The 218,904-nt window shown below is 46.3% G+C and overlaps 1 protein-coding gene across 3 annotated transcripts; it reads right to left on the bottom strand.

Moving 5' to 3' along the window:
* Window positions 1–14,022: 14,022 nt before the first annotated feature.
* LOC119437747 (organic cation transporter protein) lies at window positions 14,023–200,930 on the bottom strand. 3 transcript variants are annotated; one of them, XM_037704725.2, is made up of 13 exons: window positions 200,486–200,930; window positions 107,037–107,132; window positions 92,602–92,774; window positions 76,739–77,014; window positions 74,830–74,933; window positions 65,393–65,547; window positions 37,262–37,430; window positions 33,540–33,687; window positions 32,086–32,171; window positions 31,150–31,364; window positions 22,558–22,739; window positions 22,095–22,237; window positions 14,023–19,980 (listed from the first exon to the last, which is right to left on the bottom strand). In XM_037704725.2, exons 2-13 carry the CDS (start codon window positions 107,044–107,046, stop codon window positions 19,911–19,913), a joined length of 1,731 nt encoding a protein of 576 aa, XP_037560653.1. In that variant the 5' UTR covers window positions 107,047–107,132; window positions 200,486–200,930; the 3' UTR covers window positions 14,023–19,910. The 3 variants fall into 3 exon arrangements, with proteins under 3 accessions (XP_037560653.1, XP_049516794.1, XP_049516795.1); XM_049660837.1 differs by lacking the exon at window positions 200,486–200,930 and adding an exon at window positions 133,700–133,823; XM_049660838.1 differs by lacking the exons at window positions 107,037–107,132; window positions 200,486–200,930 and adding an exon at window positions 133,700–133,823.
* Between the last annotated feature and the right edge of the window lie 17,974 nt (window positions 200,931–218,904).

Below are 218,904 nucleotides of genomic sequence, written 5' to 3'. Positions count from 1 at the left end.
AATTCATATATTTACGTTGATAGCCACACAAGAAACGCATTCTAGTTGCCACAGCAGTGGAAATGCGATTGAAGAAGAGAAAAAAAAATTAGAGGACGCTTAAGCTTCGCCTTTAAGAGTGATAGTAGTAGTAGTAGTAGTAGTAGTAGTAAAACTTTATTATAAATAATAATCAGAAACCGGACAGGCTCCTACCCCAGTCCACAGAGGGGGTAGGGGGTTAAAGACGAAGTTTGTGCAGCAGGGTGGTGCCCCTATTCCAAGGCCCCACTAGCAAGGGTCATCCGCTCAGCTCGTTGGATCAGTCGTAGCTGATCTTCCAGGGCCGGGCTAGACAGCAGCGCCTCCCATTCGTTCCACGTGCCGTTTGTTTCGTGTTCTTCTCCGTGTTCTGCACACTCCCATGTGATGTGAAAGAGTGTTGGTGTTGCTGCACACCATGGGCATGTCTCTGTATGCCGTGGGGTAGATCAGGTGGAGTGTGTACAAATTTATATACGTGTTCGTCTGTAATCTTCGCCTCCGCAGCGCTTAGTTAACCGTGCGGGGGTGGATAGATCTTTCTATTTTCTCTGAAGTATGTCAGAATTGTTGCAAAGCAAGGGTCTAGGGGTGTAGGGTCCTCTATTGCAGAGTCTGGGGCGGCACGGTGATTTGTAAAGCATCGAGCCGCCTCGTCCGCATGCAGGTTCGCGGTGACGCCCTCGTGCTCCGGTGCCCAGGTCACAGTTTGGGTGTATTGAACCGTGGGGTCCCATCCAGTCCCGACAAGTATTCGGAGTGCCTGTGGTCCAACTTTGCCCCTTAGATAGTTTCTGCAAGGTTTCTGTGAGTCTGTGATTATCGTTAATGGAGCGTTTCGCGTCCAGCCCTCTTTTATTGCGAGCGCAATTGCAACCTCTTCTGCTGCTGTTGTAGAAGCGCGATCTATTGAAGCGCAGGCTGTAACTTTCCCTCTACGGTCTGTGACCACTGCCACCACCTTCCTTGCATCTGTCTGATAAGGCGCGGCGTCAGTGAATCTTGCCGTATTCATGTATTTTGTAATTTTTTCTACGTATTGTGCCCTAGCCGTTCTTTTCCCAGCATGCAGGGTAGGATCCATGTTATTTGGTATGGGGGATACCGTGTACCATTCTCTACGTTCACTGGGTGTCTCATGAGTTTTTTGAAGAGTGGAACGCGATAGCGTTTCGGGCCCCGTTCGATTCGCATTTTTCTTTATGAGTAGGCTTCACTGCAACATAGAACGTAGGAAAGCCAGCTTACAAAGACCAAACTTACACCGATCCCCTTAAAGTCGGCTTCACTTTTAAACAATAATTTATTGCTCAGAAGACGTTCTTCCAGGGGCAATATAAGTCGTCTGAGAATAAAATGTGAAGGCCCTGTTAGATTTTTTGTTATTTTAATTATTTGCTATTGCCGCGACACGCGGGCGTGTACAAAATGCATTAGGAAGGCCAAGTCCCAATTTGACCTGCCGAGGATGAGAGCGCCGTCTGGATATGATTTTCCCAAGTAACCTACCCGAGCGCGCCGATGTTGGTATGGTATAAATGCCTGAAAAGGGCTTTGTGTTTGAGTTTCCTCGTAACAGAATTATATTTTCTCGTACATTCAAATTAAAATCCGACGCCACCATGTCTATAGGTTGCAGGTAAGCCGTACTTTACCATTTTTCTGACGAATTTCACTGCTAGAAATTTATTTTTTGTTCACAGAAACCAAGATGCACGGCCAGGACCACGTCACAAATACCTTATGCCAAAAGTACATCCCCTCCGGGCCAGCAAAGCCTCACGGCCCGCACACGGGGTCCTCGAACTCAGCCCTCGATGAGGACTTCAGCGTGGCCGAGGTACACGCTGCTCTGCGCAAATTGAACAGCCGTTCAGCCCCAGGTCCGGACGGCGTCACCAACAAAGCTCTTAGAAACCTAGACGACCCCTCGGTGGAACAGCTCACCGAGTACATAAACGACTGCTGGCGGCAAGGGTCCATTCCCTCATCATGGAAAACGGCCAAGGTAATTTTGATTCCAAAACCTGGCAAGCCATCTAGCCTTGCCAATCTCCGCCCCATCTCGTTAACCTCGTGCGTCGGCAAGGTCATGGAGCATGCACTCCTTACCCGCATAAACTCTCACCTCGAAGATACGTCCGCATACCCGTACTCAATCATCGGCTTTAGAGCTCATCTCTCAGCCCAGGACGCCATGCTCCAACTCAAGCATCAAATCCTCGACGACAAATCCCGACACACGAAGGCGGTCTTGGGCCTCGATATCGAGCGCGCCTTCGATAGTGTCGCGCACTCTACTATCCTCGAACGCATCTCGCTACTAAACCTCGGCGAGCGCACCTACAACTACGTACGAGACTTTCTATCCAATCGAAGGGCGTTCCTCTCGGTTGGAGATATTCAATCGGAGAAATTCACTCTCGGATGCGCGGGAACCCCACAAGGCTCTGTCATTTCCACAATGCTGTTCAATTTGGTCATGCTCGGATTAGCACAGGAACTACAGAAACTCGACGGCATAGAACACACCATCTATGCCGACGACATTACCATCTGGACCACTACGGGCAGCGATGGACAAATTGAAACCGCTCTGCAAGACGCCATCGATGCCGTAGAAAATTATCTCGAAGGCACGGGACTACGATGTTCCCCCGACAAGTCAGAGCTCCTCTTATACCGCCCCACGCTCCGTGGACGCCCACCACTACGATCTATGCATAAACGCCGCTACCAGGAAATCCAACTCCACATGAGGGATGGTGGAACCATACCCGTGGTCTCCACTATCCGGGTTCTCGGCATGACCATCGAAGCCAACGGCGCAAATTCAACGGCTATATCCAAGATCCTCCGACAGACGGCCAATACATCGCGGCTGCTGAAACGGGTGACCAACCGGCGACAGGGCATGAAGGAAGAAAGCGTCATTCGCCTTGTTCAGTCGTTCGTCATCTGTCACATCACATACGTCGCCGCCTTCCATAATTGGTACAAAGCAGAAAAGACTAAATTGGACATCATTATACGCGGCGCCTACAAGCTAGCCTTAGGACTGCCAAACAACACCAGCACTGAATTTCTACTCCAATTAGGACTCTATAACACCCTAGACGAATTAATCGAAGCACAGCGTCGGTCTCATCTGGAGCGTCTCACCCTCACAGAAACGGGCCGGCACATTCTAACTAAACTCGGCATCACCTACCACCGTCAACATGGAGACAAATACCCAATTCCACGCGACGTACAGACTTGGCTACATGCCGTCGCTATTCCCAAAAACATGCATCCGGACTACAATAAAGAACGTCGGAAGGCAAGGGCTGCCTCCCTCATTAAAGCCTATGGCGACACCACGGGCGTCACCTTCGTCGACGCAGCTGAATATCAAGACGGGCACCGCTTCGCCGCGGCTACCACAGTAAGCGGCTCGCTCAAACATGCCGCCAGCATCGTAACCCAAAACGCCGAGACGGCCGAGGAAGTGGCCATCGCCCTGGCCACCCTTGATCCGGACTGCCATACCATCGTGAGCGATTCCCGCACGGCAATCAGCAATTACATCAAAGGTCGTATTTCAAAACAAGCGCTACGCATCCTAAACCAAGCCCCTCACTCACTTGAGAAGCAAATCACTCTCGTCTGGTTCCCAGCGCACGCTGGCGACGTACATCCGCACCTCACCAACCTCAACGAGGTCGCTCACTCCGTAGCACGAGGCCTTGTCAACCGTGCCGGAGACAGCGCAGGTGCACCCGCGGAACGCGATCGCCTCACCAGCTACAACGACCTCACGAAATCATTCTATCTCAACAGAAGAACCTTCCCCATCCCTCATCACAAGCTAAACAGAGCACAGGCAACCACCCTTCGCCTGTTACAGACAAACACGTACCCCTCACTAACACGTTACCACAGGATCTACCCGGACACCTACCCTAGTAACATTTGCAAGGTCTGTAAGACTGAGGCAGCATCGCTTCCCCACATGCTATGGGAATGTAAAAACCAATATCCGACAAATAATACCGTGACCCTCTCGTCGAGATGGCACGCCGCCCTGCGCAGCTCCCAACTCGACGACCAACTCTGGGCTACCCAGCAAGCCTGCGAGGCGGCGAAGAGGCAAGACCTCGATGTCCCCACGTGGGAGGCCTAGGCCCAGCCAGCTAAACTGCTGGTTTAAATAAAAGTTTGTTCCTCCTCCTCCTCCTCCTTAACACCTTGTGCCACGTGCAAGCTCTGCGCGGTCGGGGTAGTTCGGAATGATTTTCTCCGCCACGGACGCCGATGCCGGATTTTCTGCGACACGGGACCCTAAGCGCTACCGCGTTAAAAGAAAATCTACCGGGCGCTGGAACCCTGGCCTCCGAATTACGAGATGAGCACGCTTCCCGGACGCCACGTCGGTTGCATGGTTGCGGCTGACTAAAGCTGTGCCCAGTGCGTGCATCATTGGACATGTGACGGCGCAGCCAATAGGGAGGAGGTGGCGCCACGTCATGAGCGTATAAAATGAGCGCGCGGCCTCGCTATCGAAGACATCAATCGAAAACATTTCACCAAAGGGACTATAATGTTTTCGCATTCCCACACGTAAGCAGTCTTAAGTGTCTCTGCCAAACATTTTTACTCTTGTTTACTCTTGCCGACAGGCAAGAGTAAACATCTGTGAAACCTTCTCTGTCAGGACCAATAATGTGGCAGTGAGTACCTTTCCTCCTGTTTGGTGTGTTTCTAGGAATGTGAGGAGCGCGCTCTCCCGGTGATGCTTCAATTGAGCCCCGCCAGCCAGACAGGTGCTGACACCGCTCTCCGAAGTAAGAGGGCACGGTATTCGCAGATGATCTTGAGTCAGTGGTGCTGTATTCGTGTATGGAAGTCCATAGTGTTTCTGTATAAGGGAGGCCTTTCAAAATTCTAGGAGGCCAGGGCGCAAGCAGGCCGGCAAGTAGCAGCGTGCATTCGCCGTGCTTGGCTTAATTAGGTGAGCCACTAGACTCGCTGTACTGACAGCGCGCGTGTATTCGTCGACGTACCTTAGTGACGTGCTGTCTTTTGCCTGTTGATGACCCTTTCTTTTTTTTAACGTAAGGTGGCTTTCAGTTCCGTCAGCATAGAGATCGCTTGCTAAAACTGGACGTAACGAAAACATGTAATACTATTATCACTTATACCTTAGCTGCCGTATACTACCCACGCGACTTACTTTAGTATCGCTGTGTAGAGGAAAGAAGCCATTACTAGATCAAGCATGTGTCGCTTGCACAGATGGCACTGTTGTCGCTCAACTCATGACGCGACTGGAGGTAAATTTAGTCTCTCGCTCGGTGTTCAGAGAGGCATGGCTCGGCATTGCATTTGTTTATCCGAACGACAGCGGTCGCGTTTGGGAGAACTCATTCAGCCATACAGTAGGCACACTCCATGAACCTCAAACCGTTGCTCATCAGGAGTGATAATGCTTCAATTTTGCAATTGGTTGCAAAATGATGACCGGCGTTCGGCTAATGCTGCCCCCTTGTGTGACACGTAGGGTCCAGAAATGGCATTAAAGGGACACTAAAGAGAAACCGGAAGTTCAGCTTTAATGATAGATTATTCTATCACTATCACAGACATACCATTCTTACTGCGAACAGAGGTTTAATAAGCGAGAAAATAGCGAGAAACTGAAGGATAGGTGCTAACGCCCCTTCGAATTTCCCGCACTACACGTTCGTGACGTAGGAGATCACAAACGCAGATCGGCCGCGATTGGTCGAGAGCGATTTATCGCTTGTAATAAAACGCAAAATTTAATACACCTTAAACGTACATAAACAGCTTTTACCAAAGTTTTAAGCCGTTTCATGCGAGGACGTACAAGTTTAGCGCAAAATTAAATAAGTAATAAGAAAAAGTGCCGTGGCGCTACATGCAGTCTTGATAGTTTCGTAGTTTCGTTTTTTCTGCATGCATCATTGCGCGCGCCTGTTCCGCTTTACTGTGTTGCAGTGTTTGGTTGCGTGTTGCGTGGCTAGAAAAACGTTGATTTCGCGGGAAACAGACAGAAAATGCCTCGTGTGTGTAGTGTTGAGGGCTGTATATCAACGGCGCAAGGCGCTTGCTCAGGGGCAATGGCAGTGTTGACCCGACTGTGTCCTTTCATGTGGTACCGCGCGATGAGCCCCGGCGTTCGCAATGGTTCAGTGCTCTGCCGATGATAAAAAGGCACACGAGCCAGAGAAACAGTTGATGTGCTCTCTGTATTTCTCGCCCTCGGATTATGTATATAATCCTGCCCTCGGAAAGTATCTCGGCGTGCCCCATAGGCCAGTCCTTTCTTGAGCAGCGGTCCCATCAACGTCGCCTTCATCAAATCCCCTACTGATGTCCCTGCAGCAGCAAACTGGTGGCTCGGTGAGTGCTGAATGTCATTAAAAAAAGACACGAAAAAACCATATCGAGTACGCGCGCAACATTCTACGCTTCTTCTGTTGGAAACATCGTCACCTGGCGGACCGGCCGCCTCACCTTCCGTCGACGAAAACGAGGCTTCGCTTTCCGTCGGCGCGGCCGGCAGCTCACCGTATTGTACACGGAAACACCTACCGCGCGAGCACGGAGGATCATGTCGTGCTCCGTTTCACTGAAGTCGCTGAAATGCAGTCCTGCTTCCATGGCGAGCTCTTCGTTGCAAGGTTCAGCGTCAGCGACGGTATCCATAGCGGCCACAGAGCACCTCAGCAAATGTTGCAGCGAACGCAATCGCAGCGGCCATGCAACCTATGATGGAGCGAGCGCCTCGGCCATTTACGCAAGTGATGACGTATCATGGCGCCCTCTGATTCGCTGAGAGCAATGAAATCGGTGACGACACTGCTTCAGCGCCGAATCTGGGGTGAGAGAAATTGAGGAAGAGATATTTGGTCTTTGTTCACGAATTTCTCCTCTAATAACTTATATTTTAGCAACCAAAAAAGCTGCATGCATTCCTGAAGGCCCCTCTTTTATTCCAGCTGAACTTCCTATTTATCTTTAGTGTCCCTTTAAGAGACTCGAGCAGCAAAACAGAGGGTGCTAATACACGCCCAACACCTATGACCATGGCGGGCCCTCTTCGAATAGGGAACGAGCAGGATGGCAAGATTAGACCGTAGAACCGCACTAGCTGTATTATAAATATGTAAGTTTTGTAATACGTGAATTCATGTCACTTGTGTATTTCGTTACGTCATTTTTGTACTCATTTTTATACAATCTCTGCTGTACGAACAAGACGTTTCACGTCCTCCACTGAGACTGCGCACCCGATATACCGCCTACCGGATCATCTTTTGTTCCCTATGCAATGCCACAAAAGTCTCACAGCTGTTTTGCATTACAGTCGCTCTAGGCATAGTAAGTATTTTAAACTGGGCTCCAAAATGTATTCAGCATCTTTTTCTACCAGATTTGGGGCTCATAAAAAGGACAATGACGAGAGAACCGACATGGACAGCAGCGCACTCATAACTGATGCTACACGCAATCTGAAGTGCCTTTTTTTCTGTAAAAGCAACTAATCCTAAAGGGAGAAAACGGTTGCGCCATAGAAAAACTCTAGCAAAGGTTTCTACAGAAAGATAAGCTCCATTCTGAAAAGCGATGGCCCGTTTACCTCAATGTAGGAACGCACAGCCTCAAAGACCTCTTTGTGTGGTATTGAATAAAACAAGTTGTAAACATCAATTGAATATACATAACCGATCAATTAGTTACTGTCCAGAAAACCTATTACTTCAGAAGAATTATTATAAACGAATCATTCACTTCCAACAATTTGAGATGCTTCTGCAGCTACCGACAGCCAAGAACCATTTTTCCCAACAATGCACCTGATACGGACTTCTGTTTTGTGAGTCTTGTAGTGGAAAACACTGAGAGGATGTTGTCTTTGCTGTTGGACATAGAGATATAGATAGAGGCAGAGGACAGTGTTGGTCTCTTCTGATCGTGGTAGAGCCAGATAAATTTTCGGGTTAATTTCATGTTTCCTTTCACGAAAACGTGACAGCTGAATGCTCGAGAAAGGATAGCGTCAGTGCTTTTTTTTTCGCAGAGATATGTACATAGCAGTGTTGTATGGAAGGACGTTCCACGGAACGGCGTTCCTGGAACTAGTTCCTTTTGGGAGGAACGGTGGAACGCCACCGTTCCGTTAAGGATCAGTGGAACTGTAACGGTAACTCGTTATGTTTATGAAGGAACGGCAGATGGAACGGCGTTCCTTCTGTAAACGTTCCACGGCATTTAACAGACGTACGCACGTACGCAACACATCATGAAGGGCTGACGGGCGACCGCGTGAGATGCAAAGAACTACCGCTTGCCTGTCACGTGACTGTGGCGCATTTTCTTTCGTGAGTTCTCCGTTATATCGTTTCGTGACTGGCGACCATTAACATAAAGACAGAGCTGGATGCGGGGACCAAGCCAGCCTGCGCAGATGTTGCCACCTTGTCCGCAGCCGAAGATTTCTTCTCGTTCGGGCACCAAACTGTTCCAGCCGAAGCACAGGATGAGCTGTCGCGGTAGCTGCTGGTACCAGTTGACTACCCAATGTTGCAGATGAAGAACTTCGAGGGACTGAACCAGCTTTTCTTCAAGTACAACACGACAGTACCCTCAAGCGCTTCGGTGGAACGGCTCTTCAACATTGCCAACGAAGTGGTGACGAAAAAAACGGGTTCTTCTGTCGGACACTAACATCGAGATGCAACTCTAGCTGAGTTCAAACAAGGGCTTTACCAAGTTACGAATACGTGTTCTGATTATTTTTATCCACTCATACAGTAATATTGAATCAGCATTTCAGCATTCATTAAACGCCTATGTATTGTTCCTTTCGATGCGGTTTCTTGTGCAAGAAATTTAATTATATTGGTGCTTGTGAGTAACTTTATATTTGTACGTCTGATACACAGTATCCTGACTGCGCATTTTAAGACCGAAGTGGAAAGTGCCATATGTGTTGCACTTGTAATAGACGAGCACCAAAGCTGCAGTTAGACATCTTTGGAGTATGTCCGGTGCTCCCTGAAAAAATTCATCTACGAGCGTTCCTTTGGATTCTCTTTGTCTCCAGATAATCTGCTGTCCGAGATGTTCAAATTCGTATAATATACGTAGTTCGATGTGAGTTTTAACGCGCTCACTTTATTTCGCTTCAGGATTATCCGACACTATATTTTAATTTAAAAAAATCAAGTGTAACGGTAATGTAACGACACGTTCCAATGTTCGAAGTGTAACTGGAACGCGTTCCTTTCGCATTAAAGGAACTTGTAACGGGAACAAATTTCAAAATTGGGAAGGAAAAAGGAACGAGCTGTCGCTCCTCTTTTAGAGGAACGTGAACAAAACTGGTAGATAGTTCGCGTGAGTTTCCGTTAAACTAAGACTTTCTTTTCAGATTTCGCGAGTTCTGAAAATAACGCTGTATCAGGTTAGATAGTGGTTATTCTGCAGTCTACTTCAGCTGATTTTAAAAATCACCGGATGGCTGTTCCCGCACGCACGTAGAGAGTACCGCGCCTTCGAAACGGGCTGCGCGGATAGCTTTTAGTAATGGTACACGCTACAGATTTCTTTTATCTTCGACGTATGTAAGGGTATGCCTAAGGCTGTGCGTGTCTCGCACGTGTATTTAGAAGACGGCAGCATTTCAGTTTCATTTAGTGCATGGAAGTACTTATAAATAAGCGCGAATCTTCCTGTAGTCTTAAACGCGTAATTTGCGCAAGTTTTTTTTTTAATGTCTGAGTCGCACACAGGATTTTTGTGTTGTATGCATAGAAGTGTAGTGTTCTGTTCAGTAATTTTTTTTGCCCGAAAATACCACTCGTGCAATTAAATATTATGTTGTAATATTCTGAAAGGGGGGGGGGGGCAGTGTCACCGAGCGCATAGTTTCGAGTCATCGACACGACGATTAACAGGCGCCAAAAACTTCGTGGTCTCACGCTGCGGCATATAGTTTTGAGATATCGACACACCAATTACCGGCGTGAAAAACGTCGTGGTCTCACGGTGCGGCATATAGTTTCGAGATAGCGACACGCCCATTAGCGGGCGCCAAAAATGTCGTGGTCTCACGGTGCGGCATATAGTTTCGAGACAGCGACACGCCGGTTAACGAGCGCCAAAAATGTCGTGGTCTCACGGTATGACATAGTTTGAGACAGCGACTTGCCGATTAACGGGTGCCGTATCATATATCTTGGAAGGTCACATGCAAGTTGCGCCAGTTGATGAGCAATGCATCTGCGCGAGTTCCTGCCAAGTCGTGTCTTGTTCGACAATAGTGCTTTTCTTTCGAGGCACATTTGGTAAGTTGCATTCATTATTATTCATTTCTCTGAGGATACTTTGGAACAACTTTGAGTTTTAGGAACGTTGTGTTAGACAGAGGGCAGTGTTGGTCGCTTCTGATCGTGGTAAAGGCAGATAAATTTTCGAGTTAATTTAATGTTTGCTTTCAGGAAAACGTGACAGCTGAACGCTCGAGAAAGGATAGCGTCAGTGTTCTTTTTTTTCGCAGAGATATGTAGATAGTTCGCGTGAGTTTCCGTTAAACTAAGATCTTCTTTTCGGATTTCGCGAGTTCTGAAAATAGCGCTGTATCAGTTTAGATACTGGTTATTCTGCAGTCTACTTCAGCTGATTTTAGAAATCACCGGATGGTTGTTCCCGCACGCACTAAGAGAGTACCGCGCCTTAGAAACGGGCTGCGCGGATAGCTTTTAGTAATGGTATACTCTACAGATTTCTTTTCTCTTCGACGTATTATGTAAGGGTATGTCTAAAGCTGTGCGTGTCTCGACCGTGAGGTGGAAATACTTATAAATAAGAGCGAATCTTCTTTTAGTCTTGAACGCGTAATTTGCGCAAGTTTTTTATCTTTTAATTATTCTTTCTTTAATGCGTGAGTCGCACGCAAGAGTTTTGACGGCAAAGTGAGAGCGAGTCTGATAGAGCATCCGTGAAGTCAACGAGGCTCTCAGTGGCACTATTTCCTGCGTTAATAACGGATGTAGAGTACGAACAGACAGTTCATGGCGTTTATGCCGCATAAGATCTTTCAATGACCATTTATTTAGAGTAATGTTCTGTTCGATTTTTTATAGTATAGTAATCTGAAGGTCGTAAGTGCAAATCACTCTCCAGTCCACTACATTTTCAGGCATGGAGTCGCACCCGACACCGGCAAAAAATTATATTGCCGAGTGCTAGTGGGGCTATACTAGTCAAGGTGCAACCAAATTAGGCAGGCCCACTAAGCTTCAACAAACTAACTCCCTCAACAGAACAGGAATTGGCCTCCCTGGTGCAGTATTCGACCGATACCTGCCTAATGACTCCTACAATTTACCCATGGCCCTAAGTACCCAGCGGCCGCGGAGCACCTGACCAAGGCGGCGGTCAGACCTGCGACGCAGCAGAGGGTGCTAAGAAACTCTGGGTTCGGACAGGCTGCCAATGGAAACTGAACCTGACAACGTTTAACACGCGCACCCTATCGAGTGAGGCTAGCTTAGCAGGTCGGTTGAAGGAATTATCAAGTATTGCCTGGGATATTATTGGCCTTAGTGAGGTGAGAATAACTGGTGAGGCTTATAGAGGGCTGACTAATGGCCACGTCCTCTGCTACAGAGGTCTTCCAGATAGGAGAGAATTCGGAGTAGGATTTCTAGTCCATAAGGACATATCGGGCAACATTCATGAATTCTGCAGCATTAATGAGGGTAGCAGTCGTCGTAATACAGCTGAGTAGGAGGTATAGAATGAAGGTTTTACAAGCCTACGCCTCGAGCTCCAGTCACGATGATGAAGAAATACAACTGTTTTATGAAGATGTTGAATTAGCAATAAGAAAGGTGCAAACTCAGTATACTGTAGTCATGGGCGACTTCAATGCAAAAGTGGGGAAAAAGCAGGCTGGCGAGCAAGCAATTGGCAACTACGGCATCGATTCTGGGAACACTAAAGGAGAGATGTTGGTAGAATTCGCGGAAAGGAATAGGCTCCGAATAACGAATACCTTCTTCAGGAAGCGCAGCAGCAGAAAGTGGACCTGGAAAAGCCCTAATGGAGAAAAAAGGAATGAAATAGATTTCATACTCTCTGCCGTTCCAAGCATAGTGCAGGATGTAGAACTGTTAGGAAGGTAAAGTGCAGTCACCGTAGGTTAGTGAGGTCTAAGATTTCTCCCAATTTGAAGACAGAAAGAATGAAATTAGTCAAGAGGAAACAGGCCAACCTAGAGGCAGTAAGGGTAAGATCAGACCAATTCAGGCTGGTGCTCGCAAACAAATATGCAGCTTTAGAAAAGGAAGATAAAGACAACATAGATGTAATGAATGAAACCGTAACTAAGTTGATCTCAGAAGCAGCAATGGAAGTGGGAGGTAAGGCACCAAGGCAACCAGTAGGTAAGCTCTCCCAAGTAACGAAGGACCTAATAAAGAAACGGCAAAACATGAAAATGTCAAACTCGAGAGATCAGATAGAATTCGCTGAACTGTTGAAACTGATCAATAAGAAGAAAATGAGGGATATCCGAAATTATAACGTGGAAAAGATTGAGGAAGCAGTAAAATATGGACGCAGCATGAAATCAGTGAGAAGAAAACTAGGCATAGGACAAGGCAAAATGTATGCACTGAAAGAGAAGCAGGATAATATCATCAGCATTCGATGACATAGTAAAAGCAGCGGAAGAATTTTATACTGACCTGTACAGACCCCAGAGCAGCCAAGCTACTTTTATTCGAAGTAGTGACGAACAGGATACAGAGGCCCCTTCTATAACTAGCGATGAAGTTAGAAGGGCAATGAAAGACATGAACAGGGTAAAAGCTGCTGAAGACGATGGAATAACAGTCGATTTAATCAAAGATGAAGGAGATATCATACTTGAAAAGCTTGCGGCCCTTTATTCGCAATGCCTCACGACTTCAAGTGTACCAGAAAGCTGGAAGAACGCCAACATTATACTCATCCATAAGAAGGGAGACCTTAAAAAATTGAAGAATTATAGACCCATTAGCTTGCTTTCAGTATTGTATAAAATATTCACCAAGGTAATTTCGAATAGAATCAGGGCAACACTTGACTTCAGCCAACCGAGAGAACAGGCTGGCTTCAGAAAGGGATATTCTACGATGGATCATATCCACGTCATCAACCAGGTAATAGAGAAATCTGCGGAGTACAATGAACCTCTCTATATGGCTTTCATAGATTACGAAAAAGCATTTGATTCAGTAGAGATACTAGAAGTCATAGAGGCATTACGTAACCAAGGAGTACAGGATGCATACGTGAATATATTGGCAAATATCTACAAGGACTGCACAGCAAGCTTGGTTCTCCACAAAAAAAGTAGAAAGTTATCTATCAAGAAAGGGGTCAGGCAAGGAGACACAATCTCTCCAATGCTATTCACTGCATGCTTAGACTGGGAAAGCTTAGGAGTGAGAATTAACGGCGAATATCTCATCAACCTTCGGTTTGCAGATGACATTGTTCTATCCAGCAACAATGGGGACGAATTACACCAAATGATTGAGGACCTTGACCGAGAAAGTGTAAGAGTGGGATTGAAGAATAATATGTAGCAGCAGCGATAATGCTCAATAGCTTGGCAAGGGAACGAGAATTCAGGATCGCCAGTCAGCCTTTAGAGTCTGTAAAGAAGTACAGTTATCTAGGTCAATTACTCGCAGTGGACCCTGATCTTGAGAAAGAGATTTATAGAAGGATAAATTGGGCTGGAGTGCATACCGCAGACATTACGCATCGCGTGGCGGCCATCTGGCCTTCCTGAGGAGCCCATGAACTAGCTCCCCACTCTGACGAATAAAGTTGTCTCTCTCTCTCTGTTATTGAGTATTTTTTTTTCGTTTGTACACTCCAAAGCATGAAGAGCTGCATAGGCTGTTTAGTCTAACTTAAGAAAGCACGCATAACCACGTAAGAACAAATATTTAAATTTATTGCACATACTTTATTTACAATAGCCGTAGTGCCGAAAAGCTCGCAATACAATGCAGAAGGGTCGCGTCTCTTGGCAACTGTTCCCTGTTATACGAAATTAAAAACGATGTGGATAGTTATCATTGAAAAGAAGAAAAGAAAAGAGAAGAAACAACACATATGACCGACAAATCTTCTAGCCCCAATAACAACTACGTGGGCTAAAATACTATTGTCAACAAGAAATCACTTTGTACAGGGAGGCGCACTGCAAGTTTTGTCACACTCTGCTGTGTGGCATTCACCTACGTAATAATTGTTATCACAGGCTCCGATAGATCTATATCTATGCACCTACTCGGTGTGAAGTATTCTACCAGACGTCTACGCCGTATTCCATACCAAATCTCAAACTTGGCGTTGTAAACAGCATGCCGATTTTGATACTTTAGGAAACAGAGAAGGACAAACGATTTTCGGCTAAGCGGTAGGCTGGGAAGTCTGGAAAAATACGGTGATGCAAAAAGAATGGCAAAGTGGACTTGCTGGTTCTCATTGGGATGCGCCATTTTGGCGCAACACATAAAAAGAACTGCCTTAAAAAAGAGACAGCGAACACACTCGGGCACCTAAGCTGACATAACGTTCGCCTCTGTATATTTTTCCGGTCTCTTGGCAGTTGACATGGACCATATGTGAACACACCCTCAGCAGAGCATGGTATTTGATGAAAGGGCACTAAGCCGCTGGCGTACTAGTTACAAAAGCGTGACGTCAATAGTCGGCAAATAATAGAAAAACACTTTATCAAGGTTCACTTGGGCAAAGTATTAAAAACACATTGCCATCAAAAGGGAATATGTGGGCTTTTCTTTCTATACTCGTTAAATGTTTGTCAATTTTCCCAACTAAAAGTCACCAATAAAAAAAATAATAATCAAGGGCTCTAGACTAATGCAGTTGGATGCATGTTGTAATATGTTTTCCATACCCGTCTAGAACACCCTTCCACTGTACCTGCGCCTAACAAAGGCATTCAGCTTTTACATACTAAAGGCACCAACGTCTCCCTTAAATTCACAACAATAAAATATCACCTGATGACCCAGGAGTTTCGGGGTACAACGAGAAAAAAATAATGAAGTGCTTCTGGCGTCCTTACTTTTGCACCCTGTTTGACATTTTTCCGAGGAAGCAGCAGGCGCAAACTTTAACGAACGCAGGCACCACGAACAACGCATCAGGTGCAGGTTAACACCTTCACACATGGCACAAGGAACCACTAGTAGCAATCACCCAACTTGCATCTCTTCGTCTCTTGTGTATTATTCTTCACCGCGACACCGCCTGCGACAAAGCCGTACCGGAGCCAGCAAAGGTGGCGCAGGAAAGGCGCGCACCTAGAGTTTCAAGCGGGCGACATGAATGATGTCGATTTTTGGCTGAATCTTCTAGCCTAGGATTGGATGGAGCAATCTCATAAGTGACATCCAAAAGCTGTCGCAGGAGTCATAGGATGGGGTAGGGACCCGAATGACGAGATAGGTTTTCTGACAGGTCGACACGACGAGATGGTAACCATAGAATAACGAGAAAGCCAGGTGAAAATGGAACATTCTTTTGGTGCTGCGTATGGCAGCGGAAATTCCGGGAAGCTCGGGCGGCAGTGAGCCGGACGTGGTCTGTCAGACAGGCCTGTACTGTCTGGGAGGTTACATCGCGGGCGTACGCGGTGGGCGACTATGATTTAGATGGTAGTAGCCACGGGCAAAATATAATCTCGGGCAAATAGTGGATAAAACAGCGATCTGCCAGCGGTGTGATTACGGGGGCGAGTTATAATACGTGACTCTGTCACTGCGTTCTGCGGTAACGTACATAGCTAACACGTCAGTAAGCGTTCTGTCAAGGCGTTGTGTAACGTCATTTGTATTGGGATGAGAAGCAGTAACGACCTATCATCGACGATTTCGTCGATGATACGTTGTTACTGGTTACTGGTTGTTACTGAACGAAATGGTCGATGACATTCGACAAGAAGTAGCATCCGCGACCAGGTACGAGCTGCGCCATGGTGTGGTATCATGTTGTGGAAGATGAAATTCGCAACGTCTCGTAGGGCAGGACTCTCGTACTGACTCCCAGCGTGTGGCATAATTGCTCGCAACAGCAACCCATTTGTTGCCGGGGAAAGGGCCATGTAGGTCGATCCCCGCGCTTAAGTATGGTTCGGTGGGAATGTTGATGGCTTGCAAAAGCGCAGGTGGATGCATGGAAGGGGGATTCTGGCGTTGCCACAGGTCGCGAGCCATAGCATAAGGGGACACAGAACCGCAAATACCGAGCTAGAAGAGACGGTGCCGAATTCGGTTGTAGTTCATCTAACTTCGTCCTCATTGTCTCTAGTCGGCTGGTTCTCTAATCCTTTAGTCTGTTGATTTTCTAGTGCTGGTATTTTTATCCGTGACACTATCATAACATGACGCAATATTCTGTGTTTGCAAGTATCCTTCAGTGTCCAAAAGCTATCTCTTCGTGACAGCATTAGCTGTACTGGCAGTCATCCGTTCATGGCAATAACGGCGCTGGAACCTATTTCGGCCTCAAGCGTCCACTACACAAAAGGCTAGAAGAACGCTGCTGTCATTTCTAAACCAAATATACGCACGTGCGCCCACCATTACCTCACCTCTAACTACGTGATGAAGCCTCTCATTTTCATGTTCGCGTTTGCGCGTTGGTATTTTGCGTACTCCCTGTTCACACCGCTTTTACATCGCCCTCAGATTAGGGGAGCAATTGAGGTCAGGCTCCCAGCGTTTCCTTCTCTCACTCGCTTTTTCTATCTCTCTTTCGTACCAGGAGCTTCATTACGTGATTTAAAGAAATCGTGCTTACATCCAAGCAGCTTCTAGTAGCATAGCAACCAGGGCGCACGAAAAACGCAAGAGGAGTAGGGCGTCCAAGCGTCTTTCAAAAGTTCGTGATTGCTGAGCAGGCAAGAATAAAAGAACGCAACAGGCACGGCGCAGTATTTCCCCACAAGTCTCGCAGTCAATGAGGTCGTCGAACGCGTTCTGCGACCGTCCTCGGCCATGCCGCCGGATTAGGCGCACGCTTGCGAGGAACTTTTGCTTGATTCCGAGCGTCTCTTAGCTGTGCGACGACCGGGTTTCCATCGCGCGGTGTCGCCACCCTAGCACCGCTGAGCTAGCGCCACTCCTGTAGCATGACCACGCGACCTCATTCAGAAATTCATGGTAGCCTACTTTCGGTCAATTCTGAAAACGCTGCCGGTATGTAGGCACTTTACACTGCATACTACTTTAGCTCAGCGTTTATATACAGTCTGCACGTGCAAGTTGTACGCAGTCGCTAGTGATAACGGAAGAACGTCTTTTAGCGCACAACGATCATTCCGGCTGCAGAAAGTGCAATGCAGCCCCCGCTCCGATGCCGAGCTGTCTCAATAGAACGGGATCGAGCGTCCCCAAGGTTTCTTTCCCGTCTTGCAACAAAGGTGACTACGCGTCGTTCGTGTCCTTGCAGCAAACTGATATCGAAAATGCGAGATAAACGCAGTTCTCTCAAGAGCATGCATGCGCAAAGCGAACCGTAAGCGGCGCTCAGCTAAAAGTCTTATCTATCGATACGCAAAGTCTCAGTTGGATATTCCAATTAATATTAGCCAATTATGCAAATGCGTGTTGTCGTGGCAGGCTGTGACGAGGCGTCCTGACACAAAAATCGGAAAACAAATCTCGTCAGAAGCGCTGGATTCAAGTGATTCTCGTCATTGCGTAGAACCCACTTTATCCTGGCGTGGCTAATAGAAACACTTCGTATTTATGCTTAAAGAAGTAACTGAAAGGGTGCCCGAAAAAATACTACCAATGCAGGCAAACTGATAAGGGCATACCATGGATGACATTCAGTGTTTTATCCCTTAATTGTTTTTTTTTGTTTTTACATGTTTGGCGACATCTGCTTGGTAGAGCTGGTATTTAAGAGTTACAAACCAGGGGTGGAATTCACTAAGCTTTTCGTTCATGTTGTTACGGGGAGATGTCAAAAAGGGTTTATCTACAATATTTACATAGTGACAGCGAGTGGCACCACAGCCACAAAGATGGTGGGGTGGGCCAGGGCACAGCTCGTCCTCTTTCTCGTCTGCTATGCAACGTCTTAGTGGGTATGCGCTAGTGTTTTTAAACGAAACTAAACGTCTCTCTTCGTCCGTAGGATAGGTGGCTCGTAGCAATATGAGCTATTTTCCATTGGCAGGTCGGCGTCGCTTATAAATAGGGCTCCGTGTCTTTGGATAAATCCTAAAAAATCCGATAAACACTCCCCGGCAATTCGGATTTAACCGATAAACTCCGATTTTAACGGCCAATATCAATGAAGTAGTCATTGATATACATCGGCCGGTTTGGCCGATATAAACTTTACCTAACGTCAACAGTATCTCGTAGACCACACCCATCGCACATATAGTAAAAGGGCTTGTCGCGCACGGAGCGAGAGACGAATGACTGCTCAACGACTGTCGCAGACCTTCATGGATACTACGCTGTTGTCGCTGAAAAGTGGAGACAGACATTGGAGGGGAAGCTTTTCGATGCACTACAGTACATCAGTGAATCGTGTTGGTATAGTGTTGAAATTGTGAATGTAAATGAGAAGCGTGAGTTACCACGCGCGTTTGAAACCTATATATGCGCCAATTTTTAAGTTAGTGTTTCTTGAAACTGACGACATGAGCCAACTCATGAGTGATTTTGCGAACTATCAGAGCTAATTATTCAGTAACATTGTTTGAGACCTGTCGCTTTGGAGGCTTCACACTGTCCAATGGTCAGTGCTTTCTCGCTGCGCGCTGAGTCTTCTAGCGCAAACTTTGAAAGGGCATTCTCGAAGCTGGGAGTCATCAATCGAAATGAGCGTGCTTCTATCAGTGAGAGCAACCTCGTAAAGTATGATTGTATCTATTACAAGCTTTAAGGTTGTAATACGCACAAGCGTAGGTGTTTTGTATTCAAGTATTTGTGATTGTGTGTATGTGTTCCTGCGTTCAAACCTCCCAGACAACAAAAATACGCTTCGTGTGTTCTGATGTTTTCGTGTTCAGATATCATTTAATCTAAGATGTTGGAGTATTGAGAATAATGCAAAATTTAACTCCAAATTTCGGAGAATTGGGGATTTACGAGAAATAAACTCCGAATTTCCGGCAGAAATAAACTCTGAAAAACACCCTCCGAATTTCAGGAAAAATAAACTCCGAAAACACGGAGCCCTATTTATAATAAATTCAGCATGGGGCATTCAGTAGTGGCTCGAATTTGCTCTTCATAACAATTCTAACGTACGGGCTTTTAGTGAATTGGTCCCCGCAGCATTGTTCGAAGCACGTTATCTTGCCAAGAAATTGATATATCGAGGAAAAACTAAAAAAAGTACGTGTGGATAAATGACGCAGAAAATAAACACCGAAGTGTCCTCGTTTATTCAGGGAAATCTTGATTATAAATGTGCTGCAGTTGCTTATACTTACGCATATATACCGTTCAAGCATACAAGATGACGAGTTTACAAGAAGCCGTGCTATTATTTTTTTGTCATTCACAGGCTGAAACGTTCCAGCTGCCATTTACGCTATGATGGACACAAAGAAAACAATAATAACAAAAAGAAAAGAAAACGTTCAAAAATACAGAAAGTACCACTGGTAATGTATCAGCGGGCCATACTCTTTGCAAAGTGCGGCTAAAAGACATACGTCAATACAGCTGTCGTTTTCACACGACGGCCACCGTCATTGTACTGACTAGAGCACTAGAGTCCTATAGATGTGCCACATTCCGAGGCTTGTGAGGTTCTCAGGCAGTGTTCTCGCTGTCCTCTTCGTCCTCAAATAGCTCCATCTCGGTTGGAACGTCGACTACGCCCCTGCAAACAATGTGAACAAAAAGTAATTCAAAGTTTGGCATCGAAGTCGGGTTCACTAGCCGAACGTATTTTTCTGAAGGTCGCGGTTACTGTAAGGAGCTTTCGTTGCAACCTACTATAAGGCGGGTTTTTAGTGGGAGTGTGCTTTAAGGTGCGTTAGTAAATCCGTAGAGGGTGTTGATAATGACCGCATTACCGATAAGATTGCCTTTCCCGCAAGCGCCGTGTCAGAAAAAAAATTCACCGACGATTACGATACTCCTTAATGCGAAATTTGAGCGCAGCTGTATACGTGTTTTTATTTCGCGATATATTGGCTAGCACGGCCAATCTGTCTCGTGCTGCACGTTCCAAACGAAGCGAAGTGTGCCGCGATGGCCTCGCTAATCGAGAGATCGCGAAAGGAAGCGCGTGGGTGACGGATGGGCCCGATTCACTGAAGCCGCCGCAGACAACCTCCGCTCATGAAGCGCTTTGTTTCCACGCAGACGACGTGCACTGGTCTGGTGCCATCTCGTAGCCATCGTCACCGCAAGGCTCCTCGTGCGCAGCACTACGCTTTCCTTCTCACGCTTTCGCCATACCCTCCTCCGCTGCACCCTCCTCCTCGTGCTCTCTTCGCTCTCGCCGAAGGAGCGGGCATCTATAAGAGCTGCGCTTTAACACACTGGTCACGCACTGTCTTTGAGAAAAGTATCCGAGGTTTACGCGACAGAGTCGGTTTACTGTGGGCATAGTCGGGACCCACTAACACTTCCTTCACTGCACAGCCCTAGAACTGAAGGGACAGTGCTCGTCATTATCCTTAGATTAGACATAATCTCACGGACATACTCTTTTATTTGTATTCAAGGTGCTCCAGAAAGCTGAAATCGCTAGACCGGCAATTGCGCAATTAAGCGGGCTAAACAGTTTCCGAGTCTCTCGGTTCACGGAAAGCGCAACCGAAGTACGATTTATTTGCAACACTATTGGTGCACTAGGAGGGGCAAGGAAGAATACGTCTTTGTCCCCGTCTAATTCGCGGAACCTGTACAAACTGCACGGCTGTTATAAAATGAGTGCCCATGCTAGGCATTGTTTGTTTCATGAAGAAAGTCTGCAAGAGGAAAGAAATTATCAATGGCAACAAATTTTACTCGCTGCTTTCTTGGTTTCGGCACAGCGATAGCATTTACAATGTTTCTGACGGTTACGTGACACCGGCACAATAATAATTCTTTTTTTTTTCGAAACTTGCAATGTTCTCGTAACTGAGAAAAAAAGTTATTTCAGCTTTAACGATTCGAAATCGTATAACACAAATCTTATATTCAACGTCGGCGCTTGCCCAACTTGTATTTTTTCCGAACTTTGTAATTAAACTTTAGTGCAGTATGTGTTGTTCAACCACTATCCATGGACTATATTGTCCCGAGTTGTGAAACAACTGTAGTAAATTAAAACGTAGAAAAGCATGCACAGATCACTTCTCGAACTTATGTCGCTTGCGAAGCTAGTACCAACGCCATCGTCCTGCTGTCACCAGCAGCACCTTGAAGCGTGGCTCACAGTGCAACCCTGTGTGACGTAGTAGAACAGCGTTAAATAAAGCTTCGCTATATACGGCGCGATAAAGCGGTCCGTATCGCCACTGCTGCTTAAGTGACTTCGCGTTGGATCGGGAGCAGCGCAAAGCGCCACTCGACATCAGATCACGGGGAAAGGGAAGCGCAACAGCTGCGTCATGTTGCTACAGCCAACTACGTCGCACAAGGTTGGACGGCAAGCAGCGTTGCGTGGTGCCGCGTGCGCAATCAGGTAAATTGGACGAATAATTTGACGCCAGTTCTTTCGGTTTCAATGGCCGTTTTGAAATGTACAAACACGTAACTAGACTTTTATAACGATTCCCTTCAGCATTCATTTCTATACAAACATGTGCCATGAAGTTCGTCATAAGAAGCTAACTATTGTAATTTGATGAACTAGTAAATGAATTGCCGTTTTTTTATTTTTTGCTATTAATGTTCACCTGCGCTGATAATATTTCTATAGTGACGGGACTCCTGTAACCTGTGTGGGCTCTTCTCAAAAACAGTGCTACACTGCAGCATGAAACAAAATGAACGTACTTCTCGCGAAGCCGTAGCGTGTCCTTGAATGTGTCTGGCAGATTCTTGCGAAACGTTTCAGGTATTATTAGCGACAGCAGCAGAGAAGCGATGACTAGAACCATGTCGACAAGAGTGGGGACCCAGGGGTGTGTGAGCCTTCCCTGAAAAAGAAATAAATACATAAAAAAGACGGAAATTGATATTCACAAAGCTCTCTTTTCATCAGGCCTCCTTCCCACTCGCTCACCACCTTCGCCAAAAATGTCCAGCATAAATATCGGTTAGAATGAGCTCTTACGAACACTTCTAGCCCTAAGAGCTTTTTTTTAAATATGGGTCTTGGTTCGTGTAAAGGCTATTATAGCAAAATATTGCTGCCAGCATTTTTTGAAGTCCGGGATTCCGAAGTCTATGGCCTTCATTTAACGCGAAACATGCAAATTGGAACATGTAATGATCAGTATTCGTCGAGGTCGCTCACCAAGTCCTTGAAGAAGGGCGCAACGATTGCACCCGCCCTGCTGGCTGTGAGGGCGCTTCCCAGAGCCACCGCCCTCACCACGGTGGGGAAGCACTCGGTCATGTGGACGCACAGGGTGCTGTAGGCACAGTGGACGGCCAGCTTGCCCACCATCACCAGGCACAGTTGGAGCCACACCATGTCTGCGAGGGCCAAAGGAGGGGACGCTCGTTTTGGTAATAACACTCCTCTTAATGAGACGGTGGACACGGCCGTAGGCAGTTGCGGCCGCATACGCTGGTCAAATAAGTTAGAAGAATATACAGATGGAGTGCAAACTAAAAGGTGATTTATTTATTTAAAAAAAACAGGCCACTCAGAATTCTTGGCAGTACAACAAAAGCCACGGACGCGCGTGTGTGTGATACGTGCGAAACAGGGGCCAGATTCACAAAGCTTTTCTCTCGTAAGTGCTCTTTGCCATTGGCCGGCCTCCATAGACAATAATATGTATTGCATCCGGATTGGCTGAAATTCTTTCTTACGAAGAATTCTAGCGTAAGAAGGTTTTGTGAATTAGGGGCCAAGCAGACCACGTGACGGAGGCGGGGTGCTAGTCTACTATGAAATAAAAGGGAGTTTTAAGAATAGTATATCCAAGCGGCATAGGGTGTAAGCAAAAACCCTGTGTTGGCGTTATTTCGTGTTGTATTATCGTTCGGCTGACAGCGCCCTCTAAATTTGCTTCGAATATTTTTAGAGATCTGCAGCCATTGTGTGGTCGCCGCAGGATGCGGGCCAGGTTGTGTTGGAAAGAGCGCGCTATCTTAATCGCCATGGCCAGGCTTCGAAAAATACGCCCGCGGCAGCGCTGGCCATGTCCTTTATTTTCTGTGCCTTGCGCATCTTACAACTTTCGTAGAGGAGGCACTGTGACCTGTTGTGCTGGGTTGTGGGCGTGACAAATTTTGAGGCGAGGGAAGCTCAGAGTAAAATTCACATTGAAGAACGACTGAGTAATATGAAATAAAGTAAATGGGTTGCGAGAGGTGTTCGAGTATTTGTACAGGAAAAATATGGACTCACGGTGGCGGAAAAGAACTACATAGGAAGCTCATCAGCAAGTATACGACCAGTATAGTAAGCAACATGGCAGCAAAGAACGTCAAGCGGAAAGTCCGAGAAGCTGAGATAATCTCATGGGTGGCAGCAATGGAAAAGAAACCTGCTATGAGTAACTACCTAAGAAATAAAAAAAAACGTAATCAGGAAAGAAACAATTTATGGTAACTCAAAGGGAAGCTCTTTACTTTTCTAACCGTGATCAGGACGCCTCAGAACGCGTAGTTCTAAAGCGAGCTAGGTACAGCAAGAAAGAAGAAGCAAGTGCTTGCTGCGGTAAAGCTAGGAAAACGAGGAAACATGTTTTATTAGAATGTGAAGATATCTGCCCAGCAGTCGGCTTAGGCTCCTCTGGCCTCCTTCAAGCCCTTAGGTTCAGGGATAGCAGGGGGAAAGTAAACAAGTACGATACGTAGATTAGTTAAAGGTGATTGGAGGTTTGGTAGCACAAAAGTAAAGGAACTGCAAACAACGGAGGCGTGCAAAAAGAAAGTTCCCAGCAGTGGTTCAGAAAGTTTGGTACTGGGAATTCGTTGTGTGTTAAAAAAGACAAAAAAGACCGGTAGGACATTAGGCAAAATAAGAACACCAGCTTGGTGGCGCAACCCACCGCCCCGCCTGAAAGGCGACGCTCATATCCATCCATCCATCCATCCATCCATCCATCCATCCATCCATCCATCCATCCATCCATCCATCCATCCATCCATCCATCCATCCATCCATCCATCCATCCATCCATCCGATCCATCCGTCCATCCGTCCGTCCGTCCGTCCGTCCATCCATCATGGAAAAAAGTATTTCCGTCTACCAGAATGACCTGGCAGCTAGACGCAGTAAGAACACCGCGCTGTGTGGAAGCACGGACGTTCTTTCGTAGCCTCAGAGATAACTGAGGCCACGGTTCCTTCCTTTTTCGCCAATCTGCTCCACGAGGGCCTGTAGTGTGCTTCGAATATTTTATTGGTGAAACACGTCAAGTGACGGCGCAGCTGACTCAGGAGAAAATGACATTGATAAAGAGATGCCACCAGTCGCGATTGACTATTGCTGTGTTTGCTTACTTTGACTAGACCTAACTTCTAGTTGTTCTATAAGTTGCGTTTTTTAAATTTTGCTTTCGGCAAATGGTTTGACATGCAAATTAAGGTTAGGTTAAGTTTACAAACGAAAGCGTCACTCCACCTTCTTGCTCCTTCTAATTTATAATTTCTAGATTTCAATTAAATGGACAAGTAATCCCTCCTATGTTTTGATCGTTATCACTGTCTGTTGGCCTTATGCGGTTGTGACTTACGATAACCGGGTCCCTCTATTCCCCTTCTTCTTATTCATTACAGATATGCCGGAGCCACTCAATGAAACTGGACCCATCAACCTACGCTTTCTTTTATTCCCATACTGCTGTCTACATGCCGCCCGCTGAAGTGTGTAGACGCTATTGCAGATCACTGTCCGTTCGGGGCAATCACAAATGGCCACGCTCCTGGTCCAGCGAGCCGGTATTGTCAACGTGCAATGCTTGTTAATCATAAAAAAAATTATGAGCATTTTCTTCAAGTGCTGATCAAGTTGTGTCGGCCTTCGCTCTGAGTATTGTCGGCCACAAATAAACAATAACATCAGGAAAACTAAAAAAATGAGGCGGCAATAGCATCTTCTTCATGTAGTTACTGATTAAAACTGTTCTCTGTCGGAATGCGTAGTGATGAACCGTATCCTCCAGTCACTTCCTAAAATTTAATTTTCCTTAAAAACGCTGTCTAGCAGACCTGTGTTACAAAAAATTCATTTTCCGGTTTCGCTATCGGGTTCATGTAAGCCAGTTCGCAAAAAATAGTGTCGATTACGGCTCTTGGGCGTCCACCATCACGGCATATGACAGACAATAGCTTCTTTCATGCAGCACCTTAGATGATAAAGTTCACAATCAGCAAACATAATCGAGTGCCATCTTCGGGACTTCTTAGGTTTATGGGGACGTCTCAGTTCTAAGCACCCTCGGCGTTTGGTGTAAAACCACTGACAGTACTTATTTCACCTTTCTATTCGTCTTGTCACACGTCACTCTTCGAAGCCGTACACTTTTTGCAGGACAAGGCGAACGCCCCCGATTGTGGTATGCTTAGATAAAACAGCCGGTTTGCGAAAAAAAAAAACGGCGTTGCTGGTTAAGGCAGGTAAGGTATGGTTAAATGGGACTCAACATGGTAGGTTGGAAGCAGTACGCATCCAGCTACTTTATATCACTTATAAAAAAACTATTACCTCGCTTTAAAAATTAATAAATTTAAAAGAATCAAAGTACCAATAACAAGAACAAACAGGCACTTTATTATGTGCAAACAGTTACGCATAAAAAAGGAAGTGGGGGAGGAAGACAAAATACCAACAAAAAAGACGAATAACTGCGTAAAACTCTTCTTAATACAGGGTGTTTTAGTTAGCTTGGGCCAACTTTAAAGTATGCAAATGCTATGTAGATGGACAGAACCAAGGTAATGTTTGCCGTCTCTTAGAGATACTCAAGATATTTTTTTGCATTCCGACTAATTAGTTAATTAGTCCTAATTAATTATTCAAGTTCTGAAATATTATAATTAGATTAAAAGTGTCAATGAGAAAGTTGTAGAGCAACATGAAAAACTCCCGATACAGTTTCTGTTGGTCAATACGGGCTACATAAATGTGTTTTTCGGAACGTGAAAGAAGCCCGCGAATACACGCAATATTGCCGCGCGAATGGCCGCTCGAGGCACCGTGCGTGCATTCGCGGGCCTCTTTCACGCTCGGAAAAACACTTATCTATCACGTATTGAGCAACAGAAAGCTGTATCGGGAGTATTTCATGTTGTTCTACAACTTTCTCATTGACAATTTTCATCTAATTATAATAATTGAGAAGTTGATTAATTATTTAGACTAATTATCCAATTGGGTTGAATGCAAGAAATATCTTGAGTATCTCCAAGCGACGGCAAATAACACTGCCTTGGTTCTGTCCAGCTACATAGCATTTGCATATTTCTAATGTTTGGCCCAAGTTAACTGAAACATCATGTATATTTTGAGCGCACGTCGTTGCAAATAAAGAAGTCTTTCTCTGCAATGAAAGCTGTACTTTCAAGGCCACTAGCTCTCCATGGTCGAAGTATCATTGCCGAATGACAATATATGATTGTTAAGAGCCCTAAGCAAGAAGTGCAGCTGTTGCCTTTCCGGGACAAACAGGGGGCAGTTCAGCAACGCGAGAGCTACACGCACTCGTCCGGCCACTCAACACGCACACGACGCGTAGTTTGCACGACGGATTTTGAAAAGATGTCACTGTGCAATGTCTTAACTTGGAAGTCGACTAGCTCTGAAGGCACGGTACATGGCCGTTTCACCTGATGCCGTCTGCACGCAAGAGATTTGGCCACGCAATATTTGTGGAATTACCACCTGGTGCTTCAGCCTTTGGCCACCGAGGCACATGCACAAGAAGGGACAGGAAACTACTTAGCACCCCTACCTCTTGTCTCTTTCTATAAATGGCTCCTGGCTGTTTTGTGTCAAGATATTGGGGTCAATGGAGCGCCAGTACACTGATAACCTCGCAAGGGTCCCCGCGTGCAGCCGTTGTGTACAAGTGGTAGCAATGAACTCGCTCTCTGCTTTTCTTCTAATGATGTTCTTTATAAACTGCGCCGTATTGAAAGTTTGGCGGCTGAAGTGGTGGCTATACCAAAACCATTGGCAAGAGAAAATAACGGGACACAAAGAAGCGAGGATAAAAATGAAAGATAAACTTGGGAAAAACACTGCAAAAACAAGTTTGCAGACAAAGAGGCACAACCGAAAAGAAGAAATAAGAAAACTGCACGCTATGCTTTCTTGGTCGACTTTATTTGATGTGCACTTCGATTGTTTTCATATGAAGCCCTTGCGAAGCTTCCTGAGAATATTTCAAATATTAAGCCAACTCTCATAATATCACATTGGGTGATATCCGTTAGGCTAACGTAGGGAATAAACAGAAGGGATTGCGAAGCGGCTACTATAACAAGGCACATCATTCATTTCTCGTTATTCACGTACATATCTCAAGGAAATGCCTGCGGGCGTTATTAACTTCTTTCTTAGGGGCCAGACAGAAAGCGAAATGCGTTGAATGAGATCTAAGAAAAACTGTGGCCCCACAAGTGTTGAAATAGGTGAAATGATTAAAGGTGAAGCTTCGCTGGCACATTTAACCCGAAAAAGAGTTGAACCCTGCCATGTTCTATACATCTTATTAGCGAGAAACTAGGAGAGTCCAGCAGAGTGACGCGTTTGATTGTTTCATTTACGAAGTGCTGTTACGCCGGCGACGCCCACGCTCGCTGGGGAGCTTCCATGAATCCCGACGGCGACAATAATGTAGTATCAATATATGTTATCTTATTGCACAAGAGTGTCTTAGCAGTCCTCAGAACGAGCAGAACTTACGTAACACCTAATGGGTTTTGTTTCGTGATAGAGAGCAGCGTAATCCGTTATGCTTGAAATGCAGTACATTATCGACCACAATCGCTGCGGAGCTCCACAGGCATTTTCGTCTTAATGTAGTTACGTCGGCGAGAACCTACATTTCTCTTTGCTTTTAATGCGATTAGCATTCTTGGGATACTTTCATTTGGTTTCCCGGTCACTTGCGGTCGACTGAGGACTCTCCCTCTAACCCTAACGAGAGCGCGCACGAGTCCGCGCGAGGACTCACTGACCGCGCCGCCTCCACAGTCCCCCCACCCCGCGGGGAACCATTGCTCACGTATAATGAGATCACCAAGCATTAGTATCTGTCAAGACGGGTATTGCCCCTCCCGCACCCTGCCTTATGCAGGGCGCGGGCGGTGACTCTTCGACTTATACAAGCTCGTGCGTATCCTAACCTTGAGGTTCTTCACGCTATATACCCTGCAAGGTATCCCAGTGCGGACTGCTCTGCCTGTGGACTAACGGCAACCTTGAACCATGTGTTGTGGGAGTGTGGAGCGCTCCGCTTTCAGTGAGGATAGGTGGACTGCGCTTTTGGGCAGCCCCGAACTCCACGACCAAACCCTGGCCGTCCAGAGTGCCCGCGATCGGGCCGTCAAGCTTGGCTTGGCGGTCCCTACGTGGGACTAGCCGGGGGACACGGGGTCTCCCCGGCATCTTCTCTGGACATAAATACAGTTATTTCGCTCACTCACTTTCCAAAATGTTTTTCCGCCAACTTGGGCAGATCATCGGGTTGCTGTGTTCAGAAAACCGTGTTTGAAACCAACCGTTGGACAAACTTGGTTCACTGAGTATGCGACACTGGGCATGTGCTGCTCTTCGATGACAAAATATCTTTCAAAATTTGTTCGATACTGGGTGTTATCGAACACGCGTCATATATATTCAGACAATCTTGTTTGAATATATATTCAGACACGCGCCACGCGTTGACTTCACGGCGGCCCCGCTAGATGCCGCAACGTGTCCGGAGTGATGCGCGTGCATGCAACGCCGCATACGTGCATGACGCATTTCGGTGGTAGCAATACGGTGTATCGGTACATTTCTTCAATGCGCAATAACGTCGACATTCACCATGAGGTGGGTTCTGTCGGAATTTTCAAGAAATTTACAGCCACGCTCAGCAAAGTGTGATACTTTATACGGCAGCATGTCAAGGTTGACGTTTAAAGTATCACACAGTAGCACACCATACGTTGACCCTGGCATTTCACGTTACCTTTATTTACGTTTTATTACCTGGCGATGCACCAGTCGACTGAACGTCGATATTTCAAAAGTTCTTCGAAGTACCGAGGAAGCATGTTGTCAGTGAAAATATAGCGCTGCAGTGTAAACTGACCCATGTAATAATTTATTTTCTATGCTGTGGATGATCTACAACATGCGAAATATTGCGGGCTGAAGAGCCAACTATATCAAAACTATTGCTGAAAAAGCGAGTGTTCCCCCTGAGTATAGTACTCACGCCGTTTAGCGGAAGGCTTCAGAGTAACAGATTCAACATAAGGATCATCAATGCCCACCAATACATGGATTTGTGTTGCGCTCCAGTCGCAATGCGGTTGCAGCGTTCGGGAATCGTACCCTCGAAATGGGGTTTGGTAGAAGCTACTACATACTGCCGAGTTGCAGCTGCGGTTCAAACTATGCAGTCGCAAACCACTTTTAAAAGGTGACGCTTTTCAGAATATGTTGAAGGCTGGCTGAACCATTTATTTTCATGGTTGTAACAAGCGAAACCATAAAAACCATTCTCTACTTTCAATGTGAGTTCAAGCTTCTGTTGAGAACGCTGTCTTTGCTTATGTTGTTATTTGAAAAGATTATTATAACATCGGAGACTAAAGCAATATTGGCGTTAGGTGTTACGGCAATAAATATCCTGAAATTTGAATGGCCGGTTCTCCAGATGAGATATGCACAGTCCCGAACAGTAAAAAAAAAAAAAAAGTTGCAGTGGCTTAGCTCGGCTATGCCAGGATATACGTAGCGTTAGCAAAGGTTCAGCTGATTATTCTTAGCTTTCCTGGTTGTCTAGATTGTCAAGGATTAGCTTGATTGTCATGCTTACTGCTGCTCCAATGACACACACGCGGTATACGTATTATGTGGCACATGTATTCATTCCTCCTACGCTCAACCGCTAATTGCCAGGCAACTACTTCGGGATCCGATGAGTCAAGCTTCTCCGTTCTTCTGCGCTGTTGAGCAGCATTTGCGCTGTCCTTCTCCATGGCTATACCACACTGGCAAACGCCAGTCAGAAGCGCAGCGGCTCCAGCGCAGTGTCAGACAGCGACTGGCCAGCGAGCGCGCGCTGGCGCCAGTGCGTCTACCACGGCTACGACGTCACTCCTCTGGAATGCGCAGACCGGCGGCGGTGAGTCGCGCGCGGCGGAGTGCGCGAGAGGTGCCGGCTCCGGTGGCTCCGGTGCGCAAGCCGTGTGACATCACTGATCCTTGCGCATGCGCAGCACGGCTCTTGATGTGCCGCGCGAAACGGGCTTGGCTAGGCCAGTGTAGCTAACGCTACAAAAAAAATGTCCCACCGAGTTCTATATGAAACACCTGGGCGCCGAGTTATGGCGGTTGGGAACAGCGTCAATTAACAGCCGTGAGTTTATTGGGCCAAACATAAACTGTGTTGTCACGACCCTCCAGCATGATTCGTGTAAACCACGAGGCCCTTTCAAGAATACGAACATGACCTGCCACGCTATCTAGTGGCTATGTAATTTTGCTGCTGAGCACAAGGTCGCAGATTCAAATCCCGGCCCTGCGTTTCGCGTTCCGGTGAGGGCAGAATGCGATAACATTCGTGTATGTATTCGTGCTGTGAATGTATGTTACAGAGCTCCAAGTCGTTAAAATTAATCTGGGAGTCCTCGACTACAGCGTCTCGCATAACTAGTCTTTGAGACGTTAAAATAGGCCAATCAGTGAGAACGGAAACTCGCACTTACGGGGCGGTACGAAGATAAGGGCGCTGCACACGAGGATGGTCGGAATGTAGAGCAGGTAGTAGATGGTGCGTCGGGGAACATAGTTGATGAGCAGCACGTTGACCAGCATGACGGGTAGCTCGAGCAACGACACAAGGAAAAAGTTTATGAATGGGTTACCGCCGAAGTCGGTGATCTTGTAGATGAGGTCATAGTACACCAGGACCACGACGGCACTGCGAGAGAGAGAGAGAGAGAAAACAAAAACGCACGCATGCAGCAAGGTGATGTCAAGCGCCGTACGTGCTACATCTGTGGAATGAAGGAGCAACATGTATACATATCGCAGTCGTTTGAGTTGTGGCGCGTCTGGTGTCAAAGTACACGTCTTAGCGCTTGTTTATCCATCGGGGCAATTCCGTAAGTGGATCGCCTCCGAGATCACATGCGCAGGTTGTGCGCAATCTGGGAGTCCACGATGAGATTGACGAAGAGCGAGGCTCCTGAGGTGGGGGCGCTGATGTTAATTTCCCACTGACGGAGCTGCTCTCGAGGCTGATTGTTTTATAGCGCTGCGCACATGAAATAAATCAATTGCAATTTTTTTACTGCCAGCACCTCAGGCTTACGAGAAACGGGTAGCCTTATGCAAGTAATTCTTGCACATTTGAATGAGCTTGCACAATAAGAGGCATGGCAATTGTTCCCACTGTTACTCCGTGTATCCATTAAGTGCACAGTCATTCAGCTGCTTTGTGAAAGGGGTAAGCCGATGCAGTGTCTTATACAATGTTACAGGGGTCCCTATCAACCCCCTCCCCCCAAAGAAAAAAAAATATAAAAAGTTAAGTAAGATACAGCGTTGCTTGCCCCGGGAGAACTTTCGCCGATTCGATTCTATTAAGCAAAAAATAAAAACATCTAATTCGGGAGTGCCGTGTTCAAAATGCCACTTACAATTGTACGTATGCCGCAAGAGTGATGACGGCTATTTTCCGCTTCCGGAACAAGTCAACGATGGATGATTTCCTCTTCTTTCTCTCCTGCGAGTGAAATAACGAGTCCTTTTACAGAGATTTGATGGCACAATTTACATGCATTAATCAGCGCTTTTTCTGCCACAGCGGGGGCATGCTCTAAATAAATCTGAACGATTGGAAATTATTACGCATTATCGGCAGAGGAAAGCATTTGGCAAGGTAGCTCGACATACACGATTCGCCAAACACGTAAAAGACTCTCAGATTCTCATGCAGCTACAATTTTTCACTAGCGCGATGAACAGGAGGTCTAAATATACAGCCGACCACACAAGTTTTTGGAGCGAAAGAACCAGCGCAGTAAATTTCTTCTCTACATTGCCACTGAGCCTGGAGTAGCCTGGAGTTTAAGTGAGAACTGTATTAATTGTACTGTGCTACCTTTAAAATCGAGGATGACTACATCAGCTGTACGACAAAAGTTTTTTTTTGTAAAAAACTTTTAAATGCAATGCTTTGACCACTTTTGCGGGAGAGGGCATGTGGACACCATTGAAAAGGGGAGTAAAGTTTTTGCCTGCCTCCGACTGAAATTACTTAGTTCAACAAACTTTCCGCTTTTGGTGTTCAGTTGAGCAGTAAGCAAATGAATGTACATCGCAGAGTAACATATATTGTATACGTACGTGCTTACACGACATAAAAGGCACGCCTGATTCCCTGATGTGCCAACAATAGGTCATTCCTAAATGTTACCAGTGACGTTTCTTTATCTATTTGTTTTTCTCAGAACACAGGTGTCTTTAAATATTAGATCAAATTATTTTACGGCGTAGGTTGTGAAACAAGCGATGCGCATTACGAGCATATGCGAGCACAGAACTTTAAATTCTTTTGCATTAGATAGAGCACTAAAACGAAAATGTATGTGTAAGATGGATACTGTGCGTGTCCTAATCTAAGGGTGCATAACGACGACATCAGAAATATTTTTTTTACTGGTTCAGCTGTTTCCAAATTTTTGTATGTGATGACACGTCATTAATTGTTCACCAGTCTAGATTACACCCGCACGTTCGTAATTTTTTGTTGTTGTTGATGAGGCTATTTATCAGCGAAATGAGTTATCGAGTGGCTCACGTCATCGAAATATTTTATCTCAATACGCAAATGGGAATAAAACATGTAACGGGCATTCGGCTGTTTGTCGAAGAGACCTACAACTCAATATTAGTGTTTCAGCGCAGAATCCAGAAAGGAGCACATAGACACACGAACGGAACAGGCGCCTCTTCTGTTCGTGTCTCTGTCTGCTTCTGCCTGGGTTCTGCGCTAAAACACTAATAAGTATGGATTACTAACTAGCCCGAACGAACGCTTTGCCCAGATACAAATCAAAATATGACATCTATGGTCATTGGGCACACTTACAAGCTCCACTTTCTCCTTGGTTTCCAGAACTATTTTGGATATGTCCTTGACTTGGACGTTGTTCTTTTCGGCGATTTTTATGAGCAATCTCTCCGCGTCCTCGGATCGCTCGGCGATGAACAACCATCTTGGTGATTCGTCAAGATAACTGAAAGTGGCATACAGGTAATTTCTCAGGCACAACACCACATAATGAAGCAACAGAAGGCGCCACACGGCGCATCATGATTACCTATGACTATAAATTACAGCCATAACTTAGACGAATGCAGTGGAAGATGCGTCACCTGAGCTTGTCTCTAATTCCGAGATTCCGAGCGCTACCTACCATCTAGACCCGCTGCGTTATACCTATGCAATACATTTGGTTCGTTACGAAACACCCGGGCGAAATGCGGACACATTGAGACGACAAACATACGATAGCGAACGAGCGAAGACTTTCAACTTTAGTGATGAACTCCAAGAAGGCTAAATGGTTCACTTATAGCTGAGGAAACCCCTGCTTACAGATTAAAACTAGAAAGTATGCACGAAGCAAAACACAGACATCCACCGTGTACGACGATCAACAGCAAAACTTGACAGCCTATCAATTTGCACACCACATTCTATCACTACCGATGATGCAACGGAAAAAGATAACGAAAACGCACAGGAAAAAATATCATTGCTAAAAGCAGCGACAAGTATTTAGACAATACACATAGACAGCCAGTATAAAAAATGCCTAAAAGCAAACCAACAAGCAACACACCAAACCAGGGCCGCTTGCTTGTATGTTTTAGTGCCTCAAGAGACTGACTACTAATCCGAAACTTGTTTCTTCGTCACGCTACTTAACATTCTTCTGGTTTTTGCTTATTAGTGTTCAAAGCTATGTGGAAACTTTGCCAGTTTAGGTCCTCAATTGTTTGTTGTAAGCAGTCGCAAGCGTTGCTGAACAGGAAAACAACAAAAGGGTGCCACTGGATTAGTTCGCACTGCAACAGCGCGAGAAACGAGGCTGACACAACACGAGCGCTGACCACCAACTGGTGGTGTCTTATATATATATATATATATATATATATATATATATACAAAGGCAGGAAGCAAGGACGGTAGCCATAGTCACAACCACAAAGGATGCAGGCTGCGAGTGTATCAGTCACCATCAGTCACCATAGGGGCAAGAGCTTCGGCCAGCCGTGAACTAACGCCAACTGCAGCTATCAGCCGGCCAAATTTAAGGCACTTGTCAAAAATTAGACCAAACGACACACAATCGTTAGTTTTAGGAGAGCGGTCGTTCCGCTAACATTTCACGCACACCGCTGTCTGCATGAACTGCGTTGATGCCGCTTATTTGACAAGCGGCTCGAGGGTATACAAGCCGAGCACCCGATCACTCTGCCCCTGAGGCACCCGTTCCAGTACCGTGTGACTATTCGTCCATTCTAAATTATTATAAGGGTACCCGAAGAAAATACTCTCTCCCCCCCCCCCCCCCCCCCATCGCTCACTCACCAAAGCGGAGGCTACCAACTGGAGACTTAGCCAGCCCCAACCTCCACCTCCTCAGCAAAATCCACCCCACGGCATACCCTTCACGCCGCCCGTGGTGTTCCGAGAAAGCCACTTTATTCCACATTACATGGGCGTGTCGTGCAATTACTGCCTTACCCCCCATCCAACACCCGAGCGCGGAGCGGTGGGAGTCGCTGTTACCCAGCGAGGCCTTGGACGATCAGCTTAGCCTGATTGACAGGGCACGCAGGGCGGCGACGGCGAGCGGAGCCCTGGACTGAGGGCCCCCCCACCGCGACACCAAGAGCCTCCGATCTTCAAAGACTCACCGCGAATCTTACCATCGCTGAATAAAAGTTTCCATCCATTGACAAGCGCTTTTTCCAGAGACGCGGGCCACGCGCTCTCCGTATGCCTGTATAACGACAAAGCAACCAGTAGACGCACCCTAACGCTCCGCTAAGACGGCTTCGTAGCGGAGTGTGGGCAGCGTTCTTCGTTCCGCTGCCGTCATGAACATTGTGCGCACGCGCATTAGCGTTCCCGCAAGCGTTCCGTTGACTTTTTCTCGCATTCCGTCTTTTTTCTTGTATATATTTTTGTTCGTCGAGTCTGGGTTCGTGTTGTGGGGGACTCATGGCTCGTTCCTCGGGCTCTTTCCAGGAAAACAAATAAATAGCATCTGCTAGCTGCATCTTGGCGAGATATTCCCCGGGCCGGGAATTCTCGCACGTAATCTTTCCCAATCGGGCACCTAGGTGCTTGCCTGACACTCACTTACATAGCGTTAACGGAATGCGGTCTGAGAAGCTGCTCTGCTCACGAGGACCCGTATTCACACAAACCGCTTCCGGCAGAATTGTTCGCAAGAGAATATTCCGACCAGCGATAATGCTGGACATATTATTAGCCAAGGCCAATGTGCAAAAAAAAATACTATGCGGAGAAAATTCTTTGTAACTTCGGTCCCAGATATTATTTTGTTTAAAGAGTGCACAAAGTGAAGCATACCTGAGCAAATTGATGAGTTGGTGAGTGTTAAAGCACGATAGAGGGCGTGTACGCACCAAAAAAGAAAATAAAGTATAGCTGGTTCAAGGAATTTTCCTGAAAATCATATTTGAATAAAAGAAAGTCTCTTTCTTACCATGGCCAAGTCTCTGGTGCGGCTATTCTTCACAAAAAGAAAATTTCGCGTCTATTACATTTTTGAAAGTGGATGTACAGTACCGCGAAGCTGTTGCCGACGTTATACAAGCACAACCGACGTAAGACAAGCACCACCACCCCAACTGATTTTAGACGATGATAGACAGCCACAAACCACTGATGTAATAGTTTTGCTTGGACAGTGTTTGCCGTAATGTCGATTACGGTCGCAACACTCACTGTGCGACAGGTGCAACGGCCAGAGCGACCACGCATCGAGGACAGATGCATTGTGTGCACACGCACGTCAAGCGCGCACGCACGTGTGCCGAAGGTCCGCATACATCCTCATTCTTCTAGGCCCTCCGCCGAGCGCAAGTGCCTTATTGATCTAATGAAATTTTTGAAAGTAAATTGCATCAGAAAATACGTAAAGTACGACTTACACACATGCTGCAGGCATGATAGCTTCAGATTTTCGAATATACGAGAAAACACAACTCTGTTGGGCGGAACCTCAAAGACAAAGTCCTTTTCCAGCTGTCATAGGAGGTCTGTCAGAGTGGCCGAGGCCGCTACGTGGCGGTACTGTTTTAGGGTGAGGACGAGCCAACGAAAACTGCCGACCAACTAAAGGCTTACCGCTTCGCTGTAAAAGAAAATAAAACACAATTGTCCTTGCTCCCCTATATAAAAGCGCTTTTTGACCACTACTGCTTCGACGCGATGAGCATGGTGAAGTCAGTTGGATTGTTTCTGTTGCTTATTACCTGTAGAGAAATGGGGAAGTAGGGTACTCATCGTTCTGAGGTTGAATGGAAGCTCCTTCCCACTCTCTATTGCGGCTACAGACCCGAAGCAGGTAGTTTCTAGAAGTTACAACGTCCCGTGTTATGCTATATGCGGCTGCTGTATACAAAGCTAACGAGCACACAGACGCTTAGCGCTCGTGGTGCAAGTGAATTACAGCGGCTGTAGCCTGTAAGATAGCAGTGTGTTTGCGCGCCAGAATCCACAGCTTACTACGCGAGTAGAGACGACGACTCGCAAGGCTGAGTACTCACAAGGCTGTGATGAGCATGGCGACGAGGGGAACGCTAATGAGTAGCTGTATATGGACCCAGTTGGTGACCAGGTAGGCGATGCCGGGTAGCAGCATGAGGCCCACCACCCAGCCAGTCTCCTGCACCATGGACACCATGGCACGCTTGCCCGGAGCCACGCATTCGATGGCTGTGGAGGGAGCAGGACATGTGACTTTTAACTCTGTCATGCGCAAATGTTTGTTACATTGAGAAACCTGTATAACCTTGAAAAATAAAACATTGTAAGAGAGATTGAAAAAAAAGGCACTGTAAAGTAAATTTAAAGGTTATTTGATGAAAACAAAGATGACAAGGTGGACTGGACACGTAACTATCAAGTTGGAATGGTTGGCTGTATACCCCGCGGAAACCTTGAAGACCACTCCTCAAGCACAAATCAAGAAAGTAACTTCCGCATGCCCGTGCTTTTCTCGATGGCCTGTTCCTGTCTTTAGAATTTCCATACCACCTTGACTTTCGAATGCTAAGAGGCTCATACCTGTTCCTGAGCCAATGAAAATGTTCCTCCCGGAAGCCTCAGAGCAGAGCTGAAGAGTTAGTGCTGTTCGAAATTGGAAAAATATGATTGAAGAACAGCGTATATTTAAGGAAAAACTACTGTAGGGGAAAAAGGCACTGAGTGGTGGTCAGTCATCTTAAGAGAGAGAGAGAAGTGATAAGGAAAACATACTTCACCAAACAGCGCAAGAACGGGACACCGAAAAGGAGCACACGACACAGGCGCTGACTTACAAGAGAATGTTCTGTTGGAAGTCCGCACATCCCTTTGCGCTGTTTGATGAAGTATGTGCTCATACAAACAAGCCCGGTTAGACACCATTTTGATGATAAGGAAAAGGCGGCAGGTAATCCAGGTTGAGCCCAGTTGGGCTAACCTGCACTGGCAAAGGGGTGAAAGGGTTGCATAAAGGTGAGAACAAGGAAAAAAGAAACGTTCACAGCACGCACGTATACAAACACACACACACACACACACACACACACACACACACACACACACACACACACACACACACACACACACACACACACACACACACACACACACACACACACACACACACACACACACACACACACACACACACACACACACACACACGCGCACACACACACACAGACACTGAAGCTTTCATCGTTCAGTTAAGGCAAGTCTGTTATCATCGCATGAAGAAGGACACTCCTATAACAGATGCTTTAAGCATGATAAACTCCCTGCACAATAAGAGAAAGCTGTACAGGGAGTTTCTCATGTTGCTCTACAATTTTCTTATTGACACTTTGATAATCAGGGCAGAACGTCTCAAGTTAGATAATTCATTACGATTACCTAATCAAATCTAAGTAACGAAAGTATTAATGACGCCTACTCCACTGTACTGGAAAGAATATGCACTAGGTTTTCTTCGAGTAACGCATTTGGTCTTTTTTTTAATTTTGGTGCATGATAGTTGGGACACCCTGTATAGAATGCACAGAGAGGGCAATTAGAGCGCGAGATTGCTCGTAACTGCCAGCGAAAAGGACACAATGTCTGCCTACTTATTAGGAAAGAAAGAAGAGAGACAGAAGTTGATGAAGGAAGAAGGGGAAGCAAATACTAAAGAAAGGAACTCCTTCGCAGTAAAAACAGTTGATGTCCCGCGCCCGTCATGAATATTAACTTGTGTTAAACATTCTTTTTGGGCGCAAAAGGAGATATTCAAACGAAGGTCACACACAGAGCCGTTGTATGTCTCTTTTTGCGCCAAAAAAGAATGTTTAGCAGACCCCACCAACTTTTCCAAGAAGCCCTACTCAACTGGTGTTCTCATGAGAGAACTCGTGTTGACTCGTGACCGCTATTAACCTGTGCTGTGCAATCAGCGCGACTACTTTGTTGTCGTGTGCTGGGGAAGGTGCAGCCTTCGTCACAGCAGGCAGCTTCCTTCTTCCCCTTGCGCAAGAAACAGTTGGAAACCGGCAATTTGCTTACCTACTTGGCTGCGCACGATAAGGAGGCACTCCGCCACGACCTTTAGGTATTACAGAGGTGTCTTGTTCTGATGCGTGGCGACAGCACGTGCGTTCACGTGTCGCGTTGCCCGACAGCGTTTACCAACCCGGCTTATCTCTCGGCCGACAGCCGCACGAGGCCGGTTGAAGCACGTGATTGCGCTTGATTAAACCATGCAGCGCGCCTCTGCGCCGCAGCCCTCTATCTTACGTGTTACCATTTACAGGAGCTGTCATCGTGGTGTCTCGCTAACGTATAGGCTGAATGTGGCTCTCATGAGATAAGCAGAGTGAATCCGCGAGAGCGACTACCGTTGTAAGCACTCTGGATATACCAGCAACACTGCGAAGTTTGTGAAGGGTTCGTTGTACAGCTTTCGTGCATAAAGCTACCTACAATAACTGCTAGAGGGAACGCTGGCGTTGCAATCGTTCAGCCACTACGGGAATGATGGGTAGTACATGGAGTTGTATGATCTTCGTGCTTGTGGATTCAGACGTTTTTGTGGCTTCGTTTATTGAGCTTTACTCAATTTTGGATCAATTGATACTTTTTAAGTGCAGCAGACTCTGCGACCACGCACAATCGCTAATAATTGCAGTTGTTCAGCTTGTCGAGGTGGCCAAATCGAAAAGCGCCACCGTGTCAACGCGCTGCCTTGCCCGCGAGTAATTCATACGCGCGTTATATGCCTCTTGTCGATGCGCGTGCCTGTGGCGTAATGGTTTCAATATCGGGCTTCTGTACTACCGGCCCTGCGTTCCAATTCTGCCGTCGGAAAATTTTATTAATGTTTATTTAAGTATTATTACGCTGTAGTTTGTTCAAAATTCTGAGTTTACGAAGTCACGAAGACGTTTGAAGCCAAAACGATGAAGTTTAGGCAAAACCATGTACTCGCCATTCCCATGCTGAACGACCCTGCTTGCTGTTCCCGTAAACACTAGCGCCAGAGTTCCCTCAAGTAATTATAGCAGGAAAGTCTATGCTTTCATGCACCCTTAGTGCGTCGCACGCGCAGAGCCTTTGCGAGATGCAATAACATTGGGGGTCTATAGTGTGCATGCGCGGAACTAAGTGAACCACGGTGCGAATTACTTATGCATGCTATCTTTGGGAGTTAGTTGCTGCAGGCTCTGCTTGGCTTGCGCATCTATAGCGGCATGACAACAAGGCGCCGACCGCGGCGCTCCCCACTTGGATCCGAATTCACCCTGGATACAATTGCGCAAAATAAATGCTCACGATATGGTTACCGCTTAGTCCGAGAAACTATCAATTAGTGTTGTTTCTACACCTAATTTTATGATAAATTGTGTGATTTGTATGATAAATTCTATATGATGGCTTAGCAAAAGACGCCAGCGCTGCGGCGAAAGCGCTTCAATTTTGGTAAATCAGATGGCGGCAAAGAATTCTTAACTTACAAACATACGCGTAGCGACGTCGAAGCCGTTTTTCGTAGTTCTACGCAAACATCCTAGACGCTAGAGTGAGTTGCGCCCTCTCGCGTGTGAGTTCATAGGGGGGAACACCACTGCCGCGTCGAGCCGCGCTCCACGATTTTCGAAGGCTGTTTGCGGCAGACAGTAGGGCTCTTTTACAATTTCAAACAGGGTAAATCGACAATTTTGTAATTAGGTTCTCGAAATATTCTGTTACACTACATCCTGTATGTACCTTATACGTCGAGTCACGTGAAGCTGTAGAAGCGCACGGTTCCTGCTGGCAGAGGCAGCAAAACTTCGCTATAAAGAACATTTCTATCAAAAAAAAGGAAAAGAATTTTATATATATGCCGAATTATTGTGTTTCGACGTTAAATTTTTCTATCTCCGTTGAGACTCTCCTGAAGTTCTTATTTACAACTGCGTCAGATGATTCTAGGTATAATAGCGAATCTTTCTTTGCGCATATGTAATACGAATAAATCTGTCATTGCAACCTTGCATTGAATACGGCAAATCAGTTTTTCGGAAGCCCGCAAGATGGAGTAACCTTCACGAAAGAGAAAAGTTGCCATCCACCCTACTGTAGGACGAAGCTACAAAGGAAACCCCGTGGCCGGTATTTTGTAGCGATGCCTTATGACTTATTCTATACTTGTCTTATCATCCAACGCTCACGGTCGGCTGATCCAGTTGATAACACGAGCGGACTGTTAACACGAGCCACTTACATAGCGCGATAAGCACGAAAAAGCATTAGCACCGGAAAGGCATCACTACAAAATACCCGCCCAGTACGGCTTTCTAAGAAAGCTTCACAGATAACGAATAATTACTCCTGGTCCTGGACCCCAGTCAGGGCCCAGGATCGCAGACCAGAACAAATGTTTCTTATTGTGCGTAGCTGTCTTTCTGAGAAACCCGTATCGGCTTTTTTTTTTCTAGCTTCGTGCTACATTCGGATGGACGACATTTCGTTCCGTTTCGTGAACATTGCGCCCGAGAGCAACATATTTTCGGCGGCTGTGAAATGTCGCGAACCTATCGTCGAAGGTCTGTAAAAATATGTTGGGAAAGCAGACAACGCCAAGTAATCGTGTGCGGCATTGCTGACATGTGCCGGAAGATTAAACGTGATTAGTTAAACCTTGCTACAGTTACGAGCCACATATCACGAAGGACTGTGTCAGGCCATGTACTTTACAGTCACTTGAGCGCCGTGACGGAAACAAGGAATGCAAGTTGCTAACCCTGCTCTTGACGCAGAGTTCTTACTTAGCTCCTGCCATGGGCATCCTGCAAAATACGGGCGCGATTTGTCTAATTGCGAAAATTAAAACAATTTTTAGCAAAATCAGGTGACAACATAGGTCAAATATAAGTGGAGGTTATGCGTCACGAGGATTCTTAAACTAAATGATTAAACAGCACTAAGTATCAAAACACTCCTAAAATCTTCCCTTCATACAAATGTTTCCACAAATGCAGTATTTTTATTCTTCAGCTGACAATGTGGCAGTTACAAGAGATATAGAATTTTTGCAAAAGTACACTGAACGAAAGAAACCGTTACACCATGCTAACCCAAATTAAATATAACTTAAGCAATGAAAAGTGATTAGGAGAAACCTTTGCGGCAATAACTTAAACACTTTTGACTGTTGAAAAACATGATAAAAGTTCACCAACTATTGCTTGAGAGGACCCGTTTGTCAGTGCAATTCTGTTATTCGTTGCATCGCCAATATTTAAGTATACAGCACCTAATGAGTGAAATTAAGAATGAGATTTATCTACTGCATATAACTAAACAATGGCTAAGTCGACCATTTAACACTTGAGCCCTACACCGTGCCTTGATTCTAAAGCAGTGTAGACTCTCATTTGACGTGATGCTTTACGACTGCATTACGAGATCATGGTTGGGCTCCTTGGCTGGCGACAGATGTGGCATTATGGAAGACACATGAAATATATGCCACGTTTCCAAGCCAAATAATATTGACTTTTACAAAGTCAACAATCGAACCACACATATGCAGTAATTTGAGGGCACCATGCTACACATCCTCTTCGTGAGAATGGGAGCAAACAAATGAAAATGCCAACCCCAGCAATTCCGGACATCGCCTTTAGTTCGCAGCTTCTACACCACGTGGCGTACGGACCTTTAAGATTCGAAATTCGCGCAATGACGCACGAAGTGTACTGGACGATCACAGAATACACGTTTTAACAATAAAAGAAAAAAAAAGGACCACGCCAACAACTTTCACCGTCGAGCATGGACGAGCGCGAATCAGGAATGGCTGATGTGATAACCGCCGCGCGTATAAGACGAGCGGCCAGCTAGTCTACTGTGAATCAGCAGTTTTGCTGCTATTGATAGGCGTTTAGAGGCTCTCAGCCTCGCTTCGAGAAAGCGGGTGTAGAATCTTGAAAGAGCGGCCTCCCCCCCCACCTCCCGTCCATCTTTTCCTCGTCCAACTTTTTGTGCGATCGAAGAAAAAAAAAGCACAAATGCCCTTTGTCGCTTCATTTCTCAAAAGCTGATCCTAAAATAATAATGTAAGCTTGCTAAATGGTCGCGATGGGCGCATGTTTCAGGATATGCAGTCGCATGATTGACACCCTTAATCTCGGTTGGCCTCAGTTTACGAGTCCATTTGCGCATTTGCGTGCAGGTGCCTGGCAGAGCTATGTTAACTGCCACGGAATTTGTTTTTCGAAGGCGAAAGCCTATATTTTCGGTGCAATCGGCAGTGACCTTGGCGAAACCGCGCCGTAACGAAAATGGCCGACGCCGCAAAGAGTAAAATCACGTCAACAAATGCTCGGATTGACGTCAGTTTTCTCAGGGAGGTTCCTGTGAACAAAGTAAATTAGTGGCTTTGTAAAGAAAATTTGCTACATTTCAGCCGAACACCTTTTCTAAGCTCTTGGTAAGCAACGGGTGTAAATGCAGAAAATCATCTGTAACTGGTCAGTGTTCAAAGACCGGTTTCACTGCAGAATGGCATAGCCAGAAATTTTGTTCGGAGAGGGGGGGGGGGGGAGGGCTCACGTTGCAGCGCGGCCTCCTCCTTTTAGAATTTGTTGAGGGATCAAATACATCAATGATAACTGCATTGCCATTGCCAATGTCATTGTATATTAGAAGCTGCAAACGAACTATATACTGAATGCTAATTAACTGTCAAGTAAAATATGTATTTTTTCACAAAAGAATATATTCCTATGTCCCAAAAATTGTGGCAGAAATAACTGATATCAATGCTTCGGCGTTTTCTGTCTATTTAATAAGTAAAGAAAATATCACACGAGCTTTAGAACTAGATCAGTTTGAAACCAGCAAAGCAGTGCATACAGCTGGTGTGAAAAACGTAAAGGCCATGAAAAGAACAAGTTGTGCACAAATATTTTGATAAATCTTTGACATTCAAGAACCTTGTTTACTTTTTTGTACAGTCGCGAGCAGAAGTTTGGAGACAATGGCATCAGCAAAAAGTTTAAATATATTCAAGCGCAGCTGCGCGGCCCCGAATCGGCTTAACACGTTGTGTTGGTCCAACACGCGCTCGTAGGCTTGCGCTCTTGATTTCAGCCGGAATGCCCAGGCTGCGAAGGAAAAATTAATAAAATCGTGGCCGCAGAGAGGCTCGGCCTTTCTGTACCGACGTGGGAGCGGCCCGCTACGTGCTGACGCGCGTTCCGAGGGACCGTAAAAAAGTTTTATCATACCATCATACCATACCTTTGGTCCACAAACTTTTGCTCGTCACTGTACATATGCAACGGCCAGGGAAAAACCTCAATGACGCTGTCCTTCGTCGGAATACATTGCGCATGAGCAGTTGTTACCGGTCGTGTATTGTAATTACACCGATAATATAGTCGCAACAGTGAGTACATATAAGAAGCAGGAGTTCTGCAAGATGTACATTAGAAATGCGAAAATAGAATGGAATATACAAGTGCGAAGATACAAGTTGATAAAGGGCAAAAAAGTGTCACTGGTAACAAAATGCACTGTTTGTATACACAAAGCCTCGCAACAAGATGTTTAAATATATGTATAAGTATCCAATAAATCCACGATTTAAGCAAACGTCACTGTATGCAATGCGTGAAACAAGACAAATAGACATGTTGCGCAGTCACACATAGTAGTATCTTTACGCATAGAAAGACAGATGATCCAGGCAAGAACAAAACTATGATCGCAGAAATCGTGATATGTTCCGGAAGGACCGCCTGTTGGGCTAGTTGGTCTAACATAGTTACTTTCAGTTTGGCAGAACAGTTTGGTTCTCTTAGAAGCTGACAAGGAAGTTGGATTTGTTGTGATGCCGAAAGGCATGTTTAATGAAAAAGCCCAAGCGGCACTGGACAAGAACTTTGTGGCTGTTTAAAAAAGTACAGTGAGGGTTAAGCCTAAGTTCATCAAATTTTGTAAGGACTTGGAATTGAATGCTCTTGCTAGTGATATTAGAAATAGTAAGGGGAACAGTCTGAAGCTTTTCTTTTCTGCAAAAACACTTAAGGTATATGTCCCTTTCAGAACCATTGTGAGCGAACGGGGGGGGGGGGGGGGGGCTTGGCAAAAGAATGTCAGTTTTTACTGAAGAGCCTTAAGTGACTCACGGTTGTTGATCCTTTCGGCGTGAGGAAATCTGAAGAAGTCCCTGAATATGTGAAATACAACGAGAGTATAGATTATGGCTTGTCTGTCGACGTTGAGGACTTGTTTTATTCAGTACCTCAAGATAAGCTTTTAGTTGCTGTTAGGAAGTGCATTGAACAGAGTGGGGAATGCGATTTCCAAAACTCCGCTTGCTTTTCGGTTCATAATTTAACGCTTTTAGAATTTTATCTTAGTGTAACATTTATTGTTTTTAACGAGCAGCCTTTTCTGCAACGTAGAGGAGTGTGTATTGGGTCTTGCGTGGCTCCGATTCTATGCGACATATTTTAGCTGAGATTGACAGTGCGCTTGATTTGGCTTTTAATGGGGGAAGGTATTCAAAGTGTTTCGGTGACTTTTTAAGTGTTTCGGTGACTTTTTAATTCTTTTAAAGAAAGATGACGGTTTCACTGCGCCTGGGAGTATTTTAGATGTTTTTATTCAAGCTGGGCAGGGTTTGAGTTTCCCTCATGAATTGCTTGGAACTGAGGAGTTGCAATTCCTGGATCTCAGGCTAAAATTTAGTGTAGGCCATGTTTGCTGAGAGTACCTCCCACGGGTTAAGAAGTGTCTCCTGCCTTTTGATTCTGCCCACTCTAAAATAGTAAAAAGGGGCATGGCATTACAATGTCTGGATGCTGCGCTCCGTAAGTCATGCCCGCATTCTATGCAGCATAGCTTTGACAATCAGATTGGTCGCCTTTTAGCAGCGGGATTCCCTGAGTTGCTTGTTGATGCGGCGGCCGAGTCTATCCTGCAGAGGGTAAAGAAGAGAGCTGAAGCGGAAAGGGCTGCGACCCAGCGATGGATGGTGAGACCCGTAGCCATGCCTTATATGCATCAGGTCTCGCACAACCTGAAGAAGGTCGCGAGCAGGCATCGTATTCCTGCGGTCTTCACGGCTCCTAATAAGCTATACAGGCTCTGCCCTCGAATTTGTGGTGACAGGAAATAAAGTTGCCAAACCAGCCACGATAGCCGCTTCGTGGGGTGTGCGACAGGAGTGGTATACTCCGTCCCCTTGTTGTGCGGGAAGGTGTACTTCGGCCAAACCGAACGGTGCATAAACGACCGGCTCAGGGAGCAAGCGCTAAAAGTTAAGAAAAAAGAGGACAAGTATGCACATTTGGTTGCCCACATCATTACGGGTGGTTGCGAGGCATGATTTTATGAGACCACTATCTTAGGCAAATCAACAAACTACACGGCTCGAGTGGCTCTAGAAGCATTCTACATCCACAAGAACTCAGATATTTGTATAAGCGAAGCGTCAATTCTTTTGCACCGTGCCGAACTGAAATATTTGAACTCTGTTGCCTGAGGCAGATAGTACTGTTAACTTTTTTAGATTTCCTTTTATCACTTCGCATGGGAAAGGGGCGTGACACTGGTGTACGTTGTTCACCTTATAAATCGGAGGGTTTGTTGACTGAAATAAACTGTTGGTAGCAGCGCTCGTCCGCGTCTGTCGTGTCTTCGTGTGTGCTGTGCGTACTTTTTTGCGCTATGTCTGAAAGTAACTCGTGATATGTACTTGGACCATGCGGCGGTCGCGACAGCACCATATGGGTAGATAATAGAGGAATAATGCAGAAATCACTACGAAAATGTGTAATTTAACTGCCTGCAGAGCGGCGACAAATTTTCTGCACACAAAATTAAGGAAGGGTATTGCTTCGGCTCAAAAAAGAAGTAAAAGCGGGTAGCTAAAAAGGAAAGAAAAAAAAAACCAAACAAAAGCCACAGATGATGCGGCAAGTTAAACTACCCAATATCCGAGTGTGTTTGTTGGGAAACGCCGCGAGGGCCGGGCTTTCGATAAACAAGGTCGGTAAAAATTGGTTATTGATGTCCTCGTAATATTCGTTTTCACACCATAATTTTGACCATGATGCTAACTGCTTGAATAAACGGCGAAAATTTATGCGGTTTTCGAAAGTAATGAACAGTCATACGTTTTCATAATTACAAGTTTATGGACCTGAAGGAACAGAACCTTTACTTGCATTGATTTTTGCCGCTTCACTATCTAAAGGACAAGCTTCACTCGGCGGGGAAGTTTAGTGAAGCGGTCAATGACTTCGGACACGTTCATGCCGACGTCTCTGTGGACTATATAAGGGCCTGCTTAACCATGTGTTCTTCAGACATTGTAGAGCGCAAGTAGTTTTTTTAGTAATATCATGTTAAAAATATACTATCTGCGCTTGAAGTGGTCACTAGAAGGATGACTAGAATCTGAAGCCGTTCCTACACATTTACATATGAACCTGCTGTCGCAATGAGAGAGGGCATCTATTCCGGTGCTAAAACCTAAAAGTACTCCTTCGATGTCGTTGGCATCCTTGTTTAGGTCCCTTCCACTCTGTTGGATACCGGCAATATCCGTCGTTTCGTCAGCAAATATGGAGAAGCAGCCTGCACCATTTATTTTTGCATCTAAGCTTTCTTTGATAATTTCACCACAAATTTCTATAATTTGGTTTTGTACATCTGGGCTTAAATGCGAGGTATTACTGGGGCAACATCCAAATGGTTCTTCAGATATGTATCTCCACAATCAGCTCGCAAATGAAGAAACGCTCTTAAAATACCAATATTTTCAGAGGGGATTTGCCTAAATTCATAGGACCACTGTCCCTATGGCCACGGAGAGCCAGACCTTGTCTTCCGCAAAAAAGAACTGCCTCAATAATAGGCCGTTACCTTTCTTCTGTTTTCTCTTATTTTACTTTGCCTGCTCTGGTCCAGCAGATTGATCACATCGGGCGCCCTTCCTGAAAATGTTTGGAGAAAATTATCAGCTGCCAGCTGGCAGTCACGGTCATATTCAGTATATTCGTGTGTGTGGAAGATTGCGAGCGCGGGCTTCCATTTCTGAAGCGGCTTGGACACGAGGGCTCCAGTGCACGCTTGTTAGCTCAAGTTTATAAGAACATTAAACCCATAAAGTTCCAGAATTGAAAATCTAAAGCACGCCTTTGGAAATGTCAGTGCACCTTTCGCGTCATAAGTTTATGAGAACTTTATACCCATAAAGTTTCGGAATTGAATTCCATGCCCTCCGTAGATTCCGCGGCCGCTGCGAGATGCCGCAACGCGCCGGCTCGCTATCGCAAAACCCTTGAAAGTTTGTGCTCGGATGGGGCTCCTTGCGTTACGTGACTCTAGGTGCAAGGCCGTTGCCACGAAAGCCAGCCCGAGTTCGCAATGTGCGTGCCGAAATATCTTTTCGAGCTTGAAAAAGACATTGTAGACAAAATCCAGAATGATTCCCGGCGCCGGTGGTTGTTTTGGTCGGCGGTGCATGCCAGCACGAAATAATTTCGGGGGAGGGGGGGCGGGGGTCTGAAGCCCCATCAGTGCTACTACTGCTACTACTACCCCTACTGCTGCTACTATTACATTATTATTAAATAATTGTTATAGAGGAAGTACAACAACAATGAAAGCTTTACATGAGATCCAACGCAGTGTTTTAGCATAATTGATGCGAATGTTCCATTGCGATTATAAACAAGTTTTCATGTGTTAAATCTGTCGATTTGATGCACATTGACAGTGGAATCAACATTCTCTGGCTTACTTATCGTGATTATTATTTTTTTTTCATTTACCATAAACCACATCTTCACTATTAAATCTCTTAAGCAAACTTTAGTGGACTCTGGGCTTGGGCTCCCGTGTACTTGTGAGGGATAGTGCCCCTGCATACGCAGGGCCTCTCTTTTCCTCGCGCCACCGGCACCGCCGTTGGCCGAGCGTCGTCACGCCGTGACAAGTGATATAAGTCGTTCTATTCGGCACAGAGCAGAGAACATGGCGGAAACAACGCCGGTATACCACTTGCTTCAGCTCTTGTGCCGTCCGTATCGGCAAAGGCGCGTTCCCACCACGGCGTCAAGAAGCACATCTGGCCGCTTAGGCCGGAGCAGTGGTCTTTCCTATCGCGTGCACTCGATCAGTATACACGCTCACCCTCGTCGCCGCGCAAGAACTATCTGCAGCAACTCTGAGCATGACGGGACGCCGCGCACCGGGGCTGCGCAAATCGCAATGAAAATGGGAATGCTGTTTACTCTCTGCCGTGCAGACGGACCGTTGTCGTCTACAGTAGTCATTAATGCGAAAGCATTACATGAGCCATGAGGTAGAAAAGCCGGCGTCGTCCACAACGAGTGGTGTCAAAAGTCAGTGTGAGGTCATCAGCGTCTTGAATGAAATCAGTAGTAATAGAGAAGATAGTAAATGGTATGACAACGTTAATTAGTAGTAATTATGGGTAGTTATTGTGAATTAAGGTGAACCACAGTGAAGTGAATTAAAGTTACAACAAGTTAGAGTAGGGTGACTTAAATTGGAGTCAAGTGAATTAAGGTGAAGTAAACTAAATTACAATGAAATAAATTTGGCTAAGGTGGAACGAAGTGGATCACCATATTAACTGGTAGCTACTTGGCGATGAGTTCTGAATGGTTGTGGTCTGTTGATTAATGAACGCAGAGAAAAGAAAGCGAAGGAAGGATCGCAAACAGGTTGTAATACTTAAGAAGTCTTTATTGGTAATGAATAACAGAAGTCATAATGCTTTCGCATTCAAATCACGTAAGGATACTTAAGGTACAATTTTTTATGCGCATGGGCCGCCACAGGGCTATCGCTTTAAACCCCACCGAGCCTCTACCCGCCATATAACCCTTTGCGGTAAACCTTCTCTGTGATAGCGTTCATGATCCACCATTAAAACCCGCCATGCTTGGCTACGTCATAGTGCACAGCTATCGCTTTAATATCAACAATCCTTTCAATCTTCGGCGCGAACGTCCGTCACATCCAATTATCCTCGCGTTGCAACGGCAGCCCCCGCCACATCCGAGTTTCACCCCACCGCCCGTATATTTCGGGCGGCAGCATGCTGCACTGTCAATGCTTGAAGGGGTCTGCTGCGTCACGGCGCGAAGCTCCCCTCGCTAGAAACCGGCGTAGTTTCTGCGCGCGCTAAGAGTGCATGTTTATTCCCCTTAACCACTACGATTAGCAACATCTAGGTTAAAAAAATTAAATTAAATTATAGGCTTTTACGTGCCAAAACCACGATCTGATTATGAGGCACGCCGTATAGTTACGGACTCCAGAATAATTTGGACGACCTGGGGTTCTTTACCGTGCACCTAAATCTAAGTACACGGGTGTTTTCACATTTCCCCACATAGAAATGTGGCCGCCGGAGCCGGGATTCGATCCCGCGACCTCGTGCTCAGCAACCCAACACCATAGCCACTCAGAAACCACGGCGGGTCGGAACAGATAGGAAATTGAAATGAATCACATGCATCAAAGTTTGCATTGCGAGTATTATGAAGCACAGTTTCAATTTTTTTTCTTGCAATTTATGATATATGACAGTCTTTGTGATGACTTCAATTTCCTGTTTTACGTTTAGGCTACTGACTTTGTACAAACTATATTTTTTGTCATAATACGAAATACAGGCACCAGAGTGCGGGTCATAAACACATCGGTATAATGAGGTGTAATTTGTGGATACATTTCACGCTATTGGTAATATAGGAGCTCCTTTCTCGCAAATATGTGTCTTGGTTCAGAGCGCTTGTGCTGAAAGTGGACTGATTGTCCTCGCTTTCTGTGGAGCTACCGAAGTAACTGTGAAAGCCTTTCGCTGTTTAAAGGTGTAAGCCTTTCGATGCCGGGCGCCTGAATTATACACAAAGAACGCGCTCGTCCGGAACCAGAAAAGTCGCAAGCATCATGCCAAGGTCGGGATTGCCCTTCTACGGGTTAGTCGCGTCCTTGACAAAAAAAAGAAAAACCGGGGAGTGACAAGTCATTTTTAACGACGGGCTGTCGTTCTTATCGTGATCACACATGACGACTTGCGCCAACGTACCGCGCTTTGTCGGAAAGCTGTGGATGGTTCATTCTTTAGAAAGGGTATTTAATTTTTTTCGCAACGTAACTTACGTCATCGGGGCAGATTTGAAAAATATGAAGGTCATGAGTCAGGCAGTGGTACCTAGGTGAAATGAACGCCCGAGAAAGATGGACTTGTAGTCACTTTCTTTTGGAAACGCTGATAACGTTGCAGTTTAAACCACAATAGTACTTCGTACACAGTATTTTTACCAACAGCTTAACAGAAGGCTATTCAGTCGTCATATTATTAAACTTATAACTTTTTAGCAGAGACACTCTCAGATCCGTGACCTAACGTAGGTATGTTGGCGTACTTCATGTAATAATCCCAGTCAGCCTACTCACATATATACCGCATTATTAATCACATCTACCATGGCCTCGGCTACATCCCAAGAAGCAATTGCCTACCTCTTCTCATTGCTAAAGATTCGGTAGGCATAAGACAGGGCAAAATTCGAATATGAATGCCCTGTATGGAATTAGCATGGAACGTTTAGTGATATAGAACGTATGCATTACACTCGAGTCTGTCCAGAAACGGACAGTAACATTAATTTACTCTGACTATTCATTTATCTTCAGTGTTAATAAACAAAAAAGCATGCTGAGCTTCTATCGCAAGGTTTGCGTCGTGAAGTCACCTGACCTTGCACAATTTCTACAATTCTACGCTCTAATATACCATCATCAAGAGCTCGGCGCTTGTCATCACGTATAAGCCAAAAAGCAGCCTGGCCTTCAGAACGTATAGTCAGCGTCCAAAGCTTTCGCACGCCTGAAGCTGAAAAAATATTATATTTCTACGCCTGAGGCACGCATCGTGGTATTCGGATTTACAGCGTATACTGGACTAGAGTAAACAAATGTTTTGCATACTTTTACTGGCTGCGGGCGTAGCTGCGTTGAAAGTGAACTTGTTCGCAGAATCTCGGCCGCGTAAACTTTTGACGGTGACTGTGCCATTGAACACCTGTATTTTCTTTATTCTGCACAAATTTTTTAATGAATGGCCTTCCAGCCAACGTCATGCAATGCTTACACCTGGTTAATTTTCAGGGTAGCCATCTCAGACATGATGTATTAAGTATAAGAACTGAACTACTATGTAGTACGTCATTATTATCACCAATGAGGTGTAATGAATTTGTAATCAAATAAAGGATAATAGCACTGCCTATGAAATTTTACCCAAATCTCAGGACTAGAAAACTTCGCCTGTTCGTCTTGTGTACCTCCCTATGCTTTCTAGGAAGCTGAAAGGGCGAAAATCAAGTGTGCAATTGACATGTCCTGTGGCACCATGGCAGAAAAGGGAAGGTTTGGCTTAGTGGGACCATATGAAAGGTTCAGCTGTCATTGTAATACTCACACACAAGGAACGACACTTTTGTATTTTATTTATAGACAGTAGACAAAATGATAAATGGTGTCAGTGGACGCTGGCATGATCATGACAAAACCACCGTACCGACATGGGTCATAAACGATTCTAATAAAGGAACATTTCTGCAAACCCTCACGGTCCTTTCTCATGTTTCTTCAATTGTTCAAACATGTTATATTTAGCGTAGGAGAATATTCTCACAGAATTACTAAAGAATTGCACCAGTATTATATCATGGTGCTGTGACATGATTCAGCAATAGAGTTAATCAAGAACAGAACAGCAGAATACTATATGGCAACTTCGGTAAATGTAGCTGAAAACAGTGTCTTCTTGCACAATTTTGTGGGTATAACTCAAAAAGTGTGTGGTCTGTGATGGGAGTCGTTCTCTATTTTTACACGACAGGCTACATTAACACGTCCCAGAGTCTTTTCGCATAATTTCCAATACTCCTCTGCGTAAGTTGTGGTAAAAGGGTAAAAGGATATGAAGACCTTTAGTATTTCTAGAATTTTGTGAAGGTATATGAAAATGGTTCAAATGATAAGACACCTGCGGTGCATATTGAGGGTAGAATGTTTATGTTTGGAGGTACAGGTTTGTACTAAGCAAACAAGCTTGTGCAATAATTCGGACAGCCTTCATTTGCACCGAAGATCAGGTATACGCAAAAATTCTACTTTGATATAATGCAAATATACTCAGTCAAATAGCTTCAACTGTATTCCTTTGTAAAAATACTACGTCTGGGGCTGCAGCCAACTTTTCTACTTCTGTGTCTTTTAGTAGCACAGACTGGACGCTATTTATTTTTGTGGTACGTTTCAAGCCGCACAAGAGTCGCACAAGCACGCCTTTTCCAAGACATAGCTGCGAAAGGCAAAATATTTCTTAGTAATGTCTTCATAAATATTCACCTTAAGAAAGAAATGAACTGACAAAACACGTTACCTGGGTTTATTCTCCAAAATACAATATACCTAAAGTGCAAAAGATGCTTGGAAGCACGTTCGCATGTTCTCGAAACCAGCCAGCTATTTTTAGGAAGACGTTGGTACAGTAGAAAGAAACCAAACAAGAACCGTAACCAAATGACCTGCATTTCGGAATATGCCATCTGGCGGAAAGCCGCCAAACTAAGTGATAAGAAGAAGTGCGTCGCAGCTGGCTTCGAGCCTGCGAACTCACGATCGTGGTATCAGTGATCTTGATCTGTGGTCGCTTAACACGCTCGGCTACCGTTTCGAAGCGCTGCTGTTGGCGAAAACTAGGTTTATGTATGTACCACAATAAATTCCGCGACCTTGTTATGAAAACTGCGATGTTGGAACGGCTTCATTGCCATTTCAAGAGATGCTGCTGCGACTAGCTGAAAGCTGATTCATTGAAGTTGATAAATCCCCAGGAATACGTCTCTTCTTTCTTGGGTTTTACGTGCCAAAACCAGTTCTGATTATGAGGCACGCCGTAGTGGAGGGCTCCGGAATAATTTCGACCACCTGGGGTTCTTTAACGTGCACTACAACGCAAGCACACGGGCGTTTTTGCATTTCGCCTCCATCGAAATGCGGCCGCCGGGGCCGGGATTCGATCCCGCGACCTCGGGCTCAGCAGCGCAACGCCTTAGCTGACTGAGCCACCCCGGCGGGTCAAGGAATACGTCAATAGATGCAATAGGTTCATCGCAAATTGCTTTTTACTGGCCAAAAAAGCCTCCAAAATTTTGGCTTTTCAATAGACTCCCATACTTGAAAGTTCGCCCGCAATTTGGAACTGGTTTTCTGCCGTAAGTAATGGTACCAGTTGCATGATATTTCGGGCTTAGCGCCTAGAGCCTATATCCACGGGAATATTTTAAAAGATGACTTCTATGATTAGTTAATTGGAAAAAACGACGCTCTCCCATAGAAAACGCGTATGTTTTTAGAGGCGGCTGCTAGAGGCGCTGTTCGGCGATGTCCCAAATTCCTGGTAATGTATAACAATTGTACACGCCTTTAATTTCAATATCTGTTTCTTTTAGGCTCATTGTAACTACTGTATTCGGATTCACAAAAACGTTCTCACGCTAAAACTGTTCGCAGAAGCAGGTGTCAGCCAATCGTGGTGCAGCACTTGCGATCAAAAAGCTTTTTGAATTCGGCCCCTGGTGCTTTGTTTCTCGGTTTTAGATCTTGTTTGGTTTGGGTGTCACTTCTTATAATGTTACCTTGAAAAAAGTTTTAATGCGTGTATACATCCTCCCCGCTATAATCCTCCTCGAGCGAATATGGGACTGTGTGATAAATAAATGAAAGGCTGTTCAAGTGACTGAATCGTCCTGGTTCTGTTTTCAAGAAGGCTTAAATGTGCGTGCGATGAGGCGAAATTTAGTCACGGTGTTACGCAGGCTAATAACCAAAGTGGGCCAAGCAGCAACAAAACATATACGTACCGCCGCAAATATACACAGGCTTCAAACGTTGAGTTGTACGAACAACGCTGAAAATGTGTTCCTATAATAAAGTTTTACCACATGGCCTGCATATTGGTTCTTGGTTCACTAAAGTCATGTTATTCTATTGATGGTCTATAGTCGTATGCAAGCGGTCATATGCAACAGTTGTCGCCTTGCGTCACCCTTGAATCACCTGTTAACAATGAGATTGTCGAACTTAGTGTGTCCTAGTGGTTTTCCCTCAATCCTTTGGTGCGAGACATCATTTTGTAGTTGGATTCATGATCTGTCTCATTAGCGAATTTATTGTAAGAATAAGACAATGCAGCGTGCAGTTGTGCCGTTTCTCTGTGCTCTATTATGTCTGACTAGCGGCATTTTCAAGCTTAGTAGATTAAATAAAATAAGCAAATCAATGCAGCAGTTACACCATTAAACATTGATTTGGAGAGGACAAATTTTTCATGTGCCAAGAAAATGACAACGTAAGGGTGTGTAAATGGTGTCATGCCACTCAAAACGTTTTTTAGCTTTTACCGAGAGTGCATCAATCAGCCGCTGAATATCGTATTTGACCGTTTTTTTTCCGAAGCTCTACACAACGCCGCCACACACGTCGCATTGCGGGAAAAGACAAATACTGTCTAAAATTTTAACAACTTCATATTGAGAATGCTTATTGTAACCAGAAAAAAATTTTCTGCCGACTTTTTCTAGCGCAGCATGGGCTAGAAAGAAAGCAAGTGCTAAGATCCAAAGACAGAGAGTTGATAGACTGTCACTATCTGCTTTCAAAAGCACAAAGCCAATGTGTCTTGTCTGTGGTAAGGTTGTAACTGTTATTTGACCGACTAGGGGGGTGGGATGGTTTTATGGCGAGAAAACAAAGTAGTAGCCCTGGCATTGTCCGATAAATGACCGTACCCTGACAGTCCATGTCTCGGCTGCACGAGAGTGGAGCCACGTGCGCAACTTTCAACAAAAAACGACTACAGCGCAAAAGCTTGTAATACTCGCCTTCGCGCACTACCATTAAATGTCGCACGCTTAATAAGAGGTATAGACAAATGAAGTAGCACTGTGCTTTTTGATCACTTCGGAAGGGGACTACTTCCAAGAACACCAAACGCAGATGACTCTACCTACTGCAAAAATGTTTAGGTGTTTCCGTCGAACGAGACAGTGACGTTATGTTAATGTATTGAGACGCTGCCCAAAACTAACAGGAAGAAAACAACAAGAGACGGGAAAGAGTGCACACTACCTAATACCACCATTATTGGGACCTTGTACTTTGGATTCACTTTTAAAGCTACGGCTTGCGCGAGAGAACATATACATTTTTCCAACAAGGAATCGACCCACCACCCGAAATTCTCTTTCTGCGTGCTCATCTGCGCCATCCAATAGAAAACCGGATTTACAACATGTCTATGCCACCGTATCCGCAGTGGCAGACACCAAGCTGCTTTTTGCAAACGACACGCTGTGCCCCATTTGCTCGAAAAAAATTATCGGCACTCAGTCGCAATAAGACAGAACTGCGCGTGTATTCGAAACTTGTATGTGTATTGCGCCTGGCTTGAGCGTAATAAGTAATAACAATATTAAGTACAATAATATTAACTGATTGCGACAGAAATTTATTAGACAGCTGTGCAAACTAAGGTTAGTCGTTTTATCAGCTGCATCAACTTCTGTAAACATTCGCTTACTAACTAAATTAACCTGCACGTTGTCACGCGCGCAAAATCACACACGAACACATCTCTCTCGATATGCGCGGACACTCGCTGTCAAAACGATGGCGTGGGGGAGAGCGGCAGCAACAGCGAGCGAATTGTCCATCGTGCTACTTCTAGCTTCAACGCGAACTAATTACACCGAGAATACACCACACACGAAGGCATCAGGGGTGCTTTAACGAAAAGCTATTCCAAACTGCTTCTATTCTATTTTTGCAATCGGGCCTCCATGATTGCCCAACTTCACTTGTCTTACACGCAACGTAAAGGAAAAATATCAGCGTAGCTTGCACGGGAGGCGCAATGCTACAGAGAAAGCGGAGCTGATGGGCACCTAGCTTGGCCTGGCTTTTGGGCTAGTCTAAGCACTACCAAGTCATCCCTAGCATGTTCCGGAATTTATTCATCATTTATCGATTATCGATTAGCTGCTGGTTGACTATCAATTTTCTATCGATGACAGACTAAGCTTAAGTAGTCCCAACCATGCTTAGCTAGACTTAACCAGGCTCAGCTTCGCCAGTTCACAGAGGTATGTGTCATTGCGCTTGTACCCTTTCTACACTACCGCCAGGATCGGCCCACAATTTCTGTTCGCAGGCTACGGACTACGCTCGGCTTAAACAGCTCCGCTGTTAAAAAACCACGAGAGCTACTCACTCTTATATGACGTGTGCACACTAATTATGCATGTGAGACCGAACACCAGAAAAATATTATTTTTCGATTCTATGCCTTTTTACCATCAGCCATCGGCAATTGGTCAAAAGTTTTCGGGCTGCGTCCACTTCGCCTGTCTATCACCTGACGTCCAAAAACTGTGAAAAATCACTGCGTCAAAGTGGCGTGTACGCATTAAAGATGCATTATTACGCCGATCAAAACTGAATATTCTTTTTAATAGCCGGACACTGCCCCGTTCCGACATGAATAGAAGGTGGGTACCCGCCGATCGCTTTGGCACGGGCTAGTCGGAGCTGCCGTGGAGAATGGATTAATTTGCCTATATTAAAAATTTTGCGTGACATTATATGGTTGTAGAGTCCTTTCAGCACGTAAACGACATCGCTATGTCAAATTTTCTTCACTGAAGATTCGTTTTAGCTGCATTTTTACGTTTCCGTTGCACGCCGAGGTGATTTTCTAGCAGACACCGAAAGCTAAGTAAGAAGAAGCAGGGCAAACAAACGCAGACGCCGGCAACACCCTCCTCAACAGGTTATCTACTTTCACTGCGCTAACCCGGCCCCACCTTACCGCCTACAGTTCTGCGTGCTCATCGCCCTTGGTCAGCCAATCAGGTAAGAAATATATGTCAAGTTAAGCAATGCTATTCCTTTTGAAAGAAAGCAACAGTTAACTCCTATAAAATAGGAGAGCGTTTCAATAGAAACGATGGCTTCTCAAACAACGCTGCGAGTCCCCGCCTGGTGCTTGCGTTGGCGGTTACGTAAATTGGACATCAGGAGATTGAAAGGAAAACAGATCGGAATAGTTTTACGTTATAGGGTCCCAGCCATCGGCCCGCCTAGACTTTGTACCCAGCGCAGATTGCTTTCTCGATCGGGGCCGCGTGGTCGCGCTCATCCGCGTCATACGTAGCCGCCACGGGAGTAAAGCGTCCCCCACTTTCCCTGCGGCCTTGTGCGCGATGGAAGACGGAGCGCTTTTCCCCCGCCTTCCTCCCTTGCGCACGCGCGACTGAGCAACCATTCTCCGCTCACCCTCTCACGCTTTCACTTTACCCACACCGTACGGCGCGCGGCCACGATGTTATCGCACTTGGACATGATACGAAACATCACGTCGACGACGATGGCGGAAATGTGCCTGGAGTGTCCATATATTTGCAGTCGCAATAAAATTATGTGAATCCGAGTCAGTGTGGGAAGCAGAGTAAGCGAAGCTTTCTCTGCTGTTTGCTTTGACTGACGATAGCACGCGGTGATCTTAACAGTGAATTTTTAATTTCTTCAGCATTTATTGCAATGCGAGAGTGGTGAGTTGATGTTCTGCCTGCACCTGTTTGTCCGTGTAATACACACAATACACAGCGAGGCGTGCTTACTTGAAGCATTGTTGTGCGCCGTTTTTCATAACCTTCGAGATTGAGCCACCAGGCTTCTCAGGTGAATCTGGCACGCTTCCACTCGCACCGGCAACATACGGCATCCGGCCGCGATGTTATCGCACTCGGACTTCACACGGAACATCGCGGCCGCAGCGAAGGCCACGCGGATGACGTCGGCGTAAATGCGCCTGGAGTGTGCATATGGATGCTTTCACAATAATAATAATAATAATAATAATAATAATAATAATAATAATAATAATAATAATAATAATAATAATAATAATAATAATAAAAAAAGTTGTGTACGGGAAATACCGCTGCCATAAACTAGAAGCTTGTTTCCCCACAGTGCGACTGAGGTTGTGGAGAAACAAACGCATTGTATGTTTTCTTCGTATTTCCAAGCGATTTGGTGCGACAGCATTTAAAAGCCCGGAATCAGGTTAGTCATGTCCGAACGACTGTCAGACCAGTACTTTGTTGCGCTACGAGGACATTGTAAGAGTCACCTTACGAGAGGAAATATTCCCGACAAGGCGGGGCTCCGAGAAGTATTGTCAAGCGATTACCTATTTGCGCAGCTAAGCAATCGTGTGGCTCACAGCAGGCCCTACAACAATTGACCCGGTGTAGTTCAGCGGTTGCGGCTCCACTTTCTCAAACCTTCACAACCTTACCTTCGCGTATAACGTGCGAGATTTGCGTACACTTAACAGGCACGCATGATTTTAGTTATACTTCCGAACTGAAAAAAGAAATCACGCAGAAACTCCTCTTGAAGTTGCCTAAGTACGCGGAATAGATGGATGGAAACAACTTTATTCAAATCCGGCGAAGTTTAATGACCCGGGCTCAGGTCTCCCATGAGGGGACTTCGAGGCCTTGCCTCGTCGCCGCCTCCCGGGCCCGCTGGACTGCCCACTCTTGTGTCTTGAGGTTGGAGCTGCGCAGAGCGGCGGCCCACTTCGACGCAAGAGCCTCCGGAGCTACTGCCATTTTCGCTGCTATAACAGGACACTCCCACAACATGTGTGAGAGTGTCGCTCTAGTTGCCTGACATAATTTGCAAATAGCACTCGGGTATTGCGTGGGGAAAATGTGCTGCAATCGCACCGGACTGGGGAAGGTGTGTGTCTGCAGTTGTCGCCAGACGACTGCCTGGCAACGTTTCAGTTTGGGGTGAGGTGGGGGCAATATCCTCCTGCCTAACTGGTAGTGCTTGGTGATATCGTTATAAGTTACTAAGCGTTCTCGCGTGTTTCGCACCAGGAGGTCCGAACTCGAAGAGGGTGTCTCAGACTCTGCGCGGCGAGTCAGTTCTCGCGCAGAGCGGTGTGCCACCTCATTCAAGTTAGGGGGGCCCTCGTCGGTGGGGGTGGCGACGTGCGCTGGGAACCACATGATTGCGGTGCTATCGAAGTGCTGTCGACCAGCTTTCCTTAGGATCTGAAGAGCTTCGGAGGCAATGCGCCCCCGCGCGTAGTTACGAACTGCGGATTGTGAGTCGCTAAGAACTACCTCGCAGAAGGGGTCGGTAAGCGCAAGCGCAATCGCAACCTCTTCCGCTGTATCTGGGTATTCCGTGCTGACACTACACGCGTGAGTAAGCCGGGAGTTAACGTCTATGACTACCGCCGTAAACCGGTGTTCTTGTGTGTACTCTGACCATTGTGCCACTTGCTAATCACCACGCAGCCCGGTGTCATTATAAATGTCATGAAACTTGATTCGACCAGCATAAACCCTTATCAACCCTCATCGGTCGTTATCAACCTTATCGAACACGATCCGACCGTTGTCAACTATTATCGGTCCTTATCAACCTGGATGTCCAGCGAAGCTCTTGCAAAACTACCACAACAATTGCTGAGGGGGGCATGCAATGTTTTATTCATGGTTCGGATGCTTGTTTTGAACTTAGTTCTTTATTGAATTATGTGCTGTTCTGTGTATTGTATGGGTGACCTCAATGAATGTATGCGCTGTTCGCTTCACTTCGCTGAGCGCTTGTAGCCTCTGTCTTACGTGGTTACGAGCCATTGCATTCGTCTTACGTGACGGACGGCCAAATTTCTCATTTGGTAGGCATAGAAATGCTTATGCATTTAAAACAAAAATGGCATCGCTTATTAAACGAGACGAAGCTGCAGATTTTCACTGTAACACGGGGACTTTCTTTTCCTCTTTATTTCGTTCCGTCACGCGTTCTATAGATCATACGTTTTCCCTTTCAATTTTTTTATACTGATAATATTCAAGCCTACGCATTCTTGGCACATTGCACTGTCAAGTAAGCACAAGTAACAAGTGCTCTATTTGGCGATGTCCTTTTTGTGTCAAAAATTTGAGTAATAGTAAATCTTTCTAAATACCAAATGAAAAATTTTACGATGCGCCGAAACGTGAGAAAAGGGGCACGGGCAGCCGTTCTTAGTGCTTCGATGGCACTCCATAAAGCCATTTGGCCCGCTCCTTCTTGCAGAACCTGACACCATCATCTTTCCTTACACGCCACGGCGCAAATGTGCATCACAGCTGCACATTCTTGTCCATTTTTAGCATGGTCCACAAGCTCTTTCCCATCAATTCAATGGCGGACGTATCTTTTGTCCCTGTAAAGATGTTTTTCCGCATAGTATCCAAACAAAAGCGCCCCAGGAAAAAAATTCAGCCAGCGGAATAAAACCAAACTGGACCTGCATACACAGAAAGACCTACAGTATGTGCCACTAGAGTGCAATTAGCGGATTAGTTTTTACTGTGCTGCAAATGACGTTTTAAAAATCACCCCATGCATTTTAAATGGGTCTATAAAAGTGCCCCAGGAAAAAAAATTCAGCTGGCGGAATTAAACTACACTCGACATATAGCTTGAGAACGTTGTCGGGATTGAGTGCCCAAAGTGCAAATCGCGAGAAACGAGCCATTGCTCAGCAATCGATTTTTAAAAAATGCTGCCCATAGAGTTACGCCGACCGCATCGCCCCAGGGTCGGCTTCACCGCAGTAGTCGATGTCCCAGATTGCTGGACTTGAGAGACTCCGTTGGGAACGTAGCAGACGACAAAAGTGAGTCCCCTTGCTGACGTACCTCACAGGAACGCCACCGGTCGTGCGTGAGGGTTCTAAAGTTATTTTTACATTACGATCTTGCGCCAATGGCGTGGTGGACGCTTGCGGAAACGAACTGGACAGGTGCGGCTTGCATTAATTGGGGGATTAAAACTAATTTGACTCATTATGTTAGCAGGAATTGCATAGACATAAAGAATGCTATTAGTGTGTACAAGGGAAAATGAAAAAAAGAACTTCGACTCCTCTGATACCTCCTGCCTAAAAGCTCTGCTCGGCGCAATAGAGAGTTCATCTGCTCCATAAAAAATCCATTTAGCGTCTGCGGGTTGTGAAATGCTTCCAGCGTAGCGTCTGGGCAATGTAATCACTGATGAATGCAATCAGGCCGATCGTTCGGGGGGCTGGGAACTAAAATGCCAGTGCGAGGTACATTGCGGTGTCGTACAGCAAAATGGTGGCAGCAGGCCACAGTCTCAAGCACTGAGTTCCTTAACAGATTGTTTTAAAATGCCTGCACCGTCCATGACAGGCACGGCTATCTTGAATGTGCAATGCGCGTAAGTAACGAGCTGACAAGCAGTTGAAACGCACACTGTCCACATGTTAGAAGCACATGTCATTTGTTACTACCCTGCTCCTTGGGGTCTTTCATTCATGCACAGCGACATCGTTCACCCCTTTTTACCTTGTGGTTATGCACCGTTAATAGGAAACTAAAGCCAATGACCATATTCTATGTATATGGTGCCATGATCACAAAGTCCACCGCTTTTTCACGCCTTCCATACTGAAGTTTCCACCCTGGAGCATGCTGACTTGATGAAAAAAATCATCATCGCAGGTCAGCTTCGAAAGCTGCATAACCAATTTCCCTAGGGAATAGCTTCGGGACTATTCAGGCATTTCACATAAGGACCATACTCTGCGAAGTACACAACATGAGAATTGTATGTCCCGTCCAGTTCTCATGACAAGAACATTCTGTTCGTCCTGGCCCCGGAAATTGCGAGGCTTTTTGAGCTCGCTAAGTTAAACGGGCATGTCGTTACATTCCATACTCAGTTATTCTCGCTCAGTTGGAAAGAAACTTATAGAAGGCTGAGTCAAGAACGACCTTTTCTGACGCGCTCGTGTTATGTGTGATTATGGACAGATGAAGAAGTTCTGCTTTCTTTATTCACTCGCAACTGCACAGTAGATAATTCGGCACAGGGAGGCATCGGGCACAGGTGGAGATTAACTATGACAAATGTTTTTGTTCGCTACGTAAGCGCAAACGTGATCTTTGCGACCTGCTTTCAGATGACGCTTTGGCCTTCAACGCTGAAGATGACAAAATGATTGCTTAAGGATGTGAACCGGCATAATTCTAAGCATTCGTTTGAAAGTTAATGTGCAGGAAATTAATGTTATGTTCATTGCCTGGTCTAGGGTGCACCAATTGGTAGTCAGCCTCCTAAAGCATTGGAGTGCGTTTATCGATTGGTCGAGTATTTACAGGGTACCATGCAAATCATCACAATAAAATCTGCAGTTGAATAAAGATGTATCGCACCTAAAAATAATAAAATGTCATCGCGTTTGGCAGGCATTCCTAATTAACAAACGACACCATGCCGACATTTTTGAAAATTAAAGTCCTATAATCAATGGGCTCTGTGAATGGTAACCTAACGGACCGAAAGTTAACGAATAACGAAATGGCTTGAAGCTATAAAGAGCGCGCAGCAATCGATTGAATGGAAAATGGCAGGTGTAACCGGAAGACGATAGTATGGATTAGAAGGCAAAAATAGTTGATACGCCAGTAGAATGTAGAATAAAGTGTAGCGGAGCAGGTCATGTAAACCGTATATATAAATAGATAACTAGTGGTCTGATAGCATAAGAGTGGGTGCCAAAGCAAGAAAAATGCCGTTGAGTGCGTCACAGGATTAAATGGTGGGATGTGATTAGGATATTTGCGCGCACATCGTGGAGTCGGCCCGCGCTGGACAGATGGAACTGGAAATCACTGTAAGAGGCCTTTGTCTAGCATTGACCATAAATTCTGCAATGATGACGAATAACCTGAAGCGAAGCAAATATTAGTGCTTGCCTGGGAAGCGAGAAGTGCAAGGTTTCACAAACCTTATCCTAATAAGAATGTTTCCACATTAGCTGGCGTTTGTGCGCCCGCCACCCTTGACAGCGATTGACTTGACAACGAAATCGCTAGGCGATGGCTAATTGCAGACGGCACTATACGTAAACGAACGTTTGTGAATGCCCGCCACCAGGAAAATGTGCAGCATGCCCTGTGCGATTCTCCTGTCTGCTGGCGAGAACAGCAGGTTAAAGCGCACTGGCACGGAAGCAGTGTCAGAAAGTGCTATTTTAAAAGCTTTGCGCTACCACACCGCAGGAAGAATGCACGTGAACCCAGTGCGAGTCCTTTTTGCGCTGTTCCAGACAGCACTCGCAGTTATGAGAAAACCGTTGTGCGTCGTAACCTATGCATACTTGTTATATGCAGATCTCATGTTCTTGTCTTCATCATCGCTTATCATTGCCGCTTTCGATTTCCTTCTTTCGTGCAGAGTATCTCCCAAGAGCACATAAGCTCAGATCGAGCCCTAACCATTGGTGTTAATTCCTACTTGGCCTCTGCCCTCTCATTATTATGCTGATTCTGCGGCAACATTTAGTTCACTCGGTTGACGGCATTGCGAAGCTGCCGTCACCACCTAATCTCCTGGTCCTCTTACTTTACTGGCGCCTTGTCAGAGCAAGATCAACTCTTGGGGTGCGTTTCCTAGGAATTAAGGATGTGAGCCGAGTGAAGACTTAAGGTCTCATTAGAGGCTGATCAAGTGGGTTCTATGTTTAGAAAATCAAAAGAAAAGTTAGACACAGTCTTTGGCTTGATTTTACCAAAGGAAAGAGAGAGATAAGCTTTTGTGATAAGCAGGATAGATTAGCCTGGCTGATCGCCTGGCATGCTACTGCAGGTGCTTGGTGAAATTATTGTGTACACTGTGATCACATAGACACAGAAACAGCAGGTAAACTCACAGACACACCGTTAAGCAAATAAACATCTAAAAAACTTTCGTTGACACCTGTCGACCTTAGAGACGACAGCTGTGTTTCGTATCGAGCAATAAAGTGGGTGGTGCTTCCACAAGGGTTGATATTGATGTTGATATCAGATATTGTTTGACAAGTAGCGGCTTCAGTCATGTGGAACATGTTGCAAGTCCTCAGGAGCGTTACACTGGGAGCACACTTGCGAGAGTGTCCGTTTTCCGTAGCCGTGCACACATACCTATTGCGTAGGCAATGTTGGTGAGTCCACCGTGCCCCAGCGAGGCGAGGAAGCGAAACGCGTTGAAAAAGGCGAATGAGCTAGAGAAGGCCGTGGCCACTCCTGATGCCAGCGAGAGAAGCGTCGTGGTGAAGATTGCTGGTCGCCGGCCACACCTGGGAGAGTCATCGAGTATTGACAAGGGTGAGTTCCCGCGAGCGCATCCTTATGATTTTAGAATGCGGAGGCTGAAGCTACAAAATCTGCAGAAAATTGGACGACAGTGTGCACCGGTGACCCGATACGCTCCGTAACAAGCGACAGTCAGACAGTAAAAAGAAGCACACAAACGAAAGACGATGACAGAAACGCATGTAAGTACACTTAAGACGAAGCTTTAGCTTGGGCACAACTCCGATGCTGGCTATTTAAATACATGTAAAACACAAAGAAACCTGTCGGCGTTTCTCAGATGAGAGGTTCTTCACACGAAATGGTCCAGCAACACGAAATGGTCAGATGGTGCGCATGACTATTCGGCGCCCGACCGCGTAAAAGAAAGGACGCCCCCAGCTCGGACTCCATTGCTTGTCTTCTGAATTCACTAGAATCCCTTCATCGCCGCAAGAACTCATGAGCTTTCTTAGATAACCACTGGAAGCAATAGGCGAAGATAGTGCGTATATGCACAGTGTTGACATGGTGCACATAAATATTCTGGACTCTGCGCAGACGGAACAACAACAATAGGAAAACGCGAGTACATAGTTTTGTTCATATACATTTCTTTAGTTGGATGTGTTTGTGATGAACTGCAATCGGCGGATTAAGAATAAAGGAGTATCCACCAGTGATGAATTTGTGGGCATGCCGAAGAATAAATAAATAACTATAAATAAACAAATAAATAAATCAAGTTTTCTTACAAAGAGAAACTAAGCTTGGCAAAAGAAAAAAACAATCTCAAGGACTGCTCAGGAACCTAAGCTGCACTTCCCCTTTGCCTTCAGTTACAAAGGAGAGAGCCTCGCCGTCTGCGATTACACGGCACTCTTCATTTTATTGCTTCCTTTCTGTCACCTAGATGCTTGCTGATCTAAAATACATATCGTTATTCTTTGATGCTTACCGCAACGGGCGCCCGGCCAGCCATTTCCGCTCACTTGGATGAATACCACTTTATTAAAGCCTGCTGTCGGTGATCGTGTCAATTACGTGCTTCATGAAAATGCTCTTTCTTTTCGGTGCTTCAATTACGCAGGGTGTGCAAGTGCTATAGCGATGCCTTTGGTTTTGTTTTCATTATTTACTTGCGCATAAATATGCGTTACTGTTACTTAAGTCTGTCATTTTTTTGCCAGTGTGTGTGCTTCGTATTTTCCATCCGTGTAACAAATAGAAAAGAATGATTTCTGTTGCATCGCCCCATTGTTATATTTGCTGATTGGTTTTCTATTTCAAACTATATGGTGCTTGCAGGCATGTAGAACCATGAGCAAGAAGTCTATGGACCACAGGCTCTAAAAAAGAAACAAAAAATAGAAACGGATGTCGTCGTATTTCAGACGCTCAAGCTGAAATTGACGAGGGCAGAGTAAAGTTTGCGATGCAAGTTTTTGTCTAGTCCTCAATTTAAAGTTGCATTCTAGGCGCGAAGAAAAAATGGCTTTATCACGGAGTCCCTGGCCCGTATACTTTTGCTGAGGGGAGTACATACATAATATTTTCCTGTTGCAATAAATTTAATGAAAGAAAACAGAGGAAGAAAGTTCTGTCTTGCCGTAGTTGGCTGGATGGTCTATGTGTAGAATTGCAGATGGAGATTTTTCAGGTTCGATACCAGTTGGTATGTTTTTGTTTGTTCTTTTTTATTATATTTCAACTTATCATCGCCACGTCGACGTAGTGATCTTAATTCCTTTTTGCAGAAACATTTATGCGTAGGACAAAGCTTGGTGGGTTTGGCATGGAATGGGGCCTTGACATCTGTGCGCTGTAACACCCTCAACAGAGTCCTGTTTCAATGCAGCACGAAAGGGCAATGAGCGGTCAGTTAGAAATTTGGGATTCTTTTCAGTTTTTTTTTCTATGCTCGATTAAGTGGGAAATTGCTCGAATGAACAGCATTAGCATATTTACAGCATAAATTAGTTTGCACGCATTCCCGTATTTATGTTTTTGGTATTTTGGTCGTTACTTATTGGTGCAAGGAGATCATTAGTCAACTGCGCATTCAAGTACACACAGGTAGTAGAAACTAGAGAAGCACTGCAAACAAAGCCATTGACATAATGTGAGTATATAAGTATTGTCGCCGCGGATTACATAGTATCGAAGTGGCAAATAAGGTTCTGGGGAGCAATTCACTAAGCTGCGCCGTTCGTGCGCAATTTCTTGGTCAGAAAGTTCTTACGCTACGATAAGTGTGCAGCCGAAGTGACAGCCCACTCAACTTAAGGTGTTACATGAGAGCGAGAAGGAAGCGAAGCTCGGATTAAACCAAAAGAAAAGAAAGAGGCGTGGGCAACTGATAGCCTTATTGTACATCATGCGTCTGTATATTTGAGGTTATATTCTCACGCCAAATCACTGCACACCCCTGATTGTGCGACCATCATTTTACAGTGACCACCCACAGCTTCTATAGCGCTATATACGGGTGCTAAGGTGTGCGCGCATTGAACGCGTTCTTTTAGGTAATCGGTTGTGCAAGCTGCAGCGCCTATCTTGGACATGTGCCTTTTTGACAATATTTGAATGAATTTATCCGCTGAGAAGGTATGCTGGATACTTGAACCCAGACGCCACACGCCGCTGTTGCTGTGATACTCCACTTATTCGAAACTAGTTCAAAGAAACACTGTAACAATGTCATCGACTAAAATATCATGAAAAGACGCTGCGAGTACGGCGTGAACTCTAGTTGGAGGCGGAGGTTCAATGCCTCCAGAAATGCAAGCAGAACATTATTTAGAAGCAAGCGAAGTCCTGCTCATGAAAGGTAACAATACCAAGAAAAAAATGTAACCGAAAAGCCACCACAAGAAATGTCAATTCCTTATATTCACGGCTTTTCTCATGGACAGAAGAATGTTTGCCAGCAAGCGAACGTTGCGCTTTTCACGTCTTCACCGACGAACATTTCGTAGCTCTGCAGAAAAAAGCTGCCCGTCCATGAAAGATGCTCCAGCGTGCATCGCTAACCATGGCAAATTGTGGTTTGAGAGCGCACACTCCAGGGTTCACTTCTGCCGCTCTCGTGACGGTCTTCACGACCGGGTAAGAGAGCACGACAACCTAGTTCATAAGGGACGCCATAGTAACCTGTCAATGCAGGCACTATAGGCAGTAGGTGCTTGCCATACTTTGATAATTTCGTCATTATAAGCCGCAGCAGGGATCCGTGTGCGTGGGGAATTGTCAAATCGGGGAAAATTTATTCTGAGAGCGGCGAGTGTGCGCCAGCCCTCCGTCCATGCCTTTCTCTCGCAAATAAATCTTGTGCCTTTATATACGCGCTTTGACCCCCTGATGACAAGTTTGTCCTCTTCGCTTTTAGGTGTTGTCTCATCGTTTTCTTTCTCTCGGTGTATGTACATAATTCGGTTTTCCATTCAATGAAAATCGATTGGAAGTCAGCGCTGAGTCCGTTTCTTTTTCTCTAATGGCCTGTTTAAAGAATTAAAGCTAGTTATTCGGGAAGTATATTCTACTATATCTTTATACATTTGTGCAGTGTAACTTGGGAAAAAATATCCGTAGCCAAAATTAGCTCTCAGTTATCTTCGGCAGAGAAAATCGCCGGTCGCACGCCTTGTCGAAGCCCTGTCGTAAATGGGCATAATATGTTAGGTTGGCGAAAGGGAAATTCGTGGCGAGCCCAGGGGTGCTATGCAGGATGCACCGAGTTTCTCGTTCGCACGAGTTTCACCCGAGTTTGCTCGATGGCAGTCAGTGAACGGAGATAGCAAGGAAAGTGCAAGAACAGCAGGCAAAAAGAAATGTCGAGATAAAGCCGCGTATGACCACATGAGCGCACCCTGCGCGGCACAGTGATTCCGTGCTTCAAGCACAGAAGACTGCGCAGCAAAACGCGCCAGCGCCGCGTATTGTTATCAACGTATTATCACCATTTAGCAATACCGTGACTGTACCGCTGTCTATCAGCACCCTTGCCGTAAGCCACTTGCCACGCCTTTCTAGGGCGCGTAAAGGGCGTGCCTCCTTTTCGAGCATTATCTTCCTATCCTCCGTCGAATGCGAACAGGGCACATGCGGTGCATTGTTGCTCCTACACTTTCCCTCAATCGATTACGTTAAAATACAACAAATAAAATAAGAAACACTTTATTTCTTGAAGTATCTGTTTTTCGTTTGGAATGCTACAAATGTTTGATGACAAAAAGAGATTGAGCGAATTATTAAATTTTGCACTTTCTTGCCGCGATTGGCGACAGTGAGGCGAAAGCTTACAAGCGGATACATTGTAGAGGGTCGCACGCACGAGCACGGCCGCCTGGATCGGCGCGCGCGGCGGGGTTGCTACGGCCGTCCCATTCGACGCGCGCCCCATTGAAAACATGTAATTGAGGAAGTTGCCCCGCGCGCCGTGAGGCGGCGCTGGGCTCCCACCCCTCTGCTGACGGCGTCGCGGCCGTGGAGATGCTTGGAAGTTGGAGAGATGCGCATTTGACATCGTGCACGTGGTGAAGATAGGTTGATTGTTTGGCCCAAAGTGGACTGACAGTTGCAAGAAACTGCACGAGATTCAAGGCACGTGGTGATAGATTATTAAGCCGGCTTTACACAGCGAGGGTGTTTCTTTGTAGCATAATACGATAGAGATGCAACTAACGCATAGGCAGAGTCTTTACGCGACTTTGTGTGGCGCATTGCATGCGCCTTGAGACGTAAGGGCGAGACACACGATGCGAGTTTGCGTGCGATCCGTCGTACGACGCGCCGCATCGGCCGCAGCACTCAACAAGTTTTCAACATATTCTCCTGCAGGCGGCGGCGGATCGCCGCCGCCGCATGCGATCAACCTGTTGGATATAGTCGTACGACTACGCGAACGGTCGGACGGCCGCGGTAAAGCCCCTATATTTATAAAAGTAGCGCCATTCTTAGATCTTGCCGCCACCGCGCTCACCCCGGCGCTTCCTCCTCGCCCTCTCTTAGCCGCCTCCTGTCGCCCCAGCCTCCCCCGCTCCCCCATTGGCCAATCCGTGTCACGTGGAAGTTCGCGTCGCGCTTTTGTATATTTTTTTCTTTCCAGCGCGCTCCGACTGCCATTCTCGGGCCTGTGCGACGAAAGTGCTGTACGCACAAACGGATCAAACGTGTTAGGGACAAGAACTTCGTTGTGATGGCATGCTGCTGCGCCTTAAGTTGCCGCAACCGACAAGGCGAGGGCAAAAGGCTTTTTTTGTTTACCATCCGGCGTGCGCAAACGCTTGTTGCACACTTGATATTTGCGCCGTCTCGCATCGTCGCGTTGCTACTTCCAAAACGGCATTATTAAGACCAGTTACTGACTGACGAAGCAAAATCGCGCCTCAAAAACGTCTCTGCAGGGCGCGATCGAAGTTTTCCTCGGATTTCCTCTGGTAGCGCGTTAGCTGTCGTCTGCCACGGCAGGCCCGACGCAGGCGGCGCCACTGTCGATATCGCGCCTCGATCGCGCTGGTCGCGCCGAGCGCGATAGTGGAACGGAGGAGGAGGGAAGTGGATGGCGCTACTTTTATAAATATAGGGGTTTTAATCCTTGATAGGGTGCCCTGATGCCCGCGCGCATCGAGGCACTCTAATCCTTGATAAAGTCAGTCATGACAATGATCTTTCCATTCCCTGACTATTAGGGTAATGGCAACGCAGCGCTACGGCATGGTTGTTCACCGCAGGTACTTCACTGAGGCGGCTATTAAGGCCGCTGCTTTACCAACTGAAATGACGGGAGCAACGGTTGTCACTGCAAAATGTCGGTGCGGTATTCTAGGGTCCGTAGTGACGCAGCACAGTGAAAATGCGCCCGTTTATCTGCGTGCGGGAAGCCTCCGCGATCCATTGCAATGAAGAGCGCGCTGCCCAGTGACACAATTCATCGCTTGTCATCGCTTGCCCAGTGAAGGTGCCTCCGGGCGCATGTATACGCAGAGTTTGAGTGTGTTGTTCTCTCCAATGTGCTTGCCAATTGCCTCTGCTGCTGAGCTAACAGCGATCGCAAACGGATATAGTAACGACAGCGCAGCAATCTCATTTTGGTGGGTGATGGCTCCTGTGTGCAGTTAGGAAATAAACTTAGAACGCAGGAAGGGGTTGTAAGTATTTAATGTGCCGTGCTTGTGATGAAGAAATGCCATCGCACTGGGTTTAATGAAGCGAGCGTTTCTCGGCGTTGACCATGTTTGCGACACTGCGGATCCGATACGTCACCGATGACAGAGCAGCCATCTCAAACAACAGCTGCGATACCTTGACGTTGCAAAACACTACGCACTGCTCAGCATCGTCATCCCCCACGGCGCATCGACGCCTTGCAAGCAGCGACAGTGTCGTTCCGCTGTGCGCTACGTTGCTACAATGCAGACAATGAACCATGTTGTGGGGCTATCACAGCCTCAGAAGGTAGATGCATAAGCCAGCGAAAGTCGCCGCTTTGTTTTTGATAGTGGTTCTCAGTACATCACCGATGACAGTGTGCTGTGCGCATTTTCTGTCGGCGGTCAAGACTGTTGATGCCTCTCAGTTCCGCACCACGTCGCTGTTGCCGGAAAATAAGTTGGGCGTGGCCCAACCGTGGCGGGCACGTGCAGAAGAGTTACATGCCTCGCGCGGGGCGTGACGTATGGTTTTGGATTGACACGCGAACTTGGGCCAAACTCGTACATCGCGAAACCCCCCTCGAGTTGAACTCGGGAACATGGTGGCGGCAGCAGCAGCCTGTGTAATCGCGTCCAGCGGCAGCAAGCGTCAATATGACCGTCTGGACCCGTTCACCTACATGTCCGACGTAGAGTTTCAGCGTCATTTTTGCCTTTCCAAAACGTTAGTGCGCTGGCTGTGTGACGAGTTAGGCGAAGGCCGTCGTCTGCGGAGATAGGGTGGCGGGCAAATTATGATTTCCCAGCGAAGACTGGTGTGACTAGGCTGCGGAGGAATAGTTCGTGCGATCGCTTCGGCTCTCTCCTGTTTCAAGCAAGCTCGTCCACCGTGCCCCAGCCCCAGGCCAGGTCCGGCGTCGTCATCTGAGTACTGGAGCACCTGCGAGCACCTGGGGTTCAACCCGGGCCAACCAACCTGCGCAGGCGAAGTAGTCACATTATATTGGAAGACTCAGAATGGACGCCGGGCTGCCTTCCGGTGCAACAGGTGCCGAAATCAGTTTTCGCAGGTACACGGTACCACTGCACTGCACGGGCAGAGAGGCGAAGGAAGTTACTGCGCCAACACGGACCGCCTCGGCCGTCCGAACGACCACATCTCCAGGCGGCGAATGATTTGGCTCACGTACTGCGTGAGAAAAAGCGTAGACATATGGATGTTGAAAGAGACCGTAGACTTCTTTCCTCTATCGGAGCACGCCATCGCCGACTGGAGGAGCAACCCCCGTAATGTCACGAGGGACGAGCTGCTGGCGCGAGCTCCACTCGGTGGCCCCGGGAAGACAGCGCAAATTGACGAGTGCCTTCTTCGCGGCGAGCAAAAGTGCAATCGAGGCCGCCTAATGACGGGCGACAACATTCCGCCGAGACGCCAAAATTACGGTGGTGTTAAAGATGGTGGCCCATGGGTCTTCGGCATGGTCTGCGCGACCTGAGGGGTGCTGCTACTTTTCAAGGTCGACCGACGAAAGGCGGCGACGCTAGGCGCCATTATTGCAGCCAATGTTCAACCGGGGACCATTATTCATAGTGACGAATTGGCCGCATACAAATGTATCCCAAATTTAGTGGATGCTAACGGGGCTATGCCTCAATCTGCATTGGGAGACAGTTAACCACAGCGTGCACTTTGTGGAAACCAACACGGGCGTTCGCACGCAAAAAATAGAAAGTTATTGTCAAAAAGTGAAGTGCCACCTCGTCAGCAGTGGGTACAGAGTATCTGAACTGATGATGGAGTCCCACCAGGGATGAATGTGGTGGCACTCAACGGCCACGTGCGCTGCAAAGACCCTTTCTTGCGTTTGTTAGAAGCCACGGATCGTTCGGGCTACTCAGTATAAAGACTCTTTCCTGCGGTTGTTAGAAGCCATCGCTCGGCGCTAGCCAGTATGAAGGTGCGTTACAATGTAAAAGAAAATAAAGCGTAGTTTTTTTTTATCGTTGCATGAGTGTTTTCCGACATTCCTGAGTGCTTACACGGTAAGCGCGCGGCAAACCACTTCTGCGCTAGCCGACGCTCCCTTCGTATCGCAGCCTTACTTTAGCGCGAGCAACGAGCGATCTGTTGAAAGCCCAGTGCAAAAATCAGGCGCACACCAATCTGTGCTCCGAAATGGGAGCGCAAGCACGTAGCGAGCCGCACCAATTCAATCCAGAGGAAAGAGGAAGAGCAACGAGCGATCTGTTCAAAGCCCAGTGCGAAAACCAAGCGCACACCAATCTGTGCTCAGAAATGCTAGCGCAAGCACGTAGCGAGCCGTGCCAATCCAATCCAGAGGAAGAAAGAGGAGGGCGAGCGTGCCCTCGTGGTATAACGCGAAACGATTAAACTACAAATTAGTCTAATACACATTCAGTGTACAACTTGTAAACTTTAAAACACCTATACCTTACGGTAATGTGACTAATATCATTGTACTAAATGCATTTATTTGATAACTTGCTTGTCCCTCTAATGCACTCGGTGGAACGACAAACAATTGAAAGAATGCACGACCATGCACCGACCGTATGATCACGTGAGCCCCAGTTTGTCGACCGCCCATATGGCAACGCCCAAGGGATGATCGCCAACCAGAGTGAATCTAGATAAACCAATGAAACTGGAGGTGTGCCGACGGACAAACTTTGTCTCGTTACCATTAGTTCTTTCATCTTGGGGCGTCGCCAGAGCTCGTGAAGATCCCGAGTTTCGCCAATCTCGGTGCATCCTGCATAGCACCCCAGGCTCTGATTAAGTCGAAGAGGCACATCGAAGCCCGCTTCTTTCTTTCACACTGTGCCAGTCGACAGTTTCAGTCGCATTCTAAGCGGGTGCAATCATGACGCACATTGATGTGAGAAAAAAGGATTTCACTTAGCAAATATTAGGCTTAACCTAATATACATAAATGCGTGCTCTAAAAGAAACTATCAAAAGTTGATGGTAACGTACGCCCTCTGTAAATAGCCCGCAGTCGGCTTCCGCAGCAGTATTCGGTACCATAGGTTCATTAGTGTACACAAATTCATGCGCATCGCAATATAACACTCGTAATTTTCCTCTTTGAAAGTTAAAAAGACGAGCCTTACCAGTCGGACATGTGAGAGAAGACGAAATTGCCAACCATGAAGCCGAACATGAGTATCGACTGCGACATGTCCAGCATCCATAGGTCTTCGCACACGACATTCCACTGTATGACAAAAGCAAGGAAAAAGTCAAAGTGGCCAACCAATATGAGATTCGTTAGACGGCGAAATCACGAAAAAGCACGACAAAGCACTACTGCCCCTTGCATGTCGTAGTTGATGTTAAAAATTGGGTACAGTATGTAGCCAAATAAGGTGATATCGAGAAATAGATATTATAGTAAACAGGTACTCACAAGCAGAATTACCTGGCCAGTACCTTATAAGATCCTCGGGTTATTCGCCCCGTAATTGCTCCAAATTCTGCAGGGAGCAAGGTGCTCCGAAATGGGGCGGCGGCGAGCGGCCACAAATTCGAGGAAGAAATCACGCTGCTCCGGTACGCACTGCTAGGATCCCATAGCCGTTAGAACCGTGAATGCTGCGCGAATGGTTTGATGATGCCATCCTATTAGGGCCACTTTTGGACCAGCCGAACAGCACCGCGATGGCCCTTTCAGAGTTTTTCTTTCGAGCCAACGGCCACTAAGTTTTGTCGCTTGCGTCTATTGTTTAGTACACGCGACGTGCTAGTCCAGCTTTGCATGCAGTAGAATCGAAAGTTCCTAATCGGTTATAATGTCGTCGGCCACATCTCCTGAAGCTCTAAAATACTGCCATGCTGTCGCGTTGAAATGATTCCTAACGTAGCGAACTTCGACCATGACGGCGACACACCTCGAGAGTGTGCAACTCGGGAAGCAGACGCCTCGAGACACGCCGCATGCTTTATCCATGCACGCCGCACACAGAGGCCAACCAGAGCACGCTGTTGACCTCAACGAGCCGGAGCGAGCGAGCGAGCGGACTCGTCGCGGCACCACGCGGCGGCCGCTGTATTTACGCTACCCTGCAGACGCAGCTGCATTCAACTGCAGCGGCTAATATGTGTATGACAGGGCTTGAGTCGCGCTCGCGCTCATGTGCTGCACTCTGGCCGTGCTACGTGGTGCGGACTAGCTTTGTTCTGCACCAGCTTCACCGTCGAACAGTAGCCCGATCCCAACTGCGCCGTTTGCGCAATGGCTCAATACGAAGTGAAGTCTGCCAAGGCGTCTAGCCAGGAGCGGCCAGGAGTGAGCGCGCGCTGGAAAGCGTACGTCTAATCTGACCTTAAATTTCGCGAGGTTCGAGGCTAGGTGAGTGTTCAAAACTAATGGAAATTAGCGTGACGCGACGGCTACGACACTGATAAGAATTCTGTGGCCAAAGATTCATTCTTACGCAGGGGACAGTGGCGGCGCCTTAGCAGACAACAGTCAACGATAGCACGATAGTCGAACTTCCGGAAATGTGTAATTCCTATCGAAATTCGGAACGCAGATTTTTGCTTACTTCTGCTTGTTTGTTAAACTGAGTCGATATAAATATACACGCACAGTACCACTACGAAGAAGCGCACTCATCCAAACACCCTTCTTGAGTGATGGCCAATAGCAGCCGCGTATGGGAGTCTGCTATATGACGAAAGATAGCAGCCAGAAAAGAGTGAGGTGAAGGCTTCTGTTGATAAGGGAGTGTTTGAAAAAAAGGTGACTTCGCGATCAGCTTAGGAGCTCCACGCGGCGCACACGACAGCAAATTTTGGCCGGGATGTTCACAGCAGATCACCGGACTGCGTTTTTTCACCAAGCTCGAGGGTGCTTCAGGACCCCTTTAACACAACGTTAAAATGTTAAATAAATGAAGGATGATCATGAATCAAGTGAACTTTCGCAGCTGCCTCAGTTCGAATCAGTTGGATTAACTTGCACGAATCATTTAGTCACGTCTACATAATGTGAGATGCGAAGAAGTCCATGGGAACTACCTCGCTGGACACGGTCCTGTCGTGGAAGCTGTCATCAAAGTCCCAGCTGGAGCATGGAACGGAGGCGACATGCTCCGAAGTGTGGTTGGACGGCTGGGCGCCGTCGCTCGTGAGATCGGGCAGTGCGATCAGGCGTGCTAGTTCGTCCCAGCCATGCATGTGACATCTGCTCGGCATCGTGACGCCAGCCTCGGTGGTCTCCAGCGGCAACGCGACGTTCCTCCACTGTTGCGTGGTCCAGTTCCTCAGGTGCGCCGGCTTTTCGCACCAGTGGTCCTGCAAGGTAAACAAGCTCTCTGAGCGGAACAGAAGGTGCTAATATTTGGCACGACTAAGGGGTCAGATGTAGCAGTATTGTGACGAGAGCTAAACGACGGCGTGGACCGCACATACTCGTGTCAATTCTGTTCGTGCGCAGAATTCGCTGCCTGAGCAGCGCAACACTGAATGTACGGTTGGAATCATTATGAAAGGCAACATTCAATTTTTATTCAATGCAGTAACTTGTCTATGCGTTTGCAGCGTTTCTTCAACAGTAAAGTTGCAAGACGAGTATCGACATAGGAGACCTGAACGGATACTTCTGCAATATTTCTTGCTTTACCACCGATTAGGGGTAAATTCGCATATTGGCGCCCCTTCCACAGCAGCAAGCTGTATGCCGTGGCGCCATTCCAATACTCGAGCTAAAAAGGCGGTAATATTTTAATTACTAACAATAAGCTATGTCTCAACAGATAAAGTTTAGAGCATTGAAAATAAAAATAGCATTGATGCTATATTGATGTTGCGCTCTCATTACGCTTTTACCAGCGTGCAACTAAAACGCACGCGCGGCCGCGAATGCCACTGGCTGACATTCCCAGGGCTGGATATATAGTACACATACGAAAATACAAAAATAATACTTGCAGTTGCGCCCATAAGGCGAAGTAGTAAAGTGACAGCTGACGCAATATTATACGTAGAAAGCCTCGGAGTGTGTTGTCTGGCATCGGTTCGAGTAAACACTCGCAGATGTGCGCGATCAATCGGCTTTCGAGAAGGCGTAAACTTTCTTCAATATCAGCTATAATCTATACCACCTTTGTGGAGGTGGCGCTTCCTGGCGGTAAAGAATTGAACAAACACCACTTCTTGATTCTCTTTTCTAATCAGCCTTTTAGATTTTACCGCTGCCTTCGTTTCAATTCTTTCGAATCGTTCATCGCTTATAGATCTGCTGCGGAACGTGGCCTCATGCCAATCATGTACATATAGCTCTTAAGCTGCATTATTCTTTTCTGTTCTAGCATCTTCAGAAGCGCGATAATACGCGCAGTAAGCCTTGCACATTTTGGTGCGGTATCGGCTGGAGTAAACATTCGCAGGTGCGCGCGGAGCTATCTCCTCTCGAGATGAAGAAGAAATATTCATTCATGGTGAAGGTGGCACTCCCCAGTCGTGCAGTGGAGAAATACAACCTCGCTCTTTCCTATACGGCCTTTTGCATTACACCGCTGGCTCCCTTTAAGCACTTTCACCTCGGTGCTCATTCATAGGTAAACTGTAGAGCTTGGCGTTAGCCAGTCATAATATCTAGTGGCGTGAAGGCAATCTCCCGGCGTCGCATTTGTCTCTTCTCTATCGTCGCTCAGAGGTGAAATCTTCGACAGCTGGTCTCTGAGACTTCAGTTGGAATTAACTCTGGGCACTGCATGTTTTCTTTTTTCTTGATAAACTTCTCGCAAAGCTCTTTGGAATTTCTGCGACTGACACCGGCAGACATCAAAATGACTAGAGGAGTAAGCCCACATGGAAAAACTATCGCTGCAAGGCCGTCGTGATTTCAAAGCTGTTTTGACGTTTTAAATATATAGAGAATATATGCCCTTGCGAGCAACTAGCACAAGACACCGTTCTCTAACCGGCGTCATCATGCAGTATATCCGACGAGCGGCATGGACGGCAGCTGACATGAAATCAGGGTTTTCGAGTCAACTGTCGCGAGGTTTTCAAGCGCCGGCATTACCCCCATGCATGCGTGTCCAGCATACCTCGTCTTGATGGTTCTGTTCGGTGGTCCCAGCTGTCGCACCAGAAGTGCATACCTAGGGCTCACTCGTTAAACAGTAAAAAGGAAACAGGTAAAGAAGTCACAGGAAGCGCATGGCAAAATGGCTGTTACGTTTAATAGAAATGTACAAGTAATAAGAAAAAAGTAAATGAAAGCGGACGAAAAGAAAACTTGCCTCATGCAGTGAGAGCCAAACCCACGTCTTCCACATCACACGTGCGGTGCATTATCAAAGAAGTTTTCGCCGCGGCCATCCGCTCGTCCATTTTGGGGGTTTTTGTGTATGTGTACAAGACTAGCCCTGTATTCTTAGCCAGAGCCCAAAACTACCTGGGTGGCCCTGATGTGTAAGGAAAAGGCGAGCAACGACACTCGACACCCCAAAATGCTTCCGCCAGTGCCGGCCGGCAGCGATAATCGAAGCGAAAGCCATCCTCTCGAAATCCATTTTTTTCAAGTATTCAGCACTGCGCTTTGGATTCATATGACAAATAAACGAATACAACCAGCTTTTGTTCTCTCTCTTTCCTCTCTCCCCCCGCACCATGTAAAAGAAGACTGCTGCATTTTACACGGTCGCTTCCTGAATTTTTGAGCTGACAGTAACGCTGATTAGTGGTGTGGCGGCTAGAGCCGCCGTCAGCTAATCAGGATACGGAATTATTTTCTGAATTTATTCGTTCATCACTTATCTTCATAGGAGACCAAGATATACAGCTTAACAACCTACATTGCCTTGGGCTATGATCAGTGATGGATGAAGAATGCAGCATCGAGTGCTCTTCAAAGCAAACGTCCATACATTAGCCAGTGAACCGCCTTGTTTTGGTCTTCTTTTCTTTCCATTGTATTTATATTTGTGGCCAACTTTCCACTTGCACAGGCGTATCCCGCACTCTTGACTTGTCACTGACTTGTAGAGTCAGTTGAGACTGTAGGGCGCCGCCCGTGGACGCATGGCACATTCGGTATCTTGTTGGAGCATGTGCACCACTGTCGTGGAGATCTACAAAGGACGAGCCCTGCGGCGCTCAGGGAAAGTTCTCTGGCCGGCTGCGCGATACGCAAGTTGCGTAAGTAAATGTTGTCGGTTGAACCGAGGATTCTGTCGATTTCGCTGCACGTTGCGGATGCGGTATAGCAAGCGATGCCCACAGTCCGTGCGCAACGTGTTTTGTAGCCCGTCCGTAGAGTTCGCAGGCAGAAGGCGTTTTCTTGTGCACCCACAATACTCAGGCATTCCAATCACGTAAGCAGACACAACTTGACAGTGAAGTAGACAGTACAAGCACAATCTTTCAAATTGGCCGTTTCCGCATTTTTTTATATATCCCTGTTGTCTCTACTTGTGCACTTTTAGTCTCTGAGACCAAAGAAAATACTGTTTCTCGGTTTGGGGAGTCATCAGCCTCCTTGATCGGTGTTAAGGCAGCAGCACAAAATACTGTTACACTCACTATGCTTAAAGTTAAGAATACAAGGAAGCCGCTTCCAAACATATTACATAGGACACAACGTTTTCCAGTGGAAATCCTGGAGGTTCAAGAGCTCGTAATTCCCAGTATATGTAAGCAAATAGGTATTATATAACGAACAACATATACTTAAGAAAGCGTGCATTGGCCAGCGGCCGCGTCATGGTCAGCGCCAGCGCGAAGCGGGAAATGACCATTTCTCTTTCAGCAAATCTCCTCAGCCCTTTCTACAGCTGCCCCACCTGCTGCGATGCGCTAATTTCTGTATGGGCAAACCGAAGGCCGTCGATCGAGTTGGTGTAGCTTAGGACGATATTGTTCGAAACGGACTCTGAACAACGTGCGCCTTGCGTGGACGCTGAGCAATGGAGGTCACTCTAGCACGAAGCTGTTCAGATCATTTCAGCAAGTTGCTATTGTGAACGAAGGAGACTGCGTAACTAGAAACTTGCAAAATGTTCCTCTTTTTTTCTTTTATTCATTTTTTTTTCAGAGAACCACTGTCCACAGTCACACGTATAGTCACTAGGACCAAAGGGGACGTATGTACGCCGACTGTCGTAATGAGCCTGTCATAACGAGATTGAGAGGAGACCGCTAAAGCGAGGAGCAAGTTGAAGCACGCGACAAATTCCGATCGGTCGAAAGGCCCCAAGGAGGGCAGGATGGTGTGCAAAACAACTGGGGAGCATGAGCGAACTCGGAGCAGGGAGAAAAGCATATACTCAGCACTACACACTTCGCCTTCTTTCACACGTAGAATGTACGTAAATAAAAAGGCAAACCCCGTGGCTATGGTGTTGGGCTGATGAGCACGACATCGCGGAATCGAATCACGGCCACGGCGGCCGCATTTTGATGGGGGCGAAATGCGAAAACACCCGTGTGCTTAGATTTAGGTGCTCGTTAAAGAACCCCTGGTGGTCGAAATTTCCGGTGCCCCTCACTACGGCGTGCCTCATAATCAGATCGTTATTTTGGCACGTAAAACCCCAAAATTTAAATAAAAAAATCAACATGGTATTGCACCCCTTGTGAAAAGTAGAAACATAAATTGGGAACGCGATGGTTACCGAGTGTTTAGTTTGATCCTTAAGGTTGTTAGCCTTCAAGGACGTTGTGGTTAGGCAACCAGTGCGAAATCTTTTTCTAAACAGTTAGAAACACTAGAAAGGTTCCACAAAACTTCCCAGCTCTTTCTTTACGTTATCCTGTCTGATACCATGATCCGTCGCACTGTTGAAAGTCATTGCGAAGCATGAGGTCGCGGGATGAAATCCAGACGCGGAGGCCGCGTTTCGATTGGGGCGAAATGCAAGAATACCGGTGTCCTGTGCATCAGCGGCACGTTAAAGATCCCCTGGTGGTGAAAATTCATCCGGAGTCCCCTACTATGGCGTGCCTCATAATGAAATAGTGGTTTTAGTGCATAAAACCCCAGAACACAATTCAATGTCATTGCATGCCACCCTTGTTGATGACAAAGACGAGCACAGTGGCTTGAAGCTTACCGAAGTGACATTTCTTAAAATCTAAACAGTTGGGCCAGCGCACTGAGGACAGTTAAGTCCATTCGCGAATGAATGATATGTTGTGCTCATTGATAATGCAGCAGTGAAATCAACTGTATAGACCACGTACTGTGTGTACAAATAAGTTAGGTGTTTGATGTCATTAGTTTTACTTTTTATTTTATCCCGATATTCTGTTCACTTTCATTCCAGTCAATTCTTATTTTTGTATGATGTGAGCTCGTGACTTGTTGGTTCATTTTCTGCAACAATAACCAATGTGGCGTTCTCACAAAGAAATCACAAAAGAAACGCAATGGGAGAAGGACGTATATAGTTCTATAAATCGACAATCAGGCTGCTTGGGGGTGGGGTATTCGATCATTATGAAAAGGGGGACAGCGTACAAAAAGACAATTTAATAAAGAGAGAGGACGCACAAGCGCTGCTGCAGTGTGTCATCCACTTTCTTCTTTGTATTGTGTTTTTGCACGCTGATCACCCCACCCCTCTCTTAAATTTTTTTTGAAGGAGCACGCGTATTAAAAATTTTCCCCTTGTGTCGCCAACTGAACGCAGCAAAGTTTAGAAGCTGAGTCAGTTAGTGACTCGATCGGCAATATGAATTACCAACTTGTTTAAGCCGAGGTTGGAATAAGAATTAACAGGACAAGCACTGCGCAAGTGAGGTCAGTTCTTGTTCGGTGCTCACCCTGCGTTCTTAAACAAGTGGTGTCTCTGGCAGTTGTAATTCCGTTTCATTGACCGTTTGCTTCACCAGGATGGAACTTTTTTAGGTTAGCTCCTAAGAAAATTTATAGAAAATGTTACTATCTCTTTAACTTGCCGAATCTCGTATTCCGCAATGGGTAATGGATTAGTCGGTGTTCATATACTTTAGGAGACTTCATCTATTTTCCTTCTTTATTGTTTGAAATATATCTGTGTCTTGAATGACGTCAACAAGGACGCAATCCGGAAGTTTTTTGCTTGTCCGGAAATATTGAGCAAAATTTACGTGCACAATTTGTTATAGATGGCTTTCACGGCAAATCGGCGGGCTCCGCCATGCTTGATCACGTGATGACGGGTCCATTGCTTGCCCCAGTTGCCTCCGTTGACTCCGTATTTACAATGGATGTGCATGACGCTCGGTGCGGCCTACCAAACTTCTATTTCGACTGATACCACAAACGGCAGCTGCGTGGATGACAGGAAGCTTCAAAAACAGCTTCAGGGGATATAACTTAAGCGTTTTCAGAGCTCCTTACGCCTTGTACAAACGGAGCGAGCAGCGTATACAGTGCTTGTACTAGAACTGAGCCTATATATGTATTCCAAGCTGTCCACACTTTCCGCCTATAAATTTAATCAGGATCATCGTCTTTAAATGGTGTTTTTTTTTATTTGCCACTGACTTTGAATCAGCGGCTTGTCATGTGTCTTACTCAATAATGCTCCTCGCTGCGCTTACTCTATGATTGTTTATTTTCTGCTCAACTGCCTGCTGGTGTGCTCAGTTGTGGTAGATTTCTCCTTCGCGCTTAAGGATTGGAATGGAGGTGTTCTGTACCTTCTAATAGCTTGTAGCAAAGACGTATTATCGATAGTCACTCGTTTACTCAGTGAAATATCATGAAACGTTCAGCTTCAAACATCCGTGTGCTGTCGGTGCACTCCGTACAGCACGCATGTTTCCACCTATTCAGTTTTTCCTAATACATGGGCGATAGAATGGGCGTAGGTTTGAGCGTAAGGTGGGGCCAATGTGTGTGGATAACGTTCGAGACAGAACCAAGGACCATTACTATGCCAGGAAGCGGGGCTACTCCCTTTGTCTCTGTGTAACGAGCGGTATACTCACTCTTGCCCATTTCCGAAGTTGAAGTCCTTTCATTGTAGGTTATCGAAACAACGCCAATGTGTTAATTCTTTAATCCCCGAGCAAAGCCGTGCATAGCGAAGGATCGTCAACACAGGCAGTCCTTGGGTAGCAGCGGGGCCTGAACTGGGCCAGACAGATTCATTACATTTCTTAATATGCCAGTCACTATTTTTGCCGCCAACTACTGTGCACGTCTTCCTCTACTGTTCCACATGTTACATAATGAATAGAGCATAGTGCGTTAACGAACGCCCAGTTGCATTTTCGACAGCTGGTGGCAAAGTAGCAGGACATAAGTCGTAATGTTTTCGCATTTCTGCGCTTTCGCCTCAGGCAACGGGACCATTCATTATACGCTGAAGAACCTCGTAAGCCGTAGTAGAATGTGACGTCTCCCCTGCGCACAATTGTAGACATGAGACTTAAAATTTGAGCCCGCAGCCAACCTTGCTCAGTCCTCACTAACCTTCCTACAATTTCTGTCTCTTTCTCTCATTCCTGTGATTTCTTTACTATTAAGCAATTTCCTAATAATGTATAAAGCCACATACATAGCGCACACATAATTCGACATAGCCAAGTACAAGTATAGTGGACGCTTTGCAGTAACTACAAACTATTTCAAACGCGATAGTGTTCATTTTACAGTGAATAGATATTAGCGGCCCGTGCTGCGGCTTTTTCGGGCGCTGCGCGTGACTTCGTGCCAGATAGTCGCCATTTAATTCCTCTATCCTCCCCCGCTCATTCAGAAGTTTTGAAGAGTGAAAAAAGTGTTGTTGATGGGCTAACTGGTGTTCTCCGGCAAAAACAAGAGAAAAAAATTAGCGCAGCTTGCACTGGAGGCGCAATGCTAAAAAGACAGCGGAACTGATGGGCACCTAGCTAGTCCTGTCTTTTGGGCTAGGCTAAGCACGATCAAGTCATCCCCAGCATTTTCCGGAATTTATTGATTATTGGACGATAATCGATTAGCTATTGATTGTCTATAGTTTGACTATCTCAAGGTATTGCCCACGTATTTGGGCTAGGCTTAGCGCTACCATGTCATTCACAGCATTTCCCGGAATTTATTTATTATTGGTCAATTATCGATTAGCTATTCATTGGCTATCGATTTGCTATCGCAAGGTATTGACCACGTATTTGGGCTAGGCTATGTACTACCAAGACATCCCCAGCGTTTTCCGGAATTTATTGATCATTGATTTATTATAAATTAGCTATTGATTGGCTATCGATTGGCTATCGCAAGGTATCGGCCACATATTTGGGCTAGGCTAAGCACTACCTTGTCATCGCCAGCATTTTCCGGAATTTATTGTTTATTGATCGATTAGCTGTTGATTGGCTATCGATGCCTGAGTAAGCTGAGTAGTACCAACCATGCTTAGCTAGACTTAGCCAAGCTCAGCTTCGCTAGTTCACATGGGTATGTACCATTGCGCTAGGAACCTTTTTGCACTATCGCCAGGATCGGCCCAGAATTTCCCTTCGCATGTTACGGACTACCGCTCGGCTTAAACAGCTCCGCTGGTAAAAAAAAAAAAGAGCAGCAGGTAGTGCTAGCAACCTGGCAAATCGATGCATCTCAGAAGCATAAATCACGGGTAGACGTATTTTCCCAAAGGGAAGTGTTTCAGGTATAGAGTTCAAAACAAAGAATGGCAACTCCCAACGTTAGTCGAACAGCGAGCGCCCCACGCATTTTTGCGTCGGCCTAAAAAAAGGAGAAATACTCTTCAATGAGAAGTAGTCATTAAAAGGTTGAACGCGAAGAAGGTCCTTTAATGTAAACAAACCTCCAAGAAGCTAATAGAAGCATTGTTACATAAGAGATCTTGTTTGAGTGCGTTCGGGAGCAATTCCGTCGGATTGCGCAGGAGTGTAAAATTCTGTGGGCGCCAGATTAGGCTCAACCTTTCTTAACACATTAGAAATCAATAAATACATAAATAAATAAATAAATAAATAAAGCGCCTCTGGACGTGGGCCCGTAGTCACAAAAGGCTATTAGGATGGAACTTTTCGTAAGAGAAACTTCCAGCCAATCTTGATGCTGGGCATAGTATTACCCAAGGCGGTCGACCACTCGCAAACAGCACTTATGAATGACCAGCTTTGTGAATACGGCCGCGAAAAAGGTTACTCAAAGACAGCATCTAAGAACTGTTCCCACTCCTTCATAATTATTTCACTCTGAAAGAGTGGTAGTCCAGGCTTTACTTTGCCGGACTACACGTTTGTTTCGCGCCGCGTAACTGGTGTCCACAGCGTTCCCCGGACGTTCCCTTGTCCTGTTCTGGGTTGAAGGCAGTACATTTTTCTGCGTGTAACGTCAGCCACACTGCTCGTGTTTTGCCTTGCTGCTTCTCTGTTTGTGCAGGGGCAGTTAAGGAAGCTGGGTTTGCCGTATACAGGTGCGTTGTATTCTTTCCGCACTCTTGACCACGAAAGTAGTTCTTGAAGGTCCTTTTGACGCGATTCAATATATAACGTAGTTAGCTTGATTTTGGTTTTTCAATAACACTTCCCCCTCTAGAAAAGTATTTATTTAGGGTAGTTGGGAAATGACATTTGACAACGATGATTTGGTTCGTTTCGGCCAGAGTATCGCGCTTCATCGTTGTCAAGTATATTTCTCCCTTTGGTCACTCTTGTGGTCGCGTTAACTTTTAATATGGGCGGGCACCAACAAGCCTCTCTGAAGTCCGACCTACAGAATCTCTCCGACGTGCTTTACTTTAGTTTTTTCTGCGCCTTTGTGAATGTAGAGCAACAAACGAGAGTTGTGGCTCGTTTTAACGAGATATATGTTGCCTGTCAAAGTGAAAGCTGGTTTCACTGGCAATGCGCCCTGTAGCTGCCCGCCGTTGTCACGCGCGGTTGGGCAGCAGGATGGCTCGGAAGCATCATCTGTTTGTTAAAAAGGGGGAAAAATAAAACACACAGAGGGCGTACTAATCATGTAAATGTAATATACGGATACGGTGCAAAAATAGACACGAGTGAGCTCTTAGTATGTCATATATATATATATATAGAGAGAGAGAGAGAGAGAGAGAGCGTGGTCCAAAAAATGCGCAGCTGGACCTAGTCTCGCGCGCCTCTAATTCTTGGCAATTCGCAGTAAAGAAGTCGACTAGTATAATTTATTGGCCCAGTGCTAGGAAGGCTAAATAAAGCAGAAGGCGACTTTTTTCTGTCCGGGTTAAGGGCGGCAGAGACTGCTGATGCGTAAACGAGTAACCTTGTTTTGAGCATTAGGCTCACCATAGAACGGTTTAACCACGGCAAAACAATAGCTGTGGGTCTGACGTTGCAAACTGAAAATTAACCCTGAGCCCAAAACACGAAAGGGGATCACCGGGAAGTGCGGCGCGTGTCACCTGGGCAGTGCAGAAGAAACTTGTTGTTTAACTGCCCTGGAAACTAAAATTTTGACTCACATGAAACATTTGAACATGATTACCATTGCAAGGTGTAGAAAAGCGTCCAATGAAATGAGGGTAAATACTATTAATTGCGAGAGATGAACAATGATGATTCACGTGGTCAACTGATTGTAGACGATGAATTGAAATCATCTGCACACGTGATTGGTTTAGCCAAAAGGCCACTCGCATGCTCAAGAGCAACGACCCGTTCGCAGAAATCCTTTCGAATTGAACGGACTATGGAGTCTTTCGGTATAAGCCAAGCACCTCTCGTGTTATTTTATGTGCATTTACATGGCACAGTAGTTTTCCAAAACTATACGCCGCTTTCCGTCTGACGCTGTACCTGGTATCACACCTGCTTTGCGATGTCCATGCATTCGTCCTTAAGCTGTCTATTTCGTCCACTGTGCGATTCCGTCAGTGCAGCACCAACTTCATTTGCAGTACTGACTCTGACGTCCAGACACAGTGTAAGGTCTGGCCGTTGACCTCGACGTCATTAGGTTGCTTGGGTTGCACCGTGCCTAGATCCGTACGAACAGCGTGATGGAATGCGACGTATCAATGTATAGATGCTCCTGCACCCGCTCAGTGAGGTGCACTTGGCCAAAACCTCCTGTACCGTGACACCTGGGCCATAAGTTTGTTCACTCGGAAGCAATGACCTCATCAGAACACACAGGATCAAACGAGAATGCTGCACGACAGCGCCGTGGTTAGCGCGTCCTGCTACCAAGTGCACATTACTGCAGCTACATAAGTTTGAGTCACATTGGTGATGATGAGGCACTTTGGCTTTAGGGGCGTAAGCGCCTATTTGGATACCCTCAGCACCTTTCGCGACGTTGGCACGCAACAGCGGATGTGCTATAAAATCTTATGCTTTAATCATCTATAATGAAACTAGCTAGTTATTACTACTGTTCTATAGCAGGTCTGTTCTATAGCAGATCGCAGGGAGAGGCCTTCGTCCTGCAGTGGACTTAAATATAGGCTGATGATGATGATGATGATGATGATGATGATGATTATAGCAGGTCTATGTGCTCCCGAAACGCCCATGAGCCACCTAAATATATATTTGAGTATTTATTTCATTGCTGTTTATTGTTTGATGACACAGAACAAGATTGTCCTCACTGGCACTACCTTACGGGTCACAATGCTGTGCCATATAAACCTGTTTGCTGGGGCTTAGCGTGTCTGCAGTGCAAGCTATGCAGTGGTGGACGAAGTTCTATTTTTCTTCGCCGTATCCGGTCAGAGTGAGGGTGAAGCTTACAATGAAGAGAGATGGCCTGGCACCAACACGATAAGGACGATGACGATGTTAGTTGTCGCCGTTTCCATCATCGTAACGGAATAAATGTATGGAGAAGGAAATCCAGTTTTGATCTATAAATTGCTGTCTCCACAAAGGGAGTAACGTAGCCGGCACAGCCACGGTAGGGAGACTGGACAATGGCTCGCGCCTCGATTCCACGCTCTGAGAGAAATTCACTCTGCTGGCAAGGAAGGCCAGCCGCGACCGCGAGATTACGTGACAAGCGGTGCGCGCTTTCCTCGCTCAAGACTTGGTGCCCGCTGTTTCTTTCTTTCTTTCATCGACCGAGGTTGGGTATATTTTTGAGCAAAAGTGCTCCGTATGCCTGTGTTCTTCGTTCTCGATATGGAGTGACAAAATTTTGGATGTTCTGTTTAGTAAACTAGGTCCGTATTCACACACAAAAAAACTGTCACACTAGAATTGTTCGCAAAGGAAAACTTCAGCCAATCCTTATTCTGGACGTATCATTAGCAAACGCGGCTGAGCAATGGCGACGAACACTTATGAATGAAATGCTTTGTGAATTCGGCCCCTAATTCCTGGCATTTTCATCAGTTTCTTATTTGAAAGTACGGGGTTCTAAGCTTAAAATTCGGTTACAGCTGCAAGTTGTAGCCTAATGAGATTGGAAGGTGCATATTCTTCACGACGGCCCTGGACACATATTTCATCGCCATTCTATTACAAAATACTGACGTTAAGTTTGCGTGACTGCTGACTCAAGCATCGGGTGGTGACCCACACTACAGCTTGAACACCCCAATCAGATGATCTCCTTGTTTATAAGATTACATTTTTGTTTGCTTTGAAAGCAAATAGCATTGCCTACCTTGAAAGGTCATTTTTAGCGACCATCCGCAACCCATTTGTTTTGGGAGTGTCAGCGCTACGCTAAGCAGCGGGACCACCACCTGAGGGCGGTGCAAGTGTCGTCCTACGAGGAGTGGATTAGGCCGGCAACTGGATTGGCGGATTCCGACAGGGCCATCCTGGACTCGCTCTTGGGTTTCGCCAAGGACACGCAGCTTCTAGGACGGCTCTAATTTCTCCTTCCCTCTCCCCTTCCTATTCCACATAATAGGCCTTCGAGCCATCCTCCAATAAATACATTTTCATCATCATCATCATCATCTAACTGGCTGACAAAAGGCCAGGAGCGCGCAGAAGTCGAGGAGGTTTCGGTGGGTCCGAGGTAGCCCCGTGAAAGTGAAAGGGGAGGAGGGTGGTGCCAGCGTCTGCAATTGGTCCGCTTCCCCTTACTTAGATAGCGGTGGCTGGTCGCAAATTGCGTCGGCGTGCGACGGAAAGTTTTAAATGCCACTAAAACAGGTCCTCCGCGAAGAAGAGTTGGCAGAGCGATGTTGTATGTGTGTCGAAAGGGCTTGAGAACGTTATACTGCCATTCAGTTTTTTTTATTATTATACGCAGAGAAATTAATTCTCTACGCCAGCTCCGAGTATAGTGCGAGAGCGATTCGCGGGCAGGCAACTTTAATTCGTTTCGGAACGGAACGGGGCAAACTCCGGTTATTCCGAAAAAAAAAAAACTTCGCTTCTTTTTCAGTATAATAATGCATCTTTAGTGCGTACACGTCACTTTGACGTGGTGAGTTTTCGCAGTTTGGGACGTCGCCAGACAGACACGGGAAGTCGAGGCAGCTCGACACTTTTTGACCGATAGCGAAGGGCTAATGGCGAAAAAGGCGCATAATTGTAGTATATATATATATATATATATATATATATATATATATTGCTTCTGTCCAGCCTAATAACACATATCAGTGTGTTCATGCCATATCTGACGGGCAGTTCATGCGGTTTTCGTGACGTCGTGTGACAGACAGGGGAAACGGGGGTGACCTGTACAATTTTTGACCAAACCTGAGTGGCTAGTGGCATGGAATTGGATAGAAGCAGATTCGAATAACTTTACGTTATACCACCCCTTATTTGCTTTATGTGCTTTATTTGTAGCTGTGAATGAGAGACAGGTTTTTCATTAGGCATTGAAATGCATGCGCGGTCTAATGTTTTGGCGTTCTAGCCTTCCAACGATAATAATGCTTGGTTGCCGGACCAATTGTTTTTTTTTGGAAGTACCTTTGCAAGTGAGACAGTGCGGCCTGGCGTTCTCCTGCCATATGTTCAGGTGCATGAGAGCTGGGGCGCAAGTATTTATGACAGTGGCTCGTTGCAGCTGCTTATTACAAAGGGAATGTGGAAACAGGTGGTGATAAGTGTGGTCTGATGCTGTAAACAAGTTTAGCTCTGGAGCTCTGCACTCGCATACCGCCAAGCGAACGCAGGTGTGCCGAGTCATGGCTGTCCAGAAAAAAAATAAAAAATAGAATAGCCTTGGAACGCTAGATGGCCCTGAATAGCTAGCACAGCTAAACCATGCATGGGTGCTATAACGTAAAATGATTCCAAACTGTTTTGAATCCAATTTCTGCAATCAGCCTCCACGATTGGTCAAAACATTTTCGGGCCACTCCCAACTTCGCCTGTCTGTCACGCGACGTCACGAAAACCGCGATAGCTCCCCATCTGATATAACGTCTACACACTGATTATGAATGATTAAACCGCACAAAAGAAAAATAATCATTCCTTATTCGACACCTTTTCCCCATTAGCCCTCTGCTATTGGTTCAATGTTTTCTGGTTACGCCCACTTCGCCTGTCTGTCACGCGACCTCACAAAACCGCGAAAACTCATACGTCAAAGTATCGTGTGCGCGAAAAAAAAGCATTAATATGCCGAACAAAACTGAAAATTTTGCTAAATAGTCACAGACTGCCCCGTTCCGAAAGGCATAGAAGATGGCTGCCCGCCGATCGCTCAGGCCCTCGCTACTCGCACCTGCCGGTGAGCATGTATTTATTTGCGCATGATAAACGTTTTTGCGTGGCAGTAAAACGTTATCGAGAACCTTTCGGCATGCATGCGACATCGCTCTGGCAACTCTTCCTTGCTGAGAATCCGTTTTAGCGGCATTCTTATCCTTCCGTTGCACGCCGCCGCGATTTTCGACCAACCACCGCAAGACATGTAAGGCGAACCGGACCAATCGGAGAAGCCGGCACCACCCTCTTCATGCGGTTATCTATTTTCACTCTGCTGGCTCGGCCCCATCGAAACCCGCTCCACTAGAGCGTGTTCCTCGCCTCTTGTCAGCCCATTAGATAAGAAAAACCTCTGAGTGTAGACAATGTTATTGGTTTTGAAAGCGAACAAAGATGACCTCCTATAAACGAGTGTGTTTGATTGGGTTGTTCAGTCAACGCTGCGGGTCACCGCCCGATGCTTGCGTCGGTGATTACGCAGATTCGACGTCAGGAGTTTGGAATCAAACAGTTTGAATTAATTTTACGTTATAGCACCCCATAACCTGCCTATTGCCTGCTTCTGCTCTCGCATTAAGCTGGTGAGGTCATTCAGTGACGTCACTGGCCAGTACAGCGGCTCCATTGGCCATCTTCAATCGATGCCCCGTTCGCATCGTAATGTACACGATAGCGCTCTTAGACAGCAAGCTCTGTAAAATCCAGTAAAGGAATAGTGTCTGTTTCCGAGCTTTAGAGGGGTACGGGTGACGTCGAACTTGCCGTCATGTGTCAATAACCCCGATCCAAAGGAGACCAGAGCCATTGGAAAGCTATTTGCAGCGAGCTGCAGGGTAACTTCACTCTGCACCGTTTAGGGTAAGGGGGAAAATACACTTCATAGTCTGGCGCTCGTGTTCAGAGTATATGCCATTTAAGTTTTGCGGTTTTAAATTGCAAAGCGAGAATTTGACTGTGGGTGACTAGGGGGATTCAAGCTAACTTTGACCGCCGGGCATTCTTTAACGCGACCTGGAGTTTGCTAAACAAGCGTTTTTGGGTTTCGCACCATGTCAATGCGGCCGCAGCCGGGAACCGAACCCAGTGCCTCGACCTCAGCAGCTGAACGTCATAGCCACTGAGATGCCATGGCGGGCACAAGAGCTGTGCCACGTTTGCCACATCGTCTTACGCGTTACACAACTGAAAGCTCCCCAGCAAAGGGAAATCAGGCATTTTGAAGGTTGGCAGCATTAGCCACGGAAAAAAAAACGAAGAAACAAACAAAGGAACAGAAATAAAGAAAGAAAGAGGGTGTCACCCCGTGTCAGCACACTCGCCTGACTCTGTGGAGCCATGAAGGTGAGGCTCATGACGAACAGCGACGCCGGCATGCCGCGCAGCGCGCCGAACAGCAGCACAGGCACGTGCCACGGCCCCACGGGATCCAGGATGCTCTCCATGGCAGCGGCGGTCGTTTCTCCTCGTCCGGGCGGGCAGCAGGCGGACCGCTCTGCGTCGCGTCGTACATGCGCGATTCGAGCACACTGCACAACGGGTTCCGGACAGCCGCACGAAACGTTCTGTGGCAGACTGCGTCAGCGCCGATTTCACCATGCGCGCGTCGCCGGTTGGACGCCGAGACAACGCGAGAAAGGGCGCGCGAACGGAAAGCCACCGAGGGTCTCTCGCGTTCCGCAACTCGTCCCTAGCTATTCTGCGCGAGGAGCATGCCATGTACTATGCTTCTTCGTCGCTGTCTGTCGCACCGGGTCTCTTTTGCGTTTCCTGCTGCGGCTTCCCTTCGGTCCCTTGGCCCGCGGCGCGCTTGGCGCGAGTCCACGCGCTCGACGCAACGGGCCACCACTGCTTCGGGTGCCGGTGGGCTTCGAAGGGTAAACATCCAATGCCCGAGCTCTGAGGGGCCATGCGGAAGGAGGTGTTGACGACGGGCGAGGGGAGCGGTGACGGGGCAATGTTCTCCGCCTGTTTTCTTCCTGCCAATGTGTCTGCTAGCGTGGAAGAGTGGGCGGCCGGTAGCGACCGCAGACTCAAAACAATGCGCACGGGGACGCGGCCATTCGAGGACATTGTTGAGGCTGCATTTCTTTAGAGAACTTCACGAAGTGCTGGAAAGTTTCTGAGTGGCTGGAGAAAAATTGCTTTATCAAACTTGAGCTAAGCGCCAAAATAACGTCACTAAATGCACGAACGCGTTTAATCGAGTACGCCTTCGATATAAAGCGCGTTCTCCAAAAAGGGTTCTTGAAAATGGCTTCTCTACGACTGCCTATATACCCGCTTTCACTCTTATAGTCTCCATACTAGTAATAAAGTAATACATTTTAATCGAGCTTGGTAATAAAAAATACTCAAATATAACATGTATTGATTCTTTCTGCCATATTGTGACAAAATAAATTGTTTTCTGTAATCAGCACCGGGAAACACTTTTAAATCTCCGGCATTGTGCGTGCTACGCAGCACGTTCTTGGAATAAAAGCTCTTCTTCTTTCTAAAGTTTTACGTGCCAAAACCAGTTCTGATTATGATTATTGGTAGGCTCCGGATTAATTTTGACCACCTGGGGTCCTTTAACGTGCACTGCAACGGGAGTACACGGACGTTTTCGCCTCCATCGAAATGCGGCCGCGGCGGCCAGGATTCGATCCCGCGACCTCTTGCTCAGCAGCGCAACGCCTTAGCTGACTGAGCCACAGCGGCGGGTGAAAAGAAGCTCAAACCTGGTAGAATAGTGCACTCTGCAACGTTCCTAAGCCTTCCTAAGCTCTCGGTTCCAGAATAATTGTTATAATAGCCTTGTGATCGTAATGCCTTTCGTTTGCTCTTCACAAAGCTTTGCCCGTTTTCTCTCTCTCGCTTTCTTTTATTGCGATAGCAATTATATGGACACTCGAAAGCAGATTTCTGCCGTCGCCGTCGCCGTCGCCGTGAGGTTCCGTATGACGTCAATGGAGATGAAATCGTCGCCGCGCGCCGAACGCTGTATGTGCGAGTGAAAGGGCGCGAGGGACGCGCGCTTTCACGGGGAGTGAACGCACGGCGGAGAACAAACGCGCGTTCTGCGCTGTGCTCCCTTAAGGGCTGCAGAAGTAGGCGTCTCTTTCCTCCTCTACAATCACCATATATGTAAAGCAAACGTGTCTTCTTCCGACGAACGAAAGGCCGTGGGGGGGAGGGCGAGGGAAGGGAGGCGACGTTTAGCTGCGGCACCAAGTGCCTATTTATATCAGAGGCTCCGGCAACCGTCACCAACACCGCACGCATTTTGAGCAAACGCGAGCAAAACGCCGACGGCGTCGACAACAGTTTTGCGTGTTGCCGGTGCTGCTGCATGTCCAAGTTTATACAGCTGATAACGCTGCTATCATTACTCCGTATAGCTCTCTTCAAATTTGCTATCGCAATTGATGCTTCGCCTTTCAGGTGAAACTGCGACAACTTTTTTTAACTGACACACAGCTCAGGGAGTAACTGCGAAATGTAAAGGCTGGAATGTGTTCTATATTTGAAGAACTAACGTAAATTAACTGGGTAATGTCTGCGTGACTGTCAATGCTGCTTTATCGATGTTTCCGTCAGTAACCGTGCATTCATTATTTGAGCGACTGAGTGCATCAGGATAAGTCATTATCTAAGTGCTCTAGCCTGTCAGCCACTCAATGACTTGCACTCGTAAAGTAGAACTCTACGATAAAGCTAAGGGAAGTTCTTGCGCATCCTGCTCGTTTAACTATTGAGAAATAGGTTGATTGCCTCGCACTTTTACATGTTGCTGCCATCACAGCTGGTCATTTTTTATATAGATCAATGATTTGCTGTACAATGTTTCGTTTTTCTTTACATTTGATTACGAAAGGCTCTGATGGACAACAGGTACATGGGTGGCAACACTAGCACACTGCTACTTTTCTTCTTTTTTACATAATTTAGCTGAAATCTTTCACTTCGCTAATCGTTACCATTCATTCGTTTAACAATTTAACATTTCCAATAAATAAGTAAATAAGTAGATAAAAGGTGTCATATAAATGGCCGCTACGATGACCTATGTTTGGCGGACTATGTCAAACTTAATAAAGTTAACGCTGTGTAGGTTTAATCCTTGTTCCCTTTTAGGCCGAGTAAATGTTGAAAACTATAAATAACGACATATGACACAGTGGCCACTATAGGGCTACTTGAAATGAGCGTGACTGTAGTACCGCACCCGTTAATCCGAGCTCTCTGGATGGTCAATCGTTGCCGCACGTATTATGAAATCCAAATCCTAAAGCGTACTTTGCCCACTTTATAGAGTGAGTCATATCTCAACAAGATACAATTGACATTTTTAGTACTTCAAAGACAGAACTGCGGCTGCATATATGTATACCAGTGCGGTGCGATCTTACTGCATTTCAGACAGGTAACGTTTGCTCGCCCACGGGTTGACGAAAACTTGTGTGCCATTTTGCTTACAAAAAAAAAAAAAAAATCTGCCGCTTGTGCCAGTTGCGCTTGGCGTAGTAAAGTGGCATAAGAAACGTCCCCGTGCCAGAGGTCGATGCCCTAAGGAGCCTATCCTATAAAGCGTAGAGGGTAATAACGGCTCATAAACAAGCACGGCTACCATGGATCTACTGCGGCTACCAAGAGTGCCCGCCAAACCAATGAACAATTTTGGGGCATACACGGTGGCTTCCGCTTCTGCTTTCTGCCGTAGGGGATGAAAAGAAATGTACATGTAGTTGCAATGGCGTCTAACTACAGGCACTTTATATTCAGCACGCTGCGCCGTTCCTGCTCAGACGTATTTTTGTCTGTTCAACAGCCCCTTCTCTTCTACTTAGTCATGTTTGCATCGTGTGAATGAGAAGCACACAGGTTTTCCGAAACCCTAATACACCGTCCCTCCCTTTCCCCCTCCTCCCCCCTCCAGAAACAAACACACACACACGCACACACATACACACGCACACACATACACACGCACGCACAAACACACGCACGCGCGCACACACACACGCACACACACACGCGCGCACTGGCACACACACACAAGCCGCATTTTTGACTTGGTCGGTGGTTGCATTATTGCGTTTCAAATATATCAGCGGTCCAAGTAAATTTCCGTCGGGTCATTGAAAAGGGGACAACATTTCGTAGGCAGAAAAAATAGGCGACGTGACAGAGTGTTGGTTAAATCTTGCTCACCGAAATTCATTAGGTACTCGCAAATTGTTTCGGCGCAAGCTTACTGCGTGCCTATCGAGCAAGGCTGCTAGAGCGAGGCCAGCCTTGGCATTGTTAGGCCAAGGCTTTCTTCTTTCCCGCCAACCCTTGGCCTGACGCCGACGCCTCTAGAAAAAGCATGCTGGTAAAACTGACATGAACACTTTGAATGATACCGCGTGATTTTGGCTCGCCGTCTCTGAGAGCCGCACTAACTGGGGCAGAGAAGTAGCAGGAAAGGTGGCACATTTTTGTGGAACTGCAGAATAAAATGAAAGGGAAAGGAGAGACAAGGTATATACTTATAAATAACGGACAAACGCAAACTATTGGAAGAAATCAAAAAGCACCGCTAAAAGAGGAGAGAAACCTTGTTACACTTGACTCATATTCTTCCGCTTCTGAATATACACATCTGTGTATGTGGGTACACCTTGCTACTGCAACTGACATGTACTTGAAAAGAGAACATGATACAAACCACCATTCACCATAGTCCGGCGTATCTAAGCCAAAATAAAAAATGATATCCAGCTACATACTATCTAGCTAAATGAAATACTAGCTAGATATCCCAAAATTTTTATATGTTGGGATATCTAGCTAGTATTCCTCAAGAAACGCTGTATAACATTTTGAAACATATCATAAGAGATCAACAAGAGCATCACTCTGTAAATTTGACATAGAACGTAAATTACATAGAACGCACAGGAGAGGAGTAACACTATGCCATGCTTCCAATTCCACAGTATTTTGCCCATTTTCTTGAGATCTGTATGAGCATGTGATTTTCCTGAGACTAAAACACGTGTTCACTGATCACTGATTTAGTTGTCGGAAGTTGCGTATAGTGAAACTTACAGGGTTCGTTGCTGACTCCACGAAGCCTTCATGTGTGTAAAATTTGCAGATGAACCAGAATCTCTACTGGCCGTAAGCTGTAAACAGGCATAGCTGCCATATAAGTTATATAGGGTGTCCCAGCTTCCCATAGCGAAGCTGTTGAACAGGGTGCGAGATACGATCTTAAAGGGGCCCTGAAAGCTCTTTCTGAAAATGGTGGAAAAAATGTTGCCGATCTGCTAACGAGGCTCCTGGGAGCATGTGAGCAAAAAATTACTGCACTGCATGCAGCAGTGAACTTACAATCTCGTGTCAAAAGCAGTGAACAGTCCCTTGCTCTGGCATTCGCAATGTCGTCTTCGAAAGCATCTGGTCCACTATCACTATTGGCTGATTTCGTGATCGCGAGAACATTCTCAGTAATACATAACTGCTCATTTTGAGTAGCATAATTAAATATTCAGAGCCCTTCCTCTGTCGAGAATTTGGGAGTAAGCGAAGCTTCTGGAAAGGCGACGCTGTCGCAGGCGTTCCGCTTCGTTTGCCCTAAACTCAGGGTCGGCGGCTCTTAGCTGACGTTTGGCCTCAACGTCGCACTCCCGCAGCTCGGGTTCCTCGTCTTTTCGCTGACGTTTCGCCTGGGCTTCGGAAGCCCTCCCGCTAGAATCAGCACGTCGACGACGAGCCCTTTTCCAAGCGAGTTCGCGGCGCCGTTGCTCAAACGCAGCCTGCTCCTCGGCGGACCGCTATACGCGCGGACTTCCCATCCGAGCGCCGAAGCTGATCTGAGGGGAGGGAAGCCTGGCGGAGCGCGCCAACCCATTTCCTTCCCTTTTATTCCCCGCGACACACCAAACGACCCTGATTAGCCGCGCGTCACGTGATCCGGCGCTGGCGCAGCTTTCCCCGCACTTGCTCTACTCTGTGAGCAGCCTGGTTTTCATTCTTTCTTCCTTCCTCACTTTCTTTCCTTCTTTCTTATCCCTGACTCATACCCGCATATCCAATGCGGGTATGCGCCACTCGTGATTATATTATCGTTAATTATGACGTAACTGACGAGCATGGAATGTTATTGATGTCATGACCTATCAGTCATGTTAGTCGTACATTCATACCCTTCCATGCCAATTCTGGTATATACCAAGTGAACGAGACGCGAGCTTTCGACAGGTTTTCGATAGGGTTTTAGCGTGACACCACCACCACCACCACGGCCGACACTTGTGAGGCAATAGAAGCTTCGCTTGAAAAATATATGTCTGCTATCTTAAAAACACAAGAAAATCGTTTCATCATTGCACTGCGCGTAGCAGCGATTGCTACGCGTGGAATCCGAGATTGCAGGGGCGTGCTGCGTAGCGTAGTCCACAGCGGCATCCATTTGAGTGCCGCCGAGCCCCTTCACCACCGCGACATTCAAATTTTGGCTGGTGCAGTGCCCTCTCGGCTTCTCCACTGTGTAGCTTCCCGAGCGCTAGCGGAGACGAAAAGGGAGAGGAAGCCTGGTATTGGTACAATAACTCCACTTATAGTTGAATGATTCGGAAACCTTTTGCGGACATGCTATTTGTGGGATGACGTCGTTTGATAGTGTGGCCATTCTATTATTAGTTAGAAATGTGTTTCTGGGCCCTACGGTATTCGGTCGTCACAGGAACATCGCGGAATTCATAATTTGATTTACCTTCCACCGTGTCGTTTATCTTTTTTGTTTTGTTTGTTTTCTTAGCAGCAGGCTGATGTTAGCTGGGACACGCGGTATATGCTCTGACAGTGAGTTGTAAGCCTGAATAACACTCAATATGCAGGTTGTCCCACGTAACTTGAGCCAAACTTTAAAAATATGCAAATGGCCACGTAGCTGGACAGAACCAAGGTAATGTTGTTGGCCGTTGCTTGGAGATGCTTACTCCAATGTTTGCATTCTGCTTAATTACACAAAGAGTCTTAATTAACTGCGCAACTTCTCCAATATATAGATGAAAAGTGTCAATGGGAAAATTGCAGAGCAACATGAAAAACTCACGATCCAGATATGTATTGCTCAATGCGTGCTAAATAAAAGTGTATTCTCCGAGTGTGAAAAAAGCCCGCGAATAAACGCAATCTGCCTCGAACGGCCAGTCCATCACGTGGCAATTTTAACGCGATAGCGTCTAGAGCCCCGTGTCGCAGAAAATCCGGGGTCGGCAACCGGCGTGTGATCGCGGGTGGCAGAGAAAATCATCCAACCACATCAACTGCGCAGGCTATCCACGTGGTGCAAGGTTTTGGTGACCAAAAATTGAATTTCTCACAGTAAAATCCGTCAGAAAAAATGGTAAAGTACGACTTTACCATTCGGCGTCGGATTGTAATTTGAATGTACGAGAAAACCTTATTCTGCTACGAGGAAACTCAAACATTTCTACCAGACCTCCGCGCGTCGGGGCAATAGCAAACAATTAATAATATAAAAAAGGTGCTAGGGCCATCACATTTTAATATAAGACCACTTGTATTGCCCCTGGAAAAACGTCTTTCCAGCAATGCATTTCAGTTTCAAAGTGAAGCCGACTTTAGGGGATCGGTGTAAGCTTGGTCTTTGTAAGCTGGCTTTCCCACGTTCAGTGTTGCAGTGAACGAAGCCTACTTGCCGTATGCGAACGATGCGATGCGAACGGGTCCCGATAACGCTATCGCGTTCTACTCTTAAAGGCGAAGCTTAAGCGTCCCCCAAGTTTTAGGTGTATTCGCGGGCATCTTTCACGCTCGGAAAAACACATTTATGTCGGACGTATTGAGCAGCAGAAAGCTTAATCGGAAGGTTTTCATGTTGCTCTACAATTTTTTTTCATTTACACTTTTCATCTATAGTATTTGATAAGTTGATTGATTAATAAATACTAATTCTGTAATTAGGCTAAATGCAAAAATACCCTTTGCATCTCCAAGCAACGACATTAACTTAGTTCTATGCAGCTACGTGGCCATCTGCATTTTTTAGTTTTACTCAAGTTAGGTGGGACACGGCCCGTATATGGATCAATAAAAGACTGAATGTAACGAAGCTAACAGTGTAAAAGATACTATACGTCCTACTAGCTTCTTATTTTTAGTTTTTCTTTTTTAAAAGTTCTACTTGTCGATTGTTTTCTAGAATTCATTGAAACTCTTGCTTATGATTATATAAAAGTAGGAGAGACGTTCAGAAAGTAAGTGTGGCCATTTTTTTAGGAGAACATGGTACGCCAGGTGAAACAAACAATCGCCATAAGAATCCACACCCGTTGCTCGTTCAACAACGGAAGGAGCATCAGCGTAGATGGAATGACGCATGCGCACAACGCCGAAGAAGAGAGAGCAGCAGCAGACCGGCGTGCCCAAGGTAATTCGAGTGCAAACCACGATGGCAGACAGACGTGTGCTGACAACGGGGTCGCCAGTGGAAGTGCGTACTGTTATTCGGTATGAATGAGCACGTGGGACAAGTGTGTTCGTCATCCATGAACGCCTACAGATCGTGTACGGTGAACAGGTCATGTTTCGTCATATGGTTGATTGCTGGTGTTGCATGTTCAGTGAAGGAAGGCAGAGTGTGGAGGATGAAGGTTGAAGTGGGCGTCCCTTCACATCCGCGAATGAAAACACCGTTACTAGAGTACAGGAGAAGCCGCACTCTCCGGAAGTCACTTCCAAAACAATGCTGAGCTGGAGAAACCTGTGCGACAATTTCTTGCATCGCAGGGCACCGAGTTTTACCAGAGTGGTTTCTTCTAACTGATTGGACGCTACGACAAATGTATGAATGTCAGCGGTGACTATATGGAGAAATAGTGCAAGGTGTATAGTTCACGATGCCATGGTGTATTTCTTTTGGCAATAAAGCTTCCGTGAGAAAATGAATGACGAAACTTAATTTCGGAACGTCCCTCATAGTTTTGTTTTCCGCAAGTTAGGACTAGAATAAAGCCAGTGCTAGTCTTAATCCTAGGTATTCGTGCTTGTCACGTTAGTTAGCTTCAGCTTGGCTTCACAAAGAGAGTTGTGCACAAAGTGTTACGAAATTAATACAACAGATTCATATTACCACAAGTCCATTAAAGAACAACAGCGAGAAATCAAAAAGTTTTTCACATAACATTAGGACAGAATGGCAAGAAGAGAGTCAAAATACGGAATATATTGCGCTAGGTCTCTATCATACGGGCTTGAGAGTGAGGCATCGTCGACCTGAGCACCTATGCGATTGGAAACAGTTATTTCTTTAAGTGCTATTAGAAATTACCACTTAGATTGCTTACATGGATAGAGATAGCGATGCTTACCTTATCTCTTGTTTTTCGCGTAGTCCTTCGTGTTAATCGTAATAAATAGGTTTCGACATGTATGGACATAGCGTGTTATCATAGGATTCTTGCAGGGCCATGATGCTAGTATAACTCTGTGTGTGCCGTTAGTTTCGGTACCGAGAAAGTTTCATCTTGCTAAACACCCATTTCTGGCAGACGCAGGCCTTAAAGTCACGTGCCCCTCAATTTAACCCAAGGGCGCAACATCGTGACTCGAGTCGAGCACCGTTGACCCGTCGCTCCTTCCTCAACGAAACTTCTATTACGCGCTTTCATCAACAAATTGCCCCAATATGGAGTCCGATGAACACCGATTGGCATAATGGGCGACGAAAATCAACGTGTCAGTTACTTTGATAACCTAGTCGTCGACTTATGCACAGATGCCGGCACCACAAAAGCTGGATCGGCCGATCGCAGTCATAGATAATGCCTGCGCCAAACAACCACTCCCACCACAAAGAACAACTCCAACGTTGAACTACCCGACATTCCAGTGATATCGCCCACCGACCCTTTTCACCAACTACAACAAACCGATCAGTCATCTTCATTGATTTTATGGACGCTCGCCGAAAACTCCCGCACGATTCCCTGCCTAGCCACATATCAACACGCATTCGCGAGCAATCTGTATATCTAAAGCAGCCACTATCACAATAGGACGTGACCACCCGACAGCTACGCACATTGTGGTCGACGCTCGAACAGAGCCTATTCAACAGCTCGCAAGGAATACCTCTTCAACATCTTGCTTGCCTAAAAATAACAAGACCGCATGTGAGTTTTAACCGTATTCCTAATTCTCACCGTGCATCATTACCATGAAACTACGCCTCTATAGCACTTCCACTGTCGTCATTCTGGTGTCTACGTTCACATCGATTCACATTGAGGCATCAAAAAGAAGGCACAAATGTCATCAATAGCTTTGAAACAGGCAACATTGCCGCTACTGTACCCAGTGTACAGTGACTACTTGCATGTTTTCATTGATGGATTGCTCATCGGGCAGTCCAGAAAGGGCACGACAGCGTCTTTCAGTGGTTGCCATGTCACTTTAAAGACATTGAAATGGATTTTCGAGAGTAGACAACCGGACCGTTACTCTGGCCAACCTCTGTCTTTCATCTCTTTTCTGTCTCTCTGTCTTGCACACATTTGCATGGACCCGTGGACAGAATGTGGGTGCCAGGTCAAGCAGGAATAGTGCAATAAAAGAGCGAACCTGCGCAAGGCAATTCTCCGGGGTGCCCTACTTGCTCAGTGGCAGCTGCAGTCTTTGTCCCGGCTAAATCTATTGAGATCAAATTTTGAACATCCTCCAGAGTTTACACTCTGCATTGCATCGTGAATCCCAGCACACAACTTGTCTCGGACATGGGTGAAAGTTACCATCGGGCAGTCCAGAAAGGGCACGACAGCGTCTTTCAGTGGTTGCCATGTTCAGCAGCTGCAGTCTTTGTCCCGGCTAAATCTATTGAGATCAAATTTTGAACATCCCATTTAACATCAAGAACGGCAGCCGAACTTGCATCCCTCCGTGCAGCACTTCAATTCAATAATCAGGACACGCCTAAACAATGGTCCATCTTCGATTCTATGGCAGTCCCCCTCCAGAGTTTACACTCTGCATTGCATCGTGAATCCCAGCACACAACTTGTCTCGGACATGGGTGAAAGTTACCATCGGGCAGTCCAGAAAGGGCACGACAGCGTCTTTCAGTGGTTGCCATGTCACTTTAAAGACATTGAAATGGAATTTGGTGGACTTTACAAGCCAATGCTTTGTTCCCTGGATCCCCAGCTAAAGCTCCGCCTTCCGCACGGCTTGCCACTATACGCGATGTCTCTCATATGACGTCCCTGTCTTGGAGTATATCCATCACAAATGTCTACTCCTTCCTCATCAGAATAACTAGAAGTCCTGAGTGTGAATGTTTTGTTGGGGCAAACTTATGTGTGATTGCGTTCCTTTTATTGCAGAAAGAAAAGCATCCTACACCACACTCGATAAGCTTGAAGACCACCCCCTTGTGGAAAACAGAATTCTTAGACCTATGTGCCAGCCGACGTCAGGGCGAGTAGCTCGAAAAGCACCAGTGTGTGTTTATTTTAAAGCATTGGGAGATGAACGAAAATCTGTAGACATTTTCCGTTGCCTTTCCAGTGATTTTGCGGACAGTTCTCTTCGTAACTTCTCTATTGTTTACCCCTAATTTCCCTCCCCTTCCCCAGCCGAGAGTAGACAACCGGACCGTTACTCTGGCCAACCTCTGTCTTTCATCTCTTTTCTGTCTCTCTGTCTTGCACACATTTGCATGGACCCGTGGACAGAATGTGGGTGCCAGGTCAAGCAGGAATAGTGCAATAAAAGAGCGAACCTGCGCAAGGCAATTCTCCGGGGTGCCCTACTTGCTCGGACCTCATCGCATAGGCCAGTACAGGTTTAACATCTAATCTGAGGAGTAATGAGCGCTGCAATATTAAAATTAGCTGTTACCGCGTGTTACACTTAACAGTATGCCCTCCTACACTGTTCAAGCGCAGACAAAGCCGTTATGCGCGACGCTACTAGTATTGTCCGCAGAAATCGCACAACAAACAAATAAATAGAAAGAAAATTCTTATTGTTTTTGTCTTCCCAAAGTGAAGCAAGTTGATCAGCGTAAATGTCCTTTCAATTAAAATTTTCTTTTTTACTGCTATTCCTAAGAATTATTTCTATTTAACAGCGGAGCTGTTTAAGCCGAGCATAAGTCCGTAACATGCGAACAGAAATTATTGGCCGATCCTGGCGGTAGTGCAGAAAGGGTCCAAGCACAATGGCACATACCCTGTGAACTAGCGAAGCTGAGCCTGGATAAGTCTAGCCATAGCCTCCTATATAATCTATAGGAGGCTATGGTCTAGCTAAGCATGGTTGGGACTACTTAAGCTTAGTCAGTAATTGATATCCAATCAATAGCCAATCAATGACTAATCGATAATCGATCAATAATCAATAAGTTCCGGGAAGTGGTGGGTATGACTTGGTAGTACCTAGCCTAGCCCGAATACGTGGCCAATACCTTGCGATAGGCAATCGATAGGCAATCAATAGCTCATCGATTATTGATAAATAATGATAAATTCTGGAGAATGCTGGGCTTGATTTGGTAGTGCGTAGCCTAGCCCAAAAGCCAGGTCTAGCTAGGTGCCCATCAGCTCCGCTGTCTCTTTAGCATTGTGCCTCCAGTGCAAGCTACGCAATTTCTTTTTTTTTGTCTATTTTCCTCACGCACATATTTGTTTTGTTTTCTGCCGGTGTTTATGGAGATGTTGGCTGTTGTAGGCGGCTCTGACTGCTACTCTTGTATGATTTGATACATGTGCACAGAACGATGCAAATGTTACAAGCAAAGACAAAGGACAAAAAATCAGTGACACCTCCACAGGTAAATACGCAATGCAGCCAATTATAGTCCTCAGAGTCAGTCCCAACTGTAAGCGAACAAGGGCCGTAGCTGTATATAAGGCCCAAACGTCAGACATGTCCCCCCGACAGCCGGCTTTACATCTTTTTAACTTCTTTGACTCTCTATCGTGTCTAGAGTTTTGTAAGCGCAGAACTATCTTCGGCGAGGTCAGCTAAAGATTGACGTATCTCGTCAGCGCTGTCATGTCCTGGAGTCACCTTTCGCCCCGCGTGCGAAGCGGTCGCACATGTCACGCATCATATGTTCCGGAACACGCCGGCGGATAGCGGTTATCTCTGCCCATACGAGTATGAACTGAACATGTGCCAAGTCTGTGTTTTTCTCTTACTTTTTTGTGGAGCTCAGCGACGAAAAGTATTTCCCCCCTGTTTCTATCAAAAACCTTTGTAAAGTGCGGGGAAAACACAAAGGAAGCATCTGTTGCAAGCCAAATTTATTGCGACATTTTACGAACTTTAAGGCTAAAATGGACAACACTTTACGGATACATGTATTATATATGTAACGGTGCACAGATGGTCCGTGCATGGAAGTAGAGGAAGATGAAGAATAAAGGTAGTGTTCGGGCGACCATGTTGTTCTACGTCCGCAACTTCCTGCGCGCGTCACATATATTGTCACGTGGTAGTGACGATCAAAAACACAGTACTAAACTGTGAATGACGAAACTGGGAGGAAATACGTACTCTGCTCGTCTTCTTGTGTCATCCACATATTTATCCGTGCTCAAATAGGAATCGGGTAACACGTCATGATTGCTCTGTTTTCTGGCTTAAGACTTGACATGTTTCGATAAAAATTCCTTAATAAAATTTTGAGAATGCGCCTGTGAACAACGCAAATTCGCCATGCCTAAAAGAAATTTTCGCTTAAATGTAAGTCGGAATGATTTGTTTTTCAACTAAGCAGTGTGTTTGACAGAACGTCACTGGCTTGTTTTCTCCGTGTTTATAGGTTCTTCCCTACATACTTACAAAGTCAACGAGAAGAAAGGGAACCGAGGGGCCCGATTTGCATTAATCATATCATAAGAAGCCAACAAACCGTGACACCAAGGACAACATAGGGGAAATTACTTGTATTTACTAATTTAATTAAAGAAATGATAAACTAAAGAAAATGAAAATGGATGAAAAGACCACTGCCCGCAGGTGGGGAACGAACCTACGTCTTCGCATTACGCATGCAATGCTCTCACCATTGAGCTACCACGGTGCCGTTTTCCCATCCACTTTCTGGGGTATTTATGTCTTACAACCAGAATTAACCCTGGGAGTGTTAGCCAGCGCCACCACTCACAAACCTAAGCGGCGGATGTGCAAGATTCCTTTCTGCCTCATATGTCACACGTTCGTGATCTTTTTTGGGTGAAGGCAACTGGTCAATAAACCCACATATGCTACCTGAAGGCATCAATCTTGCCGCATTCGAGCCCTCGTTATGTAGTGAACGAGAAGAAAGGGAACCGAGGAGCCGATTTTTATTAATCATATCATATTAAGCATATTAATTAATCATATTAAGCATCGCACGTGTAATGCGAAGACGTGGGTTCGTTCCCCACCTGCGACCAGTGGTTGTTTCATCCATTTTCATTTTCATTAATTTATCATTTCTTAAATTCAATTAGCAGTACAAGTAATTTCCCCTATGTTGTCCTTGGTGTCACTGTTGGCATCTGATGGTATACTTTCAAAATCGTCATATTGTAATATTTTCCGGAAAATAAACACATTTCTCGTGAAATGTTCGCTAATGACGTGCATACAATGATATATATTTTGTTTTATGGTCAAAGGCAAACATAGAAACGCTGCGTCTGTACCATTGAAGAGAATAACATTTGTGGCGATAAGCACGAATACAATATTCAAGGAATACCTGTTTTCATTGTTGAATGGGCTCAGCGCACCAACTCGTGCAAATGATGCTGCATTTGAGCTGGTGCAAATTCGTATTGGAAATATCCGGGAACGGCTAGGCAGAAGAAATGACAAAAAATTACCGTGAACACGGCGACACGTGCTTTATTTCTTTTTTCAGCCATGGCATACGCTACATCGCAAACAAATTTTCCACGGAATGGTCTCTGACACCACACGTTTCAAGTATGCAGCGCACCAATCTATTCTGTATGCAGTGGACCCTAAATTAAATTTCAGAATGTGTTAACGACCAAGAGACAAGAGACGTGGAAGCATTATTTTATCCACTTCAGCTATGCGTCGCCTTCACTAAACACGTCCTACATAAATCAAAATCGCTGAATCAGCATCGTGTGCTCGTGGTGAACCAGATGAGGACATCCCACATGTGCTATTAACTTGCAATAACACTGTGGCTTATGCTAGTTAATTCATTCTGAAAGTATAGGCAGGGAAGCGCGCCAAAAACACGGACAGATGGAGACGTAAACTGTGTGCGCGCAGACTTCCAACTATATTCCAGAATGCCAGAACAGGCACGATATAAACGTGCATCTTTCTGACAAAGCTTACTGCTTTATCACCAGAAGAGGCGAGAAATGTATCAAGTCTAGCAAAATAGTGAATCATGAGCTATTTTAGGGCGTATTCTCTGACCATGCGCTTCTCCAGAGAATGCAAGGAGGGCAATATGTGCTCGGACAAATGTATTTTGTTTCGTGCAACCTAGGTTCGAAGTACTGACAGCGTGCATGCGTTCAAACGTTTTTTCCTTGACCTCGCAGTTAAATGTATCGTTGCGTCTTCGGCTATTGTTTTTTTATGTCCATCAGGAAATACATGTTTCTCACCTGTCCACATGATCACGCAGCTAAACCTTTAAAAATTTAAATGTCGAATTTCAAACAGCGCACCACGATATCTTTTTTAGGACAAATAAAGTGTATGTAACTATGTTCGCGTCTGAGTAAGTTTGTGTATAGTTTTTCAAGCAGTCCCGCGCGGTGTTTCTTACAATGCAGACACCAAAGCATAGTGTAGGTCACACCAAATTCCAAATATTCTGCACCCATATTTGCATCTTCACCAAGGAACATTCATTGTTAACGGATGCGTTCTTTTCAGACTCTTTATTCGTTTGGAGTACGGATGCAGTTTACTAATGTTCATACAGTGAACGCAGACTGCGTGCGCCTTGTATGCCAGTGCGGCCAAAACAGTGCAGTTTAGTTCCTTTTGATGTTTGTTTGGTTTTAGAGCAAATTCCTTTTTGCCTCTCCCCCTGGGTTTGGTGTCCGTCATCGTTTTCCCGTCGGGTATTGTGGTTGCTATGTATACCGACAACTTGGAACACTGGGTATGTTCTGGCTGCTGTCTTGCTGAGTAGACAACATGGGGCACTGTGTATGTACCCGAATAGACAATTTCCTGCTGGCTGCTGTCTGGTCTAGTAGCTAACCTGGGTTACTGGATATCTTCCCGAAGAGACAACTACCCGCCGTGGTTGCTCAGTGGCTATGGTGTTGGGCTGCTGAGCACGAGGTCGTGGGATCGAATCCCGGCCACGGCGGCCGCATTTCGATGGGGGCGAAATGCGAAAACACCCGTGTACTTAGATTTAGGTGCACGTTAAAGAACCCCAGGTGGTCCAAGTTTCCGGAGTCCCCAACTACGGCGTGCCTCATAATCAGATCGTGGTTTTGGCACGTAAAACCCCATAATTCTTAAGAGACAACTTTTGCGTATGGAACTGTATAACTGGGTATGTGCCACTGGTTATGTGCCCATTCTTGGCGTATCCCCAAGAATGGATCTGCCGCTGTGTCACATAGGGTATGAAGCCTTCAATGTATCTAGATATGTGTCGTACTGTGTACTAGACACTGCTCATCAACATTGTTGTTGTTGTCTCAAACCATTCTTCCCTCGACAAGCATCATACATCGTGTTCGTCCGCGCGAGGCAGACAGCTAACAGCTGTAGGCGACTGGGCTGTGCTCGTGTCATCCACTACTGCTGCTATATCGGTAATTCAAACAGGCTTCAATCAATTTGGACTCAAACATTTCGTTGGATCTACGTGTTTTGAACTGATTCGTCTATAAATGGTGTCTTTTCTTAATTTTCTTTTCGTCTCTCTCCCCCCCCCCCCACACACACACATTTTTTCATGTCATTTTCTCTATGCTAAAATTTGTAGATAGCGGTCCCCTTAGTGGCCAAAACCTCCGTTACTTCCCTGCTATAAAATATCCTACTCCTACTTCTCCCTGCTATAAAATATCCTACTCCTACTTCTCCTTATCATCATAGCAGCAGCGGCAATGACAACCTAACTAGACTCGCAGAGAAATGCGCCGGCAATATGGAAAAGAGCCTGCTTCTTCCAGGGAAGAGAAAAGAAGCCAGACCAATAAAATGTTTTAGGGCACTGTAAGCAGTGGTCGTAAAGATACTACATGGAAATTGCCAAGAAACGGCCTAGGGGGCGAAGTCTAAACTTATCACCAGCATTGACATGGCGTAATAATGAGTCACAACTGTCACAAGAACATACTCTACAACGCTAAGACGCCTGCAAAGGTTACTTCAGCTCGTTGGCAATAGCACCTGCTGCAGAACTATATTACTGCCGGGTTTAGTATTCTCTTTCGTACAATACTAAAAGCACCGATTCTTTCAAGCAATCACAATTCGCAGCTCCAGAATCCGTTACTAGTGCTGGCAACACTGTCCAAATAAACAAAGATGGCTACGACATACAGACTCACGGCGGCTCTTTCGCTTAGTACTGCGCTCACGTCTCTCGTTTGTGGCGTCGAATCGAGGTGTTTCATTGAAGCCGAAGTGGTCCTTGCTGCTAACCACAATATTTAGATGAGTCTCAAGAATTTCAGCGACGAAACGGCGGAAATTGATGCGTTGTGCGAGCAAACATGCGGCTTGCTCAGCCAGAGGTAAAAAAAAGCACTAGTTCTTGTGCGTAGTGGGCTTCCGAAAGGTGCAAGCACTTGATCGAGGCGTTGCTCCACGGATACAGGTACGATTACTTCACTGTTCTCTAACTTCATAGGCAACTCCGCACAGCGACTCGTCTTGTGGTATATCACATATAGGATTTCACAATATATATAGGCAGTAACGTCTGTCGTGATTTCAGAAGCTAAATACGGATATTCTGCACTGGTAGAACGAGGCTAACAACTGTAGAGTTAGCTGGTCAGTGTGTCTTGGGATGAAAACAAATGAGAGTTCCATTCGTGAGTCGGGGTGCGCCCTTCTTTTTATACTTAGCCGATCCGTGTGATAAGGTAGTCTGCGTCCGATGACTGGCGCTTGTTCATGCTCGCAGTACAGTGTTCGAGGTAGGGCCCGGGCGTGGAAACACAACAGGCAGTTGCTACCCGTATAAAATTCTCAAACCCCGGTGAAATGTGAGAAGTGAATGAACCAATCGGACCAACGTAAGTTTCCTCAAACAGGTTTCCAAACTTTTCTTTCGGGCATAGTTACTAGTATTAGTGTAAATGCATGACTTGGAAATGAACTGAATCGGTTGTAATGGAACTTAGGTGTGTGCACAGTGTCGGAAAGCAAACTACCGGCGCTGTGCGCAGGCCGAACGCTCCAAAACTGGAACGAGCGCTGTTCGCTGTTGCTTCTAAATTTCTTGAGAGCTAATAAACTGACAACTCACTCGTTTAATCAGAAAACAGCATCTCCTGCTGGCACCGCGAAAGTAAAGGATGCTATGAAAACGATATCTCGCTTCGCAGCGTAACATGTCATGATCAACGTCAGACCTTCCGAGGAAGTTATCATTCCTGCTACCGTGACTGCAGACAAAAGTTTGCGGGAATATTGCTGCTCCTTAAAGCATTAGTTACACTAATGCTGGGGCAGAAAACTATAAACAAACAAAACCAAATGATTCTTAAGCGTACATCACTATAATTTATTAAAGCGCCTCCCTGAACAAAGTACACTCCGCGATTTTAAACGACAGCAAGATATTTTAAATAAATAAAAGAAATCAATGCTCTACTCGCCGGGAAGAAGGAAGTCCAGAGAGAAGTATTTCGAACAAACCGGTATAGTATCAGTCACGTTTTTCCAATGCGGAAGTTTCTTACCCCATCGCATAAAAGAAGAAATCGTACCACCGTGATGACACGCACACTGGTAGACAACCAGTCTTTCGATATGCATCTTTTTTACAGCCGTAAGCTGTTATGGGTTCATTCCAATAGCAGTTTCTGGTCGCGATGACGCCGCCGCCTCTCCGTAACCGCTATCGCCTGGAAATGCGAAAAAAAAGCACCCGCTCTCTGCCGGGATCGAACCCAAGCCCACTGCGTGGGAGTCGGATACTTTACCACTGAGCCAAGGAAGCGCTTGATAACAGGCCGAAGAAAAATTCGCTTTATACGCGCCCTATAGGCAGGCGCGAAGGCGCAGACGGCCTGACCCTCCTCCAGTATGGTGGCGACATCTAGTTAACGTGCCTGCAACCGCCGCCTGCGACGAGATGCGATTCAGACGCGATGCGATCAAGACGAGGCGCGCAAGCAACGCTATCCCGATGTTAGATGTGCGCCGCGTATTCTGTGTACCTTTTCGGCACACGTTATGGCGTCTCCTCGCAAGGTACAAACCTGCTGTTGAAGAATCGAATCGTAGAGCTACGTGCGCGGCTACAGCCAGGCATCATCGGGCTCAGCAGACTGCTGCGCAGAGAGCATTACAAGCCGCAGTTCGCCGTCTACGCCAACGCCGGGCGGACAGTTCAGATCGTTCTCGTCAAAATCGAGGCAAACACACTTTCCCGCGAAGACCTTGTTGTGCGTGGGTCCGAAATTGGAGCTACTCTTACACCACCCAACCAGCCTACGCTGTGACTGTGCTGCGTGTGCCGCGCAGGCCTAAGACTTTTTTTTCATTGTCAGGCTTTTGCGTGGTGGCATCGTGACGATTTGGAAACAACGAGGCATTCAGCGCATGTCTTGATAGGAGACCCTCTTTCACTTAAAGCTTGAAACTGGATCGGCTGTTTCTCGGCGCGGTCGATTGGTGGCGAGCGTTTACTTGGAGTCGCGAATAGATCCTTGGAGATTCCGATGCACTGCGTACACACTGACTCGCCGCGGTGGCTCGGTCGCTATGGCGTTCGGTTCCTGTAGCATGGCACGTTAAATTTCCACTCGTGGCGGGGCATTCCGATTAGAGCGGAATGCAGAACGAAAGCAAAAAAAAGGACGATGTCAACGAAGGGCCACGGCTAAAGAAGACAACGGCAACATACATAGTTGCTCAAATGATTGGATGAGTAAACGTTGATTATATGTCTCTATCCTGTCTCTTTCATGTTTATTATTCATTTAAGTTTTACTTTAATCGCATCGTATTTCACGCGTAATTACAATGATGCCCATAGGGTCCCCTCGGCCGTCCTGCAACGTAGGAAACGCTAGTTGTATTCTGCAGAAGTATCGGCAGCCACGCATCTGTGTCGGGCGACTCTCGGCGGCTCTAAGGCTGCACTGCGCGGTACAAGGTAGTGTTTTAGAATATCTGAACGGAGCAAAACGCTAACGCAAATACACTTGGGTGCCATCTCGAGGCGGATACAGCAAACATGAGCAAACCCTCTCGTTAAGCCTACTCCACCGCTAATCGAGAACGTATATCGAAAACAACGTTCATTTGTCACCTGTACGCCGCTGTCGAAGCATCATCACACAAATCTAAAGCAAACACGAGCGTTAGTGGGGAACGAATGAGCCGAACAGTAAAGGCCGACGACTCGATAGATCCGAAGTGGACGGCTCTAGCTTCAACAGGCGCCGCCATCTTTATCGACGTACGGAATCCCTTGCGTGCGTTAGCGTTGAACGCTATATTCCGAAAATAGCGTACGTACGTAAGAGCTCTGGGTACGTTGCTGGGTACGGAAGTGACATTGCTCCTCTCCTGGTGTCTCCTTCTGCTGGTCTTCTCGTCGCACGAATCTCCCCTCGCCGCTCATCTCATTTATGACATGCATGTCCTGAGATGCTTTGCATATCATTCATGTCATCATATGATTGCCATTCATGACACTCTTCTAGCAAGTCATATATCAAGATATCCATGACATGAATGAAATGACGTGACATGCATCAAATGAATTACATGACATGAATGCCATGGCGTGATTGTCATGAATTACATAAATGACATGAGGTGGTGGCAACCGGGTTGTTTCTTTAACAGGATATGTACCAGGATATGTGTGGCGAGACATGCGTGCATGACATGACGAGAATGACATGAAATGACATGCTCACGCATGTCAATTATGTCATATTATCACGTACAGGACATTTCATGCTATCCATGGCATTCATGCCATGACATGTATGTCAGTCATGTGATGACGTTTATGTTATGTCATTCATATCGGGTCACGCAGACATTTCATGTCATTCTATACAGATATGTATCGAGTTAAAGAAATCACCACGACGGCATCATGTCATTTATAGCCTTTATGACATGACATACATGCCATGAGAACCTTGTGAGGTCCTTGATGATATGACATGCTCTTGTATGTCTCGTAATTACTTGTAATAGTTTGTCATGCCACGCATGTCATTCTTGCAATCACATTGATGTCATCTCACCGATTTCAGGTCATGCATGCATTTCATCATATCCTGACATACATTGAGTTAGCGATACAAACCACGACGGCATCATGGCATTCATACTATTTATGTTATGACTAGGGCTCCGTGTTTTAGGTGTTTATTTTTCTTGAAAATCGGCGGGTGTTTATCGGAGTTTATATTTCTGGCCGAAATTTGGCGTTTATCGGAGTTTATTTCCCGTAAATCCCCAATTCTCCAAAATTCGGAGTTATGCATTATTCTCAAAACCCGAAAACCTTAGATCAATTTATATCTGAATACTAAAATATCAAAACACACGAAGGACATTTTATTTTTCCTAGAACGTTTGAATGGACAAAAACGTCTGTTTAGACCCTGGAATATATAAGTAAGCGTGGAAAACGAAACCTCGTGAAACTGTACGAAGCATGCTGCATTCACTCTCACGCAGCCGTTAATTCCAAGCACCAACACTTCAGCAAGATTTTCCCTGTGTCTGCGTGGCGCTTCTTCATATGGACGTGACGTTGTGATCGTAAATGCTCCGCAATGCTCACGGCGACCTTGCCGTTGGCAATGCTAACTGTCACACGACAAAGCTTGCAACTCCTTCAGAGGACGTCGGATCTTCGAAATCGCTATACTCTTTTACGTAGTCGCCGCAAAGCTTTCGTTTTCTTCCCATTTTGCTGGCGCGAAATTTCTCTTGACGCACCACAGAAATGCGTCATGTGAGCATGCGAAGGTTTCCGTGGCAGGCTTTCCACGCTTGACCCTCACTGTCATGGCTGTCTGTTCTCTCTCGCGCGCGCGTGCGAGCAGACCAATCACACACACCCAGTACTCCGCGTGGCTGCAATCCACTCCAATGAAATCTCTTGAGGGGGGCAGCGGGCGGCGCAGCCCGGGACCCGTATATTCGATGTTGTCAGGGCGCCCTAGCGCCGGTGTCGCCTGGCCCGCCTTAGTGTCTCCAGGGGACCGTATTTCAAGATGCCGTCGCGCGCTTCTGGTGCGCCTACATTCGTTGACCTGTTGACGTCTCTCGCTCCGTGCACGACAATGCCGTTATTAAATGTGCGCTGAGTGCGGTCTCCGAGATACTGTCGACGCGCGGTAAACTTTAAATCGGTCAATCAAGAAGTTGTATAAATGAGCGCTTAGAACTTGCGCTTTCGATAAACAACGGAACCAGATGATATTGTCCCTTGAAATCGGAGTTTATCGGACAAATCCGAATTCTCAAAAATTTTACCGGTGAATGTTTATCAGTTTTTTTCGGATAAAACCCAAAACACGGAGCCCTAGTTATCAGATACATGCCACGATATTTAATTGTTGTCATGACATGTCATTCATGTTACGTATGCATGCATGTCAGGCTGCCCTATGCCTATTCCAATATATATTGGAATATATCCACTTGAAGAAACGACCATGACGGCATCACGACGTAGGAGGAAAGATAGATAGATAGATAGATGGATAGACTGGAAACGCCTGAAGTTCGCAAAGAATGGTTCACATTAAAAGAAAATTCGGGCAGAACTCAACTACGATGACTATCGAAGTCTGCGAATAGCCGATACGTGCCATGTATGAGGCATGTACTACAGCGGGGATTCTCTCGCACACTTCCCTTTGGAGCCGCTACGCCATCTAGTGGTGCCACCGCGAAATCCGTGCATATCGAGTTACCCAAGTTGGCGTCAAAGTGGTCCATTGAATAATGGTGCATACATAGTAGCGCATACCTACGGGGGACGGTGCAGATATTTAGATGGCCCCATCTTCTGGATCGGCTCAAATGTTTTGTTAGATAGTTAGATAGAGAGCCCAAAAGAAAACTGGCCCGACAATGCCAAGGATACCACTCACATAAAGAAAATTGGAAGACGCTTAAGTTTCGCCTTTAAGACTGGGACGCGATAGCATTCAAAGATCCCTGAATGCTTGTCAGGCTTCCCGACAACCGCAGCTTTCGTTTTTCTCCAACTTCGCCTCTGAGTGCCGCTGCCATTTTACGCTGTCGAGGAGATGAGCGCCATCTGGATGGAATTTTTGCAAATAACCTACCTGGGCCGGTAGTTTGTAGCAATGCCTTTAAAGTAATAATGCCTTTTCGCGCTTATCAACTTTCTCAGTGGTCAGATCGACGGTCCGCTCGCGTTATCAACGGGATCAGCTGGCCGTGAGCGGTGGATGATAACACTATTCTAAAATAAGTCATAAGGCATCGCTACAAAATCGCGGCCCTGGGCGTGCCTCTGTATGAATTGAAGTGCTGGAAAAGTTTCAACGTAACAGAATTATGTTTTCTCGTATATTCAAATTTTCAAGCCGACGCTATCATGTCTGTAGGTTGTGGTTCATTCGTACTTTCCGATTGTTCTGACGCATTTTACTTCGAGAAATTCAATTAGTTCACAAACGCATCTGCGCCACGCGGAGGTCCTGCGTGGTCGGAATTATTTTCTGGGCCGCGGACGCCAGCGCCAACGCCGACGCCGGATTTTCTGCTACACGGGGCGTTAAAAAAATTAAGGTATACTGTGCTTTGCTTGCGCGTAAAACTACCCCAAGTGGGCGGATGCGATCCGGAGCGCCCCACTGCGGTGCGTCCCACAGGCAAAGAGTTTATTTGAGACGGTAAATGACAAAATTCAAATTTTTGGCATTTGTTGAGTGACAGTTCAGGTACATGTGTCAGTGACATATATTGTGTATTGCATGCAATACACAATATGGAATTTCTGAAAAGAGCCCTTTGCAAGCCAGGCGCGCAAATCCAGGAGAAAGACCTGTTTGATTTACGGATAGCGTTTTGGGAGGTTAAATCCAAACAGGATGGGGTCGAAAATCTGAAAGCAACTCACGGGCTAACCCGCCGCGGCATCCCAGTGGCTTTAGGGTCGCGCTGCTGAGCTCAGGGTTGCGTGTTAGAACCCGGCCACGGCGGCCGTATTCCGATGGGGGCGGAATGCCAAAGCGCTCGTTCATTGTGCATTGGCGGTGCGTTAAACAATCCCAGGCGGTCAACATTCATCGGGCGGCATGACTCATAATGAGATTGTGGTTTTGTCACATAAAACTCCGTGAGTTATTTTTTAAAGCAACTCATGGGCTACAAAAGATGCCGCAGGAGGAGGTCTTGGCTTAATTCTCTCCACCAGCGATTCAGGGTTTTTGACCCCCCGGGCATCTCTGACGTGCGCTGCATTCTAAATCTACCCGAGTTTTGACATTCCTGTCACATCAGACTGCGGCTGTGATTGTCGCGGTGATCAATCGGGCGACTTCGTTCTCGGCCGCAGAATGTCATGGCCACTGAGCCACCGTGGTGGTTAAGGGGTAGACTTTATTTGGGGACAGCAGAGCCTGATAAGAAACAGCTGAAGAGCACGGGATCACTGAACTAGCAAGGGTGATTGACGCAAGGGCACCCATTTCGTGCTGCGATAAAGATAAGGAGTGTTAGGCTTCGGCAGCGAAAACCTTGATATCGGCTTTTGCACCGAGTTTCCTGCAGACGACGAAGAGATAAGCAGTTCGACGGTAGCCTGCAGTTCTCCCCGGTTATGCCAGCCTCGAAAGACCTAAACAATGCGCCGCATGACGGTAAGGCCTGCCGCCACTGATGCGACAACATACCTTTGACGTGAAGTCGAAGGTGAGGCTGCTCCCTTGTCAACACAGAACGCTTTTCACATTTTCGTGAGAGCTAAAAACTATCTATGTATTATCGCGATAGCAATTACATGGACACTTCAACCGGATTTCTGCAGTCGCCATCGCCGTGAGGTTCCGTATAGATAAAATCTTCGCCGCGCGCCTTATGCCCGAGCACAAGCGTGCGGGGACGCACGCTATCACGGAGAGCGAACGCACTCAATCTGCCACGCGCACGCAAGGAAGCGGGAAGCCAGCGCCGGAGGGAGCGGGGGTGGGAGGGGCGCACTTCTACTCGGCCAACAATCGCGCTCGTCGCTCACCCGCACCGTCTCTTATCTCCACACGGCTCTGACCTTTGTATGCGCTGTGCATTCGCCGCTCAGTTTCCGTTGAAGCGATAGACCGCACGTAACTTCGCCCGCTGCGGCGTATGCGCTTGCTGCCAGCGTTTTGACAGTCGTTGTCTGCAGTCATTCAGTGTGATCTATTCATGTTTGTGCGCGCTCACACCACGCTTGTTCATTCAGTTAGTAACTGTCGGGCCACATTTTCCAATGCACGCTACACATGCAATGCTGCCCGGATAGGCAATGTAGCGCTACAGGTGTGTCCCTTCGCACGTGCTGCCCATGGCAAGCGCTTCTCATCAACACCACCGTTTCACACGCGCCTTCTCGTGGTCATCGAGTCTCTCTTCATGTCGGTCTACTTACGCCGCAGCACACCTGCTTACTTAATCAGCTCATGTTTACTACCATTCATATTGCTACCAAAGCCGCTCACCATACTTCGTATGACATTGCTGTGTTGCTATCGCATTCATTGCTTCGCCCTTAGGGCGAAACTGTGACATTTTTTTCCTGCTTTCCAATATAGCCGCCTATAGAATGCGCCAGTCTTAGAAACCTACACAACCGTCAAGGAGACGAGATCAATCATGTATGCAAGTTCACTGAGGCAGGCAGTGTTCGAGGAACACAGGCACGGTATTTTAGACTTTTTTTTCCCACTGCAACCAATACATAGTGTTCATGTGACGTCACGCAGCCATATCTCACTACGCTGGTACCCAAAGATGGCAACTACGATGACGTCAGTGCAACGTGTTGTGATGCTACTTTTTCACGGCGATTTTTTTTCATCGGTTTATCATTGTTTTCGCTCTGACGTTCGACGCAAGAGACGCGCTTTTTGTTGCTGTTTCACCGGTTTATCATTCCATCGAGCCCTGCTGACGGACACTGACTTGGCCTCCCGTTTATAGACATTATTTGTATTTTGTTTTGTTTTTTGTTTGTTTTGTTTTGTTCTGTCTGTGTCTCCGTCATTTCTTGATTTCCTCTTTTCTCATATTTTCATTTCCTCTATTCCCTCCTCCTATAAGAGTAGGCAGGCGTTGTGCCCCTCTCGGTGGCAGTTGTCAGCTTGCTCCCTCCTTAATCCCTTTGTGTCCTTGTGTGTATATGTGTACAAATCAAATAATAATAATAATTGTTATCGCTCTGACGTTCGACGCAAGACGCGCTTTTTGTGCTGTCATGCTGTCATGTTCTTTGCTTACGCCCTTTCTAGACCTGCTGGTACCCCAATATGGCGTCCGCGATGACGTCCGTGCAACCTATGTATAGCCATGGTAGCCATGGCTATAGCCACGGTACTATAGCCATGGTACATAACCTCATTTTCTTCAACACATGGCGAGTAACTGAATAACTACCAGTGCAGATTATTATTTGCAAAAGCACAGGGAGCGTTACGACATCGTGGGCTCCCTTTACAGACACTGCTCCTTCCACAGCTTCAGCTGGAGTAGTCTCTGCTGTGACAGTATACTCGTGTGCTGGTGAATTGTTGGTATGTGTAGTGTTTGATGTTATTTTCCAAATTCTTCGAATTGATTTTTTATTTGGATAGCAACAGGGGAATATCCAAAATGTATAGTGATCTGGCAACACTGACCTCGTCCGCCATCTTCTCTGGGGCGTATAGTTGCGAAGCTCCTGTGTGCTGCGCGGATCGGCGATCATTGCCGTGTGGCTATTCAGGACTCTATAAAAGTGCAACAGTCACCTTCTTCGTCCTGCGATTAATGAAGACCCAGCGTCACTGTGCCACCCTGAATCAACGAAGTCGCGCCTTGCTGGTTTTTGAACTCTTAGAAATCTATCCGGACGGCATTCTCAAGAGGCGTACTGCTTTGAACCTTTGTCGAGCTTCTTTAGGCGGCGCGCGCTTAACCTGAGCCATAGCCTCCTATATACTTTCTGTGCCCGCGCAATCACGCCGGGAGCGCCGTTCAACCTCCTCTCCTGACCTCCTCGCAGGTCGCCCGTTAGGGGCGCTGCTACCCCAGAATAGTTCGCTAGCCGCCGTGCATGGTTAAAGGCGGGAAAAATTGCGTGTGCGTGTCTCCATTAGTGTCAAATCGAGACAATACCCATTTGCCTCGCTTGCCGACAGTTCGCTGGCTTGCTGAGCGATCACCACCTTCCTGCAGCAGTCCACGGCTGAAAAAAAAAAACGCATTCTGCCTTCGATTGACGCGATGAGCTGCGGCAGGGTATTAAAGGACTGTGGCTGTGAGACTGTCGGTGCCACATTGAGGACGTCTAGCAGCAGCGCAAATGAGAGCCTTCTGGCCGAAAAGAAGACATTGTGGTCACGAGTGAGTTGTGCTACTTTAAGTGGTTTGATAGGGCGCTTTGCGAGTTGATACCCAGTAGTATGGCGTATTGTTGTGGACCTATATAGATGCAACTCGTACAGTAATAGAAACGTCCCGGGCATCTCATTTCATGAAATTCCGAGCGATGAAGAACTTCCAGAGAAGTGGATCCAAGTTTGAATGTGTCAAACGTGGAATGCGTCAGATACTTGCTGAGAGAGATGCACTTTGATTTGTTCTGACTAGAAAGCTCTCGTCTGACGCCGATGAATATTTTTTTGGGCGATTGAGGAGGATCAGCTGGAAGCAGTAGCGCACCCAGGATCTCGGCCAGGGGGGGTTGACAGTTTGCCAATACCATCTAAACAGCACTAATTTCGATTTCTTCACCGGGAAATTGTCAAAAAATGCGCTTTTTGCGAGTGTGCAGACGATTGCGCGTCTTACATCTTAGTTGCAGTACTCGAATGCGCAAGGAAAGAAAAGGGGTTAAACAAAAAGGGGGGTTAGGTCGGCCTCAGGGAGGGGGGGTTACAACCCACGAATCCCCCCCCCCCCCCCCCGTCGGTGCGCCACTGGCTGGAAGCAACGATCAGACACACTCACGGGCAGTTTTGTGCGGAACAGAAAAGTCTCTGAAGACAGGCATTGCGTCAACATCGACAAACAGCAACGTGATGGACACATAAGATAGCACATGCTCGTCGCTACGCCGGCAACTGAGCGCAAGTACTACGCCAGAACCATCCAAAAAATTTCCCAAAGAGGCGAAAGCAGCGCTGTTCAACCACATTACAAGGCGCAAAGAAACGTTTCGTTCGCCAGAATGTGCAGCACTAGCGATGGTTGGTGGATACCTATAGAGAGCCGTTAAGCTGTTAATGAGCGGGTGTCTTGCAAAGAATGCCTCAGTTTGTTGACAAAGCCCAAGCCCTCGGCGCCATCAGATTCTCTGATTAGGCTTGAAGACAGAAGCCGTCTGCTGTATCGGTCAGACGAACTCGTAGTTCTGCTGAACTCTTTGCACAAATAGATTGAAGTAGAGCTCGCTAAGCTAAGAAATTTTACGCTGCCGCTGAGAGAGACTGCCGTGAATTCTGCTTCAGTTCTGCGAGAGCGTGAACTATGTAATTGTTCAGTGCCTGAGCATCACGAAAAACTGTTTGAGATCATGGTGACAAAGTTCTTCCGCTCTTTATTCACTAATTTTGCGCTGAAGATAACGGACAAGAACGACATCGCAAAAGTTTTTTCACAGAAGCCCCTGTCACGAAAGCTCCACAAACTTTAAATCCAAATGATGGCAATAAAAGTTTTTGTTGTGCAGTTATTAGAGCCGACATTATTTTTTTCACACTGACATACAAAACATATGTAATATTAAGCAGAAGTAAAATCGCTTCATACTAGTACAGATAAGAGCTGTGGTTTTCCTTTTATCGTTCTTTTCTTTTGGAAGAAGCAATGCGCGGCGGCCTGCACGCTTCTGTGTCGGTGTTAAACGCCCGCAGATGTTGTAAAACAATAGAATCGGCACCGGTAATTAAAAATAGCGTGATATATAGTTATGCTACAGCGCGCGCCGCCGTAGAGCGTCCTGTATTTCTATTCTGGGGTAGCACCGCCAACTAGTGGTGAGTGACGGCACTAGGCGCGACGACCGGTTTCCTGCGTTCTCGGCGCCGATGGGCAGGCATGAAGTATATAGGAGGCTATGCCTGAGCTAAGTACCCTAAAGAAATGCTTATACGCTCTCGAATTATCGATTGAAGCCTCCAAAACAACATTACAATGCATTACTATTCCCCAGATTCGCTGCGTCCACAAGAAAACGCGCGTCATGGGAAAAATCGAAGCTCCGTTGCTGTTTGTCGAAGCTGATAAAGCTCCATGCTACATAAAAGTGTTTTTCCAAGCATGAGAGAAGCTCGCGAATACACGCTAAGTGCCTCGATCGGCCAGTCGCGCGGCAATTTTTCGTGTGTTCGCGGGCTTCTTTCATGCTTAAAAAAGCACTTTTATGTAGCCCGTATTCCTTTCTTCTGGGGTTTTGCGTGCCAAAACCAGTTCTCATTATGAGGCACGCCGTAGTGGAGGGCTCCGGATTAATTTTGAGCACCTGTGGTTCTTTAACGTGCACTACAACGCAAGCACACGGGCGTTTTTGCATTTCGCCTCCATCGAAATGCGGCCGCCGCAGCCGGGATTCGATCCCGCGATCTCGTGCTCAGCAGCGCAACGCCTTAGCTGACTGAGCCACCCCGGCGGGTATGTAGCCCGTATTGAGAAACAGAGAGCTGTATCGGTAGTTTTCATGTCGCTCCACAATTTCCTCATTGACACTTTTCATCTAATTATAATGTTTGAGAAGTTGAATAATTAAGACTAATTATGTAATCTAGCAGGATGCAAAAAATAACGTGAGTATCTCCGGGCTACGGCAAACAACATTACCTTGGTTCTGTCCAGCTAAGTGGAATTTGCCTATTTTTAATGTTTGGCTAAAATTATGTGGGACACCCTGTATAATGACACTGTTGTATCTAGAAATGCCATTCCAGAGGACCGACGCGTATTCGATTTGAGGAAGAAAGATTGTTTTGGACAACTTAGAGAATAGTGTAGGAGAATTGAATTCCCTCGATAGTCTACAAACAGAGCCCTCATTGCAACGCGTTTAGTGTAAGCAGAAAACTGTACGGTTCATCTTCTGTGTGATTGTCGTCGTTTTAGTGCACAAAGGAAAGTCCTCAGAACCACGCTCGACAAGATAGACAGCCGTCCCCTTACGGAAGCCAGAATTCTTGGTCCATGGTCCCAGCCGACGTCGGAACGAACTGCTTTAAAAGCGCTAGTACGCTTTTTGAAAGAAACAGGACTACATGAAAAACTATAGAATTGTGCGGACAGATGTGTTGTTTTTTTTTGTTCTTTTTTTTTTCTTCTTTTTAATCTTCTCTGGTTTTCTCATCTTTTCTGCCCTTACCCCATCCCCCCGTGCAGAGTAGCCAACCGGACACTTAACCTGGTTAACCTCTCTGCCTTTCGCCTCTTATTTTCCTTCCTTCCTTCCTTCCTGTACGGTTTTATCGAAAAGTACACCAAGATCACTGATCTCACAGACCTTACTCAATGGTACAGAGTCTATAGAATAAGAAAAGGAAATGCTTGCTGTTTTGCGTGTGAAAGTCATGACTTTGGTCTTAACAGTATTCAAGGTGAGGTTTAAATCATTCAGAAAAAGAAAAGTCGGAGTGTAGGATGCGACGCTCATCAACAGTATAAATTTCCTTTAAAATTTTGATGTCATCGGTATATCGAAGGAATGAAGAATTCCGAATAGCCGAAAGAACGTCATTAATAAAAATTTTTGGAAGGTGTTGTCCTAATACCGATCCTTGAAGGGTGCAGCCAGTTGCCATATAAGAAGAAGACGTTTGGCAATTGAACCAATAATAATAATAATAATAATAATAATAATAATAATAATAATAATAATAATAATAATAATAATAATAATAATAATAATAATAATAATAATAATAATAATAATAATAATAATAATAAATTGACTGTGATGACGAGAAAGAATCTAGTGAGCACCAGAATGAGGTGCAGGAGAGACAGCAACGCGAAGCCCACGCTTTTGACAAATTCTTGTATAGGTGCAGCACAGTAAAACCAGAGGACACCCCTGGATGTCCGAGGCACGTGACTCAGACATCCACAGGTATATAGATATCCCTCTATTTCTTTAGACATTTCTTAAATTCGACTGCATGACAGCGATGACCTATGTTGTGCTGAGAATATGACTGGAAATCAGAGGGAGACCGAGGTGGTAATTGCATCCACGTTGAAATGTTACAAACAAGTGATTAGAGTAGCCCGTATATAATGACGGCGGGGCCTCTGGGCGCGAGGAGGTTATATGACAGGCCAGTTAGTGTATCGCCGCTTTTTAAAAACGGCGCTTAGGCGATGGAGGTTCTGAAGAGGACGTTCGCGATTTATATGCCTTTTCGTGAGACACATACGCTCAGGAGAACCGCGCACCGAAAACTTGCGTTTGTGCTCGCTCGTCCTTTTACAGGTTCTTCGGTGTCTCCAGTGCAATGTGAAAAACGTTTAGTTAATTAAGATTCTCTAAATTCTGGGGATTTATGTGCCAGCCGCGATCTCATTATAAGCCACGCCGTAGGGAGGGACTCTGTATTAGTTTTTGCACCTGGGGACCTGTACCGTGCAAGTAAATCTAAGTTCAGGAGCGTCTTGCATTTCACCCCTATTGAAATGTGACTGCCGCGTATGGGATCGCACGCGCGACTTCGAGCTCGGTAGCGCAACGCCATCGCCACGCCGCTACCGCGTCCGGTATAACAACAATTAAGCACTACACGCGAAGGCTACTCTCGACTAGTCACAATGCGAAACCGTACCTACAGACAGATGCTTGGCGTTCTGATATCTGTTTAAGTGCCTGAAAGCTCTGTACTTGCCCGTGCCTCAGAGACAGTGTAGTTATTATTATGCAGAGATAAATAATCGCCGAGAAATTTCTAGAAACTTGTGCAACTAGTAGAAACTTTCCGCTCTTTGCCGCTAATGTAGAAATGGTACCTCTGACATTCAAATTAAGAAGCAGCGGCAAACCTTTACTCCAAGCCCAACTTTCGATGACTCGACTCCGACTAACTCAATTTTTCGATGAATTCGATTCAGACCGAAAGTCCTGACCAACGCCTATATATTTATATGGGACAAAACTTTCGTTAATTTCCTCCTGAATTTGACCCTCATCGTATTATATATAAATAGCTTGTGGCTAAGGGTCCAGAGGCTCTCGAATAACAATCTTGTATATTGATCTAAATAAAGGTATTAGCGTTAATAATTTCAACCTGACTGGTCGGAACGAAAGCGCCTGACCGAAGTGGTGACTCCAAACATGACTCTGAAAGCTGTAGGCTCAATTTTGGCATTGTTAGGGGACGGTGAATGTGTGGAACACACGTTATCCCCCGCTGAAAATGCCTATTTTCTGCCTGCCTTATGAAGAATTTAAAGCAAAAAGAGCAGGTATTGATTAATTATTACCGTATTTAGCCGCTACTAAAGAGCGCATTTTCCCACAATAAAATTAGACCTAAAATTTCCTGCGCGGTGCAGTAGGATATCAAACTGCGTTGGAGGCATCACAACAGCCTACGGTTAGAGTCAGCGTCAACGCCATTGTCATCAAAAGATGGAAATCGCATAGGATGACAACGACGACATGCCGCTTTCAGTCCTTGATTATAAAAGCTCGCGCGAAAGATAAGTTATTTTACAAGCGAAGCTAGCGGCAACACAGTCGGGTCGGGTGCTTTTGTCGTTCCCGGGAACTGCATGCATCTGACGATGAACTAGCGAAATGGTAGAGCCGTGGGACACCATCCTGTTTGAAATTCTTACGGAATTGTTTGATAAATGCGGAATATCGAACGTCCAATGAACCGTATGGAGGACGAGATGTCGCGACCCACAGACGCAGCATAATGCTCCGTCTGTACTCATCAAGTTTCTACATCGTTTAGGCGCTATCTGTCATTTTCACGTCAGTTTTCTACTTTAGACTTACAAAAATTTACGATGTTGACAATACCATTGCTAAAGCCAATTTGTCGGTCCTAGTCAAGCAAGATCGAGAAAACGCCGTCATCACAAGTGATTTTCGTCTCGGCACTTCGCAGTGTGTAAAGAATATATTTAGGCGTGAATCCTTTCTATCACACGTAAAGGTGGGGTCACTTCAGACACGCAGTTCGCCCTTTCGTACAGAAGTAACTGCTGTACTGAACTGCATGATGTTAGTTCATGTGAGTAGTGTGCGCAAAACCCCACCGTGTGTTTTCGACGGGCTGGGCCCCAGACCACAGAAACATGCCACGCCACTGTGCTGACGTGTATAAGTTTCAGCGGGCCTCGCGATGCATTTTCGAAAGATTGCAACTTGATTTGAAAGGAAATGACCATATTGAAGGAAATGGTTAGAGACCCTTCGTCTCACCGAGATGCGACCGCATCTATTAAGCGCCGACGGTTGCATCACCGACGTCATTCGTGAACCTCCAAAATCTCTGAACCGCGCGCGAGTCACGTCCAACATCACCGCCCCCTCTGCCACCCAGGACAAACGCAGTCGACTGTAAGGACAAAGGAGCGGTGAACGGCACGGCAGCTGACGCTTGAGCTGAACTACCGAGGCTACATGCACCTGCTGAGCAATGTCACATTTCGACAGTAAGATACATTTCGTCTGTTCCTGATATATTGAAGGATCAATATCAACAGATTGTTGCCATGCTTAGCTCACTGGTGAATGATATTCGTGTACTCCTGGGCAAGCTCCAGACACCAATATCTTGAAGCACGTTGCAAGTTGTGGATGCCACTGACACAATTCTCGCGAGCCTTCAGAATTTCAGTGCTTGAGAACCTACATAGTGGAATAATGTCCCGTCGACAACAACAGCGATCATTTCGGGATGACATCAAAAGCGCTTCCACATTCCAATGGAATGCAAGAGGCCTGAGGTCACGTATTACCGATTTCCAGTAGTTCGTATTTTGAAACCGCTTTCCTATACTTGTCATCTGCGAACCTAACGGGTCAACCACCATAAGGCTTTCAGGGTTTGAAACTTTGGTTTCAACTATGTGTGCTCGAAGTAGCAATGTTCGCAAAGACCTTGCTTATATCGCCCAGCCCGTACCACCCCTCGACGACCGTCTATACGTGTATCTTGCTGTGAAAAAAAAAAAGAAACGAAGACGCTGTCTTTTACCCTCATTGGTTTCTAAATTTGGCCAATTTATTTTCAATGGAAAAGACTCAACGATATTGTGGGTTCGTTGCCAGGCTATTGGATAATAACCGGGGACTTCAAAGCTCACCACTATATATGGGGAAACCAGGATAAATGCAAGAAGCTGGTCAATCATATTCTTTGCTTCGGGCCACAATTTGTGTCTTCTAGATAATGGCATGCAGCATGACATTTCTGCGAGGAACGACGTGCACCAGCAGACGCCTTTATATGACCCTGGTGTCACGTTTCCTGGCTTTATGCATGCAGTGGTTCGCTGATATTGAGACCCATGGGAGCGATCATAATCCGCCCTAACCGAGAATCAATGAACTAGAGGCCTCATTACCAGTGGTCTCCTGATAAAATGACTGGTCAGTGTTTGCAGATCCTATAGAGGAGACAGGCAGGTTATAAGTCATAATTACATGTGCAATGTACGATTGTATGCCTTGCTTCATACATTTGTCAAAGTGTACAGAGCCTGATATTGAAGTAGAAAGGTTTCGTGTGCTATGTCAGTGAGCTGAAATGAGATATAGGCATACTACGCCAGCTCTCGACCTCAGAGTCGCTAGGCCTACGTAAAAGAAGTTACAGCGCCGAATAGATAAGCTAGAGGATCAAAGATGGAAATGCTTTTGCGAGTCACTGGATCAATGCAACCCGCTGTCCTTAATGTGGTGAACCCTACGGGGTTTTCACTCATGTCCGCAACAACGATGCCCTTTCAACGCCCTTGCCAGAGGGGTAGCCAGGGGTAGGGGCACAGTGGGCACGTGCCCCCTCACCCCCTTGATAGTACTATTTATTAAGATACTTGGCATAAAACGACGTGTGACAATACCCGCCTGCCCCCCCCCCCCTTCCCACGAACAAAATTCCTGGCTACGTCACTGGCCCTTGCCCTCTATCAAAACTACCATGATCTGTGCATACGTAGCATAGATCATGGCCGTCAGGATAAAATCGCCGTCGGGGCAGTTTTACTCCCGATATTGTTTTAGACGATATTCCTGGTCCACGAGGCAATATTTAATAGGCTACATTCTCTAAAGAAGATCGCTATGGGGGGCTCTGTCAGAGTTTCTCTTCACCAGGGCCCGACGGAATAAGGTACACTACTTTGCCCCACCTAGGCAAAAAAGCACTGCGAGAACTGCTAAATAGGTCATGGCAAGATGGCGTCGTTGCTCAGGAATGGGAACGCAGCAGCCTGGTCCCGCTGCTAAAACCAGATATGTCGATGCTGGAACTGGAAATTATATCGGCCTACAGTACTCGTCAGGTACGTCGGAAAGATAATGCAACAAATGATCCTCATGCGTCTCGAATGGTACTTTGAAGAAGACAAATTTTACCCTGACTCCACGGTGGGACTTCGATGACGCCGTTCATCGACTGACAACGTCATTGATCTAGTGTCCTCTATTGAGCAGCCAAAATCTGGGAAGTAATTATCTCTGACGCTCTTCCTTGATGTGAAGGGTGCCTAAAGCAAAGTTTCTCATCAATCCATTCCAGATGCGCTTTTAAGAATTCGTCTTGGAGGACGAGCATTTCGATGAAGGGCCTGGTTGGTACGTACTGAAGACAGTCCGACCATGGCGTCCCCCAAGGCGGTGTTCTAAGTGCCATTCTTTTCAACCTCACGCCTTCTCGGGCTCGCCGAACCCAAACCAAAAACAATCAGTCAGTGGCTCGATATACGGCTATGACATCTGCGTCTGGGCATCAGCAGTGACTCGCTTGCAGATTTGTGTAAATCTGCAGAAGGTATGATGTAGACAGCGCGACAGCGTGCAAAGGATGGAAAGACACGATGGAGACAAGCGCTGACTTCGAACTAAAGTTTATGTTCGTTATGCACACACACACACACACCCACATATGCGATTTTAACAATTGAAGCCTCATATATACCTACGCTTACATGATCACTATCGCAATTGGGCGCTTCACGAAAGTAAAGTTTAGTTGGTAGTCAGCTGTGGACGCCGTGCCATTCCGTCTTTTGTCCACTTTCGCGCTGTGCACATCATGTATTACCAACTTGCCCTGTTTCGCACCTTGTTGCAGTAGGCAGCAACACAGACATCTGGCTTTCTTCGCAGACAGGACCTAAGCATTTCGACGGAAAAGTGTGCGTTAGTTGATTTTACGCGAAGCACGATAATTAGTTATCCACTATGCATCAATATCCAGTCTATCCACTGTAAGAAAATTCACCAGTTTTTAGGTGTAATTGTTGACCGGGACCTCTCCTGACACACTCATGTTGCGCACTTGAAGAATGCGGCTCGCCAATATTGCCGACGTCTTCAAATTCATTGCCGACAAAACATGGAGATCATCCGTCGGCTCCATGCTACAGCTGTACCAGGGGCTTTTAATCCTATTTCTACGTTATAACTCCCCCGCGCTCTCTAAAACCTGCAAGTCAAATCTTCAAGCACTTGTGAGCGTGCAAGCACAAGCACTACGTGTTTGTCTCAGCCTTCTGCGGAGCGCCCCAACGGTTGAAGCAATTATAATGGCTCGAGACCACCCGATCCCGACTTACATTACCACCGACCCGCTGAGGGGGCACATTTGGCGAGCTGGGATGAAGCCACAATTCACGTATGCAATCAAACCATCACGCTTGTTAGCCCGAACGACCGCTCACAGGCGTCATTCTCCACCATTGTCAGCACCCATCGTGTCTCCCTCACGTCGGACTTCCCACCTTCGCACGTTCATCGTCAGCCTCTGGGTGTCTACGACAACCTGAAGTGCGCCTTTCCATCTCAGAGATAAGATTTTGTGCCAGGGATAAGAATGAAGGCTGATCAGCCAACCTTGGCCTTGAAGCAAGAAACTGGATTGTCTGAACGCTTTATACTTTGACCGAGTCCACACACACAGGATCTGTCTTGCACTCATTCCAGCTCCACCGGCATAATGGTTATCCAATCTCGATATATTAGCATCAGATAAAAGATTGCTGACGCCACAACATCGACTGGTTCGGACATTTTTGCCCTCCAAGGCAATGCTGATTAAAATAATCAACAACCGGCTAATCAATGGGAAACATTAACGCGACGTAAATGTCGCCCTACGGTGTCTTTTGCCAGCTATTTGTCGCGGGTCCTGGGAACAATTCGTGTCGGAGATACGAGAAACGCACAATCATGTGATCGTGAAAGGACACAACATTGTATTTCAGTGGTTGGCGGGTCATTGCTGTATTTCCGGCAGTGTCCTCGCCCACGAAGCTGCTCGAATAAACCCGAAGAAATAAACCTTGTTTTTATAGCTTTATCAAGGACTGACGTAACCCATGGCATAAACAAGCTATCGCGTGATACGACATGGAACAAGTGAAAAACATATGACTTCACGCACCATCGGTTGCCTTCTCTCGACCCTTCTATGCAACTACGTCGGTTACCTGGTCTTCCCCGAAGCGAGGAAACAGCTGTGTCGCTTACAGATGGGCGCTGCATTCATCAGTGCGTATTCATTCTTGGCTGAAATTGCCGATAGCGCCAAGTGCAACGTCTGTGTTATCGAGAAGACTATGGAACACCTCCTGTGCTACTGCCCGTCCTCTGAAAGACAAAAACTTGACCTCCGCGCAGCCCTAGACCAACTAGATGGCAGACCTTTCTTGTTGGAGAAGATCTTGGGACGATATCCTGGCATTTCACAGCTGTAGAAGTCACATAAGGGCTGCTAAGTTTTCTGAAGGCTACCGGACTGAGCGAGAGTGTATAATACAGAGCAGAGAACTTTCACTACATCAACACAGGACCTTTGCATTCTTCTCTTCATTTCTCCTTCTCCGAGTGTAGGATAGCCAACCGGGCTCAGTCCTGGTTAACCACCTGGCGTTTAATTTACTGTTATGTCTTCTCTGGCCACGCCCAGAGTGTTTGGTGTCTGTGTCTGCTCTTTGTGTCTCGTTTCTATCGCCCTAGTAATATGAACCAATAATCTCGCAGCTAACTATATCGCGTTTAGCAGCATTACTCACATGTGATGTAACGGTACAGAAAGTCCATCGGTGCCCACGCAGCATCCGATGGTGTGTCCTCTAGTCCGCTTTCGTAACCGCTGCGGATAGGAACTATTGGCGGTTGCGAGTTTCATACACTGCAGCATTAAAATCAAAGGGAGGTCATGGCATTGTCTTTAATTCATAGTTCCTAGAGCGCAAACTTCTGACTGTCTTTATTTTGATGCCGGTGGGTTTTGTTAGATATTGATGGGATGGCGTGTAAGTATGGTGAGCATGCGCGAGAAGAAGCTTGGCGTATCTATAAAACACTTGTTTTCCAATAAAAAAAAGCAAATTGATAGTCAGCGCATGGTTCTGTCATTTCGTGTCTCGCCTTCGCCTTCGTTGTTTGCGCTGTATGAATTATGAATCAATACGAACTAGCCCCACTGACCGTTCTCCTAAATTGCCTTTAAATAAATATGAGTCGCCATAAGTTCACAAAATACAGATATTCTTGAGCACAGAGCAAATGACGTACCTTTTGAATGCCACATTTTAATCACAATTATCGCGAACACGGACAGAGTAAGATCCACACTAACACGAAGACACAAGTAAACATGGAAACAAAAATATACGATAGTTCACAAGAACAGAATTACATCGACAACTTCAATGAGGTGAAAGGTGCCATAATCACATTGGGTAACTTTTGGATATTCCTGATTCCTCGGGAAACTGCACTAAAGCGCGTTCAGCACTATGTTGCAGTTTTTGGGATGATCATTGTACCAAGATCATTCCTAATAAAATTGGCCTCTTATGTATCTTCGCCGAAAGCTTCTTGCGGTAAGTGTCGTATTTTTAGCAACGCAAAGGAAGATGTTCCTAGTCTTCATCAGTGTTTTCACAAGCGCGCGCAGTGCTCCCGGTCTTTTCTAGATTATACGATATATAAGAAGCATTTATCACAGCTGTAACAGGCCGAGTTCAGTGAATTGTTTCAACAGAGCGACCGGTTTGCATTGGTATATGTAAATGCATGTCGAGGGTCTTCTTTTACAGCGAAGCTGTATATGGCTAGGGCAAATCAGTCGTCCGCGAGCAAAAAACATTCTCCTCCACAAGAGAGACTGTTTTCCTCGCATCGAAGCGCGCTTTAGCTGCTACCTGTTTCCTTCATAATCAGAACTGGTTTTGGCACGTTAAATCCCAGATAGAAGAATGTCCTTGAAACGAGATCTGCTCGAACTTAGGACGTTGTGTGCATGCGCGCGTGTGCTATGAGGGGATAGAGATGTGAAGTTGCAGTCTCACTTAAGCTCCGCCGTCACTATGGGACGGCCTGCAGTCGTTCGTACGCCCGAAGAACAGCGAATTTACGAGCAAAGATGCGCACTGCAGCGGCGGGAATGTGACCGTCGTCTTCTTCTACAGCTGGCTCGTTGGCGCCCCTCAGCGCAACCGCGCGAACGCGCTCGTGCCACTTCTCACGCGTTCGTCGACGTCGTCTTCTTCCATAGCTGGCTCCGTTGCGCTCATGATTCCAGCGTAGAATTTCACTTCTGTCGTCGTAATGGGGATGCCGCGTTTACGGGGGCATGAGCCATTCATTGTCTTACGTGATGGACAGATTTAACAACAGAGCTGATTGATACGCGAACGTGTGTGCGTACCTATCGTCACGATGACAACCAATAAGGAGAATAAATATGTTCGTACCTTGGTTCAAAATTCTTTCTCACCTCTGTGTGGTGCACTAAACAGCTTCACTAGTCATCCGCCTTCACACAGTGGAATCGCGAATAATTGTTTTTCTTTCCCGCAATATTTAGAACCAGTTACGTGCGCATTATCGTTTCCTAGATTGGGCCAGCGCGTAGAGCCAATGCATACTCTGGTAATGGCTCGGTGCACGTCATTTCTTATTCTGCTGTGACTCGGCATATACCAATGTTCTGAGAAAGACAAAATTGATCTCCTTATACAGGCTGCACTACTGCGGAAATTCAGGTGACGGATGCGGCGGTGTTTTTCTGCGACTTCTACAGCGATAGATAAACAAGAGAAAAATCTCGTGACAGCCAGTGCAGTGTCCACTTTTCAGTAGCAGTACATACAACAGTACGCAGCACACAGCACACTATACGCAGTACACTGTACATCGACTCAATGAATTGCTGCCTGGTGACAATGCCCGACTACCGGTACTGGCAGTATAACACCATGATGTCCAGCTTTTAAAAATGGGCAGAAGGTTAGGCACCTTTCTAACCAAGCTAGTAGCCCAACTACGCATCTATCACGGTACAATCAAGTACAAGGACAGAAAAAAATTCACAATGAAATTTTCCCACATAAATTTGACACTTCCATAGAAGCAAATAGACAAAACCATCGATTGATTCATGTGGTCTAAAGCCTCAGAAGTCTACTTTGGGGCAACGATATACTCTGTAGTTACGGAATTCAAATCAATTTTGAATATCTGGTGTTCTTTAACTCCACCTCATTGTATAGGAACACAATTGTTTTTGGATTCTGCCATCCATCGAAATTCTCCCATCGCGGACGTGATCCAAACCCACAACCTCTCGCTTAGTTGCAGAATGCCATAGCCACTGACTAGTCGCGCTGGGTAACTCATAACTAGAGCAGTCGTGAAACTGCACAGTAGCGGCAGGTGATGGATAATGAGCCTAAAGCCTGCAGCTACCGTTTCGATCTCTGTTCAATGACTATAGTGCGTGCATCGAGTGAAACTTAAATAAAAGGAACCGTCCCGCACAGTACCTCCGTAAGTCAACGGGCGCCGCTAAGAAGAGGAACCGGCCCGCAGCTCGCGTCTCCGCTGCTTCTGACTCTCTCGCGGATGTAAACGCCGGTGCACTTCCACAATCGGAGGTGAGGGCGAAGCTTAACAAGAGTCATACGGCGCTCAAAACCTTATCTCCGCGCAGCGGGCGAGCGTTGCGGCACGCGAAGCCGCTGTCACGTGATCACACGGCAGCCACGACGACAACGCTGTGGGGAAGGTGATTTCGCCAAGCAAGGGTTACGCTCCGCCTCGACAGGAATTGTGTGCAGTGCTCTCGACGACCTCGCCTATGTTAATGTAATGCAGGCAGACTCGAGGTCTGGCTACTGGTTACCCTTTCATCATGACGATATGCCTTCTGTTTATATTACTTTCTGAGTGGTGAGCGTCTTTATTTCCCACCCTGTCTTGGTAGATCGAGAGAACAGGTATAATGGCGCTGAAATGATTCTTATTGTCTGTTTTTGAGATTACCAATTTTTCATTCCATTGTATTTTCTTTTCCTAATTTCTAGTTTTCTAAGAAAGTGTACAGATGAATGACTCTTTTATATTATCTTCTATTCTCTGCATGATGCACTGGCAAAATGCATCATAGTGAGTGCTGAGGTTGAGAATGTAGCACCAAACTTTTGTTACTTTCAGCGCACAGAAATACTGAAATAATATAAAAGGGAAGAGTGACACCACGAAATTCTGTGCACAAGATATTCTTATGTCACTCGTTTCGTTTTCAGTGTTTTCTCGGTTTAAATTCAAGTGTTTTTTTTGTGTTTTTTTTTGCGTACCAATACCTCTTTATGAGGCACGCCGTAATGGGGGACTCCGTACTAATTTGGACCACTTGGGATTTTTGAACGTGCGCCTAAATATGAGAACATGAGCCGTTTTACATTTCTACCATCATCGAAATGCAGTCGCCTTCCCGGCATGAAACCCACGACTTCCAGTTCGAGCGCCCAACTCCTTAACCACTACGCTATATACCGTAGCAACGGGCAGTGTTTTAGTGTAAACTGGAATGTGAGTGCGCGAAGAAATCCCATGTTAGAGAACAGGCCCTCCGTCAAGAAGCATTATTTGTGGGTGCTTCGACTAAGCAGCTCCTGATATCATGCCACTGATGTCAAAGAAAGTAACTGAATTTGAACCCTGCTAGTGTAGCAACACATACAGGAGATACTCTCAACTGGCACTCATCATTTCTTGTCCATAAAATGAACAATGAAACGTGAAAGAAACACGTGTGGCAGTGGCTTCATCCACGTCATTATTCCCCATGAAGCATTCCCGAGGAACCTGCTAGGCTGCAAGCCACGCATCAAGCTTTCATTACCGGCACGCGCCGTGACGTCACAGAGACGGTTTCTGCAGAATCGTCAACGCAGCTGCTATACAAGCTAATGATTCCTGTTTGCACGCTTCTCACTCTGTCCCTGCAAAGTCAGTGGCCATAATAATCTCCTCCGTGCAATCGCACTGCGTGGCCCAGGGTATTATTGCAGTTGGCAAACCGTCCATTCAACTCTAAAGTATGTAGTATGTCGGTGCGCTATTTCCTTCATGAATTTTGCTGGGAATATGTGTGTTCCTGTTAAAAGCTGCGAGCGTTTTTTTTAATCTCTTTCTCTTTTTTTTGTGCCACCTCCTGCATTGAAGAGTGGCTCTTTTTCCCTTCATCAATTTTATATATGGCTTTCAGAAGCCACATGGGCACATTGTAAAATGGCGCCGATAAAAATTACACGAATTTTACCTATATAAGGGGTGATCATTTGTAAGTTTTATGCAATTTTTAAAAATCGCCCTTTGAAGATATCATAATTCTAGTCCTTGACCTGGACTTTTCACAGAAGCGGACATTACTTGCATAAAAAATCCAAACACATATTCAAATAATAAAAACATTCAACAACTAACTTCCAAATTGATTAAATTACGGCACATATTGCAATATTGCAGTGAACGTCGATGCATTTCTCCGCAAAGTTTGGAAATTAACATCTTGAAACTGGTGTCATCCTGAGAATTCGTTCTCAGTGGATCCGCCTTGCGAACTCCATGGCTAGATATTGTAAATTGCAATGTGGGCCACAATGTAACTAGTTAAAAGTTAATTAGAACAGCTCATGAACTAGAATTGCGCGATCCGCCACAGGCAACCTTTGCACAATTTTGGAAAGTGTTCGCTGAAACACTCGGTATACACACACGCACACACACACACACACACACACACACACACACACATATATATATATATATATATATAATATATATATATATATATATATATATATATATATATACAAATACTTTAAAAAAGTGAACAATTAACTACCTAATTGAGGAAATTGATGAATCGTATATATATATATATATATATATATATATATATATATATATATACGACTTATCGCGCACACCTCACTGCGCGCTAATGGTGTTGCTTTCCGACATTTGTTGGCTGCTGAAGCTTCAGCCCCACAATATTCACGAACAATCTCGGGCGAAGACGCGTCACAAGACGGCTGTGCATTGAATTGCGCCTGCGCGTAAAGCTCCGACTGGTCACTCCTGTGGGCATAACTGAGACAAATTGCTTTGTCTGATGCCTTTCTTGTGTCCACTTTCGCATTTCATCAAAATATGGAATGAAAAAACAAGCAAAAAATTCCATTGTTTTTTTTTAATTCACGATTCACTTGTGGTTGTTATGTATAGTATGTAGAAGCAAACTGGGAAGGAAAAATTGGCATCGTAACTTCGGAAGCCTTGGAAACATGTCTAACATACACGATTTCACAAGAGTTCAGTCATGCAGCGTCATAAAATAGGTGCATCGTTAGGCATTCACTGTTGCGTACGTAAGCGGTCGTCAGCCGACAAGGGCGGTGAAATGGGACGCCAGTAAATACAGAGTGTTTCACTTAACTTGGGCCAAACTTTCAAAGTATACAAATGCTACGTAGCTGGACAGAACCAAGGTAATGTTGTTTGCCGTCGCTTGGAGATACTCAGATTATTTTTTGCATACCGCCTAATTACATAATTAGCCCTAATTAATTAATCAAAGCTAATTATGTAATTAGGCGGAACGCAAAAATTAATCTGAGTATCTCCAAGCGACGGCAAACAACATTACCTTGGTTCTGTCCATCTACGTGGCATTTGCATCTTTTTTTTTAATTTGGCCCAAGTTAAGTGAAACACCCTGTATAGTGGCACGTAAACGGACGAAGTTTTACAGATGCCCATCGGCGCGCAGTGCACACATTTACTTTCGGACAAGCATATGTGCGAGACGTGACGGCTGTTTGACAGCACTCTGTTTTCGGTGTCGCAACGCCAACGTGACGCACGAGGACGTCTTCGCGCGCGCGCGCGCCGCTCTAAACCCCTCGGAAAGAAGGAGGGGGGTCTCGGCAACTCGTGGAGTCGGCCGAGTACACAGTCAAGCTGCAGGCAGGATGCTGGCGCAGAGCTCCTGCTCCTGTTTCTGACAAAAGAATGGGAGCGCTTGGCAGATGGATGATTCCGCGGTCTTTGGCACCGCTTCGCTGCACCGGTGTTGGCCTACACACCTTACAGAAGCACAGCCTGCTAGCGCAAGTGACACCTGAGAAGCGTGCGCTGTCTGTGCAGCACTTATCGCCCCGGCGCGGTTGGCATACAATGACAATAGAGCCGAAGCTGAATGAAAGGGAGCCTCGCTTCACGCAGTATTCCCGGAACAGTTAAGGCCTGCAAAAGACGGAATGGGGCTTTCTTTGGGACGAAAACCGCGAGAGAGTGGGAGCGACTACGTGCCCGCTAGGAACACTCAAATTATGTTATCGACTTATTGCACTTTGGATTATTAGAAAGCTTTTCATGAAAAGGTTGTATACCTGTGAAGTGAAGCTAGTTTTTCACAGTTCGATTCACGAAATTCGTCCTAGTAGTATGAGTTGATACTCATATGATACTCAGTTGATAGTAGTGTAATTAAATTATGGGATTTTACGTGCCAAAACCAGTTCTGATTATGAGGCACGCCGTAGTGGGGGACTCCGGAAATTTGGACCACCTGGGGTTCTTTAACGTGCACCTAAATCTAAGTACACGGGTGTTTTCGCATTTCGCCCCCATCGAAATGCGGCCGCCGTGGCCGGGATTCGATCCCGCGACCTCGTGCTCAGCGGCCCAACACCATAGCCACGGAGCAACCACGGCGGGTGATAGTAGTATGAGTCCTAGTACGTAGTACGTTGATATTGCTGTATTGAGCATCACTGTACTGTGAGAAGCAAGCGGTTGAGATAGCTGAAACGAACTAGACAAAACAATTAAGTTTCATTGGCCAGCTGACGCTAATAACGATAAGAGCCGCACGCAAGCAGAGAACGTATCTTCATTTGGTTTTAAGCAGCTGCGCCCGGCGGTTACCATAGCGGAGTTCGAATCTCAAAGGTAACTCTATGTAACTTACCGGGTAATTTGTCTTGCTTTTACAGCTCCTTTATTTCTTATTTTCCCATTTGGGCTCAGATGATAACCCGCTTTTTTATGATGTACACTGTGGGGTCGCATTCCCAAAACACATTCTTAACAGGTATTTATCTAACCTGACACACTAGTAGTGTTATGCCTCCGCACGACAGGACGGGTCATGTGGACACTCACTCACTCACTCACTCACTCACTCACACACTCACTCACTCACTCACTCACTCACTCACTCACTCACACACTCACACACTCACTCACTCACTCACTCACTCACTCACTCACTCACTCACTCACTCACTCACTCACTCACTCACTCACTCACTCACTCACTCACTCACTCACTCACTCACTCACTCTATACGCAGGTCTGAAGCACATTTTTTATCAGAAATGCTTTTTCGCTTACGTGTATTATTTTGTGTTCCAACCGCCACAGCAACGGTTTTAGAACAACATACTTCATGGCTCCTCTTAAATCTTTCAAGGACTCTAGACTCTCTAGAATTCAAGCAAGAATGGTTTCGCAATTTACGGGGCAGCAAATCTTCTGTTGGTATAAGCAGAATGAGCGGCTTAAGAAAGAAAACCGGTTAACGACGCGCCAGGTATGTTTTCTTTCTTTATTCATAACTGCAAACCTTGATGAGGTCCAAGCAGGGTGGGTGAAAAGATAAACAAAGCAAATATAAATAAAGTCGACAAAGTTTCAAAGCATAAAATTGTGGCGAAAAAAACATTCAAATCGGTTACAGTGCGAGGAAACAATCAAAACTTTTAATAAATATGTTTGTGCAAAATACGGTGTAAGCGAAGTAGGATGGTGGTGGTGAGTATGCCTTGATTTTGCGGACGATAGATAGGGTGATGGATTGATTGCTAGGTCCCGATTCCCCAGGAAGAAAAGAAATTGTAAACGTAAAGCTTTCCTTCTGTGTTCGAAACATTGAATGCCATTAGCCTGCATTATTTCAGAGCGTTGGAACGAGCGATGGAACGAAAAATATTAGGACTATCTTTAAGAGAGAGGTAGAGAGCGGTGTGGATCAGAGAACAAACGGGGATAGCCGATATTGTAGTTGATAATAAGCAGAACAAATGGAGCTGGGCAAGCCATGCAATGCGTAGGATGGGTAACCGGTGGACCATTTGGGTTACAGAATGGATACCAAGAGAAGGGAAGCGCAGTCGAGGTCGGCAGAAAACCAGATGGGATGATGAAGTTAGGAAATTTGCAGGCGCAAGTTGGAATGCGCTAGCTGAAGACAGGGGTAATTGGAGATCGCAGGGAGAGGCCTTCGTCCTGCAGTGGACATAAAATATAGGCTGATGATGATGGTGATTTCAGAGCGTGAGTCATACGGAGAAAAGTTTGAGTAAATAAACCATACAGCTTTCCCCTGTAAATTTTCGAGACGGGCAATATTGTGTTTAGTAAACGGGACCCAAACAATGCATGCATATTCACGTTTCGGTCTAATTATTGAATTGTACGCAAGTAATTTTTAAGCTTATGCGTTAAAAATATTATTGACGGAACGCAGAAGGGCATATGTTATCTACATGTAAATTCCAGGATAAAGTATTAGTAACTGTAACACCTAAGTACTTGTATTGAGTCTCTTCCTGCAGTGGTGACGAACCTAGCCTGTACGTAAAAGAAAGCTGAGCTTTTTGGCGAGATAAATGCTGTATTTAACTTGAAGAAAACAGACAATGAAGCCAGAGAAAGCATTGGACAAATAAACTGCTAAATTTCGAATTAAAGTGTGGAAATCATAACAAAAAGGAAAAAGAAAGTAGACAAGGAGACCACTTGCGCCAGGTAGGGACCGAACTCACATTTTCCACATTACGCGCTGATGTCTTGCTAATTGAACTACCGTGGCGGCCGTCCTCCCGTCAACTTTCTTGAGTACTTGTGTAAATGTACTATATCTAGCCCAAGCGCCACTCACTCCCATGGCAGCCAGATGCGGGACATCCTTTTCGACCAATGCTGAACATCCTTCTTCATAGTGTTGTAACTGTCCCTACGTTGCTATTCTTGTCGCAAAAAAAAAAAAATCTAAGGATGAAAATGTTAGTGTTTTGCTGCCTGTGAATCTGTATATTGATGGAATAGTTTATCGGACCTATTTGAGTAGCTGCGGTACATGTGTTACGGACGCAAACAATAATCATGAGAAGGTGCAGCACACTATTAACGCACGAAATTATTGAAGTCGAAGAGAACTTCTGGGTTTAGGGCGCCTACTTTATCGTGCCTTCAGTGCTTATTTCAATAACTGCTATTTCTCTCGACGAGGAAATGGCAGTTCACGACAGTGCTAAACTGCTAATTCAATATAAGCCGCCGCTGAACGAAATCATCTGTACATGAAATTAACTTCATTATAATCGGTACTTTGTTAAATGTGTATGGGTCCTAAAAGAGCCATAGTAATGTGTGAAGTGCACTCCAAAAAAGCGGGCGCTTGTAAAACTTGTGCTGAAAAAAAAATACGTGAGCAGTTATCACCACGTAATACAACCATAACATTCCTAGGAGCTGCTTCCAGAGGTCTTCGCAAAGGTTTTGGCCGCTCCTGATTGTTACGAGCAAATGCAAAGGGTCACTGTATATTTGCTACACCTAAGGGTCCCATGCGGATTTCCCGCTTCTCCCTTTGTACTAGAAGCGGAGTCCTGAGGAGCTCCACTATAACCCGATCAGCTGCGTCACATGAAGGGTTTGTCGCATTGTCGAGGATTTCGCCTTTGAACGCGAAGTGAGGGTCAGATTACCGAGGGCCAGATTTGATGACGGATATCTCTGAACAGAAATGCTTGAGAAGTATCAAGCAAGTTTTCTTCGAATATGCTCATCTCCATGTTTTTAATACTACATTGACATATACCGTAATTATGAAATTAAAGAAACGTAACACGTTTTTATTGTATATTTGTTGACTTCTTGACGCAACTTGTAACGGCCAAAGCGCATACACCACTTGTATAAGCAGCATTTGCATAGCTATAACACAGCCTTTTTTATTAAATTTACTGATAAATTCACTGTCAGTGTCCTGTATAGGTGATTATTAGACGTGTCCAAGGCACTCTTTCATTTAACAGATATCGATTTAATAAAGAAAAACGAAAACATCTCAGGCGACCTGGGTAGTGTATTGTACGCAGAAAGCGATTGACAAAATCTAATTGGCCAGAAACTGCTTTAAACCATGTATTCCCGCCAATGTACTCTAAAAGAAAAAAAAATATGGTAATGAGACTGCGAAGAAAGAACTATTTAACATTCCAAAAATCTTTATACACTGATTTTCAATGGGAATTCCTGAAAATAAATATAAGATGCATGGACGAATCCTAGACTGACTGGGCCGTCAAATGCAGGATTTAAATAAAGTAAATTATATTGCATAAAATCAAGGTCACCGAAATCTGGGGCCGCATAACCTGTTTTCCATTGTCGGGCCGCCTTTGCTAATGATATCCACGTCATCAGGATTCGTATGAATCTGCGCTTATGATCATTTTTAGCGTAAATACGTTTCTGTGAATACCGGCCCTGAATCCTTCCAAGCAGTCTCACCGTCAGCGTTTTTATACGGACATTGTTACCGTAGACCATTAGTGAATACAAAAATTGGAGGACGCTTAAGCTTCGCCTTTAAGAGTGGAACGCGATAGCGGTATCTGGCCCCGTTCGCATCGCATTTTTTTAGTAGGCTTCACTGCAACACCGAACATGGGAAACCAGCTTACAAAAACCAAGCTTACACCGATCCTCTTCAAATCGCCTTCACTTTTAAACAGAAATGCACTGCTGGGAAGCCGTTTTTCCAGGGGCAAAATAAGTCGTCCTTTATTAAATTGTGAAGGCCCTAGGACCTTTTTTTATTATTTTACCAATTGTTTGCTATTTCCCCGACGCGCGTGCGTGTCCAAAACGCATTAGGCAGGGCCAGTCCTAATTTGAACTGCCGAGGATGCGAGCGCCATCTGGATAAAATTTTCGCAAGTAGCCTACCCTAGCGCGCCGCTGTTGGTATGGTAGAAAAGCAGGAAAAGGGGTTTGTGTTGGGTTTCCTCGTAACAGAATTATGTTTTGTCGTGCATTCAAATAACTGTCCGACGCCACCATTTCTGTAGGTCGTGGTTAAGTCGTACTTTGCCATTTTTCTGACGGATTTCACCATGAGAAATTCAATTTTTGTTCACTAATATGTTGCGCCACGAGGAGGGCCTGCACGGTCGGGGTGGTTCGGGGTGATTTTCTCGTGCACTTACACCTTGCGCCACGCGGAGGGCCTGCGCGGTCGGGGTGGTTCGGGGTGATTTTCTCCGTCACGGACGCCGACGTCCACGCCGACGCCGAGGCCGGATTTTCTGCGACACCGGGCCCTTAAGAAGTAATTGGTACACCCCGCTGTGATCTGCGCACAAGCGTGGTAGACCAGTAATGAGGGCGCATGGTTCCAATAAATGCGTTATGGGCTATAAAATTTATATCTAGTGGTGCTAAGTGTGGTTTAAATTTCTAGCTGAGACTGATTACTAGCAGTGACAACCTTGTTTAGCCAGTAATGTTACCAACTGTACCTTTACCAACTGTCGTTAAACAAAGGTAGTGATTGGTGTGACAACTTGGTAGTAACTACAGCGGCGTTTTTTTTTTTAAAGAATGTGCACGCCTTCTTCGCAGGCTTCCGCTTCATTTACAAATGTGCACTCGCCAAGCAAGAAACCGCGCTGACCTGTGTTAGAAGTTTATTAGTGATGAGAGGGACAATGCCTTTTTGCTTGCGCATCAATCATATGTTCTAATCCTTGTTCTGTTGCTCTCTTACAGTGTGCACGTGGTTGACGACTTGAATAAACAAACTCATATAATGAACTACTAAGCGTGTGTTCCAATTCGAGCCAGCATCGGAGACACTCTGTGTAGACAGATAAGGAGATAGTTAGAACAGCTTCGAGCCCAAGTAATGGAACGCGTCTGAGACCGATCACGAAGAAGATGGGAAGGCGTCTCTGCGACGTGACGCCACCTCGCGGCGCGAAAGGAAAATCTAGGAAAGCACATATCTCCGTATTTCAACTCTTTGAGCGTGCAAACCTTTGGAGAACACGACGTCACTTACACATTAACCGCATAGGAAAGCGTGGCTACGTTTTCTTGTGCGCAGACGACGTCCCCGTCGAGTTTCCCAGCTCCCTGCTGAGCCGCCATCTTGTTAGGACCTCCACGTAGCATGCATCGTTGTCGACTTCGACACTATTGAGCAGATGTTGTCTTCTTAGACGTCTTCGTCAGAATTTGAACAAAACTTAAGATCTTTCATACTTTGAACAAAACTTAAGTAGAAACAGAACATAAAAGTGCTCCTAGCTTCCCATTCCTCCCTCCTAAACAGCGATATAGGTACACAAAACCACGTTAGAAGAAAAACGCGCTTACATTAGATTAGGAACGGAGTGATTACATCATGCAAGCTATGCCGAACGCCACCACATGCTATATGCCGCTCCCGAAGAGGTTTGAGCACAAAAATCAGATCGCATAAATTTCGTAGTGTGTAACGCCACGTTGGAGAAAGAAATGGAAAGCACAATAGCCCCTGTCCCATGACCGCGATAAGCAGGTCCACCACAATCTATTGTATTAGACCTGCCACGACCAAGTAACCCCAGTGATACAAATGAACGAATGTTTACACAATCAATGCTAAACATAGGTGACTTGAACGCCACAGTGCATTACGGCTTGGGTTATCGGTGCCATGGTTAATTAGTTGTTTCCCCCCTCCGTCAAGTGCATGAATATAAGCAACAAGTCTTCCAAAAATGTGCGTCTGAAAAACGGCACATATGGGAAATATTGTGAAGGCTGCGAATGTTGACGCGCGAACTTCGACTTGTAAGTAGACAGTGTTGAAAATCTATAGGTACGTTGGAGCTCAGAGACGAGCATAGAGGCAATAAACATAGCGGCGTCGTCAATCTCGGAAGCTATGAAGTTACCAAATACTGTTCTGCATTCTCGGCTTGATTGTGTAGCCCATTTGCTCATTTCGCAATAGTTTACAGGCTTTATTCAAATCACACAATTGGTTTCATGTTTTTTTTTTTATTTCCCTTTGTGATCTATAGGAAAGCAAAAATTACAACGCAACTCTTTTTTTTATTCTTGTTATATTCAAGGAGTAGTTACTTCAACTCCACTCCTCAAGGAGGAATGGAGGAGTTACTTTTCTCTTTCATCCACCTTGGTAGCTACAAAACTACATTTATGGATTGAAACTCGACTAATGTAAAGTGAGAAGCGAAGAACAATCTTGAGCATTGGCTTATCAAATTAATATGTGTAATATTATCTGCCTCATTGACTGTGGCACTCACGCGACGTTGAACCTAAGATGACTGGATGGAAGACGACAAAAAGGCGCACTCATCGTTGTTTGGTCTTCATTTGTGTACTTTAACGTATAACACAAATAAATAAAGAATGTCAATGCATTCTGTTACCTTTAATGTGACCGATCAAAAGCTTTTTGTAGACAGCAGCAGTATTATAAAGCATTTCTTTTTCTTTGCAGGATGCGAAAAGATGATGAAGTGGAGTGTTGCTTGCTATCGGTTTGTAATATGGATTTGTAATAGAACTAGTTAAAATCACTTTGTAAAAGTGCAGCGTAAGCTCATAACGCAACTTCTGTTCACCTCAAATGATATGTAGTTGCGGAGTAGTGGCAGGGCACCTGCTTCTGAACCCTAAGGTTCTTGGTTCGGCGTACCCCTATTAAAGTGCACTATTACAGAGCATGCAGGTACGTCAGATCGACAGAGGCGTCTAGCAAGGCAGACAGCGGCTTTTGCCGCGTGCTACGCCGGGACTATGCGCGTGCTTTGCGTACCGTTATGGAAAGAGGCGATAATTGCGCAACGAAGGTCGCGAAATATCTTGTTTAGCGCTAAATGCAGGACTCTACAGATTACTGTGTGTACCGTCCACTTGCTGCTTGACTGAATCACCTCTCCACGAGAAACCTGCGCAATAGCTGTACGCGCGGAGCACTCGAAACATGGCTCTCAGAGCGACGAGTCCCGAAGCGTGTGGAGCGGTGTAAGCGCGATTAGCATTGTGTCGGGTAGTAACGGCCGCGCAAACCGGACGGAACTGGATCCCTTATTTTCTCTTTCACTTGCGGTTTCGTTTACAAGTGACAGACTCATAATGCTAAGATGACGCCTCAGAAAGTACATGAAGACGGAATAAATGACATTCAGTGCATAAGCGCCGGCTATGAAATCAAGCTTTAATCAGAAAACTGACAGACTGTACAGCTATATTACGTGGTCACATGAGCCGGTTTTATACATTCAAAAGAATAAATAATTCTTCATAGAATGCACCTGATGTAGGACTGATGCATTAGTCTTTTTATTGAATGTGATAAGCCTCAATTATCTCGCGGGTTGCCTGGTTATAACGTCTGGTTACGACGTGTGCTTGATTAAGCGCAGGAGCGCAACCACATTTCTTGGTGTGTCGCGCGATCAAGGTGGTTTAAAAAAAATGCTGGAATGGAGATGACATTTTAAAAGTGAAGCCGGACCGCCGCCATCTTACTATAGGAATGAAAAAAAGTTAGCGAAAAGCGGTGATTATACGAAGCGCTTGCTTCCTACACCGTGATATTTAGGACGATTAATTTTGCCGGGCAGACATTGTTCGACGTCTTTCTTTCTGTCACTGGTTTGAGAAGAAAGCCTAAACGTCCTGTCAAATTTTATGGGACATCACGAAATCAATACGCAGCCAAAGTGAACATTTTCGCCAGAAACGATGAGCTTTTATTTTCCAATTAGGCTAACGTTTACAATAACTTAGGAAAATGAAATCACCAGCGAGCTGATTTCGGCTGTCGTGGCCCTCTTTCACGGTAGAAGTATAGGCAAACCCTGGTTTCACCTGTGCTGGTTCGAATCTGCAGGGGCTGCCACTCCAGCAATTTTTCTTAAACCTCCTTGGCCGCGATGCGCGAAGGAGGTTGCTTGCCTACACACGACTCGTGCTGCCACAATCACACTTTAATGGCGAATTCCATTGGCAGAACAGGAGCGCAGGCAAAGATCAGAGAGGAGCAGAGTAGGGGCGGAGCAAGAGTGCGACTGCTTGCTACCCCAATGAAGCGTTCCATGAGCTCCAGCAACAGGGGCGACAGCGAAGGCGTATCACCTGACCAGAATGTTTACTTTCCAGCGGTGATTATCCCACGAAGTTCGCTTCTCCAACGCCATTGCTGCTGCACACTGCACCGAAACGACGTCAACGCAACCAAAACAAAAATTTGCCATGGTTGAACACGGGTAAACCAAGTTTGTCGAGGGATAGCACGGTTTTGCTTGCTTTGGCAAAGGACACAGACGCAGCTCGGCGCCGTCAGCAACTACCGCATGTACAATTGCACCCCAAGACAACATACAGACGCTGCTCAGCGCGGCAGCAGCAGCGAGCAAATTGACCTTCATGCTGCGTCTTGCTTCAACGCGAAGTAGGCGTCGAATACGCAGCGCATACGATGCTACCAGTACTCGGCGCACTTTGTACACATCGCAGATCGCTATTAATATATGTATGTGGTCCAGCGCGGCGTACGCAGCTGCCGCCGGTTGTGGCAGACTAAGTCCCAGTTTGACCTTGGCTGAGTTTGAAGGTCTGGTTTACGGAACCAGGCGTTTTTTGGGTTTGTAGCTGGAGTAGTAGAGCTACGGCTGTAAAAAAATATGGCACGTTTGCGTTACGTGACTTCCTTCGCACTATGCCTTTCGCGTGGGAGCAACTTGAACTGCTTTCAACTGCTCTCACCGTCGCCAGACTGCTCCTGTCCTGCCATTGGATCACAGCGCTCCTGCCCTTGTTCGCCCATTGGAACGCGGTTACTCTTGAGAGAGCACTTTGGGGATGCTTTTGAGTGCTCCTGCTCGCCCAGTGGAATACGCCATAATACAGCATCCCGTTTGTCCGATGCAGATATAACGGCAGGTTGTAACAACCACCGTCGCGCCAGTATGAACCTATATCAATTATCTGCACTTTCAGTCCTTCTGAAGTGTAAGCTTATTCTATGGGATGTTTTTTTAGCTGCATCAAATATTTAAAATTGTTTGTGGCAAATAGCAAAATTCTAACGAATAATCAAAAATTCCAATAAATAATTATTGGAAGCCAGCCTCCTGAACCTATACAAGAGTGCGTTTATCTAGGTTAATTGCTTCTCACTGATCATCAGGACAACACATACAAAAAAATAAAAATTGGTTCGAGCACATATGGCAGGTGTTACCAAGTCATGACCAGCAGCTTACCGCTATCCTTGAAAAGAAAGGTGTGAAATCATTGCATTCTACCGAGATTAACATATGGGCCACAAACTTGGAGGCTACCAAAAAAACTTGAGAAGAATTAAGGACGGCGCTACCCACGATGCAAAAAAAAAAATAGCCGTTTCAATGTTAACAGAAAGGAAGATAGCGGTATGGATTTGTTAGCAAAAGGGAGTAACGGATATTTTTGTAGGAGGAAAAGGGAAGTTAGGCAGGTCATATGAAGCGCAGCGCGTGTAACCGGTATTCTAGTATAGTTACAGAATGGGTGCCAATAGAAGGGAACGGCATTCTAGGACTGCAGAGAATAAGTGTTGCGAAGGAAACAGTAAACTTAAAGTCATAATATGGGGTCAGGTGGTGCAATATAGAGGTAATTGATGATCGCTGGGAGAGACCTTCGTCCCCCGGGCCAACTGGAGAAAGTACTGCGGATCAGATATGCTCTGTAGGCAGATGACATCACGATAGGGACGGTCCATAGGATAACAATATGCATTGCAGGAGGCAGTAGATGTCGTAGCAAGATACGCCGAGACAAAGAAGCTACAATGCGCGCCGGAGAAGTCAAAGCTCCTCATAGTCGAGAAGTGCTCACGAGGACGATCAAAGACCCTGACACCAGCCATGCACCTGCCCGAATAGATCCAAGAGAAATTCCTATGGTGGACAGACTTCGTATCCTTGGCTTATATTTACAAAAAGACGGGCGTGGACGACATACGCCATAAAAAAAAATACACGACCACGCAGATCTTGTGGATGACGCAACGAGTTACCCGCAGTAATAGGGCACTGAAGGAACAGGACTTGATCGGACTAGTGCAGTCGCTGATCACCAGCCGCATTACGTACTCGGCACCGTATTAAATTTCGGCAAAGCGGAAATGGGGGCTCTCGACCGGCTTATACACAAGGTGTATCAGCAAGCACTCGGACTCCAACCCAAAACGGCCACTTTTCACGTCGAGCAGACAGGGGTGTACAACAAGGCAAAGGTAAATGCCCAGCTGGTAAGCCAGAAGGCAAGGCTACAACGTAAGATAGCGGCACGTTGTGCCTTGAAACGAATCATAAATTTCTTACGGAAGACCAGCGAACTACCAGGAAGACCAGGAAGTCTCACGCAAATACCAGAAATAATGCACGTCTCACCAATTACCAGCTACATGCAACCGACCTTTCACATTGAACTGCGACAAGCCAGAGCGCAGGTGCTCTCGAGGAAGGATGAGAACCACCCCAACGTCTTGTGCGTAGAGGAGACAGCAGCGCAAGAAGTACCGCATTCGTCGCCAGCGTAGCCGACAATCCCGGGAACGAAATGCATGTTCAGTTTTCAGAGGAAGTGCTGCGGAGAAAGAGGAACTAGTGATAGTGTTAGCCATCTCGACAACCCGCACTTGGAATACGTCATAGTCCTAACGGACTCTCAGACCGCAGGCAGAAATTTTTCCAGGGCCAAAATTTCTAGGACCGTACATAACATTCAGAGTGGAGTGCGCCAACTCCCACCATACATACACAACGTGTGGAGTGCGGAGCATGAGTCCTTACGCGGCAATCAGCAGGCACACGCCCCCGCCCGAGCGCATGCACACCGGGAGCCGAGAGTGGAAGCGCTGAGCAGTTCCACCCCGAGCCCTGGCACCATTCACCTACATCCTACAATACTATCGCGTGTCAGAAAGAACGCTACCACCACCGCATAACGCGTTAACGCGAGAAAAAGCAGTAGTATGGCGGAAACTCGTAACAAACACATATCCACACTGCAGTGGAACCACTCTAACAAACCCCACATCGCTCCAGGATCTCCCAAAATGGCTTGAATGTCTATGTCCAAAAGCAACATTTGTGAAACATTATCGAAATGTCTTCATTGGGTCTAAACAAAAAACTAAAAATTTAAAAGAACCAAGAAGAGCCCCAGAACGCCCCTATGGGGCTAAACCATTCCATTTAGATACCATCAAAAGTAAACAAGTCCGTTTTAATACCAAAATGGTACCAAACGGGAGCAATGAATCCTACGAGCTAACCTTCCTTTTCCGTATTATTTCATTGTTGCCAGCGTCTGAGGCTAGCGTTTGGAACGCTGTGATGAAGCTTTTTGAGAGCGCTTATGAAAACTTTAGTAGAAAAAACGCTCACTTTGAAATAATGGCAAACAGCCATGCGCCTGTTGCTTCGCGAGGGCAAGTTGTGCGGTGCCATGGTGTGCGTGCTAATGTAAAGCGTTCGTTTTAACTGTGGGATGCCGTGTCGATGGAAGGACGCATCCCAACATGAAACATAACGACTGTTCATTAGCCTAGTAGCAGCGGCGGGGTGAGCATACCGCCGCTGCGCTCGGACGGTTAGCGAAGGAAGTATCTCTCGAGCTTGGCAGCTTGGGTTTACATCCATCGTCGGTGACGTAAGCCTACAGTGACGCTGCGGTGGCGCTGTTCCTCATCGGAGGCGTGGTGCAGCATGCAGCCGTGTCACGCCGGGCTAGCAAGTGACGAGCCGGGGGCTGCGCCGGTTTGTGCGCAGTGTGTCGCCACATCACCTCCCCCCCCCCCCTCACGGAGTGTAGAGCCCTCATGGTCTGTAGAAATCTGGGAGGCGTACCAGACGTCCAGAGCGTGTCGTGAGCGGAGCGGGCTGCGACGTCGGCGGCTGCGGATAGATGCCTGTGGATGGAGTGGCGCTGCCCAGTTGGTTGGTAGCGCTGTATGCGGGCTTGAGCCGGTCAATCGAGACACGGACGTCGTTCCCGTTCCGGCGCAGAGTGAAGTTTTTGTCGTCACGGATGGACGACCAGGTAGGGTCCGCTGTAGGGTGGCTGGACAGGCCTGCGGACGGTGTCGTCGCGGAGGAAAGTGTGCGTGCAAGATGCTAGCTCCTTGAACACGAAAGCTGTATGCTTGCAGTGGTGGGCTGCAGTTGACGAGCGTAAGGTGGCGATGGTGCGTCGGAGCCGGGCGACGAAGTTGGTGGGATCGGACGTCGTAGTGCTGGAAGGCAGTGCAGCGAGAAATTCACCTGGGAGACGGAGTGTTTACCCGTAGACGAGCTCCGCTGGTGTAGCGTGGATGTCCGGCTTGAAGGTGGCGCGAAGACTGAGGATGGCGGCTGGGATGGCCTCGAGAAAGCTTGAGTCCGGGTGGCACATAATGGCTGATTTGAACGGTCGGTGAAAACGCTCGATCATTCCGTTGGCGCAGGGGTGGTAACTGGTGGTCCTCAAGCGTTCAAAACCGATGGTCAGCCCGAGGAGCCTTAAAAGGTGCGACACGAGCTGTCGTCCTTGGTCGGTGGTTACGCGGCGGTGGGCGCCGAAATGAGCAATCCAGCCGGTGAAGGCCGAGGCGACGTCTTCCGCGGTGATTCCCTCGAGGGGCCATGCCTTTGGCCATCGAGTGTACCGGTCGCTGGCGCTGAAGCAGTAGCGATAGGGTCCAGCCGGGGGAAAGGGTCATATGATGTCGAGGTGGACGTGCTCAAACCTACCAGAGGGCTGAGGGAATGATCCGAGTGGTGACGTGACGTGCCTGGTGACTTTGGCGCGTTGGCATTGAAAGCAGGAGCGCGCCCAGGTGCGACAATCCCGCTGCATGGAGGGCCAGATATAGCGGTCAGCCACGAGGCGTGTAGAGGCGCGTATGCCGGGATGGCTGAGGTTGTGGAGCTGGTTGAAAAGACCACGGCTGTGGGACAGGGGCACATAGAGCCTGCTTCGTCCTGTCGACATGTCGCAACAGATTGTGGTTGTCGACCCTGGAGTGGGAACTTGTTGCAGCTGTAGTGAGGACCTGCCCTTGAGAAGTTCCTGCAGTTCCGCGTCCATAGTCTGAGCCTCAGTGAGGACGTCCGCTGTTATCTGCCCAAAGTTGATGGCTGCTACACGTGAAAGCGCGTCGGCGACCACGTTGTCTTTTTCACTGACGTGTTGGATGTCGGTGGTGAACTGCGCAATGAACGAGAGTTGGTTCTGCTGTACAGGCGGGAGTTTGTCGTGACGTTGAGAGAAGGCATAGGTAAGAGGCTTGTGGTCGGTATAGATGGTGCAGTTCTGTGCTTCGAGAACATGGCGAAAGTGTTGCACAGCTTCGTATATCGCCAGAAGTTCTCTGTAGTAGGCTGGCAAGCTTGTCGGGGCGGTGGTCATGATTTCATGAGTGGAACTGGCGGTTGAAGGGGTCGTTTACTGAGCTACGAGTTTCTTGGAGAGGAACGCCAAGGGATGCCAGGTGTTGTCCACGTGTTGCATGAGGGCGGCGCCGATGGCGAAGCTAGATGCGTCCATGAAGAGTCCCAAGGGAGCGTCTGGCACGGAATGGGTGAGAAGCATGGCGGTGCAGAGGGCGGCTTTGCATTCGTCGAAAGTTTTCCCTAACGTCGGTGTCCACGTGACGGGTTGGTTTCCTCGTTGGCCAGCCAAAGCATCGTGGAGGGGAGCTTGGTAGTCGGCTGCGTGTGGCAAGAAACGCCTGTAAAAGTTCAGCATGCCGAGGAAACGGCGAAGGTCTTTAGCGGTGGTGGGTTGAGCGTAATTTTAGAGGTCCGAGATGCGTTGGGGCAAGGGCCAAGTTCCCTCAGATGAAACTTCGTGGCCGAAGAAGCGGACGACGGAAGCGCCTAGCGCGCTTTTTTGGATATTGACGAGTAGACCGCGGTCATTGAGGCGTTGGAACAGCAGATGAAGGTGCCTGTGGTGGTCTTCGGCGTCGCGGGAAAATACCAGTATGTCGTCCAGGTAAACGAAGCAGAAGTCCAGGCCGCGGACGACTTCGTCGATGAAGCGCTGAAAGGTTTGTCCAGCGTTCCTCAGGCCGAAGCTCATGAAGGGAAACTCGAACAAGCCAAAGGGAGTGACGATTGCCGTTTTTGGGACGTCATCCGGATTGACGGGTGTCTGTGTGTAGGCCTTCACCAAGTCTAGCACGGAGAACACGTGGCAGCCATGAATGCGATGGGCGAAGTCCTGTATGTGGTGGACGGGGTACCTGTCCGGGATGGTGCGCGCGTTGAGGGCACGGTAGTCCCCACAGGGCCGCCAGCCTTCGGTCTTCTTCGGCACCAGGTGGAGTGGCGAGTAGAGCACTGCACGGGCTCGGGCTTACCCGAAAGCCCGAGCCCGGCCCGGCCCGTGGGCCGGGCCGGGCCGGGTAGCACAGTTATTTCACGGGCTCGGGCCGGGCTCGGGCACGGCGTTTGCTTTTTGACTCGGGCCCGGGCCGGGCTCGGGTTTTTTGACGCGGGCTCGGGCCGGGCTCGGGCTTTCTGGTGGTGTGCATGTAACGTGCAGCGAGTTATTTTCGGGCGTCTCAACTCTGAAAAACATTATTTTTCGGTCTCGGGCCGGGTTCGGGCCCGTTTCGAGTCGGGCTCGGGCCGGGCTCGGGCCTATAGGTAAAGGGGTGGCGGGCCGGGCCGGGCGGGTAACCTAGATTATTTCCGGGCCCGGGCTGGGCCCGGGTCTGGCCATAAAAGTTTTGATCGGGCTCGGGTGGGCCGCCCAACGTAAAAACGGGCCCGGGCCGGGCCCGGGCTGAAAAAATCGGCCCGTGCAGTGCTCTAGTGGCGAGTCCCATGGACTGTCAGAGTGGCGGGCAATTCCTTCGCGAAGCATGGCCTCTGCTTTGGCTATGTGCATGTGGTCCGGGGCAAGGCGACAACCGCGTCAGAAAACCGGGGGGCCTGAAGTGGTCCGGATGTAGTGCACGGTGGTGTGCTGCACTTTGCGTGGCAGTCCGCTGGGGCGCGTCAATCCGGGAAATTCGGCGAAGATGGCGAGGTACGGCGAATGATTGTCAACACTGAATACCTTGATGCTTGGCTGTTGCGCGGTCGTTCGCTGGCCTGGTGTGGAGTGTCCCATTGTCGCGTCGATGAGGAGGTCGTTGCGGCAGTCCGGAAGGAGGTTGTAGCGGGCCAGAAAGTCTGAGCCGATCATTGGCTCGGCGACGTCAGCGATGACAAAGTTCCAGTGAAGGTCATGGCGTAAGTTTTTGAGCTGGATGTGCAGGCGGAGCGAGCCGTACGTCTTGATTGTGGAGCGGTTTGCCGCACTGAGTTCGAAAGACGTAGGCGGACGAGGACCTTAAAGCTGGGATCGCGGGTAGCAGCAAATGTCGGAAGCGCTGTCGACAAGGAACCGCGGCTTCGTGATTTGGTCGGTGACGAAGATGCGACGGCCTCCGGGTTGGCTGCTGGCGGACCTCTCAAGGAGCTGCCGTTGGCGTTTTGCGCATGTCCCACGAAACAGGGTGGTCGACATTGCCGGGCTCTGTACCCGAGGCGTCGGTGGTAGTAACACGGGTCGTTGTTATCAGGTTGCCGCGACGAAGTGGTGTTAAGGCGGCGGCTTTGCAAGTGGCGGCGATGTTGCATCAGAAGACGTTCACCCAGGCGTTGTTGAATGGAGGTGAGCTGTCGATCGATGTCGTCGATACGTCGCGCAAGCTCTGTGGTGTTCAGCGGTGCGGCGACAGCCTGGATGGTGGGCGACAACTGCGGCAAGGAGGCCTCGATGACGCGATAAGCAATCTCCGCAAGTTCGTTGAGAGGTAGCCTAACCTGAGCTTGCAGAATTGCCTGGACGTGCGGCGGGAGTCGTTGGAGCCAAAGCGCTCACAGGAAAGAATCCTGGACTTGCATGTTGCCCGCGAGCGCACGCATGTGGCGCAGGAGCTGCGAAGGTTTGCGCTCAGCAAGCTCTGCGGTCTGAAGTTGTCGTATCTTCTGTTCTTCCGAGAGCGACAGGCAAGTAAGTGCAGTCTTCAGCGATAAGTGCAGTCTTCAGGTGTTCGTAGAGGTTGGCCGTTGGTGGGTTGGCAAGGATATCCCGGACCTCGTTGGCATAAAGTGCGTCCAGGTGGGTCACGACGTAATCGTAGCGGGTCCAGTCTTGCGTGATGCGCGCCAGGGAGAACTGGGCCTTGACCTGGGCGAACCAGACCTCGGGCGAGTCCACCCAAAACGGCGGAAGCTTGATGGCGACACGCCAGGTGTCGTATGAGGCAACGTGCGGGATGCATTCTGCAGGAACTGTGACGTCCACAGTGGAGCCGGCAGGCACGGCCTCGGTTGTGGAGACGTTGCGAGAATGCTGCTGTTGCTGGGCCTGAAGTTCCTGTTGAAGTTGTTGCACTTGCTGGCGAAGAGCGGTGCCTTCTGGTTCGGCCATGGCGGTGTGGTTTGTTGGGTTTCCGGGTCACCAGATGAGGGATGCCGTGTCGATGGAAGGACGCAACCCAACATGAAACATAACGACTGTTTATTGGCGTAGTAGCAGCGGCGGGGCGAGCATACCGCCGCTGCGCTCGAACGGTTAGCGAAGGAAGAATCTTTCGAGCTTGGCAGCTTGGGTTCATATCCACCGTCGGTGACGCTGCGGTGGCGCTGTCCCTTATCGGAGGCGTGGTGCAGCACGCAGCCGTGTCAAGCCGGGCTAGCAAGTGGTGAGGCGGAGGCTGCGCCTGTTTGTGCGCAGTGTGTCGCCACATAACTTAGATTTTCAATACCCATGCCCGAGTCTGTGCTTTAGGCTGAGTTTTGAGAGCCCTTCCCTACGATGGTGAGTAGATGGTGTAGGAGAGTTATCCAGGGCAAGATCGTTACTCCTAGGTTAGCAATCCAGCCCTCCTCGCCCCCCCCCCCCCGCTATGTAGGCATGTTAGGCTAAAGTGAGCGACGTTGAGATGTGTTGGCTCTTGGCATGGAGAAAGGAAATAAACTGAGGAGAGGTGCTCACGTATCTCTTTATGCAGCCTCTGTGACGTCGGAAGTTCCCGTTACTCCTCCATCTTCTGCGGGCACATTCTCCTCTCTTGTTTACATTTCTCGCCTTGAGCGCGGACGTGCGCGCGCCGTAGTAATGCGACCACCGGATCCAATCGCGGCATACGAGTACCATCGCGATATTGTTGCCAAAGTCATTTCGACTTAGTATTATGCTCTAGCATAACTCCGCAAATTAGACCGTGAGGTTGGTTCTTGTTAATCTTGCCGGCAGCACACTTCACTCACACCACGAAATATCGACCTATGGTCAGCTCATCTGCAGTTTATCAGAACACACACAAGTAGGCTGGTCGTGGCTTTTGGCATCGTTTTGCTTCACTTAACATGTTTCGGGAGGCCGCGCACCGTGGAGATGTGACGAGCCACAGCGCTACAACGTGTAGGCGAGCTGTAGAGAACGTCCTTACGTGTTTAGATACATTGACTGCTGCCTGCGGAATATTGTTCTCACCGTAAGTGAAGCTTCGCGGAAACAAAGTTCTGTGGTATCCGCCGCGCGGAGCTACACAGTACGTGTGTATGTGTCCGGCTAGCGTGTGGACCGGGCCTAGACGTGCTATCATCAGCCGTACGTTCTCATCAGCCATACGTTCAGGAGTACGTTCTTCTGTCGGGCCGTGTTCGCTCTTGTACTGCATCCGCCAACCTTAACTTCCCTGCGCCCCTCAGGCACACAGATAAGATATCTGCGGTAAGGAGGGTTCGTCCCTGGATTACTCACAGCAGCCATTTCTTTCCCATCCTTCTACACGGCTGTTTTGCGTGCCACAATTGCATCATGAGCTGTTAAAAGTAGGAGCAATGCACAGCTGTGAGTGACCTGGAAGGCGTTTAATGTGCATACTCTGAAGGCCAGCAATTTCAGTTTGTGATGTCACGTTAGCATGAATTCACCGAAGACGGCAAATATACTCCCGGTTCGTCCTTCGTCCTTGGCGTGTTAGTGGTGTATACGGCGAAGCATGCACGCTCGTCCACGCTTTTTACTTCTTCCAGTCCCACCTCGTCACAACAACAGCCGGTAGAGCACGGTTTAGCTAACACAGCAGAACAAAACACGGAGACTAACGCAAACCCGCACACATGACGCCTTTGCCACAGTACAAAACTACGCAGCAGCATACGCATAAGCACACCACACCATAACGAAACCGTTATTGTTCTCCGAAAACACGGCCGCTACAGCGGAAAATGCCACGTGACTTCCTACACATTTTTTCTGCTAGCACGGGTGGACTGGGTAGGGCCTCAACTAATTTTTGTTTTCCTTCCTCCGCGGCTCTTACAGGGCCAGTAGGTGCGGGCAGTTGCGTAGCCAGAAATTTTATTCGGGGGGGGGGGGGGGGGTTACGTTGCAGTGCGGCCTCCTCGTAGCATTTGTCGAGGGATCAATTACATGAGTAAGAGCTGCATTTTCATTGCCAATGCCGCTTTGTATTAGATGCTGCAAACGAATTCTTGAACACTACGCATTGTCAAGACAAGTCAAATATGAATTTTTCAAAAAAAGTATATATTTGTATGTCCAAAAAATTTTAGACTTTAGAACTATATCAGTTTGAAACAAGCAAAGCAGTGCATGCAGCTGATATGAAAAACGTAACGGCCATGAAATGAACCAGTCGAGGACAAAATATTTTAATGAATCTTTGTCATTCAAGAACCTTGTTTACATTGTTGTACATATGCAATGGCCAGGGAAAAGTCTAAATGACGCTGTCCTTCATTCCAATGTATTGCAAAGGAGCAGCTGTCACCGGTCGTGTATTGTAAGTAATTGCACCCAACTTATAGTCGTAACCGAGAGCACATATAAAAAGCAGGAGTTCTGCAAAATATACATTAGAAAGGCGAATATACAATGGAGTATACAAATGCGAAGATACAGGTTGATATAGGGCAAAAAAGTATTACTGGAAACAAAGGTCACCATAAACAAAATATATATGCAGTCTATCAGAACCATCGTGCCCCTAGTTGTTTTTTTAAACACCGGTTATTCGAACGCTAAGATATATGACAGCAAATTGTCAGTCAGTAATGAGTGACAATTCGAGTTGAAAAGCTGTAAGTAGTTTTTGTATGATAAACAAGTAGTTATCTGAAATTATTTGACCACCTTATAAATAAATGACACGTGGACCATGGTGTAGTTTGAAGAGTTGTGGGGCATGTTTAGAAAAAAAAAAGTCCCAGTTTCACCGGAAGGCGAAGCAACGAATGCGATAGCAACACATTGCTGTTGCCTTGCTGTCCGCGAACTAAACGGAGAGCAAAGCGAACAGCACAAGACGCTCTGTGAACCCATCGCATAGCACCGTTACTAGATTACTTTGCCAGTTTGCAAACTCCGCTGGGATGCAGCGTCAAAACGTGGCCCCTTTCGGCTCCCGCTCGTGAGATGGCGCTACCGACGCCATTGGCCCGGTCGCATCATGGTTACGGAGCCTGCGCGCTGCGTTAAACGCAATTTACCCAGTTAATTCTGTGTAAGGGGAGTTATTTCCGAGAGTGTGAGGAAACGTTAATTAAATTGTGCAACTAGAGTATCGTTTCAGCCACTAGAGCGATTCCACACATCTGAGATGTAACTGCGATGCCTCAATCTAGCTAGTGCTTTGTTTCCGTGAAGCTTCACTTACGGTGAGAACAACTCTGATCCATTCAGCTGTGAAGATTATAGCGTTCAGTTCTTTTTAATTCAGTGCTATATACGATTACGTGTTTACGGTGGGTCACGGAACATAAGTATCTGATGCCGCCGAAAATATGTAAACCTAGAACCACACGTTTGTTCGAGAACACTGAATGCCAGGATACGCGTTTTTTAAGAGCAAGATACCGAAGTACTTAAATGAAAGCTCGCCGTTTTTAAGGCTATAAAACGCGAAAGACGACGAGAACAACACAAGTCACATTGAAAACAATTTATTAAGGCGAAAACCGTAGATGGCTCATGGGCCGAAAAATCCGACGTCCTGTGTTACCGCACCTAAATTCATGGTGCCACCAACAAAGGTCGTGGTTTCGAGTGCCTCAGTTAACTCTAATTTAATTAACATAGAGTTCATTATGGCACTCGAACCCACGACCTTTGTTGTTACTCAAGCCAAAGTTAATTAAGACACAGTTTATTAAGATATAGTTAATCATGGCCCGCGGACCCATGACCGTTGGTGGGAGTCCAATCCTCAACCATTGTTGTTAATTAAGGCGCATTCAATCAATATATAGTTAAGACACTCGAACCCCCGACCTTTGGTTTAATTAGGGAGAGGTTCATTAGGGTACACCTAATTAAGGTACTCGAACCCACGACCTTTGGTGGGAAAGAATAAGTAATAGGAGGTAATTGCACGTTAGAGGTGGTCAAAAGTAACCCGGAGTCCCCCACTACGGCGTGCCTCATAACCATATCGTGGTTTTGGAACACATAAAACACCAGAATTTAATTTGATTTTTTAAACTCACAACGCATTCGAATAAGAATGTCAAGTAATATAATGAATTTCTCGTGAGCACGCTCGCTTTCGCATTCATTTTCTTTAGCGTATGCTAAAGGGACTGCCAACTTTTTGAACAATGCAACAAACATCAACTGGGAATCACATTTCAAAAGCCAAAGTCACAAAAGACGCGCTTTTTTGTTTGCTACAGCCATCTTTTCATTGCTTTCTAATCGATGGTTAAAATCTTGGGAGAAAAAGTGCATTTTGTCACAAGTTGCAGCGGGAGCACACACGCCGCATGAGCTGCGACGATAGATCTCGCTGGGACTCATAGGGATTGCGATCACTACGCAACAAAGTTGAACGCAATGTTACTAGATTTGTTGAAGGCAAAAAAAAAAAAAAAAAAAAACGCCCGGCACAAGAACACGCCTGCGTTGACTACGCCAGCGTGGCGGCCAAGAAGCTGTAGGCACCGCCGACAACGGCGGACAGCTCCGTTGCCTCCATCAAACCGGTCAAACGGCGACGACCACGCGCCCGCTAGGCGGTACAGGGAAGGGTGACATCCGCGGCGCCGGAGTTCGCAAACTGAAAGAGGTAATCTAGTAACGTTGATAGGGCCCGCGCGGCCGCCCCAGTCACGCTTTCAAGACGCTGTGTGACCCCATCGCATAGGGCCCGCGCGGCCTCCTCAGCACGCTTTCAAGGTCGCTTTCAAGTTAAGGAGCAGGCGGCCGTGCAATACGCAGCCGCAACCCCCCCCGCCCCCCCCCCCCCCTCTTCTCCCACCGGTGCCTCGCGCGTGACGGTAGGCGGCCCGCTTCCTCCCGGCTTTGCGTAGACAAAATTGAGCCACCATCGTCGCTCCCCCCCCCCCCCCCTTCCCTCGCATATACAGCGTGCGGCGCGGTGTGATGTTTTCGCCCTTGGACTTCATACAGAACATGACGGCGCCGGCAATGGCAGGAATGCGCTTGCAGTGTCCATATAATTGCTATCGCAATAATAGAAGTGTATCCGGCAACTGAAGAGTCCGGTGGCCCATTACTTTCCGCAAAAGAAGCATCAAAATCGAACTTTCGCCATGCGACAGTTTTCTGCGCTGCAGCAATAGATTTTTTTTTCTTTTGCGGCGGGGCGTCACCGAAATGAAAAAAAAGAACGCGAAGAAAAACATGTTGACCGCAATCGAATGCCTACTTTGGGCACCTAATGTGGCTACTGAAGGAATATCGAACAAAACCTGAGATGCTTGGTCCACAGAGAATCATACGCATAATTCTCGGTATCCTACACCGGCGAGACGAAAGACTTTACGGAGAGGTTGCGACAACATCGATGTGAAGGTGACGCCCTCAAGCGAACGCGTTGCAATCCGTCGAGTCCCCAGAGCGATGGCGGAGAGCGACCATTGTTTCTCTTTCTCGTCTGCTAGCCAGAAAGCGTCCAAAACGCTGGCAGGCCAACTTCCACTCGGCCAGGGAAAAATGAACGCGCACCGAAGTGCGCTGCATGGTGGTCGGGGCAACACGAGAAAAACGCATGCGCTTCGGCTGGCTCTGGCAGCCCGCGGGTTGCGAGAACGAGAAAATATAAGAGGCTCAATGTGTCCTCGCGAATAGAAGTCAGAGCAGAAAAAATAAATAAGAACGTATAGTTACCTTTGCTGGCTTTAGTGTCTTGACATGGACGCTTCGGCGGAGTTGGAAGAAAAAATGTTGATATTTTTTCTGTGACATGACGGCACAAATGAATCACCACAAAGCTTCGTCTCATCGGACCTCGCTGCGTGCTTTGTCAACTTGTCTGAAAGTGTGTTGATTTAGCTTGTCTCGTTGTATGGTCTGATGTAAGGCTTTAGAAAAGTCAATGCAGCTTTCGCGTAAAAAGTTTATGCAAACTGTATACCCATAAAGTTTCGGAATTGAAATCCCTGTGCTCCGTAGATTCCGCGGCCGCCGCGAGATGCCTCGACGAGCCCACTAACGATCGAATGCACCTGAAACTTTGTGCTCGGATGTGACCCCTTGCGTTATGTGAAACCATGTGCATGGGCGTTGCCGCGAAATCCAACCCGAGTTCGCAGTCTTTGCGCCGAAATGTCTTTTCGAGAGTGAAAAAGACATTGTAGACAAAATCTAGAATGATTTCCGGCGCCGGTGGTTCTTTTGGTCGGCGGTGCATGACAGGACCAAAAAAAAAAAAATCGGGGGCGCTGAAGCCCGATAAGCATAAGCAACGCACCCCCCCCCCCCTCTTCTCTACGCCCCTGGGTGCGGGCTAGTGTCGGTATAGAACCGCACACTTAGCAATGAGGGGTATTTGGGGCTTATTGTATACTGTGTAGTGTGAAGTCATTAGGTACACTCTTAGTCAAGTACCGTATAATGTCCGGCACATATGCGGTACATTTTCGTTCCATTGTAAAGTACTGCATATAAACGGACTTTCAAGCAATATCATGCGTGGCAATGGCTGCGGCGGCAGGCTAGGCCCGATATATGCGGCCGCGAGCGGAGGCAACGTTTATGTGCAGCCCTGCAAATTTGGCGCGCAAAAAGCGCACCCAACCGTTGAGAGAGTGAGAGAGCGTTACAAAGCAAATGCTGTAAGGAGCGGTGAGGGAAATGCTTCGTGGAAGAAAGTAAAGCGAAAGGCAAAAGGAGAGAAAGAAGAGAAACAAGTCGACGCCTCCGCGTTGCTTTGATGGCGGAGGAGGAGGAAAGGCTGCGCCGACCGGACCGGGAAGGGGCGTCTTTCCAGTTGCTAGAAGGTGCAGAGGGGGCGTGGCACTGCGGGTCATGTGACTTCCGCTTAACACGGGTTGTCATGGCAATCGTGGAGCTCCTAGGTGCCTAGGACTTTGCTCCTAATCGCTTAGGGACTTTGAGGCACTGTCCTGCGCGGGCGGCGGCTGCTAGTTACTGAGCGCGGCTCTTTTATCTCCGGGACCGGGCGCAGCGACCTTGCCGAGCGCAGCTCCTACATGCGTAGGGAGCGAGTCGTTTAGGGCGCGTTTAATGTCTGGCAGTGTCTGGCCCACGCCGGCCGTACTTTATTATTGTAGCGTTTTTTCTAGTGGCGGAAATCCTTGCAGTAGTTAGTGGTGGTGTGGCATGAGGGCTTTTGATCTCGGTGAACTGTGGTGGTGTAAACAAGCGGATACTGCTCGCGTTTGAGCCCCGGTGCTGCGGCGGAAGCCGCAGTGCCGGGCGCCGACCCGAAGCGGTGGTCGTTGGGGTGTTGCGCAGCGCAGCGTAGCAACACCCCAAATAAAAAATACTGCTCCAGTCAGGTAGACTGCTCCCTCCCTGATAGTGAAATTATATTTGGATACTCAAAACAGTGATGCGTTTATTTAGGAATATCATCGTTTCTCTCTCGCAGGCGCGAGGACAAGCGGGTGCGAGAGAGAAACGACGAGATAACTGCAGGCGTAGCTCCGTTTAGGTTTCCCCCTACTGTATGATTGCGGGCGATTTTTTTTCTTGCATAGTCAGGTGTCCATTTGTTGAAACCTCATGCGCGAATTTTCGTTAGGGCTTGCGTTTTATAGCGGCGTTGGTAATCGCGTGTAGCGTTCTAAGCATGAAATGTGCCTTTTTTTAACTTCCTTTCGTGGGCTTTGCGTGATTAATTCATTGCATTTCGTAGTTGCAGTTTGTAAAACGACGGTTATATTTTGAAAAAAAAATTCTAGTGTGTTACGCACTTTCCTCTGTGTAGTTTGTCGATTTGCGTAGATTTCTGGCTTTCCTGTTTAATGCGTCGAGTTCACTAAAATTCAAAGCCTAATTTAGCTCGAAGCTTCGGTGACGCGACCATAATCAAATACCTCTGACGGTTATGGTCGTGGGAGGTATATAGCTCCGAAGTGGCGGTTTGCACTCGCCGCAGGATTTGCCACATTACCTCTTGGAGATAAGCAGTACACTCGTTACTTGTAGAAGGGGCGAAGTTCTATGCAACTGGCAAAATTTCAACAACGCGACATGTCACGTCGATTGTAGCAATTTCAAGTTTTATAGCAGACGGAAAAATCTGGTTTTCAGTACTTGCGTCGTTCCATAATGCCACACATAATGTTGTGAGATAAAAACGCAGCATGAATAGCTAAAAAAACTTTGAAAGTAGCAAAAGAACATTACAAGTTGGACATTTTGCTTTTGTGGGGTGATTGCTATATTGTGTTGATTTGCGTCTATGAGTTACGCACTAGCCCCGAAATAGGCCTTAATAAGACCTTTCTTATGAGCTTATGCTTCTCGAGTTATCAAATTTGTGCATTTTCTTTTTATTCTCGCTTAACTGAATTTTTTTCTATACAGGAATAAAGTGGGACGTCAACACTAATAAGAACGCCACCCATGAAAGAAGAACCCCGGGCTCTCCATTGGAACTTTATAGTGGACCACCGCCCCGCCCCGGTAAGCGAAAATCAGGCCAAAAATGGCTGTTCATTGCAGTGTGGCAATATATGCTTATGATGAAGCACACGAAGAAAAAGCTCACACTTTGCCAGCTCACAAGTGGTGTGGGGCTCGGAAAGATACAAGTGTTTACAATATTGCTTGCATGCGGAAAACATTGAAGCACTTACACGAGCTGTAATATCACTAGAGACAGACACACATTCGAGAGCCTCTCACTAATTTCTGCTGATTTCAGAACAGTGGTAAGTCTCGGAGTTTTGGCCAATGTAAATGCAAGTACAACTGAATGCCAGTAAGTGTAAGGGTCATAAATTGGTGCCGCTGAGAGCCAGCTGACAATGTGGGCCAATTAATAATTACCTGCAAGTGGGAGTAAATATGACTGTGAAATAAACCATAAGCCCAAGCACATTGAGTTGATTTCGAAGAGGCCAAGTATATGTGTAATGTGTTTGTACATAACGTAAAGAATGCAACTGAATGTATGTTTCCCTCTTTAGTTGCTTGTCAGAGCATTATGTGTTTGTGTCTATTGTCATGGCTTGATTACTTTGTTTACACTGTGTATTCACTAATTATATTCAGATTAATTAGGGATGGACTTCAGTGCTAATAATGCCAGTGAAATTTCAAATACAATGCTGTAAATTCAAAGGTCGGACACATTCGCATGTCGTTCACAATCTCTTATGAGTTATTCACATGTGAAGTGTGTGATATGGAATGTTCAGCTTTTTGCAGTAAATCATGGACACCTAGTTTTATAATGCTGACACATGCTCTTGGAGAAAGGAGGTAGAAAGATAGGAAGACAGGCAGTTTCACCAGCGTAAATACGAGTGACTGTGCTGACGAAGGGGTATAAAGGGAATGAAAGGCAACAGGAGAACCTAGATTTAAAATAGAAAGGAAGAGAATGTGTGCACATCAATGCAATGCCGTGCACTACAGCAACAACCCACATGTCAAGTAGCAGGGCAATGCAAGGGTGTTGAACACAGTCTGAACAATTATTCTCTCCCCCAACAAGGTGCAATTAAGCAGAGTCAAATGTGGTTTTTTAGCCACACCAAAATGAGGGCAGTCAAATAAAAGACCTCGGATCGTTATCTCGCAGTCTCAGAAGTTTATGGTTAACATTGAGATCTGTTTCTTGCAAGATCACTACTATATTGGCCTCGAACAACTATTGAACAAGCATAGCCCTAAGAGGGCCAAGGTGATGCAGTTTTTGGAATCGTCTAACATTGAGTGGCATTTCTTTTTCCTTCCAGGTACGACAGTCACCTGCAGGCCCAGGAGTCATCAGGACAAATAACTCTGAATATATATGAATGATATCTAATGTGTTTGTGATGATGGAGCAATTATGTCAAAATGAAACAGATATTTAAAATTGCTTTTTTTCTCTTGTTAGCAATGTATACATAAAAAACTTCACTTGGATCTCTTTGCATTCACCCATCCACTGCGGCATGTATACAGAGTGTGTTCCGCAAGACAAAATATTTTTTTATGTTGCTTGGCTCCCAAAAGAGTTCTTCAATTCAAATACGCACAAGGTGTGTTCGAAAAGAAACCAAACTTTTGCTTTAACATCTTTATTGCTTATTGTACAACATTTTATGCATGTCCCCTTCAAAGTAGTCCCCTCTTCTGGCAATACATTGTTCCTATCATCTCATCCATTTTTTGAAAGCCTCCTGGAACACTTTTTCTGGGATGGCGCGTAGGTCTCATGTCGGATTGTCTTGAAATTTCTTTTATGGGTTGGAAACGACGTCCTTTCAACGTGATTTTAAGTTCGGGAAACAGGAAAAAGGCTTCTTGGGCTAGGTCTGGAAAGTACGGTGGATGGGGCACGAGAGTGTGATGTTTTGCTAGATAGCCGCAGACAAGGAGAGACGCGTGAACTAGCTCATTGTCATGTTGCAACAATTAAGTCTGGGTTTCCAACAATTCAGGCTTCCTACTGCACACAGCATCCCGAACTTTCTAGAATTCCTTGGTAGACTGCCTTGTTTACCATCTGACCACGTCGTACAAATTCCTGATGAACGATATCTTTCCAGTCGGAAAACACCACCATTACCTTTATATTTTGCTGACTCATGCGTGCTTTCTTGGACGAGAAGACTGTTCGCCCACCCTCTGCGACGACTAAAATTTTGTTTCAATATCAGAGCCATAAACCCACGTCTAATTGCCTCTTGTGATGTTACAGAAGTTTTCATTATCATTGCCAGTGGCATGCAGTTCCTGGCTTATTTCAACGCAGGTGTTTCTGATCGACAGTCAACAAACGCGGCACGAATTTTGCACTGCCACGACACATCTCAAGTTTGTCATTCTCAATAGGATGCCATGATTGTATGCTGATGCCCAATTCGTCAGCTAGTTCTCGAACAGTGAAACGACGATTTCCACGGATCACAGCACGCACTCTCTCAACATGATCATCTGTTCATGTGAAAGGTCGTCTAGGCTGGGGATCGTCACCAACCAACATTCTGCCTTGTTCAAAAGGCTTAAACTACTCGTAGCACTGAGTGCGACTCATACAGTTTTCCCCATATGCTTGGTTAAGCAATTGAAGTGTCTCTGTAAAAGTTTTGCCAAGTTTGTACAAAATTTCACACACACACACGTTGTTCTTCAACCTCTTTCGTTGTTACTTTGGCACTAATCCAACAAACAGCTTGTACACGTGCACACTTCGGCGGCTGTAGCTCACCAAACAATGGTCAGAGCTAAACGCGGCAAATGGCAGTTTGTTGTCTAAACCCGCTGCTACATGCGTTCAGTAGCCACAGCGTGCTCTCTGCCGGTTTGCGTGCTATTTCAAAAGTTTGGTTTCATTTTGAACACACCTCGTACATTTTCATGCAGCGCTTTCATTCGTTCTTTTTTTCATTGCAGTCATGGATAGGTATTTTTCATTAAAGCTGCGAGCACTTAGCTGTCTAAGTTCCTCATTAGAGAACTTATCTATAGAAAATGTGGCCTTACAGTAAGTTTAGTACATATGTGTGTTCTGTCCTCATGTTGTAGTTATCTGCTATTTTACGTAGTTTTGGTTATAAACAAAACTTTCTTTAATGAACGAGAAAACGGTGAATTGAGAGGCCAAACTCTTGTTGGTCGCAACTGCAGGAAGTACATGCAAGTTACTGCGTTATGCTTGTTTCACATTTTAAAAGCTGCAGGCACTAACACTGCCTATCTGCTTTTGTATTGCCTGTAGCAGTGTAGCTTTTATTTGTTACTGTCAGAGCTTGGTATATAAGTGCCCATTCTGTGTTGAAAACCTACAGCGAAACTATGCTGGACACTTTTGACTTTGTTGTATTGTAAATAAATCATTCTCTTTTGAAAAATATGTTGTTTGTCTGTGTCTGCAAGAACGTACGTGTCTGCAATAATGTACAGCATGCTTTCAGATGGCGTACACAGATGAAGTGGGCATTCCGGAAAACGCATACTTAACGTTGTAGGAGAAAAACGTGTGCCTTTAATAACTGTGCATATAGGGCACAGTTGATATAACGAAGGCAGAGGCACTCATCTAATGTGCACGACACCTAAATCCGAATTCGATCTCTCCTTCGAGATAATTAGGTATGCTAGCGGGCAGTCCATCTCACCTGCTTGCAACCACTTCATGGCACACCTTCCTTTGCCGGACACAGCACAATAGTGCGTGCCCACTTAATACAGCGCGTGCACTTTATTGCAGTCTGCACGCTGTTTATTTTTCTTTTTTTTGAGATAACTAAAAGTAGTTTGTGCATGAATGCGGCTCGTGTTGCGCACGGAGATTCACTTGCCTTCCAGATAGCAGAGAGTGCTCATTGCGGTGCTGCCGATAACACAAATGCAAGGCAAGATACAATGGGCAAATTGCGGTTATTCTACGTTCATTTTGCGTCGAAGCCATCGACTTGCAAAGGTAAGAATGGAGCCGTTGTAAGCTGTGACCCGCCGGCAAAATCCCGCCTTGTTATGCGAAATTTCAAACAGCTGATTCGCTCACTTTCAACGATAGTCGCCGAAGTAGCAAGGAGATCTTAGCGTTTCGGCCGCACCTGTCGCATTCTGACGGAAATGCAAAAACGCTTGTGTCCTTCTTTGGGTGCTCGTTAAATAACTCCAGGTGGCCACGATGAATCCGTAGCTCTGTATTACTGCGTCCCTCGTAATCCACAGCAGTTTCGGGACGCTAAGCCCCATAATATAAATTCTTTAACGACGCCTCGATTTCTTACCTCCCTTCGTTCCTTTAAGCTCGACGGCACTGCAGGTATGGAAGCGGTAGCTCGTTGCAACGTCGCGTGCATGCGCCTGGCAGGTGAAGAGGTGAAAACAAGCTAGCGTGTGCAAAGCAGTGAAGCTTCCGATATTTGCAATGCTGTTACGGTAGGCTCACGGGTGGAGATACCGACGCGCCTTGCTGCTTTAAAATAAACACTGAATCATTAACTACAACGGAACAGCATAATAGGATCGGTTCGAGAGCATTCTTCTTGACACTACGAAAAGCTATGTATGTCAGTCTTTCGGACAGGGCATCCCTGTTGAGGCCAGCGGAGGTGAATAGAAATATTTGTCGGTTCAACAAACTTAGACGGGCCGGTAATATCCCGCCCGCTTATTCAACGTCTCAGAATATCGGAGCTGTATTGTCGTTATACCGTCGAGGCAGCGCAACAGCGTGGATCAGTTTTAACTGAACCGTCTGAACGAGGTTGAAAGTTTCTCAGACAAAGCCGAGTTCCCGGTTAGAGAGTGACTGCAGCCGTATCATAGCGAATAAAGAGAAAATATTAAAGAACTACATTTGCCTGGCGAAGCAGCTTTCTTTTCGTGCAGCCCCCCATGCTCGGTAATCCTACCCCATTTAGCCTTTCCGCCCCAAATGACAACTGTTGAAAGCGCTATTCGTATACTGATACTTATTTAAATACATCTACTGTCACCAACCACCTAAGCATCGGTAACAGCTACACAAACTATGTGTATATCACGCACGATCGCTGACGGTGAACGATCGACATAAAACGACAGCCTCGGAAACATAAATGTATCTACAAATAGCTGTGCGAGCCCTCCGCGACAGCGTAGTGATGTGGAGTATTGGTTAGCGTGTTTGGTTCTCACGCGGTGTACCCGGGATCGATTCCCAGTGTTCGCATGTTTGTGTGAAGTGCGTTGCCATACTTGTGTTGTGTGTTATCAATTTCGTATAATGTGGTTCTATGATATGTCTACGAATCAGCGCGCAAAACCACTATGGACGGCACCTGTCTTTAAATAAATAATTTTTTCGTAAAAAAATACCGAATGGGCCGCATAATTTTGAGCCGCTTAGTAAGCCGGACAGATTTGATCTGAAATACCGCATAAAAATATGGGGTTATGCGTGACGTCCACCAAGCGGCCCTACTGTGGGCCGTTTAAATGCAGGCCGCATAAGCAAGAGCCGCATAAAATAGGCCTTATATGCAGCAGGCCGCTTACAGTGAGCCATTTATAAGCGTCGACATTTTGATCTACTTTCCGCCCTATATGCGTTGTTTTAAGCCGGTATTTGCTAAGACTGTACAGTGCGTGTTTGTGCCGGCCTCAAGAGCGTCACATGTTTTCTCGGAAAAGTATCAGGCGGTCTGCGAAGCTCTCTTCTGGTTATCCGGAGGGCTTTAAGGTGAGCCCTTCATTCCTCATGGCGTTCTGCTCGGTCCACTGGCGGGAGGCAAACATCAAGAAAACCCTGGGAAATATTCGAACACCAGGGTATAGAGGCCTCGACGTGGGTCCGGGCGTTGCTCAAGGAGGGAGAGTAACGTGGCGTCCATTCCAAGTAGACCGATATGGTGAGTTGTCGATGTCCATAAGAGGGCGTTGCTCAAGGAGGGAGAGTAACGTGGCGTCCATTCCAAGTAGACCGATATGGTGAGTTGTCGATGTCCATAAGAAGCCAATTCGGAAAGTAGTGCCTCTAATCAGAACTGGTTTTGGCACGTAAAACCCCAGAAATAAGAAGAATTCTGAAAGTACGTTAAGAGGAAGTTGGTTGCGGAGGAATGCCCGATGCGCCGGTTGTCATTCTGTTCTGGCAGTAATTACTTGGGTAAGGTGCTCATGCTGCGTGATGGCTTGCACTACGGCCAGTATTTGTGCTGTTGCCACAGAAGTAATGCTGTGGTGATGTTTAACAGCTGTTGAACACGTGGGTGCATGGCTGCTGTCGCTGCTTTGCCGGCTTTCAAGCTGACATCGGAACGGTAGGAAAGCGTGTCGCATCGAAACTGTCTGCGGCAGCGTGATTTGCGTCTTTCAACATCTCTGTCAGCGGTCGTATATTATGGTATCCCACGAGGTATGTATCAAACAAGCTCGCAAACGGCAGTTTGAATTGCTCATTGTGCGTGGAAGTGGTGTGAGTGCCATTGTGTGGGTGAACGCACAGTTCTATGTCACGAATTAGCGCTACGTATTGTAAGGCTGGAATGAAGCACGGGCGTTACAAAAATATAATATGAACACCTTTGAGACGATATAATGGCATCATGGCTCATTCATTCACACACGGGTGTGGAACACGCGGTCCGCCTCGTTTTCCCACCTTTATTGTGGAATTGCAATGTATATCACGATGATTCTTACGTAGTTGGGCATTTGGTTTTTGTTTGTAACAAAATTGATTTCATTTTAATGCCTAACTCCAAGGAACCAGTTCCCGATGTTTCTTCGGCATCCGCCAACGTCGGTCGGCTTTCATGCTTTGCTGGCCACTTCGGGCGTCGGCTCTGTGACCTGGCAGACTGGCAATGCTAGACACCATAATTTCGCGTCAAGAGAGCATCGCACTGCTTTTGATGACACCGGCAGTTACCGAAAATCCACCGAAAACAAGTTCCTTGTGGTTTCGGCTTTAGATATTGAAATAACGCGCAGGAATGCAACGCGAACTATACAACTGATCTAAATGTATGACACTAACAACTTCATATCGGAGATTAAGCTTTAGGGATCCTGAATGTATATCTCTGCATTGTACCAAACCGCACGTCACGCATTTTATTTGCTATGCCTGATCATTATTTGAGTTTCGCAATTTATTCCGCCAGATGGTAGGACCTCCTTTCGAATTCGCACGACGTACTCGCAACACGTCGCGCTACCGTTATTATGCAGCATATTTTTTATTATAATGCTTTTTTCTCAGTGGCTGAAGATTTTTATTATCAATTTTTTAAGCTTCTAGCACTCTCAAGTGATAATCAAGTGCCATACAGTTTATTCTGCTTGTACTGAATGTAGGCTGAAATTATATTCCAGAATTTATATTTCGCGAGACACAAGCACACAAGCTCTACAGAATAACTATCCGAGGTCAAATTTAATAAACTTAGGGTTTTTAAATAAAACAGTTGATCTTGGGACCGTGCCACAGAATATTTTGCATGACAGCATACATTTACTACGAGATGAAGTACCTTTCAAGCGTAGCTTTCTTTGTGAAACCCTCGGCACATCTCTTGCTGACCGTGGCTTCCACCTGCTGCTGCTGCTGCTGCTGCTGCTGCTGCTGCTGCTGCTGCTGGTGGTCGTGCGTTCTCGCAGAATAGCTCACACTCGGCTGTGAGACGGCGGCGCCATCTAAGAGCGATGGCTCACACTACTTCGCCCGTAGCAGTGGAAAGTAAAGGGGTGAAGCTTGCCTCCACATGAGGGTCGTTGGCTGCTGGTGGAGAGGGCGAGGGGACCACTACGCGGAGAGCCGCGAAGATACGGGAGAGAAGGCATCAGAGGAGGGAGCTTCACGTTGCGCATGCGTTGTGCTGCCTGACAACCACGTGGACGGTCGCGTCTGCGCCTCCAAGGGGAGGTCGGGTACCCCGCACAGATGGCGCAGAAAGGTGTGTTCCTACTTCAGCGCCAAAACACCAAAGTGATCACCACGAATATATATGATCAATCGTTATATTACACATATGTGTTTCGTTTACAGGGCATTGCATTGCTCACAAACACGTGTTTCAGCACTCCTTATGAGATTACGTAAAGCTTCCCTCTACAACAGGGCACGTTGGATATGCTGCATTAAAAAAAGCTCTTCAGTTATACAAGTCATATTTTACTTAACAAGAAGACCCGCCGTGGTTTCTTAGGGGCTATGGGCTGCTAAGCACAAGGCTGCGGGATGAAATCCCGGCCATGGCGGCCGCAATTCGATGAGGCGAAGACACCCGTGTACTTAGATTTAGGTGCATGTTAAAGACTCCCAGGTGGTCCAAATTATACCGGACTCCCCGAATACGGCGTGACTCATAATCAGATAGTGGTTATGGCACCTAAAATCCGATATTTAATTTTTTTAAATTTAACATGAAGCGCGCGTGAATACTTTGCTTTACTTTCTCGTGGTCTTCTATAACTTCAAGAACCTTTTTCAAGCCTAGAAAGCCCAAACATCATTCCACGCCAAGGAGAAGTATAGATGGACTTGATCACTTTTCTTTCTGGCAATGGAGAGCACATCCGTAGAAAAAAAACAATAAAATGCGGCTTCATTGACAAATTAGTTCGATTTTGATTAGCCAGCTAGTAATTGCTTTGCTGAGCTATCCACAACTGAAACTTCGCTCCAGCGTGTCAGAAGAGCTACTGTGGTCTTTTTGCTAAGTTTTCCATTCTCCAATCAACAATCGGAAGAAGAAGAAGAAGCAGAAGAAGAGCATAGCTTCAGTAAAAGCTTCGATGCTCATCAAATGATTTCGCAGCGACAACAGCCAAGCACCACCCGGAATTATACACCATCGGATTCAGCTCGTCACCGGGAACCCGAAGACACCAAATTATGAGGTGGGTGGCCGTTTTACGAGATTTTACGGCCGAAAACTGCCTCGCGCCTGCTGCCTGCAATTCCCGCCATTGTTCCGTGCTGCCTCGAGCCGCCTCACGAGACCCAGGGTCTCGGCGCTCGCGCCCAAGAGGCAATAATCGTCAACGATGGATGATGAGCAGGAAGAGGAAGTCACCCAACGGGATGACGACGTAGACAACGGATGGAAAGAAGTTAGATACAGGAAACGTGCAAAGGAAGGAAGGCAGCATATCCGTGCTAGCCCTAGCCCTACCCGAACGCCAAGAAGGCATGGCGCACAACTTATATCCAAGATAAACAGGGCCAGCAGAATGCCAAGACTGCCTACAGGACACTACAAGATAGTCATCAGGCCAAGAGGAGGACTGCAGATATCCCAGCTAAGCTTAACGGAGCTAGACAAAGCTCTGTACGAAGCAGCCGAGATCCGTTATGAAGAACGAGATATGGACACGATCTGCCCGAATAACTTCCAGAACATCTTGGTCGTCAGCACCCCAAATCAAGAGCATGCAGACAAATACCAAGGGATCAAGCACATCAAGGCCAATGACAAGGTGTTTGAGGTGAGAGCTTACGAGACGGCACCGGAAATCACCGCTACAGGAGTAATCAGAGGTGTCCCCTTGGAAGAAACCCCGCGAGATATCACCGCGGCAGTTATCACACCCAGAAATCCTACGGCGATCGCAGCTAAACGTCTCGGAAACACCACGACGGTCATAGACCTTTTCGACGGCTACAGAGCAGCAACAGCAGGAAGAGCATCTCCCCACCACCGGGCCGACCGATCGCGGCAGATCCAGATCCAGGAGGAGGGCAACGCTTGGGTCCAGATCCCGATCTGGGTCCCGCACGACGCTAAGAGGTCGCACCCCGCAGTCTACCGGACCGAACCTGAGGGGAGGCCGGACTCCATCGCGCTCCAGATCCCGGTCCAGAGACCAAGGGGCTGCCACGGCCATCGAGGCGATCCGCCACTCGCGGTGAGCTGGTCAGACGCGGTTAAAGGGACGCGCCCCAGGTCTTCGGGGGAGACTGCACATAATATCAATGAAATAGCCGAGATCAAAAGAGAAAACGCTCAGCTTAGAGAATTAATATCGCAACTCACTAGAGAAATTCAAAGCCTTAAAAGCTGTACTGAAAGAACTGCCAGTCAAACACGTTCCGCGGGCCTGGAGAGACCCGAGGAAATCCCAGATAATCGAATGAAAGAGGACAGCACCCCTCCGCCACTGAAAAGAAAAGCTCAGGCGTCTAGTGACAAAACCGCTACGCAAAATTCAAACCTGAATCAAACATTGTCCGATATACAGAAGGCAGTTAAAGAACAGGCAGAGACAACCAACAACCTTTCGCTTGCAATGTCCATGATGATGAATAGACTAGATAAACTCGAGGCTAATGTAGCAGTCTCAACCCTAAGGCATCTTCGGCGCCTCCAGCCTGGCGATCAGCACCGTGGGCAATTCACAATTACCGCAGGGCACCACAACAGCGGCTGTCCCAACTAATGTCATGAGACCTGCCTCCTTCCATCCCCCTCCCTCCTCAATACCCAAATCAAAATAGGGGCGTACAGGAAAAAGTCTTAATACCGAAACCAAAATAGGTAAGTACAGGAAAAAAGATTTAATTATTTGGCAGTGGAATTGTAGGAGCTATGAGGGGAAGAGAGCAGTACTGCAACAACACCTTAGGAACAAAACCAAATCAGATATTCTAATTCTGCAGGAAACGCACGGTTTAGCTAAGCTATCGGGATATAAGGCGATCGGCCCCACGACCGGGGATAATAGAACACTAACCACCCTGGTAAGGAAGGGATTCGTAGCAATCCGCCACGACACCCAGATCACAGAAATCGAGCACATACTCGTAGAACTTCCCCCTAGAAGAAAAAAAAACTTCCGAGCATGTTTATCCTAAATTTGTATAGCAATCCTGCGCACATACGACAACGCTTCCTTTCTCTCTCTAAGAAGGCAGTAGTAATAGCGGGAGCCAACCCCCTCGTCATTGGAGGAGACTTTAATGCCCCACACAGCGCATGGGGATACGGATACACACGAGCCAAAGGCAAAATGCTATGGCAGGATATTCAAGAAACCGATTTAACTCTCATCACCGACCCCGACTCCCCCACGCGTATAGGGACTGGTCTCGCGAGGGACACAACTCCAGATTTAACATTACTTCGCAACGCGGGGACCGCCAAATGGAAAAACACATTTGAAGATTTGGGGAGCGATCATCGTATAGTAGAAACCAAAAGTGAAGAGGCGGTAGACGCAGCACTCAATAGACGACAGGTTAGATGGACGGACTGGGATAAGTTTCGAAAAGTCAGAGATGCCAAAAAACAAGCTTCCATCAAGAATATTGCGCAATGGGTCAAAGACGTTATACAAGACGTCAACGAGGCTACGCAAACGATTATATCAGATCCCCCCAAAGAAAAGATTGATAGCCGTCTCGCGCACATGTGTGAGGCCAAACAATCACTACAGAACAGATGGCAGGGGCAGAGGCACAATAGGAGCTTGCGCAAGCGTATAGCCAAGCTCAACAAGCAGATTGAAGAACATTGTCAGCAGCTAAGCAAACAACAATGGAACGAGGTTTGCAATGCTTTGGATGGGCAAATGCACGCATGTCAGACATGGCGCATGCTCAAACACCTGCTCGACCCAGATAACACCATATCGGAACATACGCAAACCTTGCGTAAGCTGATGCACCAGTATAAAGGCAGTGAGGAGGACTTTATCGCCGAAGCTAGCAACATATATATCCCCATAAACCCCGTCATCATAGAGCACGGGCAATATACCGGAGACACAAACGAGCTCCTGGACGTGGAGTTCACCGTTGCTGAAATTAGGGCAGCGCTACAGAAGCTAAAAACCAAATCCGCACCGGGACCGGACGGGATCACCAACAGAACTCTCCGGAACCTAGACGATGAAGCAATAGAGAACATCACGCAATATATAAACGGTTGTGGGGCCGAAGGCGTCATCCCAGCACAATGGAAAGATGCTAAAGTAATCCTTATCCACAAGCCCGGAAAACAACCCGATCTGTCGAACTTACGCCCCATTTCCCTCGCGTCCTGCGCTGGAAAGCTGATGGAACACGCTTTCTTCAATAGAATCAATAACTATCTTGAGGAGAAGGAAACTTACCCAGACTCCATGCTGGGGTTCCGCTCCCAGCTATCCACACAGGACGCCATGCTGCAAATTAAACAGCAGATCCTAGACAATAAAACAAGATCGACTAGGGCGATACTAGGATCAGACCTCAAAAAAGCCTTTGACAAAGCAGCGCATGCAGCTATATTAAATCAGATAAGCCAATTAAACTTAGTATCGAGAGCATATAATTATGTCAAGGACTTCCTAACGGACAGAACGGCATCCCTTGTAATGGGAGAACTCAGATCTGAGGAGAGACACATGGGTAGCGCTGGCACCCCGCAGGGTTCAGTCATATCGCCCATGCTGTTCAATCTAATAATGATAGGACTCCCGCAACGGCTCAACTCTGTACATGGAATACATCACTACTTGTATGCAGATGATATCACCATCTGGGTGTCTGAAGGTAGCGACGGAGAGATAGAGCAGAGACTACAGGAGGCCGTCGACACGATCGAGGAGTATCTCTAAGGTACTGGCCTCGAGTGCTCGCCTGATAAATCCGAACTCCTCCTCTATCGACCCACGCTCAAAGGCAGACCACCCAAGGGCTACAACCGCAACCGAGCCTACGAAGAAATCCAAATTCGCACCAAAAACGGCAGGACTATCCCCATAGTGGAACAGATTAGAATCCTAGGACTCACCATGGAATCCAAGGGCACTAACGGAGAAACCGTCAAGAGGCTAGTAACTAAAGTCACCAACGCAATAAGGCTAATCAAGAGAGTCACAAACAAACACCAGGGAATGAAAGAAGCTAACGTCGTCAGACATATATTCCTTCGCCATAAGTCACATTATATATCTGGCGGCATACCTCAATTGGTATTCAGCCGAAAAAGCTAAGATCAACGCACTCATACGAAAGGCGTACAAGCAAGCTCTAGGCCTTCCAGATAGCACCAGCACCGAGTGACTACTTCAACTGGGTGTACACAACACCTTAGAGGAGCTGATAGAGGCTCAACAGATGGCTCAGTTGGAGAGACTAGCCGGTTCGCGCACGGGCAGGAATATCCTCAGCAAATTAGGGATAACCTATCATAATCAACAATGATGTAAAGTATCGGTTCCCAAGGTAATCAGGCAATAGATCCAGGTCCCCATTCTGCCTAAAAATAGGCACCCCGAACTTGATCAGGGAAGGAGGGAGAGCAGAGCCAAAGCTCTACTCAAGGCATACGGTAGAGACAAGGAGGCGTTGTTTGTGGACGCAGCGGAGTACCCGAGTCACGAATCCTACGTCGCAGTAGTAATAAACTCCGACCACGAGTGCATAAGCGCATGCTCGATACGCTCTAATAAAAGTGAAATTGCAGAAGAAGTAGCTATCGCTTAGGCATTAATGTCCACCAAATATAGATACGTCATCAGCGACTCGCAGTCAGCCATCAGAAACTATGCGCGAGGAAGAATATCGCCCGAGGCCGCTAACATACTCCACGGGAAAGCACAGTTAATATCATCAGAGGAATTCGAAGACAGATACATCATTTGGTTCCCAGCCCACACCTCCTGTGAGTCCCTAGCTCCCAACCTCAACGAGGAAGCCCACCGCGTCGCGCGAGGTCTCATTTACCGCGCTCGCGAAGAAGCTTCCCCCGAAGGAACGGGAGGGGAGACGTGGAAGGAGGACAGAATGTTCAAATTCTGCGACGTCAACCGCTTCTACCAAAAGTCGAGGTGCATATTTCCACCTTCTAGCTCCAAATTAGACAGATCTCAGGCGGTTGACTGGAGGCCACTTCAAACTAGAACCTTCCCCAACCCGGTGCACCTACATCGCATCTACCCCGAACTATACCCAGATGACTTGTGCAAATTATGTAGGACAGAACACGCCACCCTAGAACACATTCTATGGGATTGTGCACATGTTCAGGATGAATATGCAGTCTCCCCAGAACAGCTTGGGGCGCGGTGGAAAGCCGCGCTGATCAGCTCAGATCTGCAAGATCAACCATGGGCCATCCAGCGAGCTCGAGAGGCGGCCGGGAGACAGGGTCTCTCTACCGCCCCTGGCGCGGCCTAGGCCCAGGCCTCAATCCGCTGGTCTAAATAAAGTTGTTTCACTCACTCCCTCCAATCAACTCAAGCTCAAACAACGTATGCTAAAATTGGCTTGAGTTTTTGGGGTTAAACAGATAAATATTTTGGTTCGATCTTATCTGACAAAGTCGGCCAACAGTTGTTTTCCTTAGAATGGTCACAGAGTTGTACATAGCTGAGAAGCTTGTTGCAGAGATTTCCATCCAACAATACTGCTTCACCATACTGAAAACGTTCACAACCCCTTTAAGTTATTTGTAATTATGGTATGTCATATTTCCTGTGCATGCCGTTTGGTTTAAGCAGTAGTGATTAGTGCCAGAGTGCTGCAGGTCGATTAAACGAAGCTAAGTGGAAGCTTAGCGAAGCCGTAGGTGAACTTATTTTGTTTGGCTGTGTTTTACTCGCTTTTCAGAAATTGAAGAACAGCACAGGCAAATAAGAACTAGTGTGTTACTGCAGAGTGGCCGGATGTGAAATTCACAAGACGTGCGCCTACCTACAGAATAAGTGAATAAAGAAAAAAAGAACGGGTGGTGCAGTGGTTGCCGAGAAAACTATTTCTTCTTTCCAAGGGTGGCCATGTGGGCTTGTTGGTACATCTTTACCAAATTTAGTTGAGCGCACGAAAACACGAGGACAAAAGCAGGCACTAACGAAGCACAGGCCCTGTGCGTCCTATGTGCCTTCTTTTCTCCTTGTGTTTCTCTGCGCTCAACCACGTTTACTCTTCTTTCCCGTGTGTTTAGGTAGGAACCCCCTAGCGAAAGCTTCCTCTTACTGTAAACACTGTATTTTTTAAAATTTCAAGGCCATACACACAGAATGTGTCAGTTTCTATGCAATGGTAGCCACCATTGTTTTAAGTTTTCTACTTCCTGAAATAACGAAGGAAGCATGTGTTCATTGTGATGTTGCTCTACAACTTTTACTCTGTTAATAAATGTATTTTTTACAAAGAAAATTCAGAGTCCTTCCACTACTCTGAAGATGGAAGCCAGCGAAGCTGTGGCTATGGTGGGTCTGCTATAGTGAATATTGTTATAGTGAATCTATATATTATCATTACTGACTATATATTGAGCGTCTTCGGCATGTTCGTCAAAGAGAAAGGACACCGGTGCATTCTTTTCGCCCGGCGTGATGGCCAAGTAGTGCGTTTGCTGCACCAAGTCTGCCCCATCGTCCTATAATAGCGTATGAGCCACATCGTTCATAGCCGCGGCACACTGCACGGCATCGTCAGGATCCTGACGTCAGAATCCAGGAAGATGTGGTTAGACGAGCGTCCGACCCACAGCCAGTCTGCTGTGGGACGGACAGGGCATTGCATTCCTCACAAACACGTGTTTCAGCACTCCTTATGCATTTACGTAAAGCTTCGCTCTACAACAGGGCACATTGGATATGCTGCATTAAAAAAAAGAGCTCGTGAAAGATGCTCGCGAATAGACGGAAAATTGCCGCGCGACTGGATGCTCGAGACACTTTGCATGTACTCCCCGGCCTTCTTTGACGCTCGGAAAAACACTTTTATGTAGCACGTACTGAGCAACGAAAAGCTGTATTGGGAGTTTCTCATGCTGCTCTACAATTTTCTCATTGACACTTTTAATCTATTTACAATAATTGAGAAGGTGATAAATAATTATTACTGATTGTGTAATTCGACGGAATGCAAGAAATAGTCTGAGTATATCCAAGCGACGGCAAACGACATTGCTTTGGTTCTGGCCAACTACGTAGCATACGTATTTTTTTAAAGTTTGGCCCATGTTAAGTGAAACGCTCTTTAGAATTTGATATCCGTATTCCTGAACTTGTATAAAAAGCACACTTGCGGTCAGCCACCTCCTATTAACATGATACGCTAATTTTATACATCGTACGTCATTAGTGTGACACTTTAATTCTTTACATTTACATTCGTGCACTATATTAAGCGGTGTCAAGTCGCGCAGACCAATTTAGGTAACCTCCCCCTCCCCCTCTCCCCGCCCCCCAACGACCAAATTTCATTCCTACGCCGTGCGCGCGCGTCATTGATGCTCAACCACTTGATCAGACGGGATTAAGCGCGCAGGCCCGGTTTCGAGGTCGGCGCTCTGGAACACAGCGGACCTGCCCGGTGGCGCCACGTGCCGTCTAAAAGGCTCTGATGTGTTTTGAGCTCTGCTTTGCCGCAGTACAATTGCAGTATGCAGCAAAGCGTACGCGAAGGAAAAAGTTGAGGCGCCGCGTTTTACTTGCGGCTGACGCAACTACTGCGGCAGCTTTTACTGACGATTGCTGGCAGTACGTAGCGAGGTATAAAAAGTGGTGGGTCGGCCTTCATTTTAACAGGCTGTATGAATTGTGTACTTTGTACTAAGGAAGGAAAATGAAAATATAAAAATAAGGTAGGTCTGTTTTATGAATGTCTGTTTTATTTCTTTATATATTGGCCTGAAATTTGTAGACTCTCTGAATATAAATTTCGAGCCTCAATAACATTAAGTTTATAACTCTTCCACTGCCCTAGTATACATGAATATTCACTTGCCCTATTTCGAGTTGTTGTGGCTTAACATTTTGCGGCAGTAAGAAGAAATGTGGGCAGAAAGAAGAACTTCGCAATGTTGCCGTGTTAGTACGACTTCCTTATTGTATGTTTGCGGTAAAGCTCTTCTACGTCTGATATCTGTATAAAGAGGGCAAGGAAACCTACTGCCCCAAACAATCACAGTTCACGCATTAAAGTTTACATCAATCTCTATTATTGTTCGGTTTAACAGCAATGCGGGTGTAATTTCTAGATTACCGCATCTTTAGTCAGCAACTAAACAAACATATGATAGTAAATGAACATGAACTGGCCTTCTCCATACAATTTGAGGTCTGTGCTCAGTTCGCAATATTTTCGCTCTTACTTTGTTAATGGACAAAAGGCCAATGGCAGGCTGTTGCGGATTTGTCTCGACGTGAGCTTTTGCTTTGACGTAAATACATTTAAGGTCACGCGAACGGATTATAGTGTTTCATTCATGTGGCCCTGTGCACGGGTATTAATTATTTACTTTTTAAGAGTACATCACTCTTGTTGCACGGTGTACCGCTCACGCAGGTATCACCCATAGAAAGAATTCAAATGTGGGCGAATAGATGACGCAACTGCAGTAACGTACAGAAAGATATCGAAAGAATAAGAATAAAAGATGGCATTATGCTGGGCCTGTGGAAGTATCAGAAGAGCAATTTGAGCGGGCGTTGGCTTGGGGAACCTCACTAGCAGAAATCCTAGCAGAAAGGGCACCCAATGTGCTTTCTCATGTGCCAAATACTAGATAAATCGATGTCCAATAAGGGGGAGAACTAAGTGTCTGGCACTACGCAGAGCGGGGCTAGAAAGAGTGGACACGATGAATGGGGATAATATTTCTTACCTGGCCCATCTTCATCATCTACCTCGTTTTGTGATGCATGAATAACATAATACACAGGCAGACGTCCCACACTCTGCTCTTCTAGTCGATATACCTACAGTAGAAAAAAACAAAACGTATAACTGGAGTTTCGCTGACAGTTACACCACCAACTGGTACATTATTCTTTTTCAACCAGGCACGTGTGGTGTCACTGATGTGAAAAATAAATTAATGCGTAACACGCGAAGAAAGAACAATAAAGAACATGGCAGGCTACCTTCAATTTTGACAATTTATTGCACACCTTCACAATTAAATCTGAATGGCAGTACAACCCACCAAAATCACGCTGTGACACGTGGTTTCGCTGGTTTTTCCTATTTGTCTTCTCTTTTCCCTCATGTTGTGGGATGATGTATTCTTCAATCATATGCAATAAACCCTCCAAATTGTTACTAGCGATTTGTAATTCTGTCAGCCAGTGCGCTTGACTTGCGCCACACTGTACATACTGCCTTACCAACTAGCCCATAAACCCGCCATTTTGATGTAATAGACCAGCGGTTATTTGCCATATGCACTAGATGCACTGCCCATTTCCGTTTCTTCTTCCTAATTGCCACGAGAATATCGGCTACGCCTTGTCGCTCTCTAATCCGCTCCCCTGTATTCCTCCCTTAAAGTTACGCCTATACGGCTATCATTTTTCGCCCCATTGCACTTTGAGCGATCGTTAGCATTTACTCAAGCTTCTTTGTTAAACTACAAGTACCCCATATGTTATTACCGGTACAATGCTACGATTGTTCACTTTTCTTTTACAGGATAGTGGTAAGCTGAGGGTCATGGCATGGTGGGGCCTGCCGCATGAGCTGCAACACTTTTTTATTCTTCTGTAAGCTCCCTTCTCATGATCTGGGTCATCTGTGACTAAATGGCCTAGATAAACGTATTCTTGCACATATCCTAGACAGTGTTGCCGTTTTAGCGACTTTGTCACTAGACTTAGCGACTTTCTTGTCTGTTTAGCGAAAATGTTTTTTTTTTATTTAATGAGCATTGTTTTCTATTTAGAGACATTCATTTAGCGACATGAAAGAACAACTGCATGGCGACATTTTAGTGGCTTGAAGGTTAGAAAGTTGCTTCGAAAATAACTTTCTAGGATGCACTTTATTGTTCAAGAACTATAAGTAAGCAGCCCGAATTGTCTGTACGGCGAATGGACTCGGTGTCCACGGTGAAGTGATGGTTGTCTTCAGAGCGGGGGTGTTCACATCGTTATTGTGTTTCACAGCACTGTGGTTTGAACAGGCTTCACATTGTGCTCACAAAATGCACGTTTTAATTTTATTTTTTTACAAAACCGGTTTGAATGATCTTAGTGCTGCAGGTTCTGCAGTTTCACTGAGTGCGTTTAGGGTGTGTTCAGTTAAGGAGAAACTTAGGGGGGTCCAGGCTATTTTTTGTTTTCAGTGAAAACTTTATATCAGGTGGGCAAACGTCTCTGTATAAAGGAATCATCATTTCTTTCGCGAGACGCAGCGCGAACTTCCAGAATAAATATTGTAATTCACTAAATTGGGAGAAGAGCATTTTTTGCGACTTGCACATTTTAAAAGTTTGAAGACCTATCACTCCAAAACTAAACGTTGTACCGCACCAACCATTTTTTTGTAAATGTAAGCTATAAAACACTGGCTCAAGGAAACTTAAACTTAGGCCTCCACAGATTTTTTTTAAATAGCCAAAGTTTGATTTTTGAGCTCGTGGTCTCTCAATGACCCCGAAATCAGCAGCTTTGTGGGGCCATTTTAGCAAATGCGACGCAGCTCAAGAATTTTCCGACAACTCTTTAAATAGTTTCATGCAAACTAGCGCAAGAAATGTGCAGCTATATTATAAATTCGAAACGCGGCAAAATTGAAAAGAACATTAAAAGCAAGAATTAAACATTACATGCATATTGCATTCCGAGCTCGCTGTTTTTGAGGTAGTACAGAAATGTTATTTATATTGTGTCTTTTTTGCCTGTTCTTAACCACGAAATGAGTTACCTTGGGTTTTCAGGGCTCCTATATCCGTATTTTTCCTACGGTGCGTTACCATAGCAACGCTCACAGCCAGCTTTCTGAAGTATTTCTGGCGCTACTCTCTAGTTATACCTGCTATCTCTAATGCTCCCCGTTTATATGACTGATGCACCAGCCTATAGTGGGAAAGCGTGCTGACGACACTGCAGTGGAGGAGTCAGCTGAGTGTGTTTAGATAAGGCTGAGTGGTTCAAATTGGTGTGTGTGTACAGATAAATATTGTTTATTTCAACTTAGATTTTTATATTAAACCGAGCAACCCTTCCACACAATGCAACCGAGACTAATTTTCCAACATACGTCTTTGTTTCACCCACAAAAAGTCTTAACTGAGGCAAAGCGCAGAAATCTCGTTATCGAGTCGCAAAATATTACAACAGAAAAAGCGCTCCACAGGAGTTGTAAGTGAGCGCACTCTTTCCTTATCAACACCAAGGCGCCTCGCTGTCGCGGGCGGGAAGCGCCATATAAAGCGTGAGCGCTGTCACTAACAGCTATTGAGCTCATTTTTCACGGGCTTTCTTTATAGGCAGGAATAACATAAATGGGCAGAAAGCACCTTGCTGAAAACATGCCAGCTTGAAGTTTCTTTCAATTTCTACAAATTCTTCATTGACAGCACTGCATTGAGAGCAGTAATTAAAACATAAGTTAATTGCAATTAATTGTTAAGTTTAACGACATCAACAAACAAATTAGTGGCGGCTTCTGTACTCGACTATGAACAATATGCGCTTGGTTATATTCGCGTAGAATGACCCGTCTTTTTTGGAAACTCGATGCATGATAGCTGGGACGTCCTGTGTATATAGGATATATAGGATACAGAGGATAATTATTCGAGATGAGCTCCGTTAGACGCGGCGGGCCCGGTGACCTTTACAGGACACGCGATCTCCACCGGAATAATATTGTCTCTGCGACAACACGGGATACCTTTACCAGTGATACTCGTGCTGTTCGTCTGTCCGCAGAAGCTCCAATTTATTCATGCTTTCCGGCTATCTGCACGATGAATCACGCGGCTAGCTCTCAACGCCTTGTTTTTTTTTGTTGTTTTTTTTGTCACCTGCTATGGTTGCTTAGTGGCTAGGGTATTGGGCTGCTAAGCACGAAGTCACGGAATCGAATCCCGGCCACAACGGCCGCATTTCGATGGGGGCGAGATGCGAAAACACCCGAGCACTTAGATTTAAGTGCACGTTAAAGAAGCCCAGGTGGTCGAAATTTTGCGGAGTCTTCACTACGTCGTGCCTCATAATCAGATTGTGGTTTTGGAAAGCAAAACCCCATAATTTATTTTTTGTCTAGTTTCCAAATGTAGTATTCATTTTGTCATACTCATCGACATATCCATGAACACATGTGACTCCTATTTCACTAGTTTTCTACAGCGGCAGACCTGTCTTCGGATGAGTACCACATCCTCTCGCCTGCAAAACACGTGCCTACATGCAGAACGCCACTCGGCTAGCTTGCATGCGCCATGTATGCTCCCCGGTCCGCTCACACATGCAAACTGAGTGGCGACAGTGAGAGGTTTTATCCTTTACCATAATGCGAACACATAATGCGTGATTTCGATTGACTTTTCATTAGACGCACGGGGGTATTCGTTTGATTGCGAATTCTTCTTCTCAATTATCGCACAACGCGGGAAGCAAGGATGGGAAAGCCTAATAAGTTGTTCCTCTGATTAAATTGTTAGTCATTATCAGAAAGGTTGTGCGAAATAATAACTTCCGTATGACATAGACAAAAACATGAGGACTACGACAAAGCAAAATATTGCCGATCGCGCGTTGTCGGCGTTTATAGGTTTATTGTTTCTTCTTGTTTTTCCGTTTCATTTTTTTCTGAGATTTTACTTGCCAAAACAACCATTTGTCTATGAAGCAGGCCGTAGTGGGGGGTTCAGAATAATTGCGACCACCTTGGGGGCTTCGTTGGGGGCACCCCCGGTGCACAAGCGTTCTTGTATTCCGCCCTTCTCGGAATGGAGCCGCCAGTATCAAACCTACTACCTGGTGCTCAGCATAGCAACGCTACCACGGCGGTAGCGTTGCTATGCTTTTTCGTCTCTTTTGCACTGAAGTCACAATCGCGCTGATATTCTGTTACATCTCAAACGAATGCCTAATAAAAGGTAACCAAAATTATTAGATTAACAGATGTTTCTATAATTGTTTTTATAAGAAACCGTGGCATGCCGTTCTCCCCAGCTCGGCCAACAACGTATATTGTTTGTCTGAAAGTTTTCCTTGGAAACACGGGCACGGAGTGCTTGCCTTGGGTGTTCTCGAGATGAAGCAAAGCAGCCGCGTAATGGTCTACGCCGGGCCAAATGACAGGAACCGGAACACATCATACCATCGTATACCGTCTGTTTCTTCGAATTTTGTTCCTTCGAAGAGATATTTTTGCAAATTGCCTTTTGCAGATAACGCTGCTCTGCCTGTTCAAATATTTTTGTTGTTGAGAAACCTCAACATCTGGCTAGCTGTCTAGAAATATTTCCATATTAACTTTTCATTTATTCATTTCTGGTAAAATTCTGGAAAAGCGAAATTCAAGCCGAGTGCAGAAATTATTTCGGCGTAGCATATACCCCAGTACTACATACATAACATAGCTTTCGAGTTATCCGTCCCCAAAATATGCTGAAAAAATGTGTTCGCCCTCTAGTTAACATTGCACCGAATTCGCTAGCCCGGGGATTTGGAGAAAAGTTAATCGGAATGCCGGTGTATTGGATAGCACCTGCAAAGTACCAGCACCAGAAATAACACTGACCGAGGCACATAGCTTACGCCTGTCGTTACTACTTCGAGGCGCCAAAAATGTGCCATAAGCTGAAGCAACGAAATACCAAAACCAATTAGGGGTCTTTACAAAGCCCCTCATGTATGCAAGCTTCCAGCCACGCTCATAGTGCTGATTGTTGCGAGTTATCACACGTAGTCGATAAAAGCATGAATTGGCACTAGGTCGCTCCCGTTACAAGCGCCATATAAATGAAATGGTAAGAATTAAGGTAATGAGCAACACGAGACCAAGGCTGAGAGCAGGATCCAACGTTTTGACAAGTGAACTTTTCTTCTTTAAGGCGACATATGCTCTCCTCGGCACAGTATATATAGGTAGGATGCATCTAAAGAGGAGAGAAGGTAAGGCGAGTGGCTGAGGTAACGAGAGAGAGTGTGTTAGCGGCGAGGGTGTAGAATTGAAAAGAAAGATAATGCGCTACTGATAGTCCATGAAGGAAGTTGAGGCAGAGCCGTGTGTAAGCCGTTTAACGTGTCATTAGAGAGTTTTGGTTAGGGGGACGCAAGCGTTGGGGCGCAAGCGTTCGCTAGTGCTTGCGGCCATGGTACTGCGCATGCGCAGTACTGTATCCCCTAGCGCTAGGAGGCCCCAACGCTTGCGTCGCCCTAATCTAAAACTGTATATTGTAGGTTCCTCGTTTTCGTTGAAGGAGCCTGGACGACGGGGAAGGCGGGGGGGGGGGGGAGGTGGTGGTATATGCTCCGCTGGAGGTCAGTGAACTATTGTGTCTGAAAGAGAGAATAAAAGTAGCGACAGAAAAAAGTAGTGCTCGTGGAAAAAACTCGGGTTGGGGGAGGTAAATACTTAAATAAACGAACGAAATTAATGAGTGGAAGCAAAGGGAGGTTGGAATATTATTGACAATCCAATAACAATTCCTCTCGTCGACCGGGCTTATGACGTCGCGTCAAGATTAGAGACGCAGTGGGCATTATAGCTAAAAAACAACCTACACCAGAATCTGTTAGATCACCAGCCTTAATAACAAAATATTCTAATGCCCTCCCAAACATGAAAAACATCCTACGAAAATACCACGTAATATTTTGAAGTAACGAGCGTGTGAGAAAAGCGTCCCCGGACATGTTAGTGCATGCGAAAGTCAACCAACATCATTCCCCCGTAATAAAAGCATGTTCTCGCCCCAGGTGCAAAGCCTGCAGTCACCTTCAAAGTGACTTTAAAATTAAAAGCACCGCAACTAGCTATGCGCACAAAGGGAAAACTAGCTTTACTTGCACTAGCACCGATGTAATTTATATGCTCGAGTGTTCCTTCTGTAAGAAACAATATATCGGCAAAACGGGATAATCAGTGAACGTCAGGTTAAACGGACATCGCGCGGACAAAGCTAGAAAGCTTCCCAAAGCCGTTGCCGACCATTTCAACTAACCAGGTCATAACTTTGATAAACTTAAACTCTACATACTAAAGTCAAATTTCCGTTCTGCGCGAGACAGAAAATATAGAGAATCGTACCTCATCCATAAGGTCAAGGCATTGCAACCAATAGGGATGAAAGTTTCAAAGGGAGCTTTCAAATCGATTCGCGGTGCTAAACTTCAAAGCATAGACAACAGCACTTAGTTATTTTTCATTGAGTTGTTTATTCTGTTTTTTTTGGTTATTCGATTGTGAATAATATTCCAACCTCCCGTTCTTTGACTCATTCGGTTCGTTCTTTTATTTATATATCTACCCCCCCCCCCCCCCCGTTTCTTTTATTCCACGAGCACCACTTTTTTCTGCCACTACTTTTATTCTCTCTGTCAGACACGGTAGTTCACTGACCTCCAGCGGAGCAGATACCCCCCCCCCCCCTTCCCGTCGTCCAGGCCCCTTCCACGAAACGACGAACCTACACTGACACGTCAACCGGCTAACACGCGGCATTGCCTCAAATTCCTCCACCGACTATCAGTAGCGCATTAACTTTCTTTTCAATTCTACACCCTCGCCGCTAACACACTCTCGATGGTTACCTCACCCACCCGCCTTACCTTGTCTCCCCTTTAGAAGAACCCTACCTGTATATGCTGTGCCGAGGAGAGCACATGTCGCCTTGAAGAAGACAAGTCCACTTGTCGAAACGTTGGCTCCTGCTCTCACCTTGTTCTCGTGTTACTCATCGTCTTGAATTTCCATCTCCCGCCTTCCATCGTGTGTTCCAAGAATTAAGGTAGTGAGCCAAGTTCAGGTTAACTGGAAATGGGATGAATGCGCTCGTCAAATACAGGGTGGCACTCGAGAATTTGCGTCGCGGTCAAGGGAAACGGCTTGGCGAAAAGACAGAATCAAGTTAACGATCAAGTAAAATGATGTTATCAACAGCAATAGGGTTTCTTACGTCAATTTCTAAAACACACTTTACTGTTCTCGAAATTCTCAGACTTCAAAATCGAACCTATTCGACGACGCCACAGCCGCATTAAAACTTGTAATTGATCCACGCCATAACAAATTCTAAAAATGATTTATCAGTAGATTAGCCATAAATTCACTGTTGAATAAACCGCGAGCGTACCAAAGGAGATAGAGGGAGATAATACTTGTTGTGGCCCACAAGCCGCTCAACGTGTCTTAGAAAAGTGCTACAATGTAGTATGAAATTGGGTGATTGGGCTGTGTCATGATATGCCGCCTGTCCCAACTAAATGTCGCCAAGAAGGAGAAATAATTACACCATCTTCTCGTAGGGGAAACCTAAGTAATATGCGAAGCAGCCATGGGGTCGACTCAAGGTAGATTTATCAGCTCTATAAACTTGGACATGCAGCAGCACCAGGAACGCGCAGAACTGTTGTCGACGCCGTCGGCGTTTTGCTCGCGTTCGCACCGAACGCGCGCGGCGTTGGTCACTGTTGCCGGCGCCTATACCGTCGCCCCTCTAACTTAAGCTGCTGCGCATTATCGCGCGCGGAGCCGCAGGTGTTGCCATTCGTTGCGCAATCCGGAGAGGAGGGGGAGGAGGGTGCGCATGAATGCCGAGAGGCCTGGAGATGAGACAAGGAGAGGAGGGGGAGGAGGATGCGCATGCGCAGTAGGGGTGTTGACGCACGGCGGATGGATGGATGGATGGATGGATGGAGGGAGGGAGGGAGGGAGTGACATAGCCCCGACCATAAGCTACTTCGCATCGGAGGGCATCGAGGCACCCTAGACTGTGCGTGTGCGTGCCCATCTTTATCTCCTTTTTCCCCTTCCCCGGACGCTGCGGCGTGCTCTCTATTGGGAACCAGAAATAAGCGCCACTTTCTTCTTCAATAAAATCACTACTACAACTACTAAAAAATAACCCAGGGAATGCACGAACGGCGCTCATTGTATGCTGATGGCTGTTGTCCTAGCTGATCATGCCTATTTTCTTAATGTGCACAAATTCGAATAAGGTTAATTAGCCAGCATATAATGAACTTACTTAAAGGGGTACTGACATGATATTTTCGAGTATTCATTTTATTGCGTTATAGTAAAGTCCTAGACCTCTAAACTCCATAGGAGAAAAAATAATGGCAAGCTTCAGAGCACCGTAAATAATTAAATTGAACATCTTTTCTACAGCCAGCTTCGCTTTCATTTCCCAGAAGGACTGTGTTGTGACGTCACAGCATATAATGTACACTGCTGTATGTTGGACATGTTGGTACTTAACTTGGAAAACATTTTTAGCGCCAGCGGATGAGGCCGGAAGGAAGATTTTGACAACACATTGCGCAGGATGTAATTACGCGGGAGTGGGGCATTGCTACGTTTTGACACTCGCTCGGTCATCTCGTAAGCTGCTACTCATTGTGAAGGCCAGTGCAGCAGCTTAGCGGACGACCGAGCGAGTTTCAAAGCGTCGCAATGTCGTGCTCTTACGAAACACGTACTGCGTCATGATGTCACAACACAGTTAAAACGAAAGCAAAACTGGCTGTAGAAAAACAATTATCTAAAATTAATTAGAGCTCTGTGAAGCTGTGTGGTAAGAGGTACCAGATCTCCACTTAAGGAAGAAAAAAGAACAGGACGCTGGGAAATGCTGTGTCGTTACCCCTCTAAACCATAATGTGGCAATGCAACACTTGATAACAGCGCTTAAGGCAACATAAGTCTTCTGCAGTCCTTTTTTGGCGAAAAAACAAAGCCTGTTAAATTAAAATTACATTTACGATGTAACAATGGCGTCCGCGCACCAGCGATAGGCGCACTGCGGTGCAGTTTGCGTTAAGGTCCCTGTATGTTTCAAAGGTAGCGCAAACCATTGTTCAAATAGGAAAGAAGTTTCCTCCCGCCCTCTACCCCTCTCCTGAATTCTTCGCCGTTTGCCGCTCTCCCATTGGACGAGACTTTACACGTGACGAATAACCCGCGCTGCTTTCGTCATCGCGGGAAAGCGGCGCCATTAGTGAGCGTAGAAACACCGGGACACATGTGCGCTGTGCGTGAGCTTAGGCTTTTTACATTTTTGAAGACGCGCTCGGGTGCAGCACGATGCCGACTTGCTGTGCTGTTGGATGTTCGAATAGCATTGCCAAGGGGGGCAAGCTTTTTGCGGTTCCTCGTGGCAAACGAAACATGAAACGGCGAGCGATATGGCTCCACCGTATCGGAAGACAGAAATTTGACTGCCACTGAGGGAGGTTCTGACCACTGTTCTCACACAGTTATTGATAAACGTGGAAAGGTGTGTGTGTTCGTGAGTTCGCCACCAGCCGACTGAGTAAAAAAAAGTGTCCCGGTTTATGCTCTGCGGCGAAAACGAGAGAGAGAAAGAAAGGAAAAGAAAGACAAGGAGGTTAGCCAGTGTAAATACCGGCTTGCTACCCTGTACTGGGGCGAACAAAAGGGCGCATTGTGGGAATATGAATACCAGCATGACTTCTCATAAATGAGCATAATGGAAGAGTCGCCAATTAAAGAGCAAAACGCAGAAAGCGCGCGCACACGGGAACCAAGACATACAACTGAGGGGAAAAGAAAGGTGCGCGGATGCATTTTGAAAAAAAAAAAACACGTTGAGGGTATTTAGCACATAAATGTCTCCGGGTTATGTGTGCATAGTTTGATGTAGCTCTTTGTTATCATGAATGGGTCAGGTAAACAGAACACTATTCGATTCCGAGAAACAATCAGCAGTACTCGGACTCCATGCGGACTAGCGGACTCCATGCGGACTAGCGGACTCCATGCAAACCAGAGCTACGGACGGCGACGACTACGAGGGGGGGACAAGGCTCGGCTCTAGGGTGCTTGGCCCCTAAAATAGCGCCCTCTAAAACAGTGTAGGATACCAATAGCAGTGGTCTCAATTGTAAATCTCGTCATCTACTGTGCTGTGCCAACAACAAAAGGCGAAGTCCTGTGGTGTTGACCACCGCTCGATAGCACAGGCCTCCACCACCGCTCGATAGCACAGGACTACGCACTCTGATCTATGACGTCATGATAACTGGCCCGAAATTTCCATTACCAAGGTTGGCGTGACGAAAGCGGGGAAGTTAAAATTACTGTTGCTTACGCGGGAGCATCCGCATTAGATTCTATGGCAGTCGGGCCAGGTAGCATGGCGTCATGATCGGAGTGCGTAGGCCTTGTGCTATCTAGGTGGTGTTGGCTGTGCACCTTCCTTACGCACGTTCAAAGCGAGGACTGCCCGTTTAATAGGGGCTAAAAATGTGCGCCAAAAGCTGTTGACGCTTTGCGACAGAAGCGCGGCCGCTCGATTCCATTGGCCCGTATTTCACGAGATATACGATTCAGAATGCAGCAATGCCTGACGCGCGCACGCGTTCTCGGATGGTATATTTCTCTTAATTGCATGAGACAAAAAATTGACAGTCACTTTAGCATAAGCTAAAGAGAGTGAAGGCGCCTGCGCGCTCAGGGGACATTCATTAAATTACTTGACATTGTCATTCGAATGCGTTGTTACTTCTTATTACTTGTTTTTTTCCGGGAAAAAGTCGTGGATTCGAGTGCCTTGATTGACGCTACCTTAATTTACCGTGCCTTAATTACCCTCGCCCTAATTAACACCAGAGGTCGTGGGTTCGAATGATTTATTTACTCTATAATAATCTGTGCCTCAATTAACTTGGACTTAACACCAAAGGTGGCGGGTTCGAGTGCCTCAATTAATGACGACGGTGACCCGCGCACCTTCAAAGTTGTTGCGTGAGCATTTGCTTATAACTGGAACACGATGCCGGGTTGGTGTTGTAAGTAAATTACTAGACCAAGCTGTCATCGTATATGTTATCGTCCTAGTGGAATAGTGCCGCAATAGTGATTCAGTGATCGTATCGTCTTTTGTTGAAATAATTTTTTTTCTAAACACGATTTCGGGTTGACGACACGGTTTTCGCTCAAGGATGTTGTAGGTCGACAGAACGATCAGGCATATAAGGCTTTCGCCTTAAAAAAAAACAAAAAAAAAACGCAGAAGTCCTTGGTTGCTTTAACCACTGTTGTCGCTTATTTCTCGACATCCTCCACAACGGACTCTTATAAATGACCTAAATTAAAGGTTAGATATAAACTTACACTTAAAATATACGTCGGCCCTTCCACTCCTGTGAAGATGGTTAACCAGCGAAGCTGAAACGTGTGGTCCCGGCGTTTATCACTGGGTTAATTCCGATGGTTCATTAAAGTATTTCTTAATTATGAGGTTACACACACGTTCGGCTGTGATGGAGAGAACGACGTCACTGACGGTATGTCCGCAGTTCACCGCTGTCGCTTGCGTTCGATGTCTCGAGTTTGCTCGGCGGCATGGTTAGCAGCGTTCGCCTGCCATTGCCGCTAGTGATTCTTCGAAATGAAGTTACCGCAAAATTAAATCTGGCTTTCACGCAAGACAACGAATGGATCATACCCCCTTAAGCAATGGCTCATACCCCCGTAAACGTGACCCCCCAATTACGACGACAGAAGAGAAGTGAAATTCGACGGTGTAATGATGAGCGGAAACGGAGCCACCTGTGGAAGAAGCCGACGACAACGAAAGCGGGATTAGTGCCACGAGCCCGTGCCGAGCACAAGCACGAGCCAACGAGCCAGCTGCGGCAGAAGACGACGACGCTCGAGCCATTGCTGATGATGATAGTTTTCTGTGAACAGGCGAATTCGCCTAGCCATATAAAGTCATATACGTATACGTATACGTAAAAACCCTGACGTATATCGCGACGACGCCTGCCTGTCCTGCGGGTAGACCTCCACTCTAGAACACATGCTCTGGGAGTGCGGGTCGAGATACCCCAAGTTCAGCAAGGATGAGTGGGACTCGCTTCTGCGTAGCCCCGCCCTAGACAAGCAAATCCTGGCTGTCCGGCGTGCCCGCGACCCGACGTGGGACTAACCGGGTGCGCGACGAGTTCGCGTCCTCACCGGACCCCTAATAAAAGTTCTCTAACTCACTCACTCAACGTATTCGTGACTATAGTATAGACAAAAGGCCCGCCATCATACAGTAAGCGCCGTTCGCAGAACGCTCCCCGTTGCGGCGTTGCTATCTTCATTAGTTTCCGTCTCAATTTATTGATTTACTTACTTATTTTATATGGGAAACATTTCTTCCTACTTTGACAACACTTGCTACTTTGACATTATCTATCTTCTTTCTTTCTATCTATCTATCTATCTATCTATCTATCTATCTACCTAGCCGCTCTGTCCTTGTGCTCTCATAGTCGTTCCGTTCACTTGGTAGGTACTAAAATTGGCATAGTATGACAGGAGTGTATGACGAACATAAGTGATAGGTCATGACATGCGTGTCATGTAGGTCATATCAATAACCCATCGAAAAAGATTAACACTCAAATACCATTGAAATGGGTTCGGACGTGGGTACTAAGTAAAGGAAACACTAAAGGATGGTGGTAGAAATCATAGTCATGAGCATGAGTTAGCAAAAATGACAATGACTCGGCCTAAAAAGGTTAACACTCAAAAACCACTGAAATGGGTTCGGGCGTGGGTACTAAGTGAAGGAAACACTAAAGCATACTGGTCTTAGTCATGACTATGACAGAACAAAAATGACAATTACTCAGCGCAAAAATATTAACACTAAATAACCAATGGAAGGGGTTCGGGTGTGGTACTAAGTCAAGAAAACGACTATAGGTTGATGGTCGAAGTCATAGTCATGACCATGACTAAGGCTTTCGCCTTAAGGTCTCTTAGGTGTCACTAAAGGGACTCCTGAGGGCTCATGACATGAATGTCATGTCATGCGTGTCATGTAGGTCATGAAAGAGCCGCCTACATCTTGGTGCTCTTATGGCCGTTTTGTTAACTTGGTAGGCTCCCCGCACACTGCTTTGCATAACATCGATTCCCACAGGGCGTGGGAACGGCCGGCTTTTTTATTCATTTATATTTTTGTACCTTTATAACAAAGAAATAAAGTACTTTCTTTATCAATTTCTCCAAAGTTACTCCTTTGTAACAGAACAAAATTCTTGGTGGCATTTAGTTCGGGTAACTGGCGTAAGGCGGTCAGACCAGCCTTAAGGCCCAACCACATGCACGCGATTTTTGAGCGACGTTACAAGAGAACGAGACGAGTGGCAGGTTTTGCCATCGTGGAGGACGATCGGTCACTCGCTTGTCGTGTCGCCGGTTTTTGGCCAGCCAGAAAATTTCGCTTGTCTCCTTGATGTTCGCGCGGCGACGGCGTGATTGTGCATCAGCATGGCAGCAACCAGTCCGTCCGCTTCTAAATTCGCTCTTGCAACTTGCTTGCTGCCGTGACAGTAAAAATAAATCGTTAAATCAGCCATCGCTTATTCTCATCTCAAGCTGAGGACAGAGTATCGGCGTTGTTTTCTCGTTATTAATGATATCAGTTGTTTGTGTTGAAGTGGTTAGGCCTGAGCCGCCACTGAGAGCTACGAAAGTGTTTTGAGTTTTCCGCACCAGATGGCGCCACGACATTTCCCGCTGGCTTAAATATCTATTGATCTTTTCGCGGTGATCCCGTGCACGCTGCCAAGTTTGATGACGTGGTGACGCGTCCATTGCTTGCCTCAACTGCCTCGATTGTGTCCGTATTTGTCCATTGCCTCCGTATAGAGTGGGCAAAGAAGAGTGACCACCATGCGCACGCTGGTGGTCGCGCGCATGACTTATCCGTTCTGCTTCCTTGATGTACAGATTCCCATTCTTCTTGGCACGTGGCTATCTGCACCAGCCCGGGGATATGCTGACTTCGCTGCTACATCACAGTGCTCTGTGGCAGCAAATTGAACCGAAGATTTCAATGCTCTCGCCAACGTAATACTGCGACCAACGCCACCTTGCGCCCCCGGCACATCATCGGCGATAACCGAACATCTAAAAGCCTGCGGTTCCAATGACTTCTTCAGTGTGCATAGAAGACTGGCCACCATGCACCTGCTTGACAATCCGTTCAGCTTCCTTACTGTACAGGTTGCTCACTGCACTTCCTTGTACGCTAAACGCACCAGCAACATTTGTACGCAGCTCTTCCCCTGCCCACTATAGTGTTAGTTTCTACAATATGTGATTGCATATGTACATGTTGTTAAGCTTTTGATGTTAGCAGGCGACATTGAGTCAAACCCCGGACCAACCGATACTAATCCAAATGCCGATGTGCTAGCTGCTATTGCTGCCTTGTCTGAAAAATCGGATGCCCGTCACAGTGAGTTGATGGACACTTTAACACAGCTAAAGGTGAAGCAACTTGAACTAGAGTAGAAAGTAAGCGACTTTACTAGCAGGCTTGCGGCTGTCGAATCCCAGGTACTGTCACTGGACAGTGATGGTGTTCCTGCACTCAGTGATGCCATATCTGAGGCTGTTCCTACGGAGTAAGGTGCATTAAATTCACGGCTAGACGAAATCGAGGATCGCTCCCCGTTGAGATAACCTGATTTTCTTGGGTATCCCGGACACTAGCTCTGAAACTTGGGCCGAGTCTGAAGAACACGTTCGCAAAAGTCTTTCAGACAAACTAGATCTATCTTTTGCCGACGAAGGTATTCATCGTGCTCACAGACTGGGCTCGTACGTATCGGAGAAATGTCGACCCATTATAGTTAAATTCGGTTCTCCTAAATTAAGAGAGAAGATTATATCGCAACGTACAAAGTTCAAAAATGACAAAGTATCATTTAGTGAAGACTTCTCTCGCGCCACACGCCAGTCCCGCAAAAAGTTGGCTGAATTCGGTAAGGCTCCGGGAGAGAAGTATCTCTTGTGGTTGAACCAATTGTAGATCAAGAAAAAGTGCTAGGTTTATTGTTCCACCACCGATCGTGTTTGTGAAGTCGATATTGCCGAAAGGCGTTCCAGTGAGAACAGAGGCACATCTGTTGTTTCAGCTTCGACAAATATTATCCCGAATGTTTCATTTGCCGCTAGTAGTTCATCGCTGCAGCTACCTGCTCGTCCGGTCGCTAAACCAATTTCCTTCCTTTTTTCCAATGTGCGCAGTATGCGTAATGAACGGGATGACCTGTCTTCAGCCATTGACTCGTGTTCAGCCGACATTGTTATCTTGGCCGAAACTTGGCTCTCGAGTGATATTGCAGATCATGAAATCTTTGAATGTGAAAGAGTTTTGAAAATTTTTCGCTGTGAGCGTAACTTGCGTACTGGTGGCGGAGTGTTGATTGCCGTACGTGACGGCTTGAGTTGTTGTGTTATAATTATTGCTACTCATTCCGAAATCGTGTGTACGCGTGTCACTCTGGGAAATCGTGATGTTATTTTTTGTGTGTGCTATCGGCCGCCCAGTTCACCCTTGACATTTAATTCAGATTTTCATGACGTAATAAATGAGTTAATTGTCCGCTTCCCTTCATGCCCACTCTTCCTTCCTGGTGATTTTAATTTTCCAGCAATTAACTGGCATGACTCTCCTCCCTCATCTGACTGCTCATCTGAGTGCTCTCTCTCCATCAACCTCTGTCTGGATTTTAATTTCAAGAAACTTGTCCTTCAGCCTACACGATCTACTCAGCAATCTGCTAACATTCTTGACCTCCTTCTCACTACTACACCCCAGCTTGTTTCCTGCTTAAGATGCTTACCTGGTTTGAGTGATCATTGCCTCATTTATTATGAACTGCGCACGTCTGTTCCCGCTACCAAAACACCAAAAGTTATCCGAGACTATAAAAATGGTGCCTTTAAGTCTATAAACCGCGAACTAATGGATTTTGTCACTCAGTTTTTTCCAAGTGTCCACACGCGCAACGTTGATGAAAATTGGACCTTATTCAAAGAAAAAGTCAATTTTTGAATTGATCAATTCATCCCTCAGAAACGTATTATATTTAACCCTCATACTCCGTGGTTTAACGCGCGCCTGCGGCGCCTGCTGAACAAGAAAAAAAAGTTTTGGTTGCCTTGGCCGGCGGGCCAAGTCAACCAAAACGGCTGAACGCTGGCACGCTTACGCCACCGCTAAGACGGATTATAAACAAATTTCGTCTGAAGCAAAAAAAAAAAAATTCTACCAGGCACACACTCCCGTTCCTTCTTTGAGATAATCTGAGAAAATTTTGGAATGTGTGTCAGCGGGAATAAGCCGAATACAGTAGATCATTGCGATGATCACAACGCTTCGGTATACACCAGAGTGACTGCTGCAAAGTATTAAATAATTTTTTTTGCCTCGTGTTTTTCGTCTACCTTGCGGAATGTTTTCCCTCATCTTTGTACATCTCATTTTTTTACCCATGGATCAAATAATTATTGATTCTGTTGGTGTGACATGTTTGATTGAAGAAAGACAGAATATTTCATCTTGTTCAGGTATCGACGGCATTACAACGAAGTTCTTGAAAAGTACATCTACCTGCTCACCATTGATTCTTCGTGAAATCTTTGAACAGTCACGACAGAGTTGTTCCATCCCTCCTGATTGGAAGGTGGGGAAGGTGGTTACATTGCATAAATCAGGTAGTAACGCTTCAATACTTAACTATCGGCCCATTTTATTAACCAGCGTTCGTTGTAAACTTCTTGAGCACATTATTTCTTCTCATCTTGTTCCCTTCCTTGAATCAAAGAACTTTTTCAATTCATGTCAACAAGGCTTCAGAAAATTTTTTTTTCGTGTGAAACACAGCTCCTTTCTTTCACTAATGATTTATTTCGCGCTAAGGATGCTAACGTTATTGTGCATTGTATTTTTTTAGACTTGGCTAAGGCATTTGACACTGTTTCTCATCATCTATTGCTAATTTAACTCGGTGCTCTTAATAATAACGATCAAGTATTAGGTAGGATTAAATGTTTTCTTTCCAACCGTAGTCAATATGTCTCAGTTAACTATTATGACTCACCTCTTGTTTCCGTAACCTCTGGAGTACCCCAAGGTTCGGTGTTAGTCACTCTCCTGTTTTTAATTTATAATAATGATCTTTCCAACAACGTTATCTCCCATATAAATCTTTTCGCAGATGACTGTGTGCTTTATCGTTCAATTGCTAATCCCTCTGATGAAGCATGTTTGCATTCGGACTTGAACGCAATTTCTTCATGGTGCAGCGAATGGCTCATGACGCTTAACACCACTAAGTGCTAACACCTCCGTATTTCCAGCCGTCCTCCTAAATACACCCCTCCATATCTTCTCAATAACACTCTACTATCACCTCTCTCATGCTCAGTGGCTATGGTATTGAGCTGCTGAGCACGAGGTCGCGGCATTGAATCCCGGTCACGGCGGCCGCATTTCGATGGGGGCGAAATGCGAAAACACCCGTGTACCTAGATTTAGGTGCACGTAAAGAACCCCAGGTGGTCCAAATTTCCGGATTCCCCCACTACGGCGTGCCTCATAATCAGATCGCGATTTTGGCACGTAAAACCCCATAATTTTTATCACCTGTCTCATCGTACAAGTATCTGAGTATTCACTTAACACACAATCTGTCCTGGAAAATGCACGTGAACTACATGTGTAACCAGGCTAACCGCACGCTCGGATTCTTACGGCACCATTTCATAGCTTCTAACAGCACCGTTAAACTTCATCTGTATAGGACATTAATAAGACCTAAACTAGAATATGCTTACTCCATTTGGGATCCTAATCAGATAAATTTAATTACCACATTAGAGTCTGTTCAAAATTGCGCCGCCCACTTTATTGTTTAAAATTATTCCCGAGCAGCCAGCGTATCTGGAATGAAATCTGCACTTGGTCTTCCCATTCTTTCTCTGCGCCGTAAATATTTTCGATTATGTCTTTTTCACAGAATTTGTTATACCAACCCTATTCTCAAACATAAGAGACTCATCTCTCCATCTTATATACATTCAAGCACTGAACACAACTTCAAGGTAGGAATACCGCAATGCCGAACAAGCCTATGCATAAATTCATTTATTCCTCGAACTGGAAATGACTGGAACCATCTTCCTACCTTCACGCTGCCATCACCGACGTCAACAAATTTAGGGAAACTGCCGCCGATTTTGTATGCCCCTCCTCTCTGTAATGCCTCTGGCCCTGAGAGTACCGAAATAAATAAATAAATAAATAAATAAATAAATAAATAAATAAATAAATAAATAAATAAATAAATAAATAAATAAATAAATAATTGAAAGTGTATGACGCCGGTGCGGCTTAGCAAACCTCTTCTTTTTCGCGTGATATCGTAGAGGGTGAATGGGTGGGCGACACGAAGCTTTGGCCACAGCTTCAGAGAACATGCAAAAACATTTTCAGAGCTGATTAAGCTATGCCCAAATGACGCAAGCCGCGTAGATGGTGTTTCTTCTAAAAGCAAGGCTAAATATGTATTCCAAGCTATTCAAACTTTCCGTTCATGAATTGAATCAGGATTAGTGTGTTTTGCTCTTCGTTTTATATTTCGCAAATATTTTGAAGCAACGGCTTGTCGCGTTTCTGACTCAGTAAAGTTCTTCAGTGCGGTCAGTATCTCATTATTTTCTGCGTAATCGCTCGCGCGTGTGCTCATTTCCGATAGATTTGTTCTTGCTGTGCACAAGGCTTGAAACGTAGCTGTTTTGTACATTATAATAACTTGGTGCAAAGATGTAATATTGCTATTCACCTCTAAAACGTTTCATAATTTTTAATGGTTGCAGTCAAGCGTGTTATATTCAGTGTTCACTTAGTTCGTTTGTATGGCATAACCAATGCTTATTTTAAACTCTCTAAAAGTTGAGCCCCCTTTTTTGTATTTATTTATTTAATTTCGCAGAGCCTATATACCCCGGGCGGTATCTTCCCTGTGAGAGAAATTCTCAGGCGCGGGAAAATATTATAAAAGAAAGGCACCATAAAAGTTGTGTGTTTCTTCTTTTGATTCGTGATTATTTCTTGCACGTGAGCTTCTCCAATAGATTAACCCTCTCTCTTCCCCCATGCGTGCGTGCATACAATCGCCGAAAATGCAGCGCTCATTCAATATACTCATGTGCACAGGAAATGAGCATTGCGAACGATCGCAATAACCAAACCCGCACGCTATAGTGAACGAGAACACGCCTTTGTCCAAGCCTTCTTGCGCTACACTTGCCGCCATTGTTACCAGACCACTCAGCATGCCTTCAGGTTCTGGCTATGAGAAAACAGTGAGCTCGAAGTGCTAGCGATTTCTTTTTAATGCTGGCTCGCACATGACCAATTCTGTCGCAAACAACAAAAGCGCAAACAACGGGCGAAGAATTTCATTGGACTGTTTGCCAAAAGCTTGATGAGAGACTGAGTGGAATAATACAACTTACCAGGGCAGTAGGAAGTTCTACGAAGTTTTGCTAAGAATTGCAACGAAAAGCCGTAGAGAAAGTTCCAAGTGACAAAACTAGGAGTCTTTCGGTAGATATTAGAGATGGATGATAAAGTTAGAGTACAGAAAACAAAAATGTCCGGCTGTTCTCTCGCAGCTGCCAATTTTACAGCGCCCAAGAGACGCCAACACGATCGCTTGCTGAAGGGATCCAATTGCGGTTGTAATCACTGAAAGCTCGTGTGTTACACGCATCGGGTTCTCACGATCCTATAGGGGGGCGCTTCATGGTCGGCGAACGCCTGGCAGCGTGGACCAAGAGCTTTTACGATGCGTCTCGGTGTCACTTGCAGCTGCCGAACGAACCAGCAGCCGTCCCTCGCCCACCGCTCTCTTACTCCGGCGTGCGATTTGTGGCAGCCAGCTGAGGACGAACGAACGAACGAGCAGAGCGTCGACCGCGCGTTCAGTTTGACGACCGCGGCGTAACATAGACGGCAAACAAGACGAGGCCGAGAAAGGCGCGCCAAGCGCAGCACCGCCCTGGCTCAATCGCTGATAACTGGCGGTGGCCGGCGTCTCGACGCCGTGTCAGACGCCGCATCGTTTGCATCGCGGTCACTTAACGCAATCGAAGGGCCCATGATGCCGCTGAATAGTCCCATCTATACGCGTGCCCGACAGTGCGGACTCTACAACAGAAGCAGACGCGTCAAACGTGGCGGCGACGTGCCGGTCAGCAGTGGCTGAAAAGGATGCACTACTTGGTGGTGGCGCACCGGCTCACCGCATAGCCACATCGGATTGTATGCGCCTGCCTGCCAGCCAGGAGATCGCGAAGCTGGGTCGGCGTTGGCGCCGTCTCTTCCTCGGCGCGCGTGTTTGCTCGAGCAACATTCGGATGTCTCTCCCTTGCGAGGCGTGTTGATGCGTGGCCCCTGCATCTCGTTCACAGCATCACGCGTGGTTGTTTGCGCCTCTGACCTCTGGTGCCGTTACGATGTTGTTAGCGTTCATTTCAGCCCTGGCGCAACGGCAGGTCATAAAGAGGGGCAGTAAAGAAGAATATAAAGTTAGACCGCATGTGTAAATCACAGTCCTGCAAGAGCAAAAGACCCGCTGTTGCTGCGAGAGGAGACTTGGCAAGCCAGAAAAGAAGCAAGCACGCAAGGCGGGTGGCAGCGCTGCCCAGAAGCTGCCGCACAATCTCGGCGTGATGTCATATATTTTGGCAGCATCTGCTCAAGTTTAGTTAACTATGAATCGGTAAACAACTACCACATGTCGAACAGCAATGAAGGTAATGTAACAGCAATGAACTGTAATGAACAACAAAAGACTAGCCCAACAGCAAGTACTACTAAACAACTACATCGCAGTATAAAGAACCGAAGGCTCAATATGCGAAAGTATGTTTAGAGAAGCATTCTTGCGCAAAACAGTCCGATTCCGAGCGAATACCTAGAAATCTGTAAAGCCCCACAAATGTACCGGTTTTGGCGTTACTGCGCGAAATTTTATAAAGGAAAATTTGGCTGAATTTGCTCCAGTATATTATAAACCATTTTCCGCCTAATGAATGACATAGTCTTGAGGGAATACTTTACGAGTTAAATTAATTTAGTGTTGAGGTTTGAGTGTCCAATAACGCGACTAGGTGCGCTAGCTGTATCGTTTGGGAGCAAACACTGCTGAATATTATTATTAATAATATTTGATTTGTAAACATATACACAGGAAAGGGAAAATGAGGAGCAAGGCTGGCAATTGCCACCGGAAAGGACACAACGCCTGCCAACTCTTCATAAAGGAGGATACAAATGTAGAAATGGAAGATAGGATGGAGGGCAGGAAAGAGGAACGAAACAGCGAGATTACAAATCTCAAAGAATAAAGTAGAACACCGAGTAGGGCCCGTCACTGCAGGTCACGCTACTAAAGAATGTAAAATAGAAGAAATAGTTTCTGGGTTACAAGTGTGACCCTAAGTTCGTTACTTCTGGAAAAGGAGAGCGCGAAGAGCCTGATCGCGTCGAGACGCACAACCACTGGGGTACAAACATCCGTCTAGTGTGGTACACCGCAGGAAGGAGATGATAGTCCCTCACTAGTGACATGCGCTGCGCACTGATAGCCGGACACTCCAATATCATCTGCTGAAGTTTCTCGCAGCAACCGCAAGACGTACACGATGGACTGGCTACACATCTTTGTCTGTATAAACGTTCGCGCACATTCACACAGCCAATCTTTAGCTTCGGGAGTTGCGCTCTGGCGCGACGAGGCACGCCTCGACCGAGGCCCCTAAGTTCGGGGCCCCTAAGTTCGTTACTTCTAGAAAAGTAAGGAGAGCGCGATGAGCCTGGAGACAGTACATGATAACGCATGGCGTTACGCTGACTACCAAGGGAAAGGTTTATTTCGCGGAAACTGGCTTTATTATAACCCTTAGAAAGATGGAAAAAGAAATAGAACACAGACAGGTAGCAGATCACACAAAGTTCAACGCACAATGACTGCACTAGTCGCAAAGGTAAGCGATTTCTCTGTCACTAAGGCCAACAGAGGGAACGGTGACGCACGAGTGCCCTCAGCGATTGATAGCAAATGCCTAGTAAATTTCCCACTTATGTTGATCGCGATAAGTCGTCCTCAGGATGCAAGCACTTTTAAACTTTCGCTCACACCCACACTTGACCACAGGGTATAGCCATATTGCTACCGGCTTTTGCTTGCATTCACATTCTCAGGCAGGCAGTCGTTGATATAACGTCCAATTTGCTTGATGTAAGAACAACCGTGCGAAAGCCGACCGCAACGCAGCGTACAGTGTCCTTTTGTTCAGGGTCCCATTGTAGCGCTGTCTCCAGCTCGTAAGCTCTAGTGTACCTTTAAAGAAGCTGAGAACCAGTACATACAATTAGGTATGCCATATATCTCTGTCATGTGTTTATCCCTTTCATGTACCCCTTCGATACCTTCTCGGCATTTCGCCTGCGTTGTATTATATGCGTATGCGTCGTATCTTATAGCATGAATATAAACGCTTGTTGTGCAGTATTAAATTCACCTTTAGTTGCAGTTTAGAGTTCGTGTTTCTGTCTTTGCACTTTTTCGCACAAGTTTGCTGCTTTTACAACTAAAATTATTGTCCTGCGGTGACTGCACTTCTGGGAGACAATCCCGCAATTGTATTTGGATAAGTACTTCGTTCACTCACAGTCGTGGACTTCACATCACTAAATTCGGCCGAAACTTGAACTTCTGTGTCGTAAAAGAAAACAAGTTTTTTTATTGTCATCTCTGAGCTGAAGAGCCATATGAGAATTTGCGTGAGGTACAATTGACTTAAAATGGTTATACTACATGTGGGAAAACGATGGCCTAAGATGGTTGGGTGTGCATAGCTTCGTTACAATTCGTACCAGCAAGCAAAACTGTCAAACCTGAGGTCATGTAATACAGCTATTTCTGTGCACCAGTCTGTGTGATTGGAACACGAACACGTCTAGATATACTTCGCTACCTGGCGATGAAATTCTGACTAAAAAAAAAGCGTACAGTTTATGTGAGTTTTGTAAATCCGAAACGCAATAAAGCTAGAGAAATCAGGATTTTTATGTGTAATTAGTGACGGCGGTGAAGGATCGCATCGATTGTTCATACAATTGATATTGCTAGAAAACGCGCCAAGCCTCTCTACGCGCTGACTTGCACGCCGGAAATGCTTAACGGTGTGCTATTCCGCCTGCTGAGGCACACGCCCGTGGTCTAATGGTTAAAGCATCTGGATGCTGTGCTAAGCGTCCTCTTCTGAGGTATTATCGTCGGAGAACTTTCTGTATGTTGATTTAATGAATAGACTTATATATATATATATATATATATATATATATATATATATTCGAAACCTCACGGGGGTGCACATACACAGTAGCACATATAGGCCCACAGTTTAGGTGGAACCCGCCGTGGTTCCTTACTGGCTATGGTGTTGCGCTGCGAAGCACGAGGTCGCGGGATCGAATCCCGGCCACGGCGGCCGCATTTCGATGGGGGCGAAATGGAAAACACCCGTGTACATAGATTTAGGTGCACGTGAAAGAACCCCAGGTGGTCGAAATTTTATGGAGTCCCCCACAACGGCATGCCTCATAATCAGATCGTGGTTTTGGCACGTAAAACCCCATAATTAAGTTTAGGCGGCACAGTATCGGGGATCGGCCCACGATAAGGGTGAGAGAAAAAAAACAATATTTACAGAAAGGCAGAGAGCTTGGCCTAAGCTATAGCTTGCTGACCTGCTGACCTATAGCTGACCTGCTACTCTACATTGGGGTGTTTTGGCCTGCTACACTACATGGTATACACGTATACGGTATCTCTGTACTCTGCATAAATATTAAACAGGGCAAGTTTCTTGAGGCAAATTCATAGAACGGATAATTTTTTGCAATTCCAAGGATCTGCAGCGTAATGACAGGTTTAGGCAGGAACCACGGAGGTATTCTCGAAATGTAGGCGGGCGAAAATCTTGACGGTATAGAATATTCTGATGGCGCGATATAGTCGTTGAAAAGCTGCAACCTGGGTGGGTGGCAGAGAGCGATGACAAAGGATGGTTTCTGTGTCGGGTCTACAGGCGAAGGTACATTCGAAGGGGCCCACAGAGCAAGTATACATGAATAGGATAAGCACAAGCTTGCGCTGTTCCATTGGTTGACATGCAACCTGGTAGGCCCAAACATGTGCGCAATGTTTGAGCCTGAAGGTTCTCCTGCGTGCGCACCCAACTTAGTTCCATGCTTGAGGGCACCGACATGGTGTACCCTATATACCCTACGAATAGCGCTTGGTACAATTGGAGTAATGATGACTCCGAGAGGTCCCATCTTGTTCTTGCAACGACGCGAAGGACGTGAACGAAACCCCTCTGCTTTGACTTCAGTGCGGCAACGTGTCTTGACCATGATAGTGCCCAGTATATGACTGCGCCAACGAATCTGTGGTGTATCACTACAGATATCACTGTTCCGTTAACGATTATGGGATACCCGGTCATTCGTTTTCACGTGAATGCAATCACGGAAAATTTTTCTGTTGAGAGCTGGAGGCCCTGATGCCGCAGATACTTAGCTGTGATTGCCACTGCACGTTGAAGCCTAGCACGCATTTGGGTACGGGTGGATCCAGATGTCTATATGCATAAGTCGTCCGCATATGCGGTAATCTTCACTGTGTTAGGAAGTTTAGATGCAAGGTCAATCAACGTAACATTGAAGAGCGTTGGACTGAGAAGTCCCCCTTGTGGAACACCTCAGTAGATATTGTACTGGCCAGTGTCGCCATCACTTGTCGACATATACACGGTGCGGTCACTGAGATAGCTAACTATCCATGCATATAGCCGGCCACCGACGTCTAAACCTTTAAGCACCTCAAGGTTATTGCAGAATGGAGTACACTGTCGATGCACCCTTAATATCCAGGAAAACAGGTCCAACCAACCGGCGGCGACTTCTTTCCTATTCAACAGTGGAGACCAAGTCGACAACACCGTCAATGGAAGATTCAGCTTCTTATGATTGGATTAAAAAATCAGGAAAGCAATTATTGCTCTCTAGTAATCACTCCATCCTTGACAATACTATTCTTTCCATTACTTTGCCGACGCATCTGGCTAAGGTGATCGGTCTGTACGAGGAAAGCTCGCTGGGGCCCCTCCTCGATTTAAGCAACGCTACAATGCGACTGCATTTCTAACTATCTGGAACATTTCCTGACTCCGACGTGGTATTATAAGAAGATTAAAGGATACGTCGTGCTTTTGTGCCATGATGGCAGAGTGCGGCGTACGTGATTCCTCCAGGTCCTAGTCTCGACACTTATCGGCCACGATTAGAGCCTAGAAACAAACCCGATACGGAAAAGTGGTGGTAACTCACTAATGAAGGCAGCCTTCAATAAAGGCAATCTTCACGCTTTGAGCAAAATGTCCTACAAACTTTTACACGCTGAATTTGAGGGCACTCTTTTTCATCAAAATTTATTGGCTGCACAGCGCACCTATGCATTATAGAGAAGGGTAGTAGACCCATTCAACTCTACCTAGCTTTCAATATCCAAGCCTGACTTTTTAAGTAGTCGCGTGGTTTCGAGAAAAATAAAATTGCACTTTAGGCTTGACAGCAGAAAGCAGCCGAAGCATCCTTCAGGAAACATTGCTAACGCGTAATTAGTTCCTAGCATTGCACGAAGCCAGCTAGCGCGTGCGGCCGCCAAGCTAGACGGAGCAAGCAGCCTCCTTGCCACCACAAGTTTTCGCCGCTAACAGCAGATAATGTTCAACATAATTTTAGTGAAGGCGGCGGACTAATGCAAACAGAACGTAAGAAAGTAAGCTTTGTGAATTTAACCCAGTTCATTTATCATTGCAATTTATTTTACGCAAGTTAATACCGCCTTCCCATATGACGCAGCTGTGAAGGTAAAACTACGCGATTTACCACAGGCGGTATTTTTTAAAGGTATTTAAATAAACTTTCTGCATATTATTGCTTAAGAATCGATACATGAAATAACGTACTTCTCACATGAAGTATCTGTGAAAGAAATCATAAGCCGCTGAAGCGAAGGAAAGCAAGATGAAATGAAATTTTGGAGAGCGTTGCAGCCTCATCGATAGTTGTCCATTATACAGTATTTCTGCAGTACGAAGCAGACAACACCGGCGGAATCTCAGGTGGAGGACTTTGGGAGCTCAATCCGCCCTCCCCCTTTTCCTTTTGCCTCGCTTCGTCAAGAAATTAAACTCGACAAGGAAACCAAGCATCCTATCTTTCTTCCCTCCCCCCAACCCACTGCATTGCAGCTATTAAAGAGCTTTAACATAGAACTTAGATGGCGGCGACGGTGGTGGTGGGGATGGTGGTGTTGGGTCTGTCTGTATCTTGGCAGATATATTTGTGGATATACATACGAAGGCGTATGTATACGAAGGCGTATGTATACATGCGAAGCCTGGCAAGAGAACAAGAATTCAGGATCGCCAGTCAGCCTCTAGAGTCTGTAAAGGAGTACGTTTATCTAGGTCAATTACTCACAGGGGACCCTGATCACGAGAAGGAAATTTACAGAAGAATAAAATTGGGTTGGAGTGCATACGGCAGGCATTGCCAAATCCTGACTGGGAGCTTACCACTGTCGTTGAAAAGAAAAGTGTACAATCATTGCATTATGCCGGTGCTAACATATGGGACAGAAACTAGGAGGTTAACAAAGGATCTCGAGAACAAGTGAAGGACCGCACAAAGAGCGATGGAATGAAAAACCTTAGGACTAACGTTAAGAGACAGGAAGAGAGCGGTGTGGATCAGAGAACAAACGGGGATAGCCGATATTCTAGTTGACATTAAGCGGAAGAAATGGAGCTGGGCAGGCCATGTAATGCGTAGGATGGATAACCGGTGGACCATTAGGGTTACAGAATGGATACCAAAAGTCGAGGATACAGTCGAGGTCGGCATAAAACCAGATGGGGTGACGAAGTTAAGAAATTTGCATGCGCAAGTTGGAATACGCTAGCGCAAGACAGGGGTAATGGGAAATCGCAGGGAGGGGCCTTCGTCCTGCAGTGAACATAAAATATAGGTTGATGATGATGATGATGATGATGATGATACGAAGGCGTTGTCCTTGCGAGATTCGCCATTGCCGAGCATAGTGCAAACCGGCCCCGGTGTTAGTGCAAAACGAGGCGACAATGAATGTACGTAAGCGTGGGCTACAGTAGAAAGAAGCCGTCGTCATTCCGTCGTCGCCATTTTATTGTGATAATTCCTTCGCTGTCATGCCGCCGTCATCCTTCCACCGTCTTATTCCGTCATCGTCCTTTCATTATTATAACGACGTTGTCGCCAAGCTGTCATCGACATGTGGTTTCCGCCGTTCAGTCGTCGTCATTTCATCGTAATGTCGTCTTCATGCCATCCCCACCGTTTCAGAATCGTCATCCCTTTATCTTCATGCTTCTGTTGCCATACCTTCGCCATCACTCCCTCTTCGTCATTTTATCGTCGTCAATGCGTTGTCGTCATACAGTCGTCGCGATGACGTCATGGTCGTTAAATCGTCGTCATTCCGCCACAGTCATTACGGAGCCGTGTCGTTGTCATGCTATCTCTGTAATAGAGTAGGCATCATAATGTCATCATCATGCCATCATGGCCGTGCCATCGTCGTCATAACAGTGCCGTCTTTTCAGTGTCGTCATGATATCGTCTTCAAGCCGTCGTCGTCATGCAGTGGAATCCACATTGCTCGAGCGCCACAACGTTATGTTGAGCTCGGCCTTTCTGGGTGAACATGTGTCCAACTTGGTCGTGCGCTCATACTTGCAAAGTGTTCATTAAGCAAGGGCAGTGTTCTTCGCAAACACCAATGGAAGTTTCGCTTAAACGGCCCAATATATTACTCCGCCCATGCAACAGAAAGGGAGGGGAACCCTTTCCTCTTCATTCCCAAATCTGAACATGGCCGCTGCCACTTTTCTTACGAACGCCGATTTGTAATCAAGCCGAGTGCATTTCCTTACGTAACTGAACTCCGAGCACGGAATTGGTTTGAATGCATCCGTGCAAAGATAAAATGACGGAGGTATATTCCAAGGCCTCGCAATGCACACATCAGCGAGGCGGTCAAATTCCCAAATATCTGCACGGCGCACTCCAAGATTGGTGCTCAGGAATTATCACTCAAGTGGCTCTCGGTCCTGCGCTGGCTGTGCGGCGCGACGCCGGTGAGACTGGAAGCTCAAAACACCCTTGTAAAAACCGCCGGCGTTCGTTCGAAACTCGGAAGCGTCGGCCGCTGTCTGGTACCGGGATAGTTCGCGCTTATCGACGGCAAACAAGCTGTCCCAGCGGTCTGGATAGCGGCTCCACGCAATGCACTCTGCCTGCATTCCAGTTATCCTTGTAATGACGAGTGCAGTACAAACGATGCACATGCTACTTCTTAAAGTTCCGAGACAGAGCATCTATTGTTAGAATGGGTGCCACGCCGAACTATTCGTAGCTACAATGTGCAATGTTTGTCTGCCGAAACCTTGCTTGTGTGGCGCCAGTAACGCATGCTCCGATACACACAGCGGCTGATGCACCGAGTCTTGCTATGGTGTTAAAGAAACCCTAAACAGAAACACTAAATCAATTAATATAGTTCAAGTATTATTTCCGAACGCTAATTTCACTAATATAGCGGCAATAGCTTGGTTATTACAAGAAAAGTTAAGGTTTAACTTTCTTCTTCTTTATATATATATATATATATATATATATATATATATTTCGTTTTTCGCGCCGGAACGGCCTGCGCTGGTACATCAGTGCGATGTCACGGATTTCAAAGTAATTTTTTCGTTTTTGCTTCGTTGTGACCCTGCAAAAGTTATCAAACCTTGCTACGTTGGCTGTTTAAAAATTTTTTGCCTATCCATCTTAACTGATAAGAAATCAAACAGGCCTGAATCAATGTTCAAATCTGTACCATCACGGCAAGCTGGTGCGGGAACTTCAAGGTGGTATCTCCACTCCTCTTTCGTTTTTGTGTCTTTCCTGGATTATGAAACTTCTTGTCAATTGAAGAGTAGCTTTCTTGGTGTTATACAAAGGCAAGTTAGTGATACAGCTGAAATAATCGTTCTCTTTAACGCCCCTTTAGTATACTGCCTGCTGCGAATAAAAGCCAAAATGTTTAAAGGCAGCTAGTTCAGCGCAGCGAAGATCGTAACGCCTTTCATTTGCAAATGCGTGTAGCCAGCAATAACTATAAAATGCGAATACCTACTTAATAACTATGAATCAATTCTATTATTTCGCATGTCGAATTTCCAAAAATAAAACCTGTCAGTGCTCGGGACGCGTAGACTTTGAATGCCGAGTCTTTTTCTCACCTTTCACTCCATTTTTTCAGTGCAAGGCGGCCAAGCCCACCGCGGCAGTACAGTGGCTGTGGCATTATGCTACTGAGCCCGAAGTTGTGGGTTCGATCCCGGACGTGGCAGCCACGTTGAAGAATCCCAGGTGGTCAAAATTTATCTGGCGTCCCCGCTACAGCGTACCTCAGAATCTGCAAAATGTGGTTTTGGCACGCAAATCGCTAGAATTCCATTTCTTTTATTTTAATGCAGTCAACCGGGCTCAGCTTGGTTAGCATCTTTCCCTTTCCCTTAACATTACACTTTTTCTCTCGCTCAATCTAGCGCAAGATTCAAGGAGGATATTCGTCCTCAAACTCTCTGGGAAAATACATTTACCGTCGGCTTAGGATTGTCGCGCACACCGCGAAAGAGGCTTCTTGCAAAAATATTACCTGGAACGCTGATCGATTTCTCTGCAAATAGGGGAGCAATATGGCGGCGAAACTGGCGCTTTATATAGCCTCAGAACTCGAAGTAATCGTCGAAATGCCGCACTGGCTGAAGTTATATCAGTTATGTATATATATAAAACTAACAAAACACGCAGACTTAGGACAATGTTGGAATCTAAATGATGCGAAGCTTATCTCTGTTAGCAAGGTGGCAGCAGTATAGCGTGTGATACAAACATAGCCGCGTGAGTTGTATTAATTAAGTAATATTAATCCCATAATTACGTCCACAGCACAGCTTTTTCAGCACCTGTTCTAAACTTTGGTTGTTCACGTACAGATGTTATGTCCTTTACTGTCACCGCTTTTCATGCGCTGATTAGGATTCAACAGAAGGAGGAGTAGCATGCATCACATGGAATACCGATGTCTAAATGTCTAAAGACTGGGCAAGTACAAGGTTCCTGCCCAAGTGATGTGGCCAGCGCCAAATGTGGCGGGAATCACAATGTAAATTCTGCGATAATTTGACATCTCGATATCCTAATGTAACGGTGAACACTTGGCAACACAAAGAATATCTTCATATTGAAGGAAGAAATAAAAGCTCTGAAGGAGTAAGCCAAAAGGAAGGCAACAGGCGAGAAGAGAACGCCTAGTCGCAGTGCTCGTCTAGCGGCTGCAAATGCCTCAACTAAGGATGTAGCTGCACGTTCAAAGAATGGCACAGACGCCTTGCTTCGGAGCGAAGGAGGGAGGCGGGCTTTTTGCCTCTCTTAGACGTCCTTGCCAGCGTTGCTGTCAAAATCATGAAAACCAGTCTCTGTCAAGATCACAGCTTCAGGGGAAAACCTTGCTAAGATGGTACCTAAAATAGTATAAGCCAACGAAGAGGTCCAACTTGTCAAACTTCTCAAGGCGCTAGTGAGCATCATAAGATCTCTGATCGCCGGCCGCCGGACACCAACAGCTTTTGGAGGCCCTTGTTGGAGACCTCGACGGCGTTCATTAGACATTCTAATAGAAATAATCTAAAAGCTTGTCAAAAACCTCGTCCCCTTGTGCTGCAATGAAACATCAGGTCACTGCGACTGCAGTATGCTGATACAGTTCTTCGGTTCCTCGCAATAACCCCTTCCAGACGTTATAGCGCTTCATGAAGCAAATGTAAGACGAATTCAGGCTGCCAGGCTTTGCAAGTATCCACAGCAACCCTTCTCAAGACCTACCAGCATGTGACTCTTTTCAATGTGTAGATGCTGCGCATTCAGCAGTGCTTCAAAAGAATCGATATACGTACGTGCTGATTTATATTTTACAGTTATTGGTACATACATCTGCGGCACCCAATTTGAGTGTACAGCTTAGAGCACTGCACGGGCCTGATTTTTCGGCCCGAGCCCGGCCCAGGCCCGCTTTACGAGGCCCGAGCCCAGCCCGGGCCCGTAATACAGAGCCCGAGCCCGGCCCGGGCCGGGGCGTACATGACCAAGATCAGCCCGGGCCCGGCCCGGGCCTGTGGTTCCAAGCCCCGGCCCGACTCGGGCCCGTGTTACTGAGCCCGGGCCCGGCCCGGGCCCGGGCGTTCATTACTAAGCTTAGCTAGGGCCCGCGTGTGCATGACCAGGCCGGCCTGTAAGAAAAAAATTCTTTTTTTTACCTTACAGATTGTACCGTATCTGTCAGCCTCACCTTCTCGAGGTTTAATCAGCTGCAGCATATAAGCAATAAAAGGCCGAAATCTTTGTTTCTCACCCGGGAACATCAGTAATCCGGCCCATTGTCTGTGCTACTATTTTTCTGGTAACCTTCTATTTTTCTATTTTTCTAAGTTCTATTTTTCTGGTTACCTTGATTTGTACGATATGGTTCTATGATGTCATTTAGCATGCAAATATACAGGGCGTTTCATTTTAGCTGAACCAAATTTTTAAAGATTGCCTGTGGCAGATAGCACAGTTATAATCCTTGATCTAAACTACTCGATGAGGCGGCCATTACTTCCACGAGAAATCAAAACGCCTAGTTGAAGAATTAACATAATGACGCTACTTAACGTTTTAAATAATTATTTTATGGCACATCTTTCAATCTACGAATTATAGCCGCTGAGTTCGCAAGGCGTATCCACTTGGAATGAATTCTCAGGACTAAACCAATTTCGAGATAATAATTTTCAAAGTGTCCGACGAAATCAATCAAATCAAATCAATTTATTGTCCAGTTTACATGCTGGACGGTCATATTGGGTCACCCAAAAGACCAGGCGGGGCAATAGTACAGCAAACTGTGTACAAATGCACAATAATTCACATATATTTCCAGCTATCGCTGGAATTCCTCATAGACGAAATCGCTATGAACGGAAAGACAAAGAATATTTGCGTCACGGCGAGTTAACAGAATTGGAAAAAGTTTTAACAGAATGCATTTTAAACAACACTACAATAGCAATACTAGCTATACATAACAACGCGACACCAGCTATACAACATAGCATGAGACTGAATTTTACAAGATCAACATTTGCTAAGAAAACGAAAGAGGATTTACATTATATACTCAGAACCATACAAAAAGACAGAATAATCACATCAGATACATTACAAGCGACCAAAGTGTTACCTGAGTTCTTTCTTACTGAAATTACCGCCATTTTTGTATCCGTTCAAAGTGAATGGTAGGTAATGTATTAACGACTGATGCTTATAGAGTGTTCTGAAGCATGGAATTGACCGTATCTCAGGATTTCTTGTGTTCGCATTAATGCGACGACGCTCTAAGGAGGCTAATTGTTTTATGTAGTTCCAAGCTAATTCTGACATGGATGGCCTAATGGATGGTCAAAACGCCTAATTGAATATTTAACATAATTACGCGAATTAACTTTATCATTAATTATTTAAAGGAACATCTTTCAATCTACGAATTATAGCCGCTGAGTTCGCAAGGCGTATCCACTTGGAACGAATTCTCAGGACTGAACTAGTTTCGAGATATTAATTTTCTAAGTGTCCGACGAAATGTATGGGCGTTCCAGTTAATTCTTTTTGAGGAAAACGCTGTTTTATGCATTGAAGCACAAAAGTAACTGGCCTTAGTGCTAAAATAATGCCATAGTATCGACACTGATAATAGTGCGATCGCAAAAGCGGTAACATGGAAATGGCTTGAGGAGTGGTTCTTTGTATAATTTATTTTTCCTTACGCGGAAACAATCTTCGTTTTTACGGAAAAGAAAAAAAAAATTGCGTAGTTTGCACTGGTGGCGCAATGCTAAAGAGACAGCGGAGATGATGGACACCTACCTAGTCCTGGCTTTTGGGCTAGACTGAGCACTACCAAGTCATCCCCAGCATTTCCAGGAATTTATTTATTATTGATTGATTATCGATAAGCAATTGATTGGCTATCGATTGCCTATTACAAGATATTGGCCACGTACTTGGGATAACTGGTACTACCAAGTTATCCGAATTTATTGATTATTGATCCATTATCGATTAGCTCTTTATTGGCTGTTGATTGGTTAACGTAAGGCATTGGCCACGTATTTGGGCTAGGCTAAGCACTACCAAGTAATCCCCAGCATTTTTGGGAATTTATTGATTATTGATCGATTATCGACTACCTATTGATTGGCTATCAATTGCCTATCGATAGGCAATTAGTCCCCAGCATTCTTACCTAGACATATCCAGGCTCAGCTTTGCTAGTTCACAGGTGTATGTGCCATTGCTCTTGGACCCTTTCTGCACTGCTGCCAGGATCGGGCCACATTTTTGGATTCAGCGGACACATTAGGCCCGGCTGAAACAGCTCCGCTGTTAAAAATGAGAACTTCATCTGTTTTTCTATTTTCTTTGATGAGATATAGTCATCTGATAAGATATGCAGTCAAGAGAGCGGTGTGGATCTGAGAACAAACTGGGATAACCGATATTCTAGTTGACATTAACCGACAAAAATGGATCTGGGCAGGCCATGTATTGCGTAGGATGGATAACCGATGGACCATTAGAGCTACAGAATGGATACCAAGAGAAGGGAAGCGCAGTTCAGGACGGCAGAAAACTAGGTGGGGTGATGAAGTTAGGAAATTCGCAGGCGCAAATTGGAATCAGCTAGCGCAAGACAGGGTTAATTGGAGATCGCAGGGAAAGGTCTTCGTCCTGCAGCGGCCATAAATATAGGCTGATGATAATGATGACAGTCATCTTGCACGTGTCACATCAGCTTGGCACAGAATGCATTGAACCATGCAATGCATAACGGTCGCGTGTGCTCGAAGGCCTACTTAGGCCCTTCAATGAGCGGGCCTGAGTCTGGCCCCGGGCCCGTGGCTTCAAGCCCGAGTCCGGCCCGGGCCTGCGGCCTCAAGCCCGAGCCCGGCCCGGGCCCGCGGCCTCAAGCCCGAGCCCGGCCCGGGCCCGCGGCCTCAAGCCCAAGCCCGGCCCGGGCCCGGGCTTAAAGCCGCGGGCCCGGCCCGAGCCCGCCGACAAACGCTTCGGACGGCCCGGGCCGGCCCGGGCCCATGCAGTGCTCTAGTACAGCTGTTACTGTAAGCTTCAGGGGTGCAACAATGGCAGTGGCAAGCGCATACAATCGATCTATGCACGTCCTTCGGAAACCACACCACTGGAGTGCTTAGTCTCTCGGTGTGGCCCATCGTTTGTGGAGACGTTAATGTGGAGACGTTAATGCGCACTATCCGCTCTGGTGTTCGCGTCCACAAGAAAGTCGTGGGGTGGATATCAACGAGCTTATTGTCAAACACGATCTTCATACACTGAATGACGGATCATCTACATTTGAACAGAGAGGAAAAGAGCATTATATTGACTGTACAACATCAACGTGCGCAAATAGAAAGGGCGCGTTGGGGGAGCAATACGGGAATCTCGCAATGTGATACCTTGTGTCCTGCAAGGCAACGTCTTGTCGCCTTTTCTTTTCAACTGCGTTTTGCTGGTTTTCCATGCCGTTTGTCTCAGGCATGTGACTTCACAATAGGAATATCTGTCTATGCTTATTACATCGCGCTGGGGATCAGTGGCCCTTCAGACCTTGGCCCCCACCTTCGTGCAAGCTTGCAGAAAGCTCTGAATGCGACTGCAGAATAGTTGGGTAAAGTTTAGTTGCCCATTTCATCTGCCAAGTCGGCTGCAATTGTACACTATCCCAGACATCATGCTCGCCGAACCATGAGCCGACTGTACCTTGGCGAGACATCAATACGATGGGTACGACAACACCGTTACCTGGGCATAATTATTGATGATCGCCTCTCCTGACACCATACGGTTAAATCTGTAAGGCGCAAATCCCAGTCGCTCCTCAAATACGTGGCCGCCTTGACTGGTAGGAGTGCTGGCTGCGACCAAACGACAGCAGTACAGGTGTATCAATCATCTGCACTCTCTGGCATGATGTATGCGTTATCAGCCCTTAATGTGCCACCTAGTTTCATGGCCCGACTAGAACGAGACCATCGGGTTGCCCTCCGAATCATGCTTGGCTTACCTCGCGAGGCACAATCAGTTTCGTTACTTGCTGAAGAACATCACTTGCCCCTGAGGCTGCAAGTAGCTCTACGTCACATCGAACGTCTGCACCACGCATCAGATGTCCAAGTACTTCCTAATAGGCTAATTCAGCACCCATTCTCTCGAATGGGAACAATGGCGGCAATGTTTATAACCACTGCTGGTAGTTCTGAAAGCGCTACTTCATTTACACCCCCGGAAGGTTTCAACAAATGTCTATTCCCCGTTTGTATTTCAATCCCTGAAATACAGAAAATGTCTGAACTGCTTGTTCCGGCGCTTTCGCAGTTGGCCCATTCACACTTATTCGAAAGATTTGGAGATTATGTTACAGTATTTATGGACGCATCTGTACACAGAGAGGGCCAAGGCGTCTCGGGAGCACGGTGTAAGAATATTTAGGTGTTGACACTGCGCGCGAGCGAGCGTCTAGATTATGTTCGCGCGCGCGGGCGCACCGAGTAGCTCTGCTGCGAGCAGATAGATGGCGCCGCGGCCAGCGGTCCCAGCTTAGCGGCGCCGGCGGCTTGGCATTCCTCTGCCTCCGCTAAATTTTCGTTCATAGTGGAGTGAGTAAATCTCAAAGCGCGAAAAAAAATCGTTATTTCACATTAAAGTGATAAGTGTACCAGGCTTCGCTAACATGAAGGTTCCTTGTGCAGGGCGTGGATGACGTGAACACGGATCAATCGGGCAGCAATCAAAGCCCACTCAAGTTACGCTCGCGCGCACAATTTCTTTCGTCCGGTCTAGCCGTTCATCCAAGCATAAAAATAAAATAAAAGCGTTAGCCCACGTGCTACTCCTCGATCAGAAGAAAATAGTGACTGCACCAGAAAATGTATTTTATGCTTATCGCTGCTTCCATTCACACTCAGAAAACCGTTCAATCATCGTTGCGCGAATTTAATGTGGCCACGATATAAATTAAGAAATGAAACGGCGCAAGCTTGCGATATGCAATGCACTAGAGCAAAGTGGCTGGTCATGGCTAGAAATTAAGATGAGAATGCACATCAGCTATGTAAAAGCTCTTTCAAATGGGAATTTATTAGGCGGGACGAAGGCAGGCGTCCATCTGGAATTAGAGCATCACTACCACAGTTTACTGATGAAAACCTGAGCAAATGCCTTTTTTATTCCAATTACACTTAACATAGACCGTGTATATTATTCATTGGGCTTTCGTACATTGAGGACTGAGTGGCTCTTGCAAGATCTAAAAAAAGAGGTGACTTTCTTTTTTCTTAAATTGCATATGCGAATGTGCCAATGTATAAACGTGTTTGACAATGCATGCTACAGCCTGTCCACAAATACACTTACACCCACCACACAATAATCCCATAGACCTTCTTTTTTTTTTTTGCATAGACACAATACGAAAAAACTTGTGCATGAAGCAGCTCGATAATTTTAATAGGTGATAGCCATCCCAGAAGTTTGCGGTCTCATACACTCCCACAATGGAAAAAATGTTGTATAAAAACATGCAAGCGTGTAATATACACCGCACGCGCATTGTAGAAAAAAATCAGTAACCAGGATGGAACAAATTTGAAAATCAGGCACACATCTGCACAGAAAACAGCAGTATTTTACAGGGTGCACAAATATTTCAAAATATGCAAATGTCACGTAGCTGGACAGAACCATAGTAATGTTGTTGCCGTCCCTTGGAGATACTCAGTTATTTTTTACATTCCGCCTAATTAGCCTTATTTATTGATCAGCTTCTCAATTATTATAATTAGATTAAAAGTGTCAATGAAAAAGTTGTAGAGAAACATGAAAGACAGCCGATACAGCTTTCTATTGCTCAATACGCGCTAGGTAGAAGTGTTTTTCCGAGCATGAAAGAAGCTCACGAATACACGCAAAGTGCCTCGAGCGGCCAGTCGCGCGGCAATATTGCTGTATTCGCGGGTTTCGTTCACTCTCGGAAAACACTTTTATGTATCACGTATTGAGCAACAGAAAGGTATATTGGGCGTTTTCCATGCTGCTATACAATTCTCTCGTTCACACTTTTTATCCAATTATAGCATTAAAAAGTTTAATAATCAATTATGAAAATAAATATGTAATTAAGCGTAATAAAAAAATAATCTGAGTATCTCCAAGCGACGGCAGACAACATTACCTTGGCTCTGTCCAGCTACGTGACATTTACATATTTTCAAATGTTGGTGCATGATAGTAAACCACCCAGTATATATCTTTTACATGGAGCAAAATTTGCTCAAACTACTGCGGCACACAGGAGGTTCTCTCTTCCGCAGCGGATTTCGAGGTTTATTTGACCGTGTGAGGTTCTTTGGACAGTTTGGAAATAAGGTGGGAATCCTTTTATCGAGCGCTCCGCGTAATATTGCCGCGTGTCTAGCGCGGCGATGACGACGACATAAGACACATTGGCACTTATGAAACACATAGCAAGAAGAAGAAGAAGCGGTGACTAGCGCGCGGTATTTAAAAACCGTCCATTCTTGTTACTGCC

The sequence above is a fragment of the Dermacentor silvarum genome, chromosome 1 (genome assembly GCF_013339745.2).
Source record: "Dermacentor silvarum isolate Dsil-2018 chromosome 1, BIME_Dsil_1.4, whole genome shotgun sequence".
In the NCBI taxonomy this organism is placed as follows: domain Eukaryota; kingdom Metazoa; phylum Arthropoda; class Arachnida; order Ixodida; family Ixodidae; genus Dermacentor; species Dermacentor silvarum.
This window is presented reverse-complemented; position numbering and strand designations above follow the sequence as displayed.

Bases quoted from the DNA above. Each gene is read 5' to 3' on its own strand.
- LOC119437747 (XM_037704725.2), bottom strand. The intron at 37,431-65,392 runs GTATGTGTGCAC...CTCCCTCCACAG, and splicing joins CAACATTGCCTACGCAATAG to CCATCGAATGCGTGGCTCCG. The intron at 22,740-31,149 runs GTAAGTGCGAGT...TGGCCCTCGCAG, and splicing joins CCTTATCTTCGTACCGCCCC to ACATGGTGTGGCTCCAACTG.